General features: G+C 35.6%; 1 pseudogene across 1 annotated transcript; it reads left to right on the top strand.

Annotated features, from left to right (window-relative positions):
* The first annotated feature begins 68,648 nt into the window (after positions 1 to 68,648).
* LOC149567140 (histone-lysine N-methyltransferase ATX4-like) lies at positions 68,649 to 223,067 on the top strand (annotated as a pseudogene). The gene is made up of 21 exons (XR_016362350.1): positions 68,649 to 69,885; positions 70,029 to 70,084; positions 70,257 to 70,464; positions 147,192 to 147,260; positions 151,590 to 151,675; positions 151,930 to 152,019; positions 180,179 to 180,317; positions 186,044 to 186,149; positions 186,313 to 186,412; positions 186,671 to 186,795; positions 186,890 to 187,035; positions 187,308 to 187,412; positions 199,459 to 199,526; positions 199,618 to 199,828; positions 211,329 to 211,418; positions 211,527 to 211,583; positions 211,733 to 211,822; positions 212,219 to 212,305; positions 221,987 to 222,061; positions 222,162 to 222,262; positions 222,344 to 223,067. The product of XR_016362350.1 is annotated as a histone-lysine N-methyltransferase ATX4-like (transcript).
* Positions 223,068 to 288,358: the final 65,291 nt, after the last annotated feature.

The following is a 288,358-nucleotide window of genomic DNA, read 5'->3' as shown; positions in this document are numbered from 1 at the left end:
GCATGACTTCTTGCCTTTGTCTTTGTAATCTTTGTTGTCATCTTCTCTTCTATTTTTGTATTTGTTGCCTTCTCTATAATTCTTCTTCTATGTACATCTTGTAGCAATATGACCAACTTCATTGCAATTGAAACAAATGATGGGTAACTTACCTTTGAAGTTTCCTTTACCTCTGTGAAATCTCCTCGCCAGTAGTGCTTCCAATTGTTCAATATCTTCCTCATTTGTATTACTATCACTGGATGCATATTTTATCTTTCTCTTTTTCTTCTTCTACTTTACCTCCTCAGAATCCTTCAATATCAACTTAGCTTTGAAAGCAGATTCAAGACTCTCTTATTTGTAATTGTCAAAGTTAGATAGCTCAAAAATAGTGATTCTACCTACCAGACCTTCAAAAGTTAGATCATTTCCTAGAATACATCTCAACTCTTGGATTGTAGAAAATCTAATAGCATAGATAGGTAGTAATGTTCTCAAGACTTTACTTAGGAAAGTATCATCATCTATATGACCAGTAGCTCCTCTTATTGCACTATCAACTTCTTTTATCCTAGCAACATATTGAGCAACATTTTCACCTTCTTCAATTCTCATATCATCAAACTTACCTATGAGGCTCTCAGATTTGGCTATTTAAATATATTTGTCTCCTCCATAGATGGTGGTTAGGGCATCCCACATGTTCTTTGCAGTGTTTCAGCCTTTGATATCATCAAATTTGACATAGCTCAAAGCAAAGGCAATCTCCAACATCACCTGATTGTGTTCCTTTTTCTTCTTCATATCTTTAGCAGTTAGGGCTCCTGTTGGATCAACATGTTCCACTATAATGGTAGATTGTGCATGATCTCCAAGTCCTACAAGGTGTAGCTTCATCAAACTTTGCCATCAAACTTTTCCATGCAAGAAAGTTATCTCTATTGAGCTTGGGTACTTCTCTTTTAGACATTTGATCTGTGTGCTTCTAGTACCTTAAAACTAGTCCTCTTAAGCATATGGATCTGATACCAATTTTTGGAATTACTTTAGAATAACTTAGAGGGAGGGTGAATCAGTTATTCAAGGTCCAAATGTATAAAATAAAAAAATTTCACAATTCAGTGAACCCATAAAACATTCATACCCATGCATGCATTCATTGTGTATTTACTAAAACTTGTATGTCACTATCAAATAAACTTGCAAAAATGTAAAGCATGAAACACAACACATTGATTAGCATACTTGACATAATGATTTTATACATAGAAACCCAATTTGGGAAGAACCACTAGTAACATGCTACTCCTTTTCACTCTTCTAAAGTGATGCCTTGTGAAAGGCCAACCCTGTTAAAGGTTACAATACACACTGTTAAATGTGACCCAGTTAAGGGATTTCAATCACCTTCTTAAAAGTGAGTCCTGTTAGAAGACTTTAGGCCATTCACTTGGAATACCACCCAGAGTTTCCAATGACTATTAGGTCAACCCTAATCCAAAGAATTTACCCTAGACTGGTACAATTGTTAAGGAGTAACAATAAAGCTTTGATCTGATACAACTTACAACTTCACTTGCAAATTACAGATCTCTGTTCACTCCTCAATTTTGCTTGGCTTTCAACTTTTCAATTCTGACAGCTTGTTCACCCTTCAAGAATTCATCTCCTTAAGCCTTCTTACTTGTTATTCCATTGCAAACTCTTCTCTTGGGTCACTTGATGAAGCAAAACCCTTAATTCCTTCTCCTCCTTAGGTTCTCGCACATGACACCAACCTCTCTCACCTCTTTGCTTCATGACCAGACATTCCTATATAAAGGAAATTAGAATATTTTCTCATTCATTATCCATCATTTAAATTAGGGTTTTGGATGGATTAGGTAGGATACAATGTATCTACCCCATATCTTGTCTTTTCTAGAAACTTCTCCTAAAATCCATTTGAATTCACCTAAAAATGGTTTACATCAAATTTTGTGACACTAGCTCATCAATCTTATCTTTCTCTTAGTTCACAAGTTCCAAGAAATCAAACTTGTCAGCTTAGATTTGGCAAATATTTGATCTTTATCATAATGTAGCAGCTCAGCATTATCAACCTTTTGATGCTCAACACATACTACATTACTAGGCATCAACTGTAAAATCACTCGGCATCAACTAGACTTTACTAGTGCTTGGCATCAATTGAAATTTACTCAGCATCAACTATCTTGCTTGACATCCACTAGAATTTGTTTTCACTTGGCTCCAACTGACTTTCTGCTTGGCTTGCACTAACTTTTCTCAACACCTACTATCCACTCGGTCAAGCTTGGCAGACAAACTTTATTTAACTTATTCTTCTAAACTTTTTAAGTGTAGCTAGCCATTTTGTAACCTTAAGTAGATCATCAATACATCATGTCATCACTGTCTTAACTGATCCTTGTACTTCATTACATAATCATAACTCAACCTTTCCTCTAAGTGCTTTTGTTACATCTCATTGATCAAATCCTCTTCATCAATTAACTAAGTCATAGTACTTGAATCTTATAAGCAATTGTCTTACCAACAAATAGCAAGTTCAACATCAATGACAAAACCATGATTGATACACATAATCTTCTTCAACAATCTCCTTCTTAAGAATCTCTTTTCCAATGATCTTTTCAATCAGATTTTAATAGTACGACCATGTTATGCAATTTTTTTTGCCTCCCCAATCAACGTTGTCCAAAATCAACAAATTTAATATGAAAATGGTGGTTTTGATGTCATTTAAATCCAATCGTGAGGTCTATTTGGCCTCAAAGTGCTCCAAAAATTAGAGGACCCCCTATTTTTATAGAAATACCTGAAAAATGCTAGATCTATTCTGTCAAACCCTTCTTCTTAGACTTTTTCTTCAAAGAAGAATATATAGTCGCAAGAAAGACTCTGATACCATGTAGGATTTGATAATGAACAAATCTACAAAACCCTGGATATCTTGCATGTAAATAACTTATTACAAGGAAGTAAGAAAGGTAGAGGGAGAAGGGTTTTCTCAATAAACAAGAAGATTGTATTTACTTGTGCCAAAGAGAATGAATAAATTTACAACCAATCAGTCCTTATGAAGGAGATCAAAAACCTAAAAGGGAAACCCTACAAGGTAAATGACATTTAATAATTATTAATTAATTATTAAATGAAAATGCAAGGTGCATAAAGTAAAATATTAAGAAGGGAGTAAAGATTATTTAATAAATTAAATTAAATTAACCTTTTACTCTAACAAAGGTAGTGTATGAAGAGGTGATCAATACTTTCCTTATCATATTTAAGACACATCATTTGACTATTTGAAAGCCCTTTTGCAAAAGATTATCATGGGTGAGAATCTTATCATCCATAGTTGTCCACCCAAAAATACAATTTTAGCAAAAGGCGAGAGTTCCACACCTTTTTCCAACTAGATGTATTACCCATGTTCTTGACCAATTATAAGTAGGCAAACTTAATAGAGAAGACAACGTATTAAATCTTAGCCTAGACAAAGTTGTCCTCCTTGGGGAATATAAGAATAATATCAAAATGTTGTTTGTAATAATAAGTTTTTATATAATACCAAATAATATTGGATACTTTTTTAAACCTTCATTTTAAAATGTAATTTTTGTTTGTCTATACATGAGATAATACATTTTCAAGAACATCTATATTAAAGTATGTATATATATATCTAACTATTTCTTTTGCATATTTTATAAACACTTTATTTTTATTTTGTCAGTAATAAGTTTTTTTATATATTATTAAAATGTCATTTTTACAGATTTACATACGAGCTTCAAAAAATAGTCTTCCTTTTCACATACACATTTCTTTACTAGAAACCATCTAATTTATACAAGTAAACTTTTCTCTTTCCCCTAAACCCCCTACCATGATAAACCCATCCCAAATACATCTTGGCAATTAGTAACTGGCTATCATTGAAAACATCAAAGAGGACAAAATGTTCGCCATCTGTTTGTCTATACTTTTCTATCTTTCCATTTTCTCTGCCATCATTTTGCCCTTGCCTTGTCTTGACCATTTTCATGCATGCATTCCTCTACTCCAATTTCCCCGGTCGTCCAATACTTTCCCTCAAAAACTATCTTTTTTTATCTTTGAATTGATTTGCTTTGTTGCTTGGTTCCTTTGCCATCCTCAAAAACCCCTTACTTAGTCACTTTAACCACACCTATCAACATCTACCCACAAAAATTGAAACAAAATTGCCAATTTTCCTCCTCTTCTTCATCATTCTTCCACCCGCCTTAGCACTAGTACAAAAACAACAATATATTACTAAATAAACTACTAAAAATTGTAGATATGTGACTAATTTTGATCACGCGACCAATGGTAGTTTATTGCTGGACATTTATCTCCCAACCAAATCTATGAGTAAACTATTTTAATCATTGATTAGGTCATTGATTTAGTCGTTTATTGTTGTTACTTGGTAGTTTATTTGGTAATTTTGGTATTTTTTGGTAGTATATTTGGTAGTTGATTTGGTAGTATATTTGGTAGTTTTTGGGTAGTATATGGTAGTATATTTAGTAATTTATTTGGTAGTTTATTTGGTAGTATATATGGTAGTATATTTGGTAATATATTTGGCAATTTATTTGGTAGTTTATTTAATCATTAATTTAGTCATATTATGGCATGATGGAATTGAACCACCATCCTCCTACTTATAAAGCAGGTGCTCTTCCATTGAGCTAGTACCCTTTAAGAATAATGCAAAAAAATGACAAAGTTATCTTCCCAAAGAACACAAATTTTAGTTATTATGAAAAACAATAATATAAACCTTTATTAATAACAATTCAACAATTTCAAAATCTTTTGTTCAAGCATTTTAAAATTATATTTCATGTCAATTACACTTCTCTAAATTATTGTAGTGATAGACTCTTATAAAATATAATTTGGAGCACTTTGCCCACACACAAGTATTGTTTCTTATGCTAACTTCTCAAAAAAAATATACAAATGATTATGCAATTTATGTCAAGAAATTAGACCTTTGCATTAAATAAAAACAACAAACCCCATTAAATCATAATTACCCTAATAAGAATATTAGGACCATTAAAAACATTTTAGCCTGAACATCTTGTATTACCAAGAGCTTGTTATCCATCCATGTTGATGCAATAAAATGATTTATCTATAAAGACATCAGAGATGAAGTTCACTTTCATTCATATTATTTCATCAACAAATCAAATACAAGTCTAGACCCCAAGAAAAGTAATGAAGCATAGGTTTCCAAAAATGTTTAAACTTCAAACTAAAAATCATCATAGTGTACACATTTTGCATCTATATAGAAACCCCAAAGAATATATACAGAAACCCCAAAGAATATAACAATACTATATCTTTAGTACTCTACAGTAATAGTTATATGATTAATATGAAATGAGACACAATCATTTGATAGTAAATCTATATTAAGAAGCTAGTAAAAATAGAGATCACAAAAACCAAAACCACAAACTAGAGAGGTCCCAAAAGATGCACGGAAGAAATCTCTACAGTCTCAATACTTCATAGAGTTGCGTGATGACCTATATTTTAATATTCTAATCACTATTAAACATAATTTTTCTCATGACATGTCTCAAACCTTCACTATGTTAGCATCTTGATTGTGTACTACTTCATTGAACAATCATAATAACCCTTAACAGAATTCCCATTGAAAAAATATTTAGCATCTTGATTGTGTACTACTTCATTGAACATTCATAATAACCCTTAACCAGATTCCCATTAAAAAAAAAAATTAGATTACAGATGCTTGTTATAAGTATCTATTATTAAATACTACAATACCAGTAACTAACTTTCCTAAAGAAATAGATACAAAATAGGTTAGGCAGAGAGTACATTTCATAATTGTATGGAAGAAATAGATAAAAAATAGCTTGGATAAAGAGTACATTTTGTAATAGTGGGACCTTACAGGAAAATCTTGTCTCTATGACTCAAGGAAAAAGGTTTTTCTGAAATTGTATCTACCACTTTACACTCCGTCACAACAATTCTACACTACTATTATGGGGTTTTTTCTCACTATTTTTGGTTTAGACCAATATAGCTTTAGTCTTTGTCATTCCTAAATCTAGCCCAAAAAACATAACAAATTTTAGCATTTTATTGGTTTGAAATGGAGGTCTCTCTTTTAATAAAACAAAATGTCGAAAATTGAAAAAAAAAATTAAAAATTAAAATTAAAATAAAAGAATTTTATTTTTTTTAAATTACAATAAAGAAAGCACATAAGATATATTACACCAAATGAAACATGCATTAGTAGAAGAAATTAGATTTTTTGATCTAGATATGACTCACAATATGATACTAATATGTAAATGTCAAAATTATCATTCTAACTAAACTTCATACCTTGTGTTGTGATAAGAGTCTACAGATGAAGGGAAAACTTGAGGCACCAAATCCATAATCAAATGTGAATCGATCCTTTGAAAACAAGGGCTACAGGGCAACCAAGTTCTTGTCAAAGATGGTAGTGGTTTCATCCTTGAATGGAAAGAATAGAAAGGTTTCAAGATTTAATTTAGGTGTGTAGAAAGGTGTAAAGTTTTGATGTTGTAAAAGTGGTAAAGTATTTGCTTTGAATATGCCCTCAATTGAGATCAGCTACAATTTTAAGAAAGGTGTGCAGAACAATTGAAATGTAAATGAAATTAAATTTTAACATAATGAAAAGTCAATATAATTAAGGAAATTGTTTCAGTCTTAAAGAGCTCATCCTTGTTCCAACTTTAGCTATTGTTGTAGGGAGAGTTGTAAGTGCAATGCATATTTTCATTGTGATAATGATCTAGAAAATAAAATAAATTTGGAAATGTCCAAAGAATGCAACAAGACATCTGATTAGCACTTTGTGAATGACTAAATCTATTTGATCTTCATATGTACCATAATGAATATCATGAACTTTAGGTAAATGTTGTAGATAAATTCTAGCGATTATCTAACAAATAGGTAGAAGATAGACTTCGAGCATAGTACATAACATCAATGACACTAGAAACTTTTAGTAGCATATAACAATTATTTCAATACATAAAATGGAAGCCAATAAAAAGCCAATAACTTATAGTAAATAAAGAAAATATAGAAGAAATTATCTTAGATTGGTATCGAAGCATATAATAGCAAAAACAAAAACATGAATAGTAAGGAAATTTACAAATGTTATACCATGAGCAATAACCTCATATATCTAAGAGTATTATGAAAACAACCTCCAATATCAATGGCAATTAAATGTGAATACAATATACCAGTAACACTAATATTAGTAATAATAAATTTCATATATCTAAATTGTATATTAATGATTAAATGTCAAAATATTATATGAGCAACACTGATTTTAGCAACAACAAAAATTTCATATATCTAAAGTATCATGACAGCAACATTGGATATCAATGGTAATTAAATGAAAAACATTATACTAGTAAGACTAATACCAGAAGTAATAAATTCATATATGGATAAGTATTATGAAAGGTATTGTGAAAGCAACATCCAATATCAATGGTAATTGAATGTCAAAATAGTATACCAACAACATTTATCAGAAGATTGTTTGAAAAAGAAAACTTGTTAACTATCTTATGCACGGTGATAGTTTCATAGGAATCACCTAACGATGCATAATCTAAGGTGTCATTCCAGATTATTGTGCAATATTGTTATTGATATTCTAAATACTTAAATCTAAACATTTTATGAGCTTTCATATTGCCTAATTTGCACTATCAAAAGTCTTGTTTATATCAACAAAAACTTTTTTGGTAATGAAAAATTCAAGAAAAGTTGGTATTAGATGCAAATTGCACATATATTTGACTTGAATATTAAATAGAAATATATAAAGTATTGCAGCTATTTTCTATACGAGAAGAAGCCACAATAATGAAAGCACATTGTTACTCTTTACAGTCATCATTCTTCACTCTAGTGTGAAACTAATTTAGACTATTAAAACTTATTGGAGACCCAAACAAATGAATAGAGAATGCCAAAATAAAATCTGTAATGTTGGTTTTCCATGATAAACAAAAATGGTGGAACTTCTTTGTTTGGAAAAATAGATCCTTTAAAAAGTAATGTAAGTAGCACTTCCTCATTCCCATTTAATAGCCCATGTTCAAGATAGCTCCATTCCTCAATTGCCAGAAGCATATCCATGTGGAGAATTAGTGTATCTTCCACTTTTGTATAGAGTTAAATAATAAGATTTCACATCGACTACCTTGAAGCATATCCTTTTCTCAACTGAAAAAGGGCTAAGAAAATTAGTTGAAACAAGAACTTGGTTTTAAGTATTGTCCATGTGTTCTTCAAAGGAGTAAGAGGAAGCATGTTAGGCATCAAAGTGTCCTCATTAGGGGATGAAGAATTGAGCTTGTGAGGCTTCTTTGTGATGTAATTCATCAGGATGAGTAATGTGGTGGGTAAGACTAGCAATTGAGGAGGCCACCATAGCTATGGGAGCTCTTCATCTTCTTTCTGTATTGATTCTTTGGCTTCACAAGATCATTCAAACATTTCACATCTAATAAAGATGCAGATGACTAAGATTTGCCTATGAAAAAATTGAATAGCCCCCTCCTGTAAAAAAAAATCAATATTCCCTAAGATATATATATATATACATACTCCCAGCTAATGATACTTAAACTCACCAAAGGCAACACCTCAACTACCAACTCGCCAATTAGCCAAAAATCCAACACTAATTTGTAGGTGACAAAAAAAAAAGAACTAAGTTTATCTAAATCAAACAAAATACTCCCAAGATCAAAACCATTTAACCCATAGTGGGTTGCATGCAAAACCAAATCCAAACCATAGTTTACACCAAAAAAACCAAGAAAGCTACAAATGATAGAGACCCACAAGAAACCTAAAAATTATAAAGAAACCCAAAAAAGGGAGTAGTTTAAAAAATTTTGAACAACAATTGTAGGTTAATTAGCATGATACTTCCATAGAGTAGGAATAATAGTATGGTCAATTTTAGTTGCAATTATGTATATTTTTTCTACCATATTTAGCCATCAGTTATCTATGAAGGAAATGAAGGAAATAAAGATTGGATTGTAAAAAAATATGTTAAATGAAGAAAGCCCTAGATTATATTATTATAGGTTAAGAAAATAAATTAGATGTAGACAAAAAAATATGGAGAAAGAATATTAACAATTAAAACCAAAACTAGCAAGTGAATTGTAGATTTAGCAAAACTCAACAAAAAATGTTGTTTCCAAAAATGGAATTACAAGTGAAATAATAAATTTTACAGAACCAAACTAATAAGAAAGACAAACCTTGGAATAATAGTGAAATTTGTAGATAAAACAAGAAACTAGTACAAGGACAAAGCCCCAAAATAAATAGAATAGATAAGGTTAGTGAAGAATTGTATGATAACTTTTAGTTTTGATTATGATGTATTTTTAAATCATATTCAGTGATCAAAGATCTCATGGAAAATCACAGAGCTTAGATAGCATTGTAAAATTATCTTAAAAATAAGGCAAAGAAAGAAATTAGTTGAGGGGAAAAGACATAAATTGAAAAATTACACAATTAAAACCAAAAGCTATGCAATAGCAGATTTATCAAAACCCAACAAAAATTGCAATTAAGAGGAAAAAGAAGGATAGAAGGTTGAAAACATATTATCAAGATGAGAAAAAAATTGAAGCTAAAACACGAAGCCTATTGAATAATTGCATATTTGACAAGAAACTAGTACCAAAACAAAACCCCAAAATAAACGGTGCGCTATCTTGATTTGTTTATATTTGCAAGCATATGGAACCTATATTTGTGTGCTTTTGTATTAGATTGTCTGTGTAATTTTTGTATCCCTGATCTGTCATCAAAATAAGAGAGTACAAAAGAAAGATAGGTGGGCTCTGAGAGAATCCAATTCATAGAGAGGTCCATTAGAAGAGATGGAGGAAAAGGAATCCTCAATGTCATCAGAGGCCCCTTAAGAGGTGAAAATCAAAAAGGAGTCTGAATCAGAGGATTCATCTATGCTCCCAAGGAAAAAGGGCAATATTGTAACAATGAAATACTACTTAATTATGAAGAAAGAAGAATGAGAAGATACAGAGCCAAGAGAGAGGGAAAAAACCAACAAAGAAACTCCATACCTCCCACTGTTAGCTAAATCACATGCTCCTTATCTCTGTAACGACATGGCCTACATGTGGAAAAGTGCTTATAGATGGGATTTTTCAATACATCTCCCTTTTTATAAATCATGGTCACACCTTTCATCTATATGAGGGGGGAAAGCCCAAATTGCCACCTTTGTTAAGCTCTTGCATAATAACCTCTCTAATTGTACCTCTAGCATTGATTTAAGAATTTTTTAAATAAATGAAAGCCTATTGTTGTCACCCTCTACAAAAATGGTAACATGAAGACATTGATTCTCGATCTGTTCCTTTATATTAGAGCCTTCTCTTGCACAAAAATCTAGAAGCCCTCCTTTCTACCCAACCAAAATTTGCCAGCCTTTATAAGGCACAGACATCCCTTAATGCTCAATCATCTCCTACTCACAAAGATTGAATGAAAATGTATAATAATAAAATGAAGTGATGTGATAGGATATAGTCAAAAAAAAAAATTATCGTTTAAAGTTTTGCCTTGGCAAGAGTTCTCTGCCATAGTAGAACTAATAATAAGATCTCCAAGGGGATAAATCTGATTAAGAACTGTTAGAACCCCCAAACCCTAGCTATCATAGAGGATGAAGGATACACAACAAAAAAATGTGGAATGTTCACACAAAAATGAAAATAGAATCATATTTTAGGGTTCAAGTTTGCCCTAGGTCCACAAGATGGACGATAATGTTTTTTCCCTTATTAATTTTCTTTATCATTTTGATAATTAGAGTATTTAGAAGTAAATTAAAATATAGAATTTTTGTATTTGTACTAATTTTTAGAATATAATATTATAATTTAATAAAAGATAATAATTTTATATCATATTTAAACAATATATTTTCCAACTAGTAGTAGTGTTTTTATTTTCATTTTTTATTAATTATATTTTAAATATTAAACTTAAATCTAATTATAATATTAGAAATCATATTACTATAATTATAACTTCTTCTTCTTTTTTGGTCTTATATTTTTAATTTTGAAAATGGCACTCTCGAGCTCTGCAACGGTTGCTGCAACTAGGGTTTCATTTCCCTACACGCGGAATGGCAACAGACATCTTCAAAAGTCTACCTGCTCTTAGGATCAACTAGACACGGCAGATGGGATAGTAAGATTTACGCAGGCAAAATCAGGGATTAGTTATTTTGCAAAGAATGGGGAAACCAGAGCTCTCGCACAGTGCTTTCATGATGGTGGAAGCTTAAATAATGGAGGGTCTGGGAAATATGGTGCTAGTTTTAGAGCGGCTAGAGACAAAAGGATTGGATAGAATAAGAAGACTGACCTAATTAGAATGAAAATGGAAAAAGTAACAGAGGGAACAGAGACCTTGGATAGGTAGGTTTTTATAGTGGAGGTAGTAGTAAAAATGACAAATTTTTTTAATGCAAAGGAGACAAAGGCGAAAGTGTGAATGAAATCTTCTCAAATGGGGGTGTATTTATTGGAGATGACAAGAAATATGCGGGAGGAAGCAATGAGGGAGGAGGGATGGATGGAGCTGCATGTAATGACCACCATGGAAGACCCCCTGTGCAACAAAAAGATGGGGGTTTGTCAGTAGTTTTAGACACATGTGCAGATGAGGAGGTTATGCATAATGTCTCAGTCTTCTCTAAATATGGACTGATAGGAAGGTTCAGCGGGTTATGGCCAAGCTTGAGTGAGCTGCATAAATGGATCTTAGAGAATTGGGGACCCTTGTTAACAGGGACAGTCCATATTTACCCAGCAGCTAAAGGGTTTTTTACTATAGTGTTTGAAAATACCTAGGATAGAAAGATGGTCCTAATCGAGCATTTTTGGTGTTGGGAGGATCAGTATGCCCTGATGCTGAAAACATGGCACCCTAATTTTTGTCCAGATTCAGAAGGTTTTGATAGAGTCCCAATCTGGGTAAGACTTCCATATTTCCCTTTACACTTATGGTTTAATTCTTATTTGGAAGCAATTGGGAATATGTTAGGTGATTTTTTAATGGTGGATGAAAGCTCCTCAAACCTTTTACATTCCACCTATACCCAAATTTTAGTTGAAATAAATATTTCAAATGGGCTACCGGCAGAAATTGAGATCAAAACCTCGAAAGGATGCTGAACTCAACCCTTGGATTATGAAGGCATCCCATTTAAATGTAGGAGATGTCACCAAGTTGGACATATGGCTTCAAAATGCTCAAAAATGAGAATCCAATGGGAAGCTTCTTGGTGGAAAAATAGCGAGGGACAGCACTACATGGTTATGAAGAATGCAGAAGGGGGTGAGAATCAGAAGAGTTTTTCACAAGTTGTTACAAAATCCCCACAAAGGATACCTCTTGTAGCCATGAAGGAGCCCCCAAAAATGAATGGGAACCTGCCATTAGAGGGAAGAAAAGGCATGCATCAGTCTCATGTACACACGGATACTCTAGTTGGATGGGAGAAGAGGAAAAACTATGATAATCTTGCTGCACAAAAGACAGTACAAAGGAAGGATAATGATGGAGCTTTCATTTCCCAGAAGGAGACAGTTTGGCAGACGAAAGCTGCAAAGGTGGAGGATGGATGGTAGGTTTTGAAGGGTAAAAAGGAGAAGCGAGGGGTAAAAGAATTATTTGTATGATTCTTTGATCTCAGTCTCAGGACAAAGGAAAGACATAGCTTGTGGCCCTTATGTGTTTATGGCTCTTCCTAATGTTTTGTCTTTTTCCTAGTTGTTTGTATCTCCTCTTTGTTACTGGTTTAGGCCAAGGTTAACCCGATTTTTATCTCTCAATAAACTCTTATTATTGATAAAAAAAAAATTATAACCTTTTTTTGAAGTAGTGTTAATATTGACATCATATTTTTCTTTAATTTTCTAATTAATTATATTTTAAATATTAAATGTAAAAATAATTCTAATAATCATAAAATAAAAATATTATAAGTATTCAATAATCAATTTTTTTTTAATTATATTTATTTAAATAATTATTGACTATAAATATTATATCTTTTTTATTCTATAAATAATTTTAATTTTAATTGTAATTTCAATAAAATTTTGATAGTAATCAAATATATTTTAATTATTAACTTATATAATCAATTGTAATTATTTTTAAAATTTTAATTATATCAATAATAAATTAGAAATTATAACTAATTTAAATATTTGAAACACACACAAAATTTGGTATTGATATATGTAATATATATATATATATATATATATATATATATATATATATATATATATATATATATGCTTATAGAGGTTCCTATTTAGAAACATATTTCTAATTATGTCGTTAGATATATTACTATTTTATTTGCATGAGAATTATGCTAAAAAGAAACTTCACAAAATTACTGAAGTTTAAATGTTATGTGGTAGGATGAAACTAGGGCAACTGTTAGTGTAGTTTTTTATTTTTTCCTATTTTGCTAGGTTTTTCCTACACTTTTAATAATCTCACTTAGGTTAATAAAGCATGTCTTATTAGGTGAATGGTTGTGAGGTGTCACCTTCCTACATGTGAGCATCCATTAGCTATCTTGGGAAGATATTTTGCTATCTTTAGTCCGATAGATGGTTGCTCCTCATTGGTTGGTGTTGCCACCTCCTCTCTCTTCCTAGCCTATATAAGCATGCTACCTGGCTTGTATTTGTATCTCTTATTTTTGCATCCTCTTAATGCTATTTTGCTTCCAGCATTTGCATTACTCTCTTGGAGACTAACTCTATGATGCTATTTTGATTTTGTATCATTTGCATTCATAGTTTAGATATTTACTCTTTGCACTAGTTTTCTGGGTTATTAATCTTTTCAGATTCTAACAGCAACTAGTTTAAGACTAAAATTAGAAAATATGAAATATCATGGTCAAACATCTATGTAAGTTGTGTATACCAAAATTATGCTTATGTAAACCCTTCTATCTCAGAGATTTATTGATTAAATCCCTGAATATCAGACTATAAAAGTATGTAAAGATCTCCATTAATGCATGCATAATGAAAAACTAATGAATCTAAAAAAATCTAAACTAACATAGAGAGAAGATTAAAAGTTCTCCTAATTAAGCTATGTGATTTAACTTGCATGGAAAGCTAGAAAATAAATACTAAATGTTGGAGATAAAAAAGCTCTTGATGCATACATAATGAAAAAGGTCTTCATTGATGTGTGCATGATGTAAAAAAAGAAGAAGCAAATATAAACCATCATAGATGAACTAATTAAGCTATATGATTTAACTAACATGCAAGGCTAGGAAATAAATACTAAATGTTTAAGATAAAAAAGCTCTTGATATATGCATGGTGAAAAATAAGTAAAACTAAGGAAGAAGAAAATTTAAACTAGCATAAATGAAATATTATAATCATTACTAATCAAATTAGATTATATAAGCTACATGCAAGAAATGAAGAACAAACTTATATGAAATAGTTCTAAGATTTATTTTTATGAAATTAAAAAATGAGAGCAACAACATAACAATAAAAAAAATTAAAGAGGTTTTGCAATGAGGGGAGAATCTCCTTTATAGAAATCATAAATGAATGAATGAGTGGGATTAAAAGTTGAGCAATACTAAAGATCTTCCTATTGTTTATCCACGTGCTCATATTTTAGAAAATTTCTAAAAGGAGTACAAATTATGTTGAGTCATTTTATTTATTTTATTTTTGAAAATTATATTTATGTGCATATTTGATTTAATCCATAATAGTGGTCTACTATTTTAATTTAATTTAATTATTCAGATTATAGACCGATAATTTAATATACCAAAAATGGATGACTACAATTTGTAACTACATAATATTATAGTTGTGTCATATTGAGTACATTAAAGAATGAAATATTTTAAACAATGATAAAACTACAAGTAACCAATATGGATTCTTTAGATCATTATGGTAACACAAAGACAAAGATCTTATTTTAGTACTTCAAAAATGGATATTATGAGGAGTTTGAGTGCAAATTGGGTGATTTTAAGTTCATTTACACTACAGTAATAGTTAAGAGGACATTCAAGGAAGTTAATTAATAATAATGTATTGATGAGACAAAAAATCCACTAATGAGAAATAGAAATTATAAAATAGATAAAGAATGTGTTAATATGATTAAAAATTTGTGGATCATTCATTAAGTCATTTGATTCCAGGCTAATTATTAGTGACCAATTATTTATTCATCTATTTGATCATTGATTTAGTCACTTATCTTCCTCTAACTTTGTGATTTTACCTAATGATCAAATTAGTCATTTATCTAGTCACTTTTACTTATAAATTATAAAATTTTACTAGAATTTGATCATTTTTAGTCATGTGACTAGAACTTTTAGTCTTGTGACTAAAAAATTTAGTCACTTGGTCATTTATTTGCCAAAATTCTACTAGTGTAGGAATTTCACCCTGTCCATCCTCCTTATCCTTCTTGTACTAGCACTTCTCTTCTTCCTGGGGTGATTTATGAAAAATCCTATAACCCTCTTCCCACTCTCCTCTAGGAAGTTTTCAATTTTTGCCACTAGTTTTTCCCATGCTAGCTTTATTTTTTCTTTATAAACTTCTTTATCCACTCTTGTTGGCCACCACAGGAATCCCACCCTACCTCTTCTCATTCCTTCTTCATAGTTTTCGTAACACTTATTGTAGTCAAAACCTTTCCCCAGCCATGCCCATTCTAAAAGGGATTCCATTCCCATAATTAAATTAGTTGAGAACAAGTTTTTCATTACCCACTCCACCTCATCCACTGGGCTTGCAATTTCTAGCCCCAAGCCATTATGATTGCCACAATGTCCATGATAATCTTCCAATGATGTGTGGAATTTTGAAACAACTCTCCAACTATCTCTTTCATGGCTTCCATCACTCCTGGCATTGGGCATTTTAGCAGCATTTTTAGCCTTTCGACCTGCACTGGTCCAAAAAGAGCTTTCTACTGTCAACTAGTTCTAAAGGTAAAGGTTGCTTCCATCTGCCATTCAAATCTGTCACTTTCACTTCTTTTAGATTACTATTCAGGTGGTTAGTATTGTTTTCCTTCCATTAATTTATATTGCTTTTTGGCTGCCTTTCCATTGAAGAAGACGTCCCATCGCTCCTTCACACATATCAAGCAAGCCTTTTACCACCTTTTGTCATGATGAAAGCCTTTATTGCCAATTTCCCAAATCTCTTCCCCTCTTTTTTTACAGTCCTTTATAATGTCAGTCATCATTCATTGCTTTCTCAAAAGCATTTGACCAGTCTTGAAAAGGTCACCACTTAATCAATGCTAAATTCTACTACATCCAATATTTCTCAATGGCTGCACTATTCAAAGATTGGCTTCCCATCATCTACTAAACCTACTGCCCATATTGAAAGAGCATCTACATCTCTGTTTGCTCTCTAAAAACATGACATATTTTAAACTCCTCAAAATCATTTAAATCCTCCATAACAGGCTCTAATAAATTTTATAGATGTCATGCATGGATTGAATTATTACTCACCGCCTACATGACCACCACTGAATCCCCTTCTAAAATATTTTTTCCCCCCACATCTTTTTATACATTTTAAAGCTAAGAATGCAGCTTGGAACTCAACATCATTATTTGTCCCATCCTTCAACCTTAATGCTCCATAAGCCATTATCTCCCCTAAATTGTCCTTAACGATGTATCCTGCACCTGAACTCCCCGGGTTTCCTTTAGAGGCTCCATCAAAATTTACTTTTAACTAGCCTATTTCAGGAGCTTCCCACTTCACATCCTCCCTTTTCTTGGCTTTAGAATTTGTTTTTCTTGTATCTCCTACCTTTCTAATTTTAATCCTTGGCCACCTTTTCTGATTTGCCCTATCAAAGTTTATGAACACACAATTTGATAATTTTTTCCTAAAGATTGCTACATTCACCACTTCTTCAATTGAAGATATATTCATTTTAAGAGTTGATCAATTGTCTCTAATCTATCCTAAAATATCCTCCTATTTCTTTCCTTCCAAACCTCTGATATCACAATTGAGGGGCATATTCTCCAAATGCATTCCAAACAATTTATTCTTCCTCCACTCAGCCATGAAATGAAAAAGGCCTTGAGAGAGGGGCTCCATGGTCTTGCCCAGCCCAATTTTCCTTGGAGGTTACTCCAACATTTTGTTGCTATGTCACAATTTAACAATAAATTATTTGCACTCTCCTCATCCTTTCTACACATAACACATTTGTTACGGCCCTGAAACCCAAATCTTTGTCTTCTCTCCCCTGTTAAGATTCTTCCTTGAATAGCTAGATATGTAAATGTGTTTACCTTTGGGAGAATTTATTTGCTCCAACATAAGTCCCCTACTTCAAAACATTCATCCATCCTAGAGTCTAAAATTTCATATCTAAGCTTAACTGAATATTTACCCGAGCCTGCTACACACCAGCTAATCTTATCTTCCTTATTTATTATGCAAACCTTTCTACTATTGAAGATCTCCCTTAGGGATTGTTGTTGTCCATCTGAAAGGCCTCCACTTTCCAATCTTTCCACTTCCATATTTTCCCAAAAACCCCTTCACACTCCACCATATAAAATTACATTCCTACCCCACATATCACATAAAATTTGTTTCAAATCTCAATCTCCTAATTCCTCATCTAAAGATTTGTTTATGTTCCAAGAATCCTCCCAAAACTTTGCCCTATTGCCATTACCTATGACCTAAGAGATATGGTTAGTAATGACATGTTTGCATGATAGAATTAAATTCCATATTGCAGAACCTCTAATCAGATTTTGAATAGTTAAAATCCTTATATTCTCATTAGAATCCAAATATTAAATGCTTATCCACAAATGCTTAACATCATTAGCCAACTGCCACACCAACTTAGCCCCTAAAGTTGTATTCATTGTATTCCAGTCTCTAATACCTGCCCCTCCAAACTTCTTAGGCCTACATATTTTTCCCATTTAAGTAAAGGCCACTTTTTTTCCTCTCCTGCCCCACTCCAAAATAATTTCTTCTTTAACCTTTCCACTAAATTAATCACCTTCTTCAGGATTTTTAAACACATCATTGAGAAAATCGAGACTATTGAATCCACAAATTTTAACATCAAAATTTTACCTACTAAAGTTAACCATTTACCTTTCCAACCTTCCATCTTCCTTAGACATTTCTCAACTAACCCCTTCCACACTTCACTTTTATTACGTCCTTGGAATAAAGGGAATCCCAAATATTTAGTCGGGAGAACTCCCTACCTTATATTAAGAATTCTTCTTGTAGCTCTTCTTCTATAAAGAGGGGTGTTAAAAAAGAAAATTTCAAACTTTACCTAATTTATTTTTTGTCCTAAAACTTTCCCAGAAATCTCCAAAGTTTTCTTCATTATTCTAGCTTCTCGCTTCGAGGTCTCTCCCATAAGAAAGGTGTCATCCACAAACTACAAATGTGAGATTGGGTCCACTCCCCTTGCCACCTTAACCCTTTTCCACAAGCCTTTAACCCTTCTTTCTTTAATTAGCCTCCCTAATACTTTAGCCAAAATTATAAATAGGAAAGGAAACAAAGGATCACCTTGTCTTATCCCTTTTTCTAATTCAAAAGAACCTTGGGGACTACCATTAACTAGCACTAAGAACCTTACTAAAGTTAAACAACCCTTTACCCAACTAATCCATTCCTCTTTAAAATCAATTTTTTTCAAAAATTTAAACAAAAAAACTCTATTTACCTCATCATAAGCTTTTTTTATATCCAACTTAACCATCATTTTGCAAAGCTTGTTTGTTCTAACCGAGTGGATCATTTCACGAGCTATAATCACCCCTTCAAAAAATGATCTTCCTAGAGCAAACCCACTTTGTTCCTCTAAAATTACAACATTTAGTACCTCTTTTAGCCTATTAGCCACTACCTTTGATATGATTTTATACACAATATTAAATAAAGAGATTGGTCTAAAATCCTCAAAGGAGTTATACTCCTCCTTTTTTGGAACGAGGGCTATAAAAGTGTTATTTAAATCTTTTAGAACAAAGCCTCCTCTTCCTGATTCCTCCACCATCTCCCAAATTTCATCTTCTATACATTCCCAGATAAGTCTAAAGAAACTTCTTTTGAATCCATCAGGCCCTAGACTCTTGTCTTTCCCCAAGCCCCATAACACCTTATTCACTTCCTCTTTAGAGACTACAACATTTAACCTTGCATTTTGCTCATCTGTAATGCATTTCTAAATGCATTCTAGCACTTGCTCATATAAATCCTCCCCCACATCCTCAGTTCTACCTCTATCCCTGAAGAAATTGACTACAAAATTCTTTATCATGATTGGGTCATTTATCAACTCACCTTCTCCATCCTTAATTGAGAAGATTTTATTGTGGTATCTTCTTATTTTCACTGAATTATGGAAAAACTTTGTGTTCCTATCCCCTTCTTTCAGCCAAGATTCCCCTTATTTCTGCCTCCAAAACACTTCTCCTCTTAATAGGGTCTCATCATACTCTTTTTTTAGCCTCTTTTCATTCTTAAAATCATCCTCATTCATTCCTCCCTGAATTATTTTATCATTCAAGATTTTAAATTCTGCTTCCAAGTCTTCTTTTCTTTTAAAGATGTTTTGGAAAGATTCTCTATTCCACACCTTCAATTTTCCTTTTATATACTAAAGCTTCTTAAAGATTTTAAAAACCATGTTTCCCTCCCTCTTTGGAGCTTCCTGCCACCAATTTTCTACCATCTCCTTGAAACCATCCACCCTCAGCCACATAGCTTCAAATTTGAAAGGGCATCGTCAGAGTCCTCTTGTAATCTTAGACTAATAGGGAAGTGGTCAGACAAATGAATAGGCAAAATCTCAACTTCCATAGACCAATCAACTTTAGTCTAATCCCCCCTAAAAGGAACCTATCCAATTTTTCAGCAATATATATAAACCCTTGCCTCCTATTGTTCCATGTAAAATCCCCCTATTTAAAGGGAATATTGATATGTCCATTATCCATAACAAAAGACAAGAAGTCCTCCTATGAGGTTGACCTCCAATCCTTACCTCCTTTTTTTTCTTCTGGGTGTAAGATAGCATTGAACTCCCCCCACTATGGTGATTTCATCTTGTAATATTTCCAACAATTTTTTAAGTATTTCCATAATTCTCTTTTCTCTCTGCTCTAAGTTGGGCCATATACATTAAGGACATTGAAATCATATCCCAATTGTTTTGAGGAGACCTTTAACCACTTCCAATTCCTTTCAGACTGCATTACGATTCCCTTTACTATTTCCTTGTTCCAAAAGACACATAAACCTCCAAAAGCTCCCTCTACTGCTACCCATAAGCTTTCCCATCTACATAACTTTCTTCTCATTCCCTCCACATCACCCATATTTACCTTGGTTTCTTGCATGAACACTATATCCAATTTTTCTTGATCCAAGCCTCTTCTAATCAAGCGAATTTTGTCAGGGGCATTACAGCCCCTGATATTCCATGAGAGGATCTTCATTCTTTATGAGAGGGGTTCTTACCCCTACCCATTTTTAGTTTACTTTGACCTCTGGCACTTCCTGCTATTTGAATCAATGCATTGATTGTTCTTCTACCCCTTTTTTGACTCTCCCAAATTGATACTTTATGTTTTTTACTTTTAGATTTCTCAATGGTTCTATTTTATTTAAGGGTCATATTTTCCTCCATCCCAAAAAAATCTTCATCCTCTTCTGCCTCTCTATCTACTTCCTCCCCATTTAGACTCTCCTTTGAGCTTGAATCCCCTGATCTTCCTTTCAGATTTTTGATTGGGGAAATTTCAATATCCTTAAAACCATCCTTAGTCCCCCCTCCATATCCCCATCTTGCCCAATTATATACCCTTCATTCTCCTCCCATTCTCTATGTGATTCTTCTAGTCATTCTGACACTAATTCTAATTGGCATTTGTCGTCCTAAGGTTCTTGAGTTCCCTCTACTTCCCTGCTAACCCTTTTTCAGTTTCTTCTACATTTTTTTCTGTCATCCTTTCCTCCCCTTCTTCCCTTATCCTTGAACCCTTCCCTATTTCACCAGTCTTTGATCCTTTCATCCTCTGCTTGTCTACATCTCCCTTTTGTTTATTATGTTGTAAGTTTTTTACTCCTTCACCACTTTCCATATCAACAGCTAAAGCCTGACCCCCATCCATAAACTCACTTACCTTTCGTCCTCTTTCCTGACAGTTGTTCGCTCTAGTTTTTACCATCATAACATTCTCTATTTCTGCATTGTCCCTTTTCTGCCAATTTTCACTCTCATCTTTCTCAATTTCTTTAATCCTAGCTATCTTTATCACCCTTTGGAGTAGCCTTTCCTCTTCTTTTTCTTTATTACATCCTTCTTGTTTGCAGTCTTCAAAGTCATGTTCCTCACGCAAACAAAACTCACAAACCTTTAACCCTTCCTCTAGAGACACCAACTATCTCCACACAACTCTATCAATAAAGATCTCAATCAATTCCAAGATTGGATGGTTGTCATTCCACATTATGCATATTCTTGGGAACATTTGCAGAGTTTCTCTATCCACCATTTCTACTACCTTTATAAATGTTCCTCACTTGTTTCTAATCACTCTATAACATTGCTCCTACCAATATTCCTGAGGCAAATTTCTCAAACCTATCCATATAGGGAGTTCCTTTATTACCTTCTTTGTTGGATCAATTATGGTCCATTTCTTTAAATAAAATCCATATCCATCCATAAAATAAGGGCCACTATTCACAATCCAATCCCTATCTTGTGCTATATCAATTGTCACCATATAGAAACCATTTTCAAGAGTTTTAAAATCTTTCACTTACCCCCATTTTTCATCACACCACTTTTCGACCTTCTCTATTGTAAACTTTGGCCATCCCCACTTTAGAAATAAAGCATTTTTCTCCAAAAAATCACTTCTCCTCTTTATCAAACTACTATCTAGCACCACTTTCTCCACCATGCATCAAGTCCATTGCTAATCCTCAACCACTTGCTTCTCCTGGTTTTCTACTGCTTGTGGTTTTCTCAACGTTTTTGCTATATTTTCAAAAACCACTTTCTCGCCCAGATTCACTGATGTAAATCTTTGCATCGAGTGTGTTCTCCAACCACCTTCATTATGTCTTGCTCTACTATTTTTCCATTTGTCCCCATTATTCTGTCCCATTCTTTTCTATTGAAAGCTTTCCCTGAGATTTCTATTCCCATTTTGCCATCTCCCATTCCTATTCCCCCAATAAAACCTTCCTTCATGTCTCCTAAATGGTTCCCAACCATTTCCAGACCTCCCAAACCACTCAAAATTCCTATTGTTCACTGTAAACCCTCTCTAGGTTCCTGTCGTCCAGTGCTCCGCCATGGTTACCAAGATCTCTTATAAACACTTAATTTGAAAGCATTTTGTTTTCTCAATTATTTTATAAACACTTATTTTTCAAAATTTATAAAAATATCACATCCTTATATAAAATAATATATATACAAATACTAATTTAAAGAATAAGTATATTATCACTTTTATAACAATGTCATAGTTTGATCTAAAGTAATATTCATATAAACTCTGATTTAAAGGACAAGTATATTTGTGATCATATTATTACTAGAATCAAGGCAAATAGGAAAATATTTTTTGTTAGATAATAATACAATGGATTATAATTGTCATGTATAATCAAAAAAATTAATTGAAATATTTATACAAATACTAATTTAAGTAATACTTAAAATCATAACTTTTATAATAATGTCTACAAATACTAATGTAAAGAAAGTATATTTGTGAGCATAATATTACCAAAATCAAGACAAATAGAGAAATTTTTTTTGGTTAAATAATAGTAAAATGGATTACATATTGTCATGTGTACTTAAAAAATCAATTAAAATATTTATACAAATACTAATTTAAAGAACACTAAAATCATAACTTTTATAATAATGTCATATTTTGATCTAATATAATATTTATAAAAAGATTGATTTAAAGAACAAGTATATCTATGATATTATTACTTGAATTAAGGAAAATAGGGAACATATATGATTAAACAAGTGTCACATAGTGGCTTAGTACTTGCCTTTAGCTTTTATATAAATGTAGTTTTAATTTAATAAATTTATTATAGTTTATAAAATAATTTAATTAATCAAAATTATATATATGTCATCTATAATATTATATTAAAATATGAAAATAATAATATATAATAGTATTTCTTAAATTATTATATAATATATAAAAGATATCTTTTTAGTATTTTTAATTGAATGACAAATATTATATTATAAAAATACAATATTAACATATAAAAAATTAAACCAAAGCATTTACATTAAAATTATTAAAAATTAAGGAGAGTTTTGTTTCTGAACAGATTTTGGAATGGAGAAGCAATGGCAGATGGGAGACCTGAGAGGTTTTTGAAACATGATAGGAAATGTTGGATGGTCTGCTGGAGGAAGAAGAGGATGGGAACCTTTCAAGTAGCATGAAGGGAGGTTTTATTGGGGAAATAAGAATGGAAGATGGAAAAATAGTTATGGAAGTCTCAGAGATAGTCATCAATGAAGGAGAGTGGACCAGAATAGGGAAGAGAAATGGCACACAGTGAATACCGGTTTAAATAGGAATGGTGGAGGGATGCACTCGGTGCAGAGATTTATTTCAATGAATTTAGGTGGAAAAGTGGATTTTGAAAATATAGCACCTAAACTAAGAAGACCGCAAGTAGTGGAAAACCAAGAGCACGAAATATCGAGAGATCGGCAATGGACATGTTGCATGGTGGAGAAGATCATTTTGGAAGGGAGCATGATTGAGGCAAAAGGTGAGTTTCTAGAAAAAAAAATGCTCTATTTCTCAAATGGGGAGGGCTAGGGTTAGAAATAGAAAAGATAAAGGATTGGTGTGATAAGAAATGGGGTGAAGTGAAAGAGTTCAAAACTCTGGAAAATGGGTTTTGCATGGTTACAGTTGATATTGCACAAGATAGAGATTGGATAATGAATAGTGGCCTTTATTTCATGGATGGATATGGATTCTACTTGACAATGGTAAAAAAAAATTGACCCAACCAAGGAGACCATAAGGGAAATCCCAATATGGATAGGACTTAGAAACTTACCTCAGGAATATTGGCAGGAACAATGCTACAGAATGATAGGTAATAAACTAGGAATTTATATCAAAGTGGTAGAAATGGTGGATAAGGTAACTCTATAAATGTTCCCTAGGATTTGCATATTGTGGAGAGATTGTCACCCAATCCCGAAAAAGATTGAAATCTACGTGGAGGGGGTTGTATGGAGACAACTAGTTTCAATAGATGAAGGGTTAAAGGTGTGTGAGTTCTGTTTGTGTGAGGAACATGAATTAGAAGAGTGCAAACAAGAAGGACGCAATAAGGAAAAGCTGGAAGATTTTTTTTTTAGAAGGGCAAGTGAGATGGCAAAAGACTTGAAGATGAAGAAAGGGGTAAAGGAATCCCAATGGAAAAAAGATACAGTAGATATAGAAAATGTAATGATGGAAAAAATTAGGACAAATAATTGTCAAGCAAATGCTTGGAGGGAGGAAGGTGAGTTTTCTTTGGGAGCTCAGTTGCAAAGGGAGGTTGTGGAAGAAACTTATGTAAGCAAGGAAGGGGATAAAGGAAACATAGAGGATTTAATAAAGAGTCAGGTAGAATAGGATGGGCTATTAAGGGAGGGTGGATTGGTTGAGGGGTGCAGGGATAGTTGTGGTGAAAGGATGGTGGAAATTTTGGGGGATAGAAATGTGGAGGTGTGTAATAAGGAATTGAAGGTTGACTTGGAACCTTAGGATAAGGAAGACAAATTAATAGAAATGCTAGAGAAAAGAGCTGAAATAAATATAGAGTGGGGAGAGAGTGAAGGATATTTAACTGGTCACGAAGGAAACATGGATGGGGAGAGAAAGGAGGGATTTAGGGACACTGAAATATCTCCTATAAGAAATCTACAAGGAAAATCAGGAGAATCTAGTTTTGAGGAAAGTTTGAATGGGATAGAGGATGTAGGGGAGGAAGAGAATGATGAGGATTTTTTTGGTTTGGAGGAAAACCTAATCCTTAAAGAAAAGAGAACTATTGAGAAAATATAAAGTAAAAAACATAAAGCATCATTTGGAGAAAGCCAAAAGAGAGGGAGAAGAACAATAAATGCTTTGTTACAGATAGCTAGAAGTGCAAGAGGACAGAGTAAATTGAAATTGGGAAGGGGTAGAACCCCTCCCAAAAAGGATGAAGATCCTCTCATAGAATGTCAAGGGCTGCAATGCCCCTAACAAAATCTGCTTGGTCAGAAGAGGTATGGACCAAGCTAAACCAAATATAATGTTCATGCAAGAAACAAAAGTTAAGATGGAGGATGTGGAGGTTTGGAGAAATAAGTTTAGAAGGTGGGATAGCATATGGGAAGCTGTTTTGGGAGCTTTTGGAGGTTTGGATATTCTCTAGAACAAAGATATAATAAAGGGAATTCTAATGTAGGCTGAAAAAAATTGGCAATGGATGAAAATGTTCTCAAAATAGTTGGGATATGAATTTAATATTATCAATGTGTATGGTCTAACTCAAAGTGGAGATAAGAAGAAATTATGGAAAACTCTTACTAATTTGTTGGAAATTTTACAAGGAAAAATAACTATTATAGGGGGTGATTTTAATGCAATTTTATACCCAGAGGAGAAAAAAGGGGGAAGAGGGTGGAGGTCTGAGTCTCAAATGGACTTCTCATTCTTTGTCATGGACAATGGACTGATTAATGTGCCTTTTAGGCAGGGAGAATTCACTTGGAATAATAGGTGATAGGGTTTTGTCAATATTGTAGAGAAACTGGATAGGTTCCTTTTGGGAGGTGATTGGACAAAAGTTGATTGGTCTATGGAGGCTAAGATATTACTTATTCATGGTTCTGATCACTTTCCTATTAGTTTGAGGTTGCAGGAGGAGCTATCCCCAGATAGATGTCCTTTGAAGTTTGAAGCAACGTGGTTGAGAGTAGATGGTTTCAAAGAAATGGTGGAATGTTGGTGGAAGGAAGCCCCTAATAGACAGGGAAATATGGCTTTTAAGATTTTTAAGAAGCTTCAATTCATCAAAGGAAAATTGAAGGTGTGGAACTGAGAGTCCTTCAAAAATATTTTTAAAAGAAAAGAGGAATTGGAAGGGGATCTAAAATTATTAAATGAGAAGATAATTCAGGATGGAATGATGGAGAAAGATTTTGTGATGGAAAAGAGACTAAAGAAGGAGTATGGGGAGATTTTTCCAAGAGAAGAATTGTTTTGGAGGTAGAAATCAAGGGAAATGTGGTTGAAGGAAGGGGATAGGAATACAAATTTCTTCCATAACTCTGTCAAAATAAGAAGGACTCACAACAAAATCTTCTTAATAAAGAATGTGGATGGTGAAATGATAACTGATCCAATCTTGATAAAAAAAGAAGCAATTAATTTCTTCAAGGATAGAGGCCAAATGGAGGAGGAGAATGAGGAGCTAGAGGAAGAGGTTTTGGGAAGTATTCAAAAATTTATTACATAAGAACAAAATGCAAGGCTATATGTTGAAGTTTCAAAAGAAGTGAAAAATGAATTGTGGAGTTTAGGGAAGGATAACAGCCCAGGAACTGATGGTTTCACAGGGAGCTTCTTCAAGCTAGTATGGGAATGTATAGAGGATGAAATTTGGGAAATGGTTGAGGAATCTCGAAGAGGGGGGTTTGTTCTTAAAGACTTAAATAACACTTTCATTGCTCTAGTCCTTAAAAAGGAGGAGTGTAACTCCTTTGAGGATTTTAGACCAATTTCAATTTGCAACATAGTGTATAAGATAATTTCAAAGGTGGTGGCAAATTGATTAAAGGTGGTGCTTAATTGTGTAATCTCAGAAGAACAAAGTGGGTTTGCTCCAGGTAGATCAATTTTTGAAGGTGTGATTATTGCTCATGAAATGATTCACTCAGTTAAAGAAAAAAATTGAGTAAAATGATGGTAACGATGGATATTAAATGAACCTATGATGAGGTAAATAGAGTTTTTTTATTTAAGGTCCTTAAACATTTTGGCTTTAGGGATGAATGGATTGATTGGGTTAAAGGTTGTTTAAATTCTGTTAGGTTCTTAGTGTTAGTCAATGGAAGCCCACAAGGTTTTTTTGAATTAGGGAAAGGGATAAGACAAGGGGATCCCTTATCTCCTTTTCTATTTATAATTCTAGTTGAGGTATAGGCAGATTGATTACTGAAAGAAGATTTAAGGGTCAATGGAAGGGGGTGAAGGTGGCAAGGGGAGTAGGCCCAATCTCACACTTACAATTTTTGGATGATACTTTCCTTACAAGTGATGCTTTAGAAAGAGAAGCAAGAGTTATGAAAGGAACTTTAGAAATTTATGGGGCAGTGACAGGACAAAACATTAATTGGGAAAAATCTAAAATATTTTTCTTTAATACCCATTTCTTAAAGAGAAGAGATATTGGAAGGATTTTAGAAATAAGACAAGGAGCTCTCCCAATAAAATATCAAGGGATCCCCTTATTCCATGGACAAAGTAGAGGAGAAGTGTGGAAGGAATTAGTGGAGAAATGCTTTAGAAGAATGGAAGGTTGGAAAGGTAAATGGCTAACCTTGGTAGGAAGGATTCTAATGTTAAAATCAGTAGTTTTAGCAGTCCCTATTTTTTTCAATGATGTGTTTAAAGATTCTAAAGAAGGTGATTAACTTAATAGAAAGGAAAATGAAAAAAATCTTTTGGAGTGGGGCAGGTGAGGATAAAAAATGGCCATTACTAAAATTGGAAAAAATTTGCAAACCTAGGAAGTTTGGAGGGGCAGGTATAAGGGATTGGAGTACAATGAATTTAGCATTAGGGGCTAAGTTGGTGTGGCAATTGGCAAATGATAAAGAGCAATTATGGATGAGGATGCTAAAGGTGAGGTGAAATATTTAGATTCTAATGAGAATCAAAGGATCTTAACTATTTAGAATCTAATAAAAGGCTCAGCAATATGGAATTTTTCATTGTCATGTTGACATGTCATCACTAATCACATCTCCTAGATAGTAGGGAATGGCACTAAGGAAATTTTTTGGGAAGATTCATGGAATGGGTATAAGTCAATAGAGGAGGAATTTGTTGATGAAGATCTAAAGAAACTCTTATGTGACAAATGGGGGTGTTATGTAAGAGATTATATGATTGAAGTGGATGGTGTCTTTGGGAAAAGATGGCAAAGGAGAGACTGGAGAGTGGAAGGGATCTCTAAAAGACAACAACTTACTCTGAAAGAGATTTTCAAAAGAAGGAAGGTGTGCATTTTAAATAAGGAGTACAGGATCAATTGGTGTGCTATAGCCATGGGTAAATATTCAGTTAAAGTGAGCTATGAAATTTTAGATTCAAGGAAAGATGATAGTTTTGAGGAAAGGGACTTGTGCTGGAGTAAGGAAATTCTACTAAAGGTGCCAAAGGCAGGAACATTTACGTGGTTAGCAATCCAATGGAGAATATTAACAGGGGAAATGAGAAGGAGATTTCGTTTCCAAGGACCTACAAAATGTTTTATGTGTGGAAGGGAGGAGGAAAATGTGGATCACTTATTACTAAATTGTGAGATGGCAAAATGGTGTTGGAGTCATCTTCAAGGGAAATTAGGTTGGGAAGGACCATGAAGCCCCTCTTTAAAGGCCTTTTTCATTTCATGGCCAAGGGGAGGAAAGAGGAATTATTTAGAATGTATATGGAGAATAAGTCCTTCAATAGTGATATGGGAGGTGTGGAAGGAGAGAAATAGGAGAATCTTTCAAGATAAAGTAGAGACTTTAGAACAGCTTATAAGGAGAATTGATCACTCCATTGAAAAAGTGGTGAATACAGCTGTCTTCAGAAAAAATCTATCAAATTGTGTGTTTATGAAAGCGAATATGGTAATCTAGAATAAATGGCCAGGGATAAAAATAGGCAAAGCGAGAGATATAGGACAGGCAAATCCCATGGCTAGGAATAGAGTCGAAGCAAGATGGAAGGCCCTTGAGGGAGGATGGCTAAAATTCAATTTTGATGGAGCTTCGAAAGGGAACCCAAGAAGTTCAAGAGTGGGGTGCATTGTCAGAGATAGTCTGGGGAATATAGTGGCTTATGGAGTGCTAAAATTAAAGGATGGGACAAATAATGAGGCAGAGTTTAAAGCTGCTATGCTAGCCCTAAAATGTATTAAAAATGTGAAGGGAGGAAGATTATTTTGGAAGGTGATCCCATGGTAGTGATACAAGCAGAAAGTAAAAATTTAATCCAAGCATGGCATCTAATTTTTTTTTTGGAATCAATCATAGAGGAGTTAAAGACTTTCGAGGAGTTCAAAATTTGTCATGTGTTTAGGGAAGCTAATAGGGAAGCAGATGTCTTATCAAAATGGGCGACTAGCTTAAAAGAGGATGGCAACCCTATTTATGAATTATGTAGTCATTGGGGTGTTTTGGGAGACAGTTGATGGAAGTAGTGGTTGGTGGTTTTTGAAAAAATAAATAATAAAAATAATGAAAATTATTGGGCAGATGAGAAACTTGTGCGAAAGATAGAAGTGACGGTGGGTACCAATAATCAATAGGACAGTTAGAAAACGAGGAGAAAGATTGTGAGAATCACCTAAGGAAGACAGTCATAAAGAGAAATGATGGTAAAATGTTAGGTCAGAATGTGTAAAGTAATGATGGATTAGACGCTTGAGGAAGTGGGCAATAAAATTTATAAATAATTGAATGGAGGAAAACAAACCACCAAAAATATTAATTGTGATAGGAGGGTAAGGAATAAAAATCTAAGAATATGGAAGCAACATTTACCTTCTAGACTAGACGCCAGCAGAAGGCTTTATTTGGGCTGGTGCAGGAGAAGTGGTTAAAACTACCTTTGAAATGCCCAACGCTTGGAGTAATAGCGGCGGTGAAAGAGACAATGGGAGAACTTTTCTAGAATTCAAAGCATCATTAGAAAATTAATGTTGACATTGCAGCCATCGTCATGGCGTGGGGATTGGAAATTGAGCGGTCGATTGAGGAAGTTGAATGGGTGATGAGGAATTTGTTCTAGGATTATCTAATTGTAGGGATGGAGTCCCTTTTGGAATGGGCTTGGCCAGGCAAGGGTTTTGATTTTAGTGAATGCTTTGAAGGCTATGAGGAAGGCCTGAAGAAAGGAAGATATGGCTTTTTATGGTGGCCAACTGGTGTAAAAAAGGAAATGTATAAGAAGAAAGCAAAACAAGCCTGGGCTACTTTGAAGAGGGAAATTGAATTGTTTCTCGAGGAGATTGGACAGCAAATTAAAGGCTTCTTCATAAATTACTCGAAGAAGAGGAGGAGTGTTGGAGCAAGAAGAATAAGGGAGGTGGTAGGGGAAAGATTTTGGATTAGGGTTGAAGATGAATGAAGATGTGAAACAGATGGGCAATTTTGAGATAGTTTTTGGTGGTAAATGACCAGAGACAACATAGCAGGGAAGGTGAGAAGGCAATGAAGAAATTCAGACAACGACAAAGATCAACAAGGTTTGAGATGCAAAGGAATTTTTGGGTGCCATCGATGAAGTGGAAGATATATTTGCAGGGAAGACTATGAAGAAAGTTGATCGTCAGTGATCGTCAATTAATGTCCTTTTGAGGGATTCGATAAAGTAATTATGTATAGGAAGGTTTATATTTTATTGTAAAAGGGAAGGAGTAAATAGATATGTAAAGGGCTTTGAAATTTGGTAGTTAGGAAGTATGTGAAGTCAAAAGTAGTGAAAAGCTTGTAAGTACTTTTGTAATACTATTACATTAATATTAAAAAAACTTATTACCAACCAAAAATTTCTATATTAAAAATTTTTTGAATCATATTCACGTTAATAAAAACTAACTCTTAAAATTATTAGTTTTACATTCCACCCAGCCAATATAAGAGCTAAATGAATTCAACCAATCAAATATTGGAAAAATAATTTCTTAAAATTGTAATGTTAACAATCATGCATCTAATGCAACATATTAGTTTGATAAAAAATAAACTAAAAAGCTAAATGAATTCAACCAATCAAACCTTACAAAAATAATTTCTTAAAATTGTAATGTTAACAATCATACATCTAATGCAACATATTAGATCGATAAAAAAATTTAAAATCAATTAATTTTTAAATTGTAGAAATTAAAAAATTTAATCACTAGTTAAAGCATAAAATCTAAAAAGTATCACAATAGCCTAGCCTACCTTCAAGTACTAATAATAATAATGCAATTGATTACATATTGTCATGTGTACTTAAAAACAATCAATTGAAGTCTAAGGGCTCCCAAGTTAAAATGATAAATAGACCAAGTGGATGCTTCTTTTTATCCAACTTTAACTTATCTAATAAGTAGCATATCAATACTAACATCATTAGTTTGAAGTCTTTTTAACATAGAATAGAAATAGTATCAAAATGTTGTTTGTAATATTTTTATATAATACAAAATAATATTGAATACTTTTTTAACCTTCATTTTAAAATGCTATTCTTTTGTTTGTCTATACATGAGACAATACATTTTCAACAACTTCTGTATTAAAATATGTTTAAATATATCTATCATTTTCTTTTTCAATGTTTTATAAACACTTAATTTGAAACATTTTGTTTTTTCAATTATTTTATAAACACTTATTTTTCAAAATTTATAAAAATATCACATTCTTAAATAAAATAATATTGATGCAAATACTAATTTAAAGAATAAGTATATCATCACTTTTATAACAATATCATATTTTGATCTAAAATCATATTTATACAAATATGAACACTTGTATATTTGTGATCATATTATTACTAAAATCAAGGTAAATGGAGAAATAATTTTGGTTAAATAATAATACAATAGATTATATATTGTCATATATACTTAAAACAAGTTTCATATAATCACTTAGTACTTGCCATTAGTATTAATATAAGTTCAGTTTTTATTTAATAAATTTATTATAGTATATAGAATACTTTTATAGTAATAATATATAATACTATTTATTAAAAGATTGTATAATATAAGTATATATAATATTTTTGATTGAATGAAAAAAATTAATTTGTAAAACATAATATTAAAAATCTTTAAAATTAGTTTTTTTAATAATGGCGAGCAGACAAGCATGGCAACCTCTTCGATGGAAACTAGGGCTTGACGGTGATGCCTTAACGGTCGCTTGGTTGCGCAGAGATGGCAGAGATGGTAGGTTTAGAGGAAATAGGTTTTACAAATCGAGGGCACATGAGCAGATTGGTTTGAAGGGCGAGGCCTTTGGAGGATTGTGGTAGTTTTCTAACATCCCCCAAGATAAACATGTAAATGATTGGAGGCCTCAACGACGGAATAGTAATAGTCAGAGCTAAGGTCTTCAGAATGATCAGAGGCCTAGGTGGAAAGGAAATGGAGCTCCCCAGCATTTTAATGGCAATCTAGCTTTACTCGTTGTTTCGACTTTAAGCAGATTGAAAGGAAGTTTTGGCAACTGAAACAAGCCCTGTTGATCAAATAAATAAAATTGACAAATGAGTGTCAACACACTTAACCATACATGTCGAATACACAATGGGAGTCGAGCTAGAATTTCTTTATGTGCCGAGTCAGTGAAAGTGCCGAGCAAACTACAGTTGTTGCTGAGCATAACACATTTCAGTATATGTCGAGCTATACAGAATTCAACATGTGCCAAGTAGATCAGAAGACAGTGTGTGTCGAGCATTGCAAAGTTAACAAGAGCCAAGTAATTTGGGAATCAGTAGGATCCGAGTAACACAGGAAACATAGTGGATGTCGAGCAATCCAGAATAGATGGTGCCGAGCATCAATATTACCTCATGTGCCGAGCAATGCAGGATTAGCATAAGAATTTGTGCCGATACAAACCAAGATGTAAAACAGTTATGCATGACTCATGACAAGATAAGGAGATAAGATCAAATCCTTCTGTTTACCTATGCGATCCTCATGCAGCCAATCAAAAAATTGGAATTGCATGTAGCCAATGGGTGAATTTCAAGGGTTTGAGCGGGAACACTTTATCCAATGATGCATAACAATTCACTAATCTTTATAAGGGAGTCCTGACGCTATTGAAAGAGAGTTGGAGACAAGAAGGAATTGCAGAGTCTTTTTAAGGTCATTATAGAGCTTTGGTATTAAAAAAAAAAAAAAGATTAAGTGGAAAAGACAACAGTTAGAGATTCAGTTGATCAGAACAAAGCAAGGGACACAAACGAATATCAAATCTTAGGAGATCAAGATCAGGGAAAGTAGATTAAGCGCCTGTATTCAGCAATCAAGGATTGCAACCTATCAGGTTTATTATACCTAATACTCTTTAGCCATTGTATTAGAAAGGAAACCCTATGTTGATAGGTTAGCTTAACAGCTATCTTGTAGAGTGTTTGTAAATCCTTTAACCAGGTCACTATTAACACAATGTAAAGCCTTTAACAGGGAAAACCATCAAAAGTGGTTGAAATCAATTGCTGCAGTAATTTTGTGGGTATCATCCCCACCCCAGTTTTACCTTCTTATTCTTGGAGGGTTTCTGGGTCATCAAAATCTCAAGTGTTATGTGGTGATACATGCTTGTTTCACATGATTGTTTAATGTTTATATGCATGCATGACAATTTCACTTATATGTTATTAAGGGTATAAAAGTTGTTAAAGGACCAATACTTCTGGTTCACCCCCCCTCTCAGAAGATTTCTTCCCATTTAAATAGTCCAACAATCCCAACAAGGAAAAATGACGAAAGTGGGTATGTCTTCTGATGCCCTAAATAAAAATATCTTTAGCATTTCTACTCTTCTAGTACAAAATCCTTCCTAGAGTGAATCTGTCAAATGCCTTCAGTGTAGGGCTTTGTTTATGAAATGGTTAGGGCCTTAGCCATCTTTAAGAAAAATCCAAGATTGGTTGAATGCTAACTAGGGGGAAAATATGGTGCTCAAGCCTTTGGCAAATGAATTCTTCGTGGTAATTTGTCCAACACCTGATGATAAGAAGGCAATATTGAGTGGAGGCCCATATATGCTAGATGGAATAGGTTTCTATGTTTGCGACTAGCGGCCAAATTTTAATTCAGAGACCAAAAAGGTGAAGGGAGTTTTGATTTGGATTAACTTAGAAAAATTGCCATGGGAATATAAGGACGAGGAATTCCTGAGGATGATCGGGAATAGTTTAGGGGTTTTCCTTATATCAGAAGAGGCGCTGGAAAAGAATCATTTGTTTCGGTTTTCTAGGATTTTGATTAAGATGCAAGATTGTTATTTTGTGCTTGACCAAATTGCTATTTGCACTCTGGAAGGGGAATTTTCTATGGTTATTGATGCAGATTATGCTGATCATGTCAATCCTCAAGAGCAGTTGGGTCAAGGGAAAGGGCAAATGGAGAACTGTTGTTTGGATTTGATGAAGCATATTGAGTAGCAACGGGAAATCATTCCCCCATGGTCTATCTCTTTTGAGGAGGAAATGATCTGTAGACCTAATAAAAATGGGGTTTGCTTAGATAGTTTGGAGATTAGCCCTAGTGAAGGTGTTTTCGGTATAGGTGTTGGTGGGAGCTGCTAGACTACTACCCAGTCCACACAGGTGGTTACAGAGACCCCTTACTCCCAGAAGATGAACATCTAGGGAGCCCTGGGAAATGCTCCTCTCCATTAGGGTCTTAGCTCCTTTGTTCGTAATACCTTAGACAAGAATGTTGGCGAGGATGGTAAACAAGTTTTGGATGAGAGAGAGATGGTGCCACAGAGGGAGGAAAGTGTCTATGAGGAGATGGGGGAGTTTCCTTTACTGGTGGGCAAGGATTGGGTGGAAGAGAAAATCTACAAAGATATACAAATATCCCCAATCAGAACTTCGGAGTCTTTTTTGGATAGCAAAAAGGAATACAGGGGTGATACACCGGCTTCAAAATCAAAGTTTTTGTGTGATGAGGATTTTGGAGTAGACGAGTGTGGAGTTTTGGACTCATTGGTGATGGAAGATGAGCATTCTATTTATATGACACCATTAGGTATTAACAAACCTAAGGTCTTGGAAAAGAAAAAAAAAAGGGGCCCGAAACTGGTGGGTGTTAAACTTGCCATTGCTAGTTGTGCAGCGGACCAGGTTAAATTGCTGAGATTGGGAAGAGGATATACATCTTCCCAGAAGCCATGAAGCTGCTATCGTGGAATGTTAGGGGATGCAATGCCCCTGAAAAATTGCACTTGGTCAAATGTGTGGTGGATCAAGCTAAGTCAAATGTTGTTTTCTTACAAGAAACGAAATTGAGTGGTGAAGGCAGGGTTGTTCTCTCTAAGAAACTGTCATCATGGAAGTGTATGCTGGTAGATGCTGATGGTGCATTTGGAGGTTTAGGTATCTTATGGAAAGAGGCCTTCGTTTGTGTTTCTTTGGTGGATCCTGGCCCTCACTGGCAACTAGTTAATATTTCCTCTTTCCAATTGTAGATGAGTTTTTTGGCCTTTAACATATATGGGTCATGTCAACGGACCCTAAAATCTCAACTATGGTCAATTTTGACAGACACATTGAGATTAGGGGAGGGAAAGTTGGTGGTGTTGGGTGGTGACTTTAATGCAATACTATCTCCAAGTGAGAATCTAGGAGGGGTAGTCAAATTAAATAGAGGTCATCAGGAGTTTGCTAATTTTGTTCTTATGAATAATTTATAAAATTTATCCTTCTCCGATGGAGAATTTACATGGACTAATCGAAGGAGAGGTTTTACCAATATTGCTGAAAAGATTGATCATTTTCTACTGGGTGGTGACTGGACAAGTACGGAGTGGTTATGTCAAGCAAACATTTTACCCCTTACAAGTTCTTATCACTTTCCTATATGTTTTAATATAAGGTATGATTCAACGCCAGAGCAGGCTCCCTTTCGGTTTGAAAAGATGTGGATGTGGGAAAATGACTTCTTTGATTTGATAAAAAGTTGGTGGAGCTTGGCTCCTAAATGTAAAGGCACCTATGCCTTCAAGTTTTTTAAGAAACTACAATTTTTGAAGGAACAACTGAAAGTGTGGAATAGGGTAGTGTTTAAAAACATCTTTGATGAAAAGTTTAAGATAGAGAAAAAGTTAGCAGAAGTGAATGAGGTGGTGATGGTTGGGGGTATGGATGAGGCTCTATATCAACAAGAGTTAAATCTAAAAAAAGAATATGATGCAGTTTTACAGAAGGAAGAATTTTTTTGGAGGCAAAAGTCTCGAGAATTGTGGCTTAAGTAGGGTGACCGTAATACCAAATATTTCCACAATTTTGTAAAGGAAAGGAGAACAGTTAACAAGAATTTCTCTATCAAAAACTCGAATGGGGATTCCATCACAAATCAAGCATAGATCAATGGGGAGGTTGTAATGTTCTTCAAGGATCAGCTAGGTGCTCAACATAAGGATGCTTTCGAGGAGGATTGTCTTGATATGCTAATAGAATTCCCAAGTTGATTTTAGATGCCTAGAATAACATGTTGACTCATCCAGTGTCGATGGAGGAAGTTAGGACTACCCTTTTTAGTATGGGAAGGGATAAAGTGCCTAGTTTGGATGGGTTTCCTAGTCTTTTCTTTTCGAAAGCTTGGGATTTTATAGGATAGGAACTTTGGGAAGTTGTTGAGGAGTCTAGAAGGAAGGCATTTGTGTTTAAAGATCTGAATAATATCTTTATATCAGTCATACCCAAAAAAGGGGAAAGAGAGACTTTCAATGGCTTCAATCCTATCTCTCTTTGCAACACAGCTTATAAGGTGATTTCTAAAGTAATGGTGAATGGGCTTAAGCTGGTTTTGCCCACAATTATCTCTTCTGAATAGAGTGGTTTTGCTCCTGGTAAGTCTATCTATGAAGGAATTATCATAGCCCATGAAGCCATACATTCATTGAAATTGAACAAGGTGGCAGGGATGATGATTAAATTGGATATACAAAAGGCTTATGATAATGTAAATAGGCCTTTTCTACTAAAGATTCTTGATAAGCTCGGTTTCAGTAGTGGTTAGTGTAAGTGGATCTTCTCTTGAATAGATTCCCCTCGTATCTTGGTGTTAGTGAATGGAAACCCTCAAGGTTTGTTTGAAATGGAGAGAATTATTCGTCGAGGAGATCCACTATCTCCCTTTCTTTTTATTATTTTGGTAGAAGTACTGGGGAGAATGATTTCAAAAGCTAAGATGGATAAAAGATGGAATGGTTTGCAGGTTGCCAAAGGTGTGGATTCGATCACACATTTACAATTTGTGGATGATAATTTTTTAATGGGTGACGCAAGTGTTAGGGAGGCTCGTTGTATTAAAAATGTTATAGAGGAGTATGGAAAAGTGTCAAGTCAACTCATTAATTGACAGAAATCTAAGATGTTTTTCTTTAATATTGCAAGTAAGATTCAGGCAAAGATATGTAGAATTTTAGGGGTGAGGCATGGGAAGTTACCTAATTAGTATTTAGGTATACTGCTATTTCAGGGCAGAAATAATTCCAACCTATGGAAGGAATTGATCGATAGGTGCATCAAGTGCTTGGATGGTTGGAAAGGGAGGTGGTTGTCCTTTGCAAGAAGGATTTTATTGCTACAGACAGTAATTTTAGCGATTCCAACCTTTTGTATGAGCTGTTTGAAAATCCTGGTGGAAGTGTTAAGGTATATTGAACAAAGGATGAGAAAATTCCTTTGGAATGGTACCCATAATGAAGATAAAATTCCTTTGATAGCATGGGAATCTTTGTGTCTATCAAAGAAATAGGGGGGTTTAGGTCTTTGTAGATGGCAAGATGTTAACAAGGCACTGGGGGCTAAGTTAATTTGGGAAATGTATGAGCATCCAGATGAATTATGGGTCAAAATATTACAGGCTAAATATTTAGACTGCAGAGACCTGTTGAGGATCCTTATTGTAAGGAACCTACCGAAGGGTTCAGCGATTTGGAATTTTTTACTGGATTATAGGCCTATCATCACTAACCACATCGCTTGGCATTTAGGAAATGGGGAAACAACTTCCTTTTGGTATGACTCTTGGAATGGTTTGAGTAGGTTGGTTGATCTTGAGGGAGTTGAAGATCTTATTTCAGTTATGGAGGCAGAATGGGGGGACACAGTGGATTGTTATGTAGAGGAGACGAAATCAGAGGTGGGTTCTTACTGGGGGTGGAAGGACTTCTCCAATTTGTAGCTGTCAGAGGAAAAATAATTGAAATTAAAAGATATTGTTCAGGATAGGTAGGTGATTTTGAGCAATAAAGAAGATAGGATTATCTACTGTACTTCTAAGAGTGGAGGTTACTCAGCTAAGTTGGGATATCAACTAAGTAGAAGGGTCCCTATTTCAGATGGATGGCCCCATAAGTTGTGTTGGAATAAGCTATGCTTGCCCAAGGCTGGAGCTTTGCTTGGTTAGCTTTGAAGGGTAGGATTTTAACAGATGATAGGAGGTATAAGTTTGGCTTTGTGGGCCCATCTTGATGTGCTCTTTTTCTAAATGCAATGGAATATGGAAATCATCTGTTGTTTCAATGTAAATTCGCTCAACAATGTTGGATGTGGTTGAAGATGTAGTTATGTTGGTCGGCTCCCCTACTAGACTCTCTTCAAGGTGTGTTTCAAGGTTGGCTACTAGACTTTAAAAGATCTATCTATTCAAACATTTGGATTGTTAGCCCAGCCTTAGTCATTTGGGAAGTTCAGAGGATGACACTAGTGGAAGATTAGTGTGAAACAAGTGCTACTGGGTAGTCACTGGGGGTAAAAAAAAATTTATTATGGGTGTTAGTTATGTATGTAATGTGTTGGTATTAGAAGAATGTAGTGGATTCAGACCAGGGGTAGGCTGGTTAGAGGGTTTTTGTTCATGGTTGTTGTATTGGTACGAATATTTGGTAGGTAGCTGAAGGTTGGGGTTTGTAGTTACATAAGTTTTTTGCTAAACTATGGATCGATGCTCTTTTAGGGCTTATATGTAACTATTATGTTTTATGTTATATATATGTATATATATATGAAACATTGCCAATATAAAAAAAAACATAAAAAGTATACAAATATACGAGTTAAAATGATATTGTAGGACCAGAAAAATGGGTTAAATGCATAACACACTATGAGCAAATCACAAACTCAATCAACATGTATTAGCACCCACTAGTCTACCATGAAAGCCAAACTAATTAAGAAAGCAATAGAAACCCCCTTTTTCGTTTGTAGCTCCCATGTTCTTCTTTCTTCTCCAAATGATTGTAGCTCCAATTCGCCTACAGTACACACAAAATTGAAGCAAAAGTCTATGATGTAGATAATGCCATGAGAATACTTGAAGTGTGATTTCATGAGAGAGAGAGAATGCAAAATGCAAATTAGTAGAGACTCAAAAACTCAAAGATTCAAGGACTCAAGACTTAAGCATTCTAGATTCAAGAGAGACCAGGCTCAAAAATGAGAAAAAGAGTGTCCAATTTATAATTGACATGGAGGATGAGAGCATTGGATTTGTCACCCATAGATATGCGATGTGGCAAGAGATTCCTTTGAGAATCCATGACACATATGACAAAATATGCCAATTGTGAGATTCTATGACACATGCAAGTCAAACTTAGCTAAATGTGGAAGAGAATCTATGACGCGTCATAAGATTCCTCAACCCACTTAAAGCCAAGAATCTATGACGAATAAGCCAAATAGGGACATGGGTAAGAGGTAATAATAATTCTTATGATGCATATGACAGAATATGCCAAAAGTAAGATTCTATGACACATGAGAGTCAAATTTGGAAGAGAATCTATGACTCGTCATAAGATTCCTTAACCCACTTAAAGCCAAGAATCTATGATGAATAAGCCAAATAGGGACATGCATAAGAGATAAGCATATTTGATTATGACAAATCTCAGCCAAGTGTCAAAGGAGAATCCACGAGGTGTCACATCCAAGTGTCATGATGACGCAATAGTTTATGGAATATTTGAATTAAAAATCCTTTTATTCCACAAAATAAGAATTAGTAGAAAATGGAATTAATGATGGAAAATAGAACTTAGGAAATTGTAAATTTCCATGGTTTGCAGATAATGAATCAATTAATTAATAAAATTAATTAATTGACGATGATAAACTAATTAATTAATATAATTAATTAATTGAGGATGATAATTAGGAAGAATAATTAGAAAGAATAGGATTAAATTATGGGTTATTTAATCCTATAGAGAAAATTAGTAGATGATTGGCCAAATTGATTAAATGAATGCAATCGTATCCTTTGATGAAAATGTGACAATGATGGATATCGAATAAGATGATGGAAAGTAGACCAAAGCCATGGTCAAATTGATTGATTGAAGTTGATAACATGCCAAGGACACATGACATGAATTAATTGATATGTAACATTTAATCGACATTGTAAATGCTACAGGATTGAAATTGATTGATAAGGTTTGATCATAATAACACTGACGGACACTGTCAATATTATTAAAATGGTTGATGATGCCATGATTTGACATTGAAAGCCTCAATAATGTCAAAGATTGGATGACATGAATGATAGTTCGACCTAGCATTGAGAGCCATGACAATACTAAGGTCAAATTGATAAGATTGATAAGTTGATAGGTTTCCAAGGCACTGAAAGCCACAACAATGCCTAGGAGCAGATAAATGATGATTGATTTGAGATGTTTGATATGCTTCGGGTTGATTAGGACCGATTTCGAGTTGATTTGATATGATTCTGAGTTGATATGAAATTGATGTGAAAGGGGATACAAATGACAAAATATGGTCAATCTGGCCAAAAGATCGAAGTTAGTAGAATGAAAAAATGGGACAAATTAGTATGAAGAAGTGATGAGGTTGTAGATGCGAACCATTTTTGAGCGTCTACATTTTGCCCCTCTTTGATACAATGTGATTTAGAACATTGTATCAAAGAATAACTGATGAGAAAGCTACAACATGTCCCAGTAGGGATGATATATATGGGTGCCCCCTTGAGAAATTGACTAAGATAAGCATATGATAAGTCAATTTATCGACAACAAGAAGACAAAACCATAGCAACTGACGGAATGACCTGAAACTATATGTGCATGCCCAAGATGACACAAAGATGTCATAACCTGAGGGAAATCATCAAAAATGGTTGTATTTGGTCAAAGATGATGAGACAAATGTCAGACTAAGGTTGAACCAGGTGGAAAGCCATAGAAAGTTGATTGACAGTGCAGGATGATGCAAGAATGCATGAATGCAAGAGGAAGATGATTTGGTGAATCAGAAGACATGATCATGGTGATGGAGAATGAGATGATGAAGAAAGATGAGATGAGGAGATGTTAGTATGATGGAAAGACTTTTGCTTCTAGAAAGTGCACTATATGTCAAATGGAGCTTTATTTTGATATGGCAAATGGAATGCAACGCATCATGGCATAAAGGGCCAGAGCGCAAATGCAAGCCTTTTGCGTAAACAAGCACGATGCAAATAGAGAATGACCTTGTCCTTCCTGAGGCATATGTACATGCCCTAGACTCTCAAAGGGTACATTGTAACAGACAAAAATGGAAAAAAGATGACCATGAACCATCCTGGCCACTCTCATAGATCAATTTATATCATCGAGTAGCATAGGGACATGATCAAAGAAAAAACAAAGCAAAAATAAATCACTCACTAAACAGCATGAGCCAACAGCTATTCTTGTCCATTATTACATTCTTGTTAATGTTTTAGGTGTGTAGATAGTGTTCGACATGTTGATAATGTGATAGTTCTGGTTGTGGATTCAGTTGATAAGTTCATAGTGACATCTTGGATTGATTGTTGGTTCACGTTAGTCAAATAGTGTGATTGTCTTGAAAGTGTAGTGCTTTGAGTTTCAGTCTGCAAAGTGCAAGTGTTTACTCAAAAGGGGTGGTTATCCATAGTGAAAATGTACAAGGTTTATTGCAAATTTTTGACGAGTTTTGATTTTTAGGGTTTTTGGGAATATTTGATTTTTTTGTGTAACTAATTTCTTCAGGTCATTTCACAATTTTTAGGTTTTTTTCAGGACATTTTATGATTTTTAGGTATTTTTTCAGGATCGTATTTGAATTTTTAGGATTTTTTTCAGGACATTATGTGTTTTTAGTGATTTTTTCAGGAGCATATTTGAATTTTTAGGATTTTTTTCAGGACATTATGTGATTTTTAGTGATTTTCTCAGGACATTTTATGATTTTTAGGGATTGTTTCGGGACATTTTATGATTTTTAGTGATTTTTTTCAAGACATTTAATGATTTTTAAGGATTTTTTCAAGATTGTATAAGCATAGAGAAGTGTTAGCTCCAATCAGTTATGCAATAGATTCAATGGATAAAAAGCACTTAGGGATATGCCCCTAGTTCAAATTCAAACTTACGCACCATGTAGGTAAGATGCCCCCAGACAAGATGCAAATTATGTACAGAGGCCAATGACAGAGTGTGTGTGCAAACTGGCGATGCTTAGGCAAGGTAACAAAGGACATTAACCAGTTCGTGAGCCATGATAAGGAACCAAGGATGTCTTGCAATATGAAGGGTATGATCAAGGAATGACAGAGGGGGAAAAGACCAGATGGAATCCTGATAGATGGAGGAGCAATAACTGATTACACATGGCGCCTGTTTGCCAGGTTTTCACCATGGTACTTGCCCAAAGCGCCTGTTTGCCAGGTTTTCACTTTTGGACGGAATTTTTCTCTTGACTCAAATTTTCGTGCCAAGACGCCTGTTTACCAGGTTTTCATCTAGGCATCCATTTTTTCATGACTTTTTTCACTTTTTTTTTTCTTTGCTTTTTTCATGACTTTTTACTATTTTTTTGGTATTTTTTTAGGACTTTTTGCAATTGTTTGATATTTTTTCATGACTTTTAGATGGAATCAAGAATGTCACTGACAAATGCTGAGAAGATATCTGTTGTTGGTGCTGCTAGCTGATGAGCTCTGAATCCACGACTGACCATAACTACATAGGATTTGTTCCAAGTCTGTAGCTAAAATCAAACCACTAGAAAGGCCTCGAGAGATACCATCGTGTACCGTATGTAAGACAATGTCTATCTCTTGTGAATCAAGGCATTTGAGGATAATTGGGTCAATAGATGCATCATGTGGGATGTCACTGATGATGACATATGCAAAGGCTTGTTGGATAAAGGACTGATTTTTGTTATTGGACAAATTAGGTAGCTGGATTTGGGGATAAACAAGGGGATATAAGGGAGGGTTGAGACCAATGACCTTCCACATGAACGCTGATTGAGAGAGCTCCAAAAGACTTTGTGGCATGTTGAACACTGGAACACTGATATTCATGGCATCATATTTTTCATTTTGTATCCTTGGGAGCTGCTTAGCTTTTGATTTTTTATAGTCTAATGGTGCCTTTTGATTTTCACCAAGAGACCTATGCTTGCTATCTTTTTCTCTTTTTGCTTTGTAACTAGAAAGTGGAGTTGGCTCCCCAAAATATGCCAATATGTTCTCTTTAGGAGAAATTGCTTCTTTATGATCTTCAGTCATAATGCCTTCAAAGTCTATTATGAGAGTGTCATCATTGTCAAATTGATCAAAAATTGGAGGTCCACGTTGGTCCCAATCCAAAGGTTCAAGATAACTTGAGGAGATGTCATCACCAGTGTTGAATGGGCTTTGGTTGAAGGAAGATATATGGGTAACTGATTCAACTAGGTCACTGGGGTTATGCTCAAAGGCTAGGGGATTGTTGGTTTCAAGTGGGATATCCTCAGATGCCTTTTCATCGTTCGAAACATCCATAGTCTTACACGTAGGTACCATAGTACTAGGAGGACCTATTCGTAATGGTTTAAATCCAAGCCCCAAACTAGGAGGTTGTCCTTCTATAGTGATAGGTTCAATGATTCCTTGTTTCTGAGATCCAAGACCACTATAGCCATCATAGCCTTGTTTCTACATGATGGTAAACCCAAGTCCATACTTGTTAGGAGATATCAAAGTGGGTTCTCGTTCTGCTTTTGCTTTCTCAATACATACAGATGTATTCTCATTGATAGAAGTATCATTCTTTGTACTGATGGGAGAAAGTGGTGACTCCTTAATGTGAGAGACTTGAGACATAAAGTACTCTCCACACCCATTGTCTTCAATTTTCATCTTTTCCTTGGTTTTACTGAGCAGTATATCAGCATCCACATACTTAGAGGAATTTGTGGGTTGTGCTTCATTATTTGTTAGTATTTGGTATGCAGTAGCATCTCTTAGATTAGCACAAAATTGAAAAGGATCTGGATCGCCAGGGATGGTAACCTCTACATTGTGATAGGAAAACTTCAGACATTGATGATATGTAGAAGGGACTGCTTTCATAGCATGAAGCCAAGGGCATCCCAGTATCATGTTGTAGTTCATTTCTATATCTAGGACATGTAACAATGTATCATCAGTAGCTGGACCAACTCTGACAGGTAATGTGATGATGCCCCTAGAGAAGCGTTCACCATCATCATAAGCTTTTATTGTGATTCTTCGAGAGGGATCCACATCATCTTCAGAATAACCCAAATTGTTGACAACCTTAAGAGTACAAATGTTTAGTCCTGCTCCTCCATCTATTAAGACACGTCTGACTTTGGCATTATGGATGAAGACTTCAAGATAAAGGGGATCATTATGGTTAGGTTTGTTCTTAGGAATATCACGGGGTGAAAAATTGATATGTTGTGACGTGGATAGGTTCCCAACCATGGCTTGGAACTGGGCAACATCCATGTTATCTGGGACTATTGACTCTTTAAGGGCTTGCTCCAAGATCTTTTGGTGTTGGGGGGATGCACGCAAGAGGTCCAAAATGGATATTTGCGCAGGGGTTTTGCCGAGTTGTTCAACAAGGCTATAATCAGATGAAGTAGGAGCAGTAGGTCTACTTGGAGGTGCAGGTCTAGTAGAAGTAGTAGGTCTAGATGGGGCTCCAGGTAGGGTGATCTTGCTACGGCGTGTAGTGACAGCACAACGAGGCTCTTCAGCCTTCAATGTGAATGTGGATATGCCGAAGTCAGACTTATTAAAGCAATTGATGGTGTAGTCATAGCTGGTGCGTGTGTAATTCACATTACCTTGTGAGTTTGAGTTTGAACTTGAGGGTTTCTCTTTGTCATGATTACCCAAAGGATCTTTGAAAATAGTATGATCAGAGTTGGATGCTAACAGTGATGGATCAACTGTGATGACACCATCATCAATAAGGTCTTGTATTGCACGTTTTAGTTGGAAGCATGATGGAGTCTTCTATCCTTTGGTGCGATGGTAATCACAATACTTTTTGTCATCCCACCAATCTGCTTTAGTTATTGGTTCATCTTTGATTAGGGGTAATTGCAGGAAGTTATTAATTAGTAACTGTTGTAATGCAGTCTCAAGTGGTATTCCCAATGGTGTGAATTTCTTGTCTTTGGTTCTAGGATGTCTTTTGTCTTGTGTGGAAGTCTCAGTTTTCTGTTGTTGAGGTATTGTTTGATTAGGAGTTTGTGAGTTTTTAGGGTTTACACCTTTCAAAGTTAGTTGAGGTTGTGTTGTGCTAATCGTGCGGGCATCTACAATGCCATCATTAGTCACATTCTTGTTTTTGGAGAAAAATTTTGCCTTGTCATTAGACGAGTTGGTGTTGGTGTTGTCCTTGTTTGTCTTGAGGATTCCCTTACGGATAAGAGCATCTTCAATACGAGCCCCTTTTTTCATTAGTTTAGAAATGGTGCTTGGACTCTTGATTTTGAGTTCATACATTAAGTCCAGGACTAAGTTTTCAATGCACAAGTTTACTTGTTGTTCTTTAGGAATGTCTAGTGAGCATTGACTAACTAAGCTTCTCCAACGGAGTAAGAATGTGATGAATGGCTCTCCTGCCTTTTGTTTAGTTGAGCACAAATCAGAAAGTGTCACCTCATTTGTAATATTAAAGGCAAAGTGGGAGATAAACTTGTCTGCTAGTTCTGACCAAGATTTGATATTACCAGGAAGTTTGGAGTACCATTCAAGTGCAGGCCCACCTAGAGAACAAGGGAACAACCTCATAAGGTAAGTGGGCTCATCACTAAGTTCGATACATGAAGCACAAAATTCTCGGATGTGATCAATAGGGTTTCCTTTTCCTCGATATTTTTCAAACCTTGGAGCTTCAAAGTGTTTTGGGAATGGAGGCATATATAGACTTTTATCGAATGGATTAGGACGTAGGTCCTTTTCTGTATATAGAGCTTGTTTCTTTTGGACTCCCAATGCCTCGACTTGTTTGGAAAGTTGTTTGAATTGTTGTAATAGTTCTTCATTGGGGTTTTGCATGATGGTCTTTCCTTCAAGTCTTTTGTGTCTGTGAGTAGACCGTTTGTTGTGGCAAGAACTATGTCTACTTGGTTCTGACATTTTTGTGTCTGATGAGTCTGATGAAGTGTCACTAGGTGGTGGAGGTATGTTGGCACCTTGAAGACAAAAAGGTCCCTATTTTTGGCGTACTTGTTGTGGTATTTGATGTGGCACTTGTTGTGGGATTGACTATGATTATTGTACCATGTGTTGTTGTTGTGCATGTTGTGGTTGTTGTTGGGATACCTCTATTGGTTGTATGTGAGACCATGTGTGTGCTTGTTGTTGTAGAGGTATCTGTTGAGGTTGTTGTGGCACATGTTGTTGTTGTAACAAATGTTGCTGGTATGCGATTTGTTGCTCAAGGCATTTTTGGTATTCCAACTGTTGCTTGAGTTGCTCTTGTTGTTTAGCAAACATCATTTGTTGTTGTTGGAATTGTTTTTGATAAATTGTGTGTAAGTCAAGTGGGTCCACATGGGATTGCATGTTAGGAATGTTGGATGTTTGCTCCACTTGTGGTTGTTGTTGTTGTTGATATGTGGGATGTGTGTCAAGCGGATGTAGACTTGGTTGTGCCTTGAAAGTGTTGAGCCCTTGTACCATTGTAGGTTGTTGTTGTGGTGGGGGTTGACTAAGTCCTTGAGAATTGAACGTCATGTTTGTATTGTTGTTTTGGTACCTTTGTGTTTTAGATGTTCCTGCTTGTGACATCATATTGACTTGACTATGAGATGTGTCCCTATTATGAATGGGCGTAATGTCAATAAGACTTTTCCTTTGTGCATCTATAGGGATGGTGGCACTTGATGTTTCACATGTTGTACTTATGAGAGGCTCTATAGCATTTGATGCCATAACACTTGGTAAAGTTAGGAGCAAAGGTGTACTTTGTTGATTTGCCTCCAAAGAAGGTATGTCTGGTATCCCTAGAGCACGGGTCCCTTTAGGTGCATCTTGTTGTTGCATCATGTGACTAAAATCAAGTCTTAATGTCCTTTTGGGGTGTTTAGGGACTGATGGTATTTCATCAAACAAGGGGTTAACATTGATGTGTTCAAATGTACTTTGGAGGATTTCAATTGTTGGTTCTTGATGGGACCTTATAGGCGCCATTATTGTGTTTGAAAACTCCAAAGGTTGTTTTCCCTTGTCTAAGTCCAAATTTATCATGGGTTGGATGTTTTCAATTGTTGTGTTGATTTGATTTTTGGACTTAGGACCTTCCAAGTTTGGGTTAAATTTGACAATTTCTTGTGCTGCCAAACGTTTGAAGTTCTTGCAAAAACTTTTGTCTTGACATGCCCTAGCCATTTCCTCATCAGTGATGCCATAATCAGTGTCAAATTCATCACTTAGGTGTACAATACCTTGTTGTATGTTTGATGTGTTAGGTTGGCTGAATTCAAAGGAATGTGATTGTTCATCTTTAGGTGAGGTTGGTACACTTCCTCCTCCTGGTGGCATTGGCACAAATATAGGTTCAAAGTCAGGACTCCATTGAACCATCCCATGTGTGGGGGAAGTTTTTGGAGGAAATCTCATGGTAGATGTATTGTTCAAGGTTTGTTGTGTCATAGCTTGAGAATCTTGCAGATACATGTTCAAGGGGTCTGCTAGTAATAGTTGTGATGCCTCGATTTGGTCTTCGTCAAAGGTTTGTTGGATTTTCTTTCTCTTTCTTTTTCTTGGATGAGGTTTTGGTTGTGCTTGTGCCTCAGAAAAAAAAAAAGGTTGATAGAGTTCTTTGGTCTCTGAGCTGCTTGTCTGCTAGTAAGTGCTGGCATGATACCTAAGAGTGCAAAGATTGGTGGGTATGCAAGATATGAGTGTTTTTGGGATTTTTAAGTGTTTAGGAATGTTATGCAATGTGAGGAAATGCTAGATGAATTATGGTTTTGATGTGCAAAGTGAAAATGTCCTAGGGATGTTATGCAAACACAAATGCAAGGTGATGTTTTGAAGTTTGACTAGAGGGGATGAAAATGACTCTAAGGTATGCAAAATGACAATTAGGGTTATGTTTTGGACTTGGTAATGATACTAAAGGTAGGTGTATCCAAGGTAGACTATGCAAAGGATGATGTTCTAGGGTTCATAATGACGTTTGGGACATGCAAAATGAGGGTAAATGCTCAAGAAGGTAATTTGGTTTATGGACAATTTGATAGGGTTTGGTAGTGAAAATGATGCTAAGGATTTTGATCAATGCAATATGAAGGGGATATACCACTAGGGTAAGTCAAAATGACATTTGGGGATGCTAGGGATATGATTATGGTATGACAAGGGTATATGGAAAGTTTTGAACTTAGGTAAAACCTTTTGAAAGTATTTTGCCTAAGAGTTTAACCTTGTGATAAAGGACCTTGGATCTTGACCAAAAACTGATAAAAGACAAAAAGATCAAATTGATAAAAGATGACAAGGTCAAATCTATCAAGACATAGACAGATTTTGACCAAAGAAAATGATAAGAAAAGATAAAAAGACTAGTCAAGATCCATTATCCGTCAACACTAGGAGATACTCTAAGACTCATACTTTGTTTAGATTTTTGACCAAATTTAAAGGTTTTGGGGGTTCAAAATGATGTTTAGAGGACTCAAAATGGTGGTGATGCTAAGCAAATGATATGGACAATGCCTATGATGCAAGAGGGGATTTTGGGTGCAAGATGCGGTTTTGGGTCAAGTGCAGAACAGGGAGGTCTAGAGGCTATGGTTTCAGGATTGATGTCACAGAGAGGTAAATGGTAGAGGACAGTATTAGGGCCAATTTGGATGCTCAAAATGATGATTAGGACACCCAGAATGATGGATAAAGTGGTCAAGATGATGAATAGGTATGTAAAGATGCAAGGTGGTAAATGCAAAGTGTTGATTCTGAGATGGGAACGCAAAAACTAAGGAAAGTAAAACTGAACCTAAATGGATGCAATATGAAAAGTAATGAGGACTAAAAGGTACAATATGAAGTCTATATGATGTAAGAATGAAGCCTGGACTAGGGTGAATGCAAGTGAAATCTATGCAAGTGTGAGATCTACATTTTTCCAAGCACATTTAAGAGTACAAGTTGTCATGTTTTTCAAGGTTCGAGTGTGTTGAATAAATGTTTGCAAAGTTTGATAAGGTTGAAATGTTTTGGCAATGCGTAATGTTTTGACAAGTTCAAATGATATCCAAGGTGTAAATTTAAAAGTTTGGCTTTTATCTTGATTATGTTTTACACACACGCAAGACACATTAAGACAAGAATAGTTGTTGTAAAAGTTAACAAACACACCACAACCTAGGCTTTTAGGACTGTATCCACTGAATTCCTACTTGAACCGAAGTTCAGCCGCACTTATCCAGAGCGGACAACCTAGGATCTTGGCACCACAGGCTCCCCCTTACAGTGCACTCACTTCTCGGGGCTACCAAGATCCGCTTCCCAAGGGGCATGACTTCCCAAGGGACTGTTGCCTCTACTAAGGACCATGAGAATGTAGGATGTCTTCACGGGCATGGGTGACCCCTTGAGCCAGTGGATAGAAAGGATTTTGGCCACTAAAACATGGTTTTTAGTAAGGGCATTCCGTTCGGCAAGTGAATGATAAACTTCCGCAGAAGGTCTCCCAGCCCCGAGAACCGAGGTTTGACGCACCACAAGGGTACTAGAGGAGAGCTGTCATGCAGCAATACCGCCAACATAGCTTTCACTGTAATCGAGTTTTATATAGTGGCTGGAACGTTGACCTGGCTTTGGATCATTACTGCTCTGAGGTCATCCCCTGGCATACCCAATATTGAGTATCTTGGTCCAAGGCAGGCCTCCTATAGAAGTTACACGGATTTCTCTTACACCCAAGATCCACGAATGGCGAGGGGAGAGGATACGTCCAATGCAACTCCTAGGGATCTAACACCGTAGACATGCCAGGCAGAAAAGAAAAAGGTTCTTTTTAAGCACCAAACAAAATGTTATCTAATCTAGGAAATCCACACACATAGTTTTGAAAGACACACAAAGTCTTCGACAACGTCCTGCAAACAAAGCATTAGTAGTTTATGATCATGTCTTCGTCCCACGATTGCCACATGTTGTAAATAGACCATCAATAACACAAAAATCACCTAATCTATATCCTAGAGAGTGATAGGAGCTTGAAATGCAGATTTTGATTGGTGCATGTGCTTACTGTGAACCTAGGTGTGCTCTGATAGTATAGATCTAGATGTGAAAAAGAAGAGAAAATAGTCATTATACCCTTCCAAGTGAGCTCCTTCCTTGCACCTACAAGCACAAAACAAGAAAACCCAAGTTAGATATGCATGGTCAAGTTGGGTTCACCAAATGTAGGACCAGAAAAATGGGTTAAATGCATAACACACTATGAGCAAATCACAAACTCAATCAACATGTATTAGCACCCACTAGTCTACCATGAAAGCCAAACTAATTAAGAAAGCAATAGAAACCCCATTTTTTGTTTGTAGCTCCCATGTTCTTCTTTCTTCTCCAAATGATTGTAGCTCCAATTCGCCTGCAGTGCACACAAAATTGAAGCAAAAGTCTATGATGTAGATAATGCCATGAGAATACTTGAAGTGTGATTTTATGAGAGAGAGAGAATGCAAAATGCAAATTAGTAGAGACTCAAAAACTCAAAGATTCAAGGACTCAAGACTTAAGCATTCTAGATTCAAGAGAGACCAGGCTCAAAAATGAGAGAAAGAGTGTCCAATTTATAATTGACATGGAGGATGAGAGCATTGGATTTGTCACCCATAGATATGCGATGTGGCAAGAGATTCCTTTGAGAATCCATGACACATATGACAAAATATGCCAATTGTGAGATTCTATGACACATGCAAGTCAAACTTAGCTAAATGTGGAAGAGAATCTATGACGTGTCATAAGATTCCTCAACCCACTTAAAGCCAAGAATCTATGACGAATAAGCCAAATAGGGACATGCGTAAGAGGTAATAATAATTCCTATGACGCATATGACAGAATATGGCAAAAGTAAGATTCTATGACACATGAGAGTCAAATTTGGAAGAGAATCTATGATGCATCATAAGATTCCTTAACCCACTTAAAGCCAAGAATCTATGACGAATAAGCCAAATAGGGACATGCATAAGAGATAAGCATATTTGATTATGACAAATCTCAGCCAAGTGTCAAAGGAGAATCCACGACGTGTCACATCCAAGTGTCATGATGATGCAATATTTTATGGAATATTTGAATTAAAAATCCTTTTATTCCACAAAATAAGAATTAGTAGAAAATGGAATTAATGATGGAAAATAGAACTTAGGAAATTGTAAATTTCCATGGTTTGCAGATAATGAATCAATTAATTAATAAAATTAATTAATTGACGATGATAAACTAATTAATTAATATAATTAATTAATTGAGGATGATAATTAGGAAGAATAATTAGAAAGAATAGGATTAAATTAAGGGTTATTTAATCCTATAGAGAAAATTAGTAGATGATTGGCCAAATTGATTAAATGAATGCAACCGTATCCTTTGATGAAAATGTGACGATGATGGATATCGAATAAGATGATGGAAAGTAGACCAAAGCCATGGTCAAATTGATTAATTGAAGTTGATAACATGCCAAGGACACATGACATGAATTAATTGATATGTAACATTTAACCGACATTGTAAATGCTACAGGATTGAAATTGATTGATAAGGTTTGATCATAATAACACTGACGGACACTGTCAATATTATTAAAATGGTTGATGATGCCATGATTTGACATTGAAAGCCTCAATAATGTCAAAGATTGGATGACATGAATGATAGTTCGACCTAGCATTGAGAGCCACGACAATACTAAGGTCAAATTGATAAGATTGATAAGTTGATAGGTTTCCAAGGCACTGAAAGCCACAACAATGCCTAGGAGCAGATAAATGATGATTGATTTGAGATGTTTGATATGCTTCGGGTTGATTAGGACCGATTTCGAGTTGATTTGATATGATTCTGAGTTGATATGAAATTGATGTGAAAGGGGATACAAATGACAAAATATGGTCAATCTGGCCAAAAGATCGAAGTTAGTAGAATGAAAAAATGGGACAAATTAGTATGAAGAAGTGATGAGGTTGTAGATGCGAACCATTTTTGAGCGTCTACAGATATAAATCACATTATTAAAAATATAACTCTTATAAACTATCATGTTTTACAATCCATGAAATTAGACCCATGTTTTATAGAAAATATTAAGTTAAAAATCTTGCATTTTGATAATTAAATTTAAAAATGATAAGTTTAAACTACTTGAAAGAGAATTTTTTTAATCACAAGTACGCATGAAATACAAAAAGTATCACAACAGTACTTAGCATATGACAAGTACTAACAATCAATTGAAATATTTACACAAATACTAATTTAAGAACTTTTATAACAATGTTTGGATGGGTTTTCATCTTTCTTCTTCCAGATGTTTTGGAATGTGATTCAACAGGATGTAACTAAAGCGATGCAAGAATTCTTTGGAGCTAGAAGTCTTCTCAAGGAGTTAAATGCCACTTCCTTGGTGCACATCTCGAAGGTGGCAAGGGCGGACTCTATGGATCAATTCAGACCTATCAACCTGTGTAACTCTTTCTATAAGATTATTTTCGAAGTGTTGACTTCAAGGATCATCAAATTTCTCCCCTCTATAATAGCTCCCCAACAATTTGGTTTTGTCCCTGGTAGACAAATACTAGACTCCATTATGACTGTTCATGAGGTGATCCACTCTTTGGAGGAGGGTAAGAGAGAAGGTTTCTTCTTAAGCTTGACTTGTCTAAGGCTTATGATCATGTGGATTGGACCTTTCTCTTCAATGTTCTTAGGGCCTTTGGGTTTAACTTTAGGGTTATCAAACTTATTGGTCAGTTGGTTACCACTACCTCCTTGGTTGTGCTAGTTAATGGATCCCCTTCAGCTTTCTTCAAGCCTTCCAGAGGTCCCATACAAGGAGATTTGATATCCCATATTCTTTTCATTATTTTGGCCGATTGTCTTGGAAGTATGATTTCAGCTAATAGAATTTCGAGAGCTCTAACTGATATTAAACCTTCTTTAGGCCCCCTAGTTTTTTCCTATCAACAATTTGTTGATGACACTATCATGGTTGGGAAAGCTATAGTTGGTGAAGCCAAGTTGGTGAAAAATATTTTGAGGTCTCACTCAAGGGGATTGGGGCAGCTTATCAACTAGAACAAGAGTTTGATTTTCTTTATTAATACTCCAGAAGTGCGTTAAAGGAAGATTGTTGCTATTTTGGACTATGATATTGGTTGTCTTCCTTCTAGCTACTTGGGCCTCCCCTTGGGGTTAAGGCCACTGGATTATTTTTGGAATAATATTTTAGACAGGTTTAACAAAAAGCTAGCTAGTTGGAAGGGGGTCACTCTTAGCCAAGCTAGCAAGATTAAGCTTGTCAAAGCTACTCTTTAAAACCTTCCAACCTATGCTCTAAGTCTTTTTGGGATTCCTAGTAAGTTTTTAGATCACTTGGAGAAGATCTTGAGGGACTTTCTTTGGTCTGGGTCAGAAGGCAACAAGCGTCTACACCTGGTGGCTCGGGTTAATGTGTGTCTCCCAAAACACAATGGTGGCTTGGGGATAAGGAAACTGCATTCTTTCAATAGAGCCCTCCAAGCTAAACAGGTATGGATAATCTTTTCTAGTAAAGGGGAGTGGAGGGACATCATGGAAGATAAATATCTTCATAGACCTTCTTTCAGGAATTTTCTTTTTTGTGATTTAATTCCTAGAGGTTCTAATATTTAGAATGGTCTTCTTAGTACTAGAGATGTAGCTATTAGTAGGACAAAATGGTGTGTTGGGAGTAGAGAGGAAACTCTTTTTTGGCAAGATAATTGGTCGATTCAAGGGTCTCTTATCGCCATCCCTGAGTTTGAGAGATGGGTCGACATTTGCATCTAGAGGGTGGGGATGTTTGTTTCTGAGTATAGACATGATCAGGGTTGGAGTTATCTAACTATCATTTCAATGGACCTTAAACCCCTTATGAATATTTTGATCTCGGTGGTGATAAATGAGGATCAGGATAAGATTGTTTGGGAGGATACTTCGGATGGAACCTATTTGATGGCCTTGGGGTACCAGGCTATTATGAAGCAAGATTTGAGGTCAGAATGGGCTAAAGCTTGGTACCCTAATCTTACACCAAAAATCTTTTTTTTTTTTTTTTTTTTGCTTTTACTCCAAAATAGGATTTTGACTATTGACAACATGTGCAAGAGGGGACATCCTATTCCTAATAGGTGTGTCCTTTGCAAAAACTAGGTAGAGATGATGAATCATCTATTTATCCACTGCTCATTTTCTAGAGAGGTCTGGTCTTTATTTAGTCAAGCTTTTGGGATGAGTTGGTTTGCTCCTAGCTCATTTATTGACTTCTTAAGGCAGTGGGATAATTCTTGGAAGGGGTTTGGTCTCCATTCTCTAAGAAAATGGGCTTTGCCTCATTTTGGCTAGGGTATATGGAAGGAATGTAATAATAGGATTTTTAGGGATGCTAACCTTACAGCTAGAATATTATCCAAAGAAAATCAAAATGCCCTATTGGAGAACTATATGTTTATAAAAGGAACTAACCCTTTTGTAGGTGAAAATAAGAGAACTATTGATTCTCGGACTAAAAGAAAGGAGTGTTACTAGTCCTTACCTTTGGAAGGTTAGCACAAGGCCAACTTTGATGGCACAACTAAAGGAAACTTGAGAGAGGCGGGATGTAGAGGTGTGATAAGATATAGTCAAGGGTATGGGATTGTGATGGTTACTTTCCACTTGGGTTTTCAAACAAACCATTATGCTGAGGCCAATGTTGCCCTCCAAACTACAAAATTGGTTAAAGATGTTGGGGTCAAATGTTTGTGGTTGGAGGGGGACTCTAACAATATTATCAAATGCTTAAGGGGTGATCACCATCCAACTTGGAGTATACTGAATATTTTTGAGGAAACCAAAAATAATTTTCTTTCCTTTGATAAGGTCTTTGTGTCCCATGTGTACTACGAAGGCAATGTGTTAGTTGATTGGATGATGAATGAGGTTGTAAGGAGGGACATGTCAAAAAGATGCGCAAGTGGAGAGGTTTTTTCGATGGACGTAAAAATTATTATAGATCTAGAAAGGATTTAGGGGAAAACTGGCATCACTAAGGGTAATAATGGTAGTTAATGTTGTTTATATATCGTATATTGTACTGAGAGACTGGCACGAGCCGATCCAGAGGCTTTGTTATTGGAGAATTTACTGGCACATTTTATGGGCAATCTTAAGGGATTTTGGTAATTACTATATCTTTTGCTTTTTCAAGGACATGATCAAGTATAGGTTTGGGGAGATAAACCAGGTCTCAGCTCAAGGAATTGGAAAACTCAAAGGTGATGCTATTATTTTTGCAACATGATGGTTGGGGAGAGGCATAGAAGGGAGCCAGAGGGGGAAGCAGAGAAGTGGAAGAGGTGATTGAAGGTGTGGGAGAAATTGAAGGAAGGAGGTATCTCATCCTTCATTGAAAAACTTCATGGCTGGGACCTAAAGATCACTGACCTAATGGTGAAGACATGGAGAGAGGGGAAGGTAAAAATTGATGGGGTGGACTTTTAGATCAATGAAGAGGTTATTGCTAAGGTGATTAATTCCCCAAACCAATGCATTAAATTTTATAGGTACAAGAAAACTTCCTTGAATGCAGTTAAGGATTTGCTAAGGATTCAAAGGAAATGAAGGAGCTTGTGAAGACGGGTGCCTATTACGAGCCCACGTCTATTAAGAAGCCATGAAGGTTTTTCCTTAGGGAAATTATATCCTATATCACGCTTGACACCAGTATTGACAAGATTGGAACCCACAATTTCGTTATCCTTAATCATTTCAAGTACGGTACCAAGATTTCCATTCCCTACTAAATGTTTTTCTTGGCTAATAAGAGTATAATGGACTATAAGAAGAAAGTTTACTCTAACCTTGCCTTCCACGAGGGTTTGTTACTACTCATATATGAGCATTTTAAATCTCAGACTTGTGGAAGAGTTGTTACCCAGAAGGCGGTCTCTTTCGAGGAAACTGAGAGCTCTTACCTCTCGTTCGACATAGAGGATAGTGTAGGTATGCACTTAGAATAAGAAGAGGAGGTGGCGTACATCATGAAGGATATGGGCAAGAAGAATAAAAAGAAGCCAGGGAGAGGCTCGAAGAAAAAGGATGAAATAGGAGGAGGAGTTGGAGGAAGAGTATAATGATGAGGAAGAGGGGATGGACTCGAATAGGGAAGGAAATGTGAGAGAGGTTGGACCTAGCAAGGCTTAGGCAAGTAGGAAGGAGGCAAGCTTGGTCAAAAGGAAAAGAGGGGGGGATAAGGAGGTAGAGAGGGCTTAGGGCAAGGGTAATGTGGGTGTTTTTGAAGCATGGGGAGAAAGGAAGGAGGAAGAAGGCATAGTTAAAACAACGGTTTCTTTGGACGAAAAGGGTAGAAAAACTGTTTGTGTAATGCCCTGCCAAGGGATCCAAAAGAATTATCCTAAAGTTTTACTAAGTTTGCCAAAAAAAAAAAAAAATTGAACAAGAAGAGTAACATACACATCAAACATAAAGTAGTGGAAGAAATAACATACATCAACTAAAAGCATACATAACAGGTTACATTCCTTAAGGATCCCATGACATTGAGTCACATTTAAATTTAATTAATACTAAGTCTAATAAATACCATATCCATATGAAAGAATGATTAAAAGTCCAGAGTCCTTTAAATAATATACATTTGTTCAAAATGCCTCTTGGAAAATTAAATTTGGAATGCTCAATCATCCACTGTACATGTCACAGGGTATGAAAGGATTAAAAGAATATACATATGTAGAAACAAAAATACATCATCCTCTTCGGATCCATGATACAAGTATAATAAAATAAATGAAACCATCCACCATACATGATACATCCATCCATGATAAAAGATATAACATCCATCATAATGATACATAGAAAGAATGAAAGTAAACGTAGATAAGGAATGCTCTAGCCATGGTGACTGCGGACGGATCTCAATGATAAGAATAAAAAGCACTACCACCTGACCGTGTGGAACCTAAATGGCCCACTCCCACTGTGTTGAGGAGATAGTCTCAATTCTCAAATAGGATATCAAATTACATAACACAAGTACTCTCTCTAAGTCCAGGAAATCCTAAAAGTATTCTAACTCAAAGGTTCTAAGATAGATTGACATCTAGATCCAGAGGCACACAAAGACACATAGGAATCTACTATGTAAGCGAGCAAGTCTCATCGCATGAATCACGTTGGAGTTACCCTAGCAGTGTCTTAGGACCCCCAGGTCCCTAGTGATCCCTGTATGGCCGCTAGTATCCTCTCGTACTGACAAGGCATACTACAGATGCAAGGTCACAACCAAGCATTCTCTCTACTTGCATCCTAGTCTGTATTAGCACTTGAGGCATGGGCGAGAACATACAAAGACTCTTATTAGGTTCATTTTAATCCCATTTAGTGTAATGTTTTCACTTATTAAACAACTTACAATGGGTTACCCAAGGAACCACTTAGGGCCCCTGACCCCCCATTGCAAGCCACTTCTCGACACTACATATAGATAACCTAACCTAAGCTCATGAAATCAAAAATCAAAGCATCATAGTAAAATCACCTCAGTCCTATACAAGTGACTCGAAAGCATCAAAATATAATCCACAATAATCACATCAGTTCTCCACAAGTAATTGGAAAGCATCAAATGATAAATCACAACACCCATTGTTTCTCAACAAGCAACTTGAAAGTATCCCAATAATATTGATCAATGACTCGAAAATGGTCAAGTCAAACATGTCACAACATGACGACATCAAGAACAAAGCAAACACTTTAGGCCTATCAAAGCGATTGGAAAGCAATTCAAATATAACTGATCGAGGACTCATAAATGGTTAAGTCAGGTATCTCATATACATACAACTCAGCTTCACACAAGAAGACTAGGAAGCAATAACAACAATAAATACAATCCATCATAGAGCATACTAAACACATTACCATGGTTGGGTTTAAAGATCAAGACCAAAACAACATAGCATCACAATCACACAACTCTCGAGCCTCTGGTAACAACCTAAACTTGTCAACATCTAATCAACCCCAAAAACCCCCAAAGCATAGACAATACATAGAAAACATAATTGTCTAATAGTTTGGTTTAAGTTGAAAGCACATAGTTTTGAGTTATACAGTGGGGTTTAAGTTTCTAGTTTACTATATATTTTCGAGTAAATAAGTTTCTCAGTTAACCCTTACAATTAACCCAATTCTTATATTTAAATGATTGCATGATTACCCCTATTCGATTTTTAAATCAATTTTCAATAATGATTTAGGATAATTAGTTATTTAAATTATTAAAGTAATACTTATAGATCTTTAAATAAAATAATTACAATTTTATTAAAAATCAATGTCATTAATTCATAATAAAATAAATTCACATCTTCTTTAAATTATTTTCATTATTAAACAAACTCAGATTAAATTTAATTAAAATTAATCGATAAAATAACGATTATATTAAAATCATTAATTATTTATTAAATTATTAAATATTAATAAGATCTATCAATAAATTTATTAACAAATAATAATTCAAATTTAATATAATCTAAATTTAATAATTTAAAATTTTAATATAATTTAAACTTAATAAAAATTAAATAATAATAAAAACAATCAAATTGAAGCAGTTATGGCCTGCCTGCTTGCCTTAAAAGGCTGTTGCCACACATAGCTTCCTGCTGATGCAGGGCCTGAGGCAGCCTTGCTGATGTAGTCCCTACATCAGCAGTGACTGCCGGCAGCATAAAAACAAAAGGGGGGTGGGGGGGTCACGGCCCCCGCCTCCCAAAAATATATTATATATATTTTTATTTAAATCATTTCAACATATTATATATATATATATATATATATATATATATATATATATATATATATATATATATATATATATATATATATATATATATATATATATATATATATATATATATATATATATATATATATATATATATATATATATATATATATATTTCATTAGAGGGATTTCATTAGAGGGGGTTATATATATATATATATATATATATATATATATATATATATATATATATATATATATATATATATATATATATATATATATATATAAAATCATTTGCAAATATAGTTTGATAGAAGAATTACTATCAACCATTTGAATTTCCCATTTTATAATTTTCTTCTCTTTCAAACCCTACCAAGATTTAATTTCTCAATTCTATTTTAATTCAAATCCAAATCTCAATTTAATTTCCAAATTTTGATTCTACTGAGGGAGGATTGCAATGATATTTTAATCTCCCATAACCAGACGAAAACAACATGCATGCCTAAATTCCAAATTACAAGATGGAAAGATTCATCGCAGAGAATTATTTAGACAACCATTAATAGACACGATGAAGACAGGAAAGAGAAAGAGCATATTAAAATATGCGAAAATCACAAGCGTTTACCTGGACACTTATGCTAATTGCTATGCCCCAAAAAACTGTAGAGAAAATTCCTCCTCTCAGAACCTTCTCCTTTCCAAAAATTCCTTCCTTCTCCAAAATTCACGTCCAAAATTTGCAACCATTGAAAATGAACCCCCAATTGGTGACAAGGAGTAATTGTGCGTTCACCCTAGAGGACTTCTTGCTCAGCAGACTTTAACTCTTTATTATCTTCTCTTAATCTTTTCCATGCACGTTAAATTGAATTATTAAATAACTTTATTTAATTTCATTTGTCTTCTCTTTTAATTAATTTATTAATTTTAATCTCATGCACACACTTTATGCAATTAAAATATCTTTATTAAATTTACTTGTTTTATTTTTTAAATTAATTTTTTATATTTTCAACTCACGCATACATCATGTGAACTTAAAATTTTTAATAAATTAATTTCTTTTCCCACTTCTAAATTTATTTTCGAACATTAAATTTGATAACTATTTATTAACTTAAATAATAATATTATTTAGCATTTATTTTAAAATGAACTCTAAATATATATTATTATTAAATTAAATAAATATTATCAGGTTCCAAATTTATACTTATAACATTTATCTTCAAATTTTAAAATAAAATAAAATAAAATAATTAATTTAGTCTTTTAATTAGACTTAATTAATAGAAAATTCACCAAAGACTTATAAAAAAAAACAAAAATCTATCATAGAAAAACACATACACAATCAAACTAAAGGGTTATAATCACGAATTAACATCATTCGACGCATTCAGAGGGTACTCAACTCAGATACTTGTCCTAATTTTCAATTAGGACAAATGGCTTAAAGGTTTAGGATTTGGACTTAAGAATTTATCTCCCCTCTCTTACCATTGAGATAATGCGATAGGGTACGCTCATCTTGGCAATTTAGGGAAGTCGATACTCGATACCTGCAACCTGCATAAAATCCATGCATGTACAAACACAATATTCTAAGCTAAACAAATAATGGCCAGAAGTGGTGCATCGTGTAGATCTTGACTAGCAGGTGACTACAACTCCCTTCCTTAACCACATCAGAAACGCCATACATAAAGAAAACAAACATGCACACCATACACATGCAATATGGGGTAAGTATCCATAAGAAAACACATAGGATAATAAACCATCTAACTAATCATCATCAATAACTGAAAACACTGTACTAATCATCATACATATATGAAGTATAGAGTATCAAGTAATCTCATCATCTATCAATTGAATTTGAATTAATATCTGACAATCTCAAAACAATACTACTAGTAATCAAGCATAAAACTGGCCTAAAAGAGTTTGACAATGATAACAGAAATGCGAACTAGGGGCAGGCACTATAGTTTGGAGGTATTTCCATGCAGATACAACCAAGATGGGGTTGGTCAAAGAACACACAAACTTAGAGGTGCTCGAGGGTAGGGATGGAACTACTCAGCTAGAAGAGCTTATTAATCCTAGTCTAGTTATTCTAGGTGACAATGCATAGGAGATAGGTATGAATTTCTTGAACAATGCTAGAAACAACCTTGTGGATAATTTTCGGTCCTTAAAATGGATATTTCATGAAATTGAATAAATAAAGTTTAGATTGCATAGACAAGATAGGCCGAAATGGGTGGGAGAGAATGCCAAAAATGGCAATCTGGAAGCTAGGGTTTCAGAGATGGAAAAAAGGGTGGAAAGGATGGAGACTACACTTCACAGCTCGGCTAATTAGAGCTTTAACAATATAAAAGGTCCAAATGATAAAATCATTCAGCTACATGGGATGATGGAGGAGAATAAAAATGGTAAGGAGGAAAAGGACATAAACGGGACCAGGGTGACTGAGGAGGAGGAATCCTTGCAGGAGGAGAACCCGAGCAAAAAGAGCAGAGTGGAAAAGAGAAAGAGGGATGAGCTGGCTTCTCAAGATGATAGTCACTCGAAGATTGACCAGGTGGAGGCCAAGGAAGAGACGGAGTTAAAGAATAAGGAGTTGGCAAAAGATCTCATTCCTTTATTGTTCTTCCTAGTTTGTACTACTTTCCTGGCTTTTGGCCTTTTTTTTTTATACTTTCGTTTGTTGGTTGAACCTAGCTTGTTGTTTTTTCTGTTGCTTAGTAGCTAGATCTGAACTATTAGTTTATTTTATGTTGTTTACTGGTGGGTTTCAGGAAACCCTGTAAAAAACCTATTTTACTTAATAAAAAACAATGTCTACAAATACTAATGTAAAGAACAAGTATATTTGTGAGTATACTATTACCAAAATCAAGGCAAATAGAGAAAGAATTTTGGTTAAATAATAATACAATATACTTAAAAAAATTTAATTGAAATAGTTATACAAATACTAATATAAAGAATACCCAAATCATAATTTTTAAAGTAATGTCATATTTTGGTCTAAAATAATATTTATATAAAGACTAATTTAAAGAAGGTGATATTATTACTTGAATTAAGGTAAATAGGGACATATATGATTAAATAACAAGTGTCATATAATGGCTTAGTACTTACCCTAGAAATTTAGTTTCTATTTAATAAATTTATTATTTATTATACTATAGAAAATATTTAAGTTAATAAAAATATAACATAGTTTTTGTATTAAATATAAGGAGATAAAAAAAATAAAGTATCACCTAAGAGTTTCAAAAATTAATAAAAATAAATTATATAGTTATTTTATTATATATATATATAATAATAATAATAATAATAACATTTCTTAAAATACTTTATAATATAAATATATATAATGTTTTTAATTGAATGGAAAATTTAATTTGTAAATTATAATATAAAAAAATGCAATATTAAAAATCTTAAAAATTATCTAAGTATCATGTTTTACCATTTGAGTTAAAATGATATAAATCACATTATTAAAAATATAACTCTTAAAAACTGTGATACTGCTATCAGGATTTAATTGTGTGATTTTGAGTCAAACGCATTGACCCATGTTTCATGAGTAGTGATTCAACATGAATCCATTTCTCATGAGAATAAATGGAACACTTAACACTCATTGAATCTAGGTGATGCTCATAGGGGTGAAGCACCAAGACTTCCCGGGAGGTCACCCATCCTAGTACTACTCCAGCCTAAGAGCGCTTAACTATAGAGTTTCCTCCATGGTTAAACCCAAAGCTTGCAACCCCATTTGCAAAACCTTCACCAAGTGTTGTGCCTTATGAACCATTCATTAGAGTGCCCCTTAACCTCATCAATTGGTAAGTAGGAGATAATTTCCATAGCAAGTTAAATTGTGATATTGCTATCAAGATTTAACTGTGTGATTTTGAGTCAAACTCATTGACCCATGTTTCATGAGTAGTGATTCAACATGAATCCTCTCATGAGAATAAATGGAACACTTAGCACTCATTGGATCTAGGTGATGCTCACAGGGGTGAAGCAACAAGGCTTCCCGAGAGGTCACCCATCCCAGTACTACTCCAGCCTGAGCGTACTTAACTACAGAGTTTCCTCCATGGTTAAACCCAAAGCTTGCAACCCCAGTTGCAAAACCTTCACCAAGTGTTGTACCTTATGAACCATTCATTAGAAAGCCCCTTAAGCTCATCAATTAACAAGTAGGAGATAATGAATGGTTCATAAGGCACAACACTTGGTGAAGGTTTTGCAAATGGGGTTGCAACCTTTGTGTTTAACCATAGGAAACTCTGTAGTTAAGCGTGCTTAGGCTAGAGTATTACGGGGATGGGTGACCTCCCGGGAAGTCATGGTGCTTCACCTTTGTGAGCATCACCTAGATCCAATGAGTGCTAAGTGTTCCATTTATTCTCATGAGAGATGGATTCATGTTGAATCACTACTCATGAAACATGGGTCAATGAGCTTGGCTCAAAGTCACACAGTTAAATCCTAATAGCAATATCACAATTTGACTTGCTGTGGAAATTATCTCCTACTCAACTCTTAAAAACTATCATTCCATGAAATCCACCCCATATAAGAGTTAAAATTATTCATCCAATGAAATCATAGAAAAGTATTTTATAGAAATTATTAAGTTAAAAATCTTGCATCTAACTATGCATAATATATTAATTTTATAATTAGATTTAAAAAGGCTAGATTTAAACTACTTAGCTTATCGACAAGTACTAATAAAACAATAGGTTACATATTGTCACATGTACTTAAAAACAATCGATTATTAAGTGTAAGGGCTCTTCAAGACATTTGAAAATATTCAAGCAATTTCACATTACAAGATCATATGTAGTTGTCAAGTTAAAATGATACATAGACCAAGTAACATATCAATACTAACAAAATTAATTTGAAATCTTTTTAACAACTAAAAAATAAAATAAAATTTAAAAATAATTTAAATGTGAAAATTGTGTAAGACAATATCTATATTCTTTTTTTAAAAGTCATTCATTATTATTAATATAATATATTTTCTATTAATTTAAAAATGATCAAATTAAATAATATGTCAATAAATGATATTACAATATGTACAAGTCAAAACAATATTAAACCTTTTGTGCTTGCAACATAAGCTATAGGTGCTCGATAATAATAATAATTTTAAAATATAATCTTATGTGAACAAATTAGATTATTAATAATTTTCAATTTAAATAACATAATATTTACTAAAACATTTTAAATAGATTAATAAATATTATTTATTTAAATTCAATTTATCAAATATAATTAAAAAAAAAACCCCATCAAAAAATCTATTATGTAAAATTAATAAGAGAAATACAAAAAAATAATGTTTCTAATAAATATTCTATTGACTAAATAAATTATATAAACACAAAAATAAAATTTAAAGAAAAAACTAAACTAATATAAAAAATAAATTAAAATAATTTAATAACTAAAACTTAAATCAATTTTAAAAATCAAAAGTTAAATAAATAGAGATCACAACATGAGCTAATGTGGAGATCACAAGTAATTATTTTTTAAATAAATAGAAAAATAATAGTTAAAAGTGGATATTTAAAATATAATCTTATGTGAACAAATTAGATTATTAATAACTTTTAATTTAAATAACATAATATACTATAATCTTTTAAATAGATTAATAAATATTATTTATTTAAATTCAATTATCAAATATGAAAAAAATCATCATTTTAAAAAATCACATAAAAAAAATTATTATGAAGAAAAAATTATTATGAAGAATTAATAAGACAAATACAAAAAAATAAAAATGAAAAAATGACGCTATAACAAATATTCTGTTGACTAAATAAAATTATCCAAATTAAAAAATAATATTTAAAGAAAAACTAAACTAATATAAAAAAATAATTTAAATAATTTAAAAACAAAAATCTAAATCAATTTTAAAAATAAAAAATAAATTAACCAACCCAATTATAAAAAAAATAATTTTGTTAATTTAATGAAGACATAAATTTTTGATTAATGAAATGACATCATTTTATATATTGTTAAAAAAGTCTAATTAACAATAAATATCATTAATGAGATGACATGATATATTTTTTATATTTTTGTTGAAGAATTTTTTTTATCCCTACCATAGGGTATGTTAATAAAAAAAATGTGAATCATAAAATTTTGAAAAATAAAGAAAAAAATGTAAATATTTAAAATTCTATTTAGTTTTTTAAATTCTTTCTTTCAATTGGTCAATTTAACTTGAAAAAAGTGGATTGAACTAATAATACATTTAATAACATATTCAACCAACCAATAAGTTTTAATGAGAATATCCAAGCAATCCCACTAATCCACACGTTAAAAGGATAAATACACTATTTAGCACTTGTTATTATTTCTTTAAGATATATATATGATTCTAAACAATGTTTATCAATCTCCTTTTAAATTTCAAACAATATGAAAATACAAATCTTTTATACTTGTTACAAGTTATCTTAAATAAAAATTCTAAAAAGTACTTTTAACATATCAACATAATCAATGCAATAATGCAATATCTTGTAAATTTGTTTCTAGTTCTCACAATATTTAAAAACCTTGTTTTGCTTGTAGAGTTTCAGTTTTCTCACAATAACTCCTCACCTATTTCTTCTTAGTGTGAACTATTACACGCTATCAACTACTAGTTATATGTCAACGTCCCATTTGCTAAACCATAAATTTGGGCCAAGTATATTTATTAATATTTTCAATCTAGCAATGGAGAACATAAGTGCTTCAACCAAGAAAATCTAATACCAAAATATTGCTTTGACATTAAAATTAGTGATGATAAAAAAACTTAAATTTTTAAATAATACAATTTCAAAATAAATAATAATAATATGACTAATTTATTTATTTTGACCTGCCCCCAAAAGAAACTTTGAAAAACTTTGTTCCTAGTATTAGATAAGATAGTTATTAAACATTTTTGTTATTTTTTTTGGGTTGTGTTTCCAAATTCCATACTTTATTTATTAATACCATTATTGCCTAAAATTTTGAAGGTACTTTATTTATTAGCACAATTATTCCCTAAGATTTTGGAATGTAAAATACTGTTTTGGAAAAGTAAAAGCTTGGATTGATGTTTCTATGTTTTGATGCGACGACTCGATTTGAAGACGCTTACAGTTGGTGAAAGACCACCAATTCCGATAGATCCTAATATAAATTCTATGATTCTTCAGCCGTTTACATTTTCTGAGCTTGCTTGCTTTGGTTGCTGGACGGACTATTAACTTTTTCACGGGGACGCATAAGAAACCAGGTTTGGAAGAGATTATATTAATGAAGTTTTTGCATAAATTTGCATTTAAAGTTGATGCTTTGGTAGGTTCGTAAGAGATGGAGATTCCTCGGTGTTCGAATGTTAAGGCGCGTCTGTCTACTAGTAGTTTTTTCAGACGAGAATATCTCAATTACGTGCAAATGTTCTACCGATTTTAGGTTTTTTTCCGTGGATCGCTTCCTCCTTCGTTTCTGCGAAGTCATCACATTGTGTTCTCCGCTCAAAATTCGAAGACGCTTTTAATTTTGAAGAATTACAGTTGAAAAGCATTAACATTCACCAGATTTAATAATAATAAATGGACCTAGATATCATTTATCTGGTCCTTTACGCAATATAAAATTCAGTATAGAGTTTGTGAAATTAATTCACTTGTAATTTGCGCTAGCAGTTGGCTTTTGGCGCCCCATTAGTATGGTTTCCGGAGAGTGCATTCATATGTTTTGTTTCGAATTGCAAAACGCATGTTTTTTTTTTTTTTTAAACGTCACCGCGGATACGAGAGTCTCTTATTTTTGTCAAAAATATGCTATGTAGAAGTCAGTGTCGTACTAAAATCTTTCATTCCATTAATATCGTCTTATAATTTATTAAACACGAACTATAGGGGCATTTGCTTTTGGGTCGCTACCTTTTTGCATCTTACTAGACCCTTTTGACGCGGTGAAGATGCCCTTCCGAGACCCTCGGGATAGTAAGTCTTAATCAATCTTCAGTTTTATTTGTTCTAACTGTAACGTGTGGATTTTATCTGTTGTACAATATCCCCACTTCCCTGGGAGCGAGGCATTATGTACGTTGCCATAGCCAGATCAAACATTCAAGTTTTCTGCATCACTGTAGCTATGGCAATTTTTTTTTAGGTTATGGTTTTCCACAATTCGTTTATAATGTATTTCTACATAGCATTTTTCATAAATGTTTTTTGTTGAATTGGAAGTCAATAGAGCACAGAAGCTGATTTAACTGAGATGCACATTCCTATGGCTACGTGTCGGGCACCATTTCTGTACGGGATTTTCGCGGATGCTCCCGAAATCCTCACTGGCCCCAGGGATTTCTGTAGGAACTCGTTTGCCTCAGCATTTAGGCTTCGTCTGACTTTAGGTGGTACTTTCGGATCTAACTAGATGTGAGTCTTGTTAAGCTAAGGTATTTAAAATCAAACCCAACTTCAATCAAGCCTCATTTTCATTCTTGGGATTAATTCAACTGTTTTACTAATTTTCTCATTGTTATCATCTGTAATATGGATTGTGCGTTTACCTAATTTTTTATATGTTGATCTGATGTATATTGAGCGGGAAGATAGTCTGTTTTTCCTAGGTACTAAAAGCAAGCGGCACGAGAGATTAAAGTAGTCCGCATCCGGGTTGCTGTTCTTTTGTATATATCTGTTGGTGATTGTTCCAGGCTGAGATTTTTAATTCCTAGCTTCTCAAGGTCTGAATTTTTCTGATAGCCGAAAAGTTTCTACTGTCACCGATTCCGACACAGCATAATTACAGGGATAGAGTTGGAAGAAGAGGAATAATGCTCCCATTTTAATATGGAGAGTTCTACATATGACAGGAAAAAAGATGATAACATCCATGACAGATTTGATTGAGGTTGCATTTGGGGATGGGTTGGAGCCACAGAACAGAAAACATGAAGATTGTGCAGATGATCAAGTTGTTCACATGAATAATGGGAAAATAAATTATCCGACTCTAGATTTACTTGCAGATGCTGTAGAGGCATCATCTAGGACTGATAATTTAGCTCCTGAGATGAGAACTGGATGTAGAAATGACAATGAGATAAGGTTTGCCCCTCTATTCAAGAGAAATGCCGTTGGTAACGGCTCTTCGCACCCTAAACGTGGGCATAGCGAGGAGCCCGTTGCAGACAGCAAGCGTGTCAGGTATAGCGAGGAGAGCCTTGCAGACGGCAAGCGTGTCTGCTCAGACACCTCATTTACTGAAGGGAAATCTCCATGTCAAAATAAAGACATGGATATTGAGAAAGGAGATCCAGAAACAGATATTGAAAGCCAGGAAAAACAATTGGCAGACCCCGTACATGTGAGTTTGTCGGCTCCTGTTGTGAAGAGTTTTCGTGGTCGCACTCAGATGCTTCCATTACGCTTTCGTGACTCTTTAATTGAACCGTTGAAGAAAATCCAAACTAAACGCTCGAAACATGGCTCTGATGAACTAGATTGTTTCTTAAGGTTTCCTTTATCAGATGCTAATTATAGTCCTGCTAAACGGCAAAGAATTAAGCGTAAGGATGCATTCAGTTCAGAGCCTGCAAGGGATAAAAATGGTCTGAAAAATCAATCCCGGTTGACAGCACCAGAGCCCGAAAGTTTGGTTTCACAACATGTTTTTAGCACTTACAAACCTTATGAATCAGAACCTGCAAGGGTTAAAAATGGTCGTAAAAAACAATTACAGTTGACAGCACCAGAGCCCGAAAGTATGCTTGCACAACATGTTTGTAGCACTTCCAAGCCTTCTGAACCAGAGAATTTGACGGCTTCACTCAGTTTTGACTGTGTGCCGAAATGTGTTCCAAGTGATAGAACAGCTGGGATGTCAGTCGGGGATTTGAATCCCTTAGAAGAATTTTGTGTCGGTGACATAGTTTGGGTCAGGTCTGATGATAACAATGGCCCAACTTGGCCAGCCAAAGTTATTGATCCTGCACAAGATGCTCCAGAATCTGTTCTGAGCATGTATGTTCCTGGGCACCTTTGTGTAATGTTTTTTGGCTTCTTATCAGCAAACACAAAAGAGAGGGTATGTAAATAATTTGATGCAAGAAAAATAATAACTAGATTGTTATGCAATTAATGCTGCACGACCTATGTGTTTTAATTTGAAAATATGTTTCTTTATCTCTCAATATTTGACCCTGGATTTTTCTCTTATGATGACCACAGGACTATTCATGGGTAAGACAAGGAACGATATTTCCGTTTTTTGAGTACTTGGAAGTGTAAGTTGATAGCTAGGTTGGCAAAGAGTCAGCTGCTCTGTCTTGTTCTAAAATTAGTTCATAATACAGAAGTAGCTCTTGTAAATGTACGTAGGCTGTTATTTTTAGTAATGATTATTTAAATCAAGAAGCGTTTTTGGTCTTTACAAACTTTATTTATTTGTTCTGTTAGATATCAGGGTCAGACACAGCATAACAAGAGTAATTTCTGTGAATTGTGGTTGGCAATTCAAGAAGCTACATTGGCATGGTATGACTTTGGGAAACAGGAAGACTGTTCCAGAAACCAAGAAAGGGTTAAAGTTCCTCTGTCTAGTTATGGATATTCTTCTAAAGTTGCTGACGTGCATCAAGATCTTGAGGATAATGCTGGAAACGAGGTAAGCTCTAGTAGAGAATCCTGTTTTTAAAAATATTTCTTGGTGTGTTTGCTAATAAGAACAAAATAAGGCTAGAGCTAAGAGGAAAGGATGCTATTTTTTTGTGGGTTTCTGGTACCAATTTGCAGAAGAATAATCTGTTGATAACAAAAATCACTGCTTGATGTGAATTTCTAATTACAAATCTATAACTCATTGTTTAAAAAGAAGGGGGTGTACTACAACATATTCATTTTTCTTATGGATTTGTAACAATGCCTACCGAGATCCACGCATTTCATCTCTTTATAGGTATTCCATTCCAGCTCCTAGCATTTTAATTTTCCTTTTGCAAGACAACACAATGGTATGGGCCCTGGGGCATGAGGGAGAAACTCTCTTCAAATTTGGAGGGGTAACTGTATAAGATCTAAAATAAACCCCAAACTAAGCTAAACAGTAAAATTACAGACATGATATACAGATTTGCTGACTATACATGATTTGTTGAGGGGTTTTGCATAGACAAAAATGATTCCGTGCCTATCTTTTTGCCTTGGACACATGCAAAAGACCATTAATAGCTGTGCTATGCAAACAAGATTTTCAGATATTGAAGGAAAGAAACTACTAATTTAAGCACACAAACAATACCTTCAGGCTGGCTAAAATAAAATTAACCATTCAATGCAAATAAGGATTCAAGAAATACACGCATGATTTTCAAGAAATAAATGGCTAAGTTGCATTCAAAGCTTAAGCCTGTTGATGAGTATAAAAGTGTTTTCTATGAAGTTTGATTGATTTTTTCTGATGAATAGTGACCATTTCCACTAATATATGTCTTAAGAGATGAAGTACACTATTTGCAAAAAAAAGTAGGGGGAGATGGGATCACCCCTGAGGAGTTGGCTAGGAAGTGCCCAGAGGATTAAAAACACACAGGCAGTGCCCAGAGACAGAATATGGGCTAAGCTTGGAGAGACAACATCACATAAGAAGCTAGTAAGTGACTAGAGCAGTGGCTGGAGGTGGTGGAGGAGGATCTCTAACATCCTTGGGACCCCATACATTGGTGGGGATAGGGATAGCGTTCGGGAGGTACCACCCTGTTTCAATCGCAGCCTCCATTGTTTCCTTATCTTGGTCTTTCTGAAAGGAAGAAATAGCTAGTGCCAAATGTGGGAGCCACTTGGAAGAGTTGGGCCAGCTGTTGTCATTGTCAGAATCTTGTCAGATGGGCTTGCACCTCCCCTAGTCCACCCTGAGGCTAAGCCTCCACATGGCGAGGAGGTAGAGTGCTGCCTTTGAAAATCTCTACCACTGCCAAATTGGTGGCGAGAAGCCTGAGTCTGTGGGGTCTGGGAGCAGTGCATTGAGGAACTTTGGCCACATTGACCGCTGCAGGGCAGAGAACAGTCATGGGAAGTAAATGGGTTTGGAGGCACTCTAGCAACTGTACAAGGAGCATTTCCACAATCCTCTAAAAGCTTTTGCAAGTGGGCCATTTTCAGTGCAACCTTGTTGGCCGCACTTGAATTTAGCGCATCACACTATTGCATATACGTCATAGTTACACCACCTTAGGGGACGAGGAGACGTCAGGACAGGGGGCAAGTTTCCGAGAAAGGGGGACAGAGAGGCCTAAATTTGGGGACAGTGGGTAGAGGCAGGGGGATGGCGGTGGGGGACAGGAGGGAGGGTGTATATACTATGTGCTTGTTATGAATAGGTGTATAACATTGACAGTATAAAACATAAAGATGTAAAATTAAAAATACGATTTTTCTAAAATTTAAATACTGGAACATTGCATTGTGATTGAACATTGAACATGAAAGTGGAACATTGAACATTGAACTATGAATATTAGAATTTTAAATATTTGAATCAACAAACAATAGTAGTCATAGATATCAAATTTTCAGAAGTGTATCTCGTCAATCATCAATCATCATAAAGATGATTACACAGAGCAAGTGCAACATAATATCAATATGATATTCAATGTTAATATAAAAACAAGTAGAAACTACATAATCAAAATGCCAAGGGCCAAGGCCTAAAATGTAGTGAAGGAGGCCTCTAATCATCTCTTGGGAGGTCAGCAAGCTTGTCATCATCGAAACTACCAAACTCTTCAAGGTTAAGAGCTGCGAAAGGAAGACCGACCAACCTTGCATTTGTAGTATCCTCATCATCATCAATCTGTGATGGCTCCTCTAGCTCTACATCCCATCGTGCTACGGGTCTCTCCTTGTACACGTGTCCTACGATCATTCATATGCAAGACACTATGTACAGCCACTAGCTTCTCTACTCTGTGAGAGGTAAGCCTATTCCTCTTAATAGAGTGGATAAAGCCATATGTAAACCAGTCTCTCATAAGTTGAAGAACTAGATACTTGACATAGCAATCAATGGCCAGTGTGAGAAAAGTTGAAAAGTAAAACTCTTAAGTCCCCTTAAAAAATTAAAATTTAAAACATTTCTTGAATACAATATTATTTTTGAGTAGGTTATGAATTTGAGGAACTAGATACTTGAGCCAACAAGCAAATAGCTAGTGTGGTAGTTATTGATCTCGGTCCATGACAAGTCCACCACAAAATTGGATCCTTCTGTGCCATAGTTTTTAGGTCTGCCTTTGTTGTAACCCAATAACCCCTAAGAGTAGAAAGTTTGCTCCACTCAAGGTGGACTTTCCCAGTAGTCTTAGAGTTATACATCCTATCAATGCACTTGAAGAACCCGTCCTTCACTTAGAAAATAAAAAAATAAAAAATCCAAATTATTGGCAAATAGAAGATGCTAGTTATGAAAAGTTTCAAGTATCAAGATGTATAATAGTAAGACACAAAGATGATTAAAATAAGTAGCTTGATACAAATCACCTCTTCATCTTGAATCGATGTGACTCTACTAGGCCTAGGTATGTACCATTTCAGATTTAATGCATAAGCAACCATATGTAGGGGAGTGTTTAGGTTGTCCCATTAGTGCTGAATGGTAGGTCAGATGTGCTCATTGTAGAATGCTAAACTGGGATCCTTCTCTTGCACTACCCTTATCTGGCCAAACATAGATTCAATGTACTCATACGCCTCTCCAAGGCTAGGCACATCGCCATCCCCATGTTTGATGACCTAGAAAATTGGAGTGATGATAGAGACTATATATTTTGCATCACTCCATAAAACATCACTCTTCACTATCAACTTCACCCTCCTCCCTTGCTCTCTCCTGGACCTATCCTACCTATTCACTCATTTGTCATAACCATGAATTGTAGTGGTTTGTGTAACTCAATCATTCTCTCCAAGAGAATGAAATAGGATACACATCTAGTCTCAATTGGTTTCAGGAACTCCTTCCCCACGAAGCTCCTAAAGAGTGCATTTGAATTGTGGTGGTTGCATTTATACATCTGCACATCTCTAGAATTGCTGACCACTCTCTTAATCCAATCAATCTTCGCCATGTCCTTGAGTGCATTCTTCATAACTTCATGACATGCACACAACATGGAGCCTACCAAATATGTCTATATGCTGCCTCAATGAGCCTCCCTGCTGCTTTACACACTGGTGTTGCATCAGTCACTACTTGGACTACATTTTGTGGCTCAATCTCCTCTATAGTTGTCAAAAGGATGTCAATTGAAAATCAACATCCTTTCAACACTCTGTTCAATCAACTACCTTCAGAAAGAATGGGCCATCTGGGCATGTAACTATGATATTGATGAGTGGATGGTTCCTAAGTCTGCCCACCCCCATGATAATGCAATATCCTGAGTCTTCGTAAACTGCCTTCATGGTCTCCATCGTTTGACTAATCTTGGCATACTCATTATCCAAGATTGTGGTCCTCAATTTGTGCTCACCTGATTGCACAAATGATGGTCCTTCCCCCTTTGCAACCTTTCGCATCAGCTCTTTATAGTAAGGAGGTCAAGCTATATGAAGTGGTACATAATTGGAAAAAAGCTTAGTTACCCTGGTTTGTAGGTATGGCCTCTGGACGAGTACTTGTTTTGGGTCCAATATGTCATAAAATACGACCAGCGATCAATTTGAGGCAACATGGTTCGAATTGGTCCCAAGTAAAAAGGAATCCAAGTGAATTTGTAACAAACAAATCAAATTTGCAACAAACCGCATCGAACTGGGCGTCGTAGACGATGTTTAAGTCATTTTTTTGGACATATTTTATAATTTTTGAGTTCCTAAACCTTTACAAGTGAATTTAAATGGCTTATGTTGGCTTCTAACACACATTTGTGGTGTGCAAATAGGTTATTTTGTCTCGAGAGAGCAAATAGGTGACCATTCATGATGTTATGATTACAAGTTTAAAGTTTATGCACATGGTTTTTTTGTTGTTTAAATGATTAAATCATATGATAGTATGATACCTCAGATATTGATACTTGTAGGAAAACACTGGAGGCAGAAGCTGATATTGACGAATGCTGGAGGCAGATGGATGCCCTATGGGTGCTCGCATCCAGGTGCTTGAGGATGGCATTCGGGTGGCACTTTAGGCATCCGTCGTCATATGGGTGCCTATGGGTGACAGCCAGGTGCTTGCGGGTGTATCCATGAATTGACGCCCAGAAAAAGAAAAAGAAAATGCCTTTTCACTCAAAAAACTTTAAAGACGTGCTTATTTGCACATTTTAATATACTTTTTTTGTGCCAAACCCTAAAACGACCCTAATAGAGGCCTTCCAACCATTCAATCTCCATTTTGTTTGCAACTTGGTTTACTCTTCTCATTTGGTTTCCATTTTGGCATTTATCCATGGGGCAACCAAACTTTGGGATGTAGCCCTTGAGTGTGCCAATTTGGACGCAACACCTCATGATTTTACTACGATGATAGATGATGACGATGATAGGTCCCTGCCACATGGTGCATCTAACACAAGTGGAACCATTCTTGGTTCAAATGATATTGACCTTGTAGCAGTTAGAGATGAGGAGGATCCAGATTTTCTTGAGAACCCTTATGATTCTAGTTAGTGAACGTTGAATCATGAACTACGTTTTTGATTTTGTAGTTTGGAGTCTAGAACTTGAGTAAATTTAAATGTGAATATTTGTGCCTATGAAGTTTTAATTTGAAGTTTGAACTATTTAATTGACTTATGAAATATCTTGAATCTTGATCAATGGTGAATTATCAGATGATACTATCAAATGATGTATGTTTGTATATTTCTAAGTTTCTAACTCTAGTTCTAATTTTTATAAGTTTCTTAAATTCTTTGCATATATATATATATGTTTCCAAATGCATCCGTATCCTATTTTTTTTCCTGGATCTTGCATCCGAATCTTGCGTCCGCTTTTGAATATGGTTCCGAAACGACAATTTAGTATGATACTATTTACATTCTAATAACTTATGCTTCTAGGCTTCATAAATATGCATATATATAATTTTTTAATAATTTTTACATGTTTTTGTATGAACAGACCCAAATGAACTCAAACCCCTTTCCAAAATTTTGCTGTACTATCAAACCGGTTCTTCGAACTCAAACTTTGAATTGAACTCGAACTAGTAAGGAAAAAGGGATCTACCAATAGATTCCTCTATCTCCTCTTTTATGCTTGCATTAAATAAATCTGCTATGAGGTTACTTTTAGTTGTCACCTTTTGTTTTCCCTTGCTTGGTTATGCTTTAGCCATCGCACTAAAAGTGGAAGAAGGTACCGAGGTTGCCCCTGTAAATGATGATGCTCTCAGCTGTGATCTAGGAGAAAAAACATGTGGCTGCCGCCTATAATTGCTGCTCGTGACTGCTGAATACACTGAATTTGTTGCCTACCAGAGAAGGTAGCAGGCCTTTCAATCCCCAAATCATCTGGAATGCTCCAAAGCTTGCTGAATTACTTCTTTAAGGCAAATTTTTATTGAGCTTCGAAAACTCACATGCTCCCACACCTTTTCCTGTCCAAAAGTGGAAGTGTGCATTCACTCTAGTGATGCTACTAGACCATTCTGTACCACATATGTTGCATTTCCACTTCCTTGTGCCTCCACTTGTTTGTGTTGGATCATCTATCTTTGTTGCAAACTGTCTAAGAGGTGATTTAGGATCATATTTACACCTAGCTCTCTTTGTCAAAAGTGTGGAGCGGTAATAAGTAGATGGTGGACCAGGTGGCCAATTATCTGTGGATTGAGATTCAGTTTGTTCATCCCCCTCATTGCTCTCATCATCATGCTCAGGTTCATATTTTTGACTACTATGAGAATGAGTTTCCAATTCCATCTCATCATTGCTACTTGTTTCATGATTGTGGGAGCTCATTTTGACACTGCATTTCACCAAATGAAAAAACAAACCATTAAATACATGGTTTCAGCCTATGCCCTTCTTTAAAATAACAAAAATCTAAGTAAAAAGTTAAGCAACAAGAATTTATAATTGAAACAAGAAGAATCTACTTCATTCTAGAAATGAAATTCAAATAACTATAACAAAAAGAAATAACAAGAATTATAAAACTAAAAACAATGAAAAATTAGAGAGAAACCACCCGTTGCTTGAAAAATCTCTTCAACAAGGTGAATAATCTTCCCCATCTTCTTCTTACTCCTTGTCACTCCTCTTTGCCTTGCAATCACTCTTTTCACTATTACAAACACCCTTTTCTCAACTATTCACTCTTCTTCTTGCTGCTGTTGCAAACAATAGGAAATCCAAAATGAATGCAAATGAAGCCACATAGTGAATGCAAACAATATAACGCAAGTAATGGGCCCCACATGGCCTAGGGTCAAAAAATGACCAATAAAATGTAAGTGAAATTTTTTTTAAAAAGATTTTCTTTTTCTTTTTTGTTGAGACAGGGGATGTCTGATTGTCCCTTGGAGTGGTTGAGGGATGCATCCTCGTCCCCCTTTACCCTTAGGAGATGCCAAGACGTCTCCCCATCTCCTCTGAGATGGAGGCTATTTGATAGCGCCGAAACAATGTCTCCTCGTCCTCGATGTGTCCCTGTCTCTGAGATGTGGGCGTTGGAACAATGCCCCTCATCCCCAATGTGTCCTTGTCTCAAGAGACACCAAGACCTTTCCCTATCTTTTCGGGATGAAGGCCATTTGATGCACCAGAATGACGTCCTCTTGTCCCCGATGCGTCCCTGCCTCTGAGACGTGGTTTTTTTTTTTGGGAAAACGTGTCCCCGTGTTACATAGATATACATGCTTTAGTAAAATGCAAAACATTAACATCATTTGTACTATAAGAAAATAAAATGACACTCTGTCTTTCCATAATGTGAAGAGTATTTCCAACCTAAAAGCATGCCAAATCTATGTAGGTTTGAATAGGATACAAGGCCGATCCTTTGAAAGGACCTTATGGCAAGAAAAAAGCCCAAGCTGAAACAATTGGAAGATATAATGAATCTAATGCCACAAGTGCTGAGCACGATGGCATAACTAGAGAGGTGTGAAAGTTTTTGGTTGCATATAGAAAGGGCAACACACCCAAGGACAAGCCTTGGAAAAGAATACACTAGGCATAATGAGTTAGCTTGGGCTCAAGAATAACAAACCATATAGTTTGAAACCCATGAGGTCAAACGACATGAGAGGAATGCAATTGCCACCAGAACATCAAGGTTGGCACCATGGGCAAATGAGGAAAAAGCCAATGATACCCAAGCTTGGGTTTGTAATTGAAAAATGAGGTCACAAAAAACCAATGCCGATCTTTCCACCACAACTTGATAGCATAAATGCCCAACTTGTGTAGAATATTCAAAGGCAGAGAAGATAAGACCATGTTGAGCATCTACCAATTTGGCTAGATGAGAATTGGGCTTGCGTATCTTCCCAAGGATGAAGATTCATTGCAACTCTAGTAAAATGTTCTGGAGGGTGTAGATGCCATGCTTGTGAAAATGTAGAGCATGAATCCCAGGCTCATAGGCCAGAGGGAGCCCTTGAAACTAAACAAGGAGAGACCGTCAAATGTTGTGCTAGTTGAAAGAAAGACTTTCCTCGAAGTTGGAGCTAACCCATTGAAGCAAGGCTTTGATAACTTCCCAAGCACACCAAATACTTTTGGTGACAAAAGTGCCTTCAATATGAACAACATGGAAGGGTTTGAAAGCCATTCTCCTTCCAAGAAGGCCTATTGTCTAGATTTTTTGAAGAAATACAATGCTTGAGGAGAAGTTTCTAGGCCTCATTACTAGAAGTTGGTAGAATGATTCACTTAGCAAGTTAGCACATAGGGCTAAACTCTACTTATGGGCAGAAAAAAGCCCAAGCCCTCTAGATTCTTGGTGGAGACAACATAACTCCCAAGCTACTCTATGAAAGCCTTGATGATCAACAAGAAAAGCTCACAAAAAGTTCCTAAGAAGTTTCTCAAGTTTATTGTAAGAAGCTTTGGAGGGACCCTAACAAGAAGAATGGTAGACGCAGGTGGCTGCAAGAATTTTGGAGCAAATATGGAATTCACTGAGTAGCGAAAGCGGATTAGTAATCTAGTAGGTCAACTTTTTCTTGATTTTGGCTAGGATCACATTCTAAAGATCGATAGGAGATCACTAAAAATGAAAAGGAATAACCAAAATCAATAGATTTCACCATGTCCCATCCACTTCCACACAAACAGGAGGATTTAGGATGGAACTGTGAGAAAAGATTTCTTATAACACGAGGTTGTGTGCCATTGAATCACTGACCTAGAAGCCAACCATAAGGTATCAAGGCATTGAAGCACCTCCCGAACATTGTGGTCATCTTTAATGAGGGTGAGAAAAGAGTTGTCTGCAAATGGCCATTGACAAGTGAAGAAGGTGAGTTAGGCAGGGAAATACCCCCGACTCGCTCAATGGAAATAACATTTGCCACTAGATAATCAAAGCCTTTAGTAGCTAGAACAATCAAAGAGGGGGCTAGAGGGCAAACTTGGCAAATGATTTGTTCAACTTGAAAGTTAAAGATTGGTGAAAATTGATGGCGATGCAATCCAAAGCATTCCCAAATAGCATTTTTATAGATTGAATGAAATGGGGCCCAAACCAATGGGCTCCCAATATGGTAAGCATGCAAGGCCACTCAACACCATCATAGGCTTTGGCAACATGAATCTTGATGAAAATGGCATTTTGCTTGGAATGTGAGGCCCACTCCATGCCTTTCCACTCTACAATGATATTATCTAGAATAAATCTTGATTTAATGATACGTGTTTGTTCAAGGTAGATAATTTCTGGGAGAAAATGATGAAGCTTCAAAGAGAGGGCATTTGCGATGATCTTATGTGAGACATTGAGCAAAGTGATGGGTTACCAATTACAAATGTTTTTAGGGTACCTTGCCTTAGGTATGAACTTGATATTTCCCTTTTGTAAATAAGCTGACCAAGAGATTGAGAATGCAATGCTTCTAGATAGACCTTATGCAAGTCAAGATCCATGCAAGGCCAACATGCTTTAAATTCACAAGGAAAGCCATCACAACCAGAAGTCTTGCATCAACTATGGATAAAATTACTTCCTTGAGGTCCTTAATGGTGAGCACTTGGTTACAAAAAGCCTTTTGAGCTTCAAAAAGCCGAATCTAGCTCAACTAAACCTTCTTGTGTAGTGAAAAGCTTTGCATAATGGTAAAAGAATTGCCTAGACAATATTTAGTAACTCAAAGAGTATCGTGTGACCTTTCTTGATTCTCTTGATGCTGGGTGCGGAATGATGTGTTCGAAGAGCCAAAAAGAACTCTTTGGGAGTACTATTCCTTATTTTGAGCTTTTGAAGCCTAGCCTTGAGTTGGGCACTACAAACAATGTAGTTGTCTGTGTTGCTTTTAGTGGTGGAGTTGTGCAACCCTACCCCGTAAGTCAAGATAAGGGATTATTAGTGATAGCGTAGGATGATTGAAATCCAAAGTGGTATCCTTCTAGGATTGTTGACGGTATGTGGCCAATTGCTGGCCATAAATTTAGAGAAAGTGAGCAATGTACTAAATTGTGTCATTCCACCAAATGATCCAACTAGATTGCTTAGTGGGACGACCTTCAAGATTCCAAACCCTATTAATTCAGGCCATTGTGGGTAGATGACTCAGCAAAAAGGTTAAAAAACTGAATCTTGGGTGGTTGTACACAACCCAATTGCCATTCAATGCTAATGCTGATGGGATAGTGGTTTGATAGGGTTACCTTATGAGGAGGTAAAATTGATAATCCCCAAAAGAAAAAAGATTGAACCATAATCATGACATAATCACAGTGTTTAAATTTTTTGTCAGTAATGATCCAAAAATTGCTCAAGATATGCCAAACCTCATGAGGAAAATGGTATTTGGTGTTAAGATACCCAATTTATTCACATGTAAAACCACGCTTCCAATTGTCTAGCAAAAGGGAATCAAACCTTCTGTATCAAAGGCCACCTAAACCATATTAAAGCCAACACACAATATCTTAGTAGGTGGTAATGGATCAGCAATCCATCGCTGAAGAAAAGATCTCCACATCATCATTAAGAGCATAATATCTAATGATCCCCAAAAAATAATTATCAACTAGCATAAGGATCCACACTAGCCTTTGAGTAGGTTCCGACCCATGAGCCACAATAGAGGATTGCAATGGACCAATGGTGATGACACTTCAACGCCTAACCTTGTGTTCAAGCAAAAACTAGGCTAGAGTGCCAAATAACATGGCATGTAGCAATAAGCATGAACAAATCAATTTTGATTCTTTGAAGACCAAAAAGTCTATACTACGATATTTTTGTTGAGTATCTTGCACAAAATACTTCTTGGCGAGGTAAGACCTCAAACATTCTATGACATGAAATTCGTGATTCAAATTCTTGCATGTAATCCTTGTCCTCAAAAGAGTAGCTACTTTGCGAGAAATTTGATGCTTTATGGAAGCCAGGGTATGGAACGTTGTGCTTTTCTTGGAGCTCCATTGCCTTGTGTTGCTCGCTTCTAAGGGTTTCAAGATTGGCGAAGGGAGGTCGATTGAGTTGACAAAATAGAGGTTGGCTAAGAGGTACACACCCATATAAGGTGGGCACCACTTTTATCATCTCTTTTGCCTTGATCAAAGGGTTCGAAATAGGCTACGGTTGGGGCTATAATTCGACTGCACAGAATAGGTACTTTGCTTCTTATGAGAAATTGAGGCAAGCAAGGATCCCTTTCCCTTGCAAACAATTGTAGTCCATCCATCCTTGACCTTTGTGGCTTAGGAAGAGTGTGAAGGCCTAGACAAGGAGCCTTAACTTGTAGAGTGACTAGAAGACAAGCCTTGACCTTTTGTTCCAAATATTGGCATTGGAAACAAGTGTTGGAAAAGTTTAGTTATAAGAGTGGCAAAGACATCCTATTTGAACATTGATAGTTTTCTTGAGGTCCCAAGACAAATCAACTTCCACATAAACCCTCTTCTGTGGTCAAGCATGCTAAATTCGTTTAGACTCAACACAAATCACCTTGCCAATGGACTGGGCCATGGTTTGCCAAACCGACCAATTGGGCAAAGGAAACTAGGGAACACTATCCAAATAGCGACCTTGAGCTTCTTGTCATTAGTGACAGAGATGTCTCGTGACCATGGCTGCAAAGAAAGCAAAGAGGACTGAACATGCCAAGCCCAATGTTGCAATATGGCCTGAACATGGTTGGACTTGATAACAAAATTAAAAAGTGCCTTTTGTGAGATTTTGGACAATATGAAGAAGAACCCCATGAGGGGCTGAAGTCTTGGCAACCCATCACAATGCATGTTTTCAGGTGGAACCTCCCCACAAAATATCCCATCAAAGAAAACTATTGAAGCCATTGGCATGCACTATCAAAATCTTGAACATGCAAGACAACACTAGGGATACAAGAAGACATGCTAGACAAACCTTGGGGACAAATTTCTTGTGTTGTTCGAGGGTGTCATGGTTGCCAGTTGCCAAATCTCCAATGCCAGCATAATTGCTGAGCTGAGGCTGGTGAAGCCATTAAAATTCAAAATAATCTGCAATAAATGCGGTATGACAGGGGATAGTCTGAGGAAGGACACACAGCACACTAAAGCAAGCAAAAGCCTAGTAGAGCATTCATGCAGCTACTATGCTTCTCAAGATTGATTTATTATAATTCAAAAAAGGTACAACATTGCATCTTTATGTTGAATCTTGATGGCTGATAGCTTAGTACAATAAATAGCTGACAGATAAAATGGTAAAAGCTTAAAATTAAAAATAAATTCAATATGTTACAGCTTCCTCTTCATTGAATTACTCAAGACAAGGGGAGAGATATAACTAGAGAGTCAAATCTTTGGAATCTACTATGGCTCCTCGCTTGTTATGGAACATAGTGTTTCAATCTCCATCCTTGTAGTAAATGCTGAAGGTATTGTTTCCTCCTCAACATCATCATTGTCATCCAACCCTAAATTTCCTGTTGCACCCACCTCTGCCAGTGCTAACCACTTAAAACCAAGAATCCCATCTTCAATAAACAATGCAGTTTTCCTATCTTGCACCGTCCAATCATTATAAGAATCCATTTCAGCCAAATCAGTGGGACCATTTAATTTTCTGTTGTTACTTTTTGTGCATAGTCGAAGGTTGTATCGCACAAAGAGGTCTTAAAAGCATTTCTGAGCTGATTTGTTCCATTTCTTTGTATGGATGGTTTTACACAAGCTCCAATTCCTCTGACAACTAGATGCACTACAAGGTTATTACAAAATGTGGATGGCTTTTCTTTGGAAATTTTGGGCATTCGCACCCCAATTCGTCTACCAAGACTACACAAAATAAAACATTTAAGAGCTAGAAGGTAAAGTTGATCAATACTTGAAATTTGTGACTTTATAAGATGCATGTGAAGGGCTCCAAATTTTATGTCTTTTATCTAAGAGTCTATTGCTAGGATAGCTAACTTCGTAGAAAAGTGTGTATCCCTTCTTTCTTTGTAATTTTATAATTCTTGGACAATGAGGTTTTTTTGATGTGAGTTTTGTTCTACTACTACATACAAAATCAAATACTTAATGTTTCAAAGTGAAACACTAAACACTTGATCCTCTGTTGAATAAGGTAATCTCCCATGCTAAGCTTCCAAAATAAGATCATGAAGTAATGTGATTTGCTGGTTATCACATGGGAGAGTTGCACTATTCATTCAATGGATATCAACTGCTCACACTTCTAAAGATTTAGCTTCACAGTGTGCAATGAAAATATTTTTTTTTGATTTTCCAACTGTCCACTTCAACTTTAACTTAAGCTTCTACTTCTACTTTTATTTCGAACTAGGAATGAAAGGAAGTGTGGATGAACTTGAACTCTACTAGATGCTTATTTGTCAACAATAATCGACTCTTAAAAGGAATGCCAAACAATTTGTTCCTCATGCCCAGTGGTGCCATGCATTCTACACTTTCTTGATGTTGCAAGTTGAGATAACCCACATGAATGTAATCACTTATTAAAATCAAATCAAATTGGATGAACATCAACCCACCTGCCATTGAGAAACCCATCTTTTGGATTTTCTGCTTTTTCACCCCTTTTGGATTTTTCACTTTAAGAGAGATCTTGTCATCTGAAATACAACATGAAAACTCATTCTTGTTAGCAATTCTATAAATGAACTTTGCTTGTTCCCTCCTCCTGGCGCCAATTTCTCTTGATGTGAGTTTTGTTCCACTAGAAGATACAAAATTAAATACTCAGTGTTTCAAAGTGAAACACTAAATACTTAGTGTTTCAAAGTGAAACACTAAATACTCAATCTTCTCTTGAATAAGGTCATCTTCTAGAAATTTTCTCATAGCTTTGAATTGAACTTGGTTGTACTTGTAAACTTGGAACTTGACCTTTATCTTCAAATTTATCTTGGGCAACTTGATTTGATTTCTCCTGCTCATTTGGAAAATTGGAAGTCTTCAGGCTTGAGTCTTCCTCTCTGTAGCATCCATTTGCTTGGAGTTCTTGAGCTTGATCTCTAGACTTGACGTCTTGAGAATCTCCTATTTTCTCTTGAACAATTTTCTTTGCAAACAAGAGAGAAAAGCAAACATTAAGCTCATGGGATGATAAGCAACTCTCGTAAGAAATCTGAGAGTTTCATGAAAATAAATTACATTGTATCAAACAAGGATAGATCAAATCATTGATCATCTCAAGCTGGAAGCTAGATTTCTTCATTTCTTTGCAAACCTTGAGATAAAAATCATGTTAAAATATGGAAATAAGTTTTTCAGTCCACACAAGTTTGAGATTTTATTCTCAACATCTTCCTCATCTCAGATTTTGAAATAAATCTGCTCAGGTTTTACCTTTCTCAAGATTTTGATCCCTCTCCCATGTTCATCTGCCATCTCCCAAGTTAGTTCACTGCCTGATCTGATGAAGAAAATCACTGTATATTGAGATGAAATTTGCTGCTATAGCAGAGATAAGAAATTGTCTGTGTTTGATGTAAAAATAAATTGATTGATTCCCCTTATATAAGCATTGAAGAAGTGAAAGGGTATGAACAACATAGCATAGGCCGCCTTGACTGCAAGCTGGCCAATGAAATTATTTAAATGAATATATTTTCAGGCTCTGTATGCCAACTTGATGAGGAATTTAATGTTTTAAATATTTATCCTTATCCCAAATCAAAGCGGCAGCCCCTCTAAATGCCTAGCTGAGCCTTACTTAACGGGCAGAATTTCAGTGTTAGAGAGGATAAAAATCTCATGGAGGTGCGGAATCCGCCCTCCATGGAGGATTTTCATTACCACATTCATCCTCTTAGCCCTTGAGTTGACACTTATCTAAGTTCTCTCCCTTATTTCTTTTAATCCCTTTACATTTGGGCATCAACTACTTCAATCAAACCTCATTATCTTCAATGGTGAAATTTTATCACACATGAGGGTTATATAAGGGCTGGGTGGAATTGAGGTAGGCATGAGGATTTTATCATTGGGAATTGCCATCCCTCAAGGAATTTCTTCATTTTTTACCAATCTTTCCTTATTCAAACTTGTCACCTTCGTTACATTCTTGTTTCCCCCTTCTTGGTTCAATGCTTTACCTATGACTTCAACACTTAATCATTGAATCATAGGGCGGATTTCTGAGTATGTTGGGGACAAAATTCTTGCGTAGGGGGTGGATTTCGCCCTCACCCGAGGATTTCAGCTTTTGCATCTCTATAAATCTCACTCAATTCTTCCTCAACTTATCATTACATATCAAGACTCTATCCTTCAATTATTTAATGAAAAGGGGTGAAATTGCTGAAGTTTTAGAGGGCAAAAATCATGGTGGTGAGAGGATTAAATCCTTGGTAAGGGGGGATTTCACTTCTACTTGAGGATTTTGTCATTGCTCACCTTAAAACTTCCGCAAAACTCCATAGAATTTCTCCCATGTTCAGTTGTTTTCTTTCTTCAGCATAGGCCAAGGGTATTGAGTTGATGCTTAGCCTTTCTAAATCTTGGCAAAAACCTTGGGGGGAAGAAGAATTTTCCTCTAGGGCAGGCGGGTTCCACCCTACCCTGAGGATTTTTCTCTTGGCAACATGTTTTTCATACTATCATTTTTTCAGCTTAGGAGGCGAGACGATTTATATAAACATAATATTTAAGTATAAGTTACTTTAAGTGAATTTATATAGATACTTCTTAGGATGTTTGAGATACGTTTCAGCCTAATAGGAGTTACTATAAAGATTCTAGATTATGGAGGATTTGAAAAAATTCTAGACGCTACCAAATTTCAGGATTCAGTACGCCTTAAGCATTTTAACCTGCCATAACCTATCTTGGCTTTCTAAGGTCAAATTGAAGTTGGAACAAGGATTTTCTTAAGGTTTTGACTCATTTCATCGCAAATCACTTGGTTTCAACTCCACCTCCTTGACTAGCTTAGCCGAGATTTCGCGCATATCCCTAATAGACTTGACTTCCAAGTAGGCCAAAATTGCTCAAAAATACTTCCCCAACTCAGAGACTTGAAAATTGCTGCCACCTTAGACAACTACTCTTATTGGCTAAAGCGAAAAGAGGGGGTTCCCATTTGCATTGGGGCGATGGTGTGAAAACTCACAACAGGTTTCTCACCTCAACCTAGGGTATTATCCTCTAAATGCATGTCATGAGGCCCTCCATAACCTCTCCATTTTGATCCAAGAAGGTAGTTGAATAAAAAATGAGGGTCGAAGAAATACCCTACTGCATGACAGTGTTTGTGGAGTTGATTGTTCCACCTCCTTTCTATAATCTTTCATATTGGATCAGTTCCAAGGTTTATAACAATGTTACACGGGGAATCGCATCCCCCTCCCAAACCTCGGAGTACCCATCCCCGAGACGTCCTTGTTGTAGGTAAAAATTGTGTAGCCGGCGGGTCCCTTCGGGAAGGTTCTTGTTATGTAGTTGACGGGCCCTTCAGTAATTGTCATGTAGCCAATAGACCCCTTCGGGAAGGTTATTTGGAAAGTATATATACACCCTTCGGGATCATTGTATTGATCAGGAGAAGCATAATGTAATGTCTTTGGCATATGCGAATAATACAAGGAGTTCTATTGTTCTTATCTATTGCCTATATGCATTAATTTCTTTACCCAATATAGTAAACATTTGGCGCCATTGCCCGATGGACCTAGTACGCAAGCAGACGGATGAAGACTAAATGCCGATAAGAATAAGTTGAAGGAAAAGGACGAAATACGCACCATGCAGGAAAACTTAATTTTGACACAGCAAGCCAAACGCAGACGAAGGTTTCAGCAAGTTACTGACAGACACCGTAGCACGGAAGAATTGTTGGAAGAGACTCGACAATGGCTGGAATTGGTAGAAGAAGCAAGGGAGGATTTTCTGAACCTGCATACACCGAGGGAAGAGAATCTAGATGGAAGAGGATTGACTCACACGGCTCGAAGTGCCGAGGGAGCACGAGCGTGAAGTGAACTCTTCGTCTGAGATATACTTCCGGAATGAATAGCTTCAGTGGACAAAAACCCTTGTTCACCAAATAGCACTACTGTCGGAAACATCGCGGGTGTTCAAAAGAGTGCGGGTGTACAGAACAGCGTGGGAGTCCAAAATAGCGGGGAGTGCAAAACAATGTAGGTACACAACAAACCCCTCAACTTCGAATCGTAATGGCAGGACCAAAGGAAAAGTTGCCAAAATTCAATGGTGATGGAGCAACTGATCAGATCCGACATTGTAAAACATGCGAAACGATATGGTGGGCAAATGGCATAATAGATACAAACGAATGGGTTTGACAATTTCCGGCCACCCTACGGGAACTCGTAATTGATTGGTTTGCCGATACAGATCCCTATAAGTTAACTGATTGGGACAACATCAAAAGGAGTTTACTATCGAGTTTCAACTGTTGTGCGACGATAATGAAATTGTAGCAGAGATATACAATACAAAACAAGGGAAAAATGAAACGGTCCGAGTCTACGCAAGGAAATTAAAAATATTGATAAATACAATGGAGAATAAGTCGGTTGATGGACTGCAAAAAAGATGGTTCATTGAAGGTCTGCACCCAAAGTTGCAAAAGAAGATGAAGATTGTGCCGCCATCGTCATACACTGAAGCGTACAATTGGGCAATGAACCTGGAAAGTGAGCAGAAGACAAAAAAGAAGAAAAGTAGCTTGTCTGATTCAGATGGCGACGCATCTTTAGAAGAGGAGAGCAGCGATGACGAAAAAGGCAGCAAGAAGGTCCGTGCCCTCCAGAAGGATATGATTCTGATGATGAAAGAGTTCAAGAACATGCAGAAGGAGACCAAGGGAAACAAGTTGTGGTGCACTGAATACAAGAAAGAAGGCCATATGAAGGGATCTTGCCCGAAAGACCAATTTTGTGAGATTTGCCAGATCATGGGACATTCCACAAAGGAATGCCCTTTCAATTTGAAAACATGAGATCCGCAACAAGTGTTTTTGACACAGGAGGCTTCCGCGTTAGGAGGGAGCGGGAACAACACTATGGAAGGTGCCACGTCGGGAGGGTACAGAAACAATCGGCAAGGACAAAACAACACTGGCAACAATAACAATGGCAGTTGAAGTCGAATCCAGTACGATGTGAATGGACGACCGATCGTTCAATGTTGCGCATGCAATTTGTGGAGCCACTTTGCCAAAGACTGTACAACAACAAGCGGACCAAAATTATTATGCAGATGGTGCGGACCCGGCGATCGCTAAGATGCCAAGTGCCCGAAATCGGGAGTAAATTTGATCACCATCAAGATGGACGAAGAGGAGGTTCTAGCCATCACACGACCCGACGGAAGAAAAGAAGACATTGGAAGAGGCGCGGGTTGAACTTCAGAAAGCAACGCAAGCAGAGAAAGCACACCTGAAAGACACTGTCGGTGCCTCAGCAAGGAACTGTGCGAAACATAACATTGTACAACAGATATTACAAACTAAGGTACCAGTCAAAATCAACAATCTGTTGCTCACTATGCCTCAACTTCGTATGACACATGAACATTGTTCCAACTGCTTAGTTGCCAACAGAACAAGGAAGGGAGACAGAAGGTGGTGCAAGTGTAGAAGACCCGATGCTGTTAGCCCTTTCATTTGAACAACATCCGGTAGTTGTCGAAATGGGAATTCTCGGGACTGTTTTGACGGATGCGATTGTGGACGAAGGATCCAGTGTCAATGTGTTACCAGAGGATACCTAGAAGAGGTTGGGACAACAGACATTGTGGCCACCTACATTCCAGTTGTTGACTACCGACCAACACGGAATCAAACCATTGGGAGTCTTGACAACACAACCAGTAACGATTGGAACACAACCTTTCCTGCTCGACTTCGTCGTCATCCCGTTGAAGAGGAGAGGATACGATGCTATTCTGGGCCGTGGATGGCTCGTGCAAGCGAAGGCCAAGCATGACTGGAAGAAAAATACATTATCTTTGGAAACCAAAGGGAGGAAATTCATTATTGATTTGCACACGCAAATGGTAGGGGAAGAAGTTCTGCCATCAGATTTGGAAGCAGAGGATGAAGGGAGGTAGCGTGTGGAACCGGATCATGAGGGAGTCCTACAGTTGGAAGGAGGTTCAACGGACGACGATCTGGATTTGGTGAACGGTTTTTACCACTAGCAGATAGAGGACCACGAACTCTTTTCGAGCTGTAATATGTTAAGGGTGGACGAAGGTGAGAAAGAAGAGGAAAATGAATGTTTGAAGGAATACAAAGAAGCGAAAGAAGGAAAGGCGGTTACTACTAAAGCTAAGGGGAAGAACATACAGTACAAATCTAGAAAAAAGAAAGATCCCACCGTATGATTGCGCAGAAAGGAAATGTTACATACAGATATAGCAGAAAGGTGCCGGTAGCAAGGAAAACACATCATACGGTTTGCACAGGAAACAAAGAGGAAGGGTTTAATAAAAGTTGCAACAGTATGGAGTGGAGGTGTTATTGACGACAAGAAAGGGCAGTCTACAGAGTCCATGGTACTGAGCTTCGAGAACAAACTGGGCGATATGGAAAACTAGAGGGAGAGATTGTGTATCTTAAATAAACTTGATGAGTGACGACTGCAGGCACAATGGGCCACGGAGGTGACCTAGAATAGGCACAAAGCATGGCATGATAGACACCTGAAATTGAACAAGTTCCAACCGGGACAGTTGGTGTTGAAGTATGACAAACATAACGAGATCAAACCAGGCAAGTTTCAAGCGAAATGGGTCAGGCCGTACCAAATTTGGGAAGTGGGTGATAACAGAGCAATAAAACTATGGACGCTAGACGGAAAGGAAGTGGTTGACACAGTGTATAGGTCGAAGTTGAATGTCTACCATGAAATAAATAACGCACCTCCGTGGATGAACAACTGAGAAAAGAATGATTGTAAATACTGTATATATGTAAATATTGTACATATGTAAGATAAGTAAAGACATGTGAAAAAAAGAGAGAGAAAGAGTCACCATACGGTGACTTAAGTTGTGTTGGAGGGCACTGTATGGAAATTGCAAAGTACTGTACGACGGATTTTAATATCAAAATTTGCAAAGCATCGTACAACCAATTTGAAGGAGGAAAATGGCTTACGGATTTGAAGAATATAGTGACTATTACCACCGTATGGAATTGAGAATTGAGCTTCCAGTTTGCTATCGTACGGACTTGATTAAGAAACTTTCCAATTGCAACCCGTATGGATTTAGAAGTTCCAGTTTGGCATACGGATTTCAAAGTTTGAGTTCCAGTTTGGCGTACAAATTTAGAAGTCTAAGTTCCTAGGTTGGCGTACGCATTTGTAGAATAAAGTGGGTGTACGAATTTGAGGAATAAGGTATCTGATCACCACTGTACGGATTTTAGAAATTGGCTTCTCTGTTGGGGGCCGTACGATAGTTGGAGGTTTAACTTCATTTTTGCTACCGTATGGATTTTGAAGATCTTCTGTTAGACTTGTATGGATTCTGCAGGTTAACTCCTCAGTTGGCCACCGTACGGATTTGGAAGGAGAAATTGTATACGAATTTGGAAGGTTGCTTCAGTATGGATTTGGAGGAGAAGCTTCTTGTTTGTTGCTGTACGAGGTTGAAGGTTAAAGCTTTATGTGTGCTGTTGTACGAATTCAAGGATAAATCCTCTGTGGGCATCGTACGGTCTTTTAAAAAGACCCCCATACCTATATCGAGTAGGCAGCAATAATTTTTGTTATGTTTATGCATTTTTCCTGTACTGTACGACATTTGGGGAGTCTAAAGGAGATTGTCTTGCACGGCAACTTATTGAAGGAAGGTTTGGTACGGCTTGTTGCCAAGGGTTGGATTTACAGAGTTGCAGAGAAATAGAGGAAGGAGCAAAAAAAAAAAAAAGAACGATAACAGATTGAAACAATTCAGAATGAGTAACGCATGATGCCGAGGGGAAGGGAAAGACATAAATAGATGGAAAATGCAAGCAATTGCCAGAAAGTGTGTGGGATCAGAAGAAAATCACAAAAATGGTGTTTTGTGTGGCTTTGAAAGTGCTAATTTGGTCTTGGCGGCGAGGGGCGCTGCCCCTCGATCTCGCCCTGTATTGCGACGCACCTAGGGCGCTGCCCCAGGACCCTGCGGGGGCATTACCTCTCGACCCCATTGGGGGTGATGCCCCCTAGATCCCTAGTCATTGTGGTTATTAGTTATGGGAAGTGTGACCAGTTGATGAGATCTTGAGCTACTGCAGGCATGGAGTGTCTGTGTACTAGAGGCACTTGGAGTAGGTGTTGGATGTGAGGTTGTCTTGGTGGATGCATAGAGAGCTCAGGAGGAGCTAATCATCCAGTTGAAGGCAGTAGAGCAACACTTGGCTTATGGTACCTAGGAGTTGGAAACAGAGAAAGCGGCACAGGTGGCTATCAAGGTCAGCTAAGGAGACAGTATTGTGTTAGCAGAGGCTGCAGATGCAACGTGGTTTGGAGACCAGTTTGGTGTAGGCACGAGACAAATGTGGAAGTGATGTGACAGAAGCAGATTTATCTTGCTGTAGTTAGTCAATTAATGTATTTTGTTTGTTAATTGTCTCAGCTATTTTGTAATTGTCGTCTGGAGACGACTTTTTCCTTTTGGGGGGGATGATGTCGTAGGTAAATATTGTGTAGCCGACGGGTCCTTTTGGGAAGGTTCTTGTTATGTAGCCGACATGCCCTTCGGTAATTGTCATGTAGCTGATGGACCCCTTCAGGAAGGTTCTTTGGAAAGTATATATACACCCTTTGGGATCATTGTATTGATCAGGAGAAGCATAATTTAATGTCTTTGGCATATGCGAATAATACAAGGAGTTTTGCTGTTCTTATCTATTGCCTATATGCATTAATTTCTTTACCTAGTGCAGTAAACAATCCTTGCACCGGTTACTCACGTACCCAAATACCCCCACCTTTGCCATTCCACTACCATGCTACCGTTGGAATGGGGACTTGGATTTCTATTTGACTTTTGATTTTTGAATGTTACTATTGAATATGTAATATGTTACTATGTTGAATGTTCAATGGTTCTAGTTCATGTTGCAATTATGCTATGTTCAAGTATTTTAATTTGGCATGTTCTATTGAAACATCATTTCATAACAAGCATTTCAAGTTCTATACGTATACTATACAACACTCTTCTTTGCCCCGTACTCCCCTTGGCACCGTCCCTTGGCCGATCCCCTGCTGTTCCAAAAATGAGGCCCATTTTGCCCCCGTTCGGGAAACTCGTCTCGACATCCTACCATCTCGACGTACCCTAGTACTGGTGTTACATTGGTGTAACTTCTGACAGACTCTTTGGCTCGTGCACAACCTCATAAATATATCTCATTGGGATTTGATTCCCCTCTGCCGAGCAGAAAACTCTAGCTAAGGGCTTTAACACCCTACACTTTACAACCACAAAAAAATTATAATTACAAATTTACAGTGAAAGAATTAAATTAAAAAATTATTCAATCCGAATTTAAATTTAAAACTCTGAAATTACTTTCATGATCTCTGCATTACTTTATGCTAAAGTGCTGTCAAAGACTGCTTGCTACCCTTTTCCTTCAAACTTCTTTTAATAAGATGAGTCTAGCAATGCTAAACTCACCAACATTTGTTTCAGATCAGTCAATGAACCAATAATGTTTTGCAATGTTAGGAAAATCGTTGCAAACCGTTTGACACCTGATCTTACCAATTCTTTCCCTTGTGTGTGGTCTCTCATTACATTAAGAAACCAAGGGGTGGTTGTTCATAAATTTTGTGATGCTCCTTGCATCATCTACAATTGGTGTTGCTTAATCAATTTTGCCTATGTCCTCTAAAAGAATGTCAAGGAAATGTGCTGCACAAGGGGACTAAAAAGTGTCCTATGTTTTTCTTTGAGCAATCTACTAGTCGCAATATATGCTGCTGCATTTTCTGTCATGCCCCCACCATCCTATGAGATTGCAATACTTACAATATAAAATTGGAGTCTAAAAATATCAGATTTTGGCATTTATAGTAGTTAAATTTGGGCAACAAAATCAGATGTGGTTAGAAGTCGATGGATGAAGGGTCGACTAAGTTTAATTGAACAATAATTGAATGAAGGGCTGACTAGATTATGGGAATTGATTAACAATTACTTAAGAAACATTCAAATAATAGCAATTTATTTTAAGGGGTTGACTGGGATTAATTAAGGATTATTAGTGGGCAGCAATTACCAAATAGCATGTAAAATGCATCACTTAATTTAATAGGGATGCATACCTTGCAAAGGTAATAGTCTCAATGTGGAGGTGTGACTTCCCCTCATTTAAGGATATAAAAAGGAAAGAATAAATCATTGGGGAAGGCATGGGATACAATTAATCCATAATGTGAAATCTTAACAGTAGCTTCCAATGATGGTTGTGCTTCAAGTGTATTTTTGAGTACTCTACTCGAAGTAGCTAATGTGGTGGTAGATTTGCCTCAAATTTGTGGATCATGAAGAGAACCCACTATTCTTGGACATTTCATATCTTCATCTAATTTTGATTGGACTTGAGGACCATGACCACCAACTATGGTTGCTGCTATGGCTGCCCTTGTCCTCTACTTGTGGAATGCTTTGTCTTGTATGGCTAAAATTATGGCATTCATATCCTTTTTTATCTATTTGGTTGTGCAAGGATAAGGCTTGGCATCATGATGAGTAATTCTTGCAAGATGGTAGTTGAGGCGATTTATGCCTTTAGAAGTAATTTTGTATATTTAATGCAAAATACTATCCCAGAATCTGGTCCTTGATAGGCATATTTCCAAGCAGGGTCTCTAGCTCCTGCAAGATGAGTGCTTGTAAATCATAGTCACTAGAGTCAGATTTGCCTCAGACTAGCCATGCTGATTTTGAACTTGGACTTGGACTTGGCGCAAAAACTGTACAAAGACTTGGCCAATTGAAAAATCCAAGAAATTTATAAATTTTCAAGGATATGAAACCTGTTTCATGCACCCTTTAGTAAACAAACTGTAATATCCCCTGCCCAAACTAACTGATTTTAGCTCAAGGAATATTCTCAAACACTTGTATGCTACCTTTCTCTTTTCTGATTCTTTTGTGTTTCAGATTGTTTGAATGATGCTAAGAAATTTAGAATGTTCGCAAATGATATTACAATACCTTTTACAATGAACTAATATGCAAGTGCAGTTCTTTTTGGTATTTTCAATGCATATACATGGAAACTAGATATGAAATGCATACCTACAGCCAACTGACATTTTGACAAACAATTGGCATACAACTATTATGCTGATCATATACACTATTAGATGGACATTTCGTCAAACAAATGGTATGCAACATATATCTCCTTTATTGAATTCATTTCCATGTATAATGTTGCTTTGAATTTGCCAAGACAATGGGCTTACAATAATGATTACAACAATGCCAAATCTGATTCTGAGTTATCACTTATAACAGCAAATTTATATGCCGAAGTTTATAATGTTAACTACTAATAGTTGCAAGAGGAACTTGATAATAGTGATGCCCAAGAATGGAGATGAAGGTTAGCAAGCATAAATTTTGTAGCGTGGGTACTGAAGCGCGGCATTGTTCACGCTTATTGTAGCAACAAGGAAAAAAATGATTACTAATGGATGCCGGAGATGAATCTTCAGGTCTGCACTCGATAGTCCTTCAATATTCTTCAAACCCTTTAGTTATTCCTTAACTTAAGCACAAATAGAACTCCAGAATGAAGCTCTCCTGAATGCCAAATTCAGTGGATATTTCACCACCTCAAATGGTTGCAACACTGAAGAATTGACGCTCTCCAATAGCTAAATGAAATAAAAAACCCTTAGTTTCTTCTCCCAAGTTCATTTCAAATGCAATTGACAATAATCAGATGCCTAACAATGAAGCTTTCGCCTCTATTCCTTTCCTTCACCCTTCTAGAAGGAAATAAAATATTATTTAATTGCACTCTCTAGGAGCTTCCCCCTTGCCAATACAATTATTAGTCGTGCTTCTAGAAAATGCACTCTCTAAAAGTTTTCTCCTTTCCAATACAATAGTTAGTTGTGCTTCTAGAAAATTAAATTAATTAAATATAAATACACTTTTAGATTTATTTATTTATTGACTTTAATTTAATTTATTTCTCTTTATTTCTCCACGTAGCCTTCAGAGAACGAAAAGATAAGAACTCCATTGAGGGTTTAAAAGATGGGGGGACATTATAGTTAGAGATACACTAATATCATTGGATAGAAGCTAATTTGATCACATACAACATTAGACATTGATCTGAAAAGAATAATTGTAAATTGAAGTTGAAGGAAATAACACAATTAGATACATAAATATCGTCAAATGTATACAAGACTCATGGAATATAAAATCCATGACATCAAAAGTTTCAAAGAAATGTCTAAACAAAAATTTGTGCTCTATAGCTTAGAGGAACTTGCATCTATCCAGGGAAGGAGTCTAAGATAGGTCCAAGATGATGATGCATCCATAATCTATGCCTCTGTCTTTGTGCTGCCAACACCAACATTCAACTTTTTTGTTAGTGCGCTATCCTCTCTCCTTTGCCATGGCTACAACTTCAGCCTCTTCATCTGTTTGGTCAACCCAATCAAGGTCCTCATCACTAAAGATAGGATCCTCGCTTCAGTGATATAATTAGATTATGGATTGACCTCCTCTAGTGTGATGTGGGTGGAGTTAGTGCCCAAAATTTGTGCGTGGCAAAGATGAAGGTTGTAATGAACATAGACTAAATCATTTAACCTCTCCAAGGACAATCTATTTCGCTTTTTGGAGTGTATGTGCTCAAACATACTCCAATTACGCTTACAACCTGAAACTCTACATGGTTGGCTCAATATTCAAATGACAGTCCTTTGAAGATTTGGTGCCTTAGCACCAACATTTCATGCCGTCTGTTTGAGATGAGAAAAAAATCAGTATTATTATCCAAAAGTTTCAACATTTAATAATAATTAGAAAGAGGAAAAGATTATTGCATTTTAAAACTTAATTAGGTCCTTGCTGTATTTTTACATGGCTACAATGTCGTCCGATTATCTTTGCACATGCCACAAGAAAAAAATTCTTGTGCAAGTCAAAAGTGCTTGATCTCATGGAATATTTGTGTCGTAGCATTAGTCGACATCCACTCTATCACTATTAGAGCCCATTCAAAATCTCCTCATCCGCCTAGAAATCAGGGTGGTATTGGTAACAAGTAGTTACACATAGGGGCTTGTGAAGCTGGAGGTGCCATAGTGTATCAATGATTTCTCAAATGGGATGATACTTAAGCCTCATCTCTTGCATATATGGATCTAATGGCTTTTTCCCATCAGCAACTCATAGGAGAATGAGTAAAGGCTTTGCAAACTACAACTATTTTTAGACATTAACTTAAGTGTTAAACAAAAAAGAAAAGAAAAATATGAAATATAAATTAAAACATACTATAGAATTAGATTTTTATTTACCTTTACCATCTCCATAGTAGATACCCATTAGATTGGCTCGTCAAACATTCAATTCGCCACTTCAACCATGCAGTGGTCATAGTGCAGGACGAGGAAGTGCACTCCTTACTAACAAAAATGCGCTTCAAGTCGATTTGATTGAAGCAAGGATTGCAATGTGATGAAATTTGTTGCAGATTAGGTTATGCTAGGACAAGCCACCTCCATCTCCCTCATGTATTACCTTTTTGGGTTGAGGACCCACATGTGATTGTATATGAATTTACTAATGTTTTTGGCAAATTCCACAAATGTGTTTATCCATGGAAGCTCGCCAACATCCTCATATGTGAGGTCAAGGCAATGAACAATACATGTAGCTCAAAATAATGATGGGTCCCTCTCCATTAATAGTCATGTTTTCCTTGTAGGGTAAAGTTTAACACATGAGAATGCAAGTAAATGTAATGGAACATATATAATATAGAGAACTCACAAATGCATTTCCATTAATTTCATTAGTGCTTATAGTGCATAAGAATGACATCAACAATACTTCTATTTCACGACGACTACAAACATAAAATCACTTAGAGACAAATACATGAATATATATAGATGTGTCAAGGGGGTGTGAGCACCCAACTACGTAGCCCTCGACAACATTAACAAACATTAATTACAATAATTTTCCGACAACATCATCCCCCCTCTTAAAAAAGAAAAAATCGTCTCTGGACAACAAACAAAGAAATGGGGGCAATTACAACTATACAAAGAAAAATCAAGAAGGGGGCTGAGGGAGCATCCCAATGAGGAAGGTGCCTATAATGGTGTAGATGATGCTAACCATTTCTCAAATCATACACCTGTTCAGTCCTTAGCCTTAGGTCTTTCTTTGCTAACATCTGTCGTTTTTGAGAAAACTTCACCATGAATGTTGCCTCCAAGAGCCCCATATCCTTCCTGTCGGCCTCCTCTATAGCTCGAGCAAGGCGAGCCTTCACCATCACCTCTTCAACCCTCTCATGGTCTAATTCTACCCTCTTAGCCCTTTCATGGGCTAGCTGTATCTATAACTTTGTCAGCTGATCCTTGTGCTAAGTCAAATCCTCTACCTACTAGAGTCGAGTGGCCAACTCCTCTTGAGCAGTCAATGCGGCCTCAATCCCTGATGTCATGTGTTGGGTCTACCTGAGCTCATAGTTGGAGTTATAGTTCCCATTGCTATGGTAGTTCTAGTAGGGCACTCGAAGATATTACCATCACCACTACTCCCTCAACTTGCCCTATGGATAGTGGGGGCCCCTCGACCAAGGATAGATACACCCCTTGCCCCCCCCTTTTCATATAGTTAGGTAGGGGCCCCAATATAGGTCATTGATCAATACCCCTCATGGAATGCCTACGCAATCCTCCACAATGAAGAATGAGTTTGACTCCTCCCTGTTGGCTCTAGAAGCGCCAATTCTCCAACATTGCTAGGGTCTCCATATGGTCATCCCTGAGACTCAAAGCATTGCTTAAACTCTTGAATGCAACCCTCTCTCACAAACACCAATAGTCACTCAACATCTTGGTCTACCACCTCATGGACCCGTAATTGAGCAGAGGCCACTATACTCCGTACACCTGCCTCCATATCAGCCAAGTACTGTCGGGCTCCTGCTGCAATGTTTGCCAAATTGGTCTAGGTCACTAGACTAACCAATCTTAAGTATGTGTTGGAGGGATGCAAGCATTGTACCCTTAGTCTCTTCTCGTGCTTCGATGTCATGGAGGGAATCTATCTCCAACTCCTTCACAGGTGAACTCTTTCCATTCAAATCCACAATCTTGTGAGATGGCGGTACTTGCCGTCGTAGCGAAAGGAGTGTGGGTCCAATAGATGCGATGGATGTGAATTAGAAACAGAGGAGCCACACATCCATGGTTGTCTACTTGTCTCCGATTTAGTACCCATGCTCACCAACATCTCAATAACACCATCCTTCGACACCTCTTCAGATGGTTGTTCCAACCACCTTTGTCCCAACCACTAGTTTAACCTTTGTCTTGACCACCTCAATGGCTACCTTTGTGTCCATCTCCTCGGGCTTGGTCACTACCATAGGCTCTCTAACCTCTATTGGAACATGCTCATCTCGTTGTTATACAATCGTCGTGCCTATACTCTTAGGTGTCAAGGTGATGGTGCTCTTAGGGGTCAAGGTGCCAGGATCACAGGGTTCCCAAATCCTAGTAAGGGTAAGGTTTCCTACATCATCCTTTACAAGATAGGTAGAGCCAATTGGCTGCTCTCGGATAGAAGAGGTGGAACCTGTTGACCCTTGATGTGTCTTCTAAATCCTCTTGACCACTATCCTCATCATCCACTCTATGTATCTCAGACTCTATCGGGACATGAGACACTTCCACTTCTGACCAAACATAATAGCTTGTGGCCAAGTTTTTTTAAGTGTCACCAATAAAGGATGAGCAGGTGAGAGGGATCCACACAACCCTATGATTGAAACACTCATAGGTTTAAGGGCACCCCATGTCTGTGTAGTCTTGAGGAAGAATCCAATAGCGATGCTCCACAGAGTTTCTGGAATGGGGACGTTTTAGGGGATAGGGATGTGTTTTCGGTACAAGTATGGGTCAAAGCCAAAATTTAGGGGACGGGACCTTAGGGGACAGCGATTAAAAACATAGGGGATTTTTTTATATAAAGAGACAAAATTCAAGTATGCATATCATAACATTGATAAACCATTCACCATAGACATTTTAGAAGATCAATACATGGAAAATTATCAAATGACAAATATTAAGTACCTCCATTATAACATATCACATACATACGTAGTAAAATCAAAATACCTAAAGTCTCCAAGTATTATGCATGAAATCAGAATAGAATAAGGAGAAGTGCAACTAAAATAGTAAGTACTAAATAGAAATACTAAATGCAATCTTTTCTCACTGCTGCTACTCTTGTTGCTCTATGTTTTTTTTCCCTCTTAGCAAGTACATCATATTGAGTAGAAGAGTTATCGTTTAAGTGTTTTAATGGACAAATATGGTTTGCATATTTTTACTATGTCTTTAAGACAACTACAGACCCACACAAAAAGTAAAATTTACTGTTTTGCCTTTACCCAACTAGCTGGAAAAAAGGGGATGGCTAGAAGTTTCGGGGATTGCTGTTGTCCCCGGTACTGCTGGCTGTCCCCAAGTTTCCTGCCCAAATTTTTTTGCTATTTCGGGGACGTTTCCCAATTTGGCAAAAAGGGGATAGCTTTGGGGACGACAAAAATCCGTCCCTGTGTCTTTGTTTCGTCGCCGATATGGGTACGAGCCAAAAAGCATAGGGGACGCGTCCCCGTGGAACACTGTCCAATAGCATATCGCAACATGTAAATTGTTTTATGCTGGAGCATCATGAATTCCTCCATTCTATCAGCCAGCAGTGACGCCTAGTCATAAACTATGTTGCTCCTAAGTACGACATAAACCATCTCGAGAGCCTCCCTCTCTATTGTGCAGTTGTTCTTCTTTGCCTTTTATAAAAATCTACTTGCAAATTAGATTGGATGGTGCTTGCCCACCTGAGTGAATGTAGCATTGATTGTGTACTTTGAGGTGTCCACTTGGATGTGGAACTCCTTATCTCTCATCCTTACCTTGTCAGGGTTTGTCTTTAGCTTGACTTTGCACAATTGCGGCTTAACAATTTCCCTTGCGACACCATAAATCTACTCTTCTTGGGATTCAATGCTAACCGGGGTTCCCTACACCTTTCCATACAGTCTCGTAGGGCTACCAAATGGGTGTCTTGTTTAGGGTAAATGGAGTAGTCATCAAGAAATGCTTTTAAGTTCCCTACAAATATCTTATCAAGGATGTGTAGTATGATTCTATGGAAAGTTGCAGGTGTGTTACATAATATGAAGGGCATCCTATTATAGGCGTAGTCCCTGTCCTCTTCCACAAATGTGGTGTTCAGCTTGTCCTCCTCGACAATGGAGATTTGGTTATACCTTGAGAAACCATGGATGAAGGAGTACAACTCATGCCCCGCTATTTTCTCCAGAATGATTTCTATGAAGGATATAGGAAAAGGGTCATTGATAGTAATCATGTTCAAGCATCGAAAGTCCATAAAGATGCAAATCTGGTTTGCCTTCTTCAATGAAACCACAATGGGTGATACCCATTCCCTGGTTTGAACTCGAAAAATAATGCATGCTTCAAGCATCCACTTTATCTCCTCGTTCACTCGTGCAACATAATTTCTATTCATTCAATATAGTCTCTTTTGTACCGATTGGGCTCTAGGAACAATTGGAATGCGATGTACGCATAGTTCTAGAGGCACTCCCTTTAAATCCTTGTAGGTCCAGGCAAAGTCATCCTTGTACTTCATGAATATTTTGAAAGGTACAACCTTTAGTACTAAATTCCAATCATCTCCCACCAATAGGTTTTTGGTGTTTTCTTTATCTTCCAAGTTTGTTGCCATCAACCTGGTCTCTTTGTACGGTATAGGTTTCTCTTTGTTAAACCGGTGTGCAGAAGTCTCATTGACTTGAGCCTATCCTTCCTTATATTCCTACTCTAGTGGAACCATACCCTTCTCTTCCAGCTTTGCTATTTGCAACATGCTGCAATGGAATAAGTTGTAGTCCTCTGTTTACCAATGGAAGAGCTTGCTTGTAGAACCCCCATTGTCTTTGGAGCATCCTTCCAATTCCAAAATATCCTTGTCATTCAGCTCCATTTTATGTTTTCCTACATCCAGTCATCTCTCCTTTCAATTTTGAGTTCAAAGAGGATGTCAACTCCTTACTTGCTATCTCAATTCTTAGGTCAATCACAAATTTCCTCCCTCCATTCACCGTCTATTGGGTCTTGCGCTTCTAGTTATGGTTCACCTTCATAGTGACAAGCTACCCCTGCCATGATTGCGTCGTAACCTTTCTTTTTCAAGGGGATCACTATGTTATCAAGAACAAAGGATTGGGTACCAATAGTTACATGTTGAGCCTTTAGAGTCTCAATCAGCTTGATGTTGTGCTGGTTGGCTACCACCAAATTGGAAGTTGGCAGCCACAATGTTGGCTTTCTAAGCCTCTTCCAAATTTCCTCGGGTAGCACATTCACCCCTGATCTTCTGTCGACAATGTTGTCGGTAAGGATTGTTCCCAAGATGCCCATCACCATTGTAGGGTGTCACCCACTTTTCACTGCCAGTAGCATTGGGTCTGCCGAAGGGCTGATTAAAACTTTTGTATGGTTTTCCATACAACTAGGTACTTGCACGATGCTTAGGATAACAATCTTCAATTGCGGCCTGGTTTCGAGGAGGTTGTTGACTTTCACAGGCACCTCCATCTGCAATACTTGCCTCATGATGTTTTGTTTTTCTTTTGTATAAGATGAGGTGCTTTCCATGTCCTAAGTTTTCCTTCATTTAGCTATCATCTCCCTTTCACTGTCAGCCTTTGCTTCCTGTGTCCTTTCCTTTTCTGTTCAGGGGTCTTGGTACCTTGCCTTATTGGCTTGTGTTTTGGTGATTGCCAATACTCCACCCGACCTCTCAATGTTCAATAAATTAACTCCAGGCTTAGGACAATTTGCATCCTCATGGTCACTAGGACCACACCATTGACATGTGTCGAGGGGCTTCCTCCTAGCAATCCCGGGCAAAGTTTCCGTATTGATTGTAGTAATGACTGTAGGATCTACATCGAATCATTGGTCGACCCTTAGCATTGTATTGTATCCAACTCCAACTATTATTATTATTGTTATTGCTTCTTCCTCTATGTTGGTTATTCTCATATCCACCGAACGATGTCATTTTGTTGGTCTGTCATTGAGAGGTGCCCGCTACTACGAACATTGATGACTACTCCCATGCGAAGATGACTTGTGCAATTCTTGTTTTCATGTTGTATGGACACTCCTTGGTGGAGTGTCCCACCACTTGGCAAATATCAAAGAAGGATCTCTTGGGGCGTGTGCCTTTTGTTACTTGTACGACTCTCCTTACCCTTCATGGCTTAAAATTCCTTCATCATATGATGCATATCCTTTTGGAGCGCTTGCACCTTTTTGCTAGGCTCTTCAACGCTTCTTCAATGCTGCTACTTTTTTCCAAGGAATCATCATCATCCAACGACTTGTTCTTCTTCTTCAATGTTTTTCTTTTTCTTTCTATGTCCATTGCTTAGTTGTATGCATCTTGTATGACCTTGGAGGGACGGTTTTCATTTTTCTTCATAAGGAGGATCTCGACCCCTCCATATACGAACACTTTTTTAGGTTGTCTGCTTGTTGATTCTCTATCTTTACCAAGCAACCCCTCGAGTCTCCGGTTGTATGTTCTTAGACTCTCATGGTTCCTTCGCTTTGTATTGTAAATCTCAGACACAATCACATTGTCATCCCAAAGTAACTTGAATTTGCTCTGGAATAATTTTTTCAACTCGACCCATGTATTCACCTTTGTCTTGTCCACATCAGAGACTAATCTATGCCCACTCCCCATAGGATTGCAGGAAATTGCACCACCTATTCATCTTTGTCAGAGTACTTGTTGGCCAACTAGATTATCTCACACATCAACAATGTTGTATGAGGTCCTCCTTCTTGTCCGCTATAAACTTGGGTAGTATTTGTTTGTTCACCAGTATTGTGTTCTTTATCCTTGGTCTGGTGTGAATTCCCACGTTTAGGACATCGGAACTGAACAAATTGTTTTGATTACTGTTCTCTTGTATTCTCTTGACACTTTCGACTGTGCTAGTATCCCCTACGTCTCTATTCTGTGTTAGATGTCGAAATTAATGTCGAGCCTCCTCAATCAATTTAGATATTTTGTCATTCCCTTCAACATTGTACAATCCGTACCCTTCATCACCACCTTTTGCACTGCTTTTGGATTGTTTGCTTTGTGCCCTTCAATACTGTCTTCACTACTTCCTGTGTCCTCTTGATACCCTTGATTGCGCTAGTATCCCCTATGTCTCTTTTCTCGATCTGCTTTACGTCCCTCTAGATTCTTGGCAGTGTAAGTGTTAGATGTCAAAACCAGTGCGAAGTCTCCTCGATTAGTTCGGATATGTTGTCATCCCCTTCAACACCGTACACTTCGTACCCTTGAGCACCGCCTTCTACACCATCTACTTTGTACCCTCCATACCCTTCTGCACCACCTTCAATCTGTTCACTTCGTGCTCTTGGATACCACCTTCCATACTTATTAGATTCTCTTTGAGTAATTCTTCCTCCTTAGGCTTCTCTTAGGCAAGTTTTCGTAGCCATCACCTTTTTTTGGCTTATTCGTCCAATCTTAAGGCTCTCTGAATGGCTTGGTATTTGTGTTCTTGTCCTCCTTAGATATAGTTTCTATCTTTATTCAAGATATTTAGCATTTATTATTTCTTTTGAAGGGATTTAGGATCTGTTGCCTCCTACTCTCGTCACGCTCCTCTTACTTTCGGTTGTTTTATTCATACCTCTATAGGATCTGTTGACAGTTGTTCTCTTTGTTGTCCTCTTCTCATGTCTTACGCAGGGCAATGAAGTGTTGTGCCAATAGTCTTGGCCAGTAGTACATTAAATAGTCTACCGCTAGACTCAGTCCCAAGGAAATCCACACAGTGCTCGCAGGAACTTCATCTCGTGCTACTTCCCTTCAGATGTGAGTTTCGATCAATGCTTACAATATGTTTGCAAAGTCCACCGTTAATGCTCTTTCATTGTTAAACAATTCTTTAAACACTTATTCATTTTCTTGACTGCTATTTGTATCCTCGGTGTTCACTGGTTGACCCATTATTTTACCCTTTCTATATAACTCCTTATCGTCATGCCCTGATTCGTATAGGCAATGCTACCAAATGTTTGCCCCATACGGTAAACAAATATGAGAATGCAAGTAAATGTAACATAATAGATATATTATAATATAGAGAACTCAAATATGCATTCCATTAATCTCATCAATTCTTAGAATGTATTAGAATGACACCAACGATACTTCCATTTCATGACAACCACAACTATAACATCACTCAGAGACAAATACATGGACATATATAGAGGTATCCAAAGGGTGTGAGTGCCAATCGTCAGCAATCGTTGCCCAACTGAGGGACAGCACTAACAAACATTAATTGCCCACCAATAAGTCTACCTGCAGCAACATAATTTGTTGAATTATTTGTCTCCACTTGCACCATATTCTTGTCACCCACCTTAGCTAGGACTAACTTTAAAGCTTTGTTAAGAAATGTGGCATTTTTGATATGTTGTAAAACAACAATTGATTTGATGGATATGGTGCCACTTAGAAAAGAAAAAAATCAATGAATGAATAAAATATAAATAAAAAATACTAATCACTAAATCAATGTATTTTGGGAAGTAAAATCACCTGAGGAAGAAACAAGAAAATTCAGCAATGTCCTGTTTTCTCTCTTAGTTCAACCATCAGGCATGATGGTGCAAACCTTCCTCCTCCATATAAACTGTTGTTCCTCTATTGTGGCTTTATGTTAGCCACCTTTTGTGTCGAAATTGAGCCCTTTATGTCATCTTCACTAGGGGCATTGAAGTCTGCTCTACAAACAATGTTGACGTGAATCATATTTTACCAATAAGGAGATCTAAAACATGTCACAATTAAATGAATTGAAATAATTATAAAATGGAAAGTTTGAATTTGAATTCAGCATAGCTCTAAAATAAGAAATGAAGAGGCAAAGAATTAAGGTACAAATTTAATGCTCAAACAATTTTTTTTTTACCAGGCTGCATGGAATGGAATGGTGCAATAGTACCAAAAGTTACTATAAGGGGATTACCATAATTTTTACTCATCTTTTTTTACTGATATGACTATTTTGGTTGTGTTAGGGTTTTTTAAGGGGAGTACCCTTATTAGTGGTATCAGAGCCTGCTCTTGAGTGTAAGTGGGAGTGGCCCTTCATCAGTCTACTTCCTACAGTGGACCATAGTGGATTGGATCATCAGGATTTGATGGTTCACCATGTGAGTTTACCACAATGAAGGGAGTGCAATTGTGGTTTAGAATCTGATAGGGTGGAGGCCTGTAGTGTTGAAGCTTCAAGCATCATAAAATATACTCTAGGTAGAGTCCACAAGAAGATCAGAGTTGAAAACGTCAACATGATGGAGTTTTCTTTTGGGTTAGGATCTCTACAAAAGATTATTTTCATGGGCCACTGGTGGATAATGGTGATGGCTGACGCATACCATGGGAGGTTATGAACCCAAAACGCAATGATAATGCTGCTGTTACCTCTTTTTTCAGTCATTGCATGAGCTCATTTGAGCTCCTGCAATTGGACTGGAGGGAAATTTTTAAGCAAATTTTAGAGTTCTTCTTTGTTGGTGACTTTTGGAAGTGAGCCTTTAGCTAAGGGAATGATCGAAAAGTTCATTGTGGCTAAGGTTTATCAGTGTTGCAGTGATTGTTCTTCTTTCCGTGTAATATATTTTGAAAATTAGACTTGAAAAGCTGCAGATCTATGCAAATTAAGTCTGTTCAGCCACATGATAGGATTAGTTAATGACATCAGATGGAGGGAAAATCTAATTCTGTTCAGCGACTTGATAGAATTAGTTAGTGGAATCAGCTCGAGGAAATGTTGTGTCTGGCTAACTAGGTTCGGTGTTGCATGGTGTTCAAACATGAAACAATTGTTATTTCAAATTATCAGCTTTCACTATGTTTGGGACAATAAATTAATTTTCAGAGACAACTTTTGTGTTGGAATGTAAGGATGTTAACATTTGCGTGTCTACTCCTATGGTGCACAGATTGGTGATTATAGAGAGTAATTATCTCAAGAGTTGACTAAGATCTTGCAGTGTTTGGTTGCTCTTCTTGTAGAGATATTTCACGAGGCTTCAGTTAGATGGAGCTACAAACCTCGACTTGGGACCCTAGAATTACATTTGGCTTCATTTTGTTTTAGTTGGGAGAATTTCAGCTGTTGGTTGTGCTAGCATTGTTTGAGGATAGACAATCTTTGTGGAGGGAGGAATCTAATCTCCCCATTTTTGGTTATTTCAACATTATAGTTAGGTCTGACTCTTTGGGTGAGTGCCAGCCTTTTCAGGGGGAATATCTGTTGTTGGCAGTTATCCTGGGTTCTTTGGAAATGATGCTTTCCAAAATGAATTCTGGTCTTTTAATAGGTCACGTGGTTGACCCTGGCTTTCATTATTCCTCATCAATATTATTTTAGTCTAGTCAAATTTTTGATTTCGATGCTTCTCAGCAGTTTCTGCAACTTGGGTGAGTTATTGAGCCTTAAATTAGTTCTTTTGCTAGGGTTCCTGGACTTTTTAAAAGAATTTAAAAAATAACTTTGTATAATAGCATGTTGAAAAGCGAATCAAATGTTTTAAATCATAGACACTTTAAAGTAGACCTTGTGCATCACATGTATTTATTATTTCATAAGCAAAGTCTTTTGGAGCAAAAATGATTTTGAGTTATTTTATTAAAAATGAATTTAAAAATGCATCTTCTGGAAATTTCAATGGGGGACACATATAAAAGGAGGTTCAGAGAACTCACCTGTATTATGCAGGTTATTCAGTAAGTGACATAACACAGATGAGCTTTCTGAACCTCCTTTATATTTTTCTCCCATTGAAGTTTAATGTATTTCCTTGAAATCCTTGTGGCTCTGTTGGATTGAACTTGGCTCATCTCAGACTCTGTGAGGATGAAATCCCTTTGAAGAATATCATCCATTGTGTTGAGAGAACTTCCTTGGTTGATTGCTAATAGTTTGATTTCTAAATTTGTTTGGAAAAGCTACTTTTGATAAAATCTTTTGAATAGTTTTTGAATAAAAGATCTTGAGGACGAGTTTCAGGGTTTGACAGAGATTAGTTGAGTTTTTGTAGAAGTTTATATAAAAGGGAAAGTTTTGGCTTGGATTTCTTTGAGGGGTTTGAGTTTTTAACATTATATTTTAGCTATCTCTAGTTGATTATTGTTTCTGGGCAATTTAGGGCCTGTTGCTAGGCATTGAAAGCATTTTAATGCACTGTGAATGTCTGAATAACATTCCCAGTTATTGTCAAGTTGCCATTCTTGCTGGGTGTTGTTTTCTCTGAGGTTGTTGGCGTCAACCTTCCATTATATTTGCTGGGGGATGTATTATATTTCCCATAGCTGGTGTTTTTGGCAGGGTTAATTTTCAGTGTTGGAAGAGAATGGAATTTTGTGGTGTTAAATCCCTATTGCTGGCTTGAATCTTGTGTTTGATGATTAAGCATTGGAGTGATTCAAACTGCTATGTCCTGGCTGCCATCATTGTTGTGGTTGTGGGAAAAAGAAGAGTTGGCTAGGCGTGGATGTAATCTATGTTGGGTGTTGTATCTATTCAGTATTGTTAACAGCATGACTAAACTATTACTGACTGAGTATCACTACTTGTGTGGCTTGCCCTTGAAGCAACAATTGAGTCAGTTTAGGAGTATTTTTGCAACCATAATAGTCTTTCTAGGCTGCCAAGGAGAATAAGATAGAGAAGGACTTAAGGAGGCTAACACGATGGCTCTAGGGTTCATTTGTAAGTTAAGTTGTTGGTTCAGGTTCGGGTTCAAGGAACAGGTTTGCCAGTACGCAAAATTGTGAAATGGGGATTGCGTTTGTATATAAAAAATGATGTAATTTTTTAATATAAATAGATATGTATGCAGTCTAGTCGCATGAATTAGGATTAGAATATCACATATTATCATAAAAACAACAAAATACCATAAACTTGTAATCATAGCGTCATATCAACATCAAAATATTAGAATAATAATTTTGAGTTCAGAATCATTGTTTTGACTTTCAACAGTTGGAACTTAATGCTATATTTCAATCATCTAATGGATTATCTGAATCTTCAACTTCTTCTTCTTCATCATCAAAGGCTTTAGTAAATTCACATACAGTGCCAATGCCAGTGGGAACAGCTGCACCAATAACACACTCTCTTTCCAAGTTGTCAAATGCTTATCACTTTTTCACTGTATAGAGAGCTTGTTTGATTGTAATTAACGTCCTACTTGAAAATTGTTACAAAAGTAGCTTGCAACTCCCTTTTCACCTATTGAAGATATTGTATAATGTGTAAAACATATTATATAATATATCACTATCGAGAGCTTGCAATAAATTGGACAGGGGTCATTACCCGCAATTGGATATAAAAATTTCACTGAAAGAGATTTTGAGGGCTAGTTTAATTTGATGTAATAAATATCTGAAGTTCAGCAAATGTACTTTTGTAATGCTAAAGGTCTTATTCTAATTCTGTAATAACTCTTTCCTGCACTAAATTATAGAATATTTCTCAGTGGAAATGTTCCTAGTTCACACTTGGTCTGCCTGGGTCTACCCCGGTTCAACCTGAATGAACCAGCCTGCCTGGGGTTGAACGCTGTCTAGGGCCACAGGCAAACCAGAGCCGACCAGGAACTGCTTCAAACCCTGTCCAGGGTCCCAGTCAGGCAAAGCAGACTTAACAGTTTTTAAGAAAACATCAATAATTTACCGAGGTTGACTTGCTAATCCCTATGCACAGAAATAGTGGACTGTAAAATTGTTTTGTTATGTTGCCTTTCTGTTATTTGTATCGATGCTTTGAAATAAATGAATATATCTCTGTTATGACAGCAGATTATGGATTTGAGAATATGGTCTTATTTGTTAATCAAATCATATACCCAAGCATAATGATGATTGTTATATCAGAACATTGAAAGCCCAACATTATTAAACTTTCAAATCAGAAAACTCTTACTGCTACATGCATAAAATAACATATATCAAACTACTTATTCAGTGAAGGTGGAACTAAAAAGTTTGGTGAAGTTGGATGGGGATCTTATATTGCACTTCATTTTGAATCTTTAATGCGTACATTTTTTGCTTCTTGAAAAACTTGTGAATTTGTCTATGCAGATGTTTGGTGGAAATATTTGAATCAAAACTCCCAAATGTTCAAATGCCAATACGCTGAGTTTTGTTTGAACCTTGTTATGCTTTTAAATGTGTAACATGCTAAAAATCCTAACCATAAATAACAATTATAAATTTATATTGAATTACGTTTACTTTCCATGTTCACATGAAAGAAAGACAATTATACAACTACTTTACCTAAATGAAAGAAGGTACTATCTTTAAGTAACAAATGAAAAGAGTATTCATAACTAACCATTACTTGAGGGAAAAGATGATCATTTAATGCTTTCCAAATATAAAGAGAAGTACTTGCAGCAATTAACTGATTTTGTTTTAAAAACATAAAGAATAATACCCGATAAATGAGACAACATAAGATCTCAGATCTTGACCCTGTCTTGTGCAAGTCCTAACACTGGTGGAGAGGAGAAGCATTTTTAGAGGCTTAACCTCCCAATCATGGACCATAAGTATCCCCACACAATCTCAACCGAAAAAGGCCCACCCTGCACGGGATTAGGCATGGGACATTGCTAGTTCTACCACCTAAGCATCCTGGTGTTAGAGTGTCAGCTGTACAACTGGCTAGGCCATGGAGTCCATCCCATCAGTCCATCTATCCAATTCCAAGCTATCCTGACCACTAGTGATTAGAGCAGCAAGTATGCCACTAACCTACCTTCGCCAATGATTTGCATCGGCACTATGTACTCGATCACCCATCGTTTGACTTGACAAATAAGACTATACTTCGGACCACCATGAGTTAACTCAGTTTATGAGGTTGCCTATGTTGGTGGATATTTTGCAACTGATAGTTTTGGGTAAAAATTCAGTGCCAAAATAGGATGACCAGCCACAAGGTCTGAGACAAAGTCTCTCCTACTTTAAAGGGAAGGCTCCCCCTTCTCACCATTCCTTGGATCAACTCAAGGTAAGCAAGAAATTGAGAGATTTATAAACAAGGTGTTACTATTATCCTTTCTTCTTAACTTTCAAGAAATGATCCACTTATTCGTCAGGCGAATAATGGGCAAGGTGAATCTCTAACTACACTTCTATCAAGAGCTGGAAACAGTGATATCGATAAACTTTAACTAATTCAAAGGCTAGCCAAAATGTATCAATTTGGCTCTAAGTCCGGTCGTACTTCTATATGGTAAAAGCATTACAATTAGGGCACAAAGACTCCTAAAAGTAAGAACAATCTAACTATTTTGCAAATTAAGACGAAAATACAAGCTATAGACAAAGCTTCTAGCTATGGATTTTCACAATTGTTCCTGGTCAAAGCTTGAGCTTCAATTGTTTCTTAACTCTTTTCTATCAATTCACAAGATACAATATCAATAACAATAGATAGTACGAAACAAAGATAACTTGAATGAATTATAGACAAAGCTTACAATTCATACAAATAACAATTTCACTTAATCAAAGTTAAGTCTCAAATGCTCCTTTGTATTCACTTTCTCTCAAAATAATGCTCACACAAACAAAGTTCTGTTGGCACAATTTCTCCAAAGCTCTCTTGCATAAAGATAATGATAATTTTACAATGAGGGGGCACTCTTTTATATAGGCAAAGAAGTTGAGAAAAAGGTGGAGGAAAAATTGAGAGCAACTCAACCAACTTTGACTTAGTCTAACTACAGAAAATAAAGGGTCACATGCAATTGCACATGCAACTCGCATTACATCCTTTACATACACGTAACTTGCATTGCATGTAATTACACATCTTCATGTAGTACATCCTCTTCAATTACAAACATGAAAGAAGAAGAAGATAGAAGAGAGTTTAAACAATCTTGAAGGACCTTGTACTTGACGATGTAATCTCAGATGATCACAGGATTGGGAGTTACTGTATTTTGTACTGCTGCATTCACCTTGATAACCATGGTGTTACATCTTTTGATAGCTTGATGCGATTAAACTTTTCTCGTTCAAGTTGTCGTGAATTCTCTTTTGTAGATCAGCGCAAACTGGAGTTTTTGACACTTAAAAACCTTCTTGACAATGTCCGGATGTACGCTTGGAACAACTTTCCATCAGCACCTTTAACTCTTTAAAAAAATAAAATAAAAAAAAGTAAAGTGCTTGGCGCATGGAAATGCGTGCAAATGGAGATTGCTGACTTTCAAATGTGACTTAGGGTCTTCAAGACATCATTGCATGAAAAATGATTACATGTAAATGCAACATGTAGTGAGGAATGGAAAGTGAGATGACATGCAAATGCGGATGGAGGATGAGCTTTTACATGTAAGTGCAAATGGAAGATGAGGTGCAAAGCATGGAAATATGTGAAAAATGGAAAAGTATGTATTTGCTCATGGAGGCGTGAATGCATATGGAGAGGCGAAAATGGAAGTGAAAAATGGGATTACATGCATATGCGGATGGTGAATGAGATAAAAAAACATGTAGTCGCATTTGTCGGATGAGATGTGAAATGTTGTGGCATGAAAAATGGAAGTGGAATGTGATGATGCTTTCGTATGGAATGGAAATTGGAGTGACTTGAAATGTGCTCAAGTTCTTGGGAAAAAACTTGCAATTTCTTCCAAAATGGAGAAAAAACCGAAATGCAAACTGTAATATCCTCCTCTGATTTGAACTTTGACTTGTAGAAATTTAACTTAAGGAATATTGTCAAACACTTTGTATGCAAACTCATAAAGCTGATTTCCTCAATAAATTGCTTTCCAATGAGTAGATTTACGAACAACTATGAAGTGACATTAAAATGCATAATACACATCATAACAAACACTTGGCACACATTCAACAGTATATGAAAAATCTGGAAACTCTTTCAATCTGCTGATAAAAGGGTGATTTTTAAATGTAGATATGCACTTACAGCTGCCTTAAAGGCTGCAACAACTATTCGAACTTGTATTCAACAATTATTATGCAAAGTATCAAAATTTGACAGAAGAAACCTGGAATTAGTTGCCGTAGTATTTTGCAGATGTAGTCGGCAGCCCTCCAAACTTCTAATCACCCGGAAAAACAAGTAAACTTGATACCAACACTGTTCACGCCGTACTGTAGCAAAATACTGTTCATGCCGACTGTAGCAAAATACTGTTCATGCGGCACTATAGCAATAACTAACTTCAGATCTGCAGCTCAAACCCTTGTAAATTTCTTTATGCGAACGCCCCAAATGAAACCCAGTGTGTTTCCTGAAGTGAAAACACCCTTGATCCTCCTGACTGTGTCTTCCAACAGCGAAGAGAATGCTAGCAAAGAGGGATTCCGTCCTCCAAGCTCGATAATCAGATATCCAGCAACATAACATTAATCTTCATCCAAGCATACAAAAAAAAAAGCTCTTCCATTTCTTTTATAGTGTTCTCACAAGAGCTCAATCCTTCGTTTTCTCAATGTGGGATAAAACATAACTCCCTTTATGTACCTTATGTCTCCAATGTGTTATAAAAATAAAGGGAACTCTTTTAATTTAAATATTTTCCACAAACTATAGTCTATGCATTAATAAAGTTAAATATTTAAATTTAACTTTATAAAATGGCTTTATCAATGCATAACAAATCTTATCAATGATAAATAAGTTTTCCTGTCGATTTTAAACAATTACCATCGACATACCACTGTGACTGAATGTCCGGCCATGTCCAAGATGACTTACTATAAATAGTAAGTATGCCCAAAGTTGCCCCAGAACTCCTCAGAAAGACCTGCAACTGAAACTGTCTAGGCCAAATGGCCTCTAAGCCCCTTTAAAGTCCTAGTTAGCCTACGGGACTGTAGGGAAATAGGCTAACGACAACATCATGCTATGAATGCTAGAAAGGGGACATTACACAAACAAGCAAGACACGAAAACAAGCACATGCCTTTGACAAAACACTCAAACATGTCAAGATGCAATGCACTTCAATATGTAATTTCGAATTTGGAGTTTGGGAAAATTCTGAAAGTGTGAAAATGAGGGTTTTCATCATTTTTAAAGGCAAAATGCACTTTTCATGGCATATATATGGACAAATGGCAATCATCAAGCAATAATATGCATAGAAATAGCAAGATAAGCATGAATTGATGAGCAAGTTGGAAAGATTCCACTTACATGAAGATTAAGTGCCAAAAATGAAGGAGAAAGAGCCAAAATAACAAGTTTTATAGATTTAAGACCAATTCTCTTTTAAATCCGGATTTTCAAACAACCTTTTGACTTTTTCTGCACTTGCATGTAATGGACATTCAATGGTCGAATTTGACATGAAAGTGCCAAATAAATGGTCTCCAAAGACAATATCATGCATTTAAAACTCAAAAACAATCCCTCTTGATCAAAGGTATGGGCTGGAAATGCAACTTTTTTGAACAAAAACATGACTTTTTTATGCAAAAATCTGAGCCGTTTTTGCAAAAACGTGGGCAAAAAATGCATGTTTTTGAGTCATTTTTGACTTGTGAATGCAAAAGTGACTTCCCCAAATGCATATACATGGATCAAAATGCATAAAAATGGATCAAAACCTCAATTTTCCAAGCATTTTAAGCAAAAACGTGATTCATCATGAAAGTTTTAAAAACATTTTTGAGGCAAATGAATCCATTTTAGAAGCAAGGAAACTCATTGCCATGCAAAAATGTTTCAAATGGAACAAATCCCATGCAAATCCATTGAGTAAACCTCAAGTTATAAGCAAAAATGAAGGAATTTGGAGTTTTACTTCAAAAACATGCCCTAGATTTGGACTCCCAAAAATGTTTTTCAGCTCATTAAACTCATTTTTGATGGAAGCAAAATGATCACTAAGCAAAAATGCTTTGAATGCAAAAGATTTCGTTCAAATCTATGAAGAAAATCTTGGAGTTATGGCCAAAGTCTGATTCTTGGGGAGCAAGAACACATTTCTCAAAATTGGACATTTTAATGACCGTTACATATTTTAAAACATGTCTTCATGTAAAATTGGACCTTTTGAGGTCAATTACATGTTTTAAAATGTGTCTTTATGCAAAATCGCACTTTTTGGAGTGCATTGCATGTTTTAAAATGTGTAAGACTCCAAAATCGGACTTTTTGAGGCCATTTACATGTTTTAAAACATGTCTCACGTTTTTGATGCTTAAGCACAAAAACTCTACTTTTTGTGTCATTGCATCAAAAAGGTCCACTTTCTTAAGCTTTTGATGTAATGGCATGAAAAGAATCCTCAAAAGTGAGTTTTATATGTATAAAATGAAAAGTTTCCACTTTTCATAGTTTTTACATGCAATTGCACATAAAAAGGCCACTTTTGAGGCCTTTAAGTTATGTATTTCACTTAAAATTATAAAAATGTCCTCAATATGGGTCAAAAATAATATTTATGTATCATATTATTCAATATAACACAAGCATTATTTTAAAGAGACATTTAATTAAATATTTGATTTTAAAACCAAAAGTTTAAAATGTAACTATATAGTTATATAGTCACTTTAAGTGAAAAATTAAAAAGTAACTTAACTTAAAATTATAACATAAAATGCACTATAGTTACTTTAAGTTATAAATTGAAAGATAAAGTAACTTAAAAATATAACAAAAAGTGAGTAAAATATTATATTTTCAAAAAGTGAATGTCAAAATGAAAATATAACATCATTTTTTAAATTCGTGCTGTTGCACCTAAAATGTCCACTTTTGAGGCACTAAAACGAGCATAACTTTTGATTGACAACTCCGATTGACCTCTAGGTTAGACTGAATCGAAGGAGAAATTGAAAGACATGACATGAGCAAAATCGAAGGACTAAAAACAAGCAAATACAAACTCAAAAGCAAAGAACAGACTGTCAAAGCTTCAAAAATCAAGCAAAGGCTCGAAAGAAAACAAAATGAAAAAGACTTGACGAAGGCCTTCGGTAAAAGGATTCATTATATCAATTGATACTGATTGGTTGATCAATACTAACCAATTAAATAATGAACTAAACTCAGAGAAATGCGAAACTAAGCTTGAAAAAGTTTCATACTATTACCTACATTTTGTGGTGACAAAATGTAGGACAACAACCTATGTTCATTCAACTATTTAATTGTTACTGAATTATTTCTCGTATCTTGTAGGTATAACCCAATATTCATTTGTTATCAGTCCACACTCTTCATCTCGACTTTGTTGGTCATCCTTGATTAATCTCGGTGTGGCTGTCTGTATCTTTGAACAATCTCTGTTCATCACAGTCAAAAGTTCCTGCCCAGCCTAGGCTTATGATTTACATTTTCAAAAGGGATTCATAATATTGTCATAACAGTTTTCTTAACTCTCTGAGAGTGCCTTCTCTTATTTCAAAGGCATATGGATGATGCCTCTGTATAAGTATTGCATAGAGTTGGAAATCTTTCCAATTTATTGTAAGTTCTGAGGAAACAATCACAATAGTATACAATAGATAATTTAGACCCTTCTTGCATGCATTTAATTCAATAAGACTTATGAAATCAAGATATTCAATTTGGACCTAGTCTGTCCGGCTCTCTTAAATCAAGAACATTCCTTTAGATTTCCAAACTAGAATTTCAGAGCCTTTAAAGAAATAATAAAGAGAAGGAGAAGTGCAGAAATAATGTATGACTTGGTTTTGAAAATCAGAGTTATTATCACCCTCACCGCTGGTGGAACCCTGGAGTGCCTAGTACGGCTCTAGGACTATAAAATATTAGATCTCTTGCAATCACAGGCAGGAAAGAATAACCACCAATATGAGAAACAACCACTGCATGTTTGCAACTTGCAGGTACAAGCAACAACACCTTGATTTCAATCTCTAATATGAATCAATATGAAGGCAAATCATAGCTATGAATCAATGGTACTATGGATGCAATATGAAAATACAAATCAATGATACTATGAATGCAATTTGCAGATGCGAATCAATGGTACTATGAATGCAATTTGCAGATGGTAAATGAAATCGCAGTTAGCAAATAGTATTGTAACGACCGATATTTAGAGTGTGATCGTTGGTATGAATGCAATCAGCTATGTGGGAATGGCTTTCTTGTTTCAAAAGCATGCTTGATGGAGTTACAAGCAAGATGAGGAAAGGTGGCGCAGGCATGAGTTACGTTCTTGGATAAAATGCAAGAGTCATGATTAAAAGACCAGTAAGGACAAATGTGCGATCAAAACAATTACATCATAGACCGCTGAAGTCATAAAGGCCCGATAAGAATATAGGTTGCTGGAAATAGAAATATATAAGACCAATGAAATAATAATAATACAACATTGACATAAGGTAGAATTAATAATTAGCTCACAATGTGTTAATATAAAGACAACATCTTGTATCCAACTTTACTTGAATATGCATGTACACCTATACATATATGTACATAATATTCTAAATATACGCATCTCGTGTATGCGTCACATTTTAAGTAAGTGTATATATTCATGTACGTCATATTTGAATTTACACACATATATGTAGATATGTATGTACATGTACATGTAGGTAACATGGTATCATTATATCAAGATATGTCAGTCACAATAGGGAGCTCTAAGATCATCCCAATTTATAAAGGTAATAATTTGTTAATTTTATTATCATATTAGGTTAGGACTGATACCTTTACTTGCCTAGTTCTTTTCCTTGGTCACGGTGGTTAGGACTCATACTCGTTTGGATCTCTGGTAGGCCGGTGCCCCATACCTAATTTTCTCTTTGGCGATGCTTCCCACCTTTGTCGCGCTCCTGCAAAATAAATTTATCATGGTAATAACATTTTTTAAATCATTTAATCAAAAATCAAATAATCATATTAGCTAAACCACTTGCCATTCATATAACATCTTAAGAAAAACCATAATTTTTAATTGTCATGTATCATAATGGTTAACCAACTCTTCAATTTCACATGAACTATAACGAACAACTAACACTTCATTTTCTCATATAATTCAAAATAAATAATGAATTTAACCAACCAATTCAATTTTTTTTGAAGTCTTTACGACCATAACAAACATTTCTAATTAAGCAAAAATTTGGGATATAACATACCCTCCCCCTTGTGTTTCATCGTCCTCGATGAATTTGCAAATTAAAACATTTAAAGAATATTCCAAATACCAAAATATATATCAGCATATTACATTTCAAATTTGAATCATAAATTATTCATTTTAATCCATAGTTCAAGTTCTTGGAAAAAGATGTGGAAAGTTCTGGAAGATTTCATCACAATCTTCCCAAGTGGCATTCTCTTCAATATACTTGTCCTATTGGACCTTGTACTGAGTGATATCTCGATTTCACAAGTGGAGCTTTCGCACCTTGAGTATCATGAGTGGTTCTATTTCAATCACTCTTGGATCTCGCACCTGCAGGAGATTCCAATCAATAACATGTTCATGGCTGGTTGTATTTCTTAAGATAAGAAACATGAAACACATTATGCATTTTGGCAAGCGATGGAGATAGAGCAATTCTGTAGGCCATAGGATTTATGACTTCCAACACCTCAAGGTGCCCCATATATCTCTAGGCTAAATTGACATATCTACAAAACTTGATAGTACTCTTCTAGGGTTTTACTTTCAGGAGAACCTTTTCTCCCACTGAGAATTATCTAGGAATTCTCTTTGCATTTCTATAGCACTTTTGTTGATCATTTGCCTCTTTTATCCTCTAACATATCTGAACTACCTGCTCCTCCGTCTCTAGAAGCGTCTCGGGCCCAACAATAATTCGATCCTCGATCCTATTCCAACTTATAGGGTGTTGGGTGGATATTTGGCAACTGACAGTTCGGATAAAATTTAGTCACAAAATAGGTAGACTAGCCACAATGTGTGAGACAGTCTCTCCTACCTTAAAGGGAAGGCTCCTCCTTCTCACTGTTCCTTGGATCAACTCAAGGTAAGCAATAAATTGAGAGATTTTGAAAGGGTATTACTAACATTCTTTCATTTTTAACTTTCAAAAAAGAATCTAGTTACCCTCGGAGCGAGTAATGGGCAAGATGAAACCTCTACTATACCTCTATCTAAAACTGTAAATGGTGATACCAATAAACAAATGCTAACTCAAAGGCTAGCTGAAAGCGTACCAGTTTGGCTCTAAGTCTGATTTTAATCTATGCTATAAGAATAACCTTTACTATTAGGGCACAAAGACTTCTAGAAGTAAAGAATTCTAACTATTTTTGTGAATTAAGAAGGTGACACAAGCTACAGTCAAAGCTTGTAGTCTATGTATCACCACAATTGCTCCCAGTCAAAACTTCTGCTCCAATTGCTTCTTAATTTTTTCTGCTCAATTACTAAAGACACAAAGATACATGAATCAAAGATAACAAATGCAAATCACAGTTCAAGCTTCCAACTTGCACTAATCACAATTGCACTCAAACAAAGTTCAACTTCAATTGTTTCTTTGTATTCACTTTTTTTTGAAAATAGTACTACACAATCGAAGGTATGCTTGCACGATTCCTCTAGAGCTTTCTTGCATACAATAAAAGATGATTTTTACAATGAGTGAACACTCCTTTATATAGGCAAAGGAGTTGAGAGAAAAGTGGGAGCAACTCAACCAACTTTGACCTTTTCTAACTAAACGAAAGAAATTATTGGATTACATGTCATAAGGACATGTAAACCAAATTACATGTAATTACACAATTTCATGCAATACATCCTCTCCAATCTACAAACATGAAAAAGGAAAGAAAAAAGAGAACGGAAAAGGTTGAAACAACCCTAAGGATTGTTCTTAAGTGCCTTGAACTTGATGACGAATCACACATTGTAGGAAGATCTGAGATTTCCATTTTCTTTGATATAGCTTCTATTCTGACTGTATCAACATATGCCGATTTTATGACTTTGCAATTTGCCGTGAGAGAATATTGTAGGTGCTTTGCTAATGATTTATACAAAGTGAACCTATTCATTGTGTGTGATCCAAACTCTTCAGAATCTAAATCAGCATTAACATTGATTGTATATTCAGAAGTCATCTCCTCCATTATCACCAAGTTGTCATGTTCAGTGAGAACTTGACATCCCATTAGTTCCAGATTACACATGGTCTCCGTTTCAACTGATTGACAATCTTCTAATGCTGCTTGCAACTTTGTTATAAGTTTCCTTAGTGTCTCTTCCTTGTAACCCATGAGTCCTTGGCATCCGTAAAACATGTCACAAGATGAAACAACTCCACATGCAATCATGCCATCCAAATCAGAACTGGTGATTACATCCCAATCACACATAATTTCTTTCAAGGTGTCAACTTCTTGATTCAGAGATGCAATCCGGTCATGCAACATCTCTTCAATACATCTGATATGTTCAAGAACTTTGATCGCATCTTTGATGGCCTGAACTCCTTCAGAGACAACTTCTCCAGACCAAGTCTTTGTCACTTCCATTATCCGTTTCTCCCGAGGTGTCTGAGATGTAGTGATTGCATGTTGTGAAGATTGCTGTTGAATAACCTCATTCAGGCGAACAACCTGTTGCTTGAGCTGATTCTGTTTCTCCCATAACTCATGATTGCACTTCGATACATTAGCAAGTGCATCTTGAGCATCTTGTAGACAACCTAGTCATGATTGCCTACCAAGCTCAATTTCGATGAACCTGTAATCCAAACGGCTGCAGCTGCTTTGTCCACCAGTGGTTCAACAACCTCTACAAACATAGCATTTTTAGAATCCACTACAATTCTTGAAACAATCTTGTCTTTCAAAGATTTAGACTTAGTTTTCTTGATAGGAAGATTATCTGGCGGTAGCACAATCTTCCTTCTTTTCATAGTGATTTTGCCCAACCATGCATGCAAACTAAAACCTTCGTCTAATGAAAGATGGACAATGACAACCATAAACATTGATCCTAATTGTATTTCTGTTGTGACCGAACATGCTTCAGTTTGCACAACTAAATTCATGGGTGCTTGGTGAGAAGATTCTGTCATGAACAATTCAAAACCAGTCATTGAAGTATCAAGTTGGGAAACTTGACCTTCTGCGAGAGTTGGGAAATGATCAAACACATTTCCCAAATTCTCACACTGTTCAACTGTAAGAATAGGAGTTGCTGAAGAGAAAGGAAGTGCCAATGTGTTTACTTCTGAGGTAGGAATTGTTGGTGTGAAAACAATGGAGAATGAATCCACATTTTCATCTATAACACTCCAAAAAGGCATTTCTTGAATGAATGGACCTTGATTGTTCGTTGGTCGCGGAGGGGAAATGATCATATCCTCTGCTTCTTCCTCTTCATTCTCCTCATTAGGTTCTTCCCCGGATTCCTCCCTAGATTCTTGAGCATGCACAGGTGCTTGAGATGGTTCTTAAGGTGATTTAGATCCCTTTCCATCTTTCAACTTGAACTTGAGAGATTTAGATGGATCAGAGGAAGATGCACCATCTTTACTTGAAATTTCCACTTGAGATGTCCTTCCAACTGGTCCAAAACTGTTGAGAAATTTAGCCTCATAGTGAATTGAAGCAAATTTCATATGTAATATATGTTGATATATATATGTGTGTGTTGATTGATTTATGTTGATATCCTTAAATTGCCATTCTAGGAATATCATATTGAGATGATATCTCTTTATATACTCAAGAGTATAATGTGTTCCATGCACAGGTGCTTGAGAGGGTTCTTAAGGTGATTTAGACCCCTTTCCGTCGTTTAGCTTGAACTTGAGAGATTTAGCTAAATCAGAGGAAGATGCATTATCTTTACTTGAAATTTCCATCTGAGATGTCCTTCCAACTGGTCCAAAACTGTTGAGAAATTTAGCCTCATAGTGAATTGAAGCAAATTTCATATGTAATATATGTTGATGTATATATATGTGTGTGTGGATTGATTTATGTTGATATCCTTAAATTGCCATTCTAGGAATATTATACTGAGATGATATCTCTTCATATACTCAAGAGTATAATGTGTTCTATATCAATCCTCCCTAACTAAGATGGAGTGTTAAAGTTGTAGCTTGAGTCGAATTGATTCGATTTGGTATACATTATTATTATTGGTAATCATCATTTCCTATATATACCTATCCATGTTAATAATATATATTATTGTATATAATACACACAGACACAGACACAGACACACACACACACACACACACACACACACACACACACACATATATATTGTTATACATATAATTTTAATTGATGTTAATATTATACTATTTAAATAATGATTACACCATAGAGAGATGTCTCTTCATGAGACATGTGAGACATGTCTTTTCATGAGACATGTCTCCTCCTCTCATATTTATATGAGATCCAAATTTGCATTTGGAGATCATCAATAACAATGGCCATGATTCGACATTTGCAAAAATGATCCATGTTACTCAACATTGTATCGGAGCCAAACTGTAGATGAAAAGAAAGAAGGATAATAAAATTATAATAAATTAATTAATGAAAAGAAAGTGGAATAGAGGCTGTTGATATTCCACAATTATTGGACTCCACTGTTAGTGTAGTTTTTTATTTTTTCTATTTTGCTAGGTTTTTCCTACACTTTTAATAATCTCGTTTAGGTTAATAAAGCATGTCTTATTAGGTGAATGGTTGTAAGGTGTCACCTTCTTACATGTGAGCATCCATTAGTTATCTTGGGAAGATACTTTGCTATCTTTAGTCCGATAGATGGTTGCTCCTCATTGGTTGGTGTTGCCACGTCCTCCCTCTTCCTAGCCTATATAAGCATGCTACCTGGCTTGTATTTGCATCTCTTGTTTTTGCATCCTCTTAATGCTATTTTGCTTCCAGCATTTGCATTACTCTCTTGGAGGCTAACTCTATGATGCTCTTTTGATTTTGTATCATTTGCATTCATAGTTTAGATATTTATTCTTTGCACTAGTTTTCTGGGTTATTAATCTTATCAGATTCTAACATGGTATCAGAGCTTTTCTATGTGCAAGAGTAGATTTTAGTTTCCTTATTTGAGAGATTCGAGGGGGGCAAATAAATTTTATTGTAGTTTTTTGAAAAATGAAGTATGCTCTTTTCTTGCATCTTTGGATGATTCTGAGAATCAGAAAAGTTTTGACAAAAACGATTTTTCTTTGGAGTTTCAATCTCAAATCTGACAACCAACTTGCATATTTCGAGTTTTCAATCAGTATTGCAGGTTCCAACATACCATTGATGGACTTAGGAAGCTGATCCAGCATTTGCATGTCATATTTTGGTTGCTGGGGTCGTTTTTTGATTTTTGGAGCCGTTTTTTACTGTTAAAGGCGTCCAATTTACACTACAGCAACATCTTCTATACATCAAAAAGAAAAACGCTTTCTGGGTTTTGTTCGCAGCCCCAAAAAACCATCTGGGTATCTTTTAGATTTTGCATGCAAGCTGTATATTTTTCAGAATTGAGCATGAAAGGCTACAGCCATACCCCTCTCTGTTGGCAGTCGCAGATTTGAACGCAGTTTTCAAATGTCTCATTCTTGCTCATACGGACTCCAATTTTGATGATTCTTGTTATGAACTTGGCTATTTTTTTGTGCTCTATCCACTAGTGGAGTTGTTTTTTGATTTTCATGCATGAATTCTTTAGAAATTGCAGTTTCTCAGCCGTGACTGTGCACAGTTCTCGTTTTGAAAACTTCGGAGGATCATAACTTTCTCATACGACCTCGTATCGAGGCGATTCTTTTTTTGCAAGTGCATGATTTTTCGAGTAGATCGCAGTGGTGCTATTTTTTTCCTTGATTATTGTGCCCAAGTTTCACTTCTAGTATATGCTCTTCATGATGGTTTGTAATGCATTGAAATCAAGACCACTAAGTATTTCTTTCTAGTGGTAGTTGTAAACGCACTAAAATAAAGTGCCAAATCATATTTCTTTGGGGGGGGGGGGGTTCTTTGATTGAGTAAAAAGGGGGGGGCATTGTCGCGGTTGGGTTCTCTTCTTTTTAGCATTTCTTTGCATTTCTTCATCATGGATAAAAAAAATATGCCCATCCTAACTCCATACAATTACTTTGAGTGGAAATCACGCATGACAATTCACTTAAAGAAAGCTGGATTAAATAGGATAACTATGGGACTTGAAACTGAACCTGCTAAAGATGAAGATAAGCCTAAGTGGTTTAACAAATGTGATGAGGCATATGGAACATTGTGTTTGTCTGTTTTTCCTGACTTGTTATTTCACATTGAGTCTTTGGATACACCAAATGAAGTATGGACAAAGCTAGAAACACTATTTGGCACACAAGATTCAATGAGGGGTCATATGTTGGAAAATGAATTAATTAGTTTGAGTCCAGGCAATTTCAACACAATCCAGGATTTCTTCACCAAATTGAAATCACTAAGGCTACAGTTAAAACAATGTGGAATTGAAAAGAAAGATGAACAACTGATTCTCAATATTCTCTCGAAGCTAAGTTCAGAATATTCTGTGTTTGTCTCTACCTTCTATGCTACTAAGGGTGCACTTGGTACTCAATTCACCATGCCATCTTTAGATGATTTTGCTATCAATCTCACTCGAGAATAGGACAAGCTAATCCAGATGGGCACTCTTACGTCCTCTAAGTCACGTGCCTTAGCAGCCAACCAAGGCACAAAAGAACAACAAGGACAAAGTAGTAACAACAATAGTAAGGACAAGAAACAAAAGAATAGCAAGGAGAAGAAGGATCAGATATCGATTTCTTCAAAAGCAACTATTGATACACCATCTTCCAAGGGCGATAATCCTAAGAAAGAAAATGTCAAATGTGCCTATTGTAAAAGATCTGGTCATGATGAACATAAATGTTTGCAGAAACAACTTGATCACTTGACATACATTCTTGAGAAGAATAATATCAGTGTTCCTGAGTCTATCAAACAAAGTTCTAATGAAGGGTCTAACAAGGAAAAAGAAAACAACAAGGGGAAAGGAAAGGGCAAGGCCCTTTTTGCAATTGCTTCCTCAACATCCACTTGGGTTCTTGATTCGGGTGCTTCACATCACATGGCTTCATCTAAGGAAGAACTTGCATCCTTGGAGTCGTGTACTATGCCTTCTATTTTGATGGGTGATAATACTCTTGTTGAGGTGTGTGGGAGAGGGTCTGTTGATGTGGGGGATGGCACATTCCATGATGTTCCTTGTGTACCCTCATTGTCAACTAATCTCCTATCGGTACACCAGCTCACTCACACAGGTTTAGGCAAGCGGGTTGAGTTCACTCCTAATTCAGTGGAGATATGTGAGTTGCACAATGATTCTACAGTTGCAGTTGGGAGAGCAGATCATCAGTCACGACTCTATATGTTTTCTCACTTTGTTCCTGATCCTCCTTTGACTGTTTCACTCACTCACTCTAATGATGTGAGCAGATTATGGCATGAGCGGTTTGGCCATCTTAACTTCCACTACTTGCATCAGCGTAACCAACAGAGCATGGTCATAGGGTTGCCTTCTACTTTGACATTGGAGTCACTTGGAATACATGATAGATCTTCTAATGGATCAGATTCACTTGAGCAATCTTCTACCTCCACTTCTGATGCAGAGAGTGATTCAGAGGACTCACCTCCTTCTTCTCCTAGTCGTAATTTACAGGTTGATGATTCTCCTCTAGATTCTCCATCTTCTAGTCCACTTTGGGCTAGATAGACCTTCCAGTTTGTAGGTGACTGGGTTGGGGATCCATCAGACACCAAGCAGACTCGTTCACAATTCCAGGATGCTCTACATATCTTCATTGCTACTGCCTCAAATCCACAGTCCTTTCATGAGGCTTCTGGTATTTCTGAGTGGGATACAACTATGCAGGAAGAGTATAGTTCCTTGATGAGGAACCACACTTGGGATCTTGTCCCTTTTCCTAAGGGAAGAAAACTTGTTCGATGTAAGTGGATCTATCGGACAAAATTTGCAAGCTTTGCTGGAGGTGCGGGATGCTTCATCTTTTGGAGGGGCCGCTTCCTCTCACTTGGAGTCCTAATTGTCTTTGGGGAGTCTCTTTTCTCTCTCTTTTGGGGGAATTTTATGTACATGGGTACCTCATCAGGCCTAACTTGCCGGGACCCATTTCTACATCCACCTAAGCTTCGCTTATGGGTGGGTGTTAGTGTAGATTATTATTTTTCTTATTTTGCTAGGTTTTTCCTACACTTTTAATAATCTCGCTTAGGTTAATAAAGCATGTCTTATTAGGTGAATGGTTGTGAGGTGTCACCTTCCTACATGTGAGCATCCATTAGCTATCTTGGGAAGATACTTTGCTATCTTTAGTCCGATAGATGGTTGCTCCTAATTGGTTGGTGTTGCCACCTCCTCCCTCTTCCTAGCCTATATAAGCATGCTACCTGGCTTGTATTTGCATCTCTTGTTTTTGCATCCTCTTAATGCTATTTTGCTTCCAACATTTGCATTACTCTCTTGGAGACTAACTCTATGATGCTATTTTGATTTTGTATCATTTGCATTCATAGTTTAGATATTTATTCTTTGCACTAGTTTTCTGGGTTATTAATCTTATCAGATTCTAACATCCACATATGATTATTATTCGGAAGGTCCATATTCAGCAATGTGTTTGGGTTTCAGCAATAGGAAGGGAACATTTATTATTTACTGAATTCGCCTTCGATAAGTAAAGGAAATAGGGAGGGAGATGGAATGATTTAACTACTCAAACTGAGTACCAAGCATAGGTAGATAAAATGGAAAGCATGACAGATGCAACATACAACTGCGATTTTTATGAGCATCACCCCACGCTCTTTTCAGCATATGATCAAACTGGCAAGTGAGGATATGGAGGAATCAACAGCAATTAGTCAGCAGAATATAGCAAGGCAAGAGATGGGCTGGTGTTTAATACAATAAAAATAAACACCAACAATATTTGACATTAGTATTGACAGCAGCAATAGTCATGCTTGGACGGATGGCAAGAAGTTATCAAATTTAGAAGAATAATCTATTGCAGTGGCTTGAGTTGAATGATACATAGTGGCATCGAGAGTTTCAAGTTAGTAATAAAAACAATGAGTATACCATTGTGGAATATAAATAACTTGCGCAAGATACGACATTTCCTTAAGAAAACGATAATATCTTGGTGATGAAATGATGACGAGTGGATGTATTCCTCCATCAAATTACACCGTGATAAATAAGTATCGTGACAACATAAGGCAGAGAACATCATTTTAGACAGTGTAAGGGACATATTTGAATCATCATTAGTGATGGGTTATCTCCATCAAACAATAGGAGCGTCAACAAAATTGATGGTAATGAGACCTTGTGCTGACAACTTCAAATTACGATGTTCTTCCTGTAGCAATAAGACTAAGACGTATGCAGTGATACTGGACAGAGTATATATACTCATGGCTCCAACGTGATTAGATGTGGATAGTTTTCAGTGTTCAACTAAATATGGTATGACGACAAAGGGCAAACCGTAACATTGGCAACTTGGTTGACATCAAATCATAATCCCGGTAAAAAGCACCGCCAGTGGTATTGATGATTAAATGATTTATAATATACAAGCTTTGTTATGAGCAGCTGATGTTATGGACACTAGTTATTGGCAACAATAAGTGGTCTCTGGGCACTAGTTTCAAGAGACTGCCATGTGAAGAACAAGTCTTAGTTCATGAAAATAAGACGATGTAATACTTGAGGAAGTCAACAATAGAATCATGAAGACCATCGACTTATGATATAAACATTTGCATTGGTTGCGTGAACTATTAGCATCACATTGACATGTCAACAACAAGTATTGATTTAGCAAATCAACACACCATCCTTTGTGAAGTTCTTCAGCCAACCTCCGAGAATCCTATGACAATAGATAACAATTCAAATATTACTTCCATATGGAATGATTTATTATGGAGTGATATCCCATCACGGAAGTATAGGAAAGAAATATGATACCAACACAGCCTGCAAACAACAAGTGGAAGTTCACAGAGCAAGATACCAATGTCATAGAAATAATGACCAACAAGATAAGAACAGAGCATGATATATTATCATTGCTTGAGTATGGGTGTAGAAATCATCTAATAGAATGTTCAGTAGTCAGAACAATAAGGAAAATGTGTTGGCATTAAACATATGGTGTCACTGTAGTAATGGTATGCAAGAGTTAAGAGATGGTGCCAAATCAAGCATACATGTCGATAAGAGCATTTCAAACTGTAATACATGATCATACGTTTCCCTCTCTACTATCATTTGATCGATGTCCATACACTATTTGAAGCTTCCATTTTGGTGTAGGCTGGAAGAACACTGGCAAAGAAAATGATTGAGTGTTTTTTAATTACAGAGAATATCTGGTTGACATTGATTATGAAGGCCAGAAAATTAGTTTTGATAGATAAAAATATCAATAGAAACGAAGCAAACAATTTACTCAAAATTTTTAATTACTTTGACAGGGATATATTGGACATGAAGGAAGGTGAATGTCTTGGGTATACATCCAATGATCTTTGGATTTGTACGTACTGAGCCATGAACCAAGATGATGTCATAAGCTACCAAATACCATATGACCTATTTCACAGTTCAATTGAGGAAAGAATAAAAGATCACTTAGTATCATTAGCAGTTTAAAGATAAAGGGGCATTTACATAAGGTTAAGATTTGTTTGAGTTATGAAGAAATGTAATGGAGGAAGAAATATGCCCTTTCATTATTTAAGAAACACAACCCTGTCATCCAAAATATTGGCTGAAGATTGATGGGTGAAATTATGATGTATTCCAATCTACCATCATCCCAGCCCTTTAAGAAGCAATATACTAAAAGAGGAAGAATATGCCAAGAAAGCTATGAATAAAGGAGTAAGTGGGAATTTTACATTGTGGGGGGGAATAATAACCAATGTTCCATTCCCACTTGAATCTTATTTAGAGAGGAGATGTTCCATTCTCAAATAATCTAAAAGACAATTTTTGAATTTTCATTTGCAGATAAGTATTTTTATCTTTTACATTTATCTACGCTTTGTAGTCTCTCTATTATTTGTAATTCTATACATACTATAAGGGTTATTTGCCTTGATCTTTTCCTTTACGTTTGAGGATATTCTTACAGGAAAAGAAGGTGGGTACTTTACATATGCTACCTAATATTGTGCAGACTCAATCTTATGATAGTAGCTCGAAAGAAACTGTGATCTAAAATTCATTAGTCAGCTGATGATCAATGAGATTCTTGAATTGAATATTCCTGATGATTGAGATTACGAGTATTCTTCCATTAAGAGGGAGTTTGACACTTCTTCAAAGGCAACGTAGGGGGTCAGAAGATTGATATTCAAAGGGAGTCTAAAAATACATGTGTGTGATTGCATAATTTTTTATGGGCCTACTCGATAGGTCAGCCTCCTTTTTAAATTTTTTCTCTGCTTCTTCCAGCAACCTTTAGAAGATTGTTTTATTTAATGACTTTATAAAATATATCACTTTATTAAGTTAATTAAATATAAAGTTATCTTGTAATATATTTTTTTAATTTGATAACTTTATAAATAATTAACTCCTCCAAAAACAAGGACATTACAAGTAACTACAGGACCTGACTTCGGATCATTGTTCAGAGGGAGAAATTTTGAGATGCAATCCTTTTTGGATGATATCTTCTTTATGAGGAGAAGTTCTAAGTGAAATTCTTTGTAATGTGCTCTCCTCTATGAGAGAGAAGTTTGAGGTGAAAACCCTTGTTCCACTCTAGTAGCAGCTATGGTGGGTCAACCCTTTGGCTTGGTTCATGGTGGATATCATGTGAGTTACTACATGATGATGTTGTGATTATATCATGAAAGGTGACGATCTTTCATTGATGTATATATTTAGAGGGGAGCTATTAAAAGGTGACAATCTTATCAATAGGTGGACATGTTATCATAAGAGACTACATTAAGTTGCTGTCCCAGAGTACCGGAAGTTATGATTACAAATGTTTCACATAGAAGGTAATTATTGTAAGGTGACGATCTTATCGATAGTTTGACCTATCTCTAGATATGCTACATTAACCTGTAGCACCAAAATGTGTTAGATGTCTAGGAGCAAGTGTTATCATGGTTCTTCAGGCCGGATTTTACCGGACACCTTGGTAATCAACTCATCATGGTTCTTTAGACTGCATTTTGCTGGGCACCATGAAAATCAATTTGTTATGGTTCTTCGGGCCGAATCTTCCCGGACACCATAACTCAAGTCTATCATAGACCACACTTAAGGTGGTGTTCAAATCTTGTATTATAATTGCTTTAATTCTCTTTTTGCTAAAGAGGGAGTATTGAGAAATTTAGCCTCATAGTGAGTTGAAGCAAATTTTATACGTAATATATGTTTATATATACGTGTGTGTGTGTGTGTGTGTGTGTGTTGATGGATTTATGTTGATATCCTTAAATATGCCATTCTAGGAAGATCATATTGAGATGATATCTTTTCATATACTCAAGAGCATAATTTGTTCTATATCAATCCTCCCTAAGAGGGAGTGTTAAAGTTGTAGCTTCAGTCGGATTGATTCGATCTAATATACATTATTGTTATTGGTAACCATCATTTCCTATATATACTTATCCATGTTAATAATATATATTATTGTATGTAATACACACACACACACACACATATATATATTGTTATACACATTTTTATTATTCATGTTAATATAATATTATTTAAATGATGATTACACCATAGAGACATGTCTCCTCTTCTCATATTTATATGAGATCCAAATCTGCATTTGGAGATCATCAATAACAATGACCACGATTCTACATTTGCAGAAACGATCCATGTTACTCAACAAAAACTACCACAATCTACCTTGAGCTTGGGATGCACTCTCTTGAGACCTTTGATCTCTAACCATTTGTTGGTATTTGCCAAGATAGACAAGAATCTATAAATAATAGAAACACCTTCTTTCTGCTGCCAATATATGGAAAAAGGGCATTGCTTGTAAAAACCAACCTGATGATATTCCGGATCAAGAATGTTGCCACCATCTTTAATTTAAAGAATGGACGAAATTTCAAGGATTTAAGATCAATGATCTGCTACAATGTGAGCCTGCAGTAATCCATTATCATGATATCTATCTCCGTATAAATCAATCCATATGTCCTCTATACGATGAACATGGGTGAATGCTCTTTTGATCATTGAGTGCATTCCTTGGTAATCAAAATCATACGTAGCTTTGAATTTCTTCAATGTGATAAATTGAAGTTCTGCCTCCATATTTTTCGCCTTGTAGACTGAAGTGATCATATATTGACCAATCACTAAGGGCTTGGCTGTAGTTATACCAAATCCTAACCTATGGTAAGTATTCTGGTATGACAGCACTATAATGAGCTATTTGGCCAACTCCATTAGTATGATTCTATTGGTAGCAAACCTTGGTAAGGTATATGGCTCTCCTTTGAAATACCCAAGTCTCAAATATGTGAAAGTTGAAAATTGTAGAAAGATGCAATCATATTGATTTACCTTGTCCCAAGCTTCATCGGACACTCTTCTGATTACCAGTTGTTTATCAAATAAACATCGGAAATGTCCAAAAAATGCATCTTGAACTCTCCTATAGTGATATTTGCTATGCGTCAAGGTGATTTGGTCATAGTAGTCCCAAATAGGAACTTGAAGTTGATCTTCTTTGATTGAAATCCCTAAGAAATATCCCATGCATGTGACACTGTAGACCAGATATGAGTTCATGTGAAATGGTGCTAACTTTCCCACATTAGGCAACTGTTCACATAGTGCTGTATTGATAAGCTCTCCCCAGAAGATAGGTTCCTCATTGTCAAAAATCTGAAAGATGAACTTGTACATCCATGGTTCAAAGTCGCTAGATTCTTTGAGACCACATACCCTGCCGAGGAGAGTAATTGAGTCTTTACACTTTGACATGAAGCTAGATTTGTGAATGGTTTTGGGCCATCTTGACAAATTGTTCCTTCTGATCTCCAACCGATATGCATTTATATACCTCTGATAATCAGGCTTATTATCATTCCATATCTTTAGATAAGACTCTTTGAACATATCCACACACTTTGCACTTTGAGGAACTTTAAAGATTTGTTCAATAACCTCTAGGTCAAGGCTAATGATGACCTTACCATCTGCATCCTTGAGTGTTTTGGTCTTTGGATTGAAATGTAATGCACATCCTAAGACGAACTTTGGTTTCAAGGCAGCCATAGGGAAATTAGACACCAAATGAATGCTACATTTCTTGATTTAAAGGAGCTTTGAACCTTCGTAAGATACCAACCATATCAAGATGCCCAATCTCTGTCAGAAACATGATATAGACGATACGAGATGTGAGATGGAGATGCATGAGCTAACTCTTTGTCATAATGATACTTCATCTTTCCTTTAGATTTTGTGGATAAGGGCATGTCTTGTGCTGCAACATGAAAATTCCAAAATGTAAACACATCATCAGAAGATATTGATTCCATAAAGATGTTGATTCTTGACTTGCAACAATGGATCTATGAAGGCCAATATGCTCAGAGTATTGATTAGATACGTAAAGATCTTATGCAATGGCATTGAATGGAAATAATAAGCATATGCAAATAGATGAAATGAGATTTAGGAGATGGAATGCATGTGGTAAAGGGCGGATTCTTATGTAAATGCTTTGAGAGATGTAGGCTAGGTACATGGGAATACGTGCAAATGATAACTTTTGGCTTTTAAAGAATGACCTTTAACCATCTTTACTTGAAATTTCCACTTGAGATGTCCTTTCTACTTGTCTAGAACTACCACAATCTACCCTGAGCTTGGGATGCACCCTCTTGAGACCTTTGATCTTTAACCATTTGTTGGTATTTCCCTAGATTGATTGGAATCCATCAAAAATAGAAACATTTTCCTTTTGCTGCCAATGTATGGGAAAAGGGCATCACTTGTCAAAACCAGCCTAATGATATTATGGATCAAGAATGTTGCCATCATCTTCAATTTGAAGATTGGAGGGAATTTCAAGCATGTTAGGATCAATGATCTGCTGCAATGTGAGCCTGCAGTAATCCATTTTCATGATATCCATCTCTATGAGTAAATCAATCCACATGTCCTCTATATGATGAACATGGGCGAATGGTCTTTTTATCATTAAGGGCCCGTTTGGTTGCAAGCATAGGAATAGAAAATTAGAATGCGTATGTGGAATAGGAATGGAAAATTAGAATGGGAATGGAAAAGAGTAATCCCATTCTTGTTTGGTTCGTCTAGTATTTGACTGGGAATATGTTACTCTCCTGTTTGGTTGAGAGAAATTGGAATATGTTCATCAGAATCATCATCTGTGCAATTCTCAACAAAGCCGTAATCTTCCTCTTCCTGCTCTAAATAATTTTCTTCATTGTCTTCATCCATTGCAAAACCTTCGCTATCATACACTTTAGAGCCATCATTTGCATCGTGCATATCGTGCTTAGAGTCCATCTCTTAACCCTAACAAGCAAATTTAACGAGGCTTATTTCCCCTTGTTCCTAACGAACAAATTTCGCAGAATGAAAACCCTAACAAACAAATTTGTTGTTTTTCTTCTCGCGTATTCTTCTCCGATCGTCACACAAAACTATACCAATGTGAAGCCAAAAATCCTTAGAAAGCAACTCGAAATCAGAAAGTTACAGTATGTATAGCGCCAATCTAACAGGCGTAAGAAGAAATGATTAGTCTTTATCAATTTGAGACTTATACGAGACGGCCGTGAGGATTTTGAGGCCGATCGGCAACAATTTTGTCTTTTTTAATCCTTCGACTAGGGTTTGAAGAGAAAAATGTTACAGCCTGATATAATCCCGCCAAAATGCCCTTATGTCCTTATGTGCTCGCCCATGGACCCGAAAATTTCATAAATTTGGCATAATAGGATTGAGAATAGGAATGGCCTATTCTAATAACAGGTTTTTTTTGGCATAGACTTATGCTCATTTTAGGGGTCAAATTGGAATACAAAACCCTATTCTCTATTCCAATTTGGTCAACCAAACAAAGAAAACCAAACATATTCCGGAATGTCTATTCCTATTCCAGCAACCAAACGGGCCCTAAGTGCATTCCTCGGTGATAAAAATCATACCTAGCTTTGATCTTCTCTAATGTGATAAGTTGAAGTTTTACCTCCGTATTTTTCGGCTTGTAGATTGCATTGATCATATACTGACTAATCACCAAGGACTTGGCTATAGTGATACCAAATCCTGACATACGTTGAGTATTCTGGTATGACTACACTTCCATGAGTTGTCTGGCCAACTCCATCAATATGATTCTGTCGGTAGCATACCTTGGTAAGGTATATGGCTCCCCTTTGAAATACCCAACTCTCAAATATGTGAAAGTTGAAAATTGTAGAAAGATGCAACCATATTGATTTACCTTGTCCCAAGCTTTATCAGACACTCTTCTGATTACTAGTTGTTCATCACAATTAAAACTTTCTGCCCAACTTGGGCTTATAATACAATTAATATATTATGTGCAAATATCATTTCAAAAAGTAATATTTAGTTTAGATGTTTTAAATAAAACATAAAGCAACTCAAATATAAATCAAACTATATAGTTAATAAAGTCACTTAAGTGAAAAATTTAAAAAGCAACTCAACATGAAAATATAACATAAAGTGCTTTATAGTCACTTAAGTGATAAAGTAACTAAAAAACATAACATAAAGTGAATTTATGTTATATTTTTCAAAAAGTGAATGTCAACATTAAAAGATAACATTATATTCTAGTTGATTTCTTTCCTGTCTAATAGCTTGAGAATCCCTTAGGAGTGCTCAACATACCTCATTGTAGAACCCATCACTTGGTAAACATTGAAGTACTTGTTCCTTAAGCTTGATATTTATTGCTACCATAGCCAAAATATGTCTTCGCCTGCTCAAGGCATCAGCTACTTGGTTTTTATTTACCCTTTATATAGCTGATCTCAAAATCATAATTTGCTAAGATTTCTAACCACCTCCTTTGCCAATTGTTAAGATTAGGTTGGGTGAATATGTACTTCAATTCATGATGGTCTAATCTGAGTTCAAATGGTTTCCCAATTAGATAATGTCTCCACATTTGTAGAGCATGTACGATAGCCTCAACTCTAAGTCATGTGGTGCATAATTCTATTCATAATTTTTCAACTCCCTGTATTCATAAGCAACGACTTGGTCTTCCTGCATTAGAACACCCCCTAGTCCTTCTCTTGATGCATTTGTAATGACCACAAAGTGACCCTCGAGGTCTGATACTCTAAGTATTGGTGTAGTAGCTAGCTTCTCCTTTAAGTATTCAAATGTCGCATGACATTTTTTGGACCAGATAAACTTCTTCACCTTCCTTTTCAATGTAGTGATGGGATGTGCTATCCTAGAGAAGTCTCTAACAAATTTTCTGTAAAAATCGGCTAAACCCACGAAACTTTTGAGCTTTGACACATTCCTAGGTATTGGTCGTTCTTTGATTGCCTTGATCTTGGCGGGGTCTACTGCTATTCCTTTGGCTGAAATAATATGCCCTAAATACTGGATTTCCTTTAGATAAAAGGAAAACTTAGATAACTTCCCATATAACTTATGCTTGTGTAGTCTCTGCAAAACTATCTCGAGATGTTTTTGGTGCTCATTCTAGGAGTAGATGAGGACATCATCGATAAAAAACAATACAAACTTGTCTAAGCAATCCTGGAATATATTATTAATGAGCTTCATAAAAGTTGCAGGGGGTTTAATCAGTCCGAAGGGTAGAAATGTGAACTTATAGTGTCCATAGCGGGTTCTGAAAGCAATTATGTGAAAGTCTTCTTTAATCTAAAGTTGGTGGTAACTTGATCTAAGATCAATTTTGGGAAACACTGTTGCTTCTCTCATTTGATCAAAATTTCAAATAGATCATCAATCCTGGGAAGTGGATATCTGTTCTTGATGGTGACCTTGTTAAGCACATTCTATAGTCTATGTACAGCCTCATAGTTCTATTATTTTTCTTGACAAATAACACTGGAGCTCACTAAGGCAAAACACTAGGTCGGATGAGTTTCTTATCCAATAATTCTTGTAACTGCACTTGTAATTCCATTAGTTCTATAGTGGTCATCCTGTATGGCACTCTTGATATAGGTTTCACTCCAGGTACTAAGTTTATAGTAAAATCAAATATCTTGGAAGGGGGTAAGCCAGGTAGTTCCTCTAGAAATACATCTTGAAAATTCTTAAGATAAGGGTGTACCATCTTAAAATGGGCGCACTTGCCTTTTAAGACCTTTTACCTTTCCATAATGCCTTTCCTGGACCATGGATGGACCTGTGCTTGGTGCTTTCTTTTCCCTAACTCCTTCCACTTTCTTCTCTATTCCTTCTGGCAGTTGCTTGAGCCTTTTGTGGCCTTCTTGTCCTCCCTTTTGGGACCAGGTTGACCTGGACTGGTTGAGGTCGACTAGGTTGACCTTGACCCTAGGGTTTGCGGGGCCTAGAACCTGAAGAGCCTTGGGGGCTTAATTGGTTTAATCTCGTTCTCTAGTTGGCTTGTATTGTTTTCTTGCCCAAAAATTCATATATAAGGAGATTTGGAGGCTTCATTTTTCATCCATCGCTATTCAAGATTTCACAAGAGCCAAATGGCTGCCTTCTTCAATCAAAGTGTTCAAGCATTCAAGCGAGGGAGATTTCTAGCTTGCATTGAAGGATCCTTTTTGGACATTTACTCTTCAAGATCTAGCTTATTGTTGGCCATCAAGGGAGGAGATCCACATTGATTATCTTCTACATTGATGCACACTTACATCCATGGCACCATGATGGGATTATGGTAGATTTGTTGCAAATTTGGAGATACCTTGAATTTCTATATTTAATTCAAGATCTACAACTCACTATAAACAAAATCCTTATTGATCAGGGTGAATCCTAACATTTATTTTGTTTCAGTCATTTACATTTATCATTTTCAAGTTTGATTCCTCAATCTAGGGCTTGATCAAGGCGAGCCCTTATCCAACAAACAACAAAAATCCTTCATTTTCTGTGCGTAGGAACAAGATAGCATAATCTTACATGCGGATCTCAAAATAACTCCCCGGGAGCTTCTTGGAGAAGTTGGTTCAACTTTTCTATAGTGCCCTTGGTACACATCAACCTACCGAGAATCTGACCCTCCAGTTTGACCTAGACCTTGCTGTTTTTTTGGACGAGCAATTATTGGGTTTTGTTCCTTTCATCATTAAATACAGGAATCCATTGTCGGATTTTCTGAAACAGGCTTGGATCTGAGACTTTTGGAGTTAAAATACATCCTCTATACGTATTTCAAGGCGGGTCTTTCATAATTTATTTCCTTTCATATCCTTATCATAGATCTATATTTTGATTGGGCTAATTGTGTTTACTTAGCATCTAGATTTACATTATTTCAAGCAATTGGTTCAATGTATCATACACATTATCCTATAAGGACCAAAGAGTGTATTTCCTTGTATTACATTCTCCTTTATAATTTGAATTTAGAATTGACTCCATTTCTCCTTTGGGTCCTAGTTAATCTAATATGGGTTATAAGGAGGAATATATTTGGAGATTTCCCCTTCCCCTCACATACATATTTGAATGGCTTAGTGGACCGAAAAAATACGGAAATCTACATCTTATTGAAGTGTTTCCATTTTTCCCCTAAACAAAGGGTACTTTTCTTTTGAAGGATTCTTCCATTCTTTCTCTAATCTCCACATCTTAAAAAATGCAATCATCCTTGTATATGGTTTCCAGTGGTTCCCTTAGGTCTTTTATTTTTACGGCAAAGATTTCACATCCTTTTCTTCTACACCTCTTAAGTTGCATGGCTGAAATTTGACGAGGTTTTACTTCGTGTAGTATTCCTTGGATGTTCACAGGGTTTCCCTGGTCATCTAGGCATTCCATTGTCTTTGCAAGACAATCTATATTTGCCTTGTTTTCATTGAGCCAATTTATTCCCATGATAATATCGTAGGAACGTAAAGGTGCTATAGACAAATTAATCTCAGTAGAGAAATTTGGGAAATTCTACCCAAGCCTCAAACAAACATTGATCTACTTGAGCATTTGATTGGTTTACATATTCAACAGTTTAGGGGTTTGCCATAAATCCAATTCTTTTTGGAAATCTACTCAGCAATTTAGGGGATATAATACATTATGTGACTCGAATATCAAATAATATAGAAATAGGGTTTCCATAAATCTTGCCCGGGGTTTCTATGGGGCCCAATTGCTGCTTTGCTTGGCGGTTATCCAAGGCTGCATGAATCTTTTGCTAGAAGACGACATGTTGAGGAGGTAAGAGAGGTTGTGTTTGCTGGTCGGCAGTGCTTTTGCTAGGACATTGATTGGCGCCGTGATCTCCGCCTCAAGTGAAACAACCCTTGGCTGGTCCCTTCCTCTCATTTTCCCTGTTGCCATTGTTATCGTTGAAATTTCCTTTAGATTCTTTATTGTTATTCCCCTTGAAATCAGATTTGTTGGACTTAAATGTTTTTAAAACTCTTTTTGTTAACCTCGGATTCATGATTGGTGGTGTTCCAATTGACCTTCCTTCTGTTATCTTGGACGGAATCATCCTTCCTAACCTTTCAAGAGCTTCCTCCATAGTTTGTTGAGCTAAAACTTCCACTGCTCCTCTAATCCTATTTTTCAATCCCATGATAATTTTCTTACTTTTAGGTTCCTATCTTGCTGATAAGTTGGAACATATTTCAAAAGCTAGGTGAGCTTTTCCCAGTACCCATGCGCTGTCATGTCCCCCTGTTCAAGATTTTGGAAATCTAAGAACTTCTAATCATAAAAACATTTGTGGTAGCCATCGATTTTTGAAGATAGTGAAAAACCTATCCCATATGATATCAATAGTCTTGATGAATAGTTCTATTTTGGTGTTGCCCCACCAAGTAGCTACTTTCCCAGCAAGGTGGTATATTCCCCAAATTGCTTTGGAGGGTTTAGAGAAACTTTTTGATTAAAAAGTATTGTTCCATTTGATTTAACCAAGCCTTAGTAGCTTCATCAGATTCAGAATTTGAAAATTTGGGGGGTTTAATCTTCTTGATGTTAGTAGACAAGTCACTGACTATCACTTGTTTCTTTTGCTTTTTGATGGTATTAAAGGGGGTCTAGTTTCATGTGCATTGTGAGCAGATAACTCTTGCTCAGTTCTAGAAGGAGGGGAGGAGGGAGTATCCTCCTGTCCTTGCCCAAATTGAGTTGCCAAAGCATTCATTCTTTTCTCCATGTTTTCCATTCTGGTTTGAGTGTCTCGCAAGACTCCGAGTAGCAGGTCTGGGGGATTCCGAGGAATGGAATTCTAAGGGAAGGTCCCACTAGACACCTCATTCTCTACACTGTTTCCGTTGTTTGCTATAGTGTTTGTTTTGTCTCCCAGCATACACAATTGGTTCCTCTATCAATATTTTGTTTAAATGTTTGTCATCTGAAAGAGAGAAGTTAGAATTGCTTGCTCAAAAAGAATTGATACAAAATGTCATTTATTCTCATTATTAATGAACAAAATAGAGGTCGTTTGCCTGTTGCAACTGCAGCCATACTTATTTACAAAATTCCTCCCTCTCCCGAGGGTACATAGAGATGATTTAACAAAATTTCTTAAGGAAATTGGATACCCTATTCTTGGGTATCCTATCCATTTCCTTCCTTGGGCTTTTCCTGCCCTTTACCAGGTACATGATAGATCATAAGTGGGTCTGTTTGTTTGGCATTCCATGTTTGAATAATTTTGTTTCTCATAATTGTCTTTTTGGCAAGAGTTCACCTAACTCTTTCCTTCTTGATCTGGAGCAAGGTGTGGGCTAGTGTTTCATCATCTTTAGGTACAAAACAATATGAACAATTAAATTTTGGCATGCTCTTAATCAGAAAGAAGAATACAGGGTGGCAGAATTTCTTTTGAGGAGTAATTCGGGTTTTTATCCTGTTCCATTTAACATTAAATTTTTCAATTTTCTGGAAAAGATAATGATGAGCCCAAGGTTCAGTGTCGAACCCAGAGCTTAGATACCATATGAAACATGCCTAAAATTCTAACCATAAATAACACTTACAAATCTATATTAAATTATGTTACTTTCCATGTTCACATGAAAGAAAGACAATTATATAACTACTCTACATAAATGAAAGAAGGTTACTGACTACAACAAATTAACTGAAAAACCTTTAATTACAAATGAAAAAAGTATTCATAACTAACCATTACTTGAAGGAAAAGAAGATCATTTAATGCTTTCCAAATATAAAGAGAAGTACTTGTAGCAATTAATTGATTTTGTTCTAAAAACACAGAATAATACCCAATAGATGAGACGACATGAGTTCGCAGATGTTGACCCTGTCTTGTGCAAGTCCTGGCATTGGTGGAGAGGAGAAGCATTATCAGAGGCTAAACCTCCAACTGCGAACACTAAGCATCCCGACACAATCTCAACTGAGAAAGGCCCTTCTTGTGTGAGATTAGGCATGGGACACCACTAGTCCTGCCAGCTGACCATCCTAGTGTTAGATTGTTAGCTATGCAACCAACTAGGCCATGGAATCCATCCCATCAGCCCATCTATCCAATTGCAAGCTATCCTAACCTCTAGTGATCACAACACGAAGCCTGCCACTAACTTACCTTGGCCAAGGATTCTCATGGGCGCTATGTAGCTGATCACCCACCGACTTGACAAACAAGACTATACTTTGGACCACCATGAGCTGACTCTGTTTATTAGGTTGCTTATGTTTATTTAACTGTTTAATTTTTATTGAATTCTTTCTCCTACTTGTACGTATAACCCATTATTCATTTGTTATCAGCCCACACTCTTCATCTCGGCCTTGCTGGTCATCCTTGATGAATCTCGGTGTGGCTGTCTATATCCTTGAACAATCTCTTTTCATCACAGTCAAAACTTTCTGCCCAACCTGGGCTTATAATTGACATTTACAAAAGAGATTCATGGTATTCTCATAATAGTTATCTTAACTCTTTGAGAGTGCCTTCTCTTATTTCAAAGGCATATGGATGATGCCCATGTATAAGTATTTTTAAGTTCCAAAGGAACAATCACAATGGTATACAATAGATAATTCAGACCGTTCATGCATGCACTTAATTCAATTAGACTTATGGAATCAAGATATTCAATTTGGACCTAGTCCGTTTGGCTCTATGTTAAATCAAGAACATTCCTTCAGATTTCCAAACTAGAATTTTAGAGCCCTTAAAAAAATAATAAATAGGAGAAGTGCAGAAAGAATGCACAACTTGGTTTGGAAAATCAGAGGTATTATCGCCCTCACCGCTGGTGGAATCCTGGAGTGCCTGGTGCGGCTCCAGGACTAAATATCAGACCTCTTGCGATAGTAGGCAGGAAAGAATAACCACCAATATGAGAAACGACCACTGTATGGATGCAACTTGTAGGTATAAACAACAACACCTTGATTTGAATCTCTAATATGAATTAATATGAATGCAAATCACAGCTACAAATCGATGGTACTATGAATGCATTTTGTAGATACAAATCAATGGTAGTATAAACGCAATTTGCAGATGGTGAATGAAATTGCAAATAGTATTGTAGTCATCGATATCTAGTGTGTGATCATTGGTTTGAATGCAATCCCGTATGTAGGAATAGCTTTCTTGTTTCAAAAGTATGCTCGATAGAGTTACAAGTAAGATGAGGAAAGGTGGTGGAGGCATGAGTTACATTCTTGGCTAAAATGCAAGATTCACGATTAAAAGACTAGTAAGGACATATGTTCGATGAAAACAAGAACATCATAGACCACTGAAATTATAAAGGCCCGATAAAAATATAGGCCACTGGAAATAAATATATATAAGGCTGATGAAATAATAATAATACAACATTGACATAAGGTGGAATAAGTCTTTTGCTCACAATGATTTAATATAAAGACACCATCTTATATCCATCTTTACTTGTATATGCATGTACACATATACATATATGTATGTAATATTCTAAATATATGTATCTTGTGCTTACATCATATTTGAAGTATGCGTATACATTCATGTATGCCATATTTGAATTTGCACATATATATGTGTAAATGTATGTACATGTAGGTACCATGGCATCATTATATTAAGACATGTCAGTCATAACCGGAAGCTCTGAGATCATGCCAATTTATAAAGGTAACTATTTGTTCTTAATTATATTATATTATTAGGTGCATGGACAGGTTAGCTAATTGTGGTCCCTTGGTATACTCTTGCTTGCCTAGTTCTTTTCCTTGGTCATGGTGGTTGTGACAAATACCTGTTTGGCTCTCTGGTAGGCTGGTGCTCCATATCCAATTCCCTCTCTTGCAATGCTTACCCCCTTCGTTGCGCTCCTACAAAAGAAATTTATCATTTCAATAACATTTTTCCAAATCATTTAAATCAAAATCAAATAATCATATTAGCTAAACCACTTGCTGTTCATGTATTATTGTAATGAAAACTATTATTTCTAATTCTCATGTATGATAACAGTTAACCATCTCTTCAATTCCACATGAACCATAACAAACAACTAACACTTCATTTCCTCATGTAATTCTAAATAAATAATGAATTTAACCAACCAATTCAATTTCGTTTGAAGTCTTGATGGCCATAAAAAACACTTTTAATTAAGCAAGAATTTTGAATGTAACAAAAAATGAGTGGAAGTGGATTCTATTTGTTGCTTCAATGACTTTGTTTGTGCAATAAACCTTTGCCTTCCATCAAAAATGCGGTGGGCTAAGATACTCAAGAGGGGATCGTCTTGGACAATCCTAAACAATCCATATATGAACTGGATTGTTTAGGATGAGATCCCATGTTTAGAAAGTATAGGATTGCTGATTTTGAGAGACAAGCATGAAAGGTTTCAGAAAAAGTGGAGAAGGGTGCAAAAAAGCAGCAGGAGGCATTGGAATGGATGATTGTTAGAGTTTTAGATGACTCTATAACACCCCCAAGATCAAATGAAAGACCAAGATAACTTCTACAAGAGATTGGCAAGACAATTGCATTAAGATGCAAGAATGATATTATTGATAATGGTCTTCCTTGACATTCAATGGATTGATTAAAATATACATAATAGGCCTCCTTATATAGGAAAGGTGATAAGACGAAGATAAAGAGAAGATAAGCTATCAACTACACAAGGTGGAATCACATGTACACCAAAGGTGGATCATCCTCCATTATGCAATGAAGTATGTGTGATGATGAGGATGATAATGTGATATTTGCACTAAATGTAGATTGAGATAACATCTATGACCACCTAGAGTGGAATTCTCCTATGCCATGTGCTTAATTGAGGTGCAAACTACAATTAAATGCATTATCCTAAGTAAGATTAATTAATTGTAATTAGTGAATATTAAATTGCACCAACAATGACATTATGATGATGATGCTGATCTTGAGGAGCAATTGTAACCTTGTTTGAGAGCGGAGCCACAACCTATCACAATGAGTAGGACCCCAACCATCATTAGGATGTACACATGAAAGAAATAATTATTAATTTTTGTAAGCTTGCAACTTGCATGGAATTGTAGTTTTTTTAATACTAATTTTCAACTAGCACAAGATTCATATCATATGATGGATTGTTGCATTCAAGTGTTGGTGCAATGTTTTACATTTTTGATTATTTTTAATCGAAAACAACTCTCCAATGTTATATAGACTCATGTATTTTGTTGTCGTAGTTTATCACTGTGTTTTGTATAAAATATGTGCTTTTTAAATGAATTAAATTTTTGTTTAATTTGCCAAGTTTTTTTCAGGTCATTGATTCCATGTCAAAATCAGGTTGATTTTTACTAAATGAGTTTTAAAACTATGGTGTTCCATCATCACCATGTCAAAAATTAAGGAACCAAAGTAGAGCAAACCTTAGGAACAAGATACAAACAGTATCATAGAGGAGAAGCCATGATTCTATACATTGATTTTATCTATATTGCAGCTATAAGGGACCACTGTGGGCATTGGCTTTACAATAGGACACACCTTCATAATATAAGTGTAGGACCTTTCTCTCAATGACTTAAAGTCATCAAGTCCAACAATATAGAGTAAGGTATACTTGCTCCTTATTTTTTATTTTGCCAAGCTGTTATCAAGTCATCGAGTTGAAGTCAAAATCAGGTTGACTTTTACTGAGTTGTGAGTTCTAAAACTGTGGTGTTCCATCATCATCATGTCAATTGTTTAGGAACAACCAAAATAAATTACACCTTCACAACAAGATACAAATTATAATGTATGAATCATAATTGTATTTATTCAACCTATTCAAACTCATTGAGAATGTATGCTCTATTTTGGTTGTTCCTTTATTTTTGACATGATGATGGAACACTATAGTTTTAAAACTTATAACTTAGTAAAATAAAAAATTAAGGAACCATCAGAATAGAGTGTACCTTCAAAATATGAGCGTAAAAACTTTCTCATGACTTCAAATTAATGAATACATAATTTGAAGCATACCTTCACATGGGTGTCAGAACCTTTCTCTCAATGACTTCAAATCAATGAATGAATACCATGAAGAGGTTGCAACTATTTGGAGCCAGTGTTCGTACATTTATAAAGCTTCTATTAAGAATTATTTGAACTGTCAAAAAGGAGTTAAAATACTATGGAAGTGTCAAAGTTCAACTCATACCACGCTTTTGTGCTAATTTGAAATTCATTGAAGGCTGTTTAAGCAATGCCTCTCAGTATCATTTATGAATTCAATCAGAATTTAATTATTTAAATTTTGCAATTGAAAAAAATTAGAAATGTCAGAAAACTTTAAAAATAAAATTCAGTGGAATTGCTGGAAATTTCTAGAGGGGGATATATCAAAATATATCTAAAAAGATCGTCAAAGCAATGCACACATGAGCCCCTTTGAAAGCATTGAATGCCGATCCAACTGCTGAAAGAGTTTTACATCAAGTTGCTGAAACTATCTAAAAAACTAAGCTGGTTCATTAACAAACTATCTGAACTGTGTCTGAAATTTTATCCTAGCTATGCATACTAAGGAAACATTCAAGAATTACTGTACACTGCCTTAGTCTCAACTATTCGGTATTGTTTCAGATTGTTTGTACTTATAACTAGTGAAGTATTTTGAGCTCGTTGGCAGATTATGTCAATGACCTTGAACTGTTTTTCTTCTCAGTTCTCTAATTTCTGTTTTCATATTAAGTCTGTAGTTTATGATCCTCCTTTTTTATTACAAATTATGATTTTAGCTTCTAAATAAAACTCATTAGCTGTAGTGATAGTCTCAACACGAATATATGCTACGTAGTTATAAATAATAGACTGCCATAACATTTTTTTTAGATAAGGTTTGTCTCTTAAAATTCTATCAAATGTGTTATCATTCCTAATTTTGTGAATAATATTTTCAGGCCCTGCAGCATAATGATGCACATAAAATAGTTTTCTGTAGCTGTGGCATAACACTTCCTTTAAAATTATGTGTGTAACTAAAAAAATGATTCCCATGAGACTGGTTGCATTTGTAGATACTCTTCAAGAATTTGTTAGAATCAATGCTTTTTTCTTTTCTTAAATATATAGGATATTGGTGAGATTCAGATTGATGAGATACCACATCCCTCGACGGATAGCACTGCAGAGCATATGGTAGAGGCAGTGAAGACGGCTATGGGTATCCAAAAACCTATAGTAGGGCTGGAGACATAGATGGGAGAGGATCTTGAGACATTTCTGGCCGATGTGGTGACTTGGGCTCGCCAAGTAGTGGTCTTTGCGCAGAAACATGCTTTGGATTCAGTGGTGCAGGAGCTGGAGCACGTGTTGTGGAGAGCTGCATAGAGACTCTGACTTGTGAGGTAGTCTAGATTTATCGAGATGCTTATTATGCACTTTGGAGGAGCTAGGCAGACCAGGTAGCGACAGAGAGAGCTCGGGAGGAGTTAGCTACCAGGTTAGCAAAAGTAAAGGTGGACCTAACTGCAGAAAGAGCAGCCAGGGAGTCAGAAAGAGCAGCCTGGGAATCTGAGAGGTTAGCATTTATGGCTCAGTTGGATGAGGCTCGGTGAGAGAAGAGTCAGTGACAACAGGAGGTGGCAGAGAAGGAGGCAGAGCTTGGAGAGGTTGCCAAAATGATGCAAACAACCTTGGAGATTCAGATGGAGGCCGAAGAAGATTTGGAGGTACGGACCAAGCAAGTGCGTGAGCTACGAGCACAACTGAACGAGCGTAGAGCACAGGGAACGTCTACTACACCATGGACGCATCCCTCTTCTTCTTAGTTGTTTAAATCTTGATATAATAATTGGTTAAATTATATTTTGTGTTTTGATGTATAAGTTGTCTCTATTTTGTCGTCCGGAGACGACTTTACTTTTTTTGGGGGGGATGATGTTGTTGGTAAAAACTATAGCCGACAGGTAGAGTTGTATTTGAAAGGTCACGTGACAGTTGAGTCACCCCTTCGGGAAGTATATGTTTATCGTCCAAATGACTTGAAGGATCATCATTGTAATTGGAGTTGCATATGTGCTTGTATGAATAAAGTATCTATTCTGTGTCACATTCTAATCTATTAATGTGATAAGTATCTGTTTACCCTATACGGTAAACAGTTTATGATCCTCTTTTTTTATTACAAATTGTGTTTTTAGCTTCTAAATAAAACTCATTACCAGTAGTGAGTCTCAACGCGAGTATATGCTACGTAGTTATCATGAATAATAGACTGCCATAACACTTTTTTTAGATAAGGTTTGTCTCTAAAAATTCTATCAAATGTGTTATCATTCCTAATTTTGTGAATAATATTTTCAGGCCCTGCAGCATAAAGATGTACATAAAATAGTTTGCTGTAGCTGTGGTGTAACACTTCCTTTAAAATTATGTGTGTAACTAAAAAAATGATTCCCATGAGACTGGCTGCATTTGTAGATACTCTTAAAGAATTTGTTAGAATCAATGCTTTTATCTTTTCTTAAATATATAGGATATTGATAATTTGGTGGTACAATATCATCTCACATGCTGTATTTGTGGTGATTTTAGTATTCATATCTCATAAAATGTGTTTTTGTTCTGCAGTTTATTGTGTAATCTGTTGCTTGTGCAGGCATTCAAGTTCAAACAATTCTGTGGCATGTGCAAGAGGACTTGGCATCCCACAGATAAAAGTAGCTGGGTAAGTAGTTTACTCCTGTAGCTCTTTATTGTTGGTTTAAATATGTTGAATTTGCAGTTTGCCTTCGATATTTCTTTCTTAGAACATATTGTGAATCATATTCTAGGGAGATGGGAAGATTGTATACTTACCTTGAGGAACCAGATTGACTTGCGTATTTGTGGAAGAAATGCATACTAGTAAGATTGATGAAGAGAATGATAATAGGAAAAGTAGAGGATTATATAATGGGTAGAATCCCTAGGAGTGTTGTTGACTGAGAACCTGACTCTGAGGGAGATATAGTTGCATAAAGTGGAGAATCAAGCACAGACTCAGAAAATACTGCAGAAACCTGGGTAGTGGAAGGACGAGAGAGGAAAATGAGTATGCTTAAGGAAGATTTAAAAGAACGAAATTAGCAATATTGTGGAGGCAAACATAGGAAGAGAATAGGAGAGGATACTAGATAAAGGGCGAATTTCACCTATAAAAATACCAAGATATACACGAGTTGGTGACCTAGTAGCATACCTAGAACAAATGGAAAGAGCATTTCAGAGCAAAGGTTTGAGGTTAGAGGCTCTTGATGACATCCTGTTGGTAAAGTGGCATGGTGGTGGTATAAGCACAAGCTTAATGTATGTAGGTGGACCTTTCTTATCAAGATGATGTTTATTGAGGAAGAAGGATACTTAGACATCATCATAGAGTATGAAGGAACCTTTAATCGGAAGGGACACCTGGAAGAATGTTAAGATATGGTAGTGTCGGTCAGGATTCAGGATAGACCTGGCAACTGTATGTGTGCACTGTGTGCATATCAGTTCACATGGTGAACTGATATACACACATACATACAGATGTAACCATTATACTTGCCATCATCCTTGAATTACCTACTGTCCATATCATACTAAGTTAAAGTCTGAACCTTCTATCTTGAATCAAACATGATAACTTGCCATAAATTGATCATGCATTAAGCTTGTGATTATGATCCTTACATTATTTAGTTCGGCGTCTATAGTTATTTGTTAAATAAACAAACCCAGATTAAGATCTGTGTTTGTAGTTGCTTGTTAATTTAACCTTTAACACCTGATTATGGTCAGGATCTTTGAAATATAAATTAATCTTACCATAGTGTCTCTTTATATTGAATAGACATGTCTGTCCCTGATTGACTATTGGTGAGTATATTTATGTGATCAAGATCAAGAGATACAAACCATTGAAACATATAAGTAGTTTTATCTCCGCTAATGAACTTCAGAAGAAATCAATAATATAATTTTCAGAACTTATATCTCAAATCTGAACATTGAAATTAGTGCATATGCATTGGGATTGTTATCACCAGAAAACGAGACAATCAGATCAGTACTCTGAAAATCTGTAAAATCACAGTCTGATATAAAGTTTGCCCGTACATTTGCAAAGAATATGAACAAGCATGTCAATGTCCATATAAAAGATTGCTGAGTACCTACTGGTTCAATTCCTCTACTAGACCTTTGCATCCATTGCAAAAATCTCATACGTAATAAAAGGACTTGTGCTGCAATAGTATAAAAATTTTGTTGAATGTTCAATTTCTAGGATGCAGATAGGATGGTAAACAATTTGTTGTAGAAGATGAAGGATGTCATCACCCTTCATGCATATGATTTTAGAAGAAAATGCTGGGAATATGAAGTATTGGTAGTACTATAGAAAGGAGGTAGATGAACAAAGAAAGCTCTGTATCATAGAAGGATTGCAACCATATGAGGGAAGAGGAAGGCTAGCAACCAAAAGTAACAAGCTATTGGAACTTGGATGTACATGCATACAAGAGTGAGCCATTGAAAAAAGTAAGGAGGCTAATCACAACAAATTTCACAAGGCTTTTTTGAGGATGAGACAATGTTTTAGGCTTGGGGAGAATCTTGGCATAGAACATGAGTTAATCTAGTCCCCGCATGTGCTGTGAAATTCTCAATGGTACCACATAGATGGTTAAGGGTACAATATTGAATGTACAACATACAAGAGGTTAAATGTTGTATTGTCTGGATTTGACAATGTAGATTTGGCAGGCCAAAATCTCTTCTGTCTAGAATCTTGGGGAAAAAGTGACATAAAAAATATAGTTACACAAGAAAGGCAGAAATTAATATTTCTTTAGAGAATACAAATGATTAATACCATCATCAAATCAATATTTTCTATAGAAATCTAGAAGATTAATATAATTAATTAATTTTGAAAGTTGTTAGGGTCTTTTGGCTCATGGCCCCATAGACCAAAAGTTCCCAGGTTCGGACTTAGAGAATGACTTAACCGTTGACTTGGTAGCGACTCAACAAAATGAAAAAAAACCTTGAAATATAGAGATTTTTAATGATTTAAAACTTGTTTCATGCACCTATTACTGAATAAAGCTTAAAGACACTATAACATCATCATATAGAAGTTAATTTGATCACATACATAAACTTACATCCATCATATAAGTACAAACATATATTGTAGCTGAAAGAGATTGAAAGTATGGATATACAAAATTATAAATATTGTCAAATGTATATAAAATCCATGATATCCATGATATCAAATGTTCTCAAATATACGCGTAAGCAAAAAAAAATCTATGGCTTTTGCTTTGGCTCATTCTCAGTCTCAAAGTAGTATGTCTCCCTCCTATAAAGGCATATGAGGTAGTCCTAGATGACTGAGCAGCCATCGACTTTGCTTGTTAGGTGCCACTTTGATTAACATCAGTTATGCTTGATTGTGGTCTATCTTCCTCATCCGCCATAGCACAACCCCAACATGTATGTCTGCTTAGTTAACCCACTCAAGGTCCTCATTAGCAAAGACACGTCCGATAGACTTAGTGAGCCACTTGGACTTTGGATCAACCTCCTCTAGAGTGATCAGAGAGGATTCAGTGTCCAAAATCTGTCTGGTCCTAACATCAAGTTTGTAATGAACAAAGGCTAGATCATTCAACCTATCCATAGAAAATCTATTACGCCTCTTCCAGTGGATGTGCTTGAACATGCTTGAGTTGTGCTCACATCCAGAAGCAATGAACGGCTGACTCAAATTGATGATGGCGATTTTCTGAAGGTGTGTGACTGTAGGCCCAAACATTTTCCACCATCTGTCTGAAATAAGGAAAAGGGGAAAAAAAAAAAAAAGGTAGTCTCATTTCCAACTTTAAGGCTAATTATAATATCAAAATGCATAAATTTAGAATCTTAACATATATTTCTACCTGGTTGCAATTTTGTCTGAGCATCTTTGCACATCTTGCTTGCGAAAATCATCCTGTTGAATTATGAAATGTGACCATCTTGTGTAGTGTAGCAGTTGTATTAGTAGTCATCTTTTGTACTACTGTATACAGGCCACAAAAACCTCATCCGTCTTGAAATTATTGCGGAAATGCAATGCTGGATTGATGAAATAAGCTGCTGCATGGATGGGCCTGTGAAGTTGGTTATGCCGCCTTCTATCAGTTATCTCCCAAATAGGGCCATACTTATTCTCAATTCCTGTATATATGGATCTAATGGCCTCCTTGGTCCTATCGATGCCCTCCATATATGTAGCCCATAGAAGGCTTCTCCCCATCAACAACTTGCAAAATCACCCTATTGAATTATGAATTGTGTCCATCTTGTTGAGTGCAGTTGTTGTATTAGTAGTCATCTTTTGTACCATTGTATATAGGCCACTAAAAACTTGCCCATCTGCCCTGAAATTATTACGGAAATGAAATGCTGGATTGAGGTAATAAGCTGCTGCATGGATGGGCTTGAGAAGTTGGTTATAGAGTCTCCTATCAATCTCCCAAATGGGGCCATACTTATTCTCAATTCCTGCATATATGGATCTAATGCCCTCCTTGATCCTATCCATGACCTCATATATGTACCCCATAGAGGGATTCTCCCCATCAGCAACTTGTAGGAGCGTCAAAAGGTGCAAGTGCATCTACAATAGTGGCTTTTTTTTGTACCACTCTTTTTTTCTTTTGATGTCTGGTCTTTCACTTTTTGTTATTATTAGAATGTTTTTAATATATTTAGTATCTCGCTATATATAGCTAGTTCTAGTTAATGGCCATTTAGGCTTTCTTTTTAGTTTGGTCTTTCATTTCTATTTATAGATGTGGTCTTTATTAAGACAACCTTTCTTTTTTCTTTACGCTATAATTAGCGTCTCTAAACTCTATTAAGGATTTCATTGTTAATGCAATAATAAATCGATTTTATTTCATTCATTCCGGTTTCTAAACAATTTCAGTTATATGCATTGAGATCATTAAAACCAATTTATACCTGTTCATGTGCACAGGATTGTAATAATGCTGAATATATCTGCTCCGAATGCAGGAAGCAGTCAGTGATGGTACACACTCAAAAACAATACATAGAAAAGAAGTAAGTGCTTTTTAAGGATTTAGCTGCTTCAAAGTAATTCTAGTCGGGGAATTTTACTGGGAACTTATCAAATTTAGACATTTTAAAACTTGCTAGTTTCAAGGTAATTGAAATCTAGTCTAGATTATTATTACATACTGCCAAGAGTCATCTATATTTCTCTAATGTTGTTCTTTGATGTTATATAAAATATCGTTTCATTTCATTTAATTTTCTTCTCAAATTTTTAATTTGGTTTGCTGTTTTCTTGACAGGAAAAGTGACATGCAGGCTCATAGTGTCCCAGATCGCCTGGTGGTTGTGTGTGATGGCAAGGAGGCATATTATCTGCCTAAATACCACTTGTAATGTCTCAGTAGCATTTATATTAGCTTTCCTGACATTAGTCATTAAAAAAGAGAAAGAACTGTTAAATATATAATACAGAATCTGATCAGTTTATTTCATACAGAGAATAATTATTTGCCATTCACCTAAAAAATTGAACATCTGCTTTGCTTCTCAAGTTGCATATATTGCATGTGAATTCCTTCCGTCCACTTTCTGAATTGACAAATAACATCTTCTATGCTTATACATTGCATAGTTTCGATGAAGTACAATTCACATTCAACTCGCTCGTATCATCCTCATATACACTCCATTCTCTCAAATAAAAAATGATCTCTCATTTATACTGATTACAAATAATAAACAACCACTTGGTACATGAGCTGGCCTAGTACCAAACAATATGCTCAATTACCAATGCTATCAAAAATCAAGTCGGTTAAGACTTAGAGAGGACCCAAATCTTGGGCTACTACAAACACACTACGCCTTTGTCAATACAACACCATGAATCACAACACGTTACTTCATCAAGTTGGTTAGGGACTCAGGGCCAAGATGAAGAAACAACCACATGCTACCAAAATAGCGATTCTGATTAACTCAATCAATGTGGACCAACAACACGATCATCACATGATCCAAGAACACCAACAACAACATGAATGCCATTTAGAACCTTCTCATCAATTCCAACTCGAAATCCATGCTCATCTTCAACATTGATCATCAAGAATGCTATACTACCAAACTTTGTCTTATCAAAAGATAGCTTGTTGTACTTAGAATGATGAACGATAGTAACGGTGGCTACAATGATAAGGCATGGAGATATTCCAGCTTCGCAACCTCTAAATCATCAAATCCAGCTCATATCGAACCAAGTACTTGACCTGTGTACACTATTAACACTGTAATACTGGTGGCCAACAAGTTGACCAAAACTCACTCAAATCAACATGTGAACTTCTCTAAGTTGGCAAGATCAATTATAGACATCTCAGAACCTTCAGCATGAATCACAACAATAGATATTCAATAGAATAACTGAACCATTCAAATCACCAAATTGAACACTGCACAATATTTATGTTGACATTAATGACAAAACACTAATGTTAGCACACCTCAACAATGTATGACATGCTCGACCAAATCTCCAACGATCTCCCCCTTTGGCATTGATGGTAACATATGAAGTGAAACACCAAACAATGCACAAAGTCATAATATAGCCACTTGATCATTCTATTAGAATGTCCAACTCAACAATCTCTCCATGTCTTCAACATATCTCTCCCTCTAAATAGTAACATCATTTTTCACACAATCTCTCCCCCTTTCATATTTATGTTTTTCATAGTTATCTATCCTCCCCCCCCCCCCCCCGCCTGACATCAAAGGTGAAAGGGCCAAGGACATCATAGCTCTGAACTGACTTCAAAAGGTTGACTCAAAATCTGCATCATCAAACTACACATGACCTGCTCACTCTAAGGAGAAGTCCCGAACACACTAATCCAGGGAAATAGTGTTTTGATAATGCATTTGATTGATGCCACATCAAACATCTTTTACACTAACTAGGAGGGGCTATGGCCCCAAGTTTACCTTATAGATACTCAAATGCATCCTTCGGTAAAGGTTTTGTGAAAATACCTGTAGTCTTCTCTTTAGTAGGCACATTATGAAATCTTACTTCCTTCGTATTCACTTTGTCATTAAGAAATGATACTTAATTGAAATATGCTTTGTACTTGAATGTTGTATAGGATTCTTTGAAATATTAATAGCACTTGAATTATCACAGTAAATCACTATTGGTTCATTAACGTATACCTTCAAATCTTTCATCATCTACTTATTCCAAATGACTTTTGTAGATTTATTTTCAGCAGCAACATATTCTGCTTCATCAATAGATTGTGAAATACAATCCTGCTTCTTACTGGTCCAGGAAATTAACCTTTTACCCAAGAAGAATGCACCTCCACTAGTAGTCTTTCTATCATCCAAATTTCTTGCTCAATCAAAATCAGTATATTCACAAAGTGTAAAATCTCTCTCTGTCTCTCTCTTTGTTAAACCATAATCCATAACCAACTGTTCCTTTTGTTGTCCTATATTTTGTCACCACAAAATGTAGGTAACCGTACGAAATTTTTTCAAATTAGTTTCACATTTCTCTGATTCTAGTTAATTATTTAATTGGTTTGTATTGATCAATCAGTCAATGTCAATTGATATAATGGACTCTTTTACTGAAGGCTTTCGTCAAGTCTTTTTTGTTTTTCTATTTGTCGAGCCCATGCTTGATTTTTGAGGCCTTCATTGTTATTTTCTTTGTTTTTGAGTGTGTGTTTTTTGGTTTTTAGTTCTTTGTTTTTTCTTAAGTCATTGCTTTCAGTTTTCCCTTTGATTTGATCCAACTTAGAGCTTAATTGGAGTTGTCAGTCAAAAGATATGACCATTTTAGTGCCCACAAAGTGGACCTTCTTGATGCAACTACACGAATTAAAAATATCATGTTATATTTTTAATTTGACATTCACTTTTTGAAAAATATAACTGAAATTCACTTTATGTTATGCTTTTAAGTTACTTTATCTTTTAAATTTTCGCTTAAAAGTAACTATATTGCACTTTATGTTATATTTTAAGCTGAGTTTACTTTTTGATTTATCACTTAAGTGACTATATTGACTGTATAGTTCAGTTTAATTTTTGATATTTGAATCAAATGCTCTAGTAAATATTACTTATTAAATGATATTTACACATTATATTGTTAATATGATAATGTAAATATAATTTATGTCCCACTTAAGTAATATTTTATCAAAATTAAATTGACATGTGTTTATTATTATCACTTAAATGTGTAAAATTATTTAAAAGTGGACATTTTTCATGCCATTGCATGTAAAATTCAACTTACAGCGTAAAAACACTTAGAAGTGGACCTTTTTGGTGCTGCTACATGTACATGTAAACTTAAAACATGCAATGACATCTAAAAGATAAGCTATATGTGTTATATGCATATGCACCAAAAAGGTGAGCTTTTGCTTTGAGTTGCATATGCATATAACTGAAGCATGCATATTCACCCAAAAAGGTGAGCTTTTGCTTCATATAACATTTTTAATGTATGCATACACCTCCAAAAGGTGTGTTTTACATTGAAACAAATGCTTTTGCCCTTCCAAAACCCGTTTTATGAAAAATCTTCATGTGGTTGCCCTTCAAGAACCCGTTTTTCACTCAAACACTTGGATTTGATCATGGAGTGATTCGAAAATCTCAAGGAGGAGAGACGTTTTTGCATCTTTGGCATTTCCATGTTATAGATGTTTCTTTTCATGCTAAAAATGTTCTCTTTATGATGATTTGCAGTCACGCTTTTCTCCAAAAACGTCCATTCTAGAGTGATTTAAATCATGTTTTTGCTTGGAGAAGGGTTGTTTTGGCATATACATTCATTTGTATTACACCAAGGGTCACGTTTTTGCATTTGGAAGTGAAACTTACATGTACTGCACTTAGAGATTCACGTGTTTCCCAAAAACGTCCAAATAGCTTGCATTGAACAAAAACGTTGAAGTTGGGAGCATTCTTAAGGCACATTTTTGGCATTATGCATAAAAAATGCCTCATTTGCTGCCCACTACGGATTTCTTTTGCAAAGTTTGAAAAGGTCTAACATTGTTGGAGAATTTTTTAGTATTGGAGCTTTTCCCTCCATTTTTGGCACATAATCATCATGTAAGTGGACATTTTCCTTCTTGCTAATAAATTTGCACTTATCTTGCTGATTTTGTGCATGTTTTAGCTTTGATGTTTTACACTTGTTGATTTCGTTGCCATGGAAAGTGTTATTTTCCTTTAAAAATGATGAAATGGTTCATTTTCATGTTTTTGGTTTTTTCCCAAACTCCAAATTCCAAATTGCATGTTGAAGTGCTTTGCTTGTTGACATGTTTGAAGAAGTGCTTTGCATGTTGAAGTGCTTTGCTTATTGACATGTTTGAGTATTGATTTACATACTTTGATAATCTCCCTTATTCTCATTCCATATTTCCAAAAATGATTCTTTGCTTAGATCTACGCATTGTGCATTATGTGGCACTTTGAAAATTTGCTCAATAACTTCTGGATCAAGACTAATAATAACTCTGCCATCAGCATCCTTGATCGTCTTTGACTTTGGCCTGAAACATTTTGCGCATCCGAGAACAAACTAATGGAAGTTCAGTCTGATCAGCATGCTTTGCATAGGCTTGGTTTTGGTATTTCTTCTGCTAAACCCTTGGTAATTGGCAATTATTTGATCAATTCTATACATAAAGCAAAAAAATGGAAGCATAATTGCAGCTGATCACTTTGAAGAAATTCAAAGCCAGATTTGACTTTGATTATAGAGAGATGAATTCTCAAATCAAGAGGGCTTTCACACATGTTCATAGCATCAAGAATGTTTGGATGGACATGCAAATAGAACTGGATATAATGAAGATGGATTACTGTAGATTAACTTTGCAACAAATCATTGATCTTAACATGCTTGAGATCCCATCGAATTTCCAAATTGAAGATGATGGCAATGTTCTTGATCTCGAATTTAATCAGGTAGGTTTTGATAAAGGATGCCCTTTTCCCATTCAATGACAGCAGAAGGAAGGTACATCCATTCGTAATAGATTTCAATCCATTTTGGCAAACACCAACAAGTGGCTGAAAATTAAAGGCCTCAAAAGGGTTAGTCCGAAATTGGGTTTGGATTGTGGAAGCTGTGGTCCTTTTGGAAGGAAGTCACAACTAGAAATAACAGGTAAAGATGGAGCTTCTTCTTATGGTGCAAAGAAGTCTCTTAAATTCAAGTTGGAGGGCGGAAAGGGATCTAAATCATCTCAGATCCATAAACCAGTTCAGGAATTAGAGGAGGAATCAGAGACAGAATTAGACGAAGAAGATGAGGAAGAAGAAGGAGAAGTTATGATCATATCTCCTCCAAGACCTGCACAAACTCATGCATCATCCATGCGTGAAGCACCTTTTCTGGATGAGATATATGATGATGTGGATTCATTTTCCACTGTTTTCACACCTTCTATTCTAGTTTCAGAAGTCAACACATTAGTTCGTCCTATTTCTTCATCCGCTCCTCTCATTTTAGCAAATGAACAATATGAACATTTGGGAAGTGTATTCAAAGATTTTCCAATTGATACATCTCTAGTAGGTTTTGAGCTTTTCATGACACAATCCTGTCATCATGCACCTATGAATTCAGTTGTGCAGACTAAATCTTGCTTAGTCACAACGAAGATACAATCAGGATCAATGCCAATGGTCTCCACTGCACCTCTTTCTACAATGAAAGTTGTTTACCGTATAGGGTAAACGGTTTATTAATGCATGCAAACAATATACAAGAACATGTAACACATAAGTATTCCTTTTATTATTCACATGTATACAGAAGATACTACAATAGTCGATATGATTGATTACAATGATGATAACAATTCTCATTACAATGATCCAAAGTCCATTCCAGATGGTGTATATATACCTTCCCAAAGGGGTGACTCAACTGTTACGTGCCTGTTCGGATACAATTCTACCTGTCGGCTACAATATAGATTTTTCCAACAACATCATCCCCCCCAAAAGAAAAGTCGTCTCCGGACAACAATTAAAAAACGGAATACATTAATTGACTAACTATAACAAAATAGATATGTTTTCGTCACACCACTTTCACATTCATCTCGTGCCTGCACCAAACTGGTCTCCAAAACACATTGCATCTGCAGTCTCTGCTAACACAATATTGTCTCCTTAGCCAAGCTGACATTGATAGCCACCTGTGCCGCCTTCTCTGCTTCCAACTCTTGGGTACACTGAGCCAAGTGTTGCTCTACTGTCTCCAACTAGATGATTAGCTCCTCCCGAGCTCTCTATGCATCCACCAAGACAGCCTCCTGTCCAACACCTACTCTGAGCGCCTTAAAGCATAGCAGCCCTCTCGAAAGACTTGCTCCAATGCTCTCGCCACCTCCACCTCTGGCACACAAACACTATATGCCTGTAGTAGCTTTAGGTCTCATCAGCTCGTCACACTTCCCATGACTGATAACTGCACTGACTGGGGGTCTAGGGGGCATCGCCCCTGCCGCCAAGACGAAATTAGCACTCTCAAACCCACACAAAAGTCCATGGAACACCATATTTTTGTGATTTTCTTCCAATCCCTCACTCTTTCTATCAATCGCTTATGTTTTACTACCTGTTTATGTCTTTCCCTTGCCTTCGGTATCATACGTTATTCATTGTGAATTTTTTTTTTTTTTTTGCTTTAAAAAAAAAAAAAATTATGGCTCCTGCTTCCTAAAGAGTACGACTCCTTCCTCTTGAATGCTCTGGTACAACCTCCGAAGGGTAACTTTATTATTGTACCTCTATCAGTGCGGCTTCTTTGATCCCTTTTAGTTTTATTATATCACAACTTAACTCCGTACGACGTACAACTACATGATGCAATGCTTCTGTAGTGTATTCTGTACAACAAAGTATGTCACTGTCCTTGTGCCGTACAGTATCTCAATGTACTAGCTGTTTGATTTGTACTCATTTGCTTGGTTGTATGGTTCACTCCTTAAACCCATATCTCTGTACGACACCTCTGCATGTGTTCTCCTTCGTTCGTATGGGCGTATGACCTAATTTGCTTCCCACTTCTTGCTCGACCGTATCGTACGGTGTGGCTGTCTGATTTGTGCTTTCCTCAAGGCCGTACGACACACTTTATTGCCTCCTCACGTCCATATGTTTGTATGGTGACTTCAATCCTTTAGTTGATGGTTGTACCTTTTCCTCTGTTGGCCATACGGCTTACCTGCTTCTCCTCCTACCCTACTTTTATGTCATATTGTGTACAATATCCTTCCAGATTGTACAGTGCTATAACCTCTCCTTCAGATTGACATTTTCTTCTTCTTGCTTGTCTATATGGGCCGTACGGTATGCTCACTCCTGGTTTATGCTCACTGTACCAAGCCGTATGACAATGTTTGTCTTTTATAGTTGGTCGTCCTGTGCTCTTCCTAGGCTATATGGACTTTCGTATGGCAATTGTGTTACTCTCTTCAGCCCTACAATGCACCTCCAGGTCTCTTCCTGCAAATTTCCAGCCGTATGGTTTATTCTTCTCTTCTCCGCATGGGTCAAAGCTCTCTCTAGATTTTGGTACAATCTTTCTAGAACTTGCAAATTGTCGTATAGGCTTTGTGATTTCCTTAAGACTGTATGGTGCATTAACTTGTGTTCTCCTTGAGTCCGTACGACCCAATTCACTAGCTGGTTATTACCCATACGGTGATACTTATTCCCCTCTTGAGCTGTATGATGTGTCATGTACAATATCTTCTCTTGCTTGGCTATACGGTGGATCACTTGTGATTTCCTGTCGTCTTTTGCTTGGCTGTATGGCGTCCTTCCTAGGTCGTACAATGTTTTTTATTTTATGGCAAACATACTCCCTTTTACTCTCCTCCACACGTGCCTGTACGGTCAGAATTCCTTTTGACACTTGTTCGTATGGTGTACTTGCTTTGCTCTCCTAAAAGGCCATACTATTTCAAATGCAATTGTTTTTAATATTGGATTCCAGTTATTTCCCACCAGTATTTTCTTTGGTTCGGTATCATCTCCCAAATTCATGGTTTGTACCATGGCCTCGTCATATTTTATTGGTGTTTCCTTATTGAATATATGTGCAGGTGTTTCATCCAGTTGTGTGTTCCCTTCTTTTATTTTCCTAAATTCTTTTGGAAATCCATCTTCGTTGCGTTCTTCCTCTATCTTTAGTATGTTGCAGCTTTGGAAGAGTTCATAATCCTCCATCTGCCAGTGGAATAGTCTGTTCATCGAATCCAGATCATTGTCCTTCGATCCACCTTCCAACCGTAGAACTCCTTCCTTATCCGGTTCCATTTGCTTCTTCCCTTCGTTCTCTCCTTCTGAATCGGATGATCCGGTTTTTTCTCCCACCATTTGTGTGTGTAAATCAGTAATGAATCTCTGTCCTTTGCTCTCCATTGATAGCATATTCTTCTTCCAGTCATGTTTAACCTTTGCTTGTACGAGCCATCCTTGTCCCAGAATGGCATCATACCCCCTTCTTTTTAGCGGGATGACTACAAAGTCAAGTGGGAATGACCGTGTTCCAATAATCACTGGTTGTGCCATCAGGATCCCTGGAGGCTTAATGCCATGTTGGTCTGCAGTTAGCAATTAGAACGTGGGTGGCCACAACGTCGACTATCCTAACTTCTTCCAGGTATCTTCTGGTAGGACATTTACCCTTGAACCTCCGTCCACAATTGTGTCTGAGAGGATCGTTCCCAATATACCTATTTCTACGACCGCCGGATGCCTTCCTAATGTGAGGGCTAACAACATTGGGTTTGTTGAGCTTGTTCTGCTTTCCTTCTCCTTCCTAGGTTCTTCTGGTAGTTTAGCAGCCAGAGCCATGTTTGTGAGTGTCGTTTGTAGTTGGGGCATTGTGAGGATCAAATCATTTAATTTTACTGGTACTTCAGTTTGTAATATCCGCCTTATGATGTTCTGTTTTGCATAGTTATTCATTGAGGTACCCGTAGTGTCCTCCTCCGTTTTTTGATTTCTTTGTCTGCATCCCATTCTCAATTTCCACCCGTGCTTCTTCCAATCTCTTCTTTTCTTCCGTCGAGTCTGGGTACAACTTTGCCTGTTTACATGTAATTGCTATGACTTCCTCTTCGTCCGTTCTCGATTCAATACTAATCAAATTCACTCTTGATTTCGATTTTGGGCACTTGGCATCTTCATGGTCTCCAGGACCACACCATTTGCATAACAACTTTGGTGTGTTCGTTGTTGTAAAGTTTTGTGCAAAGTGGCCCCACAAGTTGCATGCCCGACATTGAACCATCGGTTGGTCGTTCACATCATATTGAATCTGACTGCGGCCCTCATTATTATTGTTATTATTGTTGTTGGTGTTGTTGTTTTGTCCCCTTCTGTTGTTTCTGTACCCACCCGAGGTGGCACTTTCATTGTTTGTGTTTCTGTTTCCTCCTGACGTGGATGCTTCCTGTGTCAAGAGCATTTGTTGATGCCCTCTTGTTTTCATATTAAACAGGGATTCCTTTGTGGAATGTCCTGTAATTTGGCAGATATCACAGAATTGATTCTTTGGACAGGATCCCTTAGTGTGACCTTTTGTCTTACATCCTGTGCACCATAGTTCATTTTCTTTGGTTTGGCTATTCCTTTTCTGCATATTCTTAAACTCTTTCATCGTCTTGATCATATCCTTCTGGAGGGCTTGGATCTTCTTACTGCCCTTTTCATCACTACTGCTATCCTCAAAAGAGGATTCATCCGAGTTGGATGAACTGCTTTTCTTCTTCTTTTTCTTTGTCTTATGTTCACTCTCTAAGTCCATTGCTCGATTGTATGCTTCAGTGTACAACGATGGTGGTACAATCTTCATTTTCCTTTTTAACTCCGGGCGTAGTCCTTCTAAGAACCATCTCTTTTTCAGCCCGTCTGCTAGCTTACTTTCCATTTTATTTACTAATTCTTTTAGCTTTCTAGCATATACACAGACTGTTTCATTTTTTCCTTGTTTTGTGGTGTAGATTTATGCTACTATCTCATTGTCGTCTTGTAGCAATTGGAACTTTGTAACAAATTCCTTCTTTATGTTTTCACATGTCGTTAGCTTTGCGGGATCGATGTCAGAAAACCAATCGATTGCTACACCTTGTAAGGTGGCTGGAAATTGCCTTGCCCATTCGTCGTGGTCGCTTTTTCCATTCGCTGTCCAAATCTTTTTGCAAGTTTTACAGTGTCTGATTGGGTCAATCGTGCCATCCCCGTCCAACTTTGGTAACTTTTCCTTTGGACTGGCCATCGGTACCCTTTCTTTCTTTTGTTTTGCGTTGCTGTCAGTACTCGCGTTGTTTTGTACTCTCGTACCGCTCTAAACACCCGCATTACACATACCTACGTTCTCGAGTGCCATGAAGGATTCCTTGAGGACTTGGTTGTTTCGACCAAACTATATTTGCTCGTCAGGTGTATTAGGGATGAAGAGTTCACCCCACGCTCGTGTTCCTTCGACACTCTGAGCTGCACTGGTCTTTTCCCTTCCGTTCAGATTCCCTCTTGGCGTATACCAGTTTGCTAATTCTTCCTTTGTTCCTTTGATCACCCTCCGCCTTTCTCGGGCTTCTTCTATCAACCTCTCCCTTGGTCGACTTGGTGACTACACTCCGTTCATCAGTGCTTCTGTGGTACCATGGTCACCTCCTGTGACATCACTGCCATACGCTTTGGCGAGTTGTTGGAGTCTGTGCCTCCAGTCGCTTTGCTGTGTGCGGTTTAATACTTCCTGTGCCACACTTATGTCGTCATCTTTTGGATTCTTATTTCTATCTTTATTCAATGTGTTCGACATTCATAGCACCCGGTCCTTATAGCCAATGACGCCAAATGTTTACCATACAGGGTAAACGGTTTATTAATGCATGCAGACAGTACACAAGAACATGTAACGCATAAATATTCCTTTTATTATTCGCATGTATATAGAAGATACTACAATATTCGATATGATTGATTACAATGATGATTATAATTCTCATTACAATGATCCAAAGTCAATTTCGAACGGTGTATATATACCTTCTCGAAGGGTTGACTCAATTGTCACACACCTGTTCAGATACAATTCTACCTGTCGGCTACAATATAGATTTTCTTGACAACAAAAGTTTCAGCTTGCTTGCATGGTCAGGCAGGATCACAATGAAGAGAAGGAGAGTGGTTATACCTCCGGATAACCTCCCTATAAAGAAAACTAAGTCCAAATCTTTGAAAGATAAGATTGTTTCAAGGATCTTAGTTGATTTGGAGAAAACCAAGTTTGTAGAAGTTGTTGAGCCATTAGTGGACAAACCTGTTGAAGAATTTATCTGTTCTGATTACAAGTTCACTAAGGTAGAAATTGGGAAGCAGTCACGTTTGAGTTGCTTGCAAAATGCTCAAAATGCATCAGCTAATGTGTCAAAAAGCAATCATGAATTATGGGAAAAGAAGAATTAGCTCAAACAGGAGGTTGCTTGCCTAATGACTTCATTCGACAACAATATTCTCAAAGTGCTGTTATTGTGTCTTAGACATCCAAAGAAAAAAAGCTGATTGAAGTCGCTAAGTCTTAGATAGGGGAAGTCATTTCTGAAGGAGTTCAAGCCATTACATAAACATTTATAGTTCTTAAGCGTATCAAAGGTATGAATGAAATGGAGCAAGGCTTGATTTCTTCCTTGACTCAAGAAGCGGATGATCTGAAAGAGATTCTCAATGACTGGGATGAGATTGCTAAATTTGATTTAGATGCCATGGTTTCATGTGAGATTCTTCCATCCTGTGAAATGTTCTTCAAGTATCAAGGGCTTATGGGTTACAAAGAAGAAACATTGAGAAAACTAGTTACAAAGTTGCAGTCAGTTCTTGGAGATTGTCAGATGATAGAAACATGAATTACATGTGATTTAGAGAAAATGGGATGTCAGATTCTCGACGAACATGGTAATCTGGTTGCAGTTGAATGAGCAAGTTCAAAATATACAATCAGGATCAACACTGATTTAGATTCTAAGGATTTTGGTTCTCACATGATGAACAAGTTCGTCTTTTATAAATCTTTGACAAAACGCTTGCTAGATTCTCTAGATTCTCTGATGACAAATTCTAAGGTTGTGCAATCAGCACATGTAGATGCAGTAAGGATAGAGGCAATATCTAAGACAATGGAGATTTCTGATCTTCCTACAGTGTGCAATTTTATCATCAAGTTCAAGGCACTACAACACAATCTTTAAGATTGTTATTTTGTTTTTATTTATGTTTGTAGAGTAAAGAGGATGCATTACATGAAAAGGTATAATTACATGTAATGCGAATTGCATGTGACCCAATAATTTCTCTTCTAGTTAGACTTGCTTAAAGTTGGTTGAGTTGCTCCTACTTTTTCCTCCATCCTTTTCTCAATTCCTGTGCCTATATAAAGGAGTTCCCCCTCATTGTAAAATCATCTTTTATTGTATGCAAGAGAGCTCTAGAGAAATTGTGCCAGCAAAACTTTGTTTGTGTAGCACTATTTTGGGAGAAAAGTGAATATAAAGGAGCAATTGAGACTTAACTTTGATTGAGTGAGATTGTTACTTGTGTGAATTAGAGCTTTGTCTGTAATTCAAATATGTTATCTTTGATTCGTGTAATCTTGTATTCTTGATAATTGAGTGTGAAAAAGAGTTAAGAAGCAATTGGAGACGTAGCTTTGACTAGGAGCAATTGTGGAGATATATGGTTAGAAGCTTTGTCTGTAGCTTATATTTCTTTCTTGATTCACAAAATAGTTAAGATATCTTTACTTTTGGAAGTCTTTGTGCCCTATTAGTAGAGCATACTCATATAGAGTTATGAACGGACTTAGAGCCAAATCGGTACACTTTCAGCTAGCATTTGAGTTAGTGTCGGTTTATCAATATCACCGTTCTCAACTTTTAGATAGAGGTGTAGTTTAAAATTTCACCTTGCCCATTACTCGCTCCAGGAGTAAGATTCTTTCTTGAAAGTTACGAGGAAAGAATATTGGTAACACTCCTTTACAAAATCTCCATTTGAGTTAGTGTCAGTTTATCAATATCACCGTTCTCGACTTTTAGATAGAGGTGTAGTTTAAAATTTCACCTTGCCCATTACTCGCTCCAGGAGTAAGATTCTTTCTTGAAAGTTACGAGGAAAGAATATTGGTAACACTCCTTTACAAAATCTCTCAACTTCTTGCTTACCTTGAGTTGATCCAAGGAACGGTGAGAAAGGGGAGCCTTCCCTTTAAGGTAGGAGAGACTGTCTCACACACTATGGTTGATCATCCTATTTTGCGACTGGATTTTACCCTAATTTGTCGGTTGCAAAATATCCACCCAACACCTTTTAAGTATCTGAAAATCCTCTTTATAGAAGGAACATGTGATTGTTTTGGTTCAACTTGAAATCTAGCAACAATATCAACTAGTCTAGTCTTTGTTAAGTAAAACAAACCACCAATCATGGATCTGTATTTGGTATAATTAGTACAAAGGGATTCATCATCTTTTGTCAATTTGCAACCAGTCACCATAGGGTACCAACTAGTTTGGAGTATTCCATCCAAAAATTCCTTTATCCAATTGTGCAATTTGCAATTTAAGAAAGAATCTCATCTCACCTATCATAGACATCTTAAACTCTTTTTGCATCTCATCAGCGAAACCTTTACTCCAATCATTGTTACTTTCAAATATAATATCAACAAATACAATTGCAATTAAGATATTGTCATCAATTACTTTCAAGTACAAATTGCTATCTATGGTTCCTTTACTGAAACCAATTCTTGGTAAATACATGTCCAATCTATCATACCAAGCTCTCAGCACTTGCTTCAATCCATACACAGATTTCCTTATTTTACAAAGCATGTCTCCTTCATCGGTTTAAGTAAATCCATTAGGTTGCTCAATATAAAAATCTTCTTCTAACTCACTTTCAAGAAATGATGACTTAACATTCATTTGATAAACTTTAAAATTTCTGTAAGTAGTATATGCAGGTAATAATCTAATTGCTTCAATTCTTGCAACGAGCAAAAGTTTCATTGAAATTAATTCTTTCCATTTGCGAATAACCTTTACATACCACTTGTTTTCTACCAGACCACTTTACCTCACTCATTCAATTTGTTCCTGAATAACCACTTAGTTCTGATCACATTCTTGTCCAAAGGTCTAGCAACAAGAATCCATGTATTGTTCTTCTGAATCTGATCTAGCTTTTCTCTCATAGCTTTTACCCAACTCTCTTTCATTAATATCTTTAGGTTCAAACTCTGATAATAAACATGTTTCACTCCTAGCAATCTTTCCCCTTATCTGAACACCTTTGTTTTTGTCACCAATAATAGTATTCTCAGACTGATAAATCTTCACATACTGTGGTGTCGGAGGATCTTGTAGTAGATTCTTTATTTTCAATATGTTCCTCATTAACTTCTGTTTGTTCTATCAAACAATTTAGCAACTCAATCTAATTCTGTACTTCTCCATCTTGACTTCCTTCTTCATGTATGTCACATCTGTAGTCACTTCCAAATCTTTTCATACTTTAATCAACTCTTAACATTTGCACTTACAAATTTTATTTTTGATCCATAGTTTAACATTTGTATGCCCTGTTCTTTGTAGAATAACTAAGTAATATTCCTTCGTCACTCCTATGGTCAAACTTTCCAACATCTTCATCTCTCTTAATATAGCATTTACTTCCAAAAATTCTAAAATATTTTATAGTAGGGGCTGTAAAGTTTGTAAGATTGTTTATTGGTGGAGACTGATTTTATTTATTTCAATACTAAAGTGATTTACAACTCTGATTCTGAATTCTGTTGTGTTGATAACAATAACTTGTAAATGTGTTGATACTAAATTTTTCATACCGAGTTTCTCTCTGAAATGCTCTATTTTCATCCTTCCAAGATGCTTAGTGCTGATATATATCAGCTTGTTGACTTTTCTGCCAACCATGTCTCTTATATAATGGTAAGGAGTCTCGATGTGCCTTGATCGATTGTGGAAGACAGGATTAGCAAAAAGTTTGATGCAACTCCGATTATCACAATGAATCACTGTGGGACCTAGTTGTTTTCCAAAGAGTCCAAATATTAGTTTTCTCAGCCATAATGCTTCGCGAGCTCCCATGGAGGCTGCCATATATTCAGCTTCGGTGGAACTCAAGGCAATTGTAGGTTGTTTTCTACTGAACCGGGATATCATTGTTGATCCAAGACTGATCCTGTAGTACTCTTGCGGTTTATGGAACAACCAGCCCAATTAGAATCAATACATCCTTCAAGTTTAATCTCAACATTTTTGTATTTCTAGCCAAGACCAATAGTGCTACGTAGATATCTCAAGATATGTCTGGCAGCCATCAAATGAATCTTCTTTTGTTCACACATGAAATGACTTAAAACATTGGTGGCATAGCAGATATTAGGTCTAGTATTTACTAGATACATAATTGATCTAATGATCTATCTGTAGAGAGTGGGGTCAAAAGACTTTGAATTCACAACTTCTTTTAACTTGTGTAGATTTGTTTCCATCGGAGTTGTTAGAAGTTTGCTGTCCATCATTCCAAATCTAGCCAAGATGTCTTGGGTGTACTTCCCTTGATTTAGAAAAATATGATCTTTCTTTCGACATACTTCTAGACCCAAAAAATAGTGTAGTAGGCCTAGATCCTTCATTTCAAATTCAGCTATAAGATCTTGTTTGCATCTTTCAATTAAGTGATCTTCACTTGTTATCAATAGATCATCTACATATAGACCAAGTATTAACATGTCATCATTAGAAATTTTGAAGTATATGTTAGGATCAGCTTTGTTCTTTGAGTATCCTAGTTTGGTGAGGTAGTTATCTATCCTTTCATACCAAGCTCGAGGTGCTTGTTTGAGGCCATATAGAGCTTTCTTGACTTTACATACATATAGATTCTTATCGTTTAATAACAAAACCTTCAGGTTGCTCAATATATACTTCTTCATTAATGACACCATTGAGTAATGCGGTCTTGACATCTAGTTGATGTATCTTCCATCCTTTGGATGCTGTAATTGCAATAATTGTTCTTACCAAAGTGTATCGAGCAACTGGAGCAAAGGTTTCCTCATAATCAATACTTGCCTTCTGAGAAAAACCTCGAGCAACAAATCTCGCTTTATGTTTTTTAATACTGACATCTGAAGCATATTTGATTTTGTATAACCACTTTGATGAAACAACTGGTTTGTCTTTTGGCCTAGATACAATATCCCAAACATCATTTTGTAATATGGATTGATATTCTTCAACCATAGCATCTTTCCAAGCTTGACAAGTTAGGGCTTCTTCAATAGTTGATGGTTCAGATTTAGTAAGCTCAGTTACTAGTGCAGTGTAACAAGATTTGTTTCTGGTTTCCTTGCTTTCCCTAGAAATTTCATCTGGCTCAACATTATTATCTTCAATCATTCGCCTTGCCCATAATGACCTTTTCTTGATATTAGAGATGTCTCTATTTTCTGTATCTGATAATGGATCATTTTCTTCTGATATCTTCTCCCTTTGAATTTCAGTTTGTAGATTTTCATCTAAGTTTGTGATGGGCTCACCTTCTATATTTATTGATAGTTTTAAAGCATGTTTTCTTCAAATATGACATCTCTGCTGACTTCAACTAATCTCTATCTAGGTACATAGACTCTATACCCTTTGGAGTTCTCACTGTACTCAACAAATATTCCTTTCTTCTTGGATGGTTGTAACTTGTTTCTTTTTTCTTTAGGCATGTGAATGTAAACAGGGCAATGAAATATTCTAAGATGACTTAAGTTAGGTTTAATTCTTGTAAAGACTTGTTCAGGAGTTATGTTTTCTAGGATTGAGTGTGGGCATCTGTTTTGAATGTATACAACAATATTAGTGGCCTTCGCCCAAAATGAGAAGTCTAAATTTTGATCATTAAGCATGGCTTTATCTGCTTCAACAATGGTTCTATTTTTTCTTTTGCTACCCCATTCTGTTGAGGATTATAAGGTAGTGTATACTCCCTCTTAATCCCAACAGTTGTACAAAAATCTTTTAAATTTTTAGAGATATATTCTCCTCCATTGTTTGATCTTAGAGTTTTTATTCTTTTTGATGTTTGATTTTCGACAACTTCTTTGAACTCTTTAAATTATAATAAGACCTCATGTGATTCTTTGACCTTTAGGAAATAGATCCAAGTTTTCCTAGAGAAATCATCACTAAATATTATGTAGTATGAGAATCCTCCTAGGGAAAGCGTCGGCATAGGTCCACATAAATCCAAATGAACTAGTTCTAGAATGGATTTTGACTTGTGTTTGTTAGGAGCATAGTTCGAAAACTCGCCAAAGGCAAAAACTCACCAAGCCCCCCAAAAGTTTAATCAGGAAAAACTTGGCGATTTAAAAAAAAAACTCGGGAACCTAAAAAACCGCTGAAATTTAATTAAAAATACATTTATTTTGCAAAATTTAATGAGAAGATGCATCTAATAAGTTAATTAAAGACAATACAAAAGAAACAAACAGAGTTTAGATATATATAAATGCATAGTGCGTACAAAATTGCATTCTCATGCGGAATGCTCATGGTAGGAAGCAAAATAGTAAATAGTTTCAATCTGTCAAACTAGAAGTAAATACTAAAAGTCTAAATACATCAATACAATGTCAATGACTCAATCACATCTTCCTCTTTCCACTTGCACTAGCAGGAAAGCGAGGGGGTCTAGTCCTAGAAGAAGTGCCCCGCACTGGGATAGGGCGTGAGCTGCGTGATTGTGAACTCTGTGGCTGTGCCCCCTCGCTCGACGTCCCTACTGACTAGCTCAACGTCCTAGAAGAGGATGCATCTCCTCCTAATGGTAATGCTCGATCCTCACCTGAATCATCCTCGTCCTCATCCTCAATGTCATCCATAGTGAACTAAAAATCAGCGTCAGCCTCCCCCTCCATGGCCTGCCTCTCCAAATCAGCGATCTCATCTGGTGCAAACAATGGACTTGGCTCTTGTGCTGTCCAATCAGAATAAGGATCTATCTCATCTAGATCAAGTGGACCAGGTAGTTCTAAGAGTTGTGCCTTTTTTATGCGCAACTTAAGATTATAGTGCACATAAACAAGGTCATTAAGCCGTTTTTGAGTCATTCTATTTCTTTTCTTTGTGTGGATGGATTCAAATAAGCTCCAATTGCACTCAAAATGGGATGAGCTACAAGGTTGGGATAGGACTCTGAGAGAAAATTTCCTTAAATTGGGGGTATTGCCACCCCAACTTGCCCACCAAGCATCTGCAAAACAAAATAAAAAAAGTTATAAAGCAATAAAAAAAATAATCAAAAGCACAACTTATCAATTAGCAAAAGTTTTAAAGTTTGACGCTTTACCTGGTGCTTGAGTAAATCTTACTCTCTTTGCTAGCATAGAAGAGAACAAAGGACCCCTCGATTCCACATAGATTTGTTGTTCGGTCACAATAAGGTCTCTCTCCTCTTCGCTTGATATCATTCTCTCAATGCATTTAGAGAGACCTTCCATGACCTCTCCATTAGGATCTGAGTAGGAATCATCAGCCCTAAAACAAATAGAAAATGATATCAAGTCTTACTACACAACCTTAAAAAGTAAAGTAAAATAAAGTCTTAGTGAAATCCCAACTTCAAGGACAATCAATTATCATGATTCGTAGTACCTGAATTTGGGATTGAGGAAGTAGCTTGCTACATGAATAGGTTGGTGGAGCATATTGTTCCACCTCCTATCAATTATTTCCCAAATGGGGTCAAATCTGAGACTGTCCCCATGATAGTAACTTCTAACAGCCTCTTTCGCCTTATCCATGGCCTCATAAAGACCTCCCATTGGGGATTGCTGCCCATCACATATGCGCAAGACTAGAACCAGGGGCAGAGACATCTACATTTGAAATTTGAAAAATACAAATTAGTTAATAACATAGTAAGTTATGAATTGATAATGAAACTTGAATAAACTAAAAATATAATGTTTTGATTTTTGAAATTACTTCCACAATCTCCTTAGCCTTTGCAAAAAAGCTATCATCAAAGACTATCCGTGCCACAACCTCTCCTTCGGGCTTCTTTGAGTAAGGTGAAGCAACCCAATCAGCACACACAAACATTTGTTTCAAAGCCAATATGTGTTCAATAATACTTTGCAACGTCAAAAAGACCGTTGCAAACCTTGTCATAGTAGGTCTCATCAAATCTTTGCCTTTAGTGGCTTTTCTCATCAAACTGAGAACCCATGGGTGATTATAGATATATTTCGTGACTCGCCTAGCATCTTCCACAACTGGACTCACCCAATCAAGTTTTCCTATGTCCTCCAAAAGAAGGTCAAGGACATGTGCGGCACAAGGTGACAAAAAAAGTGTGGGATGCCTCTCTTGGAGGATTCTACCTAAAAGATTAGCAAAAAATCAATAATCAGTAACAAACTTTCCATATTTAGTATTTACAAATTACATCAAATATAAATTGAATAATACCATAGCATTACATTTATGATTCATATTGATTCGAATATAAAAAATTAAATTTACATGCTGCCACATATGCTGCTGCATTATCCGTGATTATTTGCACCACATTCTCTATTCCCACCTCCATGACAATATTTGCCAACATTAAAGCCAATGTGGCTGCATTTTTCACTTTGTTGGAGGCATCAACAGATTTCCAAAACACCACATCATCTTCGCAAGCAACCAAGAAATTAATAATGGTTCTACAGTCTACTTCTTCCATCTGTCCACCCATCAGATAAAATGGTGCAGCCATACTTCTTCCACTCTTTCTTTTGGTCTTCTATCAATAATGTTGCCCTACCAACCGCTTTGTCAAGCAACCTACAAAATTTAGGTGTAATATTAAATAAAGTGTAAGTGTTAGTAAAAAATAGGAAATAAGTTATAACAATTAAGATTTAAAATATAACAATGAACTAAAGTGAATCACAAATATTTGCAATTACTAAAATTTAAATAGTAAAATACTAACCTTCCACTCACATCCTTGCGATTAGGCGGCTTGTACCCTTTGCCTGATATTGTTATTACATTGACCATATTGACCCAATAGGGACTATCAGTGGCATTCATTGAGATATTGTTGAAAAACCAAAAATCAGATGCTGCAATATCAGTTTGCTCATGCACCTCCTTAAACCATGCAGTGCCCTCTAATGATGGCTGTGCTCCAGGTGCGTTCCTGGGCACAAAATAACCCCTTATCCTTGATGGGGATCCGGATGGTGATGAAGAAGTAGGAGATGTAGAAGAAGTGGAACCAGTAAAAGAGAAATTTTGTTTGCGGATCTGTGGGCCACGAAGAGATCCTGGTATGTTCTCAAGTGCTTCTTCTTCCTCTTGCATATCAAAAGGAGCTCCTTCAGATTCAGCTATGGCTGCCCTCATAGCTAATTTTGCCCTCCCCCTATTCAATTTTTTCTCTTCAGCAGCTGCAAGTAGGGCATTGATGAATCTTTTTTCTTCATCAGTTGCCTTGAGACAAGGATTTGAATCATGTTTCTTTATGCTTGCAAGGTGGTATTTGAGGTGGTTTATGCCTCTAGAAATAATTCTCTCACATGGAATGCATATCACTTTTCCAACATCATTTGGAGCTTCATAGGCAAACCGCCATGTCTTATCTCTTGCATTTTTAGGCCGAGTGCCTATATATCCAAAAGGGCATGCTGTTTGTGGCCACTCTTCTTGCAGATTTGACATGTTTTTTTAATGCTTGACCGCTACCCTACACATAAATTTATTGAAAAATGAATAAACAAAGTTAGAACTTAGAAGCTAGGGTTTTAAATGATTCAAACTTCAAACTTCAACCATATCCTTAGCAAACAACAAACTTCAACCATATCCTTAGAAGCTATAGGGTTTCAAATGATTCAAAATGATTCAAACTTCAAACTTCAACCATATCCTTAGAAGCTAGGGTTTCAAATGATTCAAAAAGATTTTAAATGATTTGAAAACATTTACAAACAACAACAAAAACAAAAGAACATTTGTAATAAAACTATAAAAAGTTTTCAAACTATGATAAGATGAACATACTTGGAAAGAAATTTGTCTTCTAAAATCGGTTAGAATCCTCTACAATCCATTCAAATCCGCCTTGAATCACTTGCAATCAGCCAAGAATGCCTCCAAACCTTCTTCTCTTCACTCTTTAAGACTCTAAACAATGCAAATACAAGAAAGAATGAGAAAAAACACACTCATTGCCGCTTTAACCTGTCACAGGCCGCGGGCAAAACCTTCACTAGTAAATCGCGAGTTTTTGCCGATTTTTACTAGATTGCCGAGTTTTTAAATCGGCGAGTTAACTGGTGAAAAACTCGCCGAGCTAGGAAACTCGGCGAGTTTTCCATCTATGGTTAGGAGGAAAAGGTCTTTTTATATTCTTCCGTAGGGCACATCCTTTACAAATGCCTGTATGACTTGGATTTAAGTTAGGTGTTCTAGTGGTGATTTTTTCTACGTTTGGTAGTGAACTAAATCCAATATGGTTGAGCCTTCTATGCCATATTTCATTAGGATTTGTTACTTCGTGGTTGAGGGCTTGCTTTTGAATATTACATATTATGGTGATAGCATTCTTGAGATTAGTATTTTTAGGACAGTACAACACTTTGTCTTCATTAAAGGTGACTTGGTACCCTTCATCAACAAGTCCAAAAATTGATACTAGATTCCTTTTTATGCTAGGTACGAAGAGAAAATCTTTTAATTTTATAGTAACCCCAATTCCTAGTTGTATAGAACAAGTCCTGATTCCTTTTACTAGATAGGTAGAGTTATCTCCAATGGTGACTTCTTCAGTGATATAATTTCCAAATTTCAAACTTATATCTGAATCTTGTTATGTGGCGGGAAGCTCCACTATCTATTATCCACACATTTTCGTTGGATTTCATCTCACTTGATAGAGCTGAGTAGAATAATAGGTTTTTATTCTTTTTTGTTTCAGGTAAAGAAGCTAGGATTTTTTCCCTTTCTAGACAATTTATGAAGGTATGTCCAAATTTGTCACATTTATAACATTGAACTTTGGAGAAACCATTTCTTTTGAAATTATTATTTCCTTTCCTTTTTTCATTTTTCTTTCCTTTGAATTTCCTCTTCTTCCCTTTGTTATTTGAGGTTGAGAAGAGAGCTTGATTTTCTCCCTCTTGATTTGAAATGATCCCTCTAGAAATTAGTCTTGATTCTTTTGATGTGCAATCATTTTTTAGTTGATCAAAGGCTAGTATTGAAGCTCTGCTGACGACTTGGATGAATGTTTCCCAAGACATAGGTAATCGTCTGAGTGCTATTATGGATAATTCTTGATCTTCTACTTTGTTTCCAATAGAAGATAGTTGATTTTTTATTTCGAAAATTCTTCCAAAGTAGGATGATATTGACTCTGCTTTATTCATTTTTGTATTGATTAGTTGATTTTTTAACATAATCAATCTACTTGTTTTGTTGATCTCAAATGAATCCTTAATTGTTTTGAATACTTCGAATGCTTTCTTGAGATTTGAGATGGAAGGAAGAATATGATCTTTTACTGAATCAACAATGATTTTCTTGGCTTTATTATTTCACCTTTTCCAAGTGTCCTTTTCTGCCTCATCTTCAGGTATTCTAATTCCAATTCTTCAAGGATTGTTGTAATTTGAATTTTCCATGAAAAAAAGTCTGTTGCTCCTTCAAGTCTATCCTCGACTCTTAACATTATTTGACATGATGTCTATTTGGTTTTAGCAGTCTCTCTACCAACTAGGCTTTGATAACATGTAAAGTTTATAAGATCGTTTATTGGCGGAGACTGATTTTATTTATTTCAATACCAAAGTGATTTACAAACTCTGATTCTGAATTCTATTGTGTTGATAACAATAACTTGTAAATGTGTTCAGACTTCCTTTAATATAATGATCAGAATTTCTTCAAGTATATTGTTGCAGTTCTGTTTATTTGACTGAGATAATATTACCACTTTTATTGATATTTATCAGCAGATTGAAATGCATGTTATATATGCATTGAGACATGATTCCACAGGGTCGTGACCCTAAATACTCATGCCCCAATACATAACTAACATTACTTAATAAATGCACCGGTTTGTAACACTGCCGGTTTGCAATATAATAATACTGCGATTAGTCTCAATGTAAAAGTCCGATAACATAACATTGTTATTGGAATGCATAATAAGCCCTATGCAAAACATTGTTATCGGAATGCATAACAAACCAGATACAAAGATTACAGGTCAGACTTGATGTGAACCAATACAAGAGATCGGTGACTTGGCAACTTTAATATTGATTATGATGACTGATATATATATGTATGTATGTATAATTATCCTTTAATATATAGTTTTATCATCAGTCATACAAAATTGCATATATTCATGCCCCAATACATAACTAACATTACTTAACAAATGCACCGGTTTGTAACACTGCCGGTTTGCAATATAATAATACTGCGATTAGTCTCAATGTAAAAATCCGATAACATAACATTGTTATTGGAATGCATAATAAGCCCTATGCAAAACATTGTTATCGGAATGCATAACAAACCAGATACAAAGATTACAGGTCAGACTTGATGTGAACCAATACAAGAGATCGGTGACTTGGCAACTTTAATATTGATTATGATGACTGATATATATATGTATGTATGTATAATTATCCTTTAATATATAGTTTTATCATCAGTCATACAAAATTGCATATATTATATTTGCTTCAATTTCCATGAAGCTAATATTCTCAACAGGGGCAATGTCTATAGCATAATTCATAAGGAGTCGTATTGGTTACCTTCTTTATCTGCACTCTGCTCAAAGTATAGACTGTGGCACTCACTACTTCTCTCCAGTATATCTATGGTACTTTTATTCAATCATCATTGTTTTAGCTGTTTCTAAAATTGATCTGTTCCTTCACTCAGCAACACCATTCTGCAGTGGGATTCGTGGAGCAGAAGTTTGTCTCTTAATCCCATGTTCTTCACAAAAAGCATGGAATTCACTGGAATTGAATTCACCTCCTCTGTCTGATCTCAAGCACTTCAATCTTCATCCAAATTCTACCTCAACCATCACCTTGAAAATCTGAAATTTCTAAAAAGCTTCTGCTTTTTCTTTCAAAAATGTCATCCACATCATTCTGGAATAGTCATCAATAAACATAAAGTATCGGTCTCCATAGTAACTTCTTATTCTTGTAGGACTACACAAATCTGTATGTGCTAAATTTAGCAAAACATTTGAAGTATTCATCTTATTTCTAGATGTAGATCTAGTCTTCTTTCCCAATTGATTCTTTGCACATATTATTAGGCTTCATCTATTTAGGTAAATCTCTCACAGCATTACCAGGGCTAATCCTCACCACATTATCAAGATTCACTTGACAAAATCTTTTGTGTCATAATGAGCTATTATCAGTTTTAGAAACCAAACAAGTACTCTCTACTATATTCAAATGAACTGAGTTACCTTCAATCTGTTGACGAATGCAATTAACTCTCCATTGTTTCCATGAATTTTGCACATACCATTCATGAACTCCAACCTGCAACCCTAAGCTAATGGTTGTCCTAAACTCAACAAGTTATGTTTCAAACCTTCAACATGTATAACATCTTCAATGCTATTCTTACCATCAAGAGAAATAGATCCTTTTCCTTTTATCAAATAAGGAGCACCATTGATGAACCTAACAACATCTCCATCATAATCTTCCAATTTCTCAAACTTATCTTTATCACCAACCATATGATGTGAACAACCACTATTAATGAGTCATTCTTTTCTCATTTCAATATGTGAAACCAAAGCTCTCTCTTATTTAGTATTTTCTTCTTTAATAGCAACGAACATAATTTCTTCCTCACTAGCAACAAATTCTTCATCAGTCATGCCTTTATCAATGCCATAATAACTTCTATGTCCCTTATGTCTGAATTTCTTAGATTTTCCTTTATACTTGCTATCTTTAGCAACTTTGTCAAGACATCTAGATGTAATATGTTCAATCTTACTACAATTAAAGCATTTCAAAGGTAGTTTTCCTTCATACTTACTAGATTCTTTAGATGGTCTTCTTGCAATCAATGCTTCCAGCTCATCCAACATCCTTTCTTCCTCTTCAATTTCTTCCCAATCTTAGCATATCTTCCAAATCTAGTAGAACTTGATGAACTTGCAGAACTGTCATACTCAGTTATTCTTCAGTCATCGTTCACAGTCGAAGGGTTCCCATATTTAATCATTCTTCTATCCTTACTGACCATGGCTTTAAATGTGGTCTCAACCTTCAGAAGTTCCTTGTCAAGGGTAGTCATTTCATATGCACTCAGTCTTCTGGTCAATGCTTCTATGGAAATCTTTTTGATTGTTCTCAACTCTTCAATAGCAACATCTTTCTCACTGTAATATTGTGGCAAAGATCTCATAATCCTGTCTATACCCTCTTCATCTTTCAAGGTTCCACCAGCACATATAATTCCATGAACCAGATTATTTATCCTCTGCATAAGGGATGCAATAGTCTCATTTTTGATCATGCTCAAGTCTTCATGCTTTCCTTTCAATCCTTGCAACTTAGCTTGCTTAACATAATCATCATCTTCATAAGTAGTTTCCAATTTAGTGCATACCTCATATGTTGTCTTCAATCCATAAATATGTGAATACTCTGCATCAGATAAGGCAGCTATAATTACTTCTCTACCTGACATGTTCTCTTTGAATTTCTTCTTTTGAACTACAGTAGATTATGAAATGTCAGTCGGAATAACATAGTTCTGGTCTGTTATAATTTGCCAATATTCATCTCCCATGCATACCAGGTAATTAGCTATTCAATATTTCCATATCAGATAATTCGTACCATCAAACTCGGGACATTCTTCCCTCACACTTGTCATGGCAGATCTCCTTCAAGCGGTTCAGCTTTTGCAAAAGGGCATAGCTCTGATACCAATTGTAAGCACAAAGAAGCCAACCGCAACTAGTGGGTTGTGGGGGGTTGGGGAGGGGGGGGGGGGGGGGAGATGAATCAGTTGTAATGATTAAGGCTCAAAACCTCTGAAGCTTAATATATATCTGAAAGATAACAGTAAATGCAAGATCCACAACACATGAACACAAGATTTGTTCTCAAGGAAAAACTGTGGTGAGAATGTAACCTACAAAATGATGTACTCTGCTAAAAGTACTGCCCATTTAAGAGCATACAAATGGAGAACAAGAGGTGTACTTACAACATAAGCTTACAATCAATCTACAGGCACACTGCTCACAATACAATCTCAGATCTGGCCCTCAGTCGGGTGTGCCATCTAGCTTTTTTTGTCATCTTATTTGGTTTGACTTGAATTTTGGGGTTCACTGATCTATTCTTCAATTGCAACAAAATGGAAAAGTAGCCCATTACAACCAAACTGACAAATATCAGCTTCTATGCCAATACAGTTACAATGAAGTAAAAGTTGCATTCACCTTACTCATATCATCCTCACATACACTTCACACTCTCAAATACAAAATTATCTCTCATTTATACTTATTACAAAGAATAAACAACCACTAGGTACAAGAGCTGACCTAGTATGAACAATATGCTCAATCACCAATGTGATCCAAAATTAAGTCGGCTAAGACTTAGATAGGATCCAAATCTTCAACCACGAACACACGATACCATTTCCAATAGAACACCATGAATCACAACACGTTACTCCATCAAGTCGGTCATCACCAAAATGAAGAAACATCCACATGCTACCAAAATAATAATTCTGATCTCCTCAATCAATGTGGACCAACAACACAATCATCACATAATTCAAGAACACCAACAAGAAACATGAATACCATCCAGAATCTTCACATCAATTCCAACTCAAAATCCGAACTGATCTTCAACGCCAATCATCAAGAATACCATACTACTGAATTCCGTCTTATGAAATTATAGCTTGGAGCCTTGCTGTACTCAGAATCATAAATAATAACTGCGGATACAATGCTAAGGCACAAATATAATACCAGCATTGCAATCTCTGAATCATCAAATCCAACTCATATTGAACTAAATACTTAACCTCTGCACACAATAAACCTATAAGCAACAACTTGACCAAAACTCAATCAAATCAACATGCAAACCTCTGTGAGTTGACAAGCATCAACATCTCAGAAACTTCAAAATGGATCGCAACAATAGATTTTCAATAGAATAACCGAACCATCAAATTCATCAAATCAACACTGCACAATACATTGTCTGCAACAGAAAATAGTATGTTGACATTAATGACAAAACACTAATGTCAGTATACCTCAACAATCTCTAACATGCTCAACCAAATATATATACTAAGTTACCACATTCGCTATTGGAAGGCAAAATTCGAAATTCGATTCCTCCGAATTGGTTTCACATTTGCTTTTTTACTGGTCGGGAAAGAATTTGATGTGAATTTGGCAAAGGAAAATGAGCCTGGGCAGAATTTGGTGCGACTTCCAAGCAAATTTGGGAAAATGCCAAAAACGTGTTGACTTTTCAACATTTTAGAAAAGTATTTTTTGGCTTCTTTCAACCTAAAAGTCTTTAATAAAGTGTATGTAGCATTAAAAAACAGATATCTCAATTGATATTTGATCACATATGAGTCTGTGACTGATTACTGATTACTGATTAGTAATCTTGAGATTGTTGTTTTAAAGTTTTTGAACTGAAACATTGATATGGTGGTATATTTTGACATTTTGTCATGGCATTCGAACAAAATCATTAATATATATGGTGGTTGAATTTGCTAAATCGCTTTAGAATTTTAGATTAGCATAGTGGTGTATGAACTGGTTTGCTGCAGCATATATATATATTTCAAATTTAAAAAAAAAAAAAATCTTGTACACACGAACAAAAAATGAACCTGAACCCAGTCCAAAATTTTTTTGATCGAATTTCGAACCCGAATGTCGAACCCGCATCCGAACCAGAATCCTAACTGGCAACTTAGTATATATAGACAGCCACACACATAAATATATACTGATGAAAGTTGTCAAATAGGGAGTTAATTCTGATCTATATTACCATGGCTGTGGGTTCCTTCATGCAGCAGAGAAATTATATGTGAATAATCCATCTCCGATTAATGGCATACTCTTTTTTCTTCAGTTCAATTTGTTGCTGAAATTGCTCTATATACCTCCCGGTCCAAATGGTTTTGATATTCTATGCATTTTCTTTGGCTTTAGCAAGCCTTTACTAGGAAAAGTTATAATTTAAAAAAACAAAAGCATTATCTACATTTGTTTCCTTAAATGAGTGTCAGCAGCTTTTCTGTTAATCTATGTGGTTTCTGTTTATGGCAGAATACTTTGTGAGTGTATTGAATGTGGAAAAGGTGCAAGGATGAGCATTTCAAAATGGGAGAAACATACAGGCTGTAGAAAGAAGAAATGGAAGCAAAGTGTTAAAATGAAAGACTTGAATCTACATCTAATAGATTGGGTACCTTCTCTTCCATATTTTCTTATTGAGCATTCTTAGAAGTTTTCGTATAAATTTACTCCCATCTCTGGCTGTTCTTCTTTCATTTTTTAATTTCTAGCCATTTGTATTATCAAGAGGAGAAATGATTGAACGTTAGGCTGCTCCGAGACATTCTTTTGTTAATTTTTTTGACCATGCAGGGTGCTATAAACTTTTCTCTTTATGCTGCTTGGATGAATGCACCCTATAAATCAACCTGATATTTATTCATACTAACCTGACTAATATGTAATGTGTTTCTTATGTTTGATATTATTAATTTCTTGTACTCTTGAATTTTTTTAAAAATTTCTTGTTATAATTTGGAGAGGATAAAGCCATAATCTATATTTTGATTGGCATATGCATTCTATGGAAATAAGCATTTGGACATTGCACAAAGACTTTCCTTAAGGTTTAAAATTGATAAATTATATGTTAAACATTAACCTGTATCTTCAATAGATGAAGGGAGTTGCAAGCTACTTTTTTAATATTTTTCATCTAGGATGTTAATTACAAGCAAACAAGCTCTCTGTACAGTGAAAAGTAATAAACATTTGAGAACTTGAAAAATGAGAATGTTATTGCTATTCGTGCAGCTGATCCCATTGGCATTGGCACTGTTTTCGAATCAACTAATGCCATTGATGAAGAAGAAGAAGAGGAAGATTTAGATAATCCACAGGATGATTGAAACTTAGTATTAAAGTTCCAATTGTTGAATGTTGAAACGATGATACTTAAACTCAATATTGTTATTTTAATATTTTTATGTTGTTATGATGCTATGATTACAAATTTACAAGTTTATGGTGTTTTTGTTGTTTTTATGATACTATGTGACAGTCCAATCTTAACTCATGCTTCTATGCTGCATGTGTGTTGTGTGTTTTTATAATAACGAACCCAAACACCATTTCACAATTTCGTCATACTGGCAAACCAGTTCTTGGAACCCAAACTTGAACCCGAACCCTAACACACAACTTAGATTAAAAACTATGATTTGGTGGAGCTTCAATCGGATATGGCCAAGTGTATCTGTTTTGGTAATAAATCCTCTCCATGTACTAGCAAGAACTAAAGAAATCATTCTTCTAGCCTCAAACCACACCCAAAAGTAAAACCCCTAACTGTGATTTAGAAAAAAGTAAGGTTGCATGGGGACGGGGGTACTTGGGTACTTACGCTATGGGTAGGGCTATTTTTCAAATTAGGGGATGGGGGGTACTTGGGTACGTCAAAACTTTTTTTTAATATTATTTAGTATTTATAGAAAATCTGAAATTATAAGTCATGACAATGGTTTTTCAAAACTATAAGAGTGATAGTGTTTGCATATGTGATGTATTATTTCTAGTTTCAGAGCTGCAATATGTTTGTAATAATAATATATGATAATTGTTTAGATGTATAACATAGAAGGCAGACTTTAAACACTTCTGACTTGGACAGTGTTAAAGTTTATGTTAATCAGTATTGTGGCAAAGTCTCAAACTGATTATAAATTGACTTGAGCTTGATAAACAACAAGCTGATTACACAAACAAAAATCAGAAATCTTAATTGAGGTCCTTAGCTGTGTTGCTCCTCACTGAGTACCCGGTACTTGGGTTACGTGTACCTAGTACTTGGGTACGTGGGTACACATACCAGGGCTGTGGGTACATGTACCCATGCAACCTAGGTTCAAAAAAGAGTAGAATAGTAAAAAAATGCAGGTCAGAATATTTTATAGCCAAAAATGTAAATATCAGTGAATTTTTCATCCAAAATCTCTGCCAACAATAAATTTGTAAATTTGCAACACTTCCATTTTAATATCACAAGCTCTGGAAAACAAAAAACGTAGTAGAAATGTGAAAAAATTGTAGGTCAGAGTATTTTACAGTAAAAATGAGCAAACATATTGCAATAATATCCGTGGGCTTTTCATTCAAAACCTCGGCCAACTAAAATTCAAAAACTTACATCATTTTCATTAAAATATCACAAGCCCTGCTGAGATCGAATATGTCATAACATTTTGACAATATCTGCTTCTAGGATATAGGCATACTACACCACGAACCCAACAAGTCATACATTTACCCGAAATAGGCTATTAGATTGCAATTTTTTATGAACAAATAGTTAAGTTCAGACAAAAAACATTTTGTGTCCTTTCAAAGTTGACAACAGTTATTTTGCTTGAAGGTCCAAGGCTGCCTCTATCATTTGATTAGCATTTCTTTTTTAGAAAATTGTTTCTCTATCCAACCATATTTTAGAATCGTATCCAAATAGATCATTATTGATACTTTGCAAAGTCTGAATGTTGTTCATGGCTTTTAATTTATGATTTTAGACTTTAGTACTTATGTGCGTCCTTGTACCTTATCAATGTTAGTGAATTTGTAAATACATAGATGAGAAAACCAGGGGGCAAGATGAATAAAAGAAAATGCAAGCTGACAGGTAATAATTTTCAAAGGCTTTGGGGGAATTAAAGACCATTTCTGAGGGTGTGCGCCACCGTATCAATATTTCCAGGAGTCTCTAAGATTGGGGAATGTGGGGACACCTTTTGTGAAATGAAAAACTTTATTCTCAATTTTAGGGTTGAAGGAAGAGTGGCTGTTAGAAGAACATAAACAAACTAAAAATAGCTGAAATTTTAAATAGTAAATACTGTAGCAGACAAATTCTTTTGGGAAAAAATTGACAAACAAAAAGTTTTTTTTAAAAAGAAAGGGAAAAACATTGGAGAAAATTTAGATAAGATAAATTTATTAATTTATTAATGTCCAACTACAGACCACAAAAAGGGTCTCAGGGACTGTACAATAAGGCGATAGCCAGCTGTAGGAAGACCAAATAGTGTCCAGGGAAAGAATAAGCTAGAAAGAAAAAGAACTAGAAAAAAGGAAAAACTAAAACCCTTCTCAGATGAGTAGTCCAGCACCGAAGGATATGGTCTGGGACGAGAGTGAACCACAGACCATCTTAGAGAATCACTAGAGGTGGAGTGGCTGCTGAGTGTAGCATCTATGAGGCCTCATAGACCTGGTTTGAGTAGAAGTAGGAGGGACAAGTGGTCGGTTCGTGCCCCAAGCTGGGGACACATCAGTGAAAAAGGAGGTGACAAGCTAAACTGAAGTCTGACTCAAAAGAAATTGAAGCTGCAAAGTATGGTCTTGAAGCCACATGGTCTCTTGGAGATAGAGCACAAGACATAGCTGATCGGTGTATCTGAAAAATGAAGAAAGGGATGCACACTCTCTGAAAAGGTAGTTAAACCGCCTGCCAATTTTGTAAAAGATAGGACAGTAGAAAATAAAGTGTGATTTTGTTTCTGCCTCCCTTGAAATGCAAAAGTGGCAGATCGGGTCATCTCTGTCAACTTGGTGGTTTGTCTGGACGCGTAGTTGGTGGGAGCTGACTCTGGAAAATGTAGAAAAAGAAGAGATAAACTTACTGTTTTTTTAACTTAAAGGCATTTTAATAGCATAAATATGTAGAGAATTAAAATGAGATCAAGGATCTAGTATACCAACCCCTAGCATGGTCGAGGGACAATGCCTCTCACGATCATTCGGGAGTAGTGCCCCCAATGGATCTGAGGGGAAGTGCCCCTCACTACAACACTGGCCTTCATGGCACTTAACATGTTTTTTAATTTTATTGCTCTAACCAAGCTCCAAGACTCTTCAAACCTTTCAAAATTACTTGACTTTCACATTTTTAGATTTGTATTGTTGTTAAATTTTGTTTTCATATTTTCATTAATAGTTTCTTTTGTTTGCTAAATAAGGGGCCGAAACCAAAAGCTTTGTATTGAATTATGTTAGAAAAAACATAGTTTACAGCCACATAGTTTCTAGAAGTAGTCCAAGGAGAAACATATTCAAAATGGAAATGAAGAAACTAAGTTTCAAATTGATTACACTAGCCTGTAGGTTGATCTTGATTCACTGCTAGATCAAACACTAGAAGTTACAAGATCACTTTTGCTAAAACCTAGAGAAAACAGAGTATGGCGATTTTTATCAGTTAGTCCTTAGTCTAAGGAACTCAAAGATCCTTTTTCCTCCTTGGGAGTCATTCTTCTTTTCCTCTACTTCCTCATCATCCTCTGACTTGATCTCTATATCCACCTTGGGCACTGGTATATCCTGCTTCCTATCCGACTCTTTAGCTTTGTCCACACTATTTTCCTTTTCCTCTTCCATTGGTTCTTCTTCTTGCTCATTCTTCTCTGGAGAGTCCTCGCTTCCTAGGCCCTCAATTTTTCATCATATTTATATTGATAAACCCTTGTCTAAATCATTTTTTAGCAATATAGTACTACGAGACAATGTGTTCTTCATCTCATCTCTATCTTGTTGAACTTTTAAAACTTCTAACCTTCCTTCAAATATCTTTTTAAGATGATTATCCTCTGTACCCATCTTGGCTAAATCATCTACTAAACTATTCCCTTCTTTGTAGATGTGGTTAATTGTAACCTGCTCAAATTTGTTAATCAAAGATAACACCACTTGCAAAAGAGAATGCAATCTCCAATTCGGGGTAGCCTTGGATCTTAACACATTTATCATAATCACGGAGTCCCCTTCAAATTCTTTTTTTGTTAACTTCAATTCTAAGCATTTATTCTCATTAATAGTTATATACTTTGAATCAGAAAATTAAAAAATCTTTATGGATTTCAATTATGATGTTAGAAATTTATAAGATCCTAAAACCTCTACTTAACTTACAAACATAACATTTGGAGATGGAGAAACCCTAAAATCCTATGATTGTGGCTCACATGAAATTCATTCAGTAGCTAACAATTAACTTGAAAAATGTATATTGGTGGATGTGAGTAGAGGTTTCGAGACAAGATAAAGTGAGTTAAAATTTTAAACAAACAACAAAAAATAGGCTGCCAATCCTAATATGCAAATGGGTATGGGCTTGGGTCCTTTGGTATATGTATGTGCGTGTGCGTGTGTACTTTTGACATTCTGAGATTTTGATTGCAAGCAATTAGACATAGGAGAGCTCAGTTGTTGTAAAAGAGGCAGCTTGGTACTGGCTACAGCTACAGGGTAGTTGTAATTACTTCCTCTAACTGGTTTTCCGTATAATACATACAAATCGATATTATTTGGCGGCTACAGCTTTGTTTTTCTTTGGTTGGAGGTTTCCATGGTAAAAATCTGAATATTGTATGTGTGTTTTTTCATTTGGATGTTTATCTGTATCTGGCACAAAGGGTTCACTTCTAGCATAGTATATGATTGTTCTAATAAAAGCTAAGTTACTAATGCAGGTACAGATGTGAGCACAAGATGTGGGTTTGGGTACAAGAGGCACACACAGTGACAAAATCAAAATTATGTGTGTCTTATATATATAAATATGTTCAAACTTAAAAATTATAAAATATGATTATAAGTAGAGTGATCTGCAAAAATGATAATATTCAAATCTCAAAATGTTATTACACATAACAGCACCAACGATTTTGCAAATCCTGCAAAGATAACACTAGAAAAATTCTGTCAAGGTGAGTTAAGGACTGGGGAAGGGAATCCCAAAATTGTGGTTGTCGTAGCTCACTACAAAGTAGAATCATGCAATAATATAATTTTATCAGGCATTACTGTGACACTGTTTAATGATTTGTATCTGGTAACTTTAGCAGCGTGGTGATTTTTTTTTGTTTGCAGATAAATCAGTTATGTGAAGCTGGATTTCATGGCCTTGGATATTTTAGACCTGAAGGGCAAACATCTGTGAGATTTCGGGAGCAAGAATTAACCAGATGCTTGCTAGGTAAGAGTTTTGACAGATACTCATACCTTGTCCAGGTCAGCCTTACACTGAGTAAAAGATCCTAAGCATTCTTGCAAGCATATATGTCTCAAGAGTATAAAATATTGAAGATATTGCTATTGCTAATGAAAACTAATTTTATTTTATATTCATATCATTGTAGAACCATACAAGCCAATAAAAGTGAACTGGACAACTGAAAGGTGTGCAATATGCCGGTGGGTTGATGACTGGGACTACAACAAAATCATTATTTGCAATAGGTGCTGTGCAAGGACCATGTGCTTAAGTTTGGCATTCATGTTAAATTGTACAGATAAATGCTCTAATTATAAGATAAAATATAATATACACTGGATTCATAAACAAGGTCCGATTTTCAACATCATAAATCATTATATGTAATTTTGATTTCTGATTTTATTTCTTCTTAGTAGAAGTGTCCGCAATGAATCTGTAGGGTATTTTTCAGACAAAACTTAGCCAGGGCAGTATGTCTAACAATTAAGTTTGAAAAACAGATGTCAAATTGCTGTACATCAGGAGTGTTATGGTGCCAGAAAAGTGGAAGACCTTGCTTCATGGGTTTGTAGAGCATGTGAGACACCAAATATTATACGAGAATGTTGCCTCTGCCCTCTAATGGGTAAGATATTCTTATTGATGACATCTGTCATTCTGAACCTGTACGTGTGTTGAAGAAAAAATCATATTCTAACAACCAAGCTCTTTATTTTCAGGTGGTGCTTTGAAACCTTCCACGATAAGTCAATTCTGGGTGCATGTCACTTGTGCTTGGTTTGCAAGAGAGGTATCGTTTTTGAGTGATGAAACAATGGAACCTGCAGATGGCATTTTAAAAATTGATGCAAGATCTTTTCAGAAGGTTTGTTAATATAGTTTGTCGTAATTTATTCCTGATTCTTTCTGAATACCATGCCAAGATAGCTATTTATCCTCAAATTTCTCTAAGTAGAATAAGGAGCAAGAAATATGTATCGTACTTAAGCTTCCTGAAAAAATGCTTTACTAAAGGAATACTTGCAAAAGAACAAAAACATAAGAGCTATTCTTGAGAGTTGCATACAAGAGCAATATCTTTGCAATGTATTGCTAGCAAAGTCTCCAATAATATTTTTTTCTACTTGTGAAATGTAGGTGTGCGTGATCTGTAAGCAGATGCATGGATCTTGTATCCAGTGTTGCAGATGCCACACATCATATCATGCCATGTGTGCATCAAGAGCAGGCTATCGTATGGAGGTATTTGATGCTCACAAGGCTTTTGACTGAATGAGCAATATACTGTTGATTGAAGTTGATTTAATAATGCTAGTTTTTGCATTCAATTTGAGAAAAAAATTGGGAGTTTCATCCTACAAATACTTTTAATGAATTTAAGGGGAGCATTCGATCTAAAATATGTGTTTTTGAGTGAGATTAAATGTTTGATGACATTTTTTCCTGTCCCCAGTTTTTAATTCAATTATTCGAAAATGGCCGATAATAACTTAAAATACCACCATTGGAAGGTAATATTTAGCCTCCATGGACTCTAGTGGTGGAAAATAACAATTTAAATCGAATCTCCCTACTGTAGAGGCCAATACATTAATTGGATACATGCACACTTGATTGTGGCGCAACAGTAAGTTTGTATCTTTTATGACAGTGAGAGCTGGGTTAAATTATTGATAGGGTGTGCTTGTATTTTTACAGGTTGATTGGATAGTTAGCGAATGTATGAGACTATGCTTCTAGTTGATTTTGATTAAATGTCAAAACTAGCATCTAAACCAAGAAAGAGTTATTAGTGTGGTGGAAGTTTATAACCGTGGAACAATAAATTTGGGGCACTTATTGTGATGAGAGCTAGGTTAAAATCTTGATTGATTGTACTTGCAATTCCATAAGTTGATCGGGTTGTTAATGGATGTATGAGGCTGTGGCCCTAGTTAACTTTGATGGAAATGGTACTTTTCAATCAGGCATCTAAACATTGGAAGAGTTGCTAGTATGGTGTAGACCTTGAGGTGTGTCTTCATGAAACTTCCAAAAGGGAAAAAGGATGTATGGAAGGGTTCACAGTTCATTTATTCTTGAGAGAGTTTTACTATATGCAATGTACAATTATATTTTGATTAGCTGCTGGTTTTAATTAACCAAATTCAAAGGAACAAGAGGTTTGCATGTGTTGTACTTCTAGCAACCAAGGTTCTAATCTCGTTGAGGTGTTATTGTCAAGTGTCTATGTTGGGGATGAGGTTCACTGTTTTCTATCTCACTGGTTTGCAGCTCTAATTCAAATGGATAAAAGAAAGATGAAATTTGGTAATATAATGTCAAAGGAAACTAAAACAATCGTCTTATTAAAATAAGCAAACAAAAAGAAAAGATGCCTAACTAGAGATGGTTTAATTAGTTTCAACCACTAATTTGGAAATAGAATATTGCTACTTGAGCAAAAAGTACTTTTTACCAATCTCCAAATCTTAATCATCAATCCAAAAGCTTGTTGAATCTAGACAACTTTTGGCAAATTTAAAGGGAAAACAAGATTGGTACCAACTAATCTTTAAAAAGTGTAATTCAAACTGGAGAAAATATGGCAAAAGGAATTGTAGATAAATAGAAAAGGGTTTTGACTTGAAGAAGACTCATGTAAGAGCTGACAAATATACATATTGAAAACAAATTAGTTGGATGAGCTAAATAAATATAACCCAAAATGCCATTTTTGCAAGAAGGGAGAGGTTGTATGTGTAGGCAGACAAAGGTTTCAACTCATGCTTGCACTAATACAATATGGCTGAAGTTTCATTGTACATTTTCTTTTAACTTATTCTTTAATTCTCACAATTACTACCTCCCCAATTAATCACATGGTACATTACCCTTGTGCCACAATTGTGTGGTACATGGTACTATGTATCGTATATTGGTATCAAAATTGCACAATGTACAATACTCAAGTGTTAAAAAATGGAGCAGACAAGAAGGCTTGAAAGGTTTATTTGGGAATTAATTGGTGGATTGCCATAATAATGCAAATATTTAAGAGTGGCTTTTGTCTATAGGCATGTTGATGTCTATGCTTGAGGACATATTTTAATTGAAACAATCAAGAGTATTACATGAAAACTTTGTGAAATGGGCACCCTTGAATGTCCCAAAAACTAAACCAAATTGCTGAAAGGAATTATGTCAAACAGTTTGCATTCAACTTCTTAAAACCCCTTATAACTCTGGAAATCAAACGTTTATTTGTTTGTTGTGTTTCGTGCATGGAATTGGTATCATACAACATAAACAAGAAAGAAACTACAACAATATGCAAAGTGGAAATGAACTGCTGCTAATAAAATGTTATTTTCAGAATTCATAAAACCAAATACATGGCAGATTTATCAAGTCACTAATTACTTCAGCAATATTGTCATAATACTCCAGCCCATGCTTATGAACTTGCTGCTACAATACTTTGTCCTCCAATCAGTCCACTACCTTCATAATACCATTCCCTCCAAGCGGCATAAGCGTCGGACAAGTAGTGAAGAAGATATGAGCAAAATATCAAATCTGCCTGTAGCCGGAAATGCAACTAAACTGCCTGATAATGAAGCCAATAAGAAAGAATTCCAAAGGCCAAACCCCAAGGGAATGACGTCTAGAATGTTACAAGAGAGGATAGATGTCCTCAAATGCCAAGAACAAAGCTGCAACTCACACACCAATTTCTTCTCATATTCAACCTGTTTAATGAAGCTACAAATGCTTCCTTTTATTCTATTCCCACGGGTCCGTTCAACTCATATGGGCAATGTGGGATAAAGATGTGTAATATAAAACATATATTAAAATACCCCTTATGTCTCCCTTGGGTACACATCACCATAAAATAAATATTAAAGTAACACTTTAATATTTTACAATTAAATTAGACGTTACTTTAATAAAACTTCAGGCATTAAAATGTATTAGCAATCGGACTCCGAATAATGCGAGTGATAGCTCATCGGAAAGCTCTCACCGAGGAGTATCGAATCCAATCACCAAAATTGACCTGCACTGTGTCCTGCCGACTTACTAAAAATAGTAAGTATGCCTGAAACTGAGTAAATCAACTTCGTTTTGGCCCAAACTGGAAATGACTAGGCCAAAACACTCCAAGATCCCATTAAACCTTTCGTTAGCCCTCGGGACCATGTAGAACAAGGCTAACGCACACACACTTGGTCAACTGCTAAAATGGGGACATTACACTTTGAAGGTGTATCCAAGCAGTCCCAAGATCTATAACATCTTCTTTTCACATTGAGAAAATATCTTTCTTTGAATTCATGATTCTCAAAAAGACTACAAGGTTTGGGTTTTTACCCTAAAACAATATTGAGCCTTTACAAAATTATAGAGGCGCACTATAGTAGACAACTAGACTGTACTGTAGGCCCCCCTATAATAGGATAAAATTAGAAAGAGATTTTGTCGCTTATATAAATATTGGAGGATGAAACCATGCAAAAGGATAAACATATCACGACTCACCCAATGTTAAAAATAGAAAACTGAAGAAACACTTTTAATAATTATTTCTTAATATTCCAATATATACTTGATAATGAAGATCCAATAGATACACATTGTTGCACCCATATGAAACAGTTCTATCATGTCGAGTCCTTAGACTACATTCTTCTATCGCTTACCCTTAACATGTTTTAAAACCTTTTCTACTTCACGTTATCTTGTTGGCTCTTTTTTAACCCTCATAGAATCATTAAATAAGTCTCTTGAAGACATCCATCTAGGTAAATGCATTCTATGATGGAAATGACCTCAGAAAGCAAGTATGGAGTTCCAATTTCAAAGGCAAAAGCTTGTTGGTTTCATCTCCCAAGCAATCACACGCAAGAGAGAGAACAAGCATGTCAATGCAAAGGTTCTGCGAGAGGAAAGCACACATAAAGGAATTAAATCATACTTGCAATACAAAAGAGGAGATATTTAAAATTTCAAAGTCTAGTATTGTGTGGCATGCAAAAGTAGGAAATTTTTAAAAATTTGAAGATAGTGTATCGACTTGTGCAATGACAGTGGCACACATCAATACAAGGAATCTTTTTGGTTCAAATTTCAATCAATGAGTAAAGGCACACGACCATGAGTGTCAATGCATCAATACCCAAAAATTTAAGGGTGTAGGTGGATCTAGTAGAGGAATCCAACACTAATAAAGGATTTTTTGTGGAATATTGGGGCACCAAGAGATAGTTGTTCACTAATACAAGCCAAATATTTGTTTTTTAAAGCCTAGTGTGCTAGGTGCATGAGGGTTATGAGTTATTCAAATGCTTTTAAGTCTTCAAACATAGTTGTATGTAGGATAAAAGTGATGTGCTCTAGCTGAAAGGGAGAAATTTAGAAGATGATTTAGTTTATGAATACAAGGCAGGTGCTTGTCTCATAATATTAAAAATTACAAAACAAAAATCAATCAAAAATAATTTCCTGTGCATTAGCATGTGCCTAACTTATGTTGCACACCTATAACAAGAGCACCACAAGTGTGCTAAAGGAAAGTGGGACAAGTCTGATAAGAGAATGACCCATCAATGTAAATAATGATGCTATGTTGTAGGTGTGTATGAAAAGGAGGATGCGCACTCCAACAAAGAGAGAAATTAAAGTAAAGAGTTAATGTTTCACATCTCTGTCAAAAAGGGCCAGACCGTAGCCAATTTATTGCCTAGGCGATTGGTAAAATAATTCAAAGATCTCATGCTAGTCATAAAGGAGTTCTAGCAAATTGTCATTTAATTGAAACTAAAGTTATAAAAAGGTGTGGCTTCTCAAATGGAAATGGTTGAGAAATGTGTGATTCCCTCAATAACAAGAATAAAAAGGAGATCATTTTCTTGAAAAGGGGACATGAATAATCATATCAGAATAAAGGAATTAATTCAAACAATCAATTTGGCATTAAATTGTTATTCTCAAAAGGGCAACAATGAAGGTTGTCAAGTCCTGCCTCATTACTTGTGAGGGGTAGCGAATCCTTCAGGAAATGGATATAGAGGGCACATCAATTCATTGAAAAGCAATCAAGCGATTGAGGAATGAAGGAATCCATCAAATTATCATCTATAGCCAATTAATTTTGGAATCAAGAAACCAAATAATTTCAGCAATCAAGCAATCAGACAATCTATCAATTCATCAAGCAATCAGTCTTGAATTTGAGGACGTGACTTGCAAATGAGGACAAATCCCCTACAAAGTTCATCAAAAGATTTAAGGATGAAACCCTTGAATAGCCTTGGCAAGTTAAGGATGAAAACTCTTAATCTTGCCCCCGCTGTGTTAGTAACAAAAACCTTTGATTCAACAGATTTGGAGGATGAAAACTCTCCATGGTGATCTGAGTTTTAAGGATAAACAGCCTTCAATACTCTTGGCAAGTTATGGATGAAACCCTTAATCTTGCCACTTCTGAGTTAGGAACAAAACATCTGATTCAGCAGATTTGAAAGCATTTCCAAAGGATTCAAAATATGATCGATTTGCAGAATTTTGTCTTGGCATATTGATCTGAATATTATAATAAATTCATAATTTTGAGAAAGCCATTATCATCTCAGTTTGAAGAAGAATCATTGCAGAAAATCAAGATATGTTCTATTACATAATGTTTCCTTCACGAGTCATTGTGTGCCATTAATCTAAGCTTGATTTTTCTAGAGCTTTCTTAGCAGAGTCATGACTTCTACAGCTGGGTCCGTGGTTCCCCCATTCTATCAACATAGTGATATATCCTCCTTTTTATGGTGTAAACTTGCATTTGCTACCCAGGCTGGAAGAATCACCAACTCCCATACCACTCTAATGTCCCTCTCCAGATTCAGGTTGTGTATCCCAGGAGTCACCTCGACACATGATTAGATTGACAGTTGCAAACGCTTCAAATGTTCCTCAATAACTCCAAACATGTCTTATGCAAGCACGATGTATTGTGTCTGTATGGACCCGTTTGTATGACAAACAATGTTGACTAGGGAGGGTGATCTCACCATATGCTTGAATGGTGCCTAAGGAAACCGTACATTGCTATCCTTTGACCATATGGTCCTACTTTATCATATGGTGGTCTTCTTTTATGTTGTACAATGGTGATCCTTGATGTCGTACAATGATTGTTCTTGCCGCACAAATTGCGAATGATTTTGGCGGGTGCTCTTGACTGCCCAACATATGGACTCCAGCAAGTTGTGTTGTATGACCACTAGCCCTTTAGTATGGCGGACGTCCGTCAGTCTAAAGCTCTTCCCTCATAATCGTATTGCTATGTCTAGTGTTACTGCAATGTATAGAATAAGAGACTTAATGCTACGAAGTGCACAGACCAAAGTTTATGCCAAGAAATTATTCAGATTCAGATAATGATATATCTTTGAATATGCCAAATCCGAAACCAACAAGCAAAATGAAATAGGATGAGGGTTGAGTCCCATCGAAACTGTGATAGCTAATAGGGAAGGTCTTTCAATTTTGAAATGGCGTAATAGAACAAACTCCAATTAGAATTCACAGTGAAATGAAACAATTCAAGTCACATAAGAAAAACATCCTATTTGCAAGTCATAAATACCCCATCGTAGTAAAACTTCAGAGGTGCACAACAAGTGTCGACATGACAACAAACACCGATGACCAAATTTAAAAGATGGGCTTGAGATATGCATGGCTTAATTGGCACCCCAAAATACAAATATTATCTTTTATTTTGTTTAGTGATGGGGACATTATAGTTCTATGATAATGGACAACTTGTGTATAGTGTATGGAGGCATTCAAGCACTTAAAGATTACCAAAATTTAAACATTAATCCTAGATGATGAGTGGCGAGCTGGTGTGGAATATGGTTTGAATTTCACTAACTCCATGGTGGAGAACAATATTAAAGGCCAAGGAACATGACCCAACAAAAGTATTTTTCAAAATTGTACAACAAATTATCATTGACCGTTGGGCCTGTTGAAATCAATTATTCAATTGTATGTTGTCATTGATGTTACACAAATGTCACACTCTATTGCTAGTAGTAATCGAGCTCAGAAGACTCCAGTATCAACTGAGCAGGATTCAAAAGGTACCAAGTTTAGAGAACTAGTGTAAATCGAGTTAGGTCTGTCAATGAAGGAGTTCAGTGTTAACTAAGTCAGGTCGGTTACCAAAGGAACTCAGTGTTAATTGAGTGACTCAGTTTTAGTGTCAGTCGAGTGACAATAGATTGTTTTAGTGTCAGCCGAGTAACAACATAATCTTTTTGTCACCTATGTAATTATTGCTAGCCGACCTAGTGGATGTTAATTGTTTATATGAAAGGGTATTCAAGCTAACACAACATTGGGTTTCATATATATGAAAGGTCAAGTTGTGGATTGAAATATGGAAGTATGAAGAAGATAATAAGATGCAAATTAAAAGGGATATCTGATTAAGGGCAGAATATCCAAGGAGCTCCAAAGAATATCAAGAAGGATAAGCCAGAATAGTGATGTGAATCTGCAAATCAATTGCTTCATCGATTAGGTCAATCGTTGTTAATCTCCAACAATTGTAGTAGTGAAGAAATCTCTTAACCGAGTTGACTTAACAGTCATTTTGTAAATCCTCTAACAAGGTGGCATTTCTAGATTGAAGTGTCTTAGGACCTCTAACAAGGCCACTCCTAACAAGGTGATTCAAATCCTTTAACAGGGTCACACCTAACAGTGTGTTTTGTAACCTTTAACAAGGTTGGCTCCTAATAGGGCCCACTTCAGAAGAGTGAAAAGTTGTAACTAGTTGCATTGGTGTTTTCCCAAATTGTGTTTCCACGTTAAATCTTGGTGTCTCATGTGTTCATGTTATTTTCTTACTGCTTTATCTCTAAAGGTTAATACACATTTAATATCTTAAGATTGCTTTGTTCATCGAGTTAGAGTATATATCTAGTTCTAACCGAGCAGTGCAAGGTCTTGGCGTAGAAAGAAGTTTGATTGATATCTAAGGGATTGGAATTTTTTTTTGTGGTAACTGATTCACCCCTCTTATATTTCCAACAGGGCCAGCATGACACCCACTTATTTCTCTTAGCATTTTCTTTGTCACCAAAGTATTCTAGCAAAGAGGTACTTGCATTGCTGAGTGTGGTGCAATCTAGAGATGAGGAGGTTGTTGTTGGCTATAAGGTTGCATTTAGAAAGATATATATAGATGTGGAAAATGTCTTAAGTAAATTTGGCCTATTCATATCTTCGAAAAATCATATGTTTCCACTCTTCATGACAAATACAAGATTAGTATTGATGAGTGGGGGTACCTACAAGGTCAAGGTTCTATTTTCTTTCAACCTCTTGGAATTAAAATTCTTTCACATGTATTTATTTTATAATTTTTTTATTTGATGCTAATGTCCTACATATTATATCAAAATTTATGTATTCTTATAATTTACTTTTAAGTTTTAATTCTTGAATTATAAAATCAAAAACTCAATGTTGCATGTAAACTCAATAGGTTACAAGTCCTTCAGCCGAGGGGAGTTGGAGTACATGTTCCATCCGCTCAGTTAAGAATTAAAGACACCTTTTAGGAGCTCTCTTGGGGGAGTTGAAATGTCAATTATTGGCTATATGTTGCTTTTATTGATAGTCATGTGTTGTTCATCAAGAAGAAGAGTGGGATTTCCAAGAGGCACTAGGATGCTATAAAAGGGAGGCTTGGGCTATTCATCCAGGGTTAACTTCTTATCTTCATAGCTAAAGAGTAATAAAAGAGTGTAGAAGAATATCGTGTAGCTTTATGATGCAAAGTTGTAAAGCCTAAGTGGCTAATATTTTGTTATTGAAGAATGTGTATTCCATTCTATTGAAATAGAAGAGCATGGGCGAGTCTTCATTTCATTGAGAAATAGAGGGCAAATGTAACATCTCTTTTTCCCGTGTCTTAACTAACATCATGTCATTTCAAAGAAATACAATTAATACTTCATATTCATGGGAAGATAGTTATAAAAATTATGTTCATGTGGATGAGATTAATGTTTACAAAACAGTTAAATGGAAAATTTCATAACTAACAATTTGAAAACACTATCAATGATTTTAACAAGGGAAAACTCTACATACCATGGAATTCAAAACCGAAATCTGTCTAGGGATGCTTCTGCAAAACCCAGGTTAATACATATATGCCACTTTAGAACACATAGCTATACCTCTTTATTGAAACACCATTACCATCAAATACCATTATATCATTTAGGGCATCAAATACCACTGTATCAAATAGGGTACCAAATACCACTGTATTATTTAGGACATCAAATATCACTGTATCGTTTAGGGCATCAAATACCAATGTATCAATCAGGGCATCAAATTTCACTGTATCATTTAGGGCGTCAAATACCATTGTATCATTTAGGGCATCAAATACCACTGTATCATCCTTTCTGCTTCCATTGCTATGGCAATAACATTCAGTTAGAAAATACACTCATATTCATTATTCACATAAATGGAAGACTGAAATAACAATCCATCAGATAAACCTATCTCTTGCATATAGATGTATTCCATGTTCAGTTGGAAGATCGACCGATCTATCTGGTTACTAATTACATTGATGAGAAAAGTTACTTTCATTAAAGGAAATAATTGAATCGATTGATATAAATCAATCTATCATATCTTCTACTTGTTTAAACATCATCAAGGTAAAATACCTATTACCAACAAATGTTTGAATGCATAACTCATCTTTGTCTGGTGCATGTCTTGGCATCTTGTGGAGAAGGGAAACATTGTTAGGGGCTTAACCTCCCAACCACGGACCCTCAAAATATTCCCACAAATCTCATTCGAGAAAGGCCCTCCCTACTTGGAATAGACATTGAACACCTTGTCCAGCGATTAAAAATTCTGGTTCTTAATTCCACCACTCGACTTGGCAAAAAGGTACATATTCGACAAACATGAGCTTATCGAATAGTTCTTTAAAAATAAAGTTATCATATCAATTCTGATTCCTGTTCTCTGTTTTTGGAGAACTTCCTTTCCACCTCTTCACCCTCTCTCTTGGCCAACCAGCCGGGTGAGTCCTGGGTGTTTGTTCATAGAGGATATCAATTCATTTGCTGTAACTTAGCTGATGGAAATAATATTTTAGTACTGGCATGACATCGTCCTTAAGACTCAAGGACTTCTCTTAAGAAATTTCAGAGGATTATAATTCAGATTTAAAAGACAAGCTGATTCGAGAAGGAAATCATAGTATGACATATGTATTCAGTTTCAGACTTAACATGGTTAGATAACTTGGTGTGCTTGATCGAATGCACTATTCAATAGACTTAATTTACTTCACATTCAAGCATTGCTCATTGAAAATCCTTGAAACTATTTTGCATCTAGATTTTCGGATGCAATACATATACCAAATTAAAGAATAGAAAAACTATTCACATAACTTGATCAATGAAGGAATGGATCTTGATTAATTCCGAATGGTCGACTCTAAAAAGCCCGATTTTGCCAATGCGGATTTTAGAATGCTGAGACCCTTTAATAGCAGGAATAACAACTCGGTTTCACTCCAATATCAGCCACAAGAATAAGGAAAAGAAAAAGAGAAGAAGGAATGGGGAAGAACAACAATATGAATCATAGCTACTAGACATACTCTTGAGCTTCTATAAAATGAGAATTAAATGGAAGGCTCAATAGAAGCCATGACTCTTGATAGCAGTTACAAGAAGATTATTGGCTTCTTGGTTCACCGATTCAAAAGGAGGAAAATGCCAAGTGTACTCATTGTTTCCCATAGAGACTTTTAATTATAAAAGGAAGAATTCGAAGGACTCATTATTAAAAGAATAATTTATAATTTTATTTATATTTATATATTTGCACACACACACACACACACACACACACACACACACACACACACACACACACACACATATATATAAAATTTTCGAATGGTTTCATCATATTATTTTTGTGTCCAAGGTTATACCTATTAGGATACTCATATCTATATACGTGCATACTTAGGAGATTATTTTATCTCCATATCCTCTCAATGTATATGCATATTTATATATATATGTATGTTAATAGAGATGAGCTTGAATAATTTAATACTATGGTGGCGCCATACTTTTATACTTATGCATATATATATATATATATATAGAATGAAATGATGAGAATACCAACATAAACCATTTAAAGGTACGAATTTTGATTATGTTTAAATATTTAAATGTTTTATATGTTATCCAAGTAGCTCATGGTATTGTCCAATGTACACTCTTGCTTGCCTAGTCGTTTACCCTTAGCCATGGTGATTCAAGATTCACACCTATTTGCCCAGTGATGGTGGTGCCCCTGTGCCCAATTCTTTTCTGACAATGCTTCCACCCCTTTGACGGGCTCCCTACAAAGAAATTCTCCTCAATTAAATCATATTACCATAACAAGTTATTAATCATAAACGATCATAACGGCTAACCACCTTTTCAATTCCCATGAAATCATGATAAATAATCAACTTTCCAAAATAGCTTTAAAATATCATCATAACGGTTAACTAGCATTTCATCTTCACATGAAATTAGAATGATTAACCATCTTACCATTTCGCATGATTTTAACAAATTTTAACTGTCAACTGACTTCACATGAACCTCAATGACTATATGAACATTTTTAAATTGGGTCAAAAATTGGGATGTAGCAGCAAATCATTTCTTACAATTTTCTGATTTATTCCCTTTGTTATGCTATGTATGAATGTTGGGTGGAGTAATCCTCATATGGTGTAAGTGAGCATGTGTTTTGAGTGTGTTAGGAGAATCCCCATCATCAAATCTCCATCTCTAAATTTTGACCTAATGTTTTAATTCAATTGAAAGAAGTTATTAATTTTAAAGAACTCAATTTAATATATAAATGTGATGTATACTTGTCTTATTAAGGTTAGCATTCAAGAGATGTTAAACCATCAAGATCATCAGTGTGATAGCTGCCCTTGTTCTTTATAGTATTATACTAATTGATTTGTCTTGTACTCTAACAACTAAAGGTAATTCGATGTAGAAGGATTCCTATTGCTTTCTTATTTTATATGTTTACCACTGTGATAAGAAATGAATGATATTTTATTCTAATTACAAATTTCTGATGGCTATTTGTTTTACATGTTTTCTGCTTTAGAATTATTTAGTAGATTCTCACAATCATTTATTTGAATGATCAGATGAATTGCTACAATGGCAGGAATGGCAAACAAACGACCCAATGGATCTCGTATTGTGCTTCACATAGGTGAGTTATTCCTGGCATGCATGCTTGTTCTAGTCACACAAAGACTACAGGGTTCATGTTTTGAAGCAGTATATTATTTTATTTTCTACAGAGCTCCAAATCCAGACACAGTTTTGATTATTAACACTCCAAAAGGCACGTTTTCAAATAAAACCACGTTACCTGTGAAGGGAGGCAGGAGAGTTTCAAGTTTAACTGTATTAAACAATGCTGCTGATGAATCAGAAACTGAGACCAAAAAATTGAAAAGTGAATTTCAATCAGCATCCAGATGCTTGCCATTCAATCCTAAGGGTAACAAGGTATTTGATGATAGGCATATTCATTGAATAAGCACAACTTACAGTTTTATTTCTTGTGTCTTGGATGCAGTAGTTTATATCATAAAACTAAATGTAGAAATATCTACACAAATATATTCAATAAGTAGTATTAGATGTTCTGGTTATTAGTACACATGTAGAGAGAGATTCTATGAAACATGAACCCTTGATGTTTGTGGTCTAAGTACATGACCAATCATGTGGAGTTAATTCTCAGGAAAGGGATACATGCATGGGCTCATTGCAAAAGTTGATAACCTGCCATATGATCATATAAGCCCTAAATCTATTCTGAAAACTTTCACTCCTCTACGAGTCATCAATAATGCAAAAGTTCAGTGTTGGATGGACATGGATATGAATATAGCTATTTTTGAAGACGTTTTATATTGATACAACACAAAAACAGTTGTAAAATAAAATAAACCAAAAAGATAAATTTAATGATAATAAATATTAAATAATGAATAATACATATTGAACAAAATTATATATCATTAAATTAATCTTGATAAAATATTATAAGCCCAATAATCAACTTTATTAAACTTCATGACATTTTAATAATTAAGCTTGAATTAAAAGTGAAATTGCTTTAAAGTTTAAACTTGATAAATAAATATAAACTTAGAAGATAAGGGGAAAAAATGAACATAAATTAATAAAATCTTTCTTTGTATTCATGCTTCCTGTTGGTCCTATGTTGTTTATTGCCCCCATTTGACACTTCATTACAATATTTTGCTAGTGGATTTGGAAATGATGACTCAACCAATGTGACAAAGCAGGTGGTGATGATGAGATTAGACTGAAAATCAGCACAATGTTGCCCTTGTTGGCCATTACAGATAAAATACAATAGAACATAAGTAAATACAAATAGATAAAAACCCTAATGTCATCCATCATTTCAAGAACAAACATTTTTTATTGCTAGAAAGAAAAATAGTGATGGAGAAAGTTGCATGCCAATTCAAAGTAGGTGCTTGCAACATGAAAGCCATGTGGGGTCATCAAACTGTTGCTTGTGATTGTTTCTAATATATTACTGCTATTTTTTTTGGTATAAAGAAAATATCATGAAAATGTTGAATCGATGCATGATATGCATAAAACATGGAGAGGCCTATAATAATTATAAAATAAAATAATTTAAAGTACACATGCCTTCATCATAATTGAGAAGGACTTACAGTAGTAACTATAAGTAATGTTAAGGTTTGGCAGGCCACAAATGTTTCACCTTATTATATTTTAAAGGATAAAATACTAGGGGCCTAACTTGTTTATCCCCCTTGGAAAGACATTTCTCTTAATGCTTAGTAAGTCTAGATGCTTCTATATGAATTGTTCATTTGCTCATGTTGGATATTTAGTCAAGGATTCTTCCTCTTAATTAGGAACTCTAAGACGACTTTCTTTCGCAACTGTTTCACTCATTTCTCAATGATTGTCTCATGCTCCAAATCAAATTTCCTCGCTTCATCTAACTCATGTAATTCTAACTGGATTGGAATATCATTAACGATTGCTTTTTCCAAACAAGAGAGATGGAGATGAAGTTTAGAAGAGGGTGGAAGCCAGGGTTAACTTTATTGGCAAATATTCGCCAAATGGTGAATCCCCTCATCAGGGACCTTGAATTTGGTGAATTTATTTGCACTTTTGGGGTGGCGATGTTGCCCACACTTCATGAAAACTGGGTCCCATGCTTAGACTAATCGCCAATAATGATACATAATCGTTTTTATTTTGGCAATGATTTCGCCATTGGAATCTAATCTGTACACACGGTAAATTTAATATTTTCGCCCACAATTTTCGAGGCTTGTCTTATTTGTCACATTCGCCAATATATGGTAAAACTTTAAGTTAGGTTATATGATAAGTACATATACTTGACACGTGTTTCTATTCTAGAGACTTTTCAAGTAATCTTTTATCCTTTTAAGCTTTGGCCTGAAATGGATTTGATTGTGGACAAGTGTCATCTTTCCGGAGACTTTCTCTAAAACTTGTTGTCTTTGAACATTTAGGCCCAAAATAGGATTTATACCATTGATTTACGATCATCTAATGGTTATTAAAATGAGTTACTATGTTTTAGGTGATATAAAATATGGTTTCTAGGTATTCGTACTTTTGGTCATGATTTTCTTCAATAATTAAAGATTTGCCAAGGTTTTACAAAATTTTCATACAATGGAAAAAAAATCGCCAAGAAACTAAATTTTTTCCAGGTTTGAAAAAAAAAAAATCACTAATAGAAATTAAAATTTTCCCCCTAAAATAATGTTGGATTCACCAAGATTTTATATTTTTTTCCAAAGGGGGGCTTCTTAAAGTATTCGCAGGGGGAAGCTCCAACGTACAGGCTACGCTTCCTATTCAATGGAGAACCTTATGGAGACCATAGAATTTGTGCAAGCTTGATGTTCTTAGGTTGCTTATGTGAGAATTGTTAATAAGGTTGGCATTGAAGAAACACACACACACAAACACACTCTCCTCATAATGCATCTCACTACAATGTTGATCTGCTTGTTTCATCCTAGTTTGAGCCATAACTAAGTTCTCCTTAAGGATTTGTTTTAGTTCTTATTGGTGCTATGTAATGCTAATATAAGATTTTAAGATTATGGGACTATTTACTTAGAATAAAATTGCATGAGACTTCTTTCTAGTTTAACTTCTTTACTTTTTTAAAAACTACAATATCTTGTTTATGCGCAAGACTTATATTGATGATACTAGTTATGTAATAATGATTATCTTTCAACTCAATGAATTATCTTTAGCAAAATGAAGTGCTATATATCAAAAGCACTATACTAACTGATATACTGTAACTTGAAGAATCTTGTATCATGCAATCGATGTATATGAAACGGATATATTTGGTATTCAGATCTGCAATATGTGAGCCTTATATCAATATTCAATTGTTATATAGACGCACTGGTTATCTCTGATATGGATACGATACTCCAATCTGCAATGTATAAACTTTGCCACTTTGATGTTATGGAGTTAATTTTGCTGTCCCAGATATAGCTTTTCGATCTCCCCATTATCACTTATGGCATTGATTCATTGAAACAACAATTGTCATTTCTGATATTACTTTAGAAGTATGCAATGATGCTGCAGATTTCATCTGACCAGATCCCCCACTTCAAGGTGATCACTTGTCTGATATACTGATTAAAATGGCAATGTCTCTTGATGTTGTTCTTGATTGATATCTTTTAATATATTGAACCTGTTATGAGGTTCTCACACCATCACAACCGCTGTGAATGGGGACCCCCTCATTTTGCTTGGCAGTAGGCTAGTTGTCTTAGGCAGTCCTAGTTTAGTGGCAATTTTCAAGTCTGCAAGTCTTAGAGATGAGCTTTAGCAACTTTGGCTCATTGGGTAGTCAAGTCAGTAAAGGATATGATTGAGAGCTGGGCCAAGCTGGTCAAGGATGTGAAGTTGAAATCAAGGGATTTGTGATGACATGAATTGAAATCTTTTGAAAATCCTTGCTCCAATTTCAATTTTATCTTAGAAAGTCAAGAAAAGTTGTGGGAGATAACAAAGTTTTGGGAGATAACACTGTAGAGATCAAGAAGTTAACATGGTATCAGAGTAGCAGGCTATAAAGTCAGCACTAGACTATAGGAAGTGGGAATGAGAAATGAAAATATGATAGAGAAAGGAATTATCATATCAGAATTCATTATAGAGAGAAAATAAAGGGACCGATCCTATGGGAAGTGCAGAATCGAGAAAATTATGGCTTCTTCAGAACAAGTTTAATTATTAAGACTGGTTGCTGGACAAATAATTTTAATATTGGTTCAGAAGTATGAAAGGTTTTGTTCAAATTGAAATATTCGATGGGTGTGTAATGTTACACCTTATATAGTTGATGGCTTTATAAAATGAAATTAACAAGAGAATCATCAAAAATAACTTTTAGATATGATACATACATTATGGACTTCTCATTTGATCATTCCAATACAAAGAATCAAAGATCAGTTCTTATGGAAGCTTTAGCATATAAAAATCAAAGATAACAACCACCTCAGTCGTGTGGCACAAGGATACACCGTAGAGGATTCCATCCAGAAATACGGAGCAGCAACATGTCGGGAGATTAAGCAACGATCCAATTATAGGGAAACTGATTGTCAGCATCAAGGGGTTAATAGGGAGTCGGAGTTAATAAGTTTGCAGAATAGTCATTCAGGTTGAGACACACAGAATCGCTTCCATTACAATTCTTAGTCGACAGTAACAATAGTATCATATGTATCACTTTCTAATGGCCATATTATTAATATCAAATGTCTTGTTGGAGGCTGGTAGCAATTTACGGCACTGGAAATGTACACCCAATAATATTGAGTATGCCCAAAAAATATTAATATGTGCACTGGTATTCATCAGACGTGCGCACCCCTCAACATGTTTGGCGATAACAATAATAGACCAGATGATTGCATATCCTTAGTACAATAGGTATGGACCGGCTACCGTGATGAGAATATCCACAGAGTTGGTTTCCTCAACTCCCCATGGCAATACTTCTTGTGGTTTGGTCAATCATATTGCAGTCTGTGAAAGATTTGGTAAATCATATGTGCTGTAAATGATACGTTTGAATCACTTACCTATACCCTAGAAAATGGATCATTGAAGATAATCAAATTGCACCACATTCAGATTGCAGCATCTATCTATTGCAGCATATACAAAGGATATTATCACAGATAGCCATGCATATACCAGGAGGTATATATATGATTATAACTGTCAGAAAGAGCAGGAAAGAAAGAGATCACCAAACTCACAGAGTTGGGGATGTTTGATTACTCCCTGATGGCAGATTGTAGACATCTGATTTTGGAACCATATAAAATCAAACTTACTTCTGATTGATTTGACATGTCTCCCTGATAGCAGATTGTAGACATCTGATTTTGGAACCATATAAAATCAAACTTACTTCTGATTGATTTGACGTGTCTCCACTTTACAAGCACATGTGATGGGTGCAAGTGAGGAGAGCAGTCAAACTGACCACGAAATCCATAAACAAATTAAAAGGAATAGAAGGATACAGATATTCAGTGTTAAGGGTGGAAGATGATTGGACACCACACATAGCTAAAAGGTAATTTATACAGATAGAACCTTTCTTCAATTTATTCATAATTCAAAAGGTATGTTATAAATCTATTTCAGTTTTATGAACTTATGTTCATTTATATATAGAGATGTAAAGGTTCATACATAATTTTAAAAGGAATATATATATATATGGTGATTATAAAATATATATTTTCTAAATAATTTCTTATAAATATAAGTGAATATAAATTGAGATATTAATCATATAAGAAAATAACATGCTGGAAATATAGATTATAGTATGCATATAGAAGATGATATATGCATGTATAAAATTAATTAGATATTTACTATATTGGGATAGTAGGGATCATTCTAAATGTAATAGAGTATCACATTAGTTTCTAATTATCTACATTTTGTTGAAAAGATCTTATATTGAATATAATCTAGCTCTCTCTCTTATTTTTCCAATACGTACTAAAAGAGCTATGCACCTTGATCTTTTCCTCCGAGAATGTTATTACACGAAGAGGGAGATTGAGATTAAGAGGGAGCCGAGTATTTGACATTTCATCAGCTGCAATCTTGAAAGAGAGGGAGCAGATAGAGGATATGGTTTCGTCAACCTTCAATGATCTTGATCATATTGATTCAGAGTGAGTAAACCCTATTGTGATGGAATCTTTAGTGATTGATAAATTGTAACAGTCAAGAGGACTGTAATTCATGCAATTATGTGATCTTAATGGGCCTACCCCTTGTGTACATCATAAGAAAGTGGCGACTTCAATTGAACCATCTACGATAAATGATAAATAAAACTTGACGTGTGAGTTGTAGAGTCATTCAAGTGGCACAATCATAATTAAGATATTGGCATATTGTGGACGAGTTTGTGTCTGCTTATACTATTAAGCTAAAATGGACGAAAAGAGCAAGTTGGAACATAGAAAGGAGTTGTCATATTTGATACAAAATTGTTCAACAATTTAAGAATGAGTGGAAATTTTACATTGTGGGGAAATAATAGTCAATGTTTCATTCCTACTTGAACCTTATTTAGTGGGGAGATGTTCCATTCTCAAACAATCTAAAAAGACAATTTCTGAATCTTCATGTGCAGATAAGTATTGTTTGACATCTATCTCTCTCTTATTTGTAATTTCTATACATACTATAAAGGTTATTTGCCTTGATCTTTTCCTTTATGTTCGAGGATGTTCTTATAGGAAAAGAAAGTTGGTACTTTACTACCTAATATTGTGCAAACTCAATCTAATGATAGTAGCTCCAAAGACCCTGATGATCAAGATGGATAAAAGAGGCTCTTGAAGCAAACATCTTTGGTGATTGAGATTATGAGATTCTTCTACATTAAGAGGGAGTATGACACTTCTTCTAAAGAAATGTAGGAGCTTAGAAGATTGATACTCAGAAGGAGTCTAGAAATACATGTGGTTGACTGCATGATGTTGATGGGCCTACTCTTACATATATCATGAGGAAGTGATGACTTATCACCAGGAAATCAGAAAATTGATATCAGATTCAAAGTGAGTTCGACAAGCATTCCTGGGTAAAGAGAGTCTTTGAGGAACTAACTAGAGGACCTGACTTCCCAGGATCGATGTTCAGAGGGAGAGATTTTGAGATGCAATACCTTGTGGATGATATCTTCTCTATGAGGAGAAGTTCTAAGAGAAATTCTTTATAATGCACTCTCCTCTATGAGAGAGAAGTATGAGGTGAAAGCCCTTTGTTCCACCCTCTAGTAGCAACTATGGTGGGTCCACCCTCTGACTTGGTTTATGGTGGATATCATTTGAGTTACTACATGATGCTGTTATAATTATGTCATGAAAGATGATTTTTCATTGATGTATATATTTAGAGGGGAGTTATTGAAAGGTGACAATCTTATCAATAACTAGACATGTTATCATAACATACTACATTAAGTTCTTGTCCCGGTGTGTTAGAAGTTATGATAATGAACAGAAGGTAACTATTGTAAGGTGACGATCTTATCAATAGTAGACATATCTCCTAACACCAAAATGTGTTGGAGTAAGTGTTATCATGGTTATTAGGCCGGATCTTGCCAGACACTATGAAGATTATTGGTGTCATTGTTATTAGGCCAGATTTTGTTAGACACATTAATACCCATCATCGTTATTAGGCCGGATTTTGCCGGACATTATGAAAATCATTTGTTATGGTTCTTTAGGCCGGATCTTGTCGGACACCATAACTTAAATCTATCATAGACCACACTTAAGGTGGCGTTTAATCTTGTATTATATTTGCTTCATTTCCCTCTCTGCTAAAGAGGGAGTGTTGAGGAATTTAGCCTCATAGTGAATTGAAGTAAATTCCATATGTTAAATATGTTAATATATATGTGTGTTGATGGATTCATGTTGATATCCTTAATATGTCATTTTAGGAATATCTCTTCATATACTCAAGAGCATAATGTGTTATATATCAATCCTCCTCAACTAAGAGGGAGTGTTAAGTTGGTAGTTACAGTCAGATTGATTCGATCATGAGATTCATTGTTATTGGTAAATCATCATTTAGTTATATATATATATATATGGTTATATATTATATTATATATATTATATATTATTGTTAATATGCTAGTTATATCTAATGATGATTAACCACAAGAAACATGTCTCTTCCTCTCATAGTTATAAGTCGTTCAATATGCATTTGGAAAACAATCAATTACAATGGCAATCGTTAGTACATTTGTAGAGATCAAGAAGTTAACAAACACTAATGGAGGCATGCTTTTGACAAGTGTTGTCTTGTTTTGCAAAGAGAGGTTGATGAAAGAGTTGAAGGTAAGAGGAGGCTATGGAAAGACTTCACGAAGAGGACAAGAAAGATCATGTTCAAAGTTGAAAGTGCAAACTCAAAGAAAGAGATCAAGTTGGACTTCAAAGAGCAAAGAACAAGGAGGGTGAGCATATTTACAAGGTGCAAACTCAAAGAAAGAGATCAAGATGGAGTTCAATGAGCAAAGATCTAGGAGAGTGAGCATATTTGCAAGCCTACAAGTGAAAGTAATTATTGCCAACTTGAATTTCCTGAAATCAAGTTGGATTTGTGTATTGATACCTTGATATAAGGATTATGCAATTGAGGATGTAAATCAATGGGTGCGTTGATTGATAGGAGTTAACAAAGTCACCAAGCCTAGAAAAAATGGTTATCGATTGAGTGTGTGAATATATATATATATATGCTAGTGTTTGTGATCAAGACATGAACCCATTGCAAGTACATTGATAGATCACAAATTATAGTAGAATGTGTTTGCAGTAGTATTCATTGATGAATGGAACACTTAGCATTCATTGTATCTAGATGAGTCAGAGGAGAAGGAGACTTCCTGGGAGGTTACCCATCCTAGTACTACTCCATTTGCAAAAACCTTCAGCACTTGATGGGTGATCTCGCGGGAAGTCCCAGTGCTTCACCCTTGTGAGCATCGCCTAGATGCAATAAGAGCTAAGTGCTCCATTCATTCAAATGAGAGATGGGCTCATGTGAATCATTACTCCTGAAACATAGGTCAATGAGTTTGACTAAAAAAACTACATAGTTGAATATCACAACTAACTCTAATCTAAGTTACAGTGTTCGACGAACTTTAGACATGAAATTCAAAATTTGCTGAGGAGTTCGTTAAAATTCGCAACAAATTCACATTAAAAAATGTGTTGATTTTTAATTTAAATTTTATTTTCTTCTGGTGCGATGTTCTCTAGGGTTTTCTATAGCTAGACTTGAAATACGAGTTGGAGAAGACAATTTTATCCACTTTCAATTCACTAATGGTTTTATCTCTTCTCAATCCACTTGCTAAGAGCTCATTGTTGGGTTTTCACGATGGTTTTATGTGCATATGCTACAATGTTTCACCAGCAATGCCAAACAAGTCTAATGTAGGTGTGGATGTAATCCAATAACTAGTTGGACATGAATGCAACCCAACAAGTTAGACATGGATCTTGTGTGACTTCAATTAGGTCGCTTGAGTGAACAAACTTTAGTAGGTATATTTTAGGTCTCTTCTTTCGCTTTTGTATTGACATAATGGAAACTTAAAAATGCTTCTATTTAGGTTTTATTGTTTTCTTTTTTCTATTATAATAAAAAAAAAAAGTGTGTATCTGAACATTTGAATTTTTAATTCAAATATTGACTTTGACATCAAATCAATAAAAAAATCAAATGTTATTTTATCTTTCTGTTTTGTTTTTATACTAAATTATTCCAATATTTATTTCTAATTCAATTCGAATTAATGAATTTTCCTCCTTCAAATACAATAATTAAATTAATTTGATAGTTTAGTTGAGTATATTTCTATATTTAAAAAAAATTAAATTGATATAAGACAAATTCAATGTCAATTTTTTTTCCAAACTTTACCCTTTGTCAAACTTCATCAAAATCTTATAGTTGTCAAATTCAAACTCAAATTTGAACCTTGTGACTCAGATTCTAATGTTCATAGAAGCTGCAGAATTGCCTAATTATAATTTCTTATTTACATGAGATTGAGAATTCAAAGGCTAGTTGATTTCTTATGGAGGGTTGCATGTAGTAATAACAGTTTACTGTTTGAGAATGATTTTTTTGTTTTGCTAAGGATATACGCAACAGCAGATGATAATGTGCGTAAAACTGCAGATCTCTAAAGAGTCCAATGGATGACTTATTTCCCCTAGAATATTTTCAAGAGATGTATCAAAATATTGAACTCTTACATTAGAACATGCATCGATCAAAATCTGGCCGAGAAGTGGCAGAGAACTGCGCTTCTGGTGAAAAGTTTTGGAAAACGAGAAAACTTATAGTTTTCTTGTGAGAAGTTGATGCCGAGAAGTTGCATGCTTCTCCCGAGAAGTTGAAAAAATATCACAGGCTACATGAGTAAAACTGGAATGCTCATTTTAGTGGTCCATTTTACAATTTGCAGTCTCTGGAGGAGAGAAGGGTTTCGGTGGAGAGAAAAAGTCATTGGCAGGTGTGTAGACTGATTGCAAGTGGATTCAAAGCGGAGTTGAAGAGATTTTTCAAGCAAATCCAAATTCGAAGGACGGTAGTTTTGCACCAGGATTGGATGAGATTCAGGAGAAGGGCAGTGAAAGTGGGGGCACTGAGGACATTGAGAGTGGGGATACAGATGATGAGGAGTCATTGCCAGCACCAACACCAACTACATCCAGGATGGATATCGAGTCACAGCCACAATGGACTGCCAGGGCCAGACTCCCTCCCACTCCCATAGTTTTTACTAGAGCTACTAATAAGGGGAATAGGAGGATGTAGGCTAGTTTCATATTATACTTGACATTTGTATTTGTGTATCTTTTTACAAAGACAATTTTCTATTTTTAGTTTTCTTTGGAGTTCAGAGTCTCTGACTATGGCTGGCAGCCATCAGCATTTCACACAAGGAGGCAATTTTGTTACATATTGCATTTATATATATCTAGATCAGCTTGTTTGGTTTGTTTACTCATTTGCTAAATCATTAGATGCATCTCCTTATTGAATTTTGCACAACAAATGCATTTGTAATTCAATTTAAGTCATTTTTACCATTCCCAATATTATTTTGCGAAGTTACCGAATTATATCCGATATTTGCTGAGATCTTTTTTTTTGCATCGCCGATAAGTGGCAGAGAACAAAATTTTGAATTATGAGAACATGTTCTGTATTTGGAAGGAATCTTATCAGAAGAGCTTTGCCAAATCAACAGTTTTTAGTCCAAGACTATTGGAGATAGATTTGAACCTGTATGATTGGATATGGCCTCACTAGAAATCCTATAAGATTTACCAAAAAAATTTCCAACTATGTAACTGGTTCAGGATCAGATGTTTTCTTAAGGCAAAAACAATTCTGGGGGATGAGCAGATTTTGGGTACATCCATTATGAAAAATCAGAATTTCTGTGTGTCTGCCTATAATAATCCGGCCTGCACGTGCAAAACATCAGTGCACCCACTGGAAACTGAACGCCAAACTTGAATAAAAAACTCATCATACCTAATCCAGGGCTACAGGGGGCAAACTGGCAACCAAGCTTTGCTTTCATCTTCAGCATGATAAAATACTTGAATACGATTACAATCTTTTATCTTTTGGTGTCGTTTGATCTTAGATTGTTGAATGAAACTCTTCGCACTATATTTTAGTTTGATATTTGGAAATACATCTAGCATTAGATTTTCTGTACTTTGCATTTTATCTCATTATTTGTTTCCAAGCCACAACTTCAATCTCTTTATGCTTCTTGTGTGCTTTTTCTGTTTAGGAGAAATATGGAAGAAAAGCCATTGTACACCAAACCATGGGATATTGTTGGCATCCTACAGAAGTTATGGAAACTGTAAATATTTTAAATGTGAGTCTCAGTTTGTATCTAATTTTCTTTTGTTGGTTCTGTGGATACTGAGCACGCATTATGCATTGTGCTAATTTCTGTCTGATGCATTCCCTTCATGTCCAACAGAAAGAAGAAGAAAGAGGAGTATTTTTGTCTTTGAAAGAGCGTCTTTCTTACACCCAGGTAACTGTAACAACTCGATGACATTTTGTTTCTTCTACCTTGATAGCTAGCATCCAGGATTCTTTGTAAGAATAAAAATAGATGTTTGAACGAGATTCTGTTATATCAAGATACTTGACATTCCAATAATTCTTAATCCTCTGCTTCAGATAACTGAAAAGAAGAGAGTTTGCTTTGGAAAATCTGGAATACATGGATGGGGGCTCTTTGCTCGCAGGCATATTCGAGAAGGACAAATAGTATGTGTATATTTAATTTTTTGTTTATTTGTTGTTCATTTTAAGCTTCCCGTTGCAGAGAGTTTAATAATTTGCTATAGATATTCTTAATGGGCTTAAGGACACGATATAAAATTTACCATTTGACTGATTTTAGTTTTTCATTTAGCAATGACAAATATTGTATGCTTTGTTTTTTATCTCACGTGGGTATGGATGCTTTTGAATATGACTTCACCATTATTAAAGCTATACTAAAAGGACCAATATGCTAATTTCCCTACATTTATTCCACTGTGTCTAATCCTTAAGTTGATTACAGATAAGCAGATTGGGAATCATATAAGTTCATTCTCTCAATTAGAGCTTTAACTGTGAAAGATGAAACATTTGAATTGGTTTTCATTCTTTGACCAGGTATTAGAATATCGTGGGGAACAAGTTAGAAGAAGTGTAGCAGATTTAAGAGAGGTTCGCTATCGCCTGCAAGGGAAAGATTGCTATGTGAGTACCTTACTAGGCCATTTATTTCATTTTAATTTTTTTTTTGAAATTTTAAAATGTCAATAGCTATGTATGACCTCTATATGACCTCTCTCTGAACTTGTCAGTGATGACCCTTTCTACTAGGTCAGTTGTAAAAAGATCCTAGAAAGCAACCGGATCCTTTAGAATTTGATTCTTGGTAGAATTTATCATATTTAAGATAATTTGGAAGTATTTTCACAAAATAGTATTAGTAATTATGGATAATGTCAATGTTTCCCATGTATCAAATTCTGTAATGGATGGTATATTTACAGCTGCTCGATTTTGGACATGATCTATGTGGAGATCTTGTGCCCCAATGTGAGCAATTTACTCCTGCCCCTGTGCACACTCCTAGCTGATACAATAGTTCTTATAGAGTTATCCACAGTCTACTAATAGTATTAATAATGATTAGATTATAATTAAATAAAGATAATAATTTCAAGTCTATAATGGGAAGGACAGAAACATCTCTAGTACCAATATTAATTCAATTATATTATCAGAGTAAATAAGGTCAATTCTATTTTTATATTTATTTGTAGCAATATTAGAGATCAATATTAAGTATTGACCCTATAATGATTTAATTATATTCTTCCTTGTTCACACATGTGATTATATTATAATTGGGAGGGCTCATCATTAGTCTACACAAGAGGCGAACAGCGCTACTTAAGTCTGCTTGAGTTGTCTTGCTGTCCCATAGGCTATTTTTGGCCTCGTAGACGTTAAAATTTTATCTTTTATCTTTATCTACACTGGATTGGCTGACGTCACTATGCTATTGTGGCGGGTTAATGTTCGTTATTATATTCCATACAACTATACCTAAAAATTAGGTACCCCTTCGAATATTTTTTTCCTTAAAGACTTTGGTTCCTGATATCCGATACCTATCCTGGGTATTAGGGATGAGTTTGTAATTAGTTATCTACGTACACATTTTTAAATGCCATATAATATGGATCGATTCCTTCGAATAAGATTGTCCTGCATAGTAATCTCTCATTCAGTCCTTATGCATTTAACACTCCACGTCAACCTCCTTAGTTTTGTTGCTTTCCTTCCTTTCCATGTAGGCATACGTCAAACCCGTAATGGGTTTCGTATACCACTCACCTATTCCTTTTGACTACTCTTTTTCCTTGCCCATTATAAGTTCATTTTGGTATTTGTTTAAAGCCTATCTCCTTAAAAGGTGTGTCCCGTTTCTTTTTTATTTTGCTTACATCTCCCCCGTGGAATCCACATCATCTTCACCTATTTCCCTGACACTTTCCTTTATTACCTCTCCATTATCATTTTCCTTATTTCATCTTCACACTCATGTTATATCTCCTTATTTATTCGCTGTTTTTCCCTCATCTCTCTGTGTCCTTCTGCCCGTCCTCGTCAGTAGATTTATAGGTTGATTTTGCCAAGGGTTGTGCCCTTTCGTGGCTTAGGCGAAAAGGACAGTTTATTTGATTCTATTATTAACTTTTAGGTTTATTATTTATTATTATGGAATTATTACTAAATTTTATGAAGATAATTTATTATATTTAGAATTCATTATTAACTTAATAATAATGATTATAATTAAATATGTATTATATAGATAATTTATAGATATTCTCAATAATATATCATTATTATATCATCAAACTAAGGATAGATCATATTAGTTTATATTCTATAGTTATTATCTACCATCTGTCATTATTAGGGCTAATGACATTGTCACACAAGGTATAAGATTTGCAAGAGGTAATGGTGATTGTCTAATGAATATCTTTGGTATAAATTTGCCATAAGATTATGGTAGCGTGAAATTGAAGTTCTAAAATTATGCTAAGAAGTTTTATGATGTCTAGCTTCGCCGAGTCAAATTTGTAAGAAGTTGAGAATATTTACTATGATATTTCATACAAGCAAAGAAAAATGGGAAATATAAGTTGCTATAAATGTAATTTTTCTTAATGTAGTTTTAATTTGAGGGGAACGGTTCTTTTGTTGATGAAACATCTTATTTTTGATTGTTGCCATTGTAAACACCCCTTATGGAAAACTGAGAAGGGATTTTCTTTCAGGTGAGGGTGTTTCGAATAATGCATGATAGTTAAGGGCCCGTTTGGTGAGTGGAATAGGAATACATATTTTGGAATACGTATTCTGGAATAGAACGTATTCCTGTTCTCCATTTGGTTCAGCCAATATTTGATGGGAATTCGCGGACTCGAAAATTTATGTTTTCTAAAATTAAAAAAAATGGAATAGGAATACGTATTCCAATACCACCTATTTTGGTGGAATTGCAAAACCCTATTTTTGGGCCAAAAATGAAATACGTATTCCATTTTTGCTTCGTATTCCAATCCCATTTTGGTGCATCCAAACAAGGAATTTGAAATTTTTGGAATACGTATTCCTATTCCGCTCACCAAACGGACCCTAAAGCACCATTAAATTGTTTTTAATGCATGTAATAAGCACATCACATCAAAGTAAAAAACAGAGAACAAGTTGTTTAGTCGTGAGATTGAAATCAAGCCAGTGGGAATCTTTACTGCACTTTAAAAAATGCTGTGTAATTGAATTCACATTAAAAGGTGGGTTATGACGTTAATGTTTAGTTGAGGCGTATAATAAATGTTTTCTAATTTATTAACTTAAAATTTATTCGCGCTCGTGTTCCAAACTGACTTAACAATGCCACACAGTAGAAAAGCATTTGTATGGATGCATACTAGATATCACTTATAAAGATTACTCTTTTGTCCTTCAATCCTCTTGTACCTCATGATTATGAAATATATGCATTTGACACATGATATTCAGGTTTTTCTTATCCACTCTCAAACTGAGTACCTTAGATGAGATTGCTATGTGAGTGCCTCACTAAAGTACTAATGCATTCACCAAATTTATTATATGTCAGGGCATCAGCCTATAAAAATAAAGAACTAAAATAGGTTGATGAAGTTTTCTAATGTTTATATATTTTAAGACTTAATTTAAAATATACAAAAATTACAAATTGTTTTATTGAATAATTCATAATAGTACTAACTAATAGTGTAAACTTTTGTCTATATTCATTAGAATTTTGTTTGACATTTTCATACAAATAATGTTTTACAAATAATAACTAGTTTTTATCTTAAATATGTTTTGATAATGGAATGGTGGATAAGATAAATTTATTAATGTCCAACAAAATACCAACAAGAGGATTCAAGGGACCAAAACAAAGCAGAAAAATAGTTCATGGTAGGAGCACCAAACAATGTCTGGAGAAAAAAAAACAGAACAAAACAACAAGTGCAAGAGGAGACCGCCAAACCAAACCATGCTAGTTGCTCCAAGAAACTGGGAAAAGTCTAGAACTGACGGATAGGTCCTAGGGAAAGAAATCTCAAGTTATCTCTGAGGACCCATGGAAGAGTTGGGAGAAGGTTACTGCTGCGTGGAGGATCTACAAGGTCTCACAACCGTGCGATCGCTTGGTACCTCATGTTAGAGATAACACCATAAAGAATGAGGTGATGAGTTGACCAGAGTGCGGTCTCGAGGAACAATTGCTGCAGACTTCTGAGCCTCTTGAAGATATAGTGTGAGGTATCCCTGTTCCTTGTATTTGAAAAACGATGGGAGAGATTGAGTCTTCCTGATCAAGTAATAAAATTTCCCTCCGGTCTCATAGTAAAATGAAGTGAGTCTCCATCTTTGCCTCTCCCAAATCACCAAGCTGGCAAATCCTATCATCCCTAGCCAAATAATCGTCGATCTAAATGCAGAGCCTACGTGAGCCCACTCTGGATGTACCAAGAGAGATACAAAGCACATGTAACCAACTACAAGATAGGTATGAGGGGCAAACAAGTACCTCGTCCTATAGCTCAAAAGAGTGCTCTAAATAGAATGCCATTCTTGGGCGAAGCCCCCCGGGAAGACTTACCCAAATAGTGAGGATATATTGTCTATAAATGTCCATTTTGATATGCATGTTCAGCTCTTGCTGAGGCAACAAAAGATGAGGGACACAACTATCCTCTAGATAAAATGCACAATTTATAGAAAGTGTGCCCAACTATGATGGTCCTATAAGTGTTGGGATCTCAAATTGGTTCAACCTTATGAATTAGATGGATGTTATAACGTGACCAAGGGAAGGGAAACCTATGTAGACCACCCTGTTGAATAAATTAGTAAGGAACAAGCACAAAACCATGATGTTCTTCTTGAAGAGTTTCGCCAAGAACCCTTCCTCATTCATAGTCGTGCTATTGCACATGGACCTAATTGCCTCGCTGACATTGGTGAAGATGAAAAGGTGGCAGTGGGGGGGAGGCGTGACAATGAAGCCATGTTAGCCAAGGATATCATAGAGAGTGGAGGTGTGGGAGACTAGTGAATTGTGATCCAAGGTAGGGGGGAAGGAGGACCTATGAGGAAAAAGGGTGTGCCAAAAGCTCTTAGGGGACAAAAGGAGCGAGGTCTAAGTGACCAGCTACGATGCAAGATGAAAGTACGCTTCTTGTAGTAGAGGAAGTGGTAGTAAGAGTATTTCATCTGCGTGTAGGAAGTTGGGTGAAGGGTGGAGGCCGTGTGTAGAGTGCAGTTGAAGGATTTGTAGTCATCATCATGCCACTGGTTCAAAGGGCAAGAGTTCTAAGAAACGGGTGAGGGAGTCCAACGGGTGGTGTATTAGGGGAAAGAGAGGAGGGCAACCTCACAAAATGGACGTGGAAAAGCGGTCGAACTAGGTGAAGGCACTCTCAAGGGTGGGAAGGAATCTCGAGGAAGGAGCTCTCTGAGGTGCATGGGGAAGAGGTCCTGGTCTCCACAATCAAAACTAAGGGAGATGCGAGGAGGAGGGGGAAGAGAAACAGAATCGAGGTTGTGGGCGTGGCTAAGGGAAGAGGGGGGAGGGGGAAAGGGAGGCTTGACTGGTAAGGCTGAGGTGGGCATGACTGGGGAGGGGAAGGTGGGTGACTGTAAAACGACTTACAGAGGGAATGAGAAAGGAACATGACAAGGTGTAGTCCACCACACTTGCACCCGCACAATGAGGCCAACAAGTGAACAAATTGGAACCAAGGAGGCAAGGAAGGCCGTTCAAGATCATTGAGTCCATGGATATCAAAGCCAAGATATAAAATAATAATTTAATAAATATATGTGTGGAAAAGGGGATAGACTCATTTAACTATTAATAAAAGTAATAACTCTAAAAATATATAAAACAGTCAATATCAAACATATAAGTTTTTTAGGTATGTAGCTTTAATTAATTTCTAATCAGTAACCATAAGATAATAATTTTTTATTTGATTTTGTATATCAAATTAAATTATTAGATAATGATATGAATAGTGTAATATAATTTATATGTTAATGAAATAATTATAATACATTAATTATATATAAATTAAATATAAAGAAATAATTAATATTTATATAATAATTAAATTATTAGATAATGATATAAATAGTGTAATATAATTTATATGTTAATGAAATAATTATAATATATTAATTATATATAAATTAAATATAAATAAATAATTAATATTTATATAATTATATATTATCATTAATATAAAAAATATAACGACTGATTAAAAATAATAATGTAATGATTATTATAAATTTTAATGATATTATACATATTTTCATTTATCACATTATTAGACATCTTATCTTGAAAACTTACAATAGAAGAATTTCACATTATTAAAAGAAAATTAAATTTATATTAATATATAAAAAATTACACTTTTAATACAAAAGCATTAAGACAAATTCCAAATGCATCTCTTATTTAATTTTAATTTTAAATATCAAAAGCTATATAAAAGCTATATTACCTGTTTATATAATCTGTCTGGATTTGCAAGAGAGAATGAAAATTGTTTTATGGATATCTTTGATATAAATTTGAATAGAAAAAATGTTATGCGAGTAACTATGTTTATTTCTTTATATTTGTTTTTAATTTTTAATTTATATATATAAACGTTATTTATTTTCTTTATTATGACTGTTTCTTTTATTTTAATCTATTTGAAATTTAATTTAAAAATAAATAAATTTGTATTAAAATATTTAAAAGCTACGCAGTTTCTTTATAGGTAACTTGAGGCGTGAATTAAGATCATCAGTAACTGGTAACTCAAAATTACTAGTATTTAATATTTATAGTATTTAATATTTACAGACAGTAATGATGCACAAATGTCCAACTACTATTTATTATATAGGTCAACAATTATTAGGTCACGACTCACTATGACAAAGAGTGTTGAGTTAAAGATAAAAAACAAAAAAAAAAGAGACGTCTGAATAACAGACACATATATTCAGAAATTTTACAGAGAACGAACAATACAAGTTTATGGTAGTTCATCCAAAATTAGACTACGTCCACTTTTCAAATAGAGGATATCCTATTCTTTATCTCTATACAATATTGCAGCTACAGCATTTCATTTTAACAGTAGTTTCTAAACATACATCATGGAAGAATAACGATTGGAATACAGACAGACAGCAATCACTAAATAAGAACAGAACTGTTACAAGAGTGAGGCTTCATTGGACACTGGACCACTCTTCTTGCTTTACGACCTCTCAAAATTTGTTATACGATATATAAAATTTGCAAGAGAATAATAATTGTCTTATGGATATCTTTGGTATGAATTCAACATGAGATTCAGATGCAGAAGAACTTTAAAGCAGTTTGTCATGCATGCATGGCGGCATCATCTCGCTCACTCGACCCATCTATGGCCTCATCTCACTCTTCGACTAGTTTTTAATCTTGGCTGTCCTTATATTGACCGTGGGTGAGGATGGAGTGGCCGCACCCCCGGTGGCGGGAAACAGATATTCTTACCATCCCGGTAGAATTCAATTACTAAACGGAAAGAGAGACATGATCATGATAGCTAGCTGCCCCGAGTTGCAATTGAATACCCATCCTGAACCCGCGATAGGAAAGATGTGAACAACCGGGTAACCGGTCGAACACCCTTCCTTGAACTCAATTAAGGAGTTTTTATGCCCCGTCCACTACCCTTATTATAGTTGGCATCCTATCTCCTATGGGTGTTACCCTCTGTTCTTGTTCACTGGACTTGGCATACCGGTTAATTGCGCTTCGCCAGGCAAGCAAAAAGATTTACTTTTGAGAGAAGATTTTAAATTGAATTAATGAGTTCTTATTATAGAAATCCTAACAGGGACAACTTTGTGGAAATCTGAGTTTTGACTTGATCTTCATTTGATTGTTTATTTTCATTGTGGAGGAGCATAAGTAAGCTTATAAGTCACATGTTGTTGCTCCAATAAATACAAGATTTGTAAGCAATTTTTCTTAAAAAAACTTATAAATAAAGGCGCTATTAAGATCAGAGAATACATTATTATAGGAGTACATAAGCAGACTGGAACTCAGGAAACATCATTTGAAGTGACTGCATTATTGGTTAACTCTATTCCGTGAACGTTCAGATTCTTCTAAAACTTCTGTTTAAGGTTTGCTGTTATTAATTAGGGCTTGCTTCTACTGATGTTTTCCAGAATGATGTTTTATGCACGAAGTTAGTTGCCTCAGTTGCATCATGGTTTCATTCGTGGAGTCGTGTTTTTTGTAGTTTTCTCTGGTCGCGAAAGTGATGTCTCTTCCATTTTATATTGTGTGTGAGCCTTTAATTTTCTTATGTTGCTGTTTCTTTTTCTTTGTTTAGGGAGGCTGCTTACCACGATCAAGTTCGTATTAGTATCCTGCAAATCGATTGCAGATCTTCAACTATATTTTACATCACGTCTGAATCAAATTAGACATTTTAGCATTTGTTAGAAAATAATAGTCATTTAAACATTCAGGGTTATGATCTGTTTGTAACCATTTTAGCAAGTTATTGTTGGATTTAATTTAATCTTTTGGATTCAGTTTACTATTCCAACAGGTTGGGAGCCTGATTCGATTGACCACAGCTTCTTATAGTAGAGTAGAGGTCACGAGAACCACTCTCCCTACAGCCTGGGTGATACTGGAGAGCATGCAAACATCGTCGGTGACATTAAAAAACTTGACTGACGTACTGTATAAAAAAGACTACCACCCAATTTCCATAGTTTATAAAAATAAATAAGTCTACATTTCCAATCAGAAACAATTTTTTAATATATTCTATTTCCTAATTGCCTATTTTATTATAGAGGTGTGAAACTCCGAACCTCAGTGACAAAGTTTCTCTATTGTTGCTCTATTGTTGCTTTGATAAGATCTGATTAAAAAGTAACGATAATCTTTTCGGAGCTGGACTGTCGTTAATATGCCATGACGATACTTCGTCGTAGTCTCTTTTCATATGCAAAGTGATGTATGCACCTTATATATTAATCTTCCATTTTTTGGGTTTGCTCTGTATCATTAATAATTTTTTCATTTATAAGTGTGCATAAACTGTAGGAAATAGTTAAAATATAAAGAAAATTGAGACAGATTATAAAAAGATAGTAAATTCTATTTCCATGAATCATGATAATAAGTAATTTGATTGTACTTGAGAATTATTATATTTTTAAAGATTTTAATTAGCATAAATAATTATATTTAAATATAGTATTATTAACTATATCATAGACTTTTTATATATTTTTTGTACGTGTATAATTAGTCAACTTTTTGGAGCATGATCTAGGTTTATTTTAATCAAATGGACTTTTTGGAACATCACCTAAGATTATTTTTACTTATCCCTTTTTGGGATGTCTGGAGCACGGGGGTTAAGGAACTAAAATGGTCCCTCTCCATCCCATTTTTTTGGGGCTAAAGATATGTTTTAAACAAGGATCTAAAGTGGAGACATTTTCTAGAAGTTTCCTTTCCATTTAAATCCTGTAGGGTTGGCCTGCCATCAACAACATCACTATGAGATCCCCATGCCCCCACAAACTCAGGCCTTAAAACAAAGCAAAAGAAGCCAACTCAGAAGGCAAGACCCCCATCTTTAAAAATAATTCGCGCTCCAAAAGTAAAAATGAAGTTTGTTTTGGGTGTCTTTTCCTTCTAAATTTTCAATAATTTATTTTCATTTAGACTTTTGTGCACATATATACAGATATATCCTCCCCGCCATTTCAAAAAATTAGGAAATGTTTTACTGTCCCCAAAACACTGTTCCTGTATCCTCATGTAAATGGAGAAACATTCAGCTTAAGAAACGCTCTACAAAATGTAGACCAGGTTTTTATTTCATTCGAATATTAAGAAGGCGTGTAACCTTCAATGGGGATCGATATTAAGGCCAAATCTCTCTTCGGTGAGTATTCAGGTTATTTAACTGTTAAACTAATTCATCCAGTGAGCAGATTGGAGATATTTTTCATTCAGCTTCCTAATTATAGTTACCCAGAGATGTAGGGTTACTGGTGTCTATACACGGACGAGGATTCCATCCAAAGCAGCGCGTGGGAGTAAATGAATAAGGCTATAGCTTATTAATAAATCAATGTAGTTACTAGAAGTAATGGATCGAAAAACAAGGATATGATTCATGTTCCTAAAAGGATTTTCATGGTAACCGGTTATATTACATTAGCTGAATCTTACCAACTTTCTATGTTTTGACATTAGCCTTTTGTTCAATCCTGCAGCTTTTCAAGATCAGTGAAGAAATTGTCATTGATGCTACTGAAATGGGGAACATGGCACGTCTTATCAATCACTCCGTAAGTCTATTTTTATCCTTTCATAACTTGGAGCTTCTATTGAAAAATTAAGATTACAGATTATAGATTACAGCTTACCAAGTAAACTATCCCATGGCAGTGTGCACCAAATTGTTATGCAAGGATAATGGTTGTTGAAGGCAATGAGAGTCAGATTGCACTGATTGCTAGGAAGGATATTGCAACTGGTGAAGAGTTGACGTAAGTTTTTTAACTCTTGCTTTCATTGGTATTGACTATTTGCCTTTGTAACTACATTTATTATTACACCTGGTTATGCAGTTATGACTACCAGTTTGATCCAGAGGATCGTAAAGTTCCATGCCATTGTGGAGCAACTACATGCCGTAAATTTATGAACTAGGATCTCCAAGAAGTATCCATAATTTAAATGCTGCTTCTTTCATTCGTATTTGCTTCATGTGCTTATTTATCTCATTTGTTGTAATAAACATGAGTAGCCATGCAACAAGCATAGGCTCTGTTACCTCTATTTAGTTGACATGCAAATACCCCAAGGTATTATAGTTAAAAATAACTGATTCTCATTGATTTGGAGAGCTTGCCAGATACATTGCTTTTCAATATATCCGGTAGTACCTCATTTTGATTGGAAGAGGTCCAGAGTTCTCCCCGGATAATATGCCATGCCATTTGAAATTCTCTTGGCATTATATGCAGGCTCTGTATATCTTGAAACTTCTGCTTGCTTACTCATTTTCAAAAGCTGCTTGGTACTGGAGAAATTGTAGTCTAAGTTAGCCCAAAAATGTACAGTTTGTCAAATCTTCTAACAGAGGGCAGTTCGAGAACAAGCCCATTATATATGGGTGTAATTACTTTTTCCAACTGCCCGGACAAGGTTACAATGACAATAGGCCTGCCCGCTTTATTGCAGGCTCGTTTTCGAGTTCTGGGTTGCTTTATCCTACAGGAGATATGAGCTCAGGTTATCTATTTACAAATATACTAATTTAATTTGAGTAATTTATTATAATTTTTCTTACATGCATTTCAATTTACTAGTAGAGTGCTTGCAATTTATCAACTTAATTTACTGGTGAAGTTGAATGGCTCACAAAGAACCCACCAGGGATCAAGTTTTGCTGAGTGCAAGGGTCAAAGACATCATAAAGGATGAGGTTGGGATTGTGCCCCGGGCAAATTTGGCAGCGTGGATGCTCCCTAGTCCTTGGCTCTTAGCCGGAGAGGTTTCAGGGGCCGTGGGCCTGTATCGGATACCTAAAACTTGTTTGTGGATGACCTCCATATATATTTTTAAAAATCTATATAAAATATTATTTTTTAAATTTACAATTTTCATTTAAAATAATATCAAATTAATAAATGTTAAATTATTTATATAGTTTTAGGTCTAATACTTGTAATACTGAAGAGAATTTTATCTCTATACATATGCATATATGTGTATCATATCTATATATATGCATATATGTATAGACATATGATAAATGTATTAAGGATATAAAATTGTAATGAAAATCTGGTTGTAATAGATAGTGGAGAATGTCCATCAAAATAAGATCTTATCAATTTGTTAGATGAACTTTTAAACTTTGTTTTTGATTAGGGGCAAAATTGTGTCACTTCAATTTAATGCAGTTTAATTTAACATTGTGTGCAAAGTCAACTTGTTTTCTTGAAATTAGCCTATTAATCAAGATATTTATTTGACAACTCTTGCATCTCAGAATTTGTTCACCTCGTCTTTAATTATCTAGAATTATAGGAAGGGATGTATTTGTAGAGCTTGCTAATAAAGGGTCATTTTCTCTCTAATTCAATGACTTTGGAGAAAAGATTGAAGGCAATAAGCGACCATACAAACTACCTATATGTTGCCTTTAGATAGTAGAATGCATTTTAAAGTAATATATCTTGATTGGTACAGTAACAGAACTCATAAAAAAAGGGTTTGGTCAGAAAAAACATTATGCCATGTGCAACACTTGCATTGTTTATTCCAAAGGACAATACATGGAGGATGTGCACTAATAGCCAAGCAGTTAAAAAGATCACCATTAAGTACCGATTTTCTATTCCTAGTATAGAGGACATGGATGAACTAGTAGGGACCAAGTACTTCGTCAAGATTGATCTACGAAGTGGATACCACCAAATCCACATTCGTAAAGGGTATAAGTGGCAAACAACTTTAAGACTAGGGATGGTTTGTACGTTTGGATTGTTTTGCCATTTGGTCCTTCTGATGCACCTAGTTACTTCATGCAGTTGATGAATATTGTACTATGACCTTACGTTAGTAAGTTTGTGGTAGTTTATTTTGATGATATATTGGTTTTTAGCAAAAGAAAAGAAGACTTACAACACTTGAGGATCATCTTGGGTGTACTAAGGAAAGAGAAGCTCTATGCAAATTTCAAGAAGTGAAGATTCATGCAAAGTAGTTTGACTTTTTTGGGCTTTTTCATTTTTGAAGATGGTGATCAAATGGATCCAAAAAGAGGTTAGGGAAATTGTAGAATGGCCTAGTCCTACCATCATAACAGAGATAGAAGTTTTCATGAGTTGACAACTTTCTATCAAATATTTATTCAAAATTTTAGTAATATTGTATCACCCACAACAAATTACATTAAAGGAAGGAAATTTAGATGCACAACAATTTTTGAGGAGTTCAATTTTTTAAAGAAAGAGGTAACTGGATCTCCTATAGTGACACTTTCAAATTTTGATAAGGTATTTGAAGTAGAATGTAATGCTTCCAATGTTTGAATAGGTACTATTCTTAGCTAGGCAGGTAAACCAATAGCTTTTTTTATAGTGAAAAGTTAAATGATGTGAGGAAGAATTATTCCACCTATGATTTGGAGTTTTATGCAATGATTCAAGCCTTAAGGAATTGGAGACATTATTTGGTTTCACAAGAGTTTGTATTGTTTACAGATCACATTGCCTTGAATTAGATGAACACACAAAACAAATTGAAAAATAGGCATGCCAACTGGGTCTCTTTCTTGTAGGGGTATACCTTTTTTTTGAAGCATAAGTCTGGGAAAAAGAATCAGGTTCTCGATTCCCTAAGTAGGCATGTTGCACTATTAACTACAATGGAAAATGAAGTAATTGGTTTTGGTGCCATTAAAATTTTGTATGAGTTTGGTGATGATTTTTGGGAGATTGCAGAACAATGTAAGGATCCACCATCTAGTAATTCAAATCATGAGTGATGAATATTTTATACATGATGGTTACGTCTTTCAGGGAAACAACTTTGTATATCAGTTGGCTCTATGAGAGGGAATATTGGCAAAGATTTTCACAAGGACAAGACAAAAAGCCTCAATAGAAGATAAGTGTTATTGAATGAAGATGAGAAGGGACATCACTAAGTATGTGACATGGTGTAGAGTCTATCAAGTGGCTAAAGGGCACTCCCAAAACACATGCATGTATACACCATTACCAATACCCATCGAACCATGGACAAATTTGAGTATGGATTTTGTGTTTGGGCTTCCCATCTTGTGAGGTATTGATTATGTTTTGTTAGTTGTTGATAGATTCTCAAAGATGGCTCATTTTAGTGCACGTAAAAAACTAATGATGCAACCAGGTGTTCAAGCTTATTTTTCTCATAGACTATTCAACTACATGACATTCCAAAGACTACCACCTCTGGTATGGATACTAATTTTTTCATTTATTTCTAGAGGACCTTATAGAAGAAGATGGGAACCAAGTATCAGTTTAGCAATGCATATTTTCCCCAAATTGATGATCAAACTTAGGTAGTCAATCAGAGTTTGGAAATTCTGTTAAGGTACATTGTTGGAGAAAATACCAAGCAATGTTACTTTGCACTACCCTAGGTAGAGTTTTCTTATAATAGTTTTGTTAATAGATCGATTGGGAAATCTCCTTTTTATATTGTATATGGTTAGAATTCTCAAGGTGTTCAAGACCTTGTACAACTTCATGTGCAAGCATTTGTTGTGGATGTCAGTAGAAGACAAAATATATTGAATGCAGGTGATTTGGTGATGGTATACTCGAGACATGAGAGATTTCCTATAGGGACATATCATACCTTAAATACAACAAGATGTGTCCTTGCAAAATTGGCAAGAAGATCAATAATAATTCTTATGATGTTTGTTTACCAGATAATTTGGATACTTCTAATGTGTTTAATGTTTCTGATTTGTATGTATTCTTTGGAGAGTTTGATGAAACAAATAACATAGAAGTGTATTCTCATCACCAACTTCTAAGTGAAAAGGAATAGTTGCCCAAATTTTGGACAAACAAACTACATTCACATGGCATGGTCACTACAATAGGTATTTGATTCAGTGGGATGGATTACTAGAAACAAATAGCACTTGGATATCTGAGTGGAAGGTGATGTAGTTGGACCCCACAAAGTTGCAATAGTTCACAAACAATAACTTGCAAAAGTTGTGTTCTTTTCAACAAGGGGAGAATGATAAAGGGACTTCTGAGGGTCATTTTTTATTATTTAGAACTAGGCTTTTCTTGAAATTTTATAGGTGCCACCATCAGAAGAAATTATGGGGATTTCCAACTCATCTAGTTGTGTTGGTGGTTGTTTCAACAGTATTTTTTGGGAGCCAAAAATCTCATTTAGACTTCAAAGTTAACTTTTAGTTTTACTCAACATTTTTAGAAACTTATGTTTGTAATAACTTCAAAATTATGTCTCTAATTTTTAAATTAAGTTGACAATTCTTCCTATGAGTTTAGAGTAGCTTTAGGCAAAAATTTAGTTTTCTAGGATTTATTTTGAAAATGACCCAAAATGGTAAAATGGCAAAATTTGTGAAACTCTGCCAAAAAAGGGAATTTTTAATTTTTTTAGTTTATTTATTTATTTAAGGATTTGTTGAGGATTGTAGAGGCATTTGTTGATAAAATGGAAAACTTATCGAGTTTCAAAAATATGTGCATTTGTCTAGTTCCTTTCTTAGGTAATGAATTAGTATGAAGATCTAATTGTGTGTTGCATCATTTGGTATCAAAGTAGGAAGACAATTGTGAGAGGAAGAGGAAGAGGAAGAGGAGGTGTTACCCAAATGTAGAGAGTGATAAAAAAATATCTACAAAGGCAAGTTGAAGTACTTACATAACAATCAAATAATCAAGGAATACAAGGAGGGGATAACCTAATGTAGGAGCAAACCAAAGAGGTGTTGATCAAAATGAACAAGATAAATTGGAAGGTATGATCTTCAAAGAGAGAATGGTTAGGGCCTTATAGGGGAAAAATAAAGAGATCAAGATTGATGCTTTAGACTATGCAGGTAGTATTAAGTCAGAGGAATTGATAGATTGGATCAATGAGATGGGATAATTATTTGAGTGAAAACCTATGACAGAGAAAAAGAAGATGAAGTTTGCATGCACAAAATTAAAAGGACGTACAATGATATGGTGGGATCATGTCCAAAAGGAGCGAATGAGAAAAGAAACAAAAAAATTCAAGGCATGGAGTAAGATAGAGAAAAAGATGAGGGAAAATTTCTTACCCATAGATTATTCACAAACCCTCTTTTGCAGGTTCCAAAATTTGAAGAAAAACTTGTCTTCTGTGCAAGATTACATGAATGAATTCCACATGTTATCCATGCGTATAGAACAACAAGAAAATGATGAGCAAATAGTTTCTAGATATATGAATGGCCTAAATTTTTCCTTTCAAGATGAGTTATGCATTGTGTCAATAATATGGAGGAGGCTTGCCAATTAGCTCTAAAAGATGAAGGAAAATAGAATAAATAGTGCATCTAGAGGAATCGAGGAGGTCGAAGAAGAACCTTAGCCGCATTTCAAGGAGGTTTAAATTATGGTCAAGAAGAATCATCCCAAGATTTGACGAAACAATAGACATTAGACAATATCCTTAGAATCAAGAAAGAGATAGGGGCTTTAGAGAGGATGAGGTCATGGAAGCGAAAGAGGCTAGGAAAACCAAATACAACCTCTCACTTGTTTTAGGTGCGCAGAAGGACACAGAGCCTTTGAATGCTCAAATTATAACATGCCTTAAAGCAATCAAGTAGGAAAAAGTAGAGGGAACCTAGTTCAAACAAAAATCACAATGGAGGGGGTAGAGAAATAAGTTTGAACATACATGTGAGAAAATCTAATGATGAGGAGATCAATGATCATCCTAGAGAAGAAAAAGCTTCACACAAAGAAATCAGATGATTCATGGCTTCAAACCAATATCTTTAGGTGGAGAGATATGTCAAGTTATTATTGATGGGGGTGATTGTAGAATATGGTGTCTAGATAAATGGTAGAGAAATATCATTTTCAATGTGAGAAACATCATCGTCCTTATCGTATTGCATGGCTTAAGAAAGGAAACAAAGTCATAATTGATAAAATATATTTAGATATTTTATAAGGATGAGATATGGTGTGATGTTTTTCCTATGGATGTCTACCATATATTGTTGGGAAGGTCATCACAGTATGATAGGAAGATCATACGTGACAGAGAGAAATATATTTTGGGAGGATGGTTCTAAAGTGACTATTTTGCCTTTTAGGGATCAAAAGAAGAGTAAGACCATGTTGTATGCAAAGGAAGTTGTTAAAGAAATGAAGGTAGTGGGTTATTATTATGCATTGGTAGTAAAATAAGGAGAGGGAAAAGAAAGCTTAATATCACCCAATGCAATAGAGGTACTGCAGGAGCTTGATGATGTTGTGCTTGATGAGTTACTTGATGGTCTACCACCAAAAAGGAATATTCAACACCATATTGATTTGATTCCTAAAGCAACTCTACCAAATCAAGTAGCTTCTCGGATGAATCATATGCAACTAGCATAACTCAATAATGCAAGTAATTGAACTCACAAAAAAGGGTTTGATCAAAGAAATCATTAGCCCATGTGCAATACCTACATTATTAACTCCAAAGAAGGACACAAGGAGGATGTGCATTGATTGCTAATAAATTAATAAGATTACCAATAAATATTAGTTTCCTATTCCTTATATATAGAACATGTTCGATGACCTAGTATGGGCCAAGTATTTAACAACATTGATTTGTGAAGTGGATATCACTAGATACACATTCATGAAGGGGGTGAGTGGAAGACAACTTTTCAAAGTAGGGATTCTTTGTATGAATGGATGGTTATGTCATTTGGGATTTCTAATGCACCTCGTAGATTCATTCAATTGATGAATATTGCACTGTAGTAATACATTGGCAGGTTTTCAATAGTTTATTTTGATAGTATATTAGTTTTTAGAAAAAAGAAAAGAACACTTACAACACTTGAGGATCATCTTGGGTGTACTAAGGAAAGAATAGTGCTATGCAAATTTGAAGAAGTGTAGATTCATGCAAAGCAGTTTGAATTTTCTAGGCTTTGTCATTTATGAAGACGGTGTTCAAGTGGATCCAAAAAAGATCAAGACAATCCTAGAATGGCCTAGTCTTATTGAAATTACATAGGTAAGAAGTTTTCATGGGTTAGCAAATTTCTATCAAAAGTTTATTTAGTTTTTTTGCAGTATTGTAGCATCCATAATAGATTGGATCAAAGGAATGGAATTTACATGAAAATAAATGTAGATGAGAGTTTCAAAATTTTGATGAAAAAGGTAATTGGAGCTCCTATATTGGAGCTTCCAAATTCTAATAATGTATTTGAAGTAGAATGTGATGCTTCTAATATTGGAATAGGTGGTGTTCTTAGTCAGGAAAGTAAACCAATAGCTTTATTTAGTGAAAAGTTAAATGAAGCAAGGAAAAGTTATTGGTGATGATGGGGAAGCTTTTTTTGAGCACCTTCAATAACTCTAACAAGATATAAGAAAAAAGTTGCAGGACAATAATGACAGATACCAAGTTGATGTTTTGATTAGGTAAAAATAGGTTTTGAAAGGACCTGCAACCTTGTACATCAAATCTAAAGGTATAACAATATAAGGCCCAAATACAACAGTGTGAGTCACCAATCAAAGATAGGGAGCAACCAAAAAAAGCCCACCACAACAGACAACCACAACAAGGAAGCTTAAGATTTAGAACCTCCCTTGTATGACCGCAAATTCTTATGTAGAGGAGGGATGGGGAACTTAGATTTCTTTCCTTTTATCACTGTCCATCCATCCTCTAGCTTAGCCACATCATTTTGCCAATCCCCAAAAGAAACAGAGGAAACCACATAGCAGACTGAAGAAGAAGTATCATGCAACAAAACACTCTCCCTAGAAGAGGCCAAAATGGGCGAACCTAGATCCAAAACATTCTGTACTGCGAGTCAAGAGACAACAATAAGTCCAGGGATAGTAGACAGAAAAGGGTTAGCAATCATGGCATCAGGCCCAACAGTCTGGGAATCAAGAGCCTCCACCAAAATAGGTTGATTTAAAGCATTAGGAGTAGTGTCCCCTAAATCATTAGAAGCAAGAGACCCCACATCAGCTTGCTCCCAGTCAGTAGAAGATTTTGTAATCGTGTAATGCTTATCAGAAATGCCCACCCACCAGGAAGGTGTTCGCTTTGATCTTGCCTTGTCAGAGGAACAACGAGCCATCACATGGCTAGTCATGTGACATTTCCTGCATCTGAAGGAAATACCTTCATAATCTAGAATATAAGTCTAGGTACCCGTGGAGAACCCATAAAAATCTGCTCTGGGAGACCCATAAAGACATCCATCTCAATAAGGATATGTGCAAATGTCGAATGAAGAACATTAGAGGTTGTCGTGTCCACAATCTGAAAGTCCCCAAGAGTTGCCCCAATAGATTCCAAAACAAAGTCCAACTAGAGATGCATGGGGAGATTCAGAAGCCTAACACAAATAGGGATATTAATGAAAGATTTCGTACGTGGGTCAAAATCCTTATGCTAAAGTTTGGCCATCAGGGGGAAACAATCCTCCTAAGAGGAGCTATAATCACACAATATAGCCCTCCTATCTTCATCATTATCAAACTTGACAATAAAAAAGCCCTTAGCAACAGGGAAAATATGAATATTTGCAAATAAAATTGGCCTCCAGAACTCGACAATCCAATCATGAAGGGCAGGAAGAGAGGGCAGAAAACCCCTAAATCTGAAAATAGCAGCATGAGAGGAGAGAACCTCAACAGTTTTGAAAATCTCCTCAATTGTATTAGAATGTAACAAAACTCGCAAGGGTTTAACCACATTTACAAGAGTAGCCTCACGATGCTTTGAGGAACCTAAAAAGCGACCAACGGAAGGGACAGATCAATGAATGTCTGCCTCAAAAGTAGCAACATCCGTGTATACTTGATGTTACTAGAAGAGAATATATATTTAAAGAAGGAGATTTGGTGATTGTATAATTGAGACATGAGATATTTCCTATTGGAACATATAAAAGTTGAAGTACAAAAAGATAGGTCCTTGCAAAATCATCAAGAAGATCAATGCTTATGAGGTTTTTATACCAAACAATTTGTAATTTTCTCCTATGTTTAATGTTTCTAATTTTTATGCATTCTGTGGAGAGTTTGATGAGGTAGATAGAAGAGAAGAAGTAGATTGACACCACAACTTCCAAGTAAGAAGGAAAAGATTGCACAAATTCTTGACAAACATACTACCTTCACATGGCATGGTCACTACAACAAGTATTTGATTCAACGAGATGGATTACTGGTAAAGGATAGCACCTAGATATAAGAGTGATATGTGATGAAGTTGGACTCCAAAAAGTTGCAACAATTCATAGACAACAACTTGCCCGAGTCACATTCTTTCAGCAAGGGGAGAATGATGCAGTTACTTTCGAGAGTCATAACTTTTGACTCTAATTTGGTATTTTCTTTAAAATTTACGAGTAGCTTGATTAGGAGTAGTCATGTGAATTTCCAACTTAGCCAAATTTTTTGGTGATCATTTTGGCATTTTTTTTTAGGAACCAAAAATCTCATTTAGACCTTCAAAATCATCTTTTAGCTTTTTCTCTACATTTTTAGAAACTTGTATTTGTAATAACTTTGTAATAATATTTCTAATTTTGAAGACTAATTGGAAATTCTTCTTATCTTAGTCTAGAGTATCTTTAGGCAAAAAACTAGCTTTCTAGGATTTATATTGAAAATGACCCAAAATGGCAAAATTCAAAAATTGTGAAAATCTACCAAAAAGGGAATTTTCAAAAAAAAAAATTAAAGGATTTGTTGAGTTTTGAAAATCTGGATTGTTTTTTGTTACCTTCTTAATTAACAAATTAGTGTGAAGATATGCTTGTGTGTTGCATCATTTGATATCACAACAAAAAGATGGTTGGGAGAGGATGAGGAAGAGGAAGTGTTAACCAAATGCAGAGAGTGATGCAAAATCTACAAAGGAAATTCAAAGTACTTATAGAATGATTAGATAATTAAGGAATACAAAGATGGAATGAATGTGATGAAGGGGAAAGCCAAAGATGTGCTGATCAAAATGAAGAAAATGATGAAGAGCAATTGGAAGGTATAAGCTTCAAAGAGAGAATTCTCAAAGCCTTAGAAGGGAAAAATGAAGGGATTAAGATTGATGTTTTAGACTGTGCAGGTGGTTGAAGCCAGAGGAATTGATAGACTTGTTGAATGATATGTGGAATTTTTCAAATTAAAGCCTATGATATAGGAAAAGAAGATGAAGTTTACTTGCACAAACTATATTGGGCATGCAATGATATGATGGGATGATCTACAAGAGGAATGAACAAGAAAAGGAAAAGAAAAGATCAAGGTATGGAGTAAGATGGAGAAAATTTTGAGGGATAAATTGTTACCCATAGATTATTCACAAACCCTCTTTCACAAGTTTCAAAATTGAAGCAAAACTTGTCTTTTGTGCAAGATTACAAGAATGAATTCTACAAGTTATCCACATCTAAAGAGCTTCAAGAAAATGATGAGAAGATGCTTTCTAGATAGATGAATGTACTAAAAGTCTACTTTCAAGATGAGTTGAGCACATATCCTGTCAACAATATGGAGGAGGCCTAAGAGATTTCTCTAACCTCAAGGCTGTGATTCGAGACACTTTCCTTGTTGGTTGGGAGTCGAGATCGAAGTAGGTCCTAAAGGCTACAGTTATTTCCTAGGTGGTAGCACTTTTGCCATTTCCCCCCCCCTTTATCTTCTCCTCTCTCTCTCTCTCTCTCTCTCTCTCTCTCTTTCTTTCTCTGAGCTTAGATCCCTACTCCTTGTCGGGGTAGTTCTTGCTCGCTTCTTTTGGTTTTTGTTTTTGTTCTTTCACGGACACTGTTTGGTGTTCTCTTGTTTGTTGCTTTCATGGTTGTATGTTCTCATTCCCATAGACCACCATTGGTCTTTAGTTGGACATTAATAGAATTATCTTATCTATCTAAGAATTGAAGAAAAAAAGAATAGACAATACCTTTAGAGGAATATATGAGGTAGAAAGGGTACCTCAACCCATTTTGAGGAGCTTCAAATTATGGTCGAGGAGTGTTGTCCCAAGGATTCAACAAAATATTAGACACCAGACGAGATTCTCAGAATCAAGAAAGAGGAAGGGGGTTTTAGAGAGGATGAGGTTATGGCAGTGGAAGAGTATAGGAAAACCAAATAAGGCTTCTCACTTGTTTAGGCGTGGAGAAGAAAACAAAGCCTTTGAATACTCAAAATATAACATGATAGAAATAAATCAGGGAGAAACACCTAGAGTGATTTTGGTTCAGACAAAAATCACAATACACTACTACATTGTACCACTGTTTTCGAGCAAAGGCCTTTTTGGCCTCTAATTTTTGTTTTGTTTATGATCCTGGAAAGGTGAAAATATTGGTGAAACTTAAAGTTTGGTGTCAAAATTTTGACGTTACTTAATTTTAGCATCCAAATTTCAACGAAACCATTTAAGTTTTTACCTTTTATCCCAATTTAGTCGAAAGTTCGATGAACACGGGTTAACAAGAAAAAGTGAAAAATGAAACTCATTTTTCACATTATCGAAGTGCTTGCGAGTAGGAGGGATCACACAATGACTACATCACAAATTGGTCTAGTAAGTAATTGTATCCATGTCTCATCAACATAAATCTCCACATCTATTCCCTCTAAATGCAACATTTATTCCCTCTGTTTTGTACATGTTCCTTTGCGATGCCCTAAGAACAAAACCTGATTGTCAAGGGGTCAAACCAATTGGTGGGGTTTCGTTATGGTTTGTAACATGGGCGTTCATGGAAAGATAAAGGACACCATTAAAACATTAAAATTCTTCTCATATATGAGCATCGTTGTATGCTTCTATACGTCACATATTGCCTTTGGCATTCCATTACACTGAAATATTATCTTCTTAACACATTCATCAAATAATCGATGACCTTGTTTGTGCTTCCTCATTATGGAAGAGTTCAATGCTTGGTAATGAATTATAATATACATCAAGGATAACAAGAAATTGTATCAAATCCTCTTGAAGATCAGCCAAGGTAGGAGTTCTCTTTCCTGTAGGGTTGGGTGGTGGGTCATAAACAAATTAGTTTACATCCACTTATACCTACAATTGGCCGTGCACACATCTAAGATAATCCATATGATGTTTTTGATTAAGTAAAATAGGTTTTAAAGGGGTGCTTGAAACCCACCACTTAATAAAAAAAGATGAAAAAGGTTCAGAGCTAGTTGCATAGCAACATATAGCAATAGGCCATTACAGGCCATCGGTACCAAACAAATGAATAAAATAGCCACAAAGAGGATCAGGCAGTCTAAAACCACCAAAAGCTAGGGGCAAGACAAAAAACCAAGAATGTCAATCAAGGCACTATTTCATTGACCATCTCCATAGCCTTGAGCTCCAACTCTCCCATGGTCTCTGCTGCAACAGTCATCAAATTAATATCAATCTGGGAATCCTCCTTTTCCCTCTTCCTCTTCTCCAATCTCCTTCTATTTCTCGGGCTTTTAGCCAGAAGGTTGTCCTCTTCTTCAACAACCCTGGTATCCTCAATGTCCTTATCCTCTTTCCCCTAGAGCTTTCCTCCATCATCGAGGGAAACTATTTTATATTATCATTTAATCCTTTGATAATATTGAGGCTTTGGTTAGCCAAGCTGTGGAAAGATCTCTTCATAATTTCCATTATTTTTTCCATCTCAATTACCCTCACATCCAACTTGCTAATTCTAGCAGTCCCATCCTCCCGTTCCTTCCCTTCCTGTCCTTGCATATTGAACTTTATCTCTTCTATTTCATGGAAAATCCACTTAATAGACTAGAAATTGTCCACCACACTGTTGCAGGTGTTGTTTAGGATCTTCATCCCCACCTCCCTAACATTATAGCTTAGAATCACCAAAGTTGAGTCGATGAGTTCCTCCAAATGAATTCTGCCATCACTTCCTTAAATGACCTTTGGCTGAATATGTTCTTTCACCAGGCCCATTTTTGTAGTCCTAGATTCAAATTTCCTCCAAGCAGTTTTCTTGCCCTTAGCACCAAGAGTACAAGTGGTTTTTTCTGAACCATAATCCTCTTTACTCTCCTCGTGAGCTACAGAATGGGTCTCCTTAGCTTACCATGTGCCTTCTCAGCGTCCTTGTCTCCTCCCCTCCACCTTTTGGCCAGGTTATCATCCTTCTTGCTAACCTATACCTTACTAGTTCCCACCTCTTTCCATCCCCTCTTCCTCTTCATTGTAATCCTCTGTAGAATTGACCTCAAGCTTATTATTCTTACCCTTTGGGCCTTTCCCAGTCTTTTTCTTCTTTTTCCTACCCATGTCCTTCATAATCTTGGCCACCTCCTCTTCATCATCTGAATGTTGCCCTGCATTATCCTTAGTGTTAGAAGGAAGGTAAGAGCTTTCCATTTCCTCTGAGGACTTTGCTTTATGGTCTATAGCTCTACCATGGATTTTAGCCTTAATGTGCTCATAGATAAGTAACAAAAAACCCTCATGAAAGGCCAGGGTAGCATACGCTTTCTTCTTAAAACTCATGATATTCTTATTAGTTGAGAAGAAAAGGTAGTAGGGGATGGAGATTTTTGTTCCATACCTGAAGTGGTTTAGGATGACAAAATGGTGGGGTTCAAATTCTGGCATACCTATTGTCAAGCGTGATATAAGAGATAATTGCCCTTAGAAAAAACCTCCATACTTTCTTTATTGATGCATGTTCATAGTACTCACCAATCTTCACTAATTCTTTCATCTCCTTAGCGTCCTTAGCAAAGTCTTTAATAGTATTGAGAAAAACTTTCTTATCCCTAAAGAATTTAATGCCCTAGTTAGGAGAATTATCAACCTCTATAATAACACCCTCATTGACCCGAAAATCAATACCGTCAATCTTCACCTTCCCATCTTCCCATGACTTAACCATAAGATCAATGATCTTAGGATTCTAGTTGTGACATTTCTTTATAAAAATTGAGATGCCACCATCCCTGAGCTTCTCCTAGACCTTCAACCTCCTCTTCCACTTCTCCACTTCACCCTCTAGCTCTCTTTGATGCCTTTCGCCCACCATGTTGATGTAGAGATTTAAACACCTTCTCTGTGTTCTCCAAATGCAAGGAGCTGAATTCTAGTTTTTCTCACCAAAATAATTCTTGCCTTTTCCTCAGAAATGTGATTGTAAAAACAATTACCAATCACCTAGAAAACGTGCCACAAAGCCCCCCAATTATGATTATTCTTTATCAGCGCATTCCAAGCTTTCATAACTTTAAATGTATGATTGACAACATTAACTTTCATAATTATCCTTTATGCTTCTCATCCTCCCTTGGATTCTCTCAATCTCTATTAAACTTTTAGCGGTTGCTAGAATCCCCTCACCACTTATCCACCTATGTGGTATGTCCCTTCTTACCGCCTCATTGGCCATCGGGGATTTTTTTAGTGGCGATTAGTCGCCAATTGGCGAATATGTCCCGATCGGGCTATAGAAATTGGCGAAAAAAAACACCGTATACTAGTTGACCGGTTCGCCCATATTTTATAAAATACTCATATAGTGGTCAGAACGTTTGCCACTATTATTACATAATTTCAGTTTGGTAGTTGAGTTCTTTGCCCATATTTCTCTTTAATGTTTACTCTTATTTCCCACGGAATTAATTGTCTCTTTCGACGATCATCATTCGCCAAATTCCCATTTTCCTATGTGAAATTTTTATTTGTCCTAGGACCCAATTCGCCATGCATCACACACAATGGGGTTCCAAATTCCCACCCTATTCGCCCACTCGATTACTTGAAATTACGTGGGCTTCGCCAAATATTAGTTCTTATCATATGTAATGGTCGACCCATTCACCAAAATGAAAACGGTTTATTTGTAGTTGTCTATTTAAGACATGAGTTTCATTATTGAAACATGCCGAAAGAAGGAGCCTTCTTCATAGTATTGCTATCAGTAGAGAACCGGAATGACTATGACTACGAGTCCATAGTATTTTATTGCAACCTTAATTTGATGGAGATATCACAGTCAAATTTAAATAGGAAGAGGAGTAGGACTAATGTAGGTGGAGATTTCCAAGAGAGGCCAACGAAATGCAAAAATATATCTTCATACTTTGGCGGGGGTAGACGCAACAGTGTTGGTCAAAGTAAGGAAGGTACATCAGAGGAGGAGCCTGTACAATCTCAACCTACACAGGAGTCCATTCAACAAATTGGGGAGCCTAATAAATTTGGTGACGGAGTTGCAGAACCTGATATCTCTAATGAAGATGACCTTGAAGAAGAATATCCAGTAAATAACTAGTACCAGGATGAATCAATCGACTTTGGTGATGATGATGGTGCAATTAATAGTAATAGTGACACTAAAGGGAGAGGAAAATCGAAAGAAAAAATTGATCATCAGTGGGAGATGGCCAGGAGATTTAAATTTGATTGGGCAACAAAGTATCCATTCATTGAGCCCATGGACAATCCAATTGTAGGTGAGCCACTAGTAGAATGTAGATGTGCAATTTGTAGTTGGAAGTATAAAAAGGAAAAGCAGTTGCAACTTAAACTAGACACCATAGAGAAACATGTTGGTAAGATTTACGAAACTTCAACTGTAGATGGTAAGGAAATAAAAGTGGTAAGATATAAAACAAAGGAGCAATGTCAACATAAAAGGAATGCTGAAGAATATTATATGTTTCAGAAATTTCAGACGAAGCCTGGTGAAGTTCAAGGTTCTATTAATGCTATTTTTGCAAAAGCAAGTGAAGTAGAAGAACGTGGAAAAGTTGTTCAATTAAGTAATGTTTTCTATATTTTGAGCAGAGGGTGTCCAATGACAAACTATCCATAAATGAGTGGTTTTTTACACTTTCTGAAAGTTCCTAACTATCCTGTCAGTCATTGGTCGATAAACAGTGGATGGGAATGGGCAAGTTGTATTGCGTAGGTTGAAATAAAGGATGTACAAAGAAAAATAAAAGAGTCAAGCTTTATTGCATTTTCCTTAGACAAAGTTACGGCAATAGATAATACGTCATGGGTATGCATGCATGTTTATACTGTACAGAATAATTTCCGCCAACCACATCTATTATCTATTGCTAAAGTGAGAGACAATGCGACAACAGAAACTTTATTTCAGTTAGTAAAGAGCAATTTAATTGAATATGGAGCTATGGATGAATTGACAATAGCAAAGAAGTTGGTCTGTGTTGGAGTGGATGGAGCTTCAATAATGCAAGGTCAAAGGAATGGTCTTTGCACAAAGATGCAGGCTTCTTGTTCACCATATGTTGTTGGCATTCACTGTATGGCCCATAGGATGAATCTTGCTTTTAGAGTTGTGAAGAAGTTTCCTTCAGTAAACAAGGTTGAAGATTTAGTAAGAGAGTTGTATATTTTTGTTGAAGTCCCAAGCATTTTAGGGAATTTCAACACTTTGCTGATGGAATTACCGATGGAAACAAGCTTCTAAAAGATGTTGATACCAGATGGATCTCTTTGGATGGACTAGCGCATCGAGTATTTTTTGAATATCAATCTTTGATTGGACTGATGTACGAAAATCGAGACAATGCAGAAAATCAGAGATGTGGCGACCTGCTTCGGAGGTTAAGCAATATAGAGACACTTTTGACTTTGGCATCTCTTCTTCCCATGCTAGAAGAAATGAAGTTAATTATGAAAAAAGCCCACCAAAGAGCCATGTATATTGTAGAATATGCTCAGTTGCGTAAAATGTCATGCCGAACCCTCGATAGTCTCTATCATACTGACCTAAATTTATTCGATGATAGATTTAATCACTGGCAAAAACTAACAAATTTGGATGATCCTGATAATTATTTAAAGATCGTTGAAAATGGAGATTTATGTGTTTGTGTAAGGGGATTTCAGATACCAATGTACTACAGTGCCCCAAAGAAGCGAGCTACAAGAGTTACAAGGGAAGAGTTTACCAAGATTGTCGAGTCTATAACATCTACTGCAAGGGACATATCCTATAGAGTTTCCTCTAAAATAATATCACGATTCCCATATGATCAACTGCTTGAGGCCATGGCAATTGTGTTTCCTCAATATTGGTCCTTCAACAATAAGGAAGATTATCGTAGAAGGTTGTTGATTTTGATAAAGGAATTTTGCAAATCTATAGAATTCAATGGAGTGACTATCAATGGAATATTAGATGAGGGTCTTCTTAGACAACAATCAGGAACCTTTGCAAGGACCATGAAGCATCAATATCAATTAATGTGTAACCCACATGAAGAGGGCTCGACAACAAAGCTTTGGACATAACTAAAACAGAGCACATTGTTGCGTGAAGAAATTTTAGAGTACGTCAAGCTTGTTGATCTATGTCAAACCATGATATTGGGTTCAGTGGAGGATGAGAGAGTTTTCAGTGCTTTAGGCTTCCTAAAATCAAAGCTAAGAAACAAACTAGACAAGAATTTGGAATCATGCTTGAGGGTATACACATCTAGGTATAATGTCAATACTTTTTCTTTTCAAAAAGCAATGGAAATCTGGAAGAAAAGATGCAAAAGAAGAAGGGTGGGACTGGACAACACCATTAACCAATCTCCTACAGCGACTCCAAGTGGGACAAGTACAATTGGCAATGGCACTGGCCATGGGATTGGGAGTCCGAGTCATAGAAGCGGAGGTCAGAGTGAACTTGAAGTTGAAGAAGACACAAACGAAAATGAAGAGAACAATGAAGCAACTGGACTTCCAGAATTGGATGATGATGACGACATAGAGATGAATTGGAAAATTTAGGAAATTTTTGCTAAATTAGAAGTGGCAACCAATAGGTATTTTTTGAACTTATTAACTACTATATGATATCCTATCATTCAATGTTCATTTTAGAAAAGAAAGAAATTAGAATGTATTATGTTTCATCATTAAAATTTGAGAACAAAGAGTATTATTACTATAGAGTGTAGTTTATATCATGTCATAAATGATCATTCATATTTGAATTTGAAATTCTTGAATGAAATTTTTTTTTCTATTTTATTCATTTATTCAACATACATTGAATTGGAAAACATGAAAATTAGATAGAATCATAGATTCAATTCCACAATTAATAATTATTAATGGTTTTCATTTGCAATATTGAGCTAATATGGTACAATTCTTGTAAGCCAATGACCTTGAATTCCCTTTTATAGAAAAAAGGGAACAACAACAGCTTCAGGTCAATTTGCCTAATGTGAGGTCTCAAAATCTAAATCAATAAGACATCTACAAGTCTAAAACATCTCTACAACTTTAGTTGTACATTTCTGCATTTGACAGGCCGGTTTAGTAAATTAGCAGTTTTAGCATAGGCAATAGCATCTGTAAGACTGCAACATTGATTCTGTTCAGAAAACAAAGATCAAACTTGTTACTTTAAACTCAATTCTAGAGTCTAGACTGTAGTATGTAGGATAATATGAAAGATATTCATATATAGTAAAGATATAGAGATGATTGAAACTGAAAGTACTTTCACATACAGACTATAAGTTTCTGTAATATGCTCCATTCTTCTTTGGTTGGAAGGGCAAAATTTTTGATGTTATGGTAAGTGACTTGCATTCTCGTCAGTATTCCATACTTGGAAGAGCGAGTTTCAAGCAATGTTCGTTCCACTAGTGCATGCAAATTTGTGAATGTTTTGATGCACTTTGCAATGCCTTCATGAGTTATGTCCTGAGGAAGGTTTCCTAAATCAAAGGTTATTTGGTCCTCCAACTTTTGTTTGTAAACTTCTCTTCCAACAAAACCCGTTGTTGAGAAATCAGGTCCAGGACTCGGTAAACCAAGAGATATCAATTTTGTTGTTTTATTGTTCATCTTGGCGAGGTTTGGCCCAAATAAAGCAAGAACTTCTTCTGCTTCTGTTAGTTTTTGACATTTATGAAATATAGAGGTCGCCTTTATTATTGAACCAATGCGGTCTTGAATTCCCTTGCTTGCCAAATGCCTGTCAGTAGTGTTGTTGATTTCTTCCATAATCCGCTTTGCAGTTTTCTGTCTCTGACCAAAATTTTTGTTCTCCTCAAGTTGCTCTTTCAGCTTCCCAAAAACATCTGTAAGAGCTTCGTAGAGTTCGAAGCAATCACACAACCTATCAGCAGAAGTCTTTATTTGCCTCCAGAAGTAATTTTTTATTTGCTTTACTGTATTATTTACATGGTCATTCAAGCCGTTTTCATATTTTTTAATAGTATCATTTGCCTTCTTTAGGTCTTCTTTCATTTATGAGTACCGGTGTTCACTATGTTTTCTTATTTGCTCTGCTTTACTTTCCCACCCTTTTGCTTTCTCTTCCCACTCTTTTGTTTTTACCCTCTCATTTTCCAATTCTTTATTTAACGTATTGTTTACATTTGCAGCATTCTCCAAGTTTTTGTATAACTTTGTTGAAGATTCTTTTTCATCCTGGAGTTTTTTTCCCATTTTTTCGAAATTTTCCCTCAGAGTTTTCAGTTCTACATCCATTTGTTCTTGTTGTTCAGTTGCTTCTTTAGAGCCAAATAATGAATTTTTAATCCTTTTCTCTAATTCTTTGCATCTGTTTACAACTGCTTTCTTACTTGCCTTTACATTTGCCAGGTCTGCCTTTAACTTATCTATTGTGCCCTAAAGCTTTCCTTTCTCTCTCTCCAACTTCATCACTGAACTGTAGACCACTTGGTTGGTCATTTTGGACACATTTATCTTGTCCACATTTTTAATTTTGGATAAATCCATTTGGAGGGTGCTAACTTGAAATTTAGATGGATCTAACTGACTCTCTGGTGGATTGTTATCTCTAACTGGGGGCATAACAACCATGAATTCCATCATATCTTTATCTGGGTCATATGTGGGAAATAGCCTGTTCGTTACAGGTTCTGCATCACGAGCTGCAGCAATTGCTTCCATCTTCATTGTCTTACTATTTTGTCTATTCTTGTTTTTTGATTTTTCATAGTTAGTTACAAATTCATTGTAACGAAAATCAGGATTTTGTGAGACAATTGAATGTTTGAATGGTGAAATAGCACTAGCACTTGCTCTGATGTACGAGCTTCCACCAATACCATGAGGATAACCAACACCTAGACCCATTAGTGGGGTTTGTGGACTGTTCTGAGGGTTTTGTCCTAAAGGATGGGCAATTTTTGGACTCACAATCACCATTGGCGTTGTTGTACTAGTAGTACTACTAATACTTGTCATAACCTTCTACTTCTTTACACTTTCTTGATCTCCGGGACCAAATTTTTTTGCATCTATATACAATGTCCTTTTGGACCACTAGTTGTAGTTGTACCCATGATATCTACAGCTGTGGGAGTGACAGTTGATTCAGATTGAATCTGAGTGCTTGGAAGTGGAACTGTAAATAAAGCAGGAACAAATTTAATTAACTGAGATGAATCCAATATGGATGGAATTGATTGAGTTGATGATTGATCTCTATGCCCAAGGCCTGGTTTCTGACCATGTTTTGGTGCTACAACTGGTGGTTGAGGTGGTAACCAAACCCCTTCTCCACTAGGACCCAGACCACCAAAACCTTGGTAGCCCATTTTTTCTACAATTTCTGCCCCTTTGCTATATAGAAGTTTGGTGGATGCATCAACTCCTCTCTGAATTTGTGTACTGGATGAGGGATTCAAAGAATCTTGGTCATCGTAATCATCATCAGTATCACTGTGATGTGCTTCAGTTGGATGCTCCTTATTCTACAATTCATCAAATATTGTATCCTCTTCAACCTCATCACGATCTAAAGAGGTCTTTGGCTCACCGAGATTCTTCCTCATTTCCCAAAATTGAGAAATTTTGCTTCGACTCCATCCAGCATCTATAAAATCATTCATTAGCTCTTTTGGAATAGGTTTTTTAGATGGTTTATCAACTTTCTTGTAGAAATTGGACGATGTCATGCCCTGCACTTTTCCTTTCTGTTTGTGCAATGCCATTATTTGTGATGACAATTCCTGTATTGACATATTATTTTCAGCAGCATATTTCTCCATCTATTTTTTGACCTCCTCCCATGAGTCCATGTTTTTAAAATTTTCAATCAAAGGCATACTTTCATGTTGATATTTTCTTGTAGAAGTCCCAATGCCCTTAAGCCTTGCTCCAATTATGTTTAGTGGATCATACTGCCAGTGACTGTCAACATCAAATCGAAAAATTGAAAAAAAGGCTTCTGCCACTTTGAATCCTCTTCTCTCAAATGTGAACCCTCCAAAGGAGAATGGCAAGGAGGGAAATATAATTTTCTTTTGCTGACCATGAAAGAGTACATCTGTGCTCTTCATTTGTCGTACATATTCCAATGCAAATACCCTCTCTGTTACATGTATTGGAAGTTTGTAGGGTTCTACCCATGAACCGTAAAACCTTGACACAGTGTACTCTTCCATTAAGTACTAGTCAGCCAATTGTAGTTCACTTCCGAGTTGAATGCAATTTCTACAAGTAACAGGCAATCTAGGCATTGGAGTGCCTGTAATTTTATGGTACATTGGTGCCAAAAAGAAGTCTACAAAATTGTTGTAGTTCCTCCTGTTATCAATCATCCTTATCTGAGGTGTCCATTCATATATTGGATTTTGGCCTTTAGTCTGACTGCAAAGCTTGTTTGCCTCAAATAATGCACGATGCTTTGCTAGGAGAAGATAGCACAAGTACGTTGTGAATCTAAATGTCTTCTCTGAACCTCTTTGAATCATTAGTAATTGATCTTGCATGCAACAAACAATGTGCTCAATAAAACAATATCTTACTGGTTCTTTTTAAAAATGAATATGATAAAGCATTTCAAGAATGCTGGCATCCACTTGTTTGTTACTATCCAATCCCAAACAAAATGCTAGCAAAGAAATATTGTCTTGTGCCCATGGCACAAAAAATTTAAAATCATAAGGAGGCATGTGATTTGGATTCAACCTACAACTGCTTGTTATTCCTCTGATATAAGAATTTCTCTATTTTGCATCTAATTTTTCATAATCATCTGCCAGCTTTCCCAGGTCAATATGTACGTTTGACTGTTGTTGTTGAAACCCTAGGTTCAACAGACTAGAAAATTCACTCTCAGTTATGGACAAAATTTCCTCTTGAGTAATTTTATTCACAATTGCTTTTCTATTTTCATCATTATTTTCGGTGCAGAGCATAACAATTTCTGGGCAAGGGAATACTTGAGGTAACGCCATGTGTGCCGACCCAGCTAGCCACAGTGCAATTTTATTTGTAGTTGCATTTACACTAGGGTTAAATGAACAAAATTTTGAAGCCTTATTTGGATCGTTCCACTTGTTTTCAAGTGCAAATCTTATCTCCATTATACCCTTATTTCCATGAATAACAGGATCATGTATGTCATGGAATAAATCACTGAAACCTGGTTTTTTAAGCATATTGTGAAATTCTGTTATTTTGCCCATGTTATTCTTGGTATTTTTTTTGCTCATCGTGGTAAATATTTAAACACAGCTACAAGCCTACAGGGGTGATTCAAAATTAAAACCTTACAGACTAAATTTTTATATATAATATAAACAGTAAAGTTGTAAAATTTAAAATGCGGGACGTAAATTTTCAGGATTTTAGTAGTTACACTTACCCGTTCACGTTCACGTTGCCCTTAGTTTCAATTTTTGCAGAGAGCTGAGAGTCTAGAGTGTGTAGTTTGTTGCTTTCTTCGGACCACAATCCTCAACCTAGAAATTAAGAATCTGTAACTTTGTTGCGCTGTAACTTTGTAAATTGTAATTTGTAACCCCTTTCTAATTTCTAAATCTGCAGACAACGTATAACTGCAAAATTAAAGAAACTTAATGCGCCAAAATTGTATAATCTGTACTCTATAGTCTATAGTTGTCACACAATACACTTTCAGTTTAAATGTGAGTGGAATCGTGGACCACTAGTGTTACCTAACCCATCATAATGTATTAATGTCATTCATAACGTCACTATTAACTGCAAGTGGAATGTGATTATGTCAATGTGTTAACTGAGCAATAACACGTGTCATATTTTTGGGATGCATTTGAAATGACAGGGTTTCTTTTTCCTTTCATCCCGAAACTCAACTTCGGTCATTGATCTATAAACATCCAACAGCATTGGCGAATGGTGTGGTGGCCCCGTGGGTCGTGGGTCCCACTCCCATTAACTAAGGTAGTCAGGTATCAGAATGAATCACATCACGAGTCAAACGTGTCAGTGTCACGTCATCACCAAATTGAAACTACATTGTTATTTGTTGGTCGACCGAGGAGTTTAGTGACACGTGTCATGTTTCCAAGACGCATTTGAAATGACAGGGTTTCTTTTTCCTTTCATCCCGAAACTCAACTTCGGTCGTTGATCTATAAACATCCAACGGCACCGGTGAATGGTGTGGTGGCCCCGTGGGTCGTGGGTCCCACTCCCATTAACTAAGCTAGTCAGGTATCAGGATGACTCACATCACGAGTCAGACGTGTTAGTGTCATGTCATCACCAAATTGAAACTACATTGTTATTTGTTGGTCGACCGAGGAGTTTAGTGACACGTGTCATGTTTCCGGGATGCGTTTGAAATGACAGGGTTTCTTTTTCCTTTCATCCCGAAACTCAACTTCAGTCATTGATCTATAAACATCCAACGACACCGGTGAATGGTGTGGTGGCCTCGTGGGTCGTGGGTCCCACTCCCATTAAATTACGAGTATAGTTAGTATATTATTGTACTTGCCGATAGGCTAGTACTATTGCATTCAGTTTGCACAATAAGTGAATTAGTTTAGAATCAACCAACCAATGAAAATGAACTATTTTTCTTTTTATCAAATATTTCTAAAGTTTTTATATAAATTTATTATTCTCATATATTATCTATACTATTTATCTGAATGATAATTGGTTCTTTTTATTTAGTGTTATAAGACCCCTTTTCTCGGAGGCTACCTCCATGTTCATTTATTTTCGACTAGATTCTCGCATACTTTTTGACATAAATTTTCTTTTACATAGATTTCAATATCACAATTTGTAAATTGAATAAGAAATAATTATATTATTAAAAAAATTAATAATTCAAGAAAAAAGAGTTTATTGGGTTAATCCTAAGCTAGGTGATTCTGATAACATTTTGATATGCAATAATCTATAAATTATACAATTTTAAATCTAGAGAAGGATTGGTTAGAACATTCTTCATTAACTTCATTTTTTAAAATTAACATTAAATAATTTAGTAAACTATTTTAAATGTATATTTGTATAATTATATATATTCTAATAAAATATTTAAATTATTTTGTACCTAATTAGAATTTATTTTAATTGAAGTTAAAATTAGTAAATTCTTGTCTTTATTTTAACCAATATTAGAATTTTTTTATACCCTTCATAAATGTAATGCAAATTTAGAATTTTTTTCAATTTACTATAAAGACATAATATTTTAGTAAAAGTGTTAAATTTATTATTTAAATTATAATTTTTAATTAGTATAAAAACTATAACTTAACTCCATACTAATTCTATTTTTCTAATTTTTGTATAATAACTTTAAAAAAAATAATTTAAATCCTAATTTCTAATTAGTCTAATAACTATTAGGCAAGTACATGCCATGACGTGGCACTTGTTAAATTATATAACTGCAATGATGTATATTAATTAAAATAGTAAAAGAATATATAAATAAACATTATAGTATCATGCTAAATTAAAATTAGATGACATCCTAAAGAACATTTATCATACCAAAGATATTTATCAACTAATTATACATGAGATATAGATAAAATTGTATAATTTTTAAAAAAAAGAGTTAAATTGATTAATTTCAATTATTAAATTGTTTGATATATCTTGTTCAAGTGATAAATTTATCCAATTGCAGAAGCTAGACAATATTCTTAAGGTTAAATATAATGCATTAAAAAAAATATAAATTAATTTTAAAATAACATTTATGCTTTAAAAAAACCAAACACACTTATAATAAATAAAGTTGATAATATACCAAGCTAAATAATTTGAACTTTATTAAAATTGATACAAAATTAATATTATGTATTTTAAAGTATAAATTAAAAATATCAATATAGTAAAAATTATATATGTTAAATAAATGTATAATCTAATAAAATTATATATATAAATAAAAAATAAAAGAAAATTTATTAAAAGCATTGGTTTAGATATGTAAAAATAAAAATAATTACATTCTAATTTAAACTAATCCACTTGTCATAAGAAAATATAAGGTTGCAATTAATGCTTGCATTAATAGAGGTGTTGAAAAAAATAGTTGTATTTTTTATGAAGAAAATTGATTTTTTTCATCGCCTTTTTCATCATGAACCAATAAAGTTTTAAAAAAATTGTATTTTTCAATTTCAAAAAAATGCAAATTAATAAACCTTTTGCAAACATTGGTATATCAATGAAATTTTTAGATTATAGAACTAATATGGAACTAGGTGATTCCATTAGTTTCCTGGCAAAGGCAGGAACTAATAATATTTTATATTCACATAGGCTTTTATAAACAATTCAATAGAAAATTAAAAAATGCAAAATATTGCAATGTTGCATAAGTAAGCATAAGAAGTTAAAACAATGAAATACAATTTTATATGGAACTAAAACTCGAGAAATTTCATTGATATTTTTTGAAATTTACAAATTTACAAAATCGGGGGAAAACCCTCGACTCTAGAACTACTGTACTATTCATTGTACAAACCACCAGAATTGATCATGGTTGCGAATTCTTGTAGCCAGTTGTTGCCATCTTCCACTTCATCCAGGAAAAACCATTTTTGAAGAAAATTCAACCCAATTCTTGCGCATTTTCTATGGTGCTACAACTACCCAGCAATCAAGCCCAGTAAAAATGGTTGCAGGACCACATTCTGGCCAGGTTCTAGAAGCTTGTGGACTTCACCCGCCCAAGGGATCCCCACTCCTAAAACTACATGAGCGACAATTTCAATATCATCGCCCAAATATACTACTTTAAAAATCTTCCTCAGGAGCAGCAGAATTTCGGCCCTTGCTTCTCCAAGGTCAAGCAAGGAGGCTAGAAATTGTGACGTAAAATCACTGTTGACACAATACCGATTGTCATTCTTCAAAAACTCATGCCCCAGAACCATTTTGACAGCAGCAATAACAAACTTCACACTAGAGCATGGAACAACCTCATTGCAAATTGACAAGAGGTTTTCCTCAGGAACGTGACCTAGAAAGGCCTTCTGCTCCTCTTCCAAAATGCATCTCAGGTGAATAGGGTTGTCCATCTTTACTGCAAAGTTCAAACTAACACCAAACAATTAACAAACCAGACCTATCGACTACCAAAAATGAGATGAGCAATGATGAAAGAAGTAGCTCAATCACCTATAAATAAGCTTGGCGGGCAAGGTGCCAGGTATTATTTGTTTATTTCCGTCCGATTGCCAATTCAATTACATTAAATTAGCAAATATTCTCAAATCTTGAACATAATTGCAAGTACGTGCCGAAAAGGCCAATTGTAATTAAACACTAATATCGTCCATTGTCTTGTAATGCGTGTGAAGCCACCTAACCGATGGAAAAGGCCAATTGTAATTAAGACTAATAGTAATAATACTACTGCTAGTGGACTGTGGCATGTCCTGTAATATGTGCGAAGCCGCTTCATCGATGGAAAAGGCCAATTGTAAATTGTAATTAACAGTGACAAGATATCAATATACTATCTTTTGCAACTTAAGTGATAGACGCTGGACAGAAACGTGTCACCATTTTGGACACTTGAACAAGGTCGAGGCTTCATTCCAGACATGGCATGGCATTTAATTCTTTTCGGGTGCACTATACTCCGCATACAACTTACCTTGATACGTGTCAACATTCCGATGACTACCTCGACAATTCTTCTTCCTTCAAGAAATGTTGGCCGAAATTAAACCTCAGCCATTGATCTTGGATCATCAGACGGTCTGAGTTCTCAAATAATATATTTAACATAATTACAGTGGTAGTGGCCAATAATTTATGTAAGTTGGTATGTTAGGTTAGGCTACTTATTTCCCATCTTTTGAAAATAGCCATACCAACTATAACTTTTTGAAAACCATTCACCATAACAAATAAATTAATTCAATTATTTGAAAAATAATTTCGCCACCTTTTTATAAAAAAGGTATCGGTTATTAAAATATTCGCCAACCAATATCCATATTTCAAAACATAATTTTCCATCAATATTAATAATTTTATTAAAAACAAAAATTATAATCGCCATTATTTTATAAAAATTGTCTAAACTATTAAAAAAATCGCCACCAAATATCCATCCATTGACGCATAATTCGCCAACACTATTAATTTTTTTTCACCCAAATGACATGTGATTCGCCACAATTTTATAAATTTTGGGAGGGGGGGTTCCTTAAAGTTATCCCTGTTGGCCATCCAGTCAACTACCGCATTAGCCTCATGGTATACATGTGACACATAGACCCTCTCGAAGGTATGTAATATTTGTTTGGTTTCTTCCATTTATATTCTTAATACTCTGAGATGAGGGATGTTCACCCCTGAGGCATTTAATGATGTTATTTGAATTCCCCTCAAGCCAAAGACTTTTGACACCTATCTCTTTAGCCAACTTCGTCATTTGAAGGGCAGCACAAGCCTCAACAAAGTGATTAGTTTGGTGTCCCAGAGCGAAAGTAACCACTACTATACCATAGCCATGGCTATTTTTGATCACCCTTCCATTGCTTGTAGCTCTTGGGTTACCTTTTTCCACACCATCAAAGTTAGCTTTGGGCCATCCTTCTGAGGGTATGGACTAGTGACATTCCTTCCTTCTTTTATGAGTTTTATTGTTGCTACTGGTATCTCCAATAAACGGGTTAGATCCTTTGCTTAACATATAATTTTTCAAAAGGGCATTTTGAATTTTACTAGACATAATTTTGGTAGGAAGGCAAGCATCCCTGAAGATACAATTATTTTGTTCCTTCCATATTCCCTAGCCAAAGTGAGGTAGAGCCCATTTTCTTATGACTTGGAGCCCATAACCCTTCCAAGAGTCATCCCACTGCCTAAAGAATTTGATGGTCAAGACGGGGGCACACCATCTCATTCCATAATCTTGACTAAAAATAGACCACAACTCTCTAGTGAAGGAGCAGTGGATAAAAAGGTGATCCAAAGACTCGGCCTAGATTTTACATAGGGCACATCTATTTGGAATATGAAGGTCCCTTTTGCTTGGATTGTCAATAGTAAGAATCCTATTCTAGAGTAAAAGACATAAGAAAATGTTGATTTTTGGGATAAGGCCAGGGAACCAAGCCTTAGCCTAGTCCAGACTAGAATCCTTCCTCATACGAGCTTAATACCCCGAAGCCACCGAATAGATGCCATTAGAAGTGTTCTCCCAAAACCATTGGTCTTGATCATCATTCAAAATTACAGAGTGGAGAATAGTCATCAATGGTTTGAGGTCCCTAGACATTAAAGAAAGGTCTCTCCACTCATGGCCATGTCTATAGTCACTAATAAATCTACCATACCTCTAAATAAAAATATAAGCCCATCTTTCATATTCAGGTAAATTGTGAAGAGGGCCCTGATCAGCCAGTTGTCCTCCCAGAATAGGGTTTCCTTTCCATTTCTAACACTCCATTTCTCCTTGTTGTTGGTCGTCTCTCTGGCTCTAATTATGCCATTCCATATATTTGATCCGTTGGGAATGGTATCTCCACAGAAAAAGTGTCTAATTGAAGGCATATGAAGGTATTTGTCTTCCAAGATGTCTTACTAGTCCCCCTTGCTAGAAAAGATTTTCCAAATCTATTAGCTTGGAGAGCTTTATTAAAAGGTCTTAGTTTTCTTATACCCAACCCCCCATTTTTCTTGGGGAGGCACACATTGTCCCATGCCACTAGGGGAAATCTCTTGCTGTAAAATTTCTTTGGATCTTCTCCAATTGGTTGACATACTTGCAAGGAATCCCAAAAGGAATCAACGCATAAGTTGGGAGATTCTAAAGAGCAGATTTGACCAACTAAATCTTGCTAGCTTAACTAAGGTTGATTCCTTTCCAACTGACCAATTTCTTATTGAACCTATCAATAAGGCTATTCCAGAAAGAGTCAAGGGGTTTGAGGCCCATTGAGAGCTCCAAATAGATAGAAGGGAGGCTACCCAAGTCACAACCTAGAATGGAAGCAATCTTCCTCTATCTCTAAGCCGAAGTGTTAATGAAGAAAATAGAGCTCTTTTTCTAGTTGATTATCTAGCCCTGAGTCCTTAGAGTAAGAGCTCAAGATCTTTTTCACCACCCTAGCTTCACCAACCGAGACTTCCCCTCCCCCCCCCCCCCAATAATAGTGTCATCAAAAAATTGTTGATGAGAGAAAAGGGACCAAAAGAAGGTTTGATACTAGATAGAGCACCAAAAATTGTGTTGGTAGAAATCATCCTTCCTAGACATTCAACCAAAATAATGAAAATGATGGGCAAGATTGGATCTCCTTGCCTAAGCCCTCTAGAAGGTTTGAAGAATGCAGAGGGGGAGCCATTGACCAAAACATCCAAAGAGGTAGTAGAAACCAAATGGTTAATAAGTTTGATGACCCTTGAGTTAAAGCCAAAGGCTCTTAGAACCTTGAAAAGGAATGACCAATCCACACGATCATAAGCCTTGGACAAGTCCAGCTTAAGGAGGAAATGTTCTCTCTTACCTTCTTACAAAGAGTGGATAACTTTGTGGATAGTCATGATTGAGTCCATGATTTGTCTCCCTGAGACAAAGCCAGATTGATAAGGAGCTATAATAGTTGGGAGAACCTTGACAATCCTTGAAGCTAGATCTTTAGAAATAATCTTATAGAACGAGTTGCAAAGGCTAATAGGTCTGAATTGGTCCAAAGAGTTTGCCCCTTTCACTTTTGGAATAAGCACAAGTAAAGTAGCATTTACCTCCTTGAGCAAACTCTTGGCTCCAAAAAACTCTTGAACCACTTTGATGACATCCTGATGGACCCCTTTCCACAACATTTGAAAGAAAAAAGTAGGGAAACCCTCCAAGCCAGAAGACTTATCAGCTGCAAGGGACAAGAAAGCCTGCTCCACTTCGAGAGGGGAAGGAATAGCCTCAGTCATAACATTCTCCTCTAGTTGGATCAAAGCCATGATATTTGAAATAATATTCAGTTGATTATCATCCACAAGATTAAGATCTCTCAAGAGAAGATTAGAGAAGAAAGATATGGCCTCATCAGCTATATCATTTCCCTCTTCTAGGACAACATTCCCCAACTTGATTCTACTAATTCTATTATATACTCTATGTTTCAGAGTAGGGATATGGAAGAATCTTGTATTTTGGTCCCTCTCTTTTAACCAGACAACCCTATATCTCTGTTTCCAAAAGGCCTCCTCTTGACCAATAATATTATGAATCTCAGTTAGAATATTTTTTTCTTCCTCGAACATTTCTTCATTATACCCCTCCTTTTGAATGGCTTCTTGAATTATTTTGAGATCCTCTGAGATCTATACTTTAGAATGAAATATGTTACCAACATTTGACTTATTCCACTTTCTAATATTTAGCTTAATGTTTTTCAGCTTCTTTTTCACCTTAAACATGGTAGTACCCTCTATGTGAATGTTCCACTACTTTGAGATATGAAGAGAAATATTTGGGTTAGAAGACCACATTCTCTTGAATCTAAAGGGGAAGTTGTGTTTCATAAATGGGGTCCAAAGTGAGAGAAATAAGGGAGTGATCCAATCCAGTTCGAGCTATTAATGAAAGATTGCAATAATTAGAATGCATCCAATCTAAATATATAAGAGCCTTGTCCAACCAAACTTGAATTCAATCTCTACCCACTCTCCTAGTGGACCAAGTGAAGAAGCCACCCTGGAGATCAACATCCAGTATAGCAAAATTATTGATAAAGTCAGAAAAGTCATGGCTACTATCTAGATCTGGAGCTAGACCCCCCTATTTTTCATCTTCCCTTAAGGGGGTGTTGAAGTCCCCCATTATTATACTAATGAAATCTTGATAAAACATTCTTAATTTTAACCCAAAAGTTCCTCCTTCCAATCTTGGAGTTGGGAGCATAAACATTCAAAACTTTCTAGCAATCATGATATTTGATATTAACAACTTGAATGAGGAGGATATTACCTTCACCATATTATACTTGGGACTTGAAAATATTTGAGTTACAGAGAGTAAGTAAACCTCTTGAAGCCTTATCTGAATTCGTAGCATACCCCTCCATACTCCTACTGAAAGAGATTCTCTCTACTAACTCCTTTCTCATTTTGGTTTCTTGAATAAGCATAAAATCTGGCCTAGGTTCCCTAAGCATATTTCTTATTACCTCTTGTTTGTGGACTCTATTTAGCTCACAAATATTCCCATAAATGACCTTCATCTCTTCTTTGCAAGGCAAGCCTCTTGGATGGTCTTTTGGCTCCCATTCACTAGGTTCCTTCTAGTCTCCTCTTTCACATTCTGACTTGACTATTCCTTCTAAGAGTCTTTAGTTTTACTCCAATATCGTCTTTCACTCTACTTCTTGTTGCAGCTAGGGAGACTAGAGAAGGGTCACAACTCTTCTTTTTCTTTCTAACAATAGTCCATTCCCCCTATCGTTCATCAATACAGTTCGCAAACAGAGCCTCTATTCTGGTTAGTTGACCTGGCGATAAGGACCTGACCAATTCCACCACTCTTGAAGTCTTCCCAGGAGAGGTTACCCCCTAAGAGAATGGAATCTTCTGTAGGGTTAGGCCCACTAGATTGAGCTACATCCACACTCCCTACCAAAACCTGGGAATTGGGGACAGTTGAAATTTCCCCTTTTATTTCTGGGTCAGTATTGGCTATCCTTGATAAGAGATCCCCCAGTTGGATTTCCCCCCTGGGACATGATATCAACTTGTTACCTAAACCCTCAGATTCATTTTGTGGCCGCTACTGAAAAACCATAATCTCTAGAGATTTAGTTTCCTTAGTTGTTCCACCGGACTCTACTCTTGGGACCACAACTTCTGCCATTGGCTGGGTAGCCACCAATCCCTCCTCTTGCTGCACCAGAGCACCTTTATAGTTTGTAATTTCCTTCTATCTCCATACTTTCTCTCCCTTTTTGGAGCTATATTTTTTGTCCTTAGTTATACCCTTGGCCTTACTCATGTTCTGAGACTGTTTCTTGACTTTTTCCTCATTGAACCTAGGAAAAAGCTTAGCAACATGGTCAACCTTCTTACAACGAAAGCAAGCAAAGGGGACACTTTCAAAATCCAGCTTCTGAATATGGGCACCCAGTTTTAAGTGGAGATACAAAACTTCCAGCATAGCTCTACCCTCACTGACCCCAACACAAATCCTAGCATATGTTAGCCGACTCCTTGACACAATGACAGGGTCAATGGATAGGAGCTCCCCAAAAGATTTAGCTATGCCATCAAAAAAATCCTCATACCAAAACTCCATTGGAAGTTTAGGAAGGCATACACAAACAAGAGCTTGAACAAAGAAAGAGTCATTGAGGTCCAACTTTGAGGTCCATTTCTGCAAGGCAAGAGTCTAATGGCCAAAGGACCAAGATCCAATACATAAAATCCTAATGAGATCCTCGAGGAAAGAGAACTCAAAGGAGAGGAAACCCTTAGCCATAGTCACAATCTCCACATGACCTTTCAGGTCCCATTTATTTCTTGCATAGGACCTCACAATGTCAATATTCAACCTTGGGCCTATGAACTTCCCAAACAAAGAGGATGCCATAGAAGCTATGTTATGATCTACAAGCTCATCTAGGATTTCAATTGCGTACTTCCCCTTTTCTATGTCTAAGAAGTCCTTTGTCTCTAGGAAGGACTTACATGTGGGCTTGATAACAAAGAGAGAAGACCACCTTATGTTCATATCTGCATCTTGGACATTTTGAGCGAATTGTGAGCCCAACATAGTCTAACCAAATTTCAAAGCCTCCTTCCTTGGGACCTACATTGATTCATGTGGGCCCTCATTCCCAACAAAATTTTTATTCCCCTAGTCACCCTCTTCCTGGCAAACACTAAAACCCTTCTTTACACCATCTTGAATAGAACCTCTAGATGCAAAATTCAAATTTATGATCTCACCTCTTCCCGCTCTTACTCTTGCTCCCTCTCTGCACACCATCTAATATTATTCCATATGATGTTTGTATCGCTATTATAGATCAATTACAATAGAATGCTACGGTTTCATTGGAATCAACTACATTGGATTTTGATATGTCCATAGATATAATTCATGGAAGATCTATTGGAACATTGATAACTTTCTTAATTAAAATCTCATGCAAGAGTTGGATTGGGTTAACATATTGGAATTGGACTCTATGAAAAGCTATGGGTTAACATATTTGATATGTCCAAATTTTGAGTACTATTGAAGCTACAATTGCACATGAAACCTTTGTTGCTAAATTTGCAGCAGTTCAGCTACCATGCACTACTAATTTAAAAATATGGCCATATGAAATTAAGAACCCCTATGAATTTATTGGCCCTAAGACATGCTTCTTGACCATAGCACATTCCATTTTATGCAGTGAAATGGGGCACATTTTTCACCTTATGGGCATTTCCCAGTTGCTTGTGTAGTGTGCATGCTTATATAGTGTTTCATAGTTTTATATTTAAGAAATGATACAAAGTTGGAAGCAATTGTGTCACATAAAATAATCCATTCCTCTCTTTGTAAATATTGCATAACATGTTCTATTCCAACAAGCCCAAACAAAAGATAGCTAGTAAGAAAAAATATGTTCTAGATAATTTATATGTTTGTATATGTGCATGTGTGTATGTATATCAGTTCATTATATGAACTGATATACATGTACACATAGTAAATACACAATTCCTCTACACAAAAAAATATATTATGTCTTTTACCTTGGAATCAGAGCAACCATTCTTGCATCAAATCAAATCCTTGTATATAACTACAGGTATACTGAAATCTGATTTGCAGATTAATCTTTTCTTGGCACATATCAAGGAATGATCTAATATAGAACTGATCTAGTTATGATTGAACGTGACTTGAACATGTTTAAGCATGTTTAAGGTTGAGCAAATGATCTATAAATTATAGGAAGATCAGAGACTTAGTATGTGAAATTATTAACGAAGTCCTAACCATTTGTTAGGATAATAATTAGTATTTTTTTGTTTAAGAAAGTCATGTCGTGAGCAAATATGAGACATGTCCTCTCATGGCATGTCCTTTGAATACAATTCTATTGGAAATAATATTAATGCCTAGTTGATTAGACCAAGAGGGATATAGAAATCAATTAATGTCCTATCTAGAGAAGATTGGGTATTGCCAAAAATAAATTTAGACTTGGAAATATTCAAAATTTGTTAACATAGAAAATTGTATCACATTCACAGTTAGAAATGAGATTGTGGTTATTGTAATAACTAGGTTTGTTTTAAGATCAAGTGGGGGGGTTCCTAAGCTTCAATTTTGGGTACTTTTGAACTAAATGTTTCTAGATTGGTTTTGTTGTTGTGATATACTAAGAAACATATAATCACTTAGCTAAATCAATTTAACCATAACTAAATAACACACAAGAGTAACATTAGTACTCACAGTTTGTTTTCATCTTCAATCCATAACAAGATAGCATATGAATGCATTATGGTCATTTAAATCAACATCAATCTATATATCTCTAACATTGAATCTCAACAAATCATTAGTACATGCTTACAATATGGATTTAAACTATTCTCTTCAAGGAGTATGCATACAATATCAATGCATATTCATAATGGTACATAGCATGATACAAATGTACATTAAGAATCATTAAGTTCTAGTGAAGATGCAAAATCCATCCAATATGTTCATGAACAAATATTTGAACTTAAATGGAGAAGGAAAAAACACTACCACATAAACAAAATTGGAAGAGCCGCAACAACATATGAATTTTTTTTTTTTAGCTACAAACAAGACCTTTCATAAGTATAACTAACTAGCTCAATTATCAAGAAAGAAGAAAAAATGTAAATGAGAATTTTTTCTATGAATAATCAACCTGTAAATAAGACCTCCCATAAGTATAATCATTGACTCCTGAATTGATATCAATATGAGTTTTACCATCAACTCATATGTTGGATATCAAATAGGTTAAATATGTCTCATCTTACATTTGTTTCATTAGCTTTGCAATCAAATATATATATAATATTGATTCTATGTTTACATATGTTTATCAAAAAACAATTTAAATGCCACCCTTACTAATTAGATACTAATATTTTATTATTTTATTATTTTCAGTTATATAGAATATACTACTAATGCTTGTATGTTTATATTTGATATAATTTTATAGCCCGAATAGTTTCCAATGAAGAAAGTCCATGCCTAACAATATGAATCGAGAATAAAATACAGAGACAATTACTAGATTGTGGTCGTACTTCAAAAAAATAGGTGATGGAAAATGTTATTGTCCCTATAAAAAAAATGTAAGGGCCTAAAGAATCGAAGAATTCTAATCACAACAGCTGAGAGAAATTTTAGGCAACATGATCACATTGAAGGGGGAAAGGATTTTGTCCATTGGTGAATGTAGATTTGCAACTAGGGGAATATGGAAGTGTGAATATCGAAGTATAAGTTAATGCTCCCATGGAAGAAAATGATACTGAGGCAAAGAACAGAATTGAAGATGTTGGTATCGGTGCAACTGATCATGTGCCAGAGAACACGATTGAAGAAGATTTTACTAGCACAACTGATGAAGATGATGATACTAGCACATATGATGATGATGATGATGAAGAGAACCTTTATCTACCTATAATTAAAAAGGAATACAAGCCCTTATACCAAGGCTCCCAAACAACTCTTCTCTTAGTTGTATTGTTGTTGATGAACTTCAAGGTTATGAATGGTATATCCAATGTAGCAATCACATGTATGCTAAGTTATATTGTCATTTTTTTCATCTTCTATGTTAGCACACCATTAATGTTCTTTATATTAACAAAAAAATTTATGTAGGTTGATAGGTGAGTGTTTGTTGCCACCATCAAACATTCTTCCTCGCTCTTAATGAGAATTATTGACAATTATGAAAGATATTGGAATAGAGTATCAAACAACACATGCATGTCCCAAAGATCATATTATATATCATAAAAAACATGAATTGGAAATAGAATGCCCTGATTGTAACTATTATCTCTAAAAGTTGTGTCTCAATTGAAACCACAAGCTCTAGTATTCAGTCACTTTGAGTAACATGGAAATACTCCTAGGTAGTGGGAAGTACTAAGTTAGGAGCGAATCTCTGGATTATAGGTGGGCTCCTCTTGATGCTTCATTGATTTACTTCTTCAAACAAGAAAATATACTTGAAGGGGAAAGGGATAGAAGGATTGCTTGAAAATAAAAGCTAAAAAGTAAAACGGGGTGATACACCAAATGGTAGGGTAAAGAATATTGTTGGCTCGACTCAATGAAACACTTCTGGGCAGGTAACAAGAACACAATATTGAAAAGGGTTATTCACATATAAGTATTTCATAAGAAGGATGTACTTTAGACAAGGAGTTGAAGGGAATGCTAGCATTTACAATGTCACAAGTTGAAAAGAGTAGAGTATCTTAACTTGCAACCTACATGAACAATCAAATCTCACTTGCAGTAAAAAATGAGATAGAACCCAGGGATTCAAAGAGTAAATCTCAAGAAATTATATCAAATGAGAAGCTTAAGAAACAAAGAGTCACAATAAAGGTTATACTATTGTTCTTTCATTCAGATCTCGAAGGTCATTGATCAACATTCATCCAGATTGAGTGTAAAAGAAAAGTGATATGCAAAGAAGAACATGAAGGACTCTTGGGAGATCTCGACTATGTTATCTTGTATAAAACTTCAACATTGCTATCCCTTTCTCCACATCTCAGGAATCCTTAAATAGACTAGGATTGCAACAAGATTCAAATGGGAGGGGCACATGTTATGAATCTACTAGAAGAGTTAGAGATTTTAAAGAATTACATTTACATTTAAGTTTCACATCTCCCTATTATGGTTAACACCAGGAGAATAATCATGAATTGTCAGGTGCTACATGTTGCAAAGTACTTTAAATGTCTTTTGCTTCTTGTTGTAACCAAAGATCAAATCTACAACCACCCCCATCGGAATAGTCATTAACAATTACAACTACCTCTACAATGAATCATATTTCTTGGTGATTGTCCCATGGGATCAATCAGATATGATCTCCATCCTCTTCATACTCAGCTACAAATTAGATGTTCATTAAAACTAGGTCGCATCAACTACCAACTCACTCCTTTAATCAATGTCAACCCGTGAATTACACTATACCCTTTATTGATATATTATCGCCACCCTAGAGTCAAAATATTTGACCACCAAATTACACCCACATGTTAGTACTCGATAGGCTAGATCTGCCACCTTTTGTGTATTTATATTGCTATATCATCGCATTGACTAGGTTGACCCATGACATAACAATAAATGATTTTACAATCAGGAGACACACCTGCTTCCTTTTGAAAATATGCCACGTGTTGTCCATTGATTTTCTTGCCTCCGCTAGCCTGCTAACGAGGTCCACTAAGATGTGTCACCTCCTCACTTTGTCGCTATGGATAACAAACATGCAACTCTATGAAGCGACAAAGTGACATCCACACATCAGTTATAAGATCTCCAAACATCGATGCTTTTATAGTTGTTGCACTTAACTATGATTTTGGTTGATCCATGTGTTTGTATGTTGCTTTGTTGCTATAGATAATTATCATGCATTTTTCATTAGTGAAAAAGAGATAACTGTAGATTTGCTAGAGATCTACGATGGAAAATATCGTTGAATCTTCTTTATGCCCTCAAGAACTTTGGCCAATGGGAATGCATTTGTATGTCAACTTGTTCTAATATTGCTTTTGCCATATCGTGGCCCACCAATTGAAGTCAACCCCACATATCCACATGCTACGTGTCCATTTTTCACTTCATCACTAGAAAAAAATAACTTGCAACTCCCTAGAGAGACAAAGCGTCAACCCTTGATCAGTTGAAGATCAAGGGCTCTCGTGGTCTTTCTAATATTGTGACATAAAATGGGACCCACAGAACTCAAAGCTTATAATAAAATTTTGTGTAACCACAAGACATGCAGATTTAGAAGATTAAAACCTAGGGATATACATGATAAATCATGGTCAAAATTTTACATATCCTCTAATTGCATGGGCATTTATAAGTTAATTTTTTTTTTTCACCACCTTAGGAAATTTGACTAGTCAACCCTAGCCAATTTTGTGCATGGTGACAAAATGGGTAGCAGTAACATTAGTAGATATTGATCGGATCAAATAACAAAAAAGTGTCTCACAAGGTTCTTTGGTACATTCCCATTATTCCATGTCTGCAACGATTATTCAAGTTCACTAGCTTGGCACAATTTATGGATTTCCATGCACACAATAGAAGTTAAGATGACATTATGAAAATGTCTGTAGATAATTCTACATTTTAAGTACATAGAAGATAGGTGATCACTCTTTAAAGAAGAACCTCATAATCTGAAGCTTTCATTAGTAGCGGACGATGTCAATCCATTTGAGAGCTGAGATCTATTTACTTCATCCGGCCTATTTTTGCTATTAACAATAACATTCCTGCTTGGATGTCGATAAAGAGGGAGCACATAATTCCCTTATACTAGCTACAACCACTTAAAATTATCAACATGCACTATCTAGGGAACACAAATCATGGATTCAAAAGAAGGTATATTATCCTAGATAGAAGCGAAATCAATTCTAAAATTAAAATAGTCTAGGTATGAAGTCATATCAAGTGCATAAAATTATAGGCTATTATATAAATGTTCATAGTGTAGAATGAGATACACTAATGAAGCCTTAAGTTCCATTTTTCTATACAAGAAATGTGACATAGTTATTTGAAGGCATTATCTAAGTCCTAATGATCTAACAAAGATAAGTCTATAATGAAATAAATAAAGCATGTCCATTTCTAGGTATACTAACCATACACAAAGAGTTCTACCCAACACTAAGGTTATGCATGAGACAAATTTGAATCCTCAAAGTTCCCAATGTGAAACCTAGGGCCCTACTACCAAATGTAACACTCCCGCCAAGGAACCCAAAGTACAAGACTAAAAGATACTAAGTTGTTGGATTCTAGTTTGTACAATAATGACTGAAATAGAGTAAAAATTATCATATAAAACTTTGATATTATAATTAGAACTTTATTGTATTATTTTATGGTCAAACTTATTGACCTATATACTAAAAGTAATTGAAAAAACTACATAATTTATAATGGAAAATTGAATTCTGATTGCAATTAGAAGAAATAATAAGTTTTATGGGACAAAAAAGACATTAAAACAAGTAGTGTGAAATGTTAAAAATTCTTAGCAGTGATTCATACTAGAGGTTTCTTTTATGCCCTCTTTTCCAGTTGTCTAGTTACTTCTATTGTTTAAACCGTTATTTTCTATCATTGTTACATCAGTTGATCCTTTTTCTTGGTTAGCTATTGTAATATAATTGTTTATTCTTCTCGTAGCAACATGTTAGTTGCTTCTCCCATATTTATATTTAGTCATTAATTTGATATAAAAATAATAATAGTATTTGTAACTTTAAAAATATTATTATTGATCATAAGTACTCATAGTCAAATTCTATGTATTCTATAGATCTAAATAATAATAAATTTTTGTAATACAACACAATACACAAATTAAATTTTAGTCGATATTTAACTATTAGTCTATCATTTTAATGGGCACTAAGATCATAAATGAAATAAGAATTTGGAATATCATTCATTTTTTTCTCAATTTAGATGTGTTGATGATCGAGAACACATTGCATAGTGTGTTTGATAATTACATTTAAATATTTGGAACTATTTACCTATGCTTGTTAGACTCTTAATGAGTTTGATTTGACAACATTTTTTGCAATGCAATTTTTCTATTTGCCAAAATGATCTTCATCTAGAGCACCTTTACTTTTACCTACTTCTAAGATGATTGGGATGCTAAGAAGTATCTTTGGGATTCAATGTATATAGTAGGAAGTGCAAAACATTCAATATATCACTTCGACAAATTCATAATTAATAAAAATAGATAAGATAATGCATACAAATGGCTAGTGTATCATTCATGAATATTAATATAGAAATGCAAGTAACACTCCTAATATTTTTTTAAAACACTAAAAATTCTCGTAATGCTGATATATATGGATGACTGAAAATTATTCTAGGATTTATGATTGTGTTATCTCATGCTCAAATATAGTGAATTAAGTGCTAGGACTATGTATTTATGACATAGGAAAAAGTTAATGTAAAATAAGAGAGTGAAAGAATGTGTTGTAAATTCTACTCTTTTGCAAATACTCATAAATGCAATAATATGGTAGCATGACACAATTTAGGTTCACAATATTATATATCATTTTTATTGTTCATCCTATATGAATATTGTAGTGGTATAAACCCAAGCCAGTTGATAATTAGTTTAGTCTTCATCTTGATGGAAATATGTTAATGTAATAACATATCAAAAAGAGATGTGTTGTTGCATTAAACTTGACTTGGAGAGTAGTTCATATTTATTCCTAGCTCGCACATATTGAACTAGTTTTTATAGATTCATTCCTTATACCAAGACCATGACCTTGTCCCCATGGAGTTTTCAAGTGGTCAATAATTAACACAAATCAGTTTTGTGAAGTTAAAAATTTATGTTCAAGAATCTGAGGCATTGAGTTTAATTAAAACCCTTCCCTTAACTAATATTAAATTTAGAAAATTAAATAATCATGTAGGACAATTTCATGTTCATGAATAATGGCTTCAACTTTTTTCATCATCATTAAGGTAGTGAAATTGGGAGTTTGATCAGTGACACTCAACACACCTACTAACTTAGTAAGTTCCTCAATATTATCTTTAGCCACAATCTAATTAGATTGAAAAAACTAAGAGATAAAATGAATATATTCCAAACAGGACACTTTTCTTTGAATCAATTTAACATAAGTTTTAGATCAAATTTTTAATATATTCCATACACAACCTACAATACATAGGAATAAGCTAAAACTTTCTTTGAGAAGAAAATATATGCACCAAATAGGGCATATAGAGAGATTTTTTGTCATCTCAAAGGAAGCCTTAATCACTTTCTTATTTGATATATATTTATTAGAAGAGTATATTTACTAATAAAGTTCCATGCACTTTTATGATTAGTGGTTTTTTCGCTAATCTTGAAGGCTGTATTTTCATTGATCAATGGCCTTTATCTTCTTCTTTTTTAATTCCACCTTTCTACATAAATCCATCCACTTTCATAGAGATCAAATATATTTGAAAATGTCTAAAATAAAAATATACATCACACATAGGTAATTATTGTATTTTATTTAGGTGATGGATGGATGGATGGGATAATGAACTTGCAATTTCAAAACAATGGAGAATGTATTCAAGGATAGTAAACATTGGTGTGTAATGCAATTATATTAGTATCTCAAAATGATGTCCCATAACAGTCTAAAAATAGTGCTGAGAAAGTGTGAAAATTTGAAATCATGACGGTGATCTATAAATATATTTTAGGATATAGAATATATTTCAAGATATATACAATGTATAAAATCAATATAGAATACTAAAACAAAAAGGAAAACATGAAATGTGCAACACAAAAACTTACCCATGTTGTAACTCCCAACTTGTTCTCCATTGGCACTGGACGTAGCCACTCTAGGAATAGAGAAATGGAGTTCTCATATCCATGAAAAGTTGAAACCATTATAAAGATATGTATATAACTACAATATTTGATAAAAAAATATTGGATTTCTCATATCTTCTAAAGGATAGTTAAATAACTCTTGTGTGAATACTTTTCTATTTAGATCTAATTGCAAAAGTTAATAAATGATTTTATTGCATAAAAAGTCTAGTATAACCCAGTGAAATTACTTAATATTAAGAATTTAGAGTCATAGGTAAACATAGGAGAGAATATTGTTCACAACTATCTTTTATAAAATATTCTTGTAGGATAATTATTATCACGTGGGACCCTCAACCCCTCCCTTTGGACTTGTGTAGTCTCTGGCTAGCCTCTCTAGTGGCACCCTCACTAATAGTTCAAGCTTTTGGTGTAGTGGTAATTAGTCTATATTAACAAACTGGTCTTAAACTATTAGTGAGGGTGCCACTGGAGAGGTTAGCCAAAGACCACATAGGTTCGAAGGGAAGGGTTGAGGGTCCCACGCGATAAAATTTTAGCCCCCCGAGATGAGAGGTCTACACGGGACACAGGTGACCATGAAGCGAGTGAAGAGCATCAGTGGGATTTGAACCCCTACCCAAAAGAGTCACCAGTTTGTTGACACAGATCGAATACCACTACACCAAAAGATTGAATTGTTAGTGAGGGTGTCATCGAAGAGGTTAGCCAAAGATTGCACAGGTCGAAGGGAGGGGTTGAGGGTCCCAAATGATAATAGTTTATATTTTGTTAACACAGTCTGACTACCACTACATCAAAAGCTCCAATAGTTAGTGAGGGTGCCATTGGAGAGGTTAGCCAGAGACCGCATAGGTCCGAAGGGAGGGGTTGAGGGTTACACTTGATAATAGTCTAGTCTCCCAAGATGAGAGGTCCACATGGGACACAAGAGACCATGAGGTGAGTAAAGAGCACCGCTGGGATTCAAACCCCTCCCCAGTAGAATTGCCAGTTTGTTAACATAGACCAGCTACAACTACACCAAAAGCTCAAACTATTAGTGAGGGTGCCACTAGAGAGGCTAGATAGAGATTGTACAAGTCTGAAGGGAAGGGTTGAGAGTCCCATGTGGTAATAGTTTAGAAGTTTGTTAACACAGATCAGCTACCACTGCACCAAAAGCTCAAATTATTAGTGAAGATGCCACCAGAGAGGTTAGCCAGGGACCACACAGGTCCGAAGGGAGGGTCCCACGTGATAACAATTTAGCCCCCTAATCCAAAAGGTCTACATGGGACATAGGTGACCACGAAACAAGTAAAGAGCATTGGTGAGATTCAAACCCCTCCCTAGCAAAGTCGCTAGTTTGTTAATACAAACCGACTACCACTACACCAAAAGCTCAAATTGTTAGTGAGGGTGCCACTAGAGAGGTTAGCCAGAGACCACACAAGTCCGAAGGGAGGAGTTGAGGGTCCCACATGATAAAAATAACTAGAAACTAATGTCATGATTTGAACCAAATGCAAATGAACTATTGTGCAAAGAAAATAAGGAAAGATATCTCCATAAAATATATCGACATGAAATTAGGTTGTTCCTACCTTTTTGACCCATGAGCTAGAATATTTTCAACATGGATTCCATATTCGTGTGAAAATTTCACTTCATTTCAATTTGTGCAATTATCTTTAGTAGTTCTAAGAGATTGACATTTAGTTCATACTTAATTACAATTTATGTTGGATAGGAACCCACATCTTGATTGGGTTCATCCAGTGAGATACACTCCATGTGCAATGTTGGTGTATGCACTACTAAGAGATTGTGATTTGGTTCATGCATAGTTGAAATGTACATAATATGGGCCCCCATATCTAGATTGGGTTCAGCCAAGTTTGGGTACACCCCAAGTATACTATAAATGTGTGCATTCATATCCACAATACACACAAGGCACTTGGATCATAACTTGGGGTGCCCCCCAAGTACATTGTGAGTGTGTGCATGCATATCTACAGTGCACATTAGGCACTTGGGGCATATCTCGGGGTGCATAGAGGCATACCAATGATATAGCTATTTTATCTAAAAATATTTAGATCTAACTCCATTAATCTCTGCCCATTCTCTAGCTCTGTTTATGAGTGTGCGGACCATTTTGCAGAAAAAGTTAGGAAACCCTAAAATCTTGAGCATCACATAAATGAATTTCCATTCAATTTTGTCATATGCTTACTCATAATCTAGAGGAAGCATGCAAACCCATTGTTTGGAAACCTTGGCCTAGTCCATAGCCTCCTAACAAGTGACCAAATTGTCCAATATATATTGATATTTAAAAAACTTAGTTTTCGTAGGCCTAGTCACAGAGTAAAATATTATCTAGTCTAGGGGCGAATATCTTTGCCAAAATTTTATATGAAATATTTAGCAACCTATGGGCCTCTAGTTCTTGATAAAGGTTATGTCTCCCTCCTTAGGGATGATTTTTATAAGTCATGAGTTAATATTAGTTCCCATATATTCCTTATCAATAGCTTCTTTGAATGCTTGCAAAAGCTCTTCCCCAATTCCATAAATATTTTTCTTATAGAATCTAATAGGTATGTCATTAGGGTCATAAGCCTTCTCATTGCTCAAGGTTTAGATGGTAGAGTTAAGTTCTTCTAATGTGATTAGTCTATCTAGAAATTCAACATCTTAGAGGATATCTTTTTAGATCTAACGTTGCTAATTTTAGTTCTAACATTTTCCATGTCCAAACCAACATCCTCATATTTGAATAGTCTTCCATAGTAAGTAGGAAAACTCTACAAAACATCTTCTTGGGATTTGAGTTCTCTTCCTTCCTCCATTCAAATTTTAATTATTTCTCTAGCTATTTTAGATTTGAGGATCTAAAAGGAATATCTCGAACATTTATCCCTATGATTAATCCCAGTTAATTTGGATCCTTTTTTGTCACCTATATCTTTTAATTTTCTAACTTCCTAAGCCTACCTAGACCAAGTCAGTGCATCCTTCGCATCAACATTGGCAGGGTTCTCTTTAAGGAATTACTCAACCATATATAAATTAGTGTGGAGCTTAGCTTCAAGGCTCCTACTATTCTGATTATTTTTCTCCCCCATAACCAGAAAGAGGCTTTTCCAACTACTAATTATTTGAGACAATATTTCAAAGGCACTCTTATGCTCCACAATATCCTTATTGTACCATTATATTAAACTAACAATAATGATCACATCTTCATCTTTTAGGAGGTTGGCGTTCATATCAAAACCATCCTTCTTCCCCTTGATATTGATAGTATTTCCAGGAATGAAAATATTTTCAGTAATAGGGTGGTGATCAATAAGAAAACAAATTGACACTAACTCCATTTTTGTCCTTTATGAAACTAATGACTTCTCTATTAACATAAAATATGTCAAGATCAATAAATTATCTTATCCCCCTACTAAAAATTGGACCATGTATGCCAAATCCCCTTGTAAAATAATTTATTTCTAGATAATAAATCAAAGAGTTTGTGTTTGTTAATCATTTTGAACTAGAAGTATTTTTTATTTTCTTTCGATTCAAACTTGATAAGTCCATTATTTTCTTGGGGTGCTTTAATCATGTTGAATTCACCACCTATGTGCCATGGGATGTTTTATAATTAGAACATCCACTTCCAAAGCTCAATCCTACCATTATGATCATTTGTACCATATACCATATAGCTTCCCACTCCCTTACCCTTGAAGTTAAAGATAATCCAAACCTGGCAATGACAAGGGGAACATCCTCACTTAGAGATTGGAATACTCCACTTAGGATCTACCAATATTTTGACTCCATCCTTTCTTATTGGATGCTTGGTTAAGAATGATTTGGTATCCTTCCAGATAAATTAAAGGATAATATCTAAAGATAATCTCATCGCTTTAATCTCTTGGAGCTTTAGAATGTCAAGCTCTTTATTCAACATTAGGATTATTTTAATGATATATTTTCTATCAAGGAATTCAATCCCTCTAACATTCCATGAATCATATTTTATATTCATAGACAAAATTATGAGTAGTATCTATTGGGGCTTTAAAGATTGTATAACATCTATGTAGTTGGTGTTTGGGGTGCTTAGTGCCTTTGTTATTATTAGAGAAATTTGAAGTCATGTCCCTCTTCTTTTTAATACTAGTATCTAGAGAATCCATACTTTGGGTTGAGACTTCCTTAATTTTATCCTTATTTCTAGTTTTTTACGTTTTGTTCATTTTTCTAAGCATTAAGGACAAACACTTTAGAATCCTCTTGAATGGATTTATATGATAGAATTTCCATCTCAGTAATTTCACCTTTCTATGACATCTTTCCAATAGAATTCCCTTGGGAATCAACACTTAGGGATCTCCCTTGAATCTATATGGTATTATTGGTGGAAGTGATGGGGAAAAAAGTTGAATGTTGGTGAAGCTTGGAGGGAGGTGGGGCGGGGGTGTCTAATATAACCACCAAAATGTAGTTAGAGGGATTATCTTCCTTATTATAAGTCCTCTTAAGAGATTCCAAATGATCCATAGATGTCATGACAAAAGAAATTCCATATATCACCTCAAGTTGACCCACAATATCCTTCTTATTCAAGGGAGAGGAGAAGGTGATAACATTTCAAGGGGATTATAATCAAATGATAGAGGAAGGAGTGTTACAGATCCTCCACCTTTAGTAGAGTTGTTATAATAAAATTCAAGGTCATAATTTTTTTAATTCTTTGGAAAGAAATATGCTAATAATTTAGAATCTTATGTTTAGGATGAGGATTTGGGGGCTTAGAGACTAAAGTTCATGATACTTGTCTCTGGTATACTAGGGTACTAGACAATCAATTTCTGTTGCTAATAATATAGGGCTCCTTGTTTTTAGAGAAAGTATTTTTAAGTTCATTCAACTTAGCATTTAAAGCATTAGAGTTCTTATGATGAAGATCCTCATTAGAAGGTAGAGAAATAACATTGCTCTTATTAGAAAATTAAGGTTAAGATTTGACATGAACCTAATTCTCATTTGCTTCTTTAGAATCTCCATTGAGTTTAGGGACATACCAAATTTTTTATTGATCAAAGGACAATAGTTTCTCATGTAGCCTTCATTCATTTATTTAAAAATACATGATATAATCCCTCCCAAGTAGGTTACGGGGCATGGAACAATTTGGTTCTCTAGGTCAAAATCAATATCCATTGGGAGGTTGAGACAAGGTTTTAAAGACATAAGAACCTTAACATTGATATGTGGTAGAATATAATTAGTTTTACCTACTCTAATCACATACCTAATGGGATCAAGGGCATGTAGGATAATATTCCAAATAAATAAAGGCAAGTTACTAATTGTGATCTATCGAGGGAATATTAGAGAAAGAATGTCTTCTTGTGTGGCCTTCAGAGACCATGAGATAGCCATAAAGTAAAAAAGAAATAATTTTCCAAGATTGTCTCTTGATAATGTCATTTTGACTATTTGGGTTAAGAAAGAAAATTTTAAAAAATCCTTTTACAACATGCTAAAGTAAGAAAAATGAAACCCTAATTGTTTCCCCAATATATTATGCAACCGATCATTCAAATAATTGCAAGAAGGAAGTTAAAAATTTCTCCACTATAAATACCACAAAATTCTTTAATCTAGAATTTTTTGCATCCATCGAACTAGGTTTGATAGTAAAGGCATTGTTAGAGAGAACCTTACCCCCATGTTCTCCCTACTTTGCTTTATTGTCTCCACACATGGGTTTCTTCATGAATTAGGCTCCATCAAGTAACAAATGAGTATTCTCCAAGGCATCTTTAAAAGGGTTTTGGTCTAACCTCCACCTCTATCGACTTCTACAAATCAACAACACAATGGCCATCTCCAAGAGAATTCATCTACATAAAAGAGGGCGGTAAATGGTGTGATAAATGCTTGACAAAGGATGATCCTTCCACCACACTAGTTGCAGAGTGTTATCAATAGAAAAAGCATAACAGTATAGAAAATATTTTCTTAAAACTTTTAATCGAGTGATTCTATAACTTAAATATAGTTACAACTATTTTAAACAAACACAAATAAAACATTAATTACCAGGATTCTAAGAAACTAACAAATAATAAATCTAACTAAATCTCACCTTATATAGAGATAAATTACAATACTAATAACACCCCAACTCTACAATCTTAGACTAAATTATAATGCACAGTTAAATACAATCAAAATTTAACATACTAAAAAGAATGTAAATCTTTACTAGCATTCAACTACAATCCTTTAATAGTCAACTAACTTCAAGCCTAGTTAACCTATTAATAAAACCCAATAAAAAATATTGAGGTGTTCTACTATTTAATATTAGATTCTAATTTTTGAAGTGCTTTGTAACAACTTAATATAATTACAAATCAATAAGTAACCATCCAAGCCTAACTAATTATAGAAAATGATTCCCTCTAACCACTATATTTAGATTTTAAATTGTTAAAACAATTTAATAAAATGGTCTTAATAATAATCTAAACGAAGTTCTAAAAAAAAAATCTTTTTAAAATTGAAATTCAGGATAATTAGTGATAGCTAATATGAAATATTTACTAAAACAATATTTCTCATTTAGAAATTAATCTAGAAATCATTAACTTAAAATAGACTACTTTCTTTCCTATCTAAGAATACAATACTCAACTAGGGTTAAAGAATAATTGCTACCTTATAAATCTAATGTAATTTGACTAAAATGCAACCTTCAAGGATCACATACGAGATGGAGAAGACAAAATGACATTAGTTACAAAGAAAATTAAAACAACCAGTAAGTAAATAGGGTGAGGCATTTATAAAGGCAAAGATCACATAACAAATTGTGTGTGCACATATATATAATATGTATATGTACATGTAAAATTACACACACATATTTGTATACATGTGTGTCTATGTGTGTACGATTTTCAACCCTTAAAAATTATTTTGAAGTAACATTAATAATGGTGTAAATAATGATAATAATTTACCTATTTTAAGTGTGCTTTAACTATGAGATAATCCTAATACTAAGACACCAATACACACCAAAACAAGTCATTGAGGGGTCTTGAACTAGAAAAAGAAATACAACCATATGAAGGGATATTACACAATAATAGAGAGAATTATTTTATACAAGTTGTTAAGGAAAAGTATTAGTTGACATTGAAAGGCTAAAAAATATTCCACTATACATTAGTCTTATCAAGCACAAGGTCACTTGTTATGACATGAATGAGACTAAGTTTGTACTCCAACTAACTTCATAAATGATACTAGAATTTTACTTCAACCAACTTGATGAATCACATTGGGATTGTATTCGAACATTGACAAACTAGATTTCCTTTGATCTTTTACTTGACCAAAAAATAATTATATGCCTAGTTGACATATAGCTCAATGAAAGAGAATAGATATCCTTCAATCTTTTGCTCAACCAAAAAAGCATGGGTCAATGAGTTTGACATGAAAACTACATATTGAATCATTATAACAATATCACAAATATGTGTCTTTGTCTCTTTTGCTTGACCAAATAGCAATAATATCCCTAGTCAAAATAGGGCTCACTAATATATAGAATAACTTTATACAAGTTTTTGATTATGTGAAAAAAGAGGTTTATGGACCCACAGCCTATGCCAATCCACAGACAAAAACCAACCGAAGGCCAACAAACAAACAATTAGACAAAACAAAAACTAAGCAAAGCTTTAAGAAGGTCAATGGCTTCAAGCTCTGTCATACTATCACCTTATTAAATTATTTTATACAATTTACTCTAAGAAAAAATAGTTAAACTTGAAAGACTCACTAAGAGTCTTTCATGAATCATGTCTTCTCAAGTACAAGGTCAAATGCTTTAACATGAATGAGACTAGGTTTGTACTAAAAACAACTTAATGAATGATGCTAGAAATGTACTCCAAGCAACTTTATTAATGAGGTTGAGATTGTATTTCAACCTACTTTGACCAAATAAATTTTCTTAAATTTTTGTTTAACCAAAAAATAATTATTAATGAGGTTGAGAATGTATTTCAACCTACTTTGACCAAACAAATTTTCTTAAATTTTTGGTTAACCAAATACTAATTATTCATATAGCTTTATTTCATACTCTAGATATTAATCAATAAAATTAATCATAAAATTATTTTCTTTCTCACATAACTTTTCGAGTAAACAATGATAGTAATGGTTTCCTCACAAAGATTCATTATTGAAGAACAACACACAAAAAACTTAAAGGGACGCGGCAATCCTCCCTACAAATTGATCTTCATGATCTTTTTGTTATAAAAAACAACAAAATTCTTGAAGTATCTTTAGTACATTTTATCCGGAGATTAGCCAGTGTCAACTTAAAGATGGCTTCGAGAGTCCTTGCATTGCTGTTCTCATCAACAACATAAAATGAACATGAAGATGGCTTCATGTTTTATAATGATTCTTTCAAGATATGATCATAAATTATTATTTTTAAAGCTTAATAATAATTTAAGATGCAACTCCCCCAAATCTCTTGAACTGTTGATCAGGTGAAAGTCTTTGAAACTCCTCCCATGATGAATACAAATCACTGAAAAGAAACGGCAGGAAGATCTCCAAATCCCCAAACCAAATGATCCATTCATTTCAGTGTCAGGTACAGCAGATAAATTGCATATTTCGAATCAGATGGAACCATCCCGTGACCTTTCAGAAAGATGAGATGGGGGAACAACCGACAGAATTTGGGTGAAGCAAAAGAAATCTGATACGCCCAGCAGTACACTTTGCTTTTCACCGTCGACCAGATCCAATGTGCGTCCCCCGAGTCTAATCATTCCCCAGTTCGAGATATGAACAATTGCAGCAGCAGCTTTTTGTCTCTGCCTTACAAAACACATATCTCTCTCGCTAAACCTCTGAATCCATCACCATGTGCAACAAGATATATTGGAAATACAAACGGGAAAATCCTCTTTACACACAATTCCTCAATCTGCATTTGCCCTGCTCTGAGAGTGGGGTCTAACACCGTCAGCTATGGATAGAAGGGCCACCTGTATTGTTTGCCTCTGCCATTTGATTGTTTCAAAGGGTTGGGTAGAATCAAATTTGAAAATTTGTGTCAAAATTGGATCTTTTGGGTGATTTTTATGGACAAGATCTTCTTTCATATGTTTGTTTAGCTAAAGGCTATTATATCTTGTAGTTGAGGCACACTAATTGGGCGTCAAGATAGAATGCACCAAAGGTCACACAAAAAAAAAAAAAACTTGAGATCAGCGAAAATATAGTGTTTTTTTCTAATTTTTTTGATGTTTTCGATTACGGAACATACAAATTATAAAGATCAAATATTGAGATTTTCAACAAAATCTGTTGTGGTGTTTTCGATTTTTTCAAATCTGGTCAAAGGTACATTTTGTAGGATAGCCACATCTCACTAGTTGAGGGATGAGGGATATGATCACTCATATCAAAGAGTACTTTTAGCTCCTTTTTTTCCTATTATGACGAATTTTACTAAATTGTTGTTGGTTTAATATTCATAATCAGCTATACAATGTTGTAAAGACATTAAAAATAACTCGTCAAGCTTACTTAAAATGCAATGAGTGTTAAGTGTTTTATTCATTCTTATGACAGATATTTTCTTTTGAATCACTACTCATGAAACATGAGTCAATGAGTTTGACTCAAAAAATTACAAGTTGAATCCTCGTAGCAATATCACAATTTGACTTGTTGTGGAAAGTATCTCCTACTTATTACTTTGACTTGTGCCAAATTGTGTTTTTCATTGTGTCTTCCAATAATTGTTATAACACTAGTTTGTTTTGTGCCCAATACTTTTATAATATTACACCCATAGTTGTGTCTTTAAAGTTTTAGTATTGGTGATACTAGTCATGATTAAATGAAGATCATTAACATGTATTCGTTAGATCTTAAAGGCAACCAATCATGTGATGCACCTACAAAACACCATTGCACAATTATGGATCTCACTTTTTTGGGGTACCTTTTTGGACACCTTGGATGATGTGACCTTGAAATGTTTGTTATAAGAGGGAACTTGTCAAGTAAGCTATTGTAGAAAAATGAGGAGAATATGAAATTTCCACATAGGATTTTGAGAAGAGTGAAGTTAGAGTGCCCAGCTGTTGGACCCTCTCCCCTAGATGAAAATTTCTTAGAATCAAATTTGATGATAGAATTTGTGTCAAATTTGATTATTGGAGAGATTTTCAGTGACCAAATCCTCTTGCACATGACTATTTAGTTAAAGGAATTTGGGTCAAAGTCAATCTTTGGGTGATTTTGATTGGCAGTATCCTCTTGTATGTGATTGTTTAGCCAAAGAGGATTTCTAGTTTACTTGCACGCATATTCATATTGTTGTAAATCCACTTGGGGAGAGGACCCAATAGTTGAGTGTATTCTAACAATTGAGATTTCATTTTTTTAATTTAATGCCCAATATTTTAAAAAATATTGCAACAATGGTTGTGACATTAAAGTTATTTTTGTTGATACCAACTACCAATAATTGAATAAAATGTAATAATTTAGTAAAAAAAGAAAAAAAATCATGTCATGTCACATTAGCCCACCAATAAAACATGACTTAGCTCACAAATATTGTTCTCATTTTTTGTGGGGGCCTTTTGGATTGCTTTGCAAAAACAATGTTGATGTGGTATCATATTTGATGATAGTTCATTGAAACCTTACCTATAAGTAGGAACTTACCTAGTAAGTTTTTAAAAAAAAATTGGGAGTAATTTGTTGAATTTTGAGAAGATTAAAGCTAGGGTGCTCAAATATTGAGTTCATCTCCCTTATATAAAAGTATAGATGTCAACATCTATATAATTTGATCGTTTCTGTCACAAGCATTTTTAATTTTAGTAATATAAGAGATGAGAGATTTAAGTACATACATTTATTTGCAACCAATTAACTATTATATTAGTAAAAAATAGTTATTTAAGTAATCAAACTTTCTATATTGTCATGGGTAAGAGCTTCCAAGTAAAGAATACACATCATTGTTTAGACATTCTCATCTTTTATTTTGTAAGTTTAATCCAGTGAAATGTAAGGTATGAGTTTCATATTATAAGAAAAAGTAAATATAAGTAGTTCGTGATATAATAATATATTTTGTCATTGTACATTAACTTTGCAAGCATTAATCAACATAGGAAACAAATGTTGTGGATTTGGCATATGCTCTTGCTCCTCTTACCCAAAATTTTGCAATGACCACACTTTTTGTGTGAGTAAAAATGTAGGGGGCTTTCCCCTCTACTCACACTTGTGAATATCCATATATTCATGAATAACGTGTGTGCAATTGTGTCTTCTATGATGGTGGTCAATCTTCCTATGTATGGTTTTTTAAAGATGTTGTGGGGCCTCAATTGCCCACCCTTTTTTATTCTTATCCTATAAATAGTGGATCTACTAGCTAGACTTCTATTGGGGCTACTGTTGTGGGTTTTAGTATATCCTTCAAGGTTGTTTCTGATGCTAGTGGTTTGAGCTTTTCTCATATAGCCAAATCTATTGTTTCGTATCCTCCTAAGGGAAAATTTCATTCTCTTATTTGTGTCAAAACCTCTCTATTGTGTTGTACAACTTAGATGTGGTGGAAAAAAATAGTTTATACAAACATCGTGGTTTTTTAAGATTCGCTAGTATTTGGCCTTGTCTCTTAGATCTTCGTCATGACATGTTGGATTCTTGGAAGCTCTTGTTGTTTGGTAAGATTGTTCCCTTGTACTAAGGATTATTTCATTGCTACTTTTGGATCTTTTGAAGATTAAGACATGGCGTTGAGAAAAATATGGGCTTGTGACTAAACTCTCTCTCAACCAAACCTTGGAAAACGGTTTTTAAAACTCATTGAACCACTTGCAAGACTTTCCCTCCAATTTTGAAAGATTTCTTCTTATGAGGTCATTGGGAATTCTATTGCCAACTTCTTAGAAGTTTATTATTCAACTTCCTTTATGGTTCATTCGACATTTGCACACACTCTAATTGACATTGGCATCTTTATGCCTCTTCATAGGGATATTTTTCTCATGGTCAATGATAGGCCATGAACTCAGACACAATATTATAACTCCCTAGTTAATGTCATCAATGATTCTCAACTAGTCATTTGGTCATGGATTGTTCTCTTTTTGCATCATAAAGGAGTTACTAGTCAATAGCTTTTCCATTGGATGTCATAAATGTATGATCCTCATCCCTTTCTATACCGAGTATCATTGAATCTCAATGCCTACCCTTTGTATCAAGTATATATGAGTCCTACTTCCTACTTCCTCATCATCTCCCCATTTCTCTTTCATAGGCTTGTTAACCTTTGCTTCCCCTACATATTGGCATTTCATTTCCCAAACTCTTGCTTTGTACCTTAGAAAATCTTAATGCCAACATACCAATTTAAAATCATTTAAACAACATCATAAGTCTCAACTCCCTAAGCCTTCTTGTACATACATCCTTAAGCATGTAAGTTACAAACCTCTAAACATCCTTTCTATTTACTATTCCTACATACCACTCGGGAGCATGTTCTCCTAGATTTTAATCTATAATGGAAGGAAATATGACTTTCTATATTAGCATTATATGTTATGTATTGTCATTGATGTCAACTCTTGGTGGTGGCATAGGTGTCAACTTGCTAAGGTTGTGGAATTGTTGAGGATGTCATATTGATTGATGAAGAAGACTTGAGGATTCATTGGTTGATGTTGACTAATGAAGAAGATTTGAAGAATGATTAGCGATGAATGCTTAGGAAAATGCAAATTTGGCATTGAATATCTAGATATATTGAACATAATACTAATCTTGATTGTTTTAGATATATATAGTAGATGGAAATGTGACTAGCTAGAATATACACAAAAGGGCATTTGAAGACATTGTGATTATTTTTCATCCCTCCATATAAGACAATGATGGTGTATAGTTTTGGTTAAAATGATTTTGTAGTGTGAATATTGCACTATCATGTTTTCAAGCCCCCAACTAATCAATTGATGAATTTATGATGCATTGTTGGAAAACAGCAAATTTGGCTATCAAGAAAGGGTTGTACAGGCATGGATAATGTTATACATTTCTCAATATTAGGATTTTTGGGTATGTGGTATGTTGGACATGGTCAAATAGTTCATTTGATGCAGCCTTATTGTGCATTATGCCAACAACATTAATAGTTATCATCGAGAATGAGTGGGTTGGCCAACATCACCTAGATGAGTTTACCACATAATGAATCCTCCTAGCTCCCAAGTATATGATAATCAGGTCTTGACTGTGTGTGTCTCGACTTAGTTGGATGACATGACTATCATAATATTGAAGGGACATACTAGTGTTTAACACCATGCTAAAGACAAGGAAATGAGAGTGTTTGAGAGTAACCATATAACTACTCAACAAAGAAATAAAAAAAGATAGGATAGAGACAACTATCTAACTACTTTCTACTTTCATTATCATTTCCATAAACAATTTCTGCTTGAACACATAACCTACTTAGCACATGGATGATAAAAAACCATTAACATGTATGAGAAAAGAAATGAAAAACTCATTGGAAAGTAGATAACATCATTTAAAAGTTGTTTAAGCCAAGGAGAAAAACAAAGATGAAATAGAAATTTCTCATTACATTCGGACACCAAAGACACCAAGAGTGAAGCACAAATGATATATTTTATTCGAAAGTATCTACAAAGGGGCTAACATCACTGGTTCAAGATAAAATGACATTGCTCCAAGGAAGAATCCATCATTCATTCATAAACTAGAAAGTGGAAATATAATCATTCATAGTGCAAGCATATGGGTGATGAAACCATCAATTCAGTTGACCCTTAGGGGGTCAAGCAACCTTCTATTCATACACAAATTTACAATTGTTCATTGGGAAAAATACCTTACCCAATTAACCTACATCTTATTTACAACATTTTACAAGCAAGTACTACCTGTGAAATATGTACATTTACCTTATTTACATCACTAAAAGGGATAGAAAAAAAGTGGGAAAGAGAAAAGGGAGAGGAATTTTGGGGATCTAGGTCCTGAGGAAGATCGTTTCTTGTGCCACCTGATAGGTCCAATTTTTTCATTCTCCTCAAGTCATTTGCTTCATAAATGCAATGTTGTCCTACTCTTCTAGTATTAACAACCTTAAATGCCCAACTGGCACCTTGGGTAATGTGTAAGTATTGCAACCTCCTACCACTTTCCATGTCAGGACCTTACTACCATGTATCTCAAACAACTTCTTTGTGGGTGGTAGATGGTTGGATCCAGGGAAATCATCAACACTTCCCACTACAAAGAATAAATGAATAAAGAATTGGGTTATGGAGTTTCTTCTATTGGTCACTGTTGTGGTCCCACAATGCACACCCCATTCTGAGTCACAAAATGAGGACCGCCTAGTTTCAAAATTCTCTAAGGCATTAAGTTCAGAGCCTCATTTATTTAAGACCTTCCCCTAGGTCTAGGTCAAAACCCAATCCTCAATCAAGAAATGTCGAACAACAATAGGAGGCTTAAAAAATTTTTTTGAAGGGAGGGGGGATGTTTACTTGCAAGTGAAGCACACTTGTGCATCTTCATCAGGTTTGCACTTGCTCACCCTTTGGAAATGTGCAGATGCACACCCTTAGGAGGTGTGTAGTTGTGCACCCTCCACAACTATGCACACGCACACCCTCGGAGGTGTGCACCTATGCACCATCGAGGGGTGTGCACTTGTGTCAAGTTCTATAAATAGACCCCAACCTCTTTTCCCTCCTCATTTCTCTCCCACTTCCTCTCTACAACTACACCTCCACACCTACCCTAGTTGTGTTGCTCTGATGTCATCATCCTCTCCACTAACTCCAAGGAATACCTTCAAAGTTGTGCATGTACACACCTACAACACAAAACATATAAAATTAAAAGACTAAGTCCCTCACCTTTAGCACCATGCGATGATGTGCATGTGTGCAGTTGCACACATGTGCACCATGCGCACCTTACAAGGGTATGTAGGTGCGCTAGTGCACAACTCTGCACTTAGCCACTTTAAAGGCAAATAAGGTGCACACTAGCACATAGGTGCACTAGCATGCAAAACTGACTATTGTGGGGAAAATCCATAGTTTTGTTAATTTTGATCTGTTTTCACTCACTTTTTCATCAATCTAAGTCCCAATTGATTCTTATTTTGGTGTTTTCAACATTAGTGGACTAATGTTTTCTTCTTTTGTGTTGATAAAATGGAATCATCATCATCTTCCATTATAGAAGAAATGACACCTAAACATGTTGCATTCAAATACCAAGGAGCTCTCAAGAAATCTAGATTCCAAGACAGACACACAGAGATCTAGGACACCGAACTCGATCACATTGATTGGAACACATTTTTGACAATATGCAACAAACCAAAGGAGACGTCACCAATGATATCAGCTTTGATCTAGAGTAGGTTGGTGAATTTTGCATCACATGCTACATCAATTCGATCCTTCAAACTGATCATGACACTGACAGAACACTATGTGACAGAGGAGAAGGCCATGAAGAGTGTTATAGGAGAAATAGTCCTAGACCTCTAACCACACAAGGTAGAGAAAGTATTCCATCTCTCGAGGGTGCACTAGTCTCCAAATATCCTATGATGGAGTAGTAGATAGGTGGTACATAGAAAATTAGAAAGAGGCAAAGGAATCGGTGCAAACCCTCATTCTTGATTGATACGACACCTCTAGGCTGTAGAGTAGGAAAAATGACATGACCCAATGGTACATAATGGATGACATTAGGTATTTGATTGTTCTCCTCAAAAAAGTAATGGGCTTCCCTAAAGTGGGTCACCTACAAATGTGGATGGTTCACTTCATTGAGACCATAAGGATCACAAAGATGCCTATTGATTGGGCCACCATCCTAAGTGACAACTTGGATGAGAAGTTAGTCTCAGTAAAGAGAGACACTCACTTCTATATGACATCATAAATGGTGTACCTGCTAGTAGCCAAAACCATTGACTACCCAGGGCTATATAGGAAGGGAAGCATGCAAGATGCAAATGCTTGGCCCTATGTGGTTTACCCACAACTAGTGAAGAAGAAGCTCCCACTACAAAGTGTGGAATACAAGGCAGTCAATAATGGATTCATTTTTTCCATCATCGGGTTTTTAGAGGGAGATTATGCTAAATGAATGTTAGTAGAGGTAGCAACAAGAATAACTAAAGTAGGAGCCTACTATATTCAGTTTAAGGCATTCACATATATCTAGGTAGCTAGTACTCTTTTGTGCCCCAAAATGCTCCCAAGGTACCCTTCAGATTGGCTAATACTTTTGGAGATAGTCCACCAACTCATTTCTTCATATGATAGACTAAGGAAACAACACAAGCATACCTAGGTTTGGCCAATCATCATCGAGGCATTTGAGGTAAAGAAAAAATAGGATATTGCTACTTTTGATTCAGAGTGGGATCAATATCCCCTAGAAGACTACCAAGCTCCTTATCCATTATTTGATAATATTGGGATGGTTCATCATCTTGTAGGATGAGTCTATATCTAGCATAAAATGTGCTTAAAATAATGATTCCCCTAAAGGCCATAGGAAAGGATCTCCTAGAAGTTATGGATCCTTTGTATAATAGAGATAAAATCTATGATAGGATAATTATGAATGCAAAAATAGGGCATAAGGAGAATTATGACTTCAATCATCGGGCTAGACATGTGGTAGAGCTTACAAGGGAATGGATCTGGAAGCCATTTTAGATGGTTCCAGTACCACAAGCCATAACTCTTTACAAGCTACGTACTGGCCTTAGAAAAGTAAAGGTGCTAAGGTCACCATACAAACCTACCCCACTAAATTTCCAGTGAAGCCTCAAATGGTGCATCAACATGAGCGGGAGCTTGAGTATTTTGAGGTGGGCAAAGGTAAAGGTAAAAGGAAAAGGGCAGCCCCTAGCACAAGGAAATGAGTGGCTAAGACCCAAATAGCACAAGCCTAGGAAGAGACAGAGCCAATTGTCCAACCTCAAGCTAAGAAAGAGAAACCATAAGAGCCACAACCATAACAGCAAGAGGAGGAAGTGCCATAAGAAAAAGGGGTACCACGACTAAGAACTTTAAAGGCAGAAGCCTCCCATTAGTAAGAAAAGAAAGCTAGAACATAAAAAACTATGGTAGGTGTCTAAAGGAGGAGATTGAAGAAGAAAAGTACTCCCTCTTCCCATGTTCTAAAGACCATCCCTAAAGGAGAGGAAGAGGAACAAGGTGAAAATAGAATTTTTTCCCTTAAGCTAGAGAACTCACTCCACCAAGGTATCAGAGGAAGAGAGGAGGAGAAGCTCTACTCAAACACCTCCATCTACTCCAAGGGAGGCTATCCAAGTCAAAACTTTAGAGGTTGAACAATAGAAGTGGACAGTTGATATGGAGAGAGAATGAGTTGATGTGTTTTGACCTATTGGATTTTGAATTCATACCAATGGGCACCCATATGGTGGGTGACAAGATAAGAGATACCCATACAAATGAGCCATTAGGAGAGGATTGGAATCAATTGCCTCCTCTACCTCAGGGACCTCTTGGAATTCCATCACCATCGCCATATTATTTGGCCACCATCATGGATGAAGGGTTAGTAGCTCCACCTCCTCCGGCAATACAATCAGAACTGGGAAGTCAAGAAATGGAGGAAGGAGAGTATCAAAAGCTTCATGTCGATGAAGTATCTGAAGAGGGGAAAATAGCAAAAGAAACTCAAAAAACTCTCATAGATATAGAGGCTAGATCCTTAGCCCAAAAAAGCATGAAAAATCCTTCCAAAGGTCTTCCTAGACATTAGAAGACTTTAGAGAGGAGTAATAAGAGAAAGGAGCCTGCTTCCAAACCAAGTTATTCAACCAAATACATCTCACCAATGGGACTACACTATTGTGGTTGAGGAAGGAAGTTATGTTTTGACAAAAGAAGCAAATGGAGCTAATAAAAAAAGTTATACTTCATTGTATGTTTGTAAATCCTTTTGCAAGGTGGACCTAAAAGTCCTTATTGCTCCTAACAAAGCAGATCATCAGAAGTGATTATTGTAAGCCTTAATAGGCCAACTTTAAACTATAGTACTAAAGATTGTGGGTATCATCCCCATCCCAATTTTACTTTCTATTTGGAAGGTTTATGGGTCACCATACTATGTGTTAAAGTGTTATGAATGTTTAATGCTTTTAGTTTCTTATGTATGAAATTAGATCAGAATTTACGTGAAGGATTAATTGGTAAATAAAGATTAAGTTTTATTGGTTACTGATTCACCCCTCCCCTCTCAGTAACTTAGCCTATCATATATATTTCCAACAATTGGTATCAGAGCTTTGTGGTTCTCAAATAAAAGTTTAATAGCTTGTGCAAAGATCAAGATGCAATGGAGGTATTCAAACTTGACAAGGCTATTGATAATGAAAAGCTAGATTTGGAATTGGCTATTGGACAACTTAATAAATCAAAGGATCAACTCTCTCAATCCTTGAAAAGAAGAAAAGATCTTGCAATCTAGATTAATGACACACTCTACATTGAAGAAAGAATTGAAGACATCCATTTAGAAAGCAATTCAGATGAAGCTAATGAAGCAATCAAAGAACTATTAGAAAAGAATAGTACACTTCAAGAAGAAGTAAGAAAGCTGAAAAGAGAATAAGAAATTTAGTTAGTAAGATTATGTGAAATCATGGAAGAGGAAAACAAGATAAAAGAAGAGATAGAAGGAAAGAACAATGAAATTCAACATCTATCCCTTCAGCAAGTAGACTTCATCAATTAACTCAGTAATGCAAATGAAGAAATCATGAATCTAAGACCAGAGAATGAAAGATTGCAGAATGAACTAAACACTGAAATGCAAACCAATGAGAGGATGATGAAATCTCAAGCATACATGGATCAACTAAATGGGAAAATCCAATTCAGACAAAAGGGAAAAGTAGGAATAGGATACACAGAAGAAGGTGAATCATCCAAGCAAGGAGCTCAAAAGAATCAAAGACCTACTTGCAATCACTGTGGTAAGATAGGTCATACATCAAAAAAATGTTGGAGCAATGGGAAAGCTAAATTCAATGGAAAATGTTACAATTGCAATTAGCATGGTCATAGAGCTAATGAATGTAAGGAGAAACCTAAATTTGAAGGAAAATGTCACAAATGTAAGAAGCATGTGCACAAATCTTTTGAATGCAAAACTAAGATATTAAACCCAACAAAATAGATTGTAAAAGCTATATTTGGTTGGGACTACAATTACTTGGTGCAGATGTCATTACTATGGAGAATTTGGACACATTGGAATGAATTGTGTAAAACATCACATGAGGACAAGAGACACTGCCAAAATATGATTTATTTGTGATCTGATCAATGGATCTAGACTAATTGCAGTATTGCATTCCTAAATAAAATAAGATTAGCAGAAGTCTTAATACATTTATACATAAATGAAATTAAACATCAAAACTCAAAAACTGTAGGTGAAATAAACAGAATTGAGAGAGAGAAGAAGATAGAAAGTGCAAAGAAAGTTTGATTTCGAAGTTTGCCACAAACATGACTATGACTCCAGGTCAGCTCCAATAGAGTACGACCGATCCAATTAATCTCCAAAAATCAATTACAAATGTACCAAGACTTATCCCCTTAAACACATTAGCATAACATGCCCTCGATGTGTAGAATAGTCTTCAAAAATCTCCTAAACATTCTCTTATTCTAACCCCTTGGATGCCTTTTCAAAAGGCCTAATACCCCCTTTTATACATAAAAATTAGCCTAAATAGGCTTAACAAAAATATTAAATGTATAACACCCTTTCAACAATTCAGATATGACAGATTTTATCATTTTTCCCCACTTTAGTTAATTGGTTAGGGGTCATACAACTAATAAACCTTATTTTAATAAGGTTGACGGTTAAGATAATGTTTAAATAAGATAAGCGCCACTAATATTCCAATAGCCATCCATAACGCAGTGGCTATTCATTATTTTTGGAGTCCGCAGGTTGGGGGTTCAAGCCCCGCCACTGGCTTTTTATAGCCAATTTTCGGTGCTCATACAACAAAGCAAACTAGCACCCAAATATAGTTAATTGGTTAGGGGTCATACAACTAATAAAACTTATTTTAATAAGGTTGACAGTTAAGATAATGTTTAAATAAGATAAGCGCCACTAATATTCCAATAGCCATCCATAACACAATGGCCATTCATTATTTTCGGAGTCCGCGGGTTGGGGGTTCAAGCCCCGCCACTGGCTTTTTATAGCCAATTTTCGGTGCTCATACAACAAAGAAAACTAGCACCCAAATATAGTTAATCACCATGCTTTGGTGCAACGGTCACACGGGATTTTCGGAACGAAAGGGTCGTCATCCACCCAAGATCTGAGATCACTGCCACACATCACACTAGGAGGGTGCCACATGGCATGATACCATTGACTATCGATGATGATGTGTATGCTGACATCATCATTATGACATTTTGCCTCCAAAATTCAAACAAACATAACTTTCACATATGAAGTCCATTTTTGACGAAACAAACATTGTCGAAAAGCTTGTGACAAGATCTTCATTTTGAAATCCATTGTTGACCACTTTTGAGATGGTCTAATTTTGCCCTTTATCTAGCCCTCTAGTCCACTTGTTGACTAGAACTTTGATTGAGCGTAACTTTTGCATTTGGACTCCATTTTTTTCTATTCAAATTGCATTGGAATCAGGATGTGGAGATCTTTTTGATGGTGCTAACTTTGGAGAGAAATAAGACACTTCAATTTTCACTAAAAATATCCACTAGATCAATTTGTACAGAACTTGGTCATCTTGCTAAGAACTGTATGATGAACATGTCACTCAAGAATTGGATGACTCAAGCATTTCCAGTTGATCTCCCACCAAGAGAACTAGAACTAGGATTCTAAAGTAGATATCTTACATCAGTTCTAGTTAGCTAGAAGGAAAGATCCATATCAACATTCAAGATACAAAGGGATCACCAAGTGTTCAAGAAAATATTATTCATTACCAAGTGAGGTCGAGTTGCAGACCTTTTCGAGCGAAGTTGGGTTGTAAGACCTATTGAGCAAGGTTGGGAGTTACTAAAGTTATTGTGTGGAAATCGAGTTGTGAAGGTTCCTACCGAGAATTTAATGCAAGCCAAGTGGAAGACAATCTATCATCAACTAGAGTGATCGTACCATGCATTTATGACGATAAAGGGAAAAATTGAAGTCATTTATTACCGTTAATTTTCAAGAGCTATCTATGTAGAGCGATTTTAGTACATCTGAGAAATCTATGCAAATTAATGTTGAGGATTTTTGTGTCTTTGTAAACCCTACTGAGTGATGGCATCCACCAACAACAAATCAAAGAAAGTATTTGAGATGTTGGTTTGAGGCATGGAATGGAAAGCACCAAACTTCAAACTTAGTCCGACAGTTGTAGAAACCCTAGATCCAATTGGAGCACAATCATAGATTCCATCCAAGGTACTATTGATTAACAATATTTGCATGCATTTTTTATGTTCTATCTAAGATACAGGAACTCTAGAAATGGATGAATCTTTCAAAGAATTGTGTGTGAATGGTGTGTTAAAACTAGATCATCAACACCTTGAACTGAAGGGTTTGACTCACATTCCACACATGCCATGAGATTTTTAGATTAAGTGGATGAGATCTATTCTCAGTCATGTGTATAATGGATAGTTGTGGTTGGAACAACCTACTTTGATAATGAATAAAATGATCCATTGGATCATATGACTTCCAATGTTGGCAAGGCCAAATCCACCAAAACCCTAAGTCAGGTAGAACTGGAGAAGAAAACCCTTGCCGAGTGGGAAGATCAGCTGTGTCATAGATATGGAGTTGAAATTTGGGATACATGTGATTGCACATAAGATATATAGTTTGAGTTGTTTGAACTGTGTATCCTGTGAAGTAGTGGATCTCGCATTCAAAGTGGTCAAGAACAACATGTCATTTGACCTAGCTGAGTTGATGTTGAATCAATTCAACAAGAATACAGAGAGCATAAGAACTTCAAAGAACAACCCTTGTAAGTTTGGTTCACTCTTAACTTGTCTATTTTTCTATGTGCAAAAGTTCTTCCTATCAAAAGGTACAATTGTATGGAGGAAAGATGTACCTATTCTTTACCAAATCAATGAGTATATAACTGAAATGGGAGAAAACTATGTTGGTATAATGGATAAATTTTTTGATGCATTTAAGGACAAGATGAATAACAAATTCAGAATCCCTAAGAAACTAGTAGAAGACTATAAAGATGATATTTTTTTCATGGTTGATAGTGATAAAGTGTATATACAAGAAATAAGACCAAGAATTGTATGGGTCAAGCCTCTAGCTTATGAGGTTAACATTTATGAAACCAAGGATATTATTGAAGCATTGTTAAATGAACCTGTTGAGCTACATATTTTGGCACATATGATGAACCAAAGCAAGAATAGAACTTGAAATAAAACTCCCTCAAGCGGTCAACAATGGAAAGAAGAGAATAGAAAAATTGAAAACCAACACCACTCTCTTGTTGACATAAAGAAAAGGTGATGAGATTGAAGAAGATGAAGCAGAAGATGAAGAGAAGTAAGAAGAAGAAGAGCCTATAAAGAAGAAAGGTAAGGTTATTATATCCAAACCTACCAAGACATTTACTGTAGTGTTCACAAGGAGGGCATCTAGGAAGAAACGAGGAGATGTAATCTTCAAAAGGCCACCACCCTCATTCCAAGAAAAGTTGAAGGAAATTGACACTGGAGCCGGTATGGAAAATTTCAAATCACTAAGGTATGAGTCAAGAATTGCAAAGGAGAACAATCAAATTGAAGACATGGTTTGTCTAAGATGGGAAAATGGAAATATTCTCCAGACCAGCTTGTACAATAGATTCTGAGTGATTTAATGGAGAAAGTTAAGCCAAGATGGGAACATGCTTTGAAAACTGCAAAAGACATATATGAGTAGACCCTGAGGCAACTCATGTTGAGCTTGAATGACAAGGAAGTAAAAGAATCTATCAAGAAAAATGAAGAGAAACTTACCTTGAAGTTCAACACTTGCTTGATATTAATAAATGACATTGAAGATGTGGTAAGGAATGCCAACAATGCATGGAAAAATATTTTCAATCTTCATAAGCAAAGTGATTTTTTTGTTGATGTCAGTGAAAAGGATGAAGATGATGTTGAACATGAAAAGGAAGAGGAAATTAATAATGAAGAGGTAACACATTATGACAATATTGATGATGAGGAACAGGAATAGGAACCTACGGAGGAAGATCTCCTTGAGGTTCATAGCACAAAGGAGACCGACCCTAAGAAGATTGTAGTAGCAGCCATAGTCTCACTTCCTCATTCTCTAAGTGAAGCATTAAAGACATCAAGCTCAGAGAAAGCTACTGCAAAACTGGTTGTGTCAAACATTGCAAGTTCAAGCACTCAATCAATATTTGCACTTGTTCAGCTCAATACTTCACTAATAGAAGTTTCAAGCACTTCATCTATCGAGCAATCTATTGGAAATATTATGATAGGCTAAGTTACTAAGAGGGGAGGGGTGAATTAGTAACTTATAAAACTTAATCCTTAATTGGAAATTAATCCTTCATGTGAATTTTGATCTAATCACATGCATGAGAAATTGAAAACATTAAAGCATACATAATACTTTTGACACACAATTTGGTGACCCAAAAACATTCCAAATAGAAAGTAAAAC

Source organism: Cupressus sempervirens, chromosome 3 (assembly GCF_028749045.1).
Source record: "Cupressus sempervirens isolate cs-2001-9-10 chromosome 3, ASM2874904v1, whole genome shotgun sequence".
Taxonomy (NCBI): domain Eukaryota; kingdom Viridiplantae; phylum Streptophyta; class Pinopsida; order Cupressales; family Cupressaceae; genus Cupressus; species Cupressus sempervirens.
The sequence above is the reverse complement of the archived record's forward strand: the minus strand, read 5'-3'. Positions and strand labels throughout refer to the sequence as shown.